General features: G+C 40.3%; 32 protein-coding genes and 1 long non-coding RNA gene across 54 annotated transcripts; 16 read left to right on the top strand and 17 right to left on the bottom strand.

Moving 5' to 3' along the window:
* Positions 1 to 6,372: 6,372 nt before the first annotated feature.
* On the bottom strand, positions 6,373 to 16,538 carry LOC114436797 (myosin heavy chain, fast skeletal muscle-like). The gene is made up of 41 exons (XM_028407252.1): positions 16,523 to 16,538; positions 16,296 to 16,345; positions 15,791 to 16,006; positions 15,409 to 15,552; positions 15,164 to 15,320; positions 15,043 to 15,070; positions 14,845 to 14,953; positions 14,671 to 14,763; positions 14,506 to 14,569; positions 14,325 to 14,423; positions 14,125 to 14,228; positions 13,898 to 14,036; positions 13,625 to 13,743; positions 13,359 to 13,508; positions 13,099 to 13,269; positions 12,707 to 13,013; positions 12,540 to 12,616; positions 12,372 to 12,459; positions 12,171 to 12,288; positions 11,961 to 12,084; positions 11,723 to 11,859; positions 11,387 to 11,642; positions 11,058 to 11,300; positions 10,798 to 10,974; positions 10,573 to 10,718; positions 10,391 to 10,481; positions 9,901 to 10,290; positions 9,698 to 9,824; positions 9,306 to 9,424; positions 9,014 to 9,210; positions 8,744 to 8,927; positions 8,505 to 8,670; positions 8,307 to 8,431; positions 7,921 to 8,229; positions 7,640 to 7,843; positions 7,434 to 7,559; positions 7,178 to 7,348; positions 6,978 to 7,082; positions 6,796 to 6,891; positions 6,570 to 6,701; positions 6,373 to 6,484 (listed from the first exon to the last, which is right to left on the bottom strand). The coding sequence occupies exons 3-41, from the start codon at positions 15,992 to 15,994 to the stop codon at positions 6,464 to 6,466; spliced, it is 5,817 nt and encodes a 1,938-aa protein (XP_028263053.1). The 5' UTR covers positions 15,995 to 16,006; positions 16,296 to 16,345; positions 16,523 to 16,538; the 3' UTR covers positions 6,373 to 6,463.
* A 4,092-nt stretch (positions 16,539 to 20,630) lies between these two features.
* LOC114436798 (myosin heavy chain, fast skeletal muscle-like) lies at positions 20,631 to 36,827 on the bottom strand. Its single transcript, XM_028407254.1, has 43 exons — positions 36,810 to 36,827; positions 35,766 to 35,860; positions 32,646 to 32,824; positions 32,507 to 32,545; positions 32,096 to 32,308; positions 31,873 to 32,016; positions 31,479 to 31,635; positions 31,296 to 31,323; positions 31,090 to 31,201; positions 30,921 to 31,013; positions 30,669 to 30,732; positions 30,479 to 30,577; positions 30,282 to 30,385; positions 29,995 to 30,133; positions 29,613 to 29,731; positions 29,367 to 29,516; positions 29,114 to 29,284; positions 28,724 to 29,030; positions 28,538 to 28,611; positions 28,272 to 28,359; positions 27,926 to 28,043; positions 27,722 to 27,845; positions 27,500 to 27,636; positions 26,521 to 26,776; positions 26,187 to 26,429; positions 25,930 to 26,106; positions 25,689 to 25,834; positions 25,520 to 25,610; positions 24,877 to 25,266; positions 24,649 to 24,775; positions 24,447 to 24,565; positions 24,165 to 24,361; positions 23,895 to 24,078; positions 23,656 to 23,821; positions 23,419 to 23,543; positions 22,993 to 23,301; positions 22,710 to 22,913; positions 22,502 to 22,627; positions 22,032 to 22,202; positions 21,821 to 21,925; positions 21,114 to 21,209; positions 20,851 to 20,982; positions 20,631 to 20,745 (listed from the first exon to the last, which is right to left on the bottom strand). Exons 5-43 carry the CDS (start codon positions 32,297 to 32,299, stop codon positions 20,728 to 20,730), a joined length of 5,814 nt encoding a protein of 1,937 aa, XP_028263055.1. The 5' UTR covers positions 32,300 to 32,308; positions 32,507 to 32,545; positions 32,646 to 32,824; positions 35,766 to 35,860; positions 36,810 to 36,827; the 3' UTR covers positions 20,631 to 20,727.
* A 2,300-nt stretch (positions 36,828 to 39,127) lies between these two features.
* On the top strand, positions 39,128 to 49,661 carry LOC114435508 (myosin heavy chain, fast skeletal muscle-like). Its single transcript, XM_028405207.1, has 41 exons — positions 39,128 to 39,229; positions 39,414 to 39,462; positions 39,640 to 39,855; positions 40,485 to 40,628; positions 40,717 to 40,873; positions 40,967 to 40,994; positions 41,084 to 41,192; positions 41,274 to 41,366; positions 41,468 to 41,531; positions 41,614 to 41,712; positions 41,810 to 41,913; positions 42,002 to 42,140; positions 42,244 to 42,362; positions 42,497 to 42,646; positions 42,738 to 42,908; positions 43,000 to 43,306; positions 43,397 to 43,467; positions 43,548 to 43,635; positions 43,719 to 43,836; positions 43,923 to 44,046; positions 44,148 to 44,284; positions 44,366 to 44,621; positions 44,707 to 44,949; positions 45,026 to 45,202; positions 45,282 to 45,427; positions 45,566 to 45,656; positions 45,777 to 46,166; positions 46,290 to 46,416; positions 46,505 to 46,623; positions 46,714 to 46,910; positions 46,997 to 47,180; positions 47,261 to 47,426; positions 47,559 to 47,683; positions 47,774 to 48,082; positions 48,171 to 48,374; positions 48,451 to 48,576; positions 48,661 to 48,831; positions 48,913 to 49,017; positions 49,124 to 49,219; positions 49,306 to 49,437; positions 49,522 to 49,661. Exons 3-41 carry the CDS (start codon positions 39,652 to 39,654, stop codon positions 49,540 to 49,542), a joined length of 5,811 nt encoding a protein of 1,936 aa, XP_028261008.1. The 5' UTR covers positions 39,128 to 39,229; positions 39,414 to 39,462; positions 39,640 to 39,651; the 3' UTR covers positions 49,543 to 49,661.
* A 979-nt stretch (positions 49,662 to 50,640) lies between these two features.
* Positions 50,641 to 55,141, top strand: p4htmb (prolyl 4-hydroxylase, transmembrane b). 2 transcript variants are annotated; one of them, XM_028406455.1, is made up of 10 exons: positions 50,641 to 50,704; positions 51,452 to 51,587; positions 51,675 to 51,756; positions 52,040 to 52,230; positions 52,334 to 52,430; positions 52,804 to 52,966; positions 53,065 to 53,250; positions 53,474 to 53,564; positions 53,746 to 53,869; positions 54,369 to 55,141. In XM_028406455.1, exons 1-10 carry the CDS (start codon positions 50,700 to 50,702, stop codon positions 54,587 to 54,589), a joined length of 1,296 nt encoding a protein of 431 aa, XP_028262256.1. In that variant the 5' UTR covers positions 50,641 to 50,699; the 3' UTR covers positions 54,590 to 55,141. The 2 variants fall into 2 exon arrangements, with proteins under 2 accessions (XP_028262256.1, XP_028262255.1); XM_028406454.1 differs by having other exon boundaries at positions 50,643 to 51,587.
* slc26a6l1 (solute carrier family 26 member 6, like 1) lies at positions 55,071 to 61,037 on the bottom strand. The gene is made up of 19 exons (XM_028406453.1): positions 60,815 to 61,037; positions 60,588 to 60,727; positions 60,298 to 60,408; positions 59,872 to 60,047; positions 59,628 to 59,792; positions 59,248 to 59,400; positions 58,897 to 58,979; positions 58,646 to 58,793; positions 58,445 to 58,558; positions 57,937 to 58,014; positions 57,760 to 57,855; positions 57,436 to 57,542; positions 57,239 to 57,308; positions 57,075 to 57,167; positions 56,873 to 56,983; positions 56,338 to 56,760; positions 55,717 to 55,771; positions 55,480 to 55,625; positions 55,071 to 55,345 (listed from the first exon to the last, which is right to left on the bottom strand). Exons 1-19 carry the CDS (start codon positions 60,952 to 60,954, stop codon positions 55,319 to 55,321), a joined length of 2,436 nt encoding a protein of 811 aa, XP_028262254.1. The 5' UTR covers positions 60,955 to 61,037; the 3' UTR covers positions 55,071 to 55,318.
* A 766-nt stretch (positions 61,038 to 61,803) lies between these two features.
* On the top strand, positions 61,804 to 64,964 carry kbtbd12 (kelch repeat and BTB (POZ) domain containing 12). The gene is made up of 6 exons (XM_028406137.1): positions 61,804 to 61,950; positions 62,212 to 63,368; positions 63,441 to 63,711; positions 63,813 to 63,963; positions 64,061 to 64,258; positions 64,349 to 64,964. Exons 2-6 carry the CDS (start codon positions 62,296 to 62,298, stop codon positions 64,516 to 64,518), a joined length of 1,863 nt encoding a protein of 620 aa, XP_028261938.1. The 5' UTR covers positions 61,804 to 61,950; positions 62,212 to 62,295; the 3' UTR covers positions 64,519 to 64,964.
* Positions 64,965 to 65,366: 402 nt separating this feature from the next.
* On the bottom strand, positions 65,367 to 67,759 carry ccdc36 (coiled-coil domain containing 36). The gene is made up of 7 exons (XM_028405180.1): positions 67,699 to 67,759; positions 67,419 to 67,557; positions 66,922 to 67,058; positions 66,798 to 66,846; positions 66,631 to 66,715; positions 66,325 to 66,440; positions 65,367 to 66,095 (listed from the first exon to the last, which is right to left on the bottom strand). The coding sequence occupies exons 1-7, from the start codon at positions 67,749 to 67,751 to the stop codon at positions 65,367 to 65,369; spliced, it is 1,308 nt and encodes a 435-aa protein (XP_028260981.1). The 5' UTR covers positions 67,752 to 67,759.
* Positions 67,760 to 68,555: 796 nt separating this feature from the next.
* Positions 68,556 to 73,018, top strand: c5h1orf159 (chromosome 5 C1orf159 homolog). 2 transcript variants are annotated; one of them, XM_028407351.1, is made up of 9 exons: positions 68,556 to 68,756; positions 69,281 to 69,354; positions 69,440 to 69,524; positions 69,999 to 70,094; positions 70,177 to 70,233; positions 70,417 to 70,551; positions 71,208 to 71,233; positions 71,359 to 71,383; positions 71,650 to 73,018. In XM_028407351.1, exons 2-9 carry the CDS (start codon positions 69,283 to 69,285, stop codon positions 71,748 to 71,750), a joined length of 597 nt encoding a protein of 198 aa, XP_028263152.1. In that variant the 5' UTR covers positions 68,556 to 68,756; positions 69,281 to 69,282; the 3' UTR covers positions 71,751 to 73,018. The 2 variants fall into 2 exon arrangements, with proteins under 2 accessions (XP_028263152.1, XP_028263153.1); XM_028407352.1 differs by having other exon boundaries at positions 68,556 to 68,759; positions 69,275 to 69,354.
* A 563-nt stretch (positions 73,019 to 73,581) lies between these two features.
* perm1b (PPARGC1 and ESRR induced regulator, muscle 1b) lies at positions 73,582 to 79,019 on the top strand. Its single transcript, XM_028407373.1, has 4 exons — positions 73,582 to 73,736; positions 74,699 to 77,271; positions 77,349 to 77,462; positions 77,823 to 79,019. The coding sequence occupies exons 2-4, from the start codon at positions 74,724 to 74,726 to the stop codon at positions 77,909 to 77,911; spliced, it is 2,751 nt and encodes a 916-aa protein (XP_028263174.1). The 5' UTR covers positions 73,582 to 73,736; positions 74,699 to 74,723; the 3' UTR covers positions 77,912 to 79,019.
* Positions 79,020 to 79,308: 289 nt separating this feature from the next.
* rereb (arginine-glutamic acid dipeptide (RE) repeats b) lies at positions 79,309 to 88,142 on the bottom strand. 2 transcript variants are annotated; one of them, XM_028406641.1, is made up of 17 exons: positions 87,935 to 88,142; positions 87,004 to 87,052; positions 86,353 to 86,477; positions 85,690 to 85,789; positions 85,489 to 85,587; positions 85,247 to 85,327; positions 84,989 to 85,142; positions 84,806 to 84,892; positions 84,524 to 84,714; positions 84,204 to 84,362; positions 83,884 to 83,988; positions 82,680 to 83,785; positions 81,999 to 82,203; positions 81,210 to 81,912; positions 80,987 to 81,127; positions 80,719 to 80,893; positions 79,309 to 80,264 (listed from the first exon to the last, which is right to left on the bottom strand). In XM_028406641.1, the coding sequence occupies exons 1-17, from the start codon at positions 87,958 to 87,960 to the stop codon at positions 80,231 to 80,233; spliced, it is 3,540 nt and encodes a 1,179-aa protein (XP_028262442.1). In that variant the 5' UTR covers positions 87,961 to 88,142; the 3' UTR covers positions 79,309 to 80,230. The 2 variants fall into 2 exon arrangements, with proteins under 2 accessions (XP_028262442.1, XP_028262441.1); XM_028406640.1 differs by having other exon boundaries at positions 84,204 to 84,365; positions 87,935 to 88,140.
* A 1,027-nt stretch (positions 88,143 to 89,169) lies between these two features.
* On the bottom strand, positions 89,170 to 93,955 carry eno1b (enolase 1b, (alpha)). Of its 3 annotated transcripts, none has more exons than XM_028406768.1 (12): positions 93,847 to 93,955; positions 92,667 to 92,761; positions 92,455 to 92,550; positions 91,929 to 91,987; positions 91,760 to 91,829; positions 91,543 to 91,676; positions 91,235 to 91,457; positions 90,907 to 91,104; positions 90,185 to 90,386; positions 89,875 to 89,983; positions 89,667 to 89,725; positions 89,170 to 89,536 (listed from the first exon to the last, which is right to left on the bottom strand). In XM_028406768.1, the coding sequence occupies exons 2-12, from the start codon at positions 92,749 to 92,751 to the stop codon at positions 89,470 to 89,472; spliced, it is 1,302 nt and encodes a 433-aa protein (XP_028262569.1). In that variant the 5' UTR covers positions 92,752 to 92,761; positions 93,847 to 93,955; the 3' UTR covers positions 89,170 to 89,469. The 3 variants fall into 3 exon arrangements, with proteins under 3 accessions (XP_028262569.1, XP_028262572.1, XP_028262571.1); XM_028406771.1 differs by lacking the exon at positions 93,847 to 93,955 and adding an exon at positions 92,299 to 92,324 and having other exon boundaries at positions 92,667 to 92,700; XM_028406770.1 differs by lacking the exon at positions 93,847 to 93,955 and having other exon boundaries at positions 91,929 to 92,324; positions 92,667 to 92,708.
* Positions 93,956 to 94,435: 480 nt separating this feature from the next.
* ppil1 (peptidylprolyl isomerase (cyclophilin)-like 1) lies at positions 94,436 to 95,765 on the top strand. The gene is made up of 4 exons (XM_028405402.1): positions 94,436 to 94,602; positions 94,760 to 94,914; positions 95,336 to 95,404; positions 95,491 to 95,765. The coding sequence occupies exons 1-4, from the start codon at positions 94,547 to 94,549 to the stop codon at positions 95,709 to 95,711; spliced, it is 501 nt and encodes a 166-aa protein (XP_028261203.1). The 5' UTR covers positions 94,436 to 94,546; the 3' UTR covers positions 95,712 to 95,765.
* A 304-nt stretch (positions 95,766 to 96,069) lies between these two features.
* Positions 96,070 to 105,616, bottom strand: LOC114435601 (sodium- and chloride-dependent GABA transporter 2-like). Its single transcript, XM_028405401.1, has 14 exons — positions 105,398 to 105,616; positions 102,455 to 102,589; positions 102,223 to 102,363; positions 101,659 to 101,746; positions 100,548 to 100,680; positions 99,717 to 99,851; positions 99,534 to 99,637; positions 99,221 to 99,345; positions 98,744 to 98,856; positions 98,526 to 98,663; positions 98,341 to 98,443; positions 97,648 to 97,748; positions 97,398 to 97,568; positions 96,070 to 97,191 (listed from the first exon to the last, which is right to left on the bottom strand). The coding sequence occupies exons 1-14, from the start codon at positions 105,570 to 105,572 to the stop codon at positions 97,069 to 97,071; spliced, it is 1,785 nt and encodes a 594-aa protein (XP_028261202.1). The 5' UTR covers positions 105,573 to 105,616; the 3' UTR covers positions 96,070 to 97,068.
* A 3,737-nt stretch (positions 105,617 to 109,353) lies between these two features.
* Positions 109,354 to 134,315, bottom strand: LOC114435485 (sodium- and chloride-dependent GABA transporter 2-like). The gene is made up of 21 exons (XM_028405179.1): positions 134,245 to 134,315; positions 133,020 to 133,145; positions 132,842 to 132,930; positions 132,370 to 132,556; positions 132,028 to 132,189; positions 131,482 to 131,603; positions 130,633 to 131,399; positions 120,802 to 120,923; positions 120,120 to 120,254; positions 116,025 to 116,165; positions 115,483 to 115,570; positions 114,984 to 115,116; positions 114,371 to 114,505; positions 114,102 to 114,205; positions 113,765 to 113,889; positions 113,352 to 113,464; positions 113,125 to 113,262; positions 112,861 to 112,963; positions 111,437 to 111,537; positions 110,770 to 110,940; positions 109,354 to 109,503 (listed from the first exon to the last, which is right to left on the bottom strand). The coding sequence occupies exons 3-21, from the start codon at positions 132,905 to 132,907 to the stop codon at positions 109,354 to 109,356; spliced, it is 3,063 nt and encodes a 1,020-aa protein (XP_028260980.1). The 5' UTR covers positions 132,908 to 132,930; positions 133,020 to 133,145; positions 134,245 to 134,315.
* Positions 134,316 to 135,991: 1,676 nt separating this feature from the next.
* tspo (translocator protein) lies at positions 135,992 to 138,243 on the top strand. Its single transcript, XM_028405197.1, has 4 exons — positions 135,992 to 136,282; positions 137,355 to 137,530; positions 137,608 to 137,746; positions 137,845 to 138,243. The coding sequence occupies exons 2-4, from the start codon at positions 137,358 to 137,360 to the stop codon at positions 138,016 to 138,018; spliced, it is 486 nt and encodes a 161-aa protein (XP_028260998.1). The 5' UTR covers positions 135,992 to 136,282; positions 137,355 to 137,357; the 3' UTR covers positions 138,019 to 138,243.
* Positions 138,236 to 139,633, bottom strand: uqcc2 (ubiquinol-cytochrome c reductase complex assembly factor 2). Its single transcript, XM_028405198.1, has 4 exons — positions 139,427 to 139,633; positions 138,943 to 139,017; positions 138,536 to 138,602; positions 138,236 to 138,414 (listed from the first exon to the last, which is right to left on the bottom strand). The coding sequence occupies exons 1-4, from the start codon at positions 139,562 to 139,564 to the stop codon at positions 138,308 to 138,310; spliced, it is 387 nt and encodes a 128-aa protein (XP_028260999.1). The 5' UTR covers positions 139,565 to 139,633; the 3' UTR covers positions 138,236 to 138,307.
* Positions 139,634 to 139,652: 19 nt separating this feature from the next.
* On the top strand, positions 139,653 to 140,761 carry tomm6 (translocase of outer mitochondrial membrane 6 homolog (yeast)). Its single transcript, XM_028405199.1, has 3 exons — positions 139,653 to 139,809; positions 140,361 to 140,479; positions 140,620 to 140,761. The coding sequence occupies exons 1-2, from the start codon at positions 139,712 to 139,714 to the stop codon at positions 140,455 to 140,457; spliced, it is 195 nt and encodes a 64-aa protein (XP_028261000.1). The 5' UTR covers positions 139,653 to 139,711; the 3' UTR covers positions 140,458 to 140,479; positions 140,620 to 140,761.
* A 15-nt stretch (positions 140,762 to 140,776) lies between these two features.
* Positions 140,777 to 141,668, top strand: c5h1orf74 (chromosome 5 C1orf74 homolog). The gene has a single exon (XM_028405196.1). It carries the CDS (start codon positions 140,800 to 140,802, stop codon positions 141,580 to 141,582), a length of 783 nt encoding a protein of 260 aa, XP_028260997.1. The 5' UTR covers positions 140,777 to 140,799; the 3' UTR covers positions 141,583 to 141,668.
* A 102-nt stretch (positions 141,669 to 141,770) lies between these two features.
* sirt4 (sirtuin 4) lies at positions 141,771 to 144,064 on the bottom strand. 2 transcript variants are annotated; one of them, XM_028405193.1, is made up of 5 exons: positions 143,923 to 144,045; positions 143,746 to 143,784; positions 143,138 to 143,622; positions 142,618 to 142,912; positions 141,771 to 142,534 (listed from the first exon to the last, which is right to left on the bottom strand). In XM_028405193.1, exons 3-5 carry the CDS (start codon positions 143,620 to 143,622, stop codon positions 142,382 to 142,384), a joined length of 933 nt encoding a protein of 310 aa, XP_028260994.1. In that variant the 5' UTR covers positions 143,746 to 143,784; positions 143,923 to 144,045; the 3' UTR covers positions 141,771 to 142,381. The 2 variants fall into 2 exon arrangements, with proteins under 2 accessions (XP_028260994.1, XP_028260993.1); XM_028405192.1 differs by lacking the exon at positions 143,746 to 143,784 and having other exon boundaries at positions 141,776 to 142,534; positions 143,923 to 144,064.
* Positions 144,065 to 144,416: 352 nt separating this feature from the next.
* On the bottom strand, positions 144,417 to 149,203 carry sxph (saxiphilin). Of its 2 annotated transcripts, none has more exons than XM_028405190.1 (17): positions 149,070 to 149,203; positions 148,667 to 148,830; positions 148,092 to 148,191; positions 147,822 to 147,998; positions 147,567 to 147,729; positions 147,414 to 147,478; positions 147,187 to 147,344; positions 146,918 to 147,104; positions 146,678 to 146,826; positions 146,516 to 146,606; positions 146,372 to 146,419; positions 146,117 to 146,299; positions 145,889 to 146,036; positions 145,597 to 145,679; positions 145,318 to 145,502; positions 145,016 to 145,202; positions 144,417 to 144,929 (listed from the first exon to the last, which is right to left on the bottom strand). In XM_028405190.1, exons 1-17 carry the CDS (start codon positions 149,122 to 149,124, stop codon positions 144,886 to 144,888), a joined length of 2,187 nt encoding a protein of 728 aa, XP_028260991.1. In that variant the 5' UTR covers positions 149,125 to 149,203; the 3' UTR covers positions 144,417 to 144,885. The 2 variants fall into 2 exon arrangements, with proteins under 2 accessions (XP_028260991.1, XP_028260992.1); XM_028405191.1 differs by having other exon boundaries at positions 145,645 to 145,679.
* A 324-nt stretch (positions 149,204 to 149,527) lies between these two features.
* sfi1 (SFI1 centrin binding protein) lies at positions 149,528 to 157,119 on the bottom strand. Of its 2 annotated transcripts, XM_028405189.1 has the most exons (31): positions 156,795 to 157,119; positions 156,623 to 156,688; positions 156,474 to 156,545; positions 156,235 to 156,345; positions 156,042 to 156,136; positions 155,829 to 155,946; positions 155,652 to 155,754; positions 155,408 to 155,564; positions 155,158 to 155,319; positions 155,004 to 155,074; positions 154,823 to 154,915; positions 154,656 to 154,753; positions 154,455 to 154,521; positions 154,126 to 154,256; positions 153,979 to 154,060; positions 153,716 to 153,894; positions 153,558 to 153,633; positions 153,185 to 153,280; positions 153,005 to 153,081; positions 152,813 to 152,915; positions 152,632 to 152,728; positions 152,260 to 152,420; positions 152,110 to 152,184; positions 151,710 to 151,784; positions 151,440 to 151,616; positions 151,165 to 151,370; positions 151,004 to 151,087; positions 150,689 to 150,917; positions 150,438 to 150,613; positions 150,247 to 150,346; positions 149,528 to 149,713 (listed from the first exon to the last, which is right to left on the bottom strand). In XM_028405189.1, the coding sequence occupies exons 4-31, from the start codon at positions 156,258 to 156,260 to the stop codon at positions 149,540 to 149,542; spliced, it is 3,288 nt and encodes a 1,095-aa protein (XP_028260990.1). In that variant the 5' UTR covers positions 156,261 to 156,345; positions 156,474 to 156,545; positions 156,623 to 156,688; positions 156,795 to 157,119; the 3' UTR covers positions 149,528 to 149,539. The 2 variants fall into 2 exon arrangements, with proteins under 2 accessions (XP_028260990.1, XP_028260989.1); XM_028405188.1 differs by having other exon boundaries at positions 156,623 to 157,119.
* A 351-nt stretch (positions 157,120 to 157,470) lies between these two features.
* On the top strand, positions 157,471 to 167,605 carry eif4enif1 (eukaryotic translation initiation factor 4E nuclear import factor 1). Of its 4 annotated transcripts, none has more exons than XM_028406700.1 (19): positions 157,471 to 157,806; positions 158,428 to 158,560; positions 158,643 to 158,716; positions 159,371 to 159,498; positions 159,804 to 160,078; positions 161,122 to 161,320; positions 161,436 to 161,596; positions 162,245 to 162,383; positions 162,835 to 162,942; positions 163,431 to 163,702; positions 164,323 to 164,400; positions 164,630 to 164,810; positions 164,937 to 165,022; positions 165,311 to 165,447; positions 165,598 to 165,679; positions 165,775 to 165,898; positions 165,980 to 166,294; positions 166,396 to 166,566; positions 166,672 to 167,605. In XM_028406700.1, exons 2-19 carry the CDS (start codon positions 158,462 to 158,464, stop codon positions 166,857 to 166,859), a joined length of 2,817 nt encoding a protein of 938 aa, XP_028262501.1. In that variant the 5' UTR covers positions 157,471 to 157,806; positions 158,428 to 158,461; the 3' UTR covers positions 166,860 to 167,605. The 4 variants fall into 4 exon arrangements, with proteins under 4 accessions (XP_028262501.1, XP_028262498.1, XP_028262499.1 ...); XM_028406697.1 differs by having other exon boundaries at positions 162,766 to 162,942; positions 164,326 to 164,400; XM_028406698.1 differs by having other exon boundaries at positions 162,766 to 162,942; positions 166,435 to 166,566.
* A 1,180-nt stretch (positions 167,606 to 168,785) lies between these two features.
* patz1 (POZ/BTB and AT hook containing zinc finger 1) lies at positions 168,786 to 178,285 on the top strand. Of its 2 annotated transcripts, XM_028406222.1 has the most exons (6): positions 168,786 to 170,206; positions 170,738 to 170,801; positions 170,875 to 171,046; positions 171,579 to 171,737; positions 174,161 to 174,373; positions 174,796 to 178,285. In XM_028406222.1, the coding sequence occupies exons 1-6, from the start codon at positions 168,957 to 168,959 to the stop codon at positions 175,272 to 175,274; spliced, it is 2,337 nt and encodes a 778-aa protein (XP_028262023.1). In that variant the 5' UTR covers positions 168,786 to 168,956; the 3' UTR covers positions 175,275 to 178,285. The 2 variants fall into 2 exon arrangements, with proteins under 2 accessions (XP_028262023.1, XP_028262022.1); XM_028406221.1 differs by lacking the exons at positions 171,579 to 171,737; positions 174,161 to 174,373 and having other exon boundaries at positions 174,796 to 178,284.
* Positions 178,286 to 181,660: 3,375 nt separating this feature from the next.
* On the bottom strand, positions 181,661 to 186,377 carry slc2a11a (solute carrier family 2 member 11a). Its single transcript, XM_028406494.1, has 12 exons — positions 186,272 to 186,377; positions 186,004 to 186,102; positions 185,336 to 185,496; positions 184,909 to 185,033; positions 184,695 to 184,824; positions 184,439 to 184,587; positions 183,977 to 184,164; positions 183,304 to 183,414; positions 182,753 to 182,854; positions 182,469 to 182,544; positions 182,158 to 182,285; positions 181,661 to 182,042 (listed from the first exon to the last, which is right to left on the bottom strand). The coding sequence occupies exons 1-12, from the start codon at positions 186,293 to 186,295 to the stop codon at positions 181,824 to 181,826; spliced, it is 1,512 nt and encodes a 503-aa protein (XP_028262295.1). The 5' UTR covers positions 186,296 to 186,377; the 3' UTR covers positions 181,661 to 181,823.
* A 1,480-nt stretch (positions 186,378 to 187,857) lies between these two features.
* Positions 187,858 to 194,039, top strand: tgfa (transforming growth factor, alpha). 3 transcript variants are annotated; one of them, XM_028406396.1, is made up of 9 exons: positions 187,858 to 187,932; positions 188,019 to 188,197; positions 189,112 to 189,141; positions 189,255 to 189,434; positions 189,507 to 189,692; positions 191,435 to 191,549; positions 191,695 to 191,844; positions 191,957 to 192,048; positions 192,622 to 194,039. In XM_028406396.1, the coding sequence occupies exons 2-9, from the start codon at positions 188,158 to 188,160 to the stop codon at positions 192,627 to 192,629; spliced, it is 801 nt and encodes a 266-aa protein (XP_028262197.1). In that variant the 5' UTR covers positions 187,858 to 187,932; positions 188,019 to 188,157; the 3' UTR covers positions 192,630 to 194,039. The 3 variants fall into 3 exon arrangements, with proteins under 3 accessions (XP_028262197.1, XP_028262196.1, XP_028262198.1); XM_028406395.1 differs by having other exon boundaries at positions 187,869 to 188,197; XM_028406397.1 differs by lacking the exon at positions 189,112 to 189,141 and having other exon boundaries at positions 187,869 to 188,197.
* A 378-nt stretch (positions 194,040 to 194,417) lies between these two features.
* hdhd3 (haloacid dehalogenase-like hydrolase domain containing 3) lies at positions 194,418 to 197,491 on the bottom strand. 3 transcript variants are annotated; one of them, XM_028406205.1, is made up of 4 exons: positions 197,389 to 197,491; positions 196,811 to 196,869; positions 196,535 to 196,669; positions 194,418 to 196,452 (listed from the first exon to the last, which is right to left on the bottom strand). In XM_028406205.1, exons 2-4 carry the CDS (start codon positions 196,862 to 196,864, stop codon positions 196,057 to 196,059), a joined length of 585 nt encoding a protein of 194 aa, XP_028262006.1. In that variant the 5' UTR covers positions 196,865 to 196,869; positions 197,389 to 197,491; the 3' UTR covers positions 194,418 to 196,056. The 3 variants fall into 3 exon arrangements, with proteins under 3 accessions (XP_028262006.1, XP_028262004.1, XP_028262005.1); XM_028406203.1 differs by having other exon boundaries at positions 196,535 to 196,869; XM_028406204.1 differs by having other exon boundaries at positions 196,535 to 196,869; positions 197,281 to 197,395.
* Positions 197,492 to 197,721: 230 nt separating this feature from the next.
* On the top strand, positions 197,722 to 199,848 carry trub2 (TruB pseudouridine (psi) synthase family member 2). Its single transcript, XM_028406300.1, has 8 exons — positions 197,722 to 197,999; positions 198,158 to 198,292; positions 198,439 to 198,513; positions 198,594 to 198,655; positions 198,749 to 198,830; positions 198,937 to 199,009; positions 199,118 to 199,254; positions 199,342 to 199,848. Exons 1-8 carry the CDS (start codon positions 197,882 to 197,884, stop codon positions 199,638 to 199,640), a joined length of 981 nt encoding a protein of 326 aa, XP_028262101.1. The 5' UTR covers positions 197,722 to 197,881; the 3' UTR covers positions 199,641 to 199,848.
* A 781-nt stretch (positions 199,849 to 200,629) lies between these two features.
* On the bottom strand, positions 200,630 to 209,508 carry rab44 (RAB44, member RAS oncogene family). 2 transcript variants are annotated; one of them, XM_028405579.1, is made up of 11 exons: positions 209,430 to 209,508; positions 205,905 to 209,208; positions 204,216 to 205,862; positions 203,709 to 203,782; positions 202,886 to 202,959; positions 202,650 to 202,784; positions 202,459 to 202,540; positions 201,527 to 201,641; positions 201,277 to 201,375; positions 201,117 to 201,193; positions 200,630 to 201,035 (listed from the first exon to the last, which is right to left on the bottom strand). In XM_028405579.1, the coding sequence occupies exons 2-11, from the start codon at positions 209,187 to 209,189 to the stop codon at positions 200,948 to 200,950; spliced, it is 5,676 nt and encodes a 1,891-aa protein (XP_028261380.1). In that variant the 5' UTR covers positions 209,190 to 209,208; positions 209,430 to 209,508; the 3' UTR covers positions 200,630 to 200,947. The 2 variants fall into 2 exon arrangements, with proteins under 2 accessions (XP_028261380.1, XP_028261379.1); XM_028405578.1 differs by having other exon boundaries at positions 204,216 to 209,208.
* Positions 209,509 to 209,663: 155 nt separating this feature from the next.
* Positions 209,664 to 220,017, bottom strand: srsf3a (serine and arginine rich splicing factor 3a). 3 transcript variants are annotated; one of them, XM_028405584.1, is made up of 8 exons: positions 216,670 to 220,017; positions 214,363 to 216,582; positions 213,289 to 213,336; positions 212,842 to 213,052; positions 212,617 to 212,751; positions 210,572 to 210,610; positions 210,372 to 210,458; positions 209,664 to 210,126 (listed from the first exon to the last, which is right to left on the bottom strand). In XM_028405584.1, the coding sequence occupies exons 3-8, from the start codon at positions 213,293 to 213,295 to the stop codon at positions 210,099 to 210,101; spliced, it is 507 nt and encodes a 168-aa protein (XP_028261385.1). In that variant the 5' UTR covers positions 213,296 to 213,336; positions 214,363 to 216,582; positions 216,670 to 220,017; the 3' UTR covers positions 209,664 to 210,098. The 3 variants fall into 3 exon arrangements, 2 of the variants coding, with proteins under 2 accessions (XP_028261385.1, XP_028261384.1); XM_028405583.1 differs by having other exon boundaries at positions 214,363 to 220,017; XR_003670604.1 differs by lacking the exons at positions 212,617 to 212,751; positions 212,842 to 213,052; positions 213,289 to 213,336; positions 214,363 to 216,582; positions 216,670 to 220,017 and adding an exon at positions 211,190 to 212,610 and having other exon boundaries at positions 210,117 to 210,126.
* LOC114435688 (uncharacterized) lies at positions 219,923 to 231,673 on the top strand. Its single transcript, XR_003670605.1, has 2 exons — positions 219,923 to 219,955; positions 231,180 to 231,673. It is a non-coding gene; the product is annotated as an uncharacterized LOC114435688 (long non-coding RNA).
* On the top strand, positions 220,211 to 231,673 carry fkbp5 (FKBP prolyl isomerase 5). 2 transcript variants are annotated; one of them, XM_028405582.1, is made up of 12 exons: positions 220,211 to 220,535; positions 224,973 to 225,105; positions 225,624 to 225,768; positions 226,056 to 226,198; positions 226,976 to 227,090; positions 227,179 to 227,335; positions 228,153 to 228,243; positions 228,361 to 228,444; positions 228,550 to 228,735; positions 228,830 to 229,069; positions 229,607 to 229,726; positions 229,826 to 231,673. In XM_028405582.1, exons 2-11 carry the CDS (start codon positions 225,001 to 225,003, stop codon positions 229,706 to 229,708), a joined length of 1,368 nt encoding a protein of 455 aa, XP_028261383.1. In that variant the 5' UTR covers positions 220,211 to 220,535; positions 224,973 to 225,000; the 3' UTR covers positions 229,709 to 229,726; positions 229,826 to 231,673. The 2 variants fall into 2 exon arrangements, with proteins under 2 accessions (XP_028261383.1, XP_028261381.1); XM_028405580.1 differs by having other exon boundaries at positions 220,212 to 220,535; positions 229,607 to 231,673.
* Positions 231,674 to 232,735: 1,062 nt separating this feature from the next.
* LOC114435481 (sodium- and chloride-dependent GABA transporter 2-like) lies at positions 232,736 to 248,874 on the bottom strand. Of its 2 annotated transcripts, XM_028405174.1 has the most exons (15): positions 248,626 to 248,870; positions 241,085 to 241,269; positions 240,628 to 240,762; positions 238,303 to 238,443; positions 237,987 to 238,074; positions 237,774 to 237,906; positions 237,239 to 237,373; positions 236,962 to 237,065; positions 236,471 to 236,595; positions 236,281 to 236,393; positions 236,066 to 236,203; positions 235,882 to 235,984; positions 235,695 to 235,795; positions 235,199 to 235,369; positions 233,351 to 235,095 (listed from the first exon to the last, which is right to left on the bottom strand). In XM_028405174.1, the coding sequence occupies exons 2-15, from the start codon at positions 241,266 to 241,268 to the stop codon at positions 234,982 to 234,984; spliced, it is 1,785 nt and encodes a 594-aa protein (XP_028260975.1). In that variant the 5' UTR covers position 241,269; positions 248,626 to 248,870; the 3' UTR covers positions 233,351 to 234,981. The 2 variants fall into 2 exon arrangements, with proteins under 2 accessions (XP_028260974.1, XP_028260975.1); XM_028405173.1 differs by having other exon boundaries at positions 232,736 to 235,095; positions 235,882 to 236,203; positions 248,626 to 248,874.
* A 2,788-nt stretch (positions 248,875 to 251,662) lies between these two features.
* On the top strand, positions 251,663 to 258,340 carry LOC114435826 (sodium- and chloride-dependent GABA transporter 2-like). The gene is made up of 14 exons (XM_028405740.1): positions 251,663 to 252,134; positions 253,475 to 253,667; positions 254,246 to 254,380; positions 254,663 to 254,888; positions 254,970 to 255,102; positions 255,178 to 255,312; positions 255,579 to 255,682; positions 255,751 to 255,875; positions 255,954 to 256,066; positions 256,147 to 256,284; positions 256,455 to 256,557; positions 257,002 to 257,102; positions 257,304 to 257,474; positions 257,569 to 258,340. The coding sequence occupies exons 2-14, from the start codon at positions 253,481 to 253,483 to the stop codon at positions 257,731 to 257,733; spliced, it is 1,836 nt and encodes a 611-aa protein (XP_028261541.1). The 5' UTR covers positions 251,663 to 252,134; positions 253,475 to 253,480; the 3' UTR covers positions 257,734 to 258,340.
* Positions 258,341 to 262,456: the final 4,116 nt, after the last annotated feature.

The raw sequence follows: 262,456 nt of genomic DNA, 5'->3' as shown, positions 1-262,456 counted from the left end.
ACACAGACTGTAAATGTAACTTTAACAGAGTTCAGCTGTAGTTTGCTTAGATGCTGCCTGTTTTCATTTGCATGTCCATCTCTTTTTTTTGTTTTGTATGACAGAAGATCCGGGCCTTAAACTCCCATTCACTTCAGTGTCTTTCAGTCGACCTCTGACCTTTGCCAAGACAGTTTAATTACCTTAAATCATACATGACAGGAGCCTGAATGATTGTCTATTAATCCAACTAATGATTCGAAAATTATAGTTTCCCCCCCCCCCCCCCCCCCCCCCAATTTTTTTTTTCTCAGAGCACTTTGACAAATGAGACAAGAGATGAGAAAAGCCAGAATGATGACAAACACTTTTCATGACACATATCAGTGCAGAAACATCAGCGTATGTTCATTGTGATACAGGTAGTTTGTTAAAATGCTTCCACAGATGCTCGGTTCTGATCTTAAAGTGCTTCCACTGGAGTAAGACGTCACAGGATGTAAAATCAAACCAATGACCAAAACCTGGAGTTCAGAGTAAGACTGCACAGTCAACAACGCTGTGATCACCGGGTACTTTATTATAAGAGTATGATTTAAAATGAAGACGTCTGTGCATCGATAATGGTCAGAAGAATGATCAAATGAAGCTCTTTGTCCCTTCTTTTGTATCTTGTATTGCCTCTAATGCACTTATGTATGCTTCTTGTATGGGGAATGTAGCCTCTGAACAGCTTTCAGTGTTATTGTTGTGTTATCAGGATTCTGTGCATCTTGACCCCTAATGTCTCCTTTGAATGTGACGACTCACTGTGGCACAACTGTTTTGTTATGCATACACAATGTTGTGATGATACCAAGCAAGAAAGGCTGCATAAAAATATTATCAGTTTATATAAAACATTTTGATTTAATTCAGTGAAAAACTGGCTATCTCCAAAATGATAGGGAGGACACAAAAATAATGGCATTTATTAGTTTTAATTTGATGTATTTGTTTAATTTTTAAATTGTCAAACAAGACAAAGCTGTCAGCTTTAAATGAATATATCTGAAAGTATTCTATTTAAAGTGTTTAAACTAAACAGAACAAATAACAATGATGCATGTTATTGATATGACATTGATATTCATAATTATAATAGAATCTGATGTTTTGTGGAGAAGCCTTTTTCCTTGTAGCGGGTTAATCTGAAGAATGTTTGTCAGTCTGCGCAGTGAGGCTCAGACATTAACTTCTGTTTGAGTTCATCTTCATCAAGGTTGTGTAGCCCTGATAAAATGCAGAGGTTCCCACAGTGACTCATTCACTGATGTCGTTTTCTGTCATCATTTCATCTGCTTGAGTTCATGAGAATATTTTTAAACATTTTTGACGAAATATTTGTATAATGTTGTTTCCTTCGGTCTGCCTGGTGTTCCGCCCTGCAGTGCCTTGTTGCACTCGTCATTTTGGACTGCAGGAACATCTGGACATTCATCCTGCAGGTGGAAGACACACTTGAACTGTAAAAAGGTAGCAAAGGGTTCAGCTGTAAAAGGACTTCTAAATGTAAAGGGATGAATGCTCTGCATGGACTTCAGAAACTTTTCTTTTTTAAAATCGAGGCACCTCTATTTGAAAGAGCACATCAGGAGTGAGCCGAGCATCTGGGCTCGGCTCCTCCTGCCTGGACAGATGTTAGTTGAAGCTGGATTGAACCTGCTGCTGCCCTTCTGCTCAGTGTGGTTCATCTCTACACTGTGGTTCAGTCCTAAGTCAAAGCACAGACACCATTCATTTTCATAGATTTCTACTTCACCCCGTCTGTGCTGCGTTTGCCGCCTGTACGTTTCTGTTGAAACTGACTGAAACGAGTGAATGTTTATGTACAGAACTATTGTGCTTCTCTGCTGAGCCCGAGCATGGCAGGGCCCCAGAGGAGCAGGTGAAAGCTCAACACTGATAGAAGACCTCAAAAAAAAACAGGAAGCAGCTGTTCCTCTTGCAGTGTTTACTCATTTTGCATTATTAAATCAGCTCTGTTGTACATTGAGGATAAAACCATTTTGTGGAACTCTTTATAGGACACAGTACAATATACCACTACTGTTGAGGTCAGTGTTGTAGTTTTAAATCACTGGTATTTATTTGCATGATATATTTTGAAGCATTTGCAGATTTTTGTGTACATAGTCTGATGGATATTTTACATTCCTGTCCGCATCCGAGCTCTCCGGCTGTGTGATTGTGCCGCTGAGCTCTTTGCTGTAAACGAATGATGCTGAACGTTTGACTTCAGTGAAGCCTACGGTTACTGTCAGTGTTTGCAATGTGAGTCTTTTGCAGCGAGAAGAAGCACAGAGAAGCAACACGAGCAACATACTGCCTGACTGAACTTCTTACATCACTTATTTATGGACATGTCTCCAACTAACACACAGATTTATGCATTTAAAGGCTGTGTGACAAACCAATGAGGCAGAGGCATGTGTTAGGGCAGCCCTTTACTGGAATATATTTAAGTGTTGCTTATTTGATTTATTTATGTGTTATTTTATATATATATATATATATATATATATATATATATATATATATATATATTTGATTATTTGTGATTCATATTTGTATTGAACAGAAAGGACCTGAATGTGTTTGAAGCTTGTGTGGGAACAAGAAGCCGTTTACAAGAAAAAAAAATTAGATAAACAAACGAACTGTATATATCCTGTACGTCTGTGTCCTTTGAGTTACAACCAATAAGAATGTTCATGTTTCTGCTGTAACTTTGCTTTTCATTTGGCTGACGTTGTCGTTTACTCGGGACAGTTTCCTCTCTTTGTGCCAGTCTCAAACACCACCTCATTTTTGTACAGACGATGTGAAGCAATCAGCAGCAGATGAAGGCTAACTTTGTAAAGATTTTGTCAGTCGCATTACAAAAATGGATATTTAAATGTTTATATCTTTGGTGATTAAATGCTATTGATATTTTTCACTTCAGCTCTGAATGGTTACTCTTCTTCATCCCCCCCCCCCCCCCGGTCATGTTGACAGATGATTTTATTCTGTATGTCTGCACACTGCCTTAACAGAGTTTATCTTCTCATTTCCAAGAGTTTAAATCGAGGCAACTGGACTCAAGGATTGTTTTTTGAAGACGTTTCGCCACTCCCCCAAGTGGCTTCTTCAGTTCTGCTACTATTCTGGTTGGGAAAAACAAACTCTAACGATGGGCTCACATGGCCCATCGTTAGAGTTTGTTAGAGTTAAACTCTAACGATGGGCCATCAACTAGTCCTGCACATAGCCCAGACAAAGTTTCTGGTCGTTAACTGACCATTAACCAACTATAGGGATCTTAGTCGTGTGAGTTCCTGCAAGATCCACCCACAGAGGTCCTGAACACATAAACTCAGATTCCCAACCAGGACAGCAGCAGAACTGAAGAAGCCACTTGGGGGTGTGGCGAAACGTCTTCAAAAACAATCCTTGAGTCCAGATGCCTCGATTTAAACTCTTGGAAATGACTATGACCTGAACTATGAATGAGAGCATCCACAGATATAGTTTATCTTCTCACACGAAACATGTAACTAAATCCAAATGCAACATAAATAAGTTTAATACTAAGAAGCAACTTATATTAGTAAGCTGTACGACTGTTAGTTTAAACTGATTTTTTAAAAAGAAGAGTGTCTGTGTAAAAATACTTTCTAGACAGCTAGCCTTGCCTAAAATCACTTAAGCAGTAGGTGGGATAAAGGGTCAGTGTAGCAATTCAAAGGCAAAAGTTAAAAAAAAAATTACTTCCTCATTAAAGCCTCAAAAAAGCCAAAATTATAAGCTTCATCTGTGTATTGGTTTACTGACATGATTCAGTTGAATAACATGAACAGATTCCAGTGTGGTCTGCAGAGGAAAACATTTAATACATACAGTGCCAGAAACAGGAGCTGATTTGCAAAATTCAGATTCTATTTTATTAAATCGTTTGGTTTATGAAATGCCAAGAAATAGATCAGTCTAACAAAAGAGATAAGACAATCTGAGGTTTGTTTTGTTTGGACTAATCTTCAAAGAACATTATCCATAGATGTGACGTTTTCCTGAACAACCTTTCATTCGGTTTACTTCAGACTTGCTGCTTGTGTATATGAGCGGTCTGTTCTGATGTCTTTGTATCTTTGCCCTTTGTGCTTTAGGCACTTTGAATGGGACAAGACTCAGCTCTCTGACTATATTATTCATTGATTGTATGGTTGAGTTGTTGTGCAGAAAGCTGTCACAGACATCCACGTGGCAGATTAACAGATTAAAACAACATTGTACAATGTTCCCCTGTCTTCTGGCTTTGGTGAGCTATATTCTTGCACTACTGGTTTACAATCCAGTGGACTGAAGTGGAGCTACTGCATTAGAGGTCTTATCACTTCACAGTGATCAGTTCTTTTCTTATCTAATCCAGAGAGGCAGTGTTTCTTTGTCAGCTGTTGAGGATTAAAACGTGAATTTTCAGCAGGCTGGGAGAGGATCAAAAAGGAAATCCCAGAGTCAGAGCAGCCTGCAAACTCCTCACATGCATTTGCTCCCAGTGTCAGTCATCGAGGGAAAGACGATAGGTCGCTGACACTAAAAGCTTTGGACAGAGTTGTGGGATGTTTTGGCTTCTATGAATTCAATAAAGCAGCAGTCCTGGCAGCTGCTCTCAGTGGTCCTCTTTGGAGAAGTGATACCTTCCATCCAGCAGGCACCGTGCCTCGTCATGTGGCTTAAACACAGCGTCTGATTTAGCTATGATATCAGGCCTTCAGTGTTTGGCAAAGCAGGTTGAATGCTATTGTCATTTTAATGGTTCATATTAGATGTATCCAGCAGAGCTCAGGTTATCCTTCATAAACTGAGCGTGTAGTCAGTCCCAGAACAGATGAAGCGCACAGAGGAGACCAGGGTCGCTGCTGCAGAGCTTCAACTGGGTAAAACTGCTTCTACTTACAATTAACCAGAGAGGAGAAGGAGATGTGTCTGTCAGGTGTGTCTTTACATGTAGGCATGTGTGTTAATGACAAGTTTGGAGTTTGCATTTCTTTTTTGGATGCAGATTTTCTTAGTAAAATAATATTCCGCTGTATTTCAGTGTGTTTTATGTATTATTTGGGTCATGATCTGTTCAGAAGTTAAACAGTTAAAGACTATAAACAACTCAGTGGTTGTTGTGGTGTGCTTTTGTGAATGCTCGCAATCATAAAAATAACACTAACATAAGTGTTAGCACAAGTTTGTCTTATACTTTAGAATTAAATCTTAAAAAAAACAAACATACAGTAGACAAAAGACTGATAAAACTGTCTCCTGTGGTGTGTGTGTGTGTGTGTGTGTGTGTGTGTGTAAAGTAGCCTAACAATAGCAGAGGAGTATAAAGTGTCTGACATGGTGCCATATATTCAGAAGCTAACAGGTGCGCAGCAGAGGGAGGAGACAGCCGTTTTCACATTGTTAATAACAAAGGCTCCCTGAAGAGGAAGCACATGCTGAATGCTTGCTTTGCTCCTCTTTCACCATTTCTGTAATTTATCATCTCTCCGTCGCTGTGTGACAGACTGTTCCGCGATGTAAAAATAATGTATTTGTACATACATAAAAGCTCAACTTGTTGCCTAGCAACCTCATCAGAACTAGGAGATACCAGGACTTATAGTCACATCGCTCCTTGAACTGTTTTCATGTTGTGTATTCAGGTCACACAGTTGTTTCTGTCTCATCACAAAAATATAACATGTTGGTGGTAAAAAAAATTCCAGCCATAGTACAAAAATGTCCCAACTTTTTGGTACCCATGGTAACTAGAATGAGAGCCTGACTTAATAATAATAATAATAAAAAGGTAAACAGAAGCTGGTTAGCATTACCTTATAAAAAATGAAATGAAGACAAATTGTGTCTGGTACTGTTTGTCAGAGTAGAGTTTCTGCATAGAACAGTTAAAGAGTGTTCATGTGTGATGTGATGTTAGAGGGCTGTCACACATACTGAGACTGAGACATCTGCATGATTTGCGCACTCCATTCAATGCAGAGAGTTTGTCATAGTTTATTTAAAAGCCTTTATTAAAGGTAGGGTAGGAGATTTCATTCTGATGCACTTTTTGTTAAATTAGTGTGACTTCTCAGAAAGGGGCATGTGTTTACTTTCAAAATCTGGCTGACTCTCACTGAGTTTTCAAAATCTCCTACCCTACCTTTAACTGGTGCCATGCTGGAGAGAGAATGCATCCCTTGTATGGATTGCTAATTTTGTTTTTGCAGTTTTTCAACAGGACACCAAGACCCATCTCATCTAATTTTTCATTTACAGCAGGACGCTTTCACTCATTGATGAGTTAAAGGCAGACAAGAAAGGCACAACAATGTATTCAATGTAAAACTACAGCATTTAATGAGAGCATTTCAGTGAAAAATCATATTTTATGATTTTCATCTGGGCTTCTCAGAGAGAATTCAGCCTACTCTTCAGAGTCCTTGGCCTAAAATGGGAATAAAAAACACATCATTAATTTCCTACACCAGCTCATTGGGTCAGTTAGGTTAATGAAACTATCTGTTACTCACTTTTCCAATTTCCCGACTCTTTGCCCTCATCTTGTTGACCTGAGACTCGGCGATGTCAGCACGCTCCTGAGCCTCCTCTAGCTCATGCTGGACCTTCCTGAGCCTTGACAGGTGAGTGTTGGCTTGCTCCTCCTTTAATGAAATTCATGTTAATGCTGAGTTAACATATTCTGAAATACACAGGATTAGTGCTGCTAATGTGACCGTATATAAGAATGTGACTCACAGCTTCCTCAGACTGTCTCTTGTAGGCCTTCACTTTCAGCTGCAGTTTGTCCACCAGATCCTGAAGTCTGCTGATGTTCTTTTTGTCCTCCTCTGTCTGCAGTTCACATCAGAGCAAGACTGAAAATTAGATTTATCATTTTTGTTGGACACATACATCAATCCAACAGAAACTGTGTGTACCTGATAGGTGAGCTCCTTCACTCTTCTCTCATATTTGCGAACACCTTTGACAGCATCTGCACCTCGTCTCTGCTCAGCTTCAACTTCAGCCTCCAGCTCACGCACCTAAAATGTGACAAACATGTGGGATTACTGGGAGTTCTAAAAACAGATAGCAAAATAAAAGCTGCAATCAGGTTGGCAAACTGGTTCATCTTTACCCTCGACTCCAGTTTCTGGAGCTGCTTCTTGCCACCCTTCATGGCCAGATTTTCAGCCTCATCAAGGCGATGTTGCAGGTCCTTCACTGTCACCTCCAGGTTCTTCTTCATCCTTTCCAGGTGAGCGCTGGTGTCCTGCTCCTTCTTCAGCTCCTCTGCCATCATGGCAGCCTACCATGAAATATGTATTGTTAAAGTAGTAAAGTAGCTTAATTAAGAATTGTTTACTGCATAGAAATACATCAGGATGACTCACATCAGTAATGGCCTTCTTTGCCTTGTCTTCAGCATTTCTTGCTTCCTGGGCAGCATCTTCTACCTCACCTTGGATCTGAACAAGGTCAGCCTCCATCTTCTTCTTTGTATTGATAAGGCTTGTATTCTACAGAAAAAATAAAGTATTGGATTGGAATACACAATAATAATCTAGTTTATATATGTCTTTGTTTAAACTTTGTTTACCTGAGAGTGCAACAGTCCCACACGCTCGCTGGCATCCACCAGCTCTTGTTCAGCTATTTTGCGGCCTCTCTCTGTTTGCTCCAGTGCCACCCTCAGCTCCTCAATCTCAGCCACCATCAGGGTGTTTCTGCGCTCCACCATGGCGGCCTGCTCCTTCATGTCTTCCTGACCTCTGAGAGCTTCATCAAGATGAAGCTGGGCATCCTGGAAGTGCAATATTGGTAGATTTCAGCAAACACTTCTCTAATCTCAGTAAGCCAAAAAGCTCCCACTGGATGTACCTTAAGCTGTCCCTGCACGTTCCTCAGCTGTTTCTGAGCTTCAGCTGCCTGGCGGTTGGCATGGCTGAGCTGGATCTCCATCTCATTAAGGTCTCCCTCCATCTTCTTCTTGATTCTCAGGGCATCATTTCTGCTCCTGACCTCAGAATCAAGAGTGCTTTGCATTGAATCAATCACTCTCTGGCTGTTCCTCTTGATCTGCTCCATCTCCTCGTCCTTCTCTGCAAGTTTCCTGTCAAATTCACCTTTGACTTGGGTGAGCTCCAGCTGGACACGGAGAATCTTGGATTCCTCATGCTCCAGAGTGGCCTGTGAAGAAGTATGACCTTTATCAAATACAGCACAGTCACTGAATATGAGAGTAAGTGGGTAGAGTTCAATTTTACCTCTGCCTCCTCCAAGGCAGTCTGGATTTCTGACTTCTCACTTTCCACTGTCTTCTTTCCCTTCTCAAGCTCATGAATTGTCTTACCAGTCTCACCAATTTGTTCAGTCAGGTCTGAGATCTCCTCTGTTGGAGCAGAACATACATTTAAGTACAAATTAAAAATAATTTTGGGACAAGCAGCATTTTACTCTCTTACGTTGCAGGTTCTTGTTCTCCCTCTTCAGAGTCTCCAGGTGGTCTAGAGCTTCTTCATAGGAGTTTTTCATCTTGAACAGTTCAGTGCTCAGAGAACGAGCTTCCTTCTGAGCTCCCTCTAGCTCTGCCTGGCTCTCCTCATATTTCTGCTTCCACTCTGCAAGAACCTGAATGAATAAGAAACAAATCAGTGTTGCCTGTCACCACCTTTAACCCACTGAAATTAAAATAACATCTAACCTTGTCAAAGTTTCTTTGCTTCTTGTCGAGGTTAGCAGCCAGAGCATTAGCTCTTTCCACATCAATCATCAGGTCCTCCACCTCACCCTGCAGTCTCTGTTTGGTCTTTTCTAGAGAGGCGCATTTTGCATTCACAGCCTCGATGGATTCCTCTGCATCCTGAAGTCGCTGAGCAAGCTTCTTCCTGTTAGGAGTATTGGATTGTCAGACTCACAGTACTCTATAACCTCAAGTCACCACAAATTAACAAAGCCCAAACTAAAGGCTTACTTAGCTTCCTCAAGCTCCTCAGTGCGCTGAATGGCATCAGTCTCATATTTGGTTCTCCACTGAGCTACCTCACTGTTAGCCTTGGACAGTGCACGCTGCAGCTCAGCTTTGGCCTCCTGCTCCTCCTCATACTGCTCTCTGAGCAGGTCGCAGTCATGACGAGCTGACTGAACAGCATGTGCCAGGGCGTTCTTGGCCTATAATCCAAATGGAAACCAGATTTATATTACATACCAGTCTTAGTAGCCCTTTTCCCAGTGAGGTTGTCCTGCTGTTTCTCACTGATTGTTACCTTAACTTCCTCCTCGATGTGCCTCTTCAGCTCTTCAATCTGCTGAGTGTAAGCCTGTTTACCTCTGGTCAGTTGAGACACAAGAGCTTCTTTCTCTTCTAGCTGGCGTACATATTCACCTAATCAAAGATATTAGGTATTTTACATTTTAATGGGTAACTTAAAGAAGCGAAGTTAACATATATGATGTTCACTGTTGAAACTAAAGAATTTAGGTACAATTTGTGTACCACTAGAAAAGAAAGAAAACCGATGTCGCTATGCACTTCAACAAGAGAGGGAGAGTTATAAATGCCTCACACATTAGTACTATGTGAGGCAATTTGGCAAATTGTTGAAAGAGGGTTACTTTTGCAGAATACTATAACTAACATCTAAAGTGAGGTTCGTACCATTTTCAGTCTGGAGTCGTGCTTTTTGTGCACTTATATCGTTCAGTTGCCGGACATTCTCATCATTCTTGGATTTGAGTTCACTCAGTTGATCTTCCAGTGTTCTGCACATCTTTTCAAGGTTTGCCTGAAAAAAGCAAACATTTAGCATGAAGAAAAAGGTTACAATTTATTATCTGTTTATAAAACTGTAACAGTCTCACCTTTGCTTTGGCAACAGCCTCCATATTGCTTGCGAGGTCATCAATCTCCATCTTGTATTCACTCTTCTCTTTCTCCAGCTTCTGTTTGACTCTCTGCAGGTTATCAATCTGTTCTCCCAGCTCTGCCACGCTGTCAGCCTGCTTCTTGCGGAGAGCTGCAGCAGTGGCCTCATGCTGCAGGGTGGCCTCTTCGAGATCACGGCGAAGCTTCTGGAACTCAGCCTCACGCTTCTTGTTCATCTCGATCTGGGCTGCAGTCGCACCACCAGCTTCTTCAAGCCTCTCACTGATCTCTTCAAGTTCCCTGGAGAGATCAGACCTCTGCTTCTCCACCTTGGCCCGAGCAGCTCGCTCAGCCTCGATCTCCTCCTCCAGCTCCTCAATACGTGCCTGAACACACAAAGTTTAAGTGAAAATTGTTGATGTTTCTTTTTTTTTTTTATATATGCCTTTTTATATGTCATTTCACACCCAATACTTAAACTGATACCTGAAGTTCTTTAATCTTTTTCTGCAACTGGATCCCAAGAGACTGCTCATCTTCAATCTTACTCAGAAGCTGGCTAATTTCAAAGTCCTTCCTAAAAAGGAGGAATGGATTTTGGTATGTTTAAGTGGTGTTTCATTATAACCTTTTATAAAATTGTGGGTAGATGAACTCTATTTTTTTACTTCTTATTCTTCTCCTCAGACTGCTGCTTGTCATTTTCAAGATCCATGATGGTTTCCTGGGCCAGTTTCAAGTCTCCTTCAAGCTTTCTTTTAGCTCGCTCAAGGTCCATGCGCAGCTTCTTTTCTTGCTCCAAAGAACCTTCAAGCTGTCAAAGACACACATGTATCACATAGTTAGATCTTCACGATTTTAATATTCAGTGGTCTGAAATGTAGGTTACTCACATCGTCAACTTGCTGCTCCAGTTTGGTCTTGGCCTTGGTCAGTGTGTTGACTTTGTCTTCTTCTGCCTGCAGATCATCCAAGGTCTGCTGATGGGCCTCTTGGAGGGCTTTCTTCTCTTTGGTCAGTTTAGCAATTGTTTCATCTTGAGAGGCCATTTCCTCTGTAAGGTTTTTGACCTGTAAAGGTTGATATACATTTTACATTTCAAAGTTTTTCATACGTTTAATATTTACTATCCCATTACAGATAATCCTATAACCTTGTTCTCAGTGGCATGTTTCTCCTTTTCTACTTTGGCCAAGGTGAGCTCCAGGTCATCAATGTCTTTCTTTAACTCAGAACACTCATCTTCCAGCTTCCTCTTCTTGGCAGTCAGCTCAGCATTCATCTCTTCCTCATCCTCTAGTCTCTCAGCTGTCTCTTTCAGCTTTGCTTCGAGCTGGATCTTTGCTTTAATCAGCCCCTCACACCTTTCCTCTGCATCAGCAAGGTTTTCACCTTCCTAAAATCAAATGCAAAAAAATGTTTGTTAGTTGAATTATTATTACATGGCAAGAAAAGTAGTAGACGTGTAAAGAGTAGACTCACAGACTGCACTTGCAACAATAAGTCATTCTTCTCCTGTAGCAGGGAAACCATTTTTTCTTCCAGTTCTTTCTTCTTAGCCAGAGCCTTTGTTAGGCTGTCTTTAGTCTTTTCAAAGTCTTCTTTCATCTGAGCCATCTCTTTCTCAGTCTCTGCACTCTTCAGCAGAGGCTTAATCTTGAAGTACAGCTTCATCCATGGCCATGTTTTGACATTCATGAATGAGCGGATGTTGTACTGGATGGCAAAAATGGCCTCTCTGGTTACCAAAGACAAAAATGCAAACTGTGTATCACATATCTAAAGGTGTTTTGGATTTAGACACTATCAGAAACAGACCTCCTTTCCATCATCTTGACAAACTCTGTCCTCATGAGGAAAGCTCTGCAAAGAGCCTGAGTCATTGTGACCAGCTCAGCCAGCTTCTCATCTCTCATCTCCTCTAGAGTTCCCAGCAGACCAGCTTTGAAGAACACCTGAGAGTCAATAAAAAGAAACAATTTTGCAGTTATAAATCTAGATAGTTTGTCCTTTACTTTATCATAAGCCTTTTCCAGGGCTGTTTTTCCTCTTCTACCTTGGTGTGGCCGAACTTGTACTGAGTGTGGTCCACATTGATGGATCCCAAAAGCTTCTCTGAGGCCTTCTTGTTATCGATGAACTGACCCTCTGGGATGACACTAGCATTCAATACTTTGTATCTGTAAAGTAAAGATTTCATTCAGTTAGAGTAGCTTGAAGGGAAAAGAAAACATTTCAAAGACTGTAGAGACGATGTTTGTGCTACCTCTGCTTGAAGTCACCATAGAGGATTCTGCTGGGAAAACCTTTCCTGCAGATCCTGATACCTTCTAGCACACCGTTACACCTCAGCTGGTGGATGACCAGGTGGTTCGCCATAAGGCCTTAGAGTAATGGTAGATTAATTGTTTTGTTGCATTGTAACAGTGTTTTCAAATTCATAACTTTATAATGTGATGAAGCCTACCAGGAGTCTTTGACTCATTGGGAATCAAGCAGCGCACAAAGTGAGGATGAGTGCTCCTCAAGTTGGTCATCAGCTTGCCCAAATTCTCCTAAAGCAACCCAAAGGCATTTAGTTAGCAGACAGCATAAAACAAATTGCAACTACATGCTTGATTCAGTCACAGTTTACCCTGAACAATGCAGACACGGTCTGGAAGGAGCCACCCTTCTTTTTACCGCCTTTCTTGCCACCTCCACCACTTTCAGCTGTCAATGGATCAATAATCAAACTTTTACACATTTAATTCATTTGTACTTTAAACATCTAATGCTGTGGAAATAGATAACAGCAGGTACCATCTGCTGAGGCATGAGATGCATAGAGGAGAGCCAGCAGTTTGACTGAAGACTTCTGGTAGAGCTGAACCACAGAGTCGTTCAGTGGGTCTTTGTTCTTGTCCAGCCAGCCAAATATGTTGTAGTCAACAGTGCCAGCATAGTGCACGAGGGAGAAATGAGCTTCAGCTTTGCCTTTAGCAGGTTTTGGCTTCTCAAAAGATTTGCTTTTTCCCAGATGCTGGTCATACATTTTGTTCTTGAATGTCATGTCTGTTGCCTTGGGAAACATGCACTCCTCTTCAAGGATGGAGAAGATGCCCATTGGCTGTAATGATAAAATTGAGTGTTTAAAACAAGTTTTGAATTCCAATTTGATTTACAAGTCGGAGAATATACAACAAGTTGCTCACCTTCTCAATAAGCTCAATGCAGGCAGCCAAGTCCATGCCAAAGTCAATGAACTCCCATTCAATTCCCTCTTTCTTGTACTCCTCTTGCTCCAGGACAAACATGTGATGGTTGAAAAACTGTTGCAGTTTTTCATTGGTGAAGTTGATGCACAGCTGTTCCAGGCTGTTGAACTAAATACATGAAGATACCAAAGATCAGCAAGAGCATTAAGGACACTGAAAAGATTTTAGTTATATAAGTTTTAGCCATTTATACTTACATCAAAAATTTCAAACCCAGCAATGTCCAGCACACCGATAAAAAAGCTTCTGGGCTGTTTGGTATCAAGCATCTCGTTGATTCTAACGACCATCCACAAGAACATTTTCTCATAGACAGACTTGCACAGAGCCATCACAGAGTTGTTGACCTGATTTCAAATACAGACAGGTACAAGGATAGATCATAATTAAAGATGTCATCACGCTGTAATGAATAAAGTGTTCAGGAATTAAAGAGCACCACAGAACTTTGAGAATGTGTTACCTGTGGGACAGTTTGGCCCTTTGTCACAAACTCATTTCCGACTTTCACTCTGGGGTAGCACAGAGCCTTCAACAAGTCGGCCGAGTTCAGTCCCATGAGGTATGAGATTTTATCCGCAACTAAAAACAAGAGAATATACAGTTTTTACTTTGACAACCAGCCGATGCTGGTAGGCAAAGCATACCCTCTGTGCATTAATTGTGGAAGCAAAAACAAACATATCAACAATTATCTAAACTATTACATGTAAGCTATATAAAGAAAGAATGTTACCCTCAGTGCCATCAGGCTCAGCCTGCTCCTCTCTCTGCTTCTGCTTGAACTTCATGCTCCCATGATGCATCACAGATCCAGTCAGCTTGTACATGCTGGCCTTCTCTTCTGCATTGAAGCCCAGGATGTCAATGGCAGTCTGTGTACATTAATAGAAAAGAATAATTTTGATAAACCTCTGTAAGACAAACATGTTTTTATAAGAGTGTAGTTAATCATGTTCTTACATCAGTGGCAATGAATTCTTCAATGTCATCGATACTCTTGACAGTAATTTCACCCTGACTGATCATGGGATAGTCGTAAGGGTTGGTGGTAATGAGGAGAGCCTCTGAAGAAGGGAAAAAACATAGTCTAGAATCTAGAATCTACATCTACATCACATATGTGTATGTATGTGATGAGGCATTCTTTAAAACAGGCTGACCTATCAGTTCGGGTTTGTGTCCTGTCGTAAGTTGATAGAAGATGTGGTAGCTCCTCTCAGCAGACAGCTGGAACGTCACTCGAGACTTCTCCAGCAGATCTGTTTTAAGTTGAACATAGTTAAAATCTTTCTTTGAGAACAGTTTAAGAATATGTTGTGAATTATTTTTTAAAAGTCCTACATGTTTCAATATCAGCTGAAGCCAGTTTTCCAGTTGACCCAAAGTGAATTCTGATAAATTTACCCTATGTGGAGGCAGATTAGATTGAACTGTTACAGTCAACGATGTCACCACAACATTGTCGATAAATTCAAATGAAAGGAATGAATAACCAAAATTACTTACAAAACGTGAAGAATTGTCGTTCCTCACTGTCTTGGCATTACCATAAGCTTCCAAGAGTGGGTTAGCTGCAATGATTTGATCTTCCAGTGACCCCTTAGAAACATCATTTATTTTGTAAGTCTAAGAATGTTGTGTTTGGTTCTAGATTTCATGTCAATTTTACCTGCTTCTTACCTGCATTTTTCCAGTTTGTTCAACCTTTTTTCCTCCAGCCACTGCGATTGTCGCAAAGTACTGGATGACACGTTTGGTGTTCACAGTCTTTCCTGCACCAGATTCTCCACTGGGTGGAGGAGTGTTAAAAAATATATTTTCAAACTCACTGGGTCACAGTAAATAATTAATTAATTGTGTAAGTGTTTTGAGACTTACGTAATCAGGATAGACTGGTTTTCTCTATCTGCAAGACACAAAAATGACATACAGTAGTTAGAAGTTGATCTATGATGTGTAGCTGCTGTGTTTGTGAATATACAAGAAAAAGGACTGTAACCTTGGAGCATGAACTGATAGGCGTTATCAGAGATGGAAAAGATGTGGGGCGGAGCTTCAATTCTCTTCTTGCCCCTATAACCTGCAACAACAACGGAATCATACACTGGGAGCCACTTGTAGGGGTTCACAGTGACGCAGAACAGCCCTGAGTAGGTCTGTGGAGACAGAGGGGATTATCTGTAATGCACATCTTTCTGCAGTCATCATAAGTTCACATTGACAGGACGATCAGGTCAAACTCACGTAGATCATCCATGCTGCATAGCGCTCTTTGAGGTTATACAGCACAGTAGGCTCACTGAGGTGGGTCATCATGGCCATGTCCTCAATCTTATCAAACTTTGGAGGGTTCATAGGGAAGACTTCATCTTCTTTCACGGTTATAGTCTGACACACGAAGAGAAAAGAAGAAGAAGAAAGAAGAGAAATGAAGAAACGAGGTGGCCACAACTACAATTATAGAAAACAGAAGTCGTTTTACTGTTATGTCACATTTTTTATAACTTTGTAAAACTGAGAGGATGTTTTACTAAGACAGTCAAACAATTCTGCATTATATGTTGAATTAGAGCACACACACATCCGTGCATCTTTACTCCATTATTAAATGCTGGTTCACACTCACCTTTCCACACAGAGTCTCCACAGTGGCTTTGCCACCCTCTCTCTTGGTGAGTTTTCCCTTGAGGTACATCTCACTGGGCTCTGTTACAAAGTAGGATGTTTTAGCATCAAAGGGACTGTTCTGGGCTTCAATCCGCTCTTTTTCTGGCTTGCGGAGGTATACGGCCGCCGGGCCAAAACACTCCATTTCTGCGTCCCCACTCATGATGACCCTTTACTGCAAGTAAGAAAAAAAAATGACAACATGCACTGTGTCAGTCACATTTTCTTCTCAGACTGATTCTTAACTCATAATGGTCCAACATACATGCTATTATGTTAATGCTGTAATCAATGATTTGCTCACATGACATCATTAGCAGCCAAATCTCTGTTTAAATACGTACATTTCTCTTCTGTTTTTAACATTGCTCACCTTAATAAGACATGCAAAAAATGTTAATTAAAAAAACACTCCACACAGAGAATTACTGAACTTTAGGACATTGATAGAAACTGTGAATTACCTTCTTCACTCTCTCCAGAAGAACAGCTGCTGTTGGATGTTTTCAGGGTGCTGAAGAAAAAAAAAGTTCCAACTGTAATTAAACTATTTTATATTTAATAAACTGTCCAGAGAATTCCTGGAAATAAATACAACAGTTGTGTCTCTAGCAATAAGTGGCCATGCCCTGCATTGTTCATTAAGCTGTTGGCTTTCCCTCCTGCTAATAAAAGACTGTAACTCACTCACCTTGACTGGTCGCCTGACAGTCCTTGGGGGCATCCAACCTCCCTTCTTATATAGAGAGATCAGTGTTCACTCAGCAGAAGGGGCCTCCTTTATTTGGTCATGTAGTGTTTGAGTATTTATTGCCTCCAGTCTGATGTGCAGCATCTTTCATCACTGATCACAGATTAAACTTTGACTTCTTTCACAATTACCTGATTATACATATATACATATGTTTTGAAAAATAATGATAAATCAAATGTGAGGTATTGCTAAGGCTGATTATGGTTTCTTAGTTTATATATATTATATATAAAATTATAAATAACTCATTATTGGTGTCATTAGTAGATTAGCCAGGTTTACATTCATAAAGTTTGTAGTTTTCCCCAAGTCATTCACTAAAATTCTATTCAGTGTCATTTAGTTCTTTAAATGCTCAAATGGTGAGAGAGAGAGGCAGAGATCACATGTGTCCTCAACTACTGGAGAGACTACTAAGAGTAACAATGCCACATGATGGACTCTTGTTAAACTGGAGGAAGGTTTTAAAAGCGTAAATATAGACCCTTATACACTTACAATGCAGCATATTTTAACCTTGTGTAAATATTGTTCTGGCAGGCATATTGGTTAATAAAGTTCAGACATTCTTTATGATAATCTCTTTAATGCACCTTGGCACTGCAGAGGATCTGAGTTTAGCCGTGGAGAAGCTCTCATGTGTCACTGGTATTCTGTTGCAGAAGCCTTGCAAGTCTTTCCTGTGACAAAGGAACAGAATTGGGCCTGACCGTTGCTAATCTAAGAACTTGTGGAAATAATTATACCTCATGATAGAAGAAACACGCGCTGAGCTCCGCATTTTGTCAAATCCCAAACTTAATTAGATTTGTTCAGTTAACAAGAGCAGACAATAGAACAAAGAACAATATCCATATTTATAGCAGCTTTCATTTCCTTTGTTCCAGAAGTATGTCTCCGGTAAGACAAATGTCAAATAAATGTCAATCACAAAACACGTTTACAAATAAAACTGTAGCAAAAACTATAAATGGAAATACTACAACAATTCTCAATATTTTACCATATAGTCACATGAAAGGTGAAAACTGTGATTAAATGTTTTAAAAATGTAATAGTTTAATAAAATATAATGCCTATAGAAGAGTCTAATTATCATCGGCAATGAGCAGCTGGTAAGTATGATCATGAGCAGCTGGTAAGTATGATCATGTTGGGACATCAATGATCAATGTTGGGACAACGTTCATACCATCAGTATATAATAAATTTTAGATAAACAGTGTAAAGAAAACTGAATACAGAATTTGGATGATGATTTATGTGTTTCATTTATTAAATAATAATGCATTTGTAAAACAACTATAGCGCCTCCTGTGGGCAACACGTGGATTTCACCAAAACACCACTACATTATACACATCTACACATCCATCCATCCATCCATCCATCCATGCATCCATCCATCCAGTATGATTTTAACTAAGAAAAGCAGCCCTGTTTTTAGACATGGACATATTATCCCAAAGAATTTAAGTAATTACTGACTCCAGGCACCACTGGGATCCTTACAACAAAACAAGGAAGTGACAGGTGATGAAGATGAATTGTTGGGAATTGTTGGGGTCTCCTCCTATCTCCTTCTATTTTTGTGCATGTTACTTTCCAGCATGTTACAAATGTCATTTACACATATAACTAGATAATGACAGGAGTCATTAATGATAATTATTCCATGCACAAAACAGTTTTTGCCACATTCATACTTTCTCAGTTATAGACTACCTTTAGGGAGATGCCTGATGGTGAAACAGGTTCATGTTTCTAGTGAAACAGTGAGTGACAGAATTCGAACACAATCTGGGACTTTTTGAAATCACACTCAGGCAAAGAGGCTTACACCTCTCCTATAAAACTACTGAACATCAGATATTCAGTTAGGTAAAGGCTCAGATGTTCATGCTGTGGATGATGGAAGTGTGCTAATCCTGAAGCTCAGACTGATGACAGATGTGTCTACCCCTAAAGGGGTCATCACCTGGAGGTCAAAGGGCTTCGGCTTTCTAGGGACAGACCTCCAAGCTCATATTAATGTACTACCAGGCTCCATCAGAGATTAATTTAGAATGTATAAAAGGAACGAGTCTAACAGCTTAACAGATTTGACAAAATTAATTAATTTTACTACTACATGACTACTGCACACACACAAACACACACATACACATACCAAGCTGCAGTCAGTAAACGAGCTGCAGAACAAACTTGGTACAACAACGGTTTCCTTTTTTAACAGGAACTGGCTGTTTTGTTTTAAATCACTTTCACTGATTGCATCTCTGCATTTATATTACTGTAACCAATCAGTGTGCAGCTTCACACACTGATGCTCTGTGCTCTAAAAGTCAAAGGTTTGCAGACAAAGACAGCTTTATGTTTAGGTCAACCCACTTGTTGTTGACGAGTTAACTGACAGGAGGGATGACCTCTGTATGTCACATACGTGACATTTCCCATGATGCAGCAGGTGGTGTTTGGAGTCTTGAAGTCACACTGGGCTTCATAAAGTTCTGTTGTTTTTTTGTCTGTAGGACAACAAACTTTCTATTGTCCAATATGGAATGAACAGGTGATTCGATTTGTGTCTCAAGGTTTTCCAGAGACAGACACTTGTGTTGTCTCGGGGGCATGGATGTATTTTTAAACCCTTTCTTTAAATGGTCGTGCTGTGTGGCGTGTCCTGACAGATGAACTGAAGACAAGGCCAGGCTCGCAGCTTGACCTTCCCCTAAGTCAAGTGTTTGTTCCCCATATGTGACAAGGAGGGGATCATGTTATATGATGTGTAGTAGTTTGCATTCTTTCCTTGTTGAAAGAGGACACTGAACTAGCCAAGAAGGGGAGAGGGCATTAGGATCTAAATACTGAGGACTTCACACCCTACAAAATAGGCGTATATATTCAATAAAAATGTGATACTTGATCTCTTATGCTCCTGGGTGTGCTTATTTGGAAGAAACACAAATAGAGCTGTCTCCTCAGCAATGCTCTGAGAGCTCAGCCATTTGTTACTGCCTTGAAGTCATACTGTGGAATGACCTTTGATATAAAATGATCACACCCTTGCTACTGTCCTGTATGACAAAACGGAGCTGATTCACAATGGATGACTGTATCAACTTAAAAGTTTTTATAATGTATAACTCTCTACTAAGTTTATTTTGTGTCAGTTATCATGCTTGAGCTGACTGCTAATTACAATAACATAAGTAAAAGTAATTTTTTACGTAACGTAAAATTACCAAATTTACCAATTTCTGTTCTTCGCAAATATTTGGTTTAAATACATGATTCCTGTAAATACTGTTAAAAAGCTTGCTCAGTGGTACTGATATTAAATCCTGGTGTATGATCATAAACTGTATAATACTTCATCTGATGAATAAAGTATTTCTATTCTAAACTTCCCCATGTTCTTTTCATGTTGCCTAATCAGAAGTGGATTGGGTCAATTTTTCCTACACTCTAAGATGTTGCTAATGAGGGGCACAGATTCTTTAGTCAAATGTTTTCTAAATATACAGTGAGATTAGCAGCAGCTAAGATAAACAGCCAATAATACGACAAAGAAGACTGTTTACCAGCAGTGAACTGAGCCAACACATCACTGTGTCTGCTTAAACATGTGCAGGAGTTTTACTGCGTGCTGTGTATCTCATATATGTCTATTTCCATCACATCGCACAAAGCCTGACATGGTGCAACGTGTTTTAAAGCACATAGAAAAACTGTAAGGTCATGCAACTGTCAGTAACATTATCACCACAAGACACAGATTTGCAGTTATCGTAACCTGTGCGACTTTTACGTGACAACAGGCCACAGTTGACAACCAGGTTATTTTGAATGATGAAGCTGTGTGCCCACATTTAGACTCAGTCTGAGTTCGCTGCTAGTAGACTCTGCATGTTCTTCTAACTGTAAATTATGTAACTCCTGCATTTAATAACACCATTATTCAGATTTGTTACACTGTGTATTTTAAATAATCCTGCAGCTTTTGAGGCAATGTATGATGTAATTATGAGAAAAAAAATCAAAAGAAGACGTTTGCTTCTACATTTATTTCCTTTCACACACATCTGACAAAAATATCATATTGTATGATTTCTTGTTCTGTGTCTCATCCAGACTGATGTTCATTATTCAGCATCCTTTCCCTTTAAAGAGAAAGTGAAAGACAAATGGTTAAAGACATATTCAAAATGATCTGTCACACAGTATCAAATCATTGCTAAAGACAATAAAATGTAAATCGATCATACCCTGACAATTTCACGGCTTTTGACTCTCAGCTTGTTGACCTGGGACTCTGCAATGTCAGCACGCTCCTGAGCCTCCTCAAGCTCATGCTGAACCTTCCTGTACCTGGACAGGTGGGTGTTGGCCTGCTCCTCCTGAAAAGTTAAGGCAGTGATGTCTTAAACCACGTTTCCAGCTGAACCACTCAACTGTCAACTCTGTGGTGTTAACACGAGAAATAACAGTTGTCTATTTGTGTTGCATGTGTCAAGTATTTCACACTTACAGCTTCTTCAGATTGCCTCTTGTAGGATTTCACTTTAAGCTGCAGCTTGTCCACCAGATCCTGGAGTCGGGCAATGTTTTTCTTGTCCTCTTCAGTCTAATGGCGCCACACAGTAAAATCTGTTTGAGACTAATGCTAAAGGGAGGTCCTTCTTCCACTTCCTGTTTCATCCTCAAAACTGTGCACACAGCACCCTCGTGCATTCATCTTCATATGAAGCCACTTTAGAAAACCATGAAAACATCCATCCATCCATCATCTGAACCCACTTTATCCAGCAGTGCAGGGTCACGGGGGCGGGAACATGCAAACTCCACACAGAAAGACGATATCTTGTGGTGTGATTCTTTTTGTACAGCACAAACACTGCTCTTTTTCATGCTGTTTAAGAGTACATGCAAGAGTTCCTTCTCCATACAGTTTTTCAAAGTGAAAACATGTTATCTATACATGTCACACATGTAGCATAGCAATATAAGCAAACAGCTGCATGCATTTATAGCTGCAACCACAGTGTCTATTTTTAGCTTAAGTCTTCTCTATATCTCTTCAGTAGCTGCACACATTTGATGGAGATTAATGCCATCTAGGGGTTTAGAACATATTCTACATCCAGCACAAATCAGATTAACAACCAGTTGCTACCCGGTTTGATTTCATTGTCCAGAAATAAACTACAAAAAGATTTATGTTTTGTCCGACTGTACCTGGTAAGTCAGCTCCTTCACTCTGCGTTCATATTTGCGAACACCTTTCACAGCCTCAGCTCCTCGTCTCTGTTCTGCCTCGACCTCGCCCTCCAGCTCTCGAACCTTAGCGACCACACAGAGCAGTCAATCTATAAAGTTTGTAGACTACTCACCAAAAGGTGAACAGAGTATAACTCATAGTCCTTTTTAAAAAATAAAACCAACATACCCTCGACTCCAGTTTCTGGAGCTGCTTCTTGCCACCCTTCATGGCCAGATTTTCAGCTTCATCAAGGCGATGTTGCAGGTCCTTCACTGTCACCTCCAGGTTCTTCTTCATCCTCTCCAAGTGAGCGCTGGTGTCCTGCTCCTTCTTTAGCTCCTCTGCCATCATGGCAGCCTACATATGCAGTAAAATAAGGCCAAACCATTAACAATGTTTAGATTACTAAAACACTGTGTATTACAATAATATTCATGTCATGTCAGACTTGTACACATTTAATATAGCTATTGGATTACATCAGTTTATGGTTTATGGCTATTGCAGTTGATTCCTATATTCCACTGTGTTTATAACAAATTTGCCATTATTTATCAGTCTCTTCCATGGTGGAACTGGCTGCTCCAAAGTAATCATCGGAGTGAAAAAATACACATATTGAATTTATGCACACAAGATACGTAATCAGATCTTACATCAGTGATGGCCTTCTTGGCCTTTTCTTCAGCATTTCTTGCCTCCTGAATGGCATCTTCCACTTCACCTTGGACTTGAACAAGGTCAGCTTCAAACTTCTTCTTGGTGTTGATAAGGCTGGTATTCTATTTTGAAGATAAGAAACAATTAAACCTCAATTGTTGAACTAAACAACAGTTACCTTAATTTGTCAGCCTGTAAGAGTACCTGAGAGTGCAGCAGTCCCACACGCTCGCTGGCATCCACCAGCTCTTGTTCAGCTATTTTGCGGCCTCTCTCTGTTTGCTCCAGTGCAACCCTCAGCTCCTCAATCTCAGCCACCATCAGGGTGTTTCTGCGCTCCACCATGGCGACCTGCTCCCTCATGTCTGCCTGGCTTCTGAGAGCTTCATCAAGGTGCAGTTGGGCATCCTAAATTCAAGAAAATATATATTAAATTCAGCATTTTCAGCCTCTCCTGTTTTTAAAATGATATATTTTAGTTTCAGACCTTAAGCTGTCCCTGCACGTTCCTCAGCTGTTTCTGAGCTTCAGCTGCCTGGCGGTTGGCATGGCTGAGCTGGATCTCCATCTCATTAAGGTCTCCCTCCATCTTCTTCTTAATTCTCAGGGCATCATTCCTGCTCCTGACCTCAGCATCCAGAGTGGTCTGCATGGTCTCAATTATTCTCTGGCTGTTCCTCTTGATCTGCTCTATCTCCTCGTCCTTCTCTGCAAGTTTCCTGTCAATTTCACCCTTGACTTGGGTGAGCTCCAGCTGGACACGGAGAATCTTGGATTCCTCATGCTCCAGGGTGGCCTGCAAAATAAAAGATAAAAAAAAAAACACAAAAAGCCTAAGTCCTTGTTCAGGAGTCTTAATTGTTGGTACAGTTCCTTGTTTGTCCTTTTGTTTGTATACGTCACTTTTTAATACCTCAGCCTCTTCAAGGGCTGTTTGGATTTCTGCTCTCTCAATTTCAGCTGTCTTCTTCCCTTTTTCCAGTTCATGAATTGTCTTTCCAGTTTCACCAATATGTTCAGTCAAATCAGTGATTTCCTCTGCTCAGACAAAGCAAAGAGACATTCTGTTATCACGTTTGGTATCACTTATTTAGCTTTTTGCTAAATAATAGGTGCTTCTTTATCGGACTGTTAAAGAATACAAGATTACGTTGCAGGTTCTTGTTCTCCCTCTTCAGAGTCTCCATTTGGTCTAGAGCTTCTTCATAGGAGTTCTTCATTTTGAACATCTCAGTGCTGAGAGAACGAGCTTCCTTCTGAGCTCCCTCTAGCTCTGCCTGGCTCTCCTCATATTTCTGCTTCCACTCTGCAAGAACCTGAATGAATAAGAAACAAATCAGTGTTGCCTGTCACCACCTTTAACCCACTGAAATTAAAATAACATCTAACCTTGTCAAAGTTTCTTTGCTTCTTGTCGAGGTTAGCAGCCAGAGCATTAGCTCTTTCCACATCAATCATCAGGTCCTCCACCTCACCCTGCAGTCTCTGTTTGGTCTTTTCCAGAGAGGCGCATTTTGCATTCACAGCCTCGATGGATTCCTCTGCATCCTGAAGTCGCTGAGCAAGCTTCTTCCTGTTAGGAGTATTGGATTGTCAGACTCACAGTACTCTATAACCTCAAGTCACCACAAATTAACAAAGCCCAAACTAAAGGCTTACTTAGCTTCCTCAAGCTCTTCAGTGCGCTGAATGGCATCAGTCTCATATTTGGTTCTCCACTGAGCTACCTCACTGTTAGCCTTGGACAGTGCACGCTGCAGCTCAGCTTTGGCCTCCTGCTCCTCCTCATACTGCTCTCTGAGCAGGTCGCAGTCATGACGAGCTGACTGGACAGAATGAGCCAGGGCGTTCTTGGCCTTAAAAAGTCAAAAAACATAATGTAGAAACCCTTATCACGGTAAAAAAATATGAACACAAATGAACAAGAAATCGATTTAATACCTTAACTTCTTCTTCAAGATGTTTTTTGAGCTCCTCAATCTGATGAATATAGGCTTGCTTTCCTCGTGTAAGCTGTGAAACAAGAGATTCCTTTTCCTCCAACAGACGACTAAATTCACCTTAAATGGAGAAAAGCATCATTTGAATGTGACTTTATTTACATTTTCTGTATTTTCTTCTTGATCCCTGTTGTCTCACTTACCATTCTCTGTAGTCAGTCTTGATCTTTGAGCGTTAAGTTCATTTAGCTGGCGTACATGCTCTTCATTCTTCGACTTAAATTCACTGAGTTGATCCTCGAGTGAGCGACACATTTTCTCACTGTTGGTCTACAGTACAGATAAAAAACTGTGTTATGTACAATTAAGGCATACTGTGTATGGATGTTATAAAACATTCATTTTCAATAATATTTTTACTAAAGCTGTACTTTGGATTTGGCGATAGACTCCATATTGCTTGTGAGGTCATCAATCTCCATCTTGTATTCACTCTTCTCTTTCTCCAGCTTCTGTTTGACTCTCTGCAGGTTATCAATCTGTTCTCCCAGCTCTGCCACGCTGTCAGCCTGCTTCTTGCGGAGAGCTGCAGCAGTGGCCTCGTGCTGCAGGGTGGCCTCTTCGAGATCACGTCTCAGTTTGTGGAACTCGGCCTCACGCTTCTTGTTCATCTCGATCTGAACAGCTGTCGCACCACCAGCTTCTTCAAGCCTCTCACTGATCTCATCAAGTTCCCTGGAGAGATCAGACCTCTGCTTCTCCACCTTGGCCCGAGCAGCTCGCTCAGCCTCGATCTCCTCCTCCAGCTCCTCGATACGAGCCTAAGATAAAAACATGAAGGTACACATGATGTGACATTTTATGTCCCTGACAACATCATCTATGGTACTACAAAAACTACTTTTTCCTTAATGTGAGAATGAGAATAAACCTAAACTGCAACTGAACCTACCTATATGGAGACATTTTTGTAGAGTTGAATAAAAGAATACACTTTTCATTATTTTTACAAGAATATATTTCTTTGAATCTTAAGCACTGAGGAAGCCACAAAAACACATTTTTACATGTTACCTGCAGTTCCTTGATTTTCTTGTGAAGCTGAGCTCCAATTGTTTGTTCATCTTCAATCTTGCTAAGAAGTTGGCTTATCTCAAAGTCCCTCCTTTAACAGCAAAAATAAAACATGTTGCACTGTTTTCTTTTGAAAATTCTATTTTCACAAGATAGACTTTTTACTTACTTCTTTATTTTTTCCTCAGACTGCTGCTTGTCATTCTCAAGATCCATGACGGTTTCATGAGCGAGTTTCAGGTCCCCTTCAAGCTTTCTTTTCCCTCGCTCCAGATCCATACGGAGCTTCCTCTCTTGCTCCAATGAACCTTCAATCTAGTGCATTCACATGAAGGATAATAAGCGCCAGTGGAAATATATAAAAACACTGCTTTATTTGCTGGCATCTTGTGATTAAAGCAAAAGCTCACATCATCCACTTGCTGCTCCAGCTTGGCCTTGGCCTTAGTCAGAGTGTTGACTTTGTCTTCTTCTGCCTGCAGATCATCAAGGAGTTGCTGATGGGCCTCTTGGAGGGCTTTCTTCTCTTTGGTCAGTTTAGCAATGGTCTCATCTTGGGAAGCCATTTCCTCAACCAGGTTTTTAACCTAGATTGTTTGCAAAAGAACCAATATTTGGTCATTGTATATGTGTTTATATTTTTTTAAATTGCAAGAGAGACACTAACCTTGTTCTCAGTGGCATGTTTCTCCTTTTCTACTTTGGCCAAGGTGAGCTCCAGGTCATCAATGTCTTTCTTTAATTCAGAGCATTCATCTTCCAGCTTCCTCTTCTTGGCAGTCAGCTCAGCATTGATCTCTTCCTCATCCTCTAGTCTCTCGCTTGTCTCTTTGACTTTAGCCTCAAGCTGGATCTTTGCTTTAATCAGCCCCTCACACCTTTCCTCTGCATCAGAAAGGTTTTCACCTTCCTAGACATGGAATGACAAAAGTTTAATTTATACTGTCACTTGTAACAACAATAGCTGCTGCAAAACAATTCCTCTGTTCTGTTGCACGCACAGACTGAATTTGTAGCTGCAGGTCATTCTTCTCTTGTAGCAGAGTAACCATCTTCTCTTCCAGTTCCTTCTTCTTAGCCAGGGCCTTTGCCAGTTCTTCTTTGGTCTTTTCAAAGTCTTCTTTCATCTGGGCCATCTCTTTCTCAGTCTCTGCACTCTTCAGCAGAGGCTTAATTCTAAAGTACAGCTTCATCCATGGCCATGTTTTGACATTCATGAATGAGCGGATGTTGTACTGGATGGAGTAAATGGCTTCCCTGAGGTAACAAAGCAGAGCATTTAGTTTGTCTCTTGCTCAAATTTCACTGCACACATCTGTTGTCTGCTGTGTTGAACACAGTAGTGAAGAAATGTTGTCATCTTGAAGAAATCTAGTAAAAAAAGTTTAGTGGTTAGGTCTTAATCTGCTGCCTTTAAGAATATATCTAGTTGCGACTTTAAACATGACCTTCGCACTTTGTGGAAAATTGCCTGGCTTCTAAGAGCAGAATAATTTAACAAAATTTTTTCTTTGAAGTTCCAGATAATATACAAAACCACATGCACATACACTGGTCTAAACTGGTCTCCTCTAATGCAAGGGCAGTTTTATACTGTTCAGCAACAGGTCACTGGCTTTAGGACAACCAATGTAATCTGCTACACATGCTCCTCTCTTGTCCGAAGCACAATTAAGGAATTTAGAACAGGAGGCACTAGCAGTCCAAGCAGTGGCTTGTAACAGTCTTGGTGGCTAGATGCCATGGATGCTCAAACAAATGCAGGAAATATAGTACAATGTATTAGATCCATTTACAATTTCTGCTAACCAGAAACCTGTGTCTTTCTGGATGTCATTAGAATGTCAGACATTCACCTTTTCCAGCACTGTTGCAGCACTGAACTGTATTAAATATAAGCTCAAACTGATGTTAAAAAACAACACTCTCAGTCCAGCCTCTACATGTCACTCTCTGTTTGTGCTTGTCCAGTCAGCCTACCTTCTCGCCATCATCTTGGCAAATTCACGTCTCATCAGGTAACCCCTGCACAGAGCCTGGGTCATTGTGACCAGCTCCACCAGTTTCTCATCTCTCATCTCCTCAAGCGTACCCAGTAGGCCAGCCTTGAAGAAGACCTTTTGAATGATGAAACATCAATTTTTATTCAGGTCATACAGTGATTTCTCTATTTAATGAACACAATTAGTTCTGCTTATTTACCTTGGTATGGCCAAATCTGTACTGTGATTTGTCCACACTTATGGATTCCAAAAGTTTCTCTGAGGCCTTCTTGTTGTCAATGAACTGTCCCTCAGGGATGACACTAGCATTCAGTACTTTGTACCTTTAAAGAAATGAATCAGGTCAGCAACAAAACACTATACACATCTGTAAAACTAAGAGGCACAGAAACAGTTACTGTACCTCTGCTTGAAGTCACCATAGAGGATTCTGCTGGGGAAACCTTTCCTGCAGATCCTGATACCTTCTAGCACACCGTTACATCTCAGCTGGTGGATGACCAGGTGGTTCTCCATGAGGCCTTAAATGAAAACAAAGACACCAAACATAACTGAAATTAGTCAGTGGTAATGTAAAGAGTTCAGTGTTATTCACAGACACATAGCTGCTGAAAAACAACGGCTATCTGAAACATTGTTAACTAACGACACATTACAATTAAAGTATACAAGTGAAAGAGATGACAATGTGATAATCAAGTAAAAAATATAAGACTTTTTTTGATACATACATGGTTTTTGTGGCCTACCTGGTGTTTTTGATTCATTAGGAATCAAGCAGCGCACAAAATGTGGGTGAGTGCTTCTTAAGTTGGTCATTAGCTTTCCCAGGTTTTCCTGTTGATTGACAGAAATTGGTCATTTTCATTTACATCAAATGGCGACACAGATGAGTATACTGCCCACCATTTTTCAGAATATTTAGTACAGTACAATACAATACAGTAGACATTTTAAAGTATACAAATATCACCTAATGTGCAGCAGTGTGCATTCAAATAAAGACATGCTTTACCCTGAAAAGAGCTGATACTGTCTGGAAGGAACCACCCTTCTTTTTGCCACCACCCTTCTTTCCACCTTTAGCATCTGTGAAAAAGCAGCTGCAGTTAAATCTAATTACCTCTGATTATTTCTGGCTAAATGTGCACGATATAGAACATGTTGTAGAGTATTTTAAATATATATGTTAAAAAATTACCATCTGATGAGGCATGAGATGCATAGAGGAGAGCCAGCAGTTTGACTGAAGACTTCTGGTAGAGCTGAACCACAGAGTCGTTCAGTGGGTCTTTGTTCTTGTCCAGCCAGCCAAGCACATTGTAGTCAACAGTGCCAGCATAGTGCACGAGGGAGAAGTGGGCTTCAGCTTTGCCTTTAGCAGGTTTGGGTTTCTGGAATGGGGAACTTTTTCCCAGATGCTGGTCATACATTTTGTTCTTGAAGGTCATGTCTGTTGCTTTGGGAAACATGCACTCCTCTTCAAGGATGGAGAAGATGCCCATTGGCTGTAATAATTAAATGAGTATTTAAAACGAGATTTTGTAAGTTCAAGCTGCATTTTTAATAGACAGTGCAGCATGTTGCTCACCTTCTCAATAAGCTCAATGCAGGCAGCCAAGTCCATACCAAAGTCAATGAACTCCCATTCAATTCCCTCTTTCTTGTACTCCTCTTGTTCCAAGACAAACATGTGATGGTTGAAAAACTGTTGCAGTTTTTCATTGGTGAAGTTAATGCACAGCTGTTCCAGGCTGTTGAACTTGGGATGAAAAGAAACACAGCAACAAGTTTTAATTGTGGATGTGTAGAGCATAAATAGGAATAGTCTGATTTTTACTTACATCAAAGATTTCAAATCCAGCAATGTCTAAGACACCGATGAAAAAGTTTCTGGGCTGCTTTGTGTCCAGCATCTCGTTGATTCTTACAACCATCCACAAGAACATTTTCTCATAGACAGATTTGCACAGAGCCATCACTGCATTATGCACCTAAAGACAGAGAAAATTCAACTTCATTTTATACGGGAAAAGTGGAATTTAAATTTAATAAATCTAAAGTCTAAAGCAGTCCTTGGGGCAAATTACCTGTGGCACTGTTTGACCTTTAACCACCATCTCATTGCCGACCTTGACTCGTGGGTAACACAAAGCCTTGAGCATATCAGCAGAGTTTAGGCCCAGGAGGTAGGCGATTTTATCAGCCACTGATGAAAGAATAAACAACAGAGAAAGGGTGGTTAGTGATTAGGAGTCCATTTGTCATGTGCACCTTGTAAGGGTCCTAGTGTCAGCGGGCTAAGTACTCAGTTCACACACACCAGATTCTGTAAAAACTACATTCATCCTCAATTGTGGAAGCATTACTAAAGATATGCACAAACAACTTAAATGTTAAATGTAAGCTGTGTAAAGAAACACCAAAGTACCTTACAACCAAAATCTTAATAGAATTATTCTTAAATGTTACCCTCAGTGCCATCAGGCTCAGCCTGCTCTTCCCTCTGTTTCTGCTTGAACTTCATGTTCCCATGATGCACCACAGCTCCTGTCAGCTTGTAAATTCCTATCTTTTCTTCTGCAGTGAAACCCAGGATGTCAATAGCAGTCTGAAAAAGGGAATAATTTATAGCAGCATGGTTTATATCTTATATTGTTTGATTCAACGTAAGTACCTAAAAATCAAATTAATATGTGCAATTCCTAAAGTTGCAATGTAGCTCTTAATCTTTCAAACTGCAGTTTTGCTCTACTTACATCAGTGGCGATGAATTCTTCAACGTCATCGATACTCTTGACAGTGATTTCACCCTGACTGATCATGGGATAGTCGTAAGGGTTGGTGGTAATGAGGAGAGCCTCTGAAAAAGAGTTACTGTTTTTTCAATATTCAGACTCAAGTGAGACATGCATTTACTCTGTAAAATGATGGACTGTGTGGCTACATTGCCCACCTATAAGCTCAGGCTTGTGGCCTGTTGTGAGCTGATAAAAGATGTGGTAACTTCTTTCAGCAGACAGCTGGAACGTCACTCGAGACTTCTCTAGCAGATCTATTAAACAAGGAAAAAAAATGTGGTTTAGAGTCTGTGCTGTACTGTTGAGCCTCTAAAAACAAGCCTTGGCTGTGGGCTACAAACTTACATGTTTCAATATCAGCAGAAGCCAACTTTCCAGTTGTTCCAAAATGGATTCTGATGAATTTACCCTGCAGAGGTATGCAACTATCAGTAAGGAAATGTTACTCAACCTGCAATATTAAATACTTAGTAGTATTCTGGTTTTTAGTATAGCAGAAACAACAGATGATAACCAAAAGTACAGAGGATGAGCAGACTACTTAACTCAAAATGAGCATTATTTTATTATAGAAACATTTTGAAAGGCAAAACTTACAAAGCGAGATGAGTTGTCATTCCTCACAGTCTTGGCATTACCATAAGCCTCCAACAGTGGATTGGCTGCAATGATTTGATCTTCCAGTGACCCCTAAAAAAATATTGTATAACACAAGTTTGTATTCTTTAACTTAAGCTTTAAAACTATCATATATTATATTATTCACCTGCATTTTTCCAGGAACTGGCTCAGACTTCTTCCCTCCAGCCACTGCGATTGTCGCAAAGTACTGGATGACACGTTTAGTGTTGACAGTCTTTCCTGCACCAGATTCTCCACTAAGTTGTAAATAGTGGACACATACACTAGCGTAAGTAAGATATACTACATTACAGAGTTACAGTACACCCATCCAAAATAATGTCGGCTTACGTAATCAGGATTGACTGATTTTCACGATCTGTGGAAAAATGAAAGAAGAATAAAAGGAGTTTCCTACAGCAACAATATGTCCATACATTGCAGGCTCAAGAATGATAAACATTTTTAGAGACTTCAAACCAAAAGGTTGAATCACTGGTTAGGACATTCTGTAGTTTATGAAGTAATTGTAACCTTGGAGCATGAACTGATAGGCATTATCAGAGATGGAAAAGATGTGGGGCGGAGCTTCAATCCTCTTTTTGCCCCTGTATCCAGAGACAACAACTGCATCATACACTGGGAGCCACTTGTAGGGGTTCACAGTGACGCAGAACAGCCCTGAGTAGGTCTGTGGAGACAGAGGGGATCATCTGTAATGCACATGAAGTATCATTTCGTTTCGTCTACTAATACAGATCAACCACTCCACACTGTTTAAGACCTTTTGGCTGCCATCTTAAGTTCTTTTTTGTTGCAGCTAAGTTCCTTTTCATCATCAGAAGGGGATTTTGTTCTAGCCAAACAACCAACAGGACCCTATCAAGTACCAGCTAACACATTTCGCTGAAAATCAGGTCAAACTCACGTAGATCATCCATGCTGCATAGCGCTCTTTGAGGTTATATAGCACAGAAGGCTCACTGAGGTGGGTCATCATGGCCATGTCCTCAATCTTATCAAACTTCGGCGGGTTCATGGGGAAGACTTCATCTTCCTTGACAGTCAGAGTCTGAACCAAAAGAATGAAGAATTGGTATAAGGATATGAAGTTTTTGATGCCACCATACTGTATACAGAAGTAAACATACCTTTCCACTCAGAGTTTCAACTATGGCTTTGCCACCCTCTTTCTTCACTAGTTTGCCCTTTAAATACATTTCAGCAGGCTCAGTTACAAAGTAGGCTGTTTTGGCATCAAAGGGAGTATTTTGAGCTTCTATTCTCTCCCTTTCAGGTTTCCGGAGGTATATGGCCGCTGGGCCAAAACACTCCATTTCCGCGTCCCCACTCATGATGTTTTACTGCAAGTGAGGAAACAGTCATTTAATTTTAACACCAAGTAGATGGATAGTCAAACAAATGATTTGTCATTAAGGAGAGTATGATCATAAACTGTCCAATCAGTGACAGAGTACTGCAGTCAAATACTTGCTATGCTAATAAGAATAGTTAAACAATAGTTAAATAGTCTTAAAACTGATTGCAGAGATATCATTTACCTTTTTTTACCAACAAGTATTGCAATTGCTGAGTGGATACTGTAAAAAGAAAATTACAATTACTTCTAAAATCTACTGTTCTTGACCATGAAATAAATTAAAACCACAGATCATTGCTATAGTGTATTGGAGGACTTACCCTTGTTGGCAGCCTGTCAGTTCAAAACTTCTGTGAAGCCTGGGAGTGCTGCTTTTATACTGAAATCTTGGGCCACTATGTAGGAGCAGCCCTCCTGTTTAGGTCACTGAGCTTGCCTTAAAAAAATGGTATCAGATGGCTCCCCCCAATTCATCATCATCATCAACCGTCACCTTATCCTGCATAATATCAAAACAATCATTAAATAAAAACCTAGGCCAAATTATAATATAATTTATATTAAAATAAAATCAAAATAAAATATCCAACAAGCCTAAAAGTCAGGTTAGAATGCATGTTAATACCTGAATATTTTAATCTGGAACATACAAAAAAACATTCATATTTACTGCAACTTTTAGATAACTTTTAGATTAATTGAAAGTAATGCTTTAATATTAATGTAGATGGCTGGCTACAGGATGTCCTTCATCTACACTGGGATTGATCCTACCATCAAATAATTTTTGTTGGCAGTGACAGTATTTTAAACATCTCTTGAGGCCTAAGTGTTTAGCTGAGGCTAAATTAAGATCCCATTATGGTCCATTATCCTGAAGTGCTTTCTCTCCAAAGAAAGAGGATACCTTGGTCACTGAGTAAGTATTCTCTTGTGGTATGATTAAGTTGCAATAAAAAGTGACATTCAATATGTCTGGCTTTCCTTTAAAGTCTTATTAGGACTTACAGCAAATATAGCCTCCAGCTCACAAATGCTCAAGCTCTTACTATTGAAATTGTTGACGAATACGTTGAACACTTCTGCTAATTACATGTCAGATCCTTTTCAGCATCTTGTTACTAAGCACATAGAAAATGCTCGCCCTGTGAAGCCTGTATTTCAATCTTATCAGTATTGTGGCTAAGTCATAAACTCGTCAAGTTCAGTTGAGTTAGGTTCTGTAAGATGGTGAGTAAAGATCTATGCAAGTATGTGTTGTTTCTGCTTCTCTGCACTTCAGTGTAGTGTTTGATAGGAGCATGGTGCTAGCACTGCTTAATGCTTGGCACCGGGCCTCTGATGCTACAAATGCTTATGCTGTAAGCATTTAAAAAAATGTGACACCCAAAATGAGGTATGTGTTCTGAGTACTTACAGTTGTATATGGTTCTGATACACAATTTATTAGTTTGGTGTAGCATATGATAACGAACGCAGATGAGCTAAAGAGTTTTTTCAGTCAAAAAGTTCAGTTTCGGAAAACTGAAACTCTTCAGAAGGAACCTTTTTCTGCTTTTTCTGCTGTGACCACAACCAAGACAACATATGTGGATATTTTGTATGGCTGAATTAAAGCAGAGATGAAATCATCAAATCAAAAGAAACTGTGCACCTGTTACCTGACCCTTATTTAGTAAGAGTAGGACAGGTAGTAGTGTAATCTGGTAAACAATGATAAGCTCTGTATGCAAAAGAGCAAATAACCGAGGACGCCCACATGCATACATGATACTGAAAAGGTATCTGGCCAGTTCAAATGTTGCATGACCAAGCTTATAACTCTATAAAACACATAAGACTCTAGTGATAAACATTTGCAAGATCCAACATAATCCATAATTCTAATTGCGATTATCTTTGTGATGGATTGCAAACAAGCACAACTTCTCCTTGTGACAGACCACCTGTCGTCCTTTGGTAAACACATGGAAGGTCTCTGCGAGGCTAAGATTTTTGTTGAATTCCCAAGAAGCAAATATTCCCCTGTGTATGATAAATAAGACATCTCTGTGCAGGTGTTACGTAGCACACTGAGAATTTTGTCTGTGTGTGTGTCCATTTACTCTTGTGTGAGAGAGAAAGTCAAATTAGTACAGGAAGAAATGGAGTGAGGAAAACAGATTACCACTGTAACTCAGTAAAGTCATTTAGAATTGCCCGCTCGATACTGACAGCAGAAAGTTTGGGTAAGTTAAATACTTTGTCCATTGTTTTGTGTGTAACTGTTTGATGTAATTAATTAATGGATGATGCAAAGGGGCTTGTATGTTGATTGGATAATGAGTGATTCTCTTTTTAGTCATGAAACTGCACCAATCCTGATCTGTTAAGTCACATTACTCTTAGTGAAGTTAGTGTTGTTATTTTTTGTAACTGCTCATGCTAAAGAACTATTGAAAACTTACTGATTGTACTACATTCACTACTTAACAAGGATATTATCAAAAAATCTGCATAGTAAGACAAAAGTTACTTAATAAATACAGTCCTCTGAATTATCTTTGCCACACATATACATGTGCATATACAAGGAATGTATTTATTATTAATGCATGCATTAATAAACTCTTTTAGTTTAGGAGTGTAGTGCTGTGTTATGGGATTGTGGCCTCCAACCTGTATCACATCAACTCAAACACAGCATTTGGATTTTAATGTCAATCGGCTGCCTGTTTCTGGATGCTCTGATGTTCTGACATTTCATGGTTTTGATGTCTTGCTGTAAAATGAATATACAGTACAAAGGTCTGTATTTACATTTTAGAACCTGGGGTTGTTTTGTTTATTTTTTCAACATGAAAATCAGAAATAGCGAATAATTCATAAAAACTTCCAGCTTTGTAGTTTTTTGCTGGTCAGACACATCTATGTGGGAAGCTGACGGTAACAATGCTTAATTCGGTAAGTACTGCTTTTCCTGATTACTCAGTATTGTCCCCGTTCATAAAGTATAAAGTATATTATGTATCACTATGTATGTTTTTATACATTTCAATGCAATGTAAGATTTGGTTTTATTTCCTAATTAAAATGATGTATGTCTGTAGTGGTCAAACCGAATAAGTTAGTTGTCTGTTGTTACTTAGAGAACATATCATGCACAGGTTTACTTCATATAGATTGTGTGGATCAGTGTGTACAATAGAGGGTCTTTGCTCCACTTTTTCTCACCTTTCCTTGTTTTCTTTACTCTACAGGTGGGTGTGTCTCTGCATTTGTATATAGACATTTCACACAGTTCCCTCATTGTTTCTATTTTTCTGAATTACCCTTCTCATATTGGTGTATACTAAGGCAAAACGTTTTTGACAGAAATACTAAATAAAGTTTATTTGGATGTTTTGTTTGAGAGCAGTTTGCATTATTTGCCTGCACTTCATCACTAAATCATACAATACCTGCAGACTCAAACTTTTCTTTGAAGGTTTTGTTATTTGGCAGTGATGAAGCAGCATCTCAGTGAGTTCCCTTTTCTTTTTCCTTCTTCTGCTTCCTGTGTAGATATGAGTAACAAAGAATTAATCAATTACTTTTGTTAATTTGCTTCCTTTATAAAAGTAAAAAGTAATAATGTACACAGGATATTGCTGTTCTTAGTGTTTGAACAATGTATTCTGTGTATTTAAAAACATATCTTGATATGTATTATGGGACAATAAATTCTACATAAGACCTTTGATGTTTGAAGGTTAAAGCAACCATTAGCTGGAGAGTTAAAAAGGAAACCTAACTCAATTTGATATTTATGAGTCCAGAAGGGTTTAGTTGATGTACAATGTGGCTGAGCTTCATAGGAAACACTTAATTATAGTGTTTATGGAGCTTGACATGTACTGCTGAGTGTGCCTGCTGATTTTAACCAATTATCTTTGTTTTTCTGTCCTTCAAGGAGATGTAATACTATCCTGAGTACCACCTTAAGAAAAACATCACTGCTGCATCTGTTAATTAATTAATAAATACTTAAAAGTCTATCCCGAATTGCATGGGGGACAAACAGTAGGTGACACATACCAGTCCTGTAACAGAACTCTGCAACCGACTGTACTTGTTTCACTCTAAACTATGCTCTAAAAAAGAAAGACTGGCACTATACAGTATTCATTTTAAGAAACTTAATCTCAGGTCACTGTGAGCTACAGTGCTTTTCAACATGTAAAAAACACATTATAAAACAGAGTTAATGGAAAATCAATTCCAACCAGGAAGTTCAAACAGTAAAGCATTTAGTTACTCATCTTCTATGAACAATTCAAATTAGCAATTTGCATTGTTTAAAACTAATTAAAAATTTTAAACATTTATTAAAAAAAATCAACATACCTACAGTCAAAAGCGCAGACGTGGTTACAATGAAGAGAAAGAGGGAGAGAAGGGGATGTGGATACTAAAATCCTGCATGATTTACAGTATAAACTATAGATATGTAAATTGAGCCATACCATTAAGACAATTATGATGGACTGTCCAGATGGTTCTCCTGCTTTCTGTCCACTTCATTGTCGATTCAAACATTCCCCCGAGGGCCTGATGAAAACAAGTTGGAAGTGACAAATATAAAACATTAACATTTTATAAAATGAATTGAACCTTTTTTGTTTTCAGAATACTTGCTATACTATCTAGTGCCTGCACTCTGTGTGAGTTGGTGACATGGTGTAATGTAAAGAGAACAGATTGTCGTGATGACAGAGAAGCTGGTAACATAAGCAGGATGTTTGCACCTTTGCAACTTGAGGCTCCCTCTGGTGTTTATAAGATACCAGTGACCTCTACCACCAACATCAATACACTCACATCCATGTGACAGTTATTAGCACCACCAGGAACTGACAGCACCCGATGTTTCCACACTTACTATGACAATGAAGAAAGGTTTTAATTCAAGACCTGAAGTCATAAATTATAACCAAATTCACTTTACAATCTGAGTTTACTTTTTATATATTATTAACCTTCAGACACATACCAGTGCAAATTCAGTCGTTTCTAAAATATCATGTATAGGCTATTGAAAATTCAGTCTCACCCCACTTCTCATTTTCTCATATCCTAACCTCACAGTTCTACTGCAAAAGGACAAGAATCTACTGCCATATTCACAGCAACAAACATAACACAAGCCTTGCCAAAACAAAATGTTTTTTACATTTGGAAACAGTGGCAGCCATCACAGCAAGCATACAATATACAAAATGCAACAATATCATAGTAGTGTTAACATAGATTACTGAATAGATTTGAAAAAAGAAAAAAAGAAAAACACATTCTTGAGACTGTTGAGGAGCTTGACCTTCAGGCTGCACAAATAACACTGATGGAAACTTCTTATACCCTTTACTTTGACATTCTAATACACAAAGTAAGATTAAAAAAATAACCATAACAAGAAACACACAAACCCCAACTTTGCTGTAGGTTTAGTGAGTTAGAGCAGCAACACAGATACAAAGCCACCTTTCTAAAGAATTTTACTTCAAAAACTACTAGACTATTAGTTACAGTAACAAACACATGAACCCATGAAGTTAAAATTATGCCAAAACATACTTACAATGTTAAGCATGGATGCTACTGTTACTGTAAATGTATATCCATTCTGTTTGTGACCAGCCAATAGACTGGAATGTTACTTAACACTCACCTTGGTTTATTATTCTGAGTCCAGTTGTTGCCCTTTGACAAATGAAGAAACTGACAGACGCGGATCAAAGGCCATAAAAACACAATAAGCCTCTTGAGCATTTGGCATTTGGCTTGAGCATCAACACAAGCCTGGTGCTATATTTGAGTTTTGCCCTAATAAGACAGAAGATTTCCAAGCAGGTCTCATGTAACACAAGTTGATTGAAGACAGAGGCTCATTATATCTTGTGGGTAACCACTTTAGAATTTCTTCTTCTTATTTACTGTTGTAAGTTGATCTTCTTTCCAATGGAAACACTGTCTAATGGATGCCTACCCACACTTTCGAATTGTGCCATGTACCGGGGCAAAATGCTGCCCTCTATGAATACATCCTCCTGAATACATGCGCTAAACAACATTCAAAGAAACATTGTAAACACTGATATGTACAAAAAGAATCATCATAATATAAAAAAGAAAGAAAGAAGCACTGGAAGCCATCAGTCTGCATGCTCTTCATTTAGGGATTGTCTCAGTCTCCCTTGTGTATCCCCTAAGAACAAGAATAAGAGCAGCTGTTGGCACTGTTGTGAGAAGCAATCCCTTGGCAATCCTTCCCTTTCTTTAAAGCTCATTGGCACTCTTTTTATTTTTTAATAATTTCTGACTTGTAAGGACTTTGAAACAGTATATCACTGACTTTTTAAAGCTTCTCCAAAGCATTGCAAGGGGCTACTGTTGTGCCAGAGCACATTAAAGAAAGCATTAGTCACACCTTTGGACTGTCTGTGACTAGTGACTTAACCGGGTGACATTGTCAAGCCTTTACCTTATTTGAATATCCACTATTATACTGGAGAAAAACCTTTACAGAATTATTTTAAAAACTGGTATAAGAATCTAAAAATGATGGTTCCATCTCCACATTTTCAGGCATAAAATATCAATGCAACACTGAAGGAAACAACAACATATAGCTTGCTTGTTATCTGAAAACAGGCTTCATAATTCTGATAAACCAAATCCTAAATAACCAACAAACTCTAAGCCTGTCAATGGTCTGGCATGAACAATATTTATAAAACTCTAATGAGCCAGACAGAGGTAGGAACCACTGCTGCACAAGCATTTACACCAGGCGAGATGACCAAATACAGAGACACATGTGCAACAGGCTCCCATCACTGCATAAAAGGAGCTGCAAACCAGCACCAACCACAGGCACCCAACAAAGGTAAGCTTCTGAAGGCTTCATTTTTTACAGTACTGTTAGGCATCATAGAAATCAAAACAACAGCAAAGATAAACATTGTTTTAAAGTTATCAATCTTATTTTAAACTAAAGAGTTATGCAGTTAACCTTCAGAAAAAGTGTTTTGTTTTGTTTTTTAACTTTTTATATTTGCTTCTTTTTGTAGAAGTCTGCAAAGAAGTCTGCAAGAAACCCTGCTGCTTGCCTGGTCCAAGGTACATTTACCAAGTAAAAAAAAAATCCACCTTAGTACCACTGCATACTGTGTGTATTATTTTTGTACTTGCTAGCTCAACCATCCTTAATGACAAAATGTTCATTTGAATTCAGTGCTCATTGTTGAAGTCACTTTTTTACTTTTAAAAACAACTGTCTTGTTTTCTCTCCCACAGTAAAGGGTCATCATGAGTGGGGACGCGGAAATGGAGTGTTTTGGCCCGGCAGCCATATACCTCCGCAAGCCAGAAAGAGAGCGGATTGAAGCACAAAACACTCCCTTTGATGCTAAAACAGCCTACTTTGTAACCGAGCCCAGTGAGATGTACCTCAAGGGAAAACTTACCAAGAGAGAGGGTGGCAAAGCCACTGTGGACACTCTGTGTGGAAAGGTGAGTAGGCAGCACTGGTATTAAAAGTCTAACATTGCTTAAGAATAGTCTGAGCTTGTATCTGAACAGGTGTGACATATTATAAAAACTCTCTGACTAAAACTCTTGAAGTCTAAAAAGTGTAAGTGGTAGGATTAGTAGAGAGAAACATATTATGAGAACAAAGTGAAAGTCAAAAGGTTTTAGAAGGCAAGAGGGGTTTTATCAGATTATAGACAGAGTGTAGGTTTTTGAGTACCTTATGGCACTCAAAAACAAAATCAGCCCTACCCCAAATGATCACTAAGAGAATTAGTGCATGAAGCTTTAGTCACTGAGAATTAAAAATTCAATTTTATCACAGAAATCAAAGAAGGAAGACAGACAAAGTGAGATCAGAAAAAGTCTAATTTACTCATGAATCCTAGTTTAAACAAACATAAGAAGACTACCAGCAGGTAGAATGACTCTACTATGACCAGTAGAAGCAGCTCTCTATTCTTCAGTCATGCGACACCCTCTAGTGACAAAGTATAAAAGTTCACATGCGTAGGACAACTAGCACAAATACACACTTGAAGACCAAGGAGGGCTAAAAGTTATGGACTTTCACATGTATTTATTTCAAAGTGTCCTCTATTTTTTGACAGACTCTAACTGTCAAGGACGATGAAGTCTTCCCTATGAACCCTCCAAAGTTTGATAAGATTGAGGACATGGCCATGATGACCCACCTCAGTGAGCCTACTGTGCTGTATAACCTCAAAGAGCGCTATGCAGCATGGATGATCTACGTGAGTTTGACCTGATCGTCCTGTCAATGTGAACTTATGATGACTGCAGAAAGATGTGCATTACAGATAATCCCCTCTGTCTCCACAGACCTACTCAGGGCTGTTCTGCGTCACTGTGAACCCCTACAAGTGGCTCCCAGTGTATGATTCCGTTGTTGTTGCAGGTTATAGGGGCAAGAAGAGAATTGAAGCTCCGCCCCACATCTTTTCCATCTCTGATAACGCCTATCAGTTCATGCTCCAAGGTTACAGTCCTTTTTCTTGTATATTCACAAACACAGCAGCTACACATCATAGATCAACTTCTAACTACTGTATGTCATTTTTGTGTCTTGCAGATAGAGAAAACCAGTCTATCCTGATTACGTAAGTCTCAAAACACTTACACAATTAATTAATTATTTACTGTGACCCAGTGAGTTTGAAAATATATTTTTTAACACTCCTCCACCCAGTGGAGAATCTGGTGCAGGAAAGACTGTGAACACCAAACGTGTCATCCAGTACTTTGCGACAATCGCAGTGGCTGGAGGAAAAAAGGTTGAACAAACTGGAAAAATGCAGGTAAGAAGCAGGTAAAATTGACATGAAATCTAGAACCAAACACAACATTCTTAGACTTACAAAATAAATGATGTTTCTAAGGGGTCACTGGAAGATCAAATCATTGCAGCTAACCCACTCTTGGAAGCTTATGGTAATGCCAAGACAGTGAGGAACGACAATTCTTCACGTTTTGTAAGTAATTTTGGTTATTCATTCCTTTCATTTGAATTTATCGACAATGTTGTGGTGACATCGTTGACTGTAACAGTTCAATCTAATCTGCCTCCACATAGGGTAAATTTATCAGAATTCACTTTGGGTCAACTGGAAAACTGGCTTCAGCTGATATTGAAACATGTAGGACTTTTAAAAAATAATTCACAACATATTCTTAAACTGTTCTCAAAGAAAGATTTTAACTATGTTCAACTTAAAACAGATCTGCTGGAGAAGTCTCGAGTGACGTTCCAGCTGTCTGCTGAGAGGAGCTACCACATCTTCTATCAACTTACGACAGGACACAAACCCGAACTGATAGGTCAGCCTGTTTTAAAGAATGCCTCATCACATACATACACATATGTGATGTAGATGTAGATTCTAGATGTTTACTATGTTTTTTTTCCCTTCTTCAGAGGCTCTCCTTATTACCACCAACCCTTTCGACTATCCCATGATCAGTCAGGGTGAAATTACTGTCAAGAGTATCGATGACATTGAAGAATTCATCGCCACTGATGTAAGAACATGATTAACTACACTCTTATAAAAACATGTTTGTCTTACAGAGGTTTATCAAAATGATTCTTTTCTATTAATGTACACAGACTGCCATTGACATCCTGGGGTTCAATGCAGAAGAGAAGGCAAGCATGTACAAGCTGACTGGAGCTGTGATGCATCACGGGAACATGAAGTTCAAGCAGAAGCAGAGAGAGGAGCAGGCTGAACCTGATGGCACTGAGGGTATGCAACCAGAGCTACAACTATAGTCCAGTTTTTATATATAAACATGACCTTTTTTATATTCCCTCTAAGGGTTAACAGAAGACTATTTGTGTTCATTTAGTGGCAGATAAAATCGCCTACCTCATGGGTCTGAACTCCGCTGATCTGCTGAAAGCATTGTGCTATCCTAGAGTGAAGGTTGGGAACGAATATGTGACCAAAGGTCAAACTGTTCCTCAGGTACAGATGTCAATCAGAACACACACAGAAACATTTCGCCATGGCTCATTAGTTTGTAACATCTCTGCACAAACAAATTTCACTTCTTTGCTTATATTACATTATAACCTTTGTTATATAATTTATAAAATCAGGTCAACAACTCTGTGATGGCTCTGTGCAAGTCTGTCTATGAGAAAATGTTCTTGTGGATGGTCGTTAGAATCAACGAGATGCTTGATACCAAACAGCCCAGAAGCTTTTTTATCGGTGTGCTGGACATTGCTGGGTTTGAAATTTTTGATGTAAGTATAAATGGCTAATAAACTTATATAAATAAAATCTTTTCAATGCCCTTAATGCTCTCGCTGATCTTTGGTATCTTCATCTATTTAGTTCAACAGCCTGGAACAGCTGTGCATCAACTTCACCAATGAAAAACTGCAACAGTTTTTCAACCATCACATGTTTGTCCTGGAGCAAGAGGAGTACAAGAAAGAGGGAATTGAATGGGAGTTCATTGACTTTGGCATGGACTTGGCTGCCTGCATTGAGCTTATTGAGAAGGTGAGCAACTTGTTGTATATTCTCCGACTTGTAAATTGACTTGTAATTGGAATTCAAAACTTGTTTTAAACACTCATTTTTATCATTACAGCCAATGGGCATCTTCTCCATTCTTGAAGAGGAGTGCATGTTTCCCAAGGCAACAGACATGACCTTCAAGAACAAAATGTATGACCAGCATCTGGGAAAAAGTGCCCCATTCCAGAAACCCAAACCTGCTAAAGGCAAAGCTGAAGCTCATTTCTCCCTCATGCACTATGCTGGCACTGTTGACTACAATGTCCTTGGCTGGCTGGACAAGAACAAAGACCCACTGAACGACTCTGTGGTTCAGCTCTACCAGAAGTCTTCTTCCAAACTGCTGGCTCTCCTCTATGCATCTCATGCCTCAGCAGATGGTACCTGCTGTTATCTATTTCCACAGCATTAGATGTTTAAAGTACAAATGAATTGAATGTGTAAATGTTTGATTATTGATCCATTGACAGCTGAAAGTGGTGGCAAGAAAGGCGGTAAAAAGAAGGGTGGCTCCTTCCAGACCGTATCTGCATTGTTCAGGGTAAACTGTGACTGAATCAAGCATGTAGTTGCAATTTGTTTTATGCTGTCTGCTAACTAAATGTCTTTGGGTTGCTTTAGGAGAATTTGGGCAAGCTGATGACCAACTTGAGGAGCACTCATCCTCACTTTGTGCGCTGCTTGATTCCCAATGAGACAAAGACTCCTGGTAGGCTTCATCACATTATAAAGTTATGAATTTGAAAACACTGTTACAATGCAACAAAACAATTAATCTACCATTACTCTAAGGCCTTATGGCGAACCACCTGGTCATCCACCAGCTGAGGTGTAACGGTGTGCTAGAAGGTATCAGGATCTGCAGGAAAGGTTTTCCCAGCAGAATCCTCTATGGTGACTTCAAGCAGAGGTAGCACAAACATCGTCTCTACAGTCTTTGAAATGTTTTCTTTTCCCTTCAAGCTACTCTAACTGAATGAAATCTTTACTTTACAGATACAAAGTATTGAATGCTAGTGTCATCCCAGAGGGTCAGTTCATCGATAACAAGAAGGCCTCAGAGAAGCTTTTGGGATCCATCAATGTGGACCACACTCAGTACAAGTTCGGCCACACCAAGGTAGAAGAGGAAAAACAGCCCTGGAAAAGGCTTATGATAAAGTAAAGGACAAACTATCTAGATTTATAACTGCAAAATTGTTTCTTTTTATTGACTCTCAGGTGTTCTTCAAAGCTGGTCTGCTGGGAACTCTAGAGGAGATGAGAGATGAGAAGCTGGCTGAGCTGGTCACAATGACTCAGGCTCTTTGCAGAGGTTTCCTCATGAGGACAGAGTTTGTCAAGATGATGGAAAGGAGGTCTGTTTCTGATAGTGTCTAAATCCAAAACACCCTTAGATATGTGATACACAGTTTGCATTTTTTGTCTTTGGTAACCAGAGAGGCCATTTTTGCCATCCAGTACAACATCCGCTCATTCATGAATGTCAAAACATGGCCATGGATGAAGCTGTACTTCAAGATTAAGCCTCTGCTGAAGAGTGCAGAGACTGAGAAAGAGATGGCTCAGATGAAAGAAGACTTTGAAAAGACTAAAGACAGCCTAACAAAGGCTCTGGCTAAGAAGAAAGAACTGGAAGAAAAAATGGTTTCCCTGCTACAGGAGAAGAATGACTTATTGTTGCAAGTGCAGTCTGTGAGTCTACTCTTTACACGTCTACTACTTTTCTTGCCATGTAATAATAATTCAACTAACAAACGTTTTTTGCATTTGATTTTAGGAAGGTGAAAACCTTGCTGATGCAGAGGAAAGGTGTGAGGGGCTGATTAAAGCAAAGATCCAGCTCGAGGCAAAGCTGAAAGAGACAGCTGAGAGACTAGAGGATGAGGAAGAGATGAATGCTGAGCTGACTGCCAAGAAGAGGAAGCTGGAAGATGAATGCTCTGAGTTAAAGAAAGACATTGATGACCTGGAGCTCACCTTGGCCAAAGTAGAAAAGGAGAAACATGCCACTGAGAACAAGGTTATTGTAAAAAACACATGGCTTTTAAGTTTACTTTGCAAAATACCAAAACATGTTTATAATATCCCCAATCTAGGTTAAAAACCTTACAGAGGAAATGGCTTCCCTAGATGAGGCAATTGCTAAACTGACCAAAGAGAAGAAAGCCCTCCAAGAGGCCCATCAGCAGACCTTGGATGATCTGCAGGCAGAAGAAGACAAAGTCAACACACTGACCAAGGCCAAGACCAAGCTGGAGCAGCAAGTTGACGATGTGAGTAACCAACATTTCAGACCACTGAATATTAAAATCCTGAAGTCCTAACTATGTGATACATGTGTGTCTTTGACAGCTTGAAGGTTCTTTGGAGCAAGAAAAGAAGCTGCGCATGGACCTTGAGCGAGCTAAAAGAAAGCTTGAAGGAGACCTGAAACTGGCCCAGGAAACCATCATGGATCTTGAAAATGACAAGCAGCAGTCTGAGGAGAAGATAAAGAAGTAAGAATAGAAACTGTACATTTAATTCACAAATATTTTAACTTGGTAGTGCTTATTTCAATATTTCCAACCTGAATTGATCTAGATGTAATGATTGCTTTTGAGAAGTCAGAACTCTATGATTTTGTTCCCAAACAGGAAGGACTTTGAAACAAGCCAGCTTCTTAGCAAAATTGAGGATGAGCAAACACTTGGTGCTCAGCTTCAGAAAAAGATCAAAGAACTTCAGGTTGGTAAAATGTCTTGGTAATTAGTAAATCCAGCCCACTCACTTATTGGATTAGGCAGATGTGTTTAACTTGTATATCTATATTAAAATGTGTTTGTTTTTTAATCATTTAAACCTCAGGCCCGTATTGAGGAGCTGGAGGAGGAGATCGAGGCTGAGCGAGCTGCTCGGGCCAAGGTGGAGAAGCAGAGGTCTGATCTCTCCAGGGAACTTGAAGAGATCAGTGAGAGGCTTGAAGAAGCTGGTGGTGCGACAGCTGTTCAGATCGAGATGAACAAGAAGCGTGAGGCTGAATTCCAAAAGCTTCGCCGTGATCTCGAAGAGGCCACCCTGCAGCATGAGGCCACTGCTGCAGCTCTCCGCAAGAAGCAGGCTGACAGCGTGGCAGAGCTGGGAGAACAGATTGATAACCTGCAGAGAGTCAAACAGAAGCTGGAGAAAGAGAAGAGTGAATACAAGATGGAGATTGATGACCTCGCAAGCAATATGGAGGCTGTTGCCAAAGCCAAAGTAATAATAAAGTAAAACCATTTCATAGTCAACTGAGTGAACAAATGCTGCTTAGCTTGTCCTTTTATTTTGCTCTAAGTTTGAGTTACAAGAAGTCATATAACACAGCTTTGTGTATTTTAGGCAAATCTTGAGAAAATGTGCCGCACACTTGAGGATCAACTGAGTGAGATGAAGACCAAAAATGATGAACATGTGCGACAACTTAATGACATTGGGATACAAAGGGCAAGACTGCAAACCGAGAATGGTGGGAAAATTTTATATTATGTATTTTACTGATCTTAACCTCATGTACAATGTCAAAATTTAATTTAACATTTTCTGTTGCTCCTCAGGTGAAATCAGTCGCCAGCTGGAAGAGAAAGAAGCTTTGGTCTCTCAGCTTACAAGGAGCAAGCAGGCATATACTCAGCAGACTGAGGAGCTCAAGAGGCATATTGAAGAGGAAGTTAAAGTATGTGTTTATTAAAAAAACACATCACAAAACTACAGTGAGCTTGACATCAGACACATTGGTTCATAAAAATACCTCCTCTTTTTTAAGGCCAAGAACGCCCTGGCACATGCTGTCCAGTCAGCTCGTCATGACTGCGACCTGCTCAGAGAGCAGTATGAGGAGGAGCAGGAGGCCAAAGCTGAGCTGCAGCGTGCACTGTCCAAGGCTAACAGTGAGGTAGCTCAGTGGAGAACCAAATATGAGACTGATGCCATTCAGCGCACTGAAGAGCTTGAGGAAGCTAAGTAAGCCTTTAGTTTGGGCTTTGTTAATTTGTGGTGACTTGAGGTTATAGAGTACTGTGAGTCTGACAATCCAATACTCCTAACAGGAAGAAGCTTGCTCAGCGACTTCAGGATGCAGAGGAATCCATCGAGGCTGTGAATGCAAAATGCGCCTCTCTGGAAAAGACCAAACAGAGACTGCAGGGTGAGGTGGAGGACCTGATGATTGATGTGGAAAGAGCTAATGCTCTGGCTGCTAACCTCGACAAGAAGCAAAGAAACTTTGACAAGGTATATTTATTATTTTTACATTCAGATAAAGGCTAAAGAACAATGGATTTATACAATACATATGCTTGTTCTGTTCTAAGGTTCTTGCAGAGTGGAAGCAGAAGTATGAAGAAAGCCAGGCAGAACTTGAGGGAGCTCAAAAAGAAGCTCGTTCTCTCAGCACTGAGATGTTCAAGTTGAAAAACTCATATGAAGAGTCTCTGGACCATCTGGAAACCTTAAAAAGGGAGAACAAGAACCTGCAACGTATGCAGTTTTTTTATGTTCAGTCAGTGATAAGAGTTATTGGTTTCTATCTAACAAATGCACTGTAATATGTTTTTGAGTGTCCTTGTAATATATTACATCTAAAAGTAAACTGCTTACTCTTTGTTATAGAGGAGATCTCAGATCTAACTGAGCAAATTGGTGAGACTGGAAAAACCATCCATGAACTGGAAAAAGGGAAAAAGACTGTTGAGTCTGAGAAGTCTGAACTCCAGACTTCACTTGAGGAGGCTGAGGTATTGTCCTTCAATGTTGCTTTAATCAAGCATAAACAAACATGCTGGTTCTGCTGCTTCATAGTAAAAAAATATTTTTTTTTTGTTAAGGCCACGCTGGAGCATGAGGAATCCAAGATTCTCCGCATTCAGCTTGAACTCAGCCAAGTCAAGGGTGAAATTGACAGGAAACTTGCAGAGAAGGATGAGGAGATAGAGCAGATCAAGAGGAACAGCCAGAGGGTGATAGAGTCTATGCAGACCACTCTGGATGCTGAGGTCAGGAGCAGAAATGATGCCCTGAGAATCAAGAAGAAGATGGAGGGAGACCTTAATGAGATGGAGGTTCAGCTCAGCCATGCCAACCGCCAGGCAGCTGAAGCTCAGAAACAGCTGAGGAACGTGCAGGGACAGCTTAAGGTATGGTGGTTTAACAAATAGAAAAATCAAGAAAAGGTTCTTTTTTTCTGCCTGCACTGCCTGCTAATATGTTTTATCATTCATTCAGGATGCACAACTGCACCTTGATGAGGCTATCAGGGGTCAGGAAGACATGAAGGAGCAGGTCGCCATGGTGGAGCGCAGAAACAACCTGATGGTGGCTGAGATTGAGGAGCTGAGAGCTGCACTGGAGCAAACAGAGAGAGGCCGCAAAATAGCTGAACAAGAGCTGGTGGATGCCAGCGAGCGTGTGGGACTGTTGCACTCTCAGGTAAACAAAGTTTAAACAAAGATAAATAATATATAAACTTGTTATTGTGTAATCCAATCCAATACATTTTCTTTAGAATACAAGCCTTATCAATACAAAGAAGAAGTTGGAGGCTGACCTGATTCAGATCCAAGGTGAGGTGGAAGATGCTGTCCAAGAAGCAAGAAATGCTGAAGAAAAGGCAAAGAAGGCCATTACTGATGTGAGTCATCCTGATGTATTTCTATGCAGTAAACAATTCTTCCAAAGCTACTTTACCACTTTAACAATACATATTTCATGGTAGGCTGCCATGATGGCAGAGGAGCTAAAGAAGGAGCAGGACACCAGTGCTCACCTGGAAAGGATGAAGAAGAACCTGGAGGTGACAGTGAAGGACCTGCAACATCGCCTTGATGAGGCTGAAAATCTGGCCATGAAGGGTGGCAAGAAGCAGCTCCAGAAACTGGAGTCGAGAGTAAGTGTCATGAGAACAATCCTATTAATATTTGCCAAAATGACATTCTTTTAAAATTGACTCTATTCGTCTTTTGTCAAGGTTCGTGAACTGGAGGCTGAAGTTGAAGTCGAGCAAAGGCGTGGTGCTGATGCCATAAAGGGAGTGAGAAAATATGAGAGAAGAGTGAAAGAACTCACCTACCAGGTCTATTCATTTTCATACTGTAACAACATATCACCCTTATAAAACACAATGCTTGAGAATGCATTAAAGTGGCACTACAACTGCTACCATTTTTTATCTACAACAGACTGAAGAGGACAAAAAGAACATCACCAGACTTCAGGATCTGGTGGACAAACTACAGCTGAAAGTGAAATCCTACAAGCGACAGGCTGAGGAGGCTGTGAGTACGCCTTATTCATATGAGAGAATTTGACAATGCCATTCACTGCACACTAGTAATTGACTTCATTTTGACTTACTATACAGGAGGAGCAGGCTAACAGTCACCTGGCCAGGTACAGGAAGGTGCAGCATGAAATGGAGGAGGCTCAGGAGCGTGCTGATATCGCTGAGTCCCAGGTCAACAAGCTGAGGGCAAAGAGTCGTGAAATTGTCAAGGTAAAAAAATCAAGTTTATGATAGAAATGTAATTTTATTCAAATCTAGCTAAATAATTCACATGCTATTGTTGTTTCATTTCAGGGCAAGGATGCAGAGGAGTGATGAACAAGGCTATACATTAACAAGAAGTCATACAATATGAGTATCTTGTTACTTGATTTATTTAGCCATATTAAGCATGACAAGAACCTAAGCTCAATAAAAGAGAGATAGCTGCATCATTTTGTGTCTGTTTTCTCTTAGCATTGTGTTCAAAAGAGACTTGTCAAAATAAAACAGGCCACACAGCAAGCGTTCTGCATGCACAACTTAGTTCAAATTCACTGATGTACTCAATATTTACCAACATGGTTATAAACTACATATAGATACTTTCCATTCTGTTTAACTATAAATATGCTGACTTAAAAACATTGTTCTAAAACCAAACAAGCCAGCTTGTAGGCCATTAAAATCATTCCACAAGATGTTTTTCATTTTCTTGGAATATATTCAGTTTTTAATTTTGTAACATTAATTTTTGTATAATAATCTCTTTGATGATTTCTGACAATAACATAATTCAAAAACACTGCAAAATGTTGCCATTAATCTCTATTTTACCTTTTAGTGAACGACACTACAGTATGTTAGCATGAGACGGTAGAGCTAGCTTAGGCTAGCGACGCTACAGTATGTTAGCACGAAGCATATCAGTAGCACCTGTAACTTCGTTTGAAATAACATTCATTGGTGTGGTGTGTGGTTACTGCACGCATAGTAACGCTACAAACATACAAAAGTGTGCCGTTCGACAACTCAGCCCACTTTTTGGAGACATTAAGGTGTGGTTCAAAAACATATCTCCTCACCTAGAAGAAACGTTTTCCGTAGGTTGGAAATTAAAGAGTTTTTGCTTGCGGTAGCCGGAAGTAGGCGTCATCCAAAAAATAAAAGCATCTCTTACGTAGAGAACTATCATCAGGATGTCTCACAATAAATAACCTATTTATTAATTTTACAAAGTAGTATCGGCAACTGAATTATAAAACTGAATTATAAAAATTCTATTTTTTTTAAATAATACCTGACAGTGTAAAGTATTTATTATTTTGTTTATTTATTTATTTATTTGCCCTTCATTATTTGTACAGTCCTGCCGGGAACAGCCTACTAGTAAAGCCTGGAGTGTGTTATTGGTGTAGGTCGCCAGGGGACAGCATTTCACGCCGGACAGACTGTTGCTGTCCTCCGTTGCTCGGGCAAATGGCGTGTAAATAATGGAGTAAGCCGATTCTTTTTGTGTGTTAAAAATATAGCTAATTTTGAAGGATGGTCTCTCTTCTAGGTGGATGTTGGATTACATTAATGGAGCAGGCTTTGTGGAGCAGGGTGAGCTCCGCCGTGGTTTTTGGTGCGCAGTGCGTTTCTTCGCTGCCACACTGACAGGGTGCTGCTGCAGTGTAAACAAGATCTGTCCGAGACTGCATCGCTGCTGTCCGAGGGCGAACACATAAGCACACAACCCCACTCACAGCTGACTTCTGGGCTTTTTTTTAAGAGGACTGTCATTTCATGTTTCTTTCCAGGCCATCAGTGCTCTTTTACAGTGCGCAACGACTTCGGCTCAATCTCTGCAGCGAACAAATCGAAAAGCAAACAAAGCGAAAACTGATTAAGGATTTCCTTGTATTTAATTAACCCGGACATCTGTCACTCAGCACATCTGAGACAACCAGCAAAGATTCATCTTAAAATCTGAAAATCAATAACTCTGCATCTGAAGGGCCGTCAACTCCGTGACCCTCAGCGGAATGACAGACAATCAGGAAACCCCAGATGCTGCTGCCACCGAGGAGGAGGACGCGACTCCGCAGTCCAGGAGCGCGACCTTGCCGCTCCGGCCGCCGTGCGAGCGTCTTTCTTGCCACAAGAGCAGCGTGTGCTCCCGGTCCTACTTCGTGGTAGTAATGGTATTTTTTCACGTGTACATCATTAATGTTATTGCGCTGCTGTTTTACGTGCACTACAGCAGCGGGCAGGAAGACGCCAGCCGGAGTCGTGATGATGCTCCCAGCAGTGGCCACCAGCGCGCAGAGTCGAGACGTCAGCCATCAACACCGGAGTTTCTGCGTGAGGTCTCCCTGACGAGAATCGAGGGGATAAGAGTGAGTGATGTGAAAATGCACCGTTCACACTTTCTCATTTACTCATTCAGTCTAAACGCACAAAATCAGCCATAATTTATCTCTCAGGTGGGACATGTCCAGAAGGTGTCACTGGTCCCAGGAAAAGTGCATGAGATGCGGACTCTGAGTCTAAAACCTCTGCTGTTTGGTAGGAGGAAGCCTCTAATGGTCTCATGTAAATCTTACCAGTTAAAATTAGCTGAGTTAGATTGAGAATTTCTCCTGTGGGGGACTAATAAAGGATTATTTTATCGTATCTCTAAATAGTTATGACTAAGTGAGGCAGATATACGTCTGTTCCTGAATGGGGGTGAGCCAGCAGCTGATAAAACTAGCTGATCATCTATGTTACTGGGAATTAATGTGTCAGAGAATTAATATAGAAGCATGTTGCTGAGAAGATGAGAGTTGTTTTTTGTGTATTTCTGCAGAGATCCCTGGGTTCTTGTCAGAAGATGAATGTAGAGTGGTGATGCAGCTAGCACAACTGAAAGGTCTGATGGAGAGCCAGTTAATGGTACAAGATGGGCAAGAGGAGCTGGCCAAGGAGCTCAACCTCAGCCCAGAGGAGATCTTCAACCTTCTTGATATTAACCAGGATGGACAATTGCAGCTCCATGAGGTGTATGTCAGTATGTGGAATGAGAGCTTGCACTGTAGTGTGGGTGATAAAAAAAAAAAAAAAAAAGATTGTTGGTAAACTCATACTACTGTCACTCTGACAGATTCTGACTCATTCTCGAGTGAGAGACGGCATCTGGCTCACACCAGAGAATCTGAGGGAGATCTATGCCGGCCTCCAAGCTGACAAGGATGGAGATGGTAAAAAAATCAACATTATATTAGGTTTAAGAAGGACTTTTAAATGCTAAGTGTCAGAGTGACCTTTGTCGACTGAAATCTGATCAGTTCATATTGCAATCCAAGCCCCAAGTATTTATGATGCATTAGGACATTTTAATACTCTTCATCAGAACCAATGCAATAGTGTTGTCACTAGACATACAGTAAATACAGGATTATGTAAAATATAACTGTGATGCATTTTCAGTGGAATACGGCTATATAAAATAATGGTTTTATCCCTTTGTTATAGCAGTTCACAGTTCCACTTGATTCATGCTTTGTAGGTAACGCTGAGTATCCACAACTTCAATGAGGCATCAGCTTTTGTGCATTCTTACATTTTGTTTAGGTTTGCTGAGTCTGGAAGAATTCAGGCTTCTGAGCAATGATGCCTTCCAGCGGTTCCTCCTGCAGCGCGGGGTGAAGAGGAGTCAGCTGGTGAGGAACAGCAGACACACCTGGCTCTACCAGGGCAAAGGAGCACACCAGGTCCTGCAAGATATCAAGGCCAGGTGAGAAACACAAGGGGTTAAATGAGATGCATTTTATGCTCTTATTTCTGTGGCCTTCTTTCTTTTAAAACGTGTCTTCTGACCTTTTCCTCTCACAGGGTGACTCGCCTCACTCGGCTTCCACCTTCATTAGTGGACCTCAGTGAGCCGCTCCAGGTGGTACGCTATGAGGAGGGGGGGCACTACCATGCCCACCATGACAGCGGTCCCGTCTACCCTGAAACAGCGTGCACACACACACGCCTTGCAGCCAACACATCCACTCCGTTCGAGACATCTTGCAGGTGTGATCACTGAGGTGTTGACTGAGGTTGGCTGGGATTCATCTGTCTGATGTTATTACTAAACTGTATGTTGGTGCTCCATTGTGACAGATGGCATGTTTGTTTGTGTAACTCAACATTGCCAAGTTGGAAAAAGAAATCATGTGCCACCCACTTGTATGCTATGTGTTTGTGTGTTTGCACCGGACGTGTGTGCCAACTTAAATCTGTATTGCACACTCAGGTACATCACAGTTCTCTTCTACCTGAACTCTGTTGATGGGGGCGGGGAGACCGCATTCCCTGTGGCAGACAACAGGACCTATGATGAAGTGGTGCGTAAATGTGTCTGAGTCTGGAAGTGTGTATGAATGGTCCTGCAAAAACAAGTATTGTGTACATACTGTGCATGTCCTTCATATCTGTGTTAACTCACTTTTGTTTGTCAGTGAGTGTGTAGGCCCAACTTATAACATTAACATAAACCGTGTCACTGAGTTTGATTGTGTGTTTTAGTCTCTCATACAGGATGAAGTGGATCTTTTGGACACCAGAAGGAACTGTGGCAAGAGTAACCTGAGAGTAAAGCCTACCAAAGGGAATGCTGTTTTCTGGTACAACTATCTCTCTGATGGAAGAGGTAGGAAAAACACCTGTGACTTTTCAAATTGATGAAAGTGTGTAGTGGTCTCAGGTGAAAGGAGTCTCAGAGTTTCAGAAAATCATAGTCATAGAGAGTAATAATCCCTTTTTTGTAAAATGTAGCATCTGGGGCCTCTAGAGAGTGGTTCATAGTCACAATAATGTGCTTTTCTTGGTGTAGAGTAAACAGTCTGTGGACTTGTGGGCTGGAGTGTTTCCCCAGTGAAAGAGCGCTCCTCTTGTCAGTTTCTCACAACAAATCTCTTTGACTGTCTCTCATGGCTGTCTCACAATATCAGTGCACTGGACCCCAATAGTAGTGTGACCTACCAGCAGCACTCCCACAAAAAACAAAATTCAGGAGCTCACTCCTTCACTATGCATCTTTTTCAAGTGTCCTCACAGAGCTCCTTATTAGGTGATAAGCTCTTGAATTATTTTAAAATTAAACACAATATAGTAACACCAGAGCTAACATGTTTTGTGTTTCTCATCAGGCTGGGTGGGGGAGCAGGATGAATATGCTCTGCATGGGGGTTGTGTGGTCACCCATGGCACTAAGTGGGTTGCCAATAAATGGATCAACATCGATCCGGATTACCAGCGGCAGGCTCGCTACCAGCAGTTGGTGTCGCAGCAGCCAGAGGATGAGGATGATGATGACGATCTAACACTGAATACAGATGTAGAGAGTCCCAGCATCCATCAAGACTTGTAGCTCGTGCACCAAATTTATATAAAAAAAAGAGTTCTTCCTAGCCTTCCTCAGTCCTGTGCACAACATTTCTGAGAATGTCTTCAGTGGCCAGTTTGGAGAGGCAGAACTAATTCAGGGAATGAGGTCACAGGGGGTTTATGCAACAGTAAGGAGATGTTTTTGTTAAATATTGCTTGGATATATCTTTCCTGTTATTTTACCTACTTCGAATCTACAATTGTAGGACAGCTGCACTAGAAACTCAGTGAAGGAGTTATTATTTGAGAAAATGTTCCTTTGCATGCATAACATGTTTTGCTGTTGCTGTGAGCAACAATTGCACTTGAAACTGAAATGTAAACATTTCAATGTTACCTTGTTATTGCTGCCATTACCAAAATAAGGCTCACACGCTGTCAGTGTGATGCATGTTGCCTTGTCTTTGTTCCTTCAAGTCATTCTTTTTGCACAACACATTAAAATGCACAAGATTTTTGCTCGAATTTTCATTTATTTATCATGTTTTTTAATGCACTGTCTCTCCAAAGCTAAATAAAGTTAAATTAAACTCAAGTGTCTCAGCTTTTGTTGTTTTCTTTTTATATAATACAAAATGTACAAACTCAACATAAACTAAAAGACACAAATAAAAGCATTATGAGTAAAAACAGTGATCACTAAATTAACAAACAGTATTTCTCAGTTTTCCCTCCCGTCTTCTGTGTTGGACCACCTGGTTGGTCGAAGACGTTAAAGTTTTGTGTTGCTGTGTATGTCCTGCAATCAGAACACAGCCATTTACTTCAGTCAGACTTTGAGTTATTTAAATCCTGATTTTCAATTATTAGCTAATTGCAGTATGTCACAGTGATAATGCTAGCTTTATCTTCTAGGGAGAAATCTGAACGTACCAGTGATGTCTCATATCTGGGGAATGATGTTGCTCCACGGTTGTTTAGACAGTAGAGTACAGCATCATGAACAGACGCAAAAAGGCGTCGCTTTGTTATTGTATCAGAGAAGAATTTACCGAGCTCTAACTGTTCCACCACACATGCTGAAAGTACAAGATGTTATGTGCAGATTACCACCATACAAAGTCAAATAATGCAGTACAGGCTCATGGATGTAAGAAGGTGATCACTCACCTTGACAACCAGCCATGTAGATATCCACGTCAATCTCACTGAAGTCCTGGAAAATCTGTGGGTGCAATACATAGTAATTATTTGCTGGCTATTGAACCAAAATGTGTGATACGCTTACATTTCAGAGACAACAGCACTCAATATGAAAATAAATAAATTGTCTGAATTTGAACAAAAAATATGCTTCTTGTTATTACTTTCAGTACAGTAGGACATGGTTACAGACTTGTATTGCTTTTTATTTTGTCTTAGGTGCCTCTGCCAACCAGTCAAGTTCCCATTTACATTCATGTCTGCCCGGCCTCTTACCATGCAAGCCGTTTGGATTCTCACAACATTAATAAAATCACAGATGGCACTTCAGATTCACTCATCTAAATATCTAGGAGAAACATGCCTCTGGCCAACACCAAGGCATGAAAATGTAACTCTCTTGTAAAACTCCCAATGAGATCTGTACATGTGGCTCCTGCTTCTTGAATTACACTTACATCATTTATTAAACGTGTTTTTTGACGCCTGAATTAACAGAAAGAATAATAGTCCTCCTCTAAGCTTTCCAGTGATGGGGAAAGCCAGGAACACTTTCAGCCATGTCATGTTTATACCTCTACTACTTACATTTTTCATGGTCTTGATCGCTACTGTGTCGATGAAGTTAGCAGTGGAGAGGTCAAGAATGATGGAGTGAATATCCCAGGTCCACTTGCCCAAAGAACCAAGAGACACCCTCTCCAGGTCATGGCTCAGAGTGTCCTCGCTGCTGGACCCAAGAGTGGTGGTGTCCCCATCCTGCAGCTCAGATACCCACCCTAAACTGGTACAATCTGCATCCCCACCTTTCAGGTACTCCCATCTGGAGTTGCTGCCAGGTGTTTGGGGAGTGGTTGGGATGACAAACACGGTCTCATTCTCCCTCTCAGTCCAGCCCTCTTCCTCATTTTCTGTCCCCTCTGTACACCTGTCTCTCCAGCAACCAACCTCTTCCTCCACAGAGAACACTGGTAATCCAGACTGTTGTTTGGCTGTCTTCTGTGTCTGTCTCTGTATTAGCGGTGAGTAAAAAATTATTCGTCTTACATTTAAGGAAAGTAACCAAAAACACAAACTGAAAAAAAGGCCACATTACTCCCATTAAGTCTAACCATCTCATTACCTTCCTCTTGGCTTGCCTCTTTGCTCGTTTCTCAGCCCTTTTTTGTCTTCGCTCCTGTTTGGCCTCCTGCCTCCTCTTATAGATAATCATTTTACTGATGTCCAGCCCACTCTTTAAACAGGTAAAGAACAGCATTTAATTTGGTCACTCACCATTTGCAGCCTTAGCTTTTATTATATTATTATTCAGAAATAGGCCAAACCTTTGCTTTCAGAGCCTCAAGGTAGAGTTCAGCATTTGCAAAATACACTGTAGCAGAGGAACGAAATATAGTAATGCCTGGAATCTCTCTTGCCTGTCAAATAGAGGAACATCATTTATTTATTTGAATTTTTAGATCATAACTTCACATTTTGCCTGTCTTACCTCTCTGTGTGTCTCGATATCCACATACAGGTCTGTGCCTGGAACATTTCCCAGAACAGAGTATGTTGGCCTGAAGAATGAAACAAACAATCACGTTGTGTACATGTATATTATGTGTGCATTGATAATATATTGATAATAATATGTTTGATCCTGCAGCCTTGCAGAGGCATATGCTGTGAGGATGGGAATCTTACTGCTGAGTCCTGAAGATGACTGTAAACAGGGCAAAAGTGATAGATGCTGCTAGTCCCAGATCAAGATTGAGTAGTAATGTTGACACCCAAGTGACCACCCACACCACCTGGATGACAGAGGAATAACAGTCAGACTTGTCATTTAACGGACCAGTGTGTAGGAGTTGAAGGGATATATTAACAGAAATACAACCGTACAAATTAATAAGAGAGATTCTTTATTTAAGCCAAAGCAGCACCAGCACTGACTCTTCACTCCTTCCTTCCTACTGGTCCATTAAAATGATGTAGCATAGTCAATAAATAATGCATTTATCCTCTCACCAGATCAATCTTGCTGCTCCTCCACAGTGTAACGATGTCAGAGTATTGCTTAAACATGCCCTTCAAATTTACAAAGACAATCGATGCAAGGACAGCCTGAAACAACACAATAAACAAAGCTAGTCAGTGCATGATACTACATAAGAACTTGTTTCACAGGTTGTAGGGTAATTCAACCTTTGGCAGCTCCTGAAACAATGGTCCAAGTTTTAATATGGTCACCAACACAATAAGAGATGAGACCACTCCAGCAATCTGCAAGGAAAACAAAAAGATCAGAGTTTTTTATTCAAATACTTATGCATGCTAACAGGACATTACAGTAGAGACTGTTAAAATGTACAGTTGGACAGTAGCTTAAAAACATTTGGTGGTATCCTAACTACTTAATTGCAAATGAGATCTGGATCTCAATGGGTTTTTACCTGGTTAATTATTATATCTACTAATTGTACTATTGGAAACAAGCATGTCTGAAGCTACAGGACGATTTCATTTTATGCTTTTACTAATCCACTTTACACGAGGCAAATTTGCACACCCTTACTCAAGGATTAAAATACTTTAAATACAGTTGGGTACATGGACATTGTATGTACCAGTATGTACATTGACATAAAATCTTTTTGTTCTTTTTGTCTGCCTGCAGTACATTTATTAGATGTCATTTCTGCTGCTGACTCACTTGTGTTTTGCCTCCAGTGGTCTCTTGGATGAGACTTCGAGACATGGAGGCTGAGACAGAGAAGCACTGAAAAAAGCCTCCAACCGTATTACTGAGACCCAACGCCACAAGCTCCTGCAGCAGGTGACAAACACACAAGAAATATGAAGCATGGAAATATTGAAGGCAGAATTATGAACAGTGATATGTGTTCTTGTTCACCTGATTACTGTCCACCTTGTATCCATGTTTCAGTGCAAATGTCTTCCCAAGTGAAACAGATACAGCATATCCAACAACTGCCAAAGCAAAAGCATCACCGATAACTTCTCCAAAGATCCTCACATCTGGGAGCCTGGGGGGACTTAAACTGGCACACAGGTATGAGATAAGACAGAAAACAGTCAGTACTGCTCAAGCTTGAATGAAATATGAGTTCAGTTATGACAAAGGAGATTAGTACAAATTCTCACCCACTAGGAATTTCTCCAACGACTGAAATAGAGTAGTTGCTGTTTAATTGGGCATAGGATGATATGAATGTTCCTGCCACAATCTAAAGAGATCACAAACACAAATGTCACATGCTTTAGCCTTCAAACATCAATCATTAAAATTTAGGCAATCACAAACTAGACATAGACCTAATTATTAGCCATAAATGTGCATTTTGCTGTGAACTGCACAAATGCAGAGGCCCTGATACTGCTGCTGATTCAAACACTTTTTTCCACTGTACCTGTGCTTTTTCAAAACAGCTGAAGCATCAGTGTCAGAACAGAGGTGATAACATAATGAGTGTCTGCGTCCTTGGGTCAACTTACTGTCAGGAGCTCCACTGGGATGGGTACTGGTAGTTTGGGACTGAGGTACGAGTTCAGCTCCTTGGCTGCGAATAGAAGCACCATGGTCACAGCACTGACCAGCAGTGTGGGGAGACGAGTTTGTGGCAACAACGAGCAAACATCCTTCAGAGTCTGAAATAATGAAAACAAAGGGTGATAGCTTAAGACTGCATGTATAAAAACACACACGGAACTGTATTTCCTAGAAAGCAATGTTTTATCATATCTTGTACCTCACAATATTTTTCCACACTTGCAGATGTAAACAAAAGACAATACTGGACCCTGGTGCCCTTAAAGCACATGCAACTCTTGTGTTATTATCTATATTGTTACAATCAATATTTAATAGTACTTACATACACCAGTGACAATGGGCCGCTAAATCGTGCGGGCGACACTCCCAAGATGTTCTTTAGTTGTGCCACCACAGCGTGTAATGCAGCAGCTGTCATGTACGCCCTCACCAGAGGCTCACACAAATATGTCCCCACAAATCCAAACTTTACCACACCCAGTAGCACCTGTGAACACAATCATCGTGCATGTTGTAGTAGGTGTAGCAATATTAGACAATATTGAATGATGGTTAGTTTTGCAAACCTGAATGAGTCCTCCCAGGACAGTTGTAGCAGCTGCCACCTGCACCCTGTATGAGTCCCGGGCAAGTATGTCAACGTTCGCTGTGACATTGGTCCCATTCGTTTTGAGGAAAAGTTCATCTGGAGCAAGTCTTTCTGTCAAACTGGCCACCATGATGCTAAGCACAGTAAATGTACCTACACAGTAAAACATACAATAAACAATATACAAAACATAAATGACCCATCCATACTGTAAAGGCAACTAAACAACTATTTAAAAAATTAATAGTGATGTGTACAGTTTCATATAGTAGCTTTAGTAGCTTAACATCCTTACTATTTCTGGCAACTGTATCAGTGCATAAAAAGAAAGTGTGCCTGCAGGAGATAAGGAAAATTACAAAATTTGCAAATGAAAAAACAATATTTCTTCCTCTCTACTTACCAACCGAAATATGTCGGGATGTTCCAAAGAAGAAGTAGATTAATGCCGGATAGAGGGATGAGTAGAGCCCAAATACAGGAGGCAAAGAAGCCAGTAATGCATATGCCATACCTGTGGAGGACAGGAGAGTCCAAATATATTTACAGAGCTGTGATATTTTATGTGAAATATTGTCATCTTTTGTTCTTTACAGTTTTGTATGAAACAAGACAATAAATAAATACTAAAAACAACATTGTACCAAGATTTTCCAAAACAATATTGTCAGCCATGGTGGATTTTTGTCATACCTTGTGGCAGGTGCATTATACCCACACTAATCCCAGCGATGAGATCTGACATGCCATATTCCCAGACTGAGTATTTTGGTAGCCAGTATAACACAGGCAGGTTGCTCACCACAGTTTGCTTCAGTTTAGGCACTGTACACCTGGGAGAGTATTTATGGTCACAAGAAGCAAATGTAGACATTTTTATACTGCTAGTCTTTTGTAAGTACAGAAAAAGTTTGCCTTACCTTAATGAATCTTTAAGAGACTCTGTCAGGGAAGGGTGGACATCAAAGTGTGTTTTTCTTTGTGTTACCTCTTCCAGTCGCTCCTCATCCAGCACTTCCCTCTCCACCCTATATTTCCCATATCTGTGTGTAGAATCCATTCAGCTAAATCTGGCAAACTCTTTCAAGCAATAATAATTGCTAATAAAATCACGGAACAAGAAAACCAGATGCAACAGAGCTACTGTCGGACTACAACTGCAGTTACAATCTGTATCAGTATTTGTACACCTTAATGCCTAATGGTTAACTAAAGTCAGGATGACATGGGTAGAGGTTTGTTATAAATAATGGTTTACCAGAAGAAGAAAAGGATGTAATTATGGCTTGAAAGAGGGAAAAGATTAACTCTGTTGAATTTCAGCAAATTTGTGTTTCCATTTCCCTTTTTTTCCATTAAACAACAAAAATGAGGTCAATGAACCATAAAAGATCATTTTACACTCCTACTATACTGATCAAGTCTGTATTGCCTGTCCTGCTTCTTCTGAACAAATCATTTAGAGTATTTCAAATTTAAAACTACCAACAATTTAGCTTTCAGGACTTATTGAGGTTGTGGTTTTTAGTCTTAAAAACATAAACTATGGTCTAACTAGATGGGGAAATTTGAACACATGAGCACAGTGCATATAGACTAGGTTTTCAAGGCAGTGGCGTCATGAAATCTGAATCCGAGCTGGGGCCCGTCATTCCAGAGCTGCATGCACGTGACAACGGCAAACAACACAGGAAGATGAACACATAATAATCCCATATATAAAGTACTACATACAGTAATGCCAATAAAACAAATCAGAACACAAATCATAACATGTATCACTGTGAGTGCTTCAAAACAATCTCCCTACTACCCACTCTGTCAAACCTTTCTGACCCACTTGTGTCTGTCGCAACAGTCTATTTTTGGGTTTACACAGTGGAGGGGGTACATACCTTTGCCTCCCGTTTGCTCAGACTTTTCTAACCCCAGTGACTGGCACATTTGACAAAAATAAACAACACATGTAGCCTGATGAAGAACATGGATAGTCAGAGGTCTTTTTAGACCAAGAAAAACAGTAGACCTTTTTCAATCGGAGGAGTTCATAACTTTGGTAAGGCTTTTCATGATGTTTATGATGTGTTCTGCCAGAGTGCTTAAATGTAAGAATGCATGTTACTTTAAAGCATATACACTATGCTATACACAATATTTGTTAGATAGAAAGGCTTGTTGGTAAAAATTGTAAAAAAATAGTTTATTTTGTTATATATTATTATATTTCTTTGCCCAGATGAAATTCGGACGCTGTTGTGAAACTCACAGTTGATATGGCCATATGTATATAGTTAAATCAGTGATCTCTTTTTTTCAGAGACTGGTTGTTCAGGCTGTAAAAACATCCTGTGTAGTTCTGTGAATCATATCTACACTTTTAAACTACACATTTTGAAGCCAAATGGATCTCACTGCCAAACACGGGCTGGTGCTGCTTAACCAGCTGCAGAAGATGAGGGAAGTTGAGCATCTGACAGATGTGGTGCTGGTTGCAGAGGGAATCAGTTTTCCTTGTCACAGAGTTGTTCTCTCCGCCTTCAGTCCATACTTCCGTGTTATGTTCACATGTGGCCTCCGGGAGTGCAACAACAGAGAAATATTCCTGCGTGACACCCCGGCAGAAAGCCTGGCCCTCCTTCTGAACTACATGTACTGCTCAGATCTTCCTCTCACTAATGCCAATGTACAGGGCATCTCAATTGCAGCTTTTCTTCTGCAGATGGATGATGTCTTCGGTCGCTGTCAGCAGCATATGACTGAGAATATGGATGCCTCTAATTGCCTTGGTGTGTTTTATTTTGCCCGTGACCTGGGTGCAGAGGACCTGGCTGATCACGCTCAGCGTTATCTCAGGCAGCACTTTGTCCAGGTCTGCCAGAATGAGGAGGTCCTTGAGTTAGAAGCCCACCAGCTGGGAAAACTCCTGTCTTCAGATGACATTAATGTTTCACGAGAAGAAACTATCTTGGATGTGGTTCTTCGCTGGGTCAAACACAACACTCTGGTGAGTGGTGATATGCGTATTCTGCATCTTCCAGAGCTCCTGAGGAAGGTCCGCCTGCCACTGATAAACCCTGACTATTTAAGGGAGACAATGAAGAGAAACACAGCTGTGCTTGCGGATGCTGAATGTCTAGAGATGCTGAATGATGCCTTGGCAGCCACAGCAATGCATCCCTCAGCTGCACCACGCAAGCTAAAGCTGCGGTATGGCATGGAGACCACAGATCTGCTGCTCTGTGTTGGTAATGACAGTAGCGGGATTAGGTCAAGGTATGGCAACTTCGCGGAGCGCAGTTTCTGCTTCGCTCCATCCACAGGCCGGTCCTACTACATCACTTCACCTCGCTATGGTGATGCTCTTGGATATGTGTGTAGTGGTGTTGTCACAGAAAGAAATGACATTATTGTAGCAGGAGAGGCAAGCGCACGCAGAATGGCACGACAGAAAGACATCAAAGTTGAGATCTACAGGTAAGAAGGGGACACATTTGACCACTGTAGCTTGATCAGACACTACTGATTAATATCTGATTGGGCTTTCAGGTACAAAGTGGAGGCCCAAGGAAGCTGGGAGCGCCTGACATCAGCAGAGTACCGAGACTCTTATGCTCTTTGTTCACTTGGTGACACTCTCTACCTACTGGGTGGGCAGATGAAGCTGAAGAACCAGTTTCTCATTACAAATTGTGTGGAGCGATGGTCCCTCCAAGGTGGACCCTGGCGGAGCGCCGCACCCCTGCCTATGCCCTTGGCCTATCACAGCGTGGTCAGAATGAAAGATCGTCTTTATGTGTTAGGTGGTCGAACCCCACAGGTGATGCAAAAACCTGCATTTAGACTTTAAACTTCTTCAGGGTCTAACTGTGTCTGTGAGTCTTCTCTAACTGCACCTGCTCTTCTTTGTCAACCTTCCAGTCATACCGGATGGATGATGAGCCAGACCGTCTTAGTAACCGCCTTCTGGAGTATGATCCAAACACAAATAAATGGACAGAGCTAGGTCCAATGAAGCACTCAAAGTATCGCTGCAGTGCTGTGGTGCTCAATGGGGAAATTTTTGTGATGGGTACAGTTATTGATAAACAGAGATAAAAGCAGTATTGAACTGTGTTGACATGTCCGAATTTGTTTGATAATGAGGTAGTTTGTTGAACATTTTGTAGGAGGTATTGGATGTGAGGGTGTGGACCGAGGGCAATCGCGTCACTGCCTCAATGCTGTGGAGATCTATAACCCAGATGGAGATTACTGGAGGGATGGACCACCTCTCCCATGTGCTCAGCTTTCCCTGCGCACAAATGCCTCCAATGCTGGAGTGGTGGGAGGAAAGATTTATGTTTGTGGCTATTACAAAGGAGCAGGTACTGAAAAAATATTTATGTCCAGTGTTTGAATGATGTTTAAGTTTTCAAGTGACTGTGTTCGCCTTCTGTTTCCTAAACTATCTCTAGATCGTCATGATGATATAACAAAGGACATTTTGGAGCTGGACCCATGGGAGAACCGGTGGACAGTGGTGGCTCGGTGCACTCTTATGCACGACAACTATGATGTATGCTTAGTGGCAAATCTCAACCCAAGGGGGCTCATCTCCCCTCCTGCAGACTTAGCAAAACAGTGACCTCACTGACAGTCAGATCAAAGTCTGTGAGGAAGAAATAGTGACAGGAATTAATTATTAATTATGAATGCACTTATTGCTGGGCCAAAGGCAGTCAAGGTCTTTGAGCTCTGCATGAAGAGTATGTGGTTTTATGGCTTACTTGCACACTGGCTGGCAGAAACGAAATTTGTAAATAATCTTTTGTTCCGTTTTTGTTTGTTGGTCGACTCTTTTTTGTTGTGTAACATCTACAGAGAGGATTACCTGAACATATGATTTTCGGCAACATAAGTAAAGAATTTCCGGACAGATATAAATTATGGTTAAAATCTTGAAAGACATCATACCTATGTAAAATTGTAATATTTTGTATGTAATAGTTTATGTTTTTATTTGTTTATGCTTGCTGTAGCAGAATGTGTTAATGTTTTTGCAAATAAACACACTTTATCCATGCTGTGGAACATGACAATTACAGTGGACACTTTGACATTAGCTCTCTCCACAACTGGAGCCCATTCACTCATATGTGCTTGTATAAATACACCAGCTCTGTGGTAGTTATCTTCAATTCAATTGACTTCTTCTAATATTTTTCTGGCTCTATTGTCAATGTCAAATTATTATTACTTACTAACATATTACACAACATACATAAAATATATTTTAGGGACTTTATTAGTTTATTTACAATGCCAAGCAAGCAATATAAAAAAGAATACATTCGTTTCTAACAAAAACAGACAGAACTTTAGCCAGGATAAACTTAAATATAGTGTGCAACTTTTTTTGTTCTGGCTTTTTTTACTTTTTACAGAAGGAAAACTAATCCTACACTCTTCAAAGACTCATCCTCTTAACCTCTACTAGTCAGAATCATAGTTGATTTCACACAACTCTAACATTCCTATAGGTTTTATCGGGTCTATCTTAGACTCAGATGATGACAGTTTCTCTAAGATGGGTTCAATTCCATGGAGACAAATAGAGCTGCTGCTATCCTGAGACCAGCCATTTGCAGGGGTGATGTAACATCCTGCAGTTTCACTTAATTTGGTCTCCCAGTTCAGTGGCATCACGCTGCCTGGATTGCGAGTGTCACGGCTGGTTGCTCTGAGATCACGATGCTCGCGGAGAGATGTTGAAACTTTTGGCTGTTTATTACAGTTCATCAGAGGTCGTCTGTTTTCATCTGTGCACTTACTCCTCTGTGAGGGTGCCGGCGACCTCTTTTTGCGCCTCCTAATGCATTTTACAGTGAATCCCCTATTCATGGTGTTGTTGCTGCTCTTCTTAGGGGGAACTTCAACCTGACTTTGTTCAAGGTTGTCTGACACACATGTAAGCTGAGTGCCTTCAAGCTTGTTATCCTGTAGGATGGACATTGACTGCTGAAGCCCTGGTGATGTCTGGATGGCACTATCCATGACTCTGTCAGTGCTGCCTTTGGCTGATTGCTCTGAGATTAAAGTATTGAGCAGCTTCAGGGCTTCTTCAAGCATGTCTCGTTCTCGTATATGCTCCTCTCTTATACACTCCAGACTGTCCTTTAAGCCTTGCAGGTGTAAGTCAAGCTTTGCAGCGGTGTCTTCATTCTGCAGGATAAAAATCACTATTAGAAATCAAAAACACTTTATTAATCACCAGAAATATAAAATAAGGCAAGGTAAAAATTGTATAACCTAACATAATATAAAGTAAAATACCATAAAGTTGATGAAAAGTCATATTTAATATAAGTAGAATACAACAACAAAGTAAGGTTAGGGTTGTCATTCTTTACAATCACTTCTCACAGTTTCCTAAAATATGTTAAATATGTACCTTTTGCACTTTTTCCTCCAGCTCTGTTAGCACCTCTTTCTGGGAGTTCACTTTGTTTGCCAAACTCTCAAACTGCTGGGAAATATCGCTCTGAAGACTGTTAAGGTTCTTTTGCACTTTGATAATAAAAATTAAAAAAATAAGTTTTAGCATGAGCATAAAAAAATCACAGTCTAGAGTTTGAAAATATATGAAAACGTTTAGCTGTGAAACACAAGGCAAACAGCACCATCAACTGGCGATAAGAAGTATTTCCTCACTGCTCTTTAATGCAGAAAGCAAATTTCAATGTAATATAAAACTTACATGTTGATGCAAAACTGTCAAATTTTTCAAGCACTGTTTCACACACAGCTGTATTTTTTTCAGTGCCAAGAACAAGTTGTTGGATCTGGAAGAAATAGCATTGATTAAAAAACAAACACAAAACCAATCTAAATCAAGCAACACAATTTATGTCTATGTACACTTACACTGTTCAGAGTTTCTCTGATTTGCTGGCATTCTTTGGCTAAAATGTCACTATTAAAAAAGAAAGACAGATGATTAAGGATGACTCATTATTCAGAGAATGACTCACATGATAAGAGTACCTACCCCTCATTTTTGTCTTTGACCTTTGTCCTGTCTTCCGCAAATCTATCCAGGAGCCCAGAATTTCTGTTTTTGTCCTTTAAGTCTCCAAACAGGAGAGGCTTAGTGTGATAACTGATTAAAAACTTTGGGTCACTCCCCTAAAAAATGACAAAAACACATGAACATACAGTATTACATACAGTAAAGGAGATGTTTTCAAAAATTTGTAAACAAGTGTGTACTCTTAGGATCCTACCAATAAGTTTTCCTAAAGCTTTGTATACAAACAACAGTACTACAGCAGTGCTATGAAGAAAAGTCCTGTTTTGCAACATTAGCTCAGTGGGTGATACAACTACAGACATGTAGTGGAACTGTAAATTGTTGTTACATCTTTTCTATTCAGGTCTGAACACAGTTAATACTCAGAGTATATATTTTATATAATCTGGTCACTAGAGGATATTACTACTGTCTTATAAGAATCATTCACATTCTAGAAATGAATATATACTCACCTCCTGTGAGCTTTGTTGGGAGTTCCGGGATGAAATACTCACATCTTGAGATGTGCCCTGAGAATTTTCAGGCCAAAACTGAGACCCAAACAAGAACTGAGAGTCTGTTAAACTGGAATAGCCACTGGTAGCTGCATTTCTGTATTGTTCCCACACGTTTTGGTGAGTATATAAAACACAAACACAGTTCACATTCAAATGTGGCAAATATAAGTTTAAAGATACCAGCTATAAATATCCACATTAGATGAGGGGCATTGTGCATAGTGAAGCTAACCACCTGCTTCCTGTTGGGATGCTCAGCATTTCCTTTATATTCCTCATATGATTCATTGTTTTTGGTAAACCTGTTCGCAAAGGGCACAAGTTTTATTCACAAACTATGTCAGCATAACAGCAACAATACAGTGACTGAGGGACGTGTTGACTTATTACGCTAAGTTAGCATTTAGGATGCATTAGCAAGCGGGTATCTGATAGAAAATCATGCTATGTATAGCTAACGGTATTGCTAACTAACGTTAGTCGTGTTAGCCTTTGTAGCGGTCAGTGATTATCAAAGGTTTGATAATGCAACGCAAACACGTCGTTTTAAAAAATAACTCACGGCTCACACAGAGGTCTTGAAGCGGTGAACATTAGAAAATGACGGGTATTTAAATCTCCCGCCTTCTGTGCTGTCAGAACCGGCTGAGGTGCATTCAGGCTCCGTCGAAATAGTCCAAACAGTGACTCGGCCCGGTTTCAATACGGATTCAATGCATTGTTGTATTTATACTAAAATCACAAATGAAACAAACAAACACTACATTGGTCATTGTCTCTTCACTTTACACTAATTCTGCTGTATTAAATACATTTTTGTTAGCTATGCCTTTCTAAACAAAAAAAGCAGAGAGGATTCCCTGCCTGAAATGGGTACCTTGAACAGCAGTGGTCAGTGTTTCTTTTTAGTTTGCCCGTTTGTGTGTATTATTTTAATTCAAGTCAATTATAATTTCATAACGGTTTTAAATTATTTCTATTCAATTTCACTATGTACCCACGAACATTTGTGATTGTGAAAATTTCTCCTTTTAATTGTGCAATTCTCGGCGTCCTCCTCCTGAATTTTATTTTGAAAAGCTTCCCAGGAAGTGTACGTACTACATGAAAGCAAGTAGCTCTGAGCGGCAGTCAGTAAGATTATCTGTCTGTCTGCCTGCATAGGTGTGTTTATGACAAATCTGCAAACAGATTTTAAGTGACTGTGTAGTGAGACTTCCGGGGCCGATGAGACCTGCCTGTTATTAAACCACAACTAGGTTTTTGGTCAGGCCAAAGCCTAGTGTCTGGCTGGTAAGTTCAACTTTTGTGTTTCAGCATTTTTGCAGCTACCAACAAATCCGATAACATGAAGCAGATTTAGACAGATTAGCAGTTTTACCTTTGTAACGCTGACACCGGAATTGTAGGAGTGAATGCTAACACAATCACAAGGTAACTTCATCCCAGCAGTGACAGGTGCTGCTAGCTAGCTCAACACCTTTTTGTGTTCTGACGTTAGCCTGACGCCTTAAATGATATCATGCATTAGTAAGGCCACTGGAAATTAAACCTTTTAGAAGTTGTAACCTACAGAGTGTTTAGGTGACATTTATTTAGTTTAAAGCATCGGTGGTTATTAACAAACAAACGTCGTCTTGCACAGTGTTATCCTGTCTTGTTATTTTTTCACTGTGACATAGCAAAACTAAGATAGTTAGCATTGTGTTTTTAAATAAGATGTTTTAAAAGACTGCAGGTAGCAGAAACTTTGTAATTGTTGGGTAACTCGTTTCCACTGTTTTACCTGTTCTGTTTTGTTCTTTGTTCCTTTTCAGGCATGGCTTTGTCATTCCTTTTAGTCCTGGCTGCCACTGTGATTCTTATTAGACCAGAGACACCTGTAACTAAGGTAGAAGATGCACGCTATTAACCATGTGTGTGTCCTTCTCTCAGGTTACACTGACTTGTTAATCTGTGTGTCTTTCTGTTTGCAGGCCCTACATCAGAACTCACTCGAGTGCTGCAGCGACAAACAGAAAACAAACAGTTCATGCTCAAATGACACACACTGTGAACCAGGTACTGACCCACAACCATCGCACAGCTGTGACAAAAAGCAGATGATGAAGTTTATATTATTGGCATGTTACTGTTCAGATGGGTCATTCAAATGTGTCTCACCCTGCCTTAGAGTTGTTACCTCATACATGCTGCAAGTGCTTTTAATAATAAGTCCCATCAGTCTTACACAGAAGAACAGATTAGCAGAGTAACAGAGATGATGTCTGTAGTTTTGTCAGGAACTGAAACAGAAAGTTTGAGTTTGCTCTTGTAGCAAATTACGAAAATGTCTATAAATATAATAATGTTTGGATTTAACAGAACGATTTATTTAGTTGTTTAGTAAAGGAAAAAACATGAAATGATTCAAATATGATTTTCTCTGCCATGTTTTGGTTGTTGTTGTTGACTGGAATTAACATTTTGCCAACATGGTGATCACAAAGAGGAAAACAGTGCACGTGAAATACAATCTTATTCTTAATTCCTCAGGATGCTTCTTGCGTGTCCTTGAGAACAGCAACACTGTCTGCATCTTCTGTGATTCAGCAGCTGTTGATATGGAGAACATCACAGTCTGCACCTACAGTAAGGATTGTAATCTATTCCCTTGGGTGCTTTAATAGACAAAATGGTTTTTCTAATTTTGCCCTTTTTCTATACTTTTGAGACTACACAGTGGAGCGCAAAAATCATACAACTGTCACTACTGTCATTCCTAAAATTGGTGAGTGATTTGCAATCATAATTTTTCATTTTTCATATTTATACTTTACAGTGAGTTCAGAATACTTTATTTTGTAGCAGTGGTGCTTGACGCTTTGGTGGAGTCTACAGTAATGAACTCAGTGCACTGCTCACCACATCTTTGATTGTATGATTTCCTGTTTATGGCTGTGTCTTTGTGTAGGTGGCCCTGGTGTGGCAGCATCACTCCTTCTGGGAACACTGTTGATCAGCCTTTTCCTGATCCTCTCTGTTGCTTCCTTTTTCTACCTCAAACGATCCAACCGGCTCCCGAGCATCTTCTACCGCCGCAACAAGGGTGAGTGCTGTGTTGTTATTACCGCTGTTCTTCATGATAGAAGGTGTGATTGATGAGTTTGTGGCCTCAGGTAGAAGCTGTCAGTTTTGGAAAACTTTTTTTGCACATAGTTACCTATACACTTAGTCCAGCATTTGTTGAGGATATGGAGGGTTCACGGCAGGCAATACTTTCCTGTATTGCAGCCATCACCACTGTGGACTTGAAGCATTGTCCTGGTGAACGAGCACTTCTCTGTAACAATAAACTGTTGGATTATTCACCGACATGTCAATATAATGTCATAGGCTTGGCCTCTCTGGACGAAGGAGCACTCTCTACTAGTGCTGGCACCACATCCTTGTAAAAAGCCCTTAAAAGTGAGGCAACAGTCAACTGCATGATGGGATAAAGATGCCTGTCTTCTCACACTGCATCTGACTTGCAATTTAACCCATAATAGATGAAACTAAAGTCAGACATCCTGCATTATGACTTTAAAACAGAACTACATGTGTATGTTACGGCACATGTCACTTTCTTGAACATTAGGCCAAAAATCACATCAATCAACAGATTCAGTAAGTAAGTAAGATGTTGAAAACACTGTGTAGTTGTTGAACTAGTGAAATATATTTTTTCCGTAAGACTCATTTTGTTTTGTGGCCTTTTTACAGCCTTCATATTCCAGCCAAGTGAGACAGTAAGTCACTTTTATTGTTTGCTATCAGTCACCATTGAGCAGTCTTGTGAGGACAGTGCAGGGCTTTATGTGTAAATATTTGTGTCTCAGAGGGAAACTTAACTTTGTTTTCCTCCCTTCTCTAGGCTGTCATGATTCCCTCCTCGTCAGGTGAGAATGCCTAACTACCTGTTTTGAAACTGTCACTCTGAACTTGCTGAACAGGTTATGGAATGATTTGTAGCTGTTGTGTATCAGTGCTTGACGTAGTTAGTGAGGAATGATCCAGCTTAAATTTTAGCACTGTTGCAACAGTATGAAGAAAAATGTAGCACTGAAAAACAGCTCAAATCTACTTTAATGATTCCAGTTAATGTCTCTTTTTGTTGACCTCACAGACTGTTGTATAACTTTGCTTCTTTGTCTGTCTGTTCAAGTGAGGAAGCCAAGATATGTCAGAAGGGAGCGGCCCTCTGCAACATCCACACTGAATAGTGCCACTATAACTACAACCACCACACAAGACTATAATGTGTAGGAGGAGGAGGTGGGGGTTTGGATGAAGGTAGGACAGAAAGCTCAGGAACGTTGTTAGATTTTCTTACCAAGTGATGAAAGACCAGCTGATGCTAAGGTTAGCCAAGTAAGCTGTAGCTGCTTCTGCTGCACTCATGTCACTGGGGCTGTGACTTTTTCTTTACATCCACTCCTTAATCTTCCTGACCCTCTGGAAGGAGATGCCCAAGCGCTGGTTTATGAAAAGTATTTACTGTGTGATGGTCAATGGCCAGAGACTTTGATCTTGTTTTTAATTGTGGCATTAACATTTTTGCAGGTACAGAAAATCAGAATACAGAAAATTTGTAGAAACACTGTTGAGCATGAGGCTGAAAATATGTAATTAAAATGGCCCTTATAGTACTAACTAACACCTTTCCTAAACAGCTGCAACTCTGAACATGGACTTTTTTCTCATTTACATTCACAAATTTCGACTAAATTAAAATAACACAGAAGACAAGTCTCTTCATTGACCATTCAAATAACGTAACCATTATATGCTAAACTAACAGTTTGACAGAGGTAGATGGGAAAATTGATGCGCTTCTCATGAGCTTTACAGCCAAAAGTGATCTGGCCTAGTTGCAATGCTATGCTAAGCTAACAGGCTTCAACATACATAAAAGTTTTAATCCTATAATTCTCTTCCATAATGTTTTTAAAGACAAAGTGTCAGCCCCAGCAGGGTGTCTTTACATGTGTGCTTTTCCTTTGCATTTTGTTAATGTGCACTGACTATTACTGCTTATAATCAGGCCTGCAGATTACACGATGCATCTAATTAGCATCCACATAGCAGGACCAGGATGTTTTTAGGGAGAATTGCTGAAGGTGTCGTCTTGATGATCATCTGTTTTATTGTATTTTTATTGTTGCTGTTGTATTTATTACTTTTTGTGATCAGCCAACGTGAATGTATTTCACATGTAAAACAAACCTTTCATTATGAACTCCAGCAGCTTGTTCTTTCAAATTACAGTCCTTGCGCACTTTATTTATATCTGACATCTGCAGGCGGACTTTAATATTTAAAAGAAAAAACATCTTACCATCAGATGTCATTGAGATTGTTTTGTTGGGTAGACAGCAACATTGCAGTTGTGTTACTTGACTACTATTATGTTTTGCCAAATGTTTGAAGAAATGGCCTTTACTCAAAGCCATTACTGTGATAACTGTGCCATTATGAGCTTTAATTGCAGCCAGGAAGTGTTTAATTTGTATCTGTGATGAATAATTGGGTATTTTATTTATATCCAGTGGCCTTTACTGTATCTACCATCATAATCCCATGATTATCACGTCGTATTTTATTTTATTTCCATCTTCAGTGTATTTTAAGCACTCTGAAGTAAACCAGATAAAAATGCAGCTCTCATTCCTTGAATAATCTGTTTTGCTTTATATGTCTACTGTTGTACAGGCAACCATGAGCTGAATACATGTACATATTGTTTTATACAAATGATGTATTGTTTTTATTATATTCTAGTTTCAGTGCCATGATGAAAGTTCAGAATGTATTGTTTGCAGAAATAAAGCACCTTTCCATAATCATGGGTGTAGGGCTATTTTTCTTAAACTATTATCAAACATATCTTAAACTCTTAAACTTAAATAACCAAGTTATAAGAGTTTAAATAACCAAATAACCCATAACCCAATAATCCACATTAAAACAGTCTAAAATAGTTTATTTACTGAATCGGGGTAATTTTTAAACATTATTGAGTGTGAGGGTTTGTACTCTGGGGGCAGTGAAATGTCATACCTCTGGTAGTGGAGGGAAGGACGTTTGCACCAGCAGTTACATGTGACAGGACATACTACTCTATTTATAACAGCTGAGTGAAAAGGCCCAGTCTGACATATGCAAGGACAGATGGACATCATAGCTGAGACGTACCCACTGGACAAACGACTGACACCTTCAAAAACTGGATGAGTTGTCCTTCTGCAACAGGTAGGCCAGCGTTTACTTCACTGGAACACATTAAGAAGGCCACACTGAGGCTCCATGTTGTCCTTGTGGATACCAACAAGACCTTTATTGACATTGACAAACAGCAGTTCAGAGAACATTTGTCGTTCTTGTAACTGGATTTGAACCTGGATGTCATTTTTTATCCATGTATTAGCTGCAAACTCACTATATTTACACGAGTTGAAATCAAGCCAGTGAGTGTTTGTTAAGCTGATATGTCGCACACTGATTGCAGACAGCTGATTTTTTTTCATATCGGATCATATGACCTGAGAAGGGCCCTGGAGTATTTTGGGTTCTGTTGTAGAGCATGTGACTGAGGTGGTCTGGTTCGTGTGAGGTCTCCTTTATTTCTCAAACTTTTAATGGACAAATGTCTGCAGTCTGTACAGCATCACATGATTACAAGCTGTAAGCTGTAGAGCACAATATTTTCACATCGATGAGCATGTGTTACAGGCAGGACCTTGACAACTAACCAGCTGTGTAACCAGGGAGCTGCTCAAATGTATAACTTAATCCTTAATGTGTTTTGTAGCAGGCCAACATGCTTATTTTTTACTGTAAAGCTGGACACTATAAATATCCGAGTTTTGTGGGATTGACTTACACTTTAAGAAAAGCCTCAAGTGGCCACCTGAGGAACTGCTGTTTTTAACTAGAAAAGGGCATTTCCTGAAGAAAATGCAAGTTAGATTGCTGGAGCTGAAGCATTGCTTTGAATGCTGGTGTGAAGGATTGCTCTGAATTGCTGGATTATCAGAGCAATTCAGAGCTTTGTATGCCTCTGTGTGGAAGAAGAAGAACAAGATTTGATTGCCTAGCAGCAATCAAACTAATTACCTCTACATGGACTTCAGCTCTTAGCTGTAGAGGCTGGAAAAAAAGAGACTTCAGGTACCAGTCTAAAGCTGAATTAATCTATTTCATCCTTTCTCCAGGTTGGGGAGCATGTGAGGTATCAGCATGGATGACTTAGATCACAGCATTCACATTGCAGAATATGACTGGACCAGCTTCTTCGAGGAGAGCGAGGAGTGCTGGCTGCTGCAGCCCTCGCTCGCCTGCCACGATGACTGCAGCCTCAGCGACTCAGAGGCTTCAGAAGGTTCAGCATTCAGCAGGGGCCCCCAGGAGACACAACAGAGCTCTGATGTCAAGGGGAGAGATGAAACTGAAAGCAGGGCTGAAGATTTGAGAGATCTATCAGTTCAGCTTAACCAAAGTGGTGCTGAAGAAGACAGATTGGCACTGACTGATTATCCAAGAGGAAAAATCATTGGCACAGCAGGGGAGACAAGTGACACTCAAAATTCAGGAGAATCAGAAGAGCTTAATGATAGTGACAGCAAATCCACAGTGGGTCTGTGTTCTGGTAGCCAAACAGAACTTGTGAATGAGCCACACACAGAGGCAGCTGTGGATGTGAGCAGTGTTTGTTTAAGAGCAGAGAAGGAACGCTGGTTTGTGACAGTGAACGACAGTCCTGCAAGGCAGCGTCTGCGTGCTGCCTCTGTGAAAAAAAAACACAGGCAAAAAAAAACCTGTGAGGGAATTCGCATGTGCAGCCAGAGACAAGAGAAGTCAGCTGACAAGGACATAAAATTAGACATAAATAAAGGTCAATGTGAGGAAGGGAGGGACACACAATCAATGCAAAGCTGTGATCCGAGCGATGAAGACAGATGGGCCATTTCAGACTCATCACAGGTGTCTGGTGAGGAGGATGAGCTAATTACAGAAACCTCAGCACCCACATCACACGATACATCCACGCCTCCACACGCAGAGTGTGTGGAATCAGACGAGCTTGAAGACAGTGCTGAGTTCCTCTCCATTCACAGCAATGACTCTGAAAGCTACATGTCAGCTGCTGAATCAGTGGAGGAGCCTCAGCATCTTCTTCAAGACCATCTTGAACAATTGCACTGCTCATTATCTCTGATGTCTGACAGCCATGTGCTCAGTCTGACTACACAAAGCACACAGATTCATTCATATGATAGCACAGTCTCCAGAAATGAAGCTACTACCAGCTGTGATCATGAGCCTTCACTGGCATTTCCATCTGCCAGCCATACAGCTACTGAAATGCCAGATGATGACGCCACACGCAATGACACACACAGCGTAGCACTCTGTGAGCCTCCAGCCACACCTGTACTCCAAACACACAAACTCAATCTTGTAGCGTCTGATCAAGACGATCAGCTCAGCCCTCTCCCTGTTCCTGATTTAACTATAACGCCTTGCTTGGTGGCCGACAGCCCTGAGATATACGCCCGAGCTGCAGGCCACACTCGACCGGTGTACGCCATTTCTGCTTTTTGGGATGAAATGGAAAAACTGACCATAAATGACATTTTGCATCTGAGGATGGGAAGAAGCACACCACCCAGAGAGACACATGAAACAGTGACGCCTACTGCAGATGCAAATCCCAGTTTTCTGGTCAGAACTTCATCTGACAGCGCACTGATGGACACATCTGACAACACTGATTCAGACTATTTCACACAGACTGACGAATCAAAGCCAGATCGCTCGAGCTGTGAGTTCTCCACCTCAGATTTTGAAGAGGAGTACTGGCAGTTCCTGGGCATAAGCAGGAACACCAGTCCTGACCCGCATGACAGAAACCAACACTGGACGACTGACTCTCTTTTTCTATCACATGAGGAAGTATCCACCTGCTCTGAGGGGAGGGAGACCCCTGTGCCCATAGAGGAGGACCTTTCAGGACGGTGTTTGGACACTGAGGAGTCCCAAACTTCAAGCAGACGGATAACAAAAAGTAAAAGTATGCACAATGTACAGGCCCTGAGCAAAGAGCGTTTGTCTTTACAAGGTAATGATGAGCTGTTTCTCAGCAGGTGTCCACCTCTGGAGGAAAACACTGTTTTGAAGGTGAGCGGCAGCCTGGGAACATTAATTCCTGCATCATTTCTATCCAGCACAGACTCACTGGATTATCAAAAATCCCTTCCTGAGGTGGTTGAGTCTCTTTTTACAGAGGACAAAACAAAGACATCTTGTGTCACTTTCTACGACCCAGAAGACATCTCAGTGGCTCCTGTCTTTGACTATGAGACATCAGTCTCTTCTCTTCAATGCATTGAGGAGAAACCCATCCCCATTTTCTCCAGCTCTCATCCCACCGTCAGAGAACTCACATTCAAAAAGCCGGATTTTGTTTTCTTGACTGCAAACTGTGAAGAAATGGACGACTTCTCTCCATTTAGAGTTGCGTCTCGTTCGTTCATCCAGGCAGACCAGGGTGGAGCAAACAGTTGGAAAGGTTTGCTGTCCATAAGGAAGATACGCTTCCACGGCAAAGGTAGCATGTGGTACAGAAGGTCCGGGGACTGGATGTTTCCGGAGGAGTCTGGGAGGCTTTCCATGAGCAGAGAAGATCCAGTTGTAACAGTGTTCAGTGAGGGAAGAGTCAGCTCATCTTCTCCTCAGCTTTTTCATGAGTTTGAAAAGCAGCAGAAGATTTTGGAAGCTTTTACAAGTAAGTGTGAGCTCACACAAAACCTGGAGACAAAATCAAACAGGCAGCTCACTTGTGCATGTTTATGTCTCTTACAGAAGAGGGCCTCTTCTCCACACTGAAGCAGTCAGATATGTGTTTAGTCTGCATTGCCTTTGCCTCCTGGGTACTAAGATCATCTGATCCTGAGGCTGCTGATGCCTGGAAAGCAGGTATGAAATGTCCTGTAGCCAACAAAGTTACACAAACATGCTGCTTATGTTAACAACATAAGGTGAGCAGTGTGATCTGATAGGAACACTTTTTTTGGCTATTTAGAAACAAAGTGTGCTTTTGTTGGTCAGTAGAGTTTAAAAGATAAGACAATAACACACTATTTAGGTTGAGTGAACTGAACTGCTAAATTTGTATTAATTGGTGCAGTTACTCTCACAGCCAGTAGAGGGAGATAAATATTCTGTCCTGTAGCTTTAGGTACAGTAAGTACAGTGTTAGACATGACTTAAAATAAATAATATAGTCTGTTTATGTGACTTCTAATTCAAACGAATCTTTGTTAAAATCCTCTTCAGCTCTCCTGGCTAATGTGAGTGCACTGTCAGCTATCCAGTACCTGCGGCAATATATGAAGAGGAGGAACCCCCCCGGACATGAGCGCTGACACGTACATACAAACCATCATTTCCAAACATTTCCATTTGGGTCCAAAGTTATAAATACATCCATTGCACATAAACACACATCTGCTAACATGTTAGTGGGCCAGCTCACATTACACTGGATTAATCTCATTCCTCTGTGAGTTCTGTTGTTCTTTACAGATTCATAAATTAGCCAAGGTGTGGGACTGGGTCATATGATTCTTCAATATAGTCAAGTCTGTATGAAAACCGTCTTTAAAATAATAATGTGTGTCATAAGAAAAACACCATTATCATACTGTATATTAGTATTAAGGGTACGTGATGTCTTTATCAGGAAGTGAGTGGAGAAATAAGAAAAAGAAGGACTAAAACGGTGTAAAAATAATAATACAGAATATAGAATCCTACAAGCGATGAGGCAATTTTGAGCTTGAGTCTGGTTGCGATTATATTGATATGTGGACCATTATTTGTGCACTCCTTGCAAACATGTTTGCGGGTAGGTCGTCTGTGATAAGGATGAAAATGGAATGAAGGCCTGAAAGAAAGTTGGAGAGGGACTAAGTAGGTGATTCCTGCTGCTGTGTGTTTGAAAGTAAAGCTTTGTCTAGAACAGTGTCTCTAAACGTTTTGTCCTCAGTCAAAAGGAGAACAAACTTATCTGAATATATTATACTATAATACATTTTTTTTTTCATGTTACCATAGCACCTTAGATGTAGTCTCAGTATCTTTAGTGAGGGTCTCGACAGTCAGATTGGAAACCACAAAAGTTAATTTGTTCTGACCATGTGACAGCTGTGCAGGATCAGCTGTCACATTCTGTCAGAACAAAACTCAAGCTGAAGGATTTTTCTCATTTAAATGTCGAAAAATGCCTCTTAAAATAACTTTCAAATGATCTGCTGTCTTCACTGACATTATGTAAAAATCAATTGCTCCATATTTCTTGTCAAACAAGTTGATTTACTGCAATAAAAACATGAACATGTGACTTCTCTTTGCCCAAGTTTATGAGATGAAAACATAGTTCTTGAGTAAACTTGAGTGAACAGTAGCCTTTATACTTACACAAGTTTTATCTTAAATGATCTTATCGTAAAAAAGTGTGCATTTGATGAACTTATTTGTGCACAAGAGCTTCTTCAGGCCCATTTTTGGGGTGAAAAAACTACATACCACAGTGTAGGTAACCCCTTTCTGAGTGGCTAGGGACACTCAAGGATGGAGCCTGATTGATCAGTTGAACACTGCACATGCTTTTCTGGTGTAGATAAATGTAGATAATGAGTAGATAATGTAGATAAAATAGAGGTTCAGCAAAAGAAATCCAAATAAAAGTAAATGATAAAAATGTCACTGTGTTTATGTTTTTTTTTTTCCTTTAAGAAACGGAGGAACTATAAGAAGAAAGTGTCATTGCAGAAATATTTATTGAAATAAATATGCCATGGATACACTTTCATATTATGTTACATAAATACTGAATTTAGGCAGTTCTGTTTAAAACTCCAAGATTTAGTTTCTATCCAATTATTCTTCTCTAAGATGTTCTGTCTGCAGAAACATATCATGGTTCAATCCATAATTATCGCACCTCTTAATACTATATCATGTTTTTAGCTTATGATTTACTGCTGTCGTGCTAAATCAAGGGTCAAGTGTTCACACCTACTGATATCAATAGTACTTGTTCGTATAGAATAGTGAACATGTAACATTTACAATCTCAAAAATTAGTGAATAAAAGCTTCGGTTATACTGTGAAAAGATATCTTGATATATAAAACTTTAAGGATTTAAACAAATATTTAGCAGATTTAAGAGTAAGTCCAACCTCTACTAATCTTTCTAAACACCACAATGCAACTTTCTACTCTAGTTTGGTGAAAACTGAAGTCATGCTAGGTTCATTATAGTCATCCACACACTGATTTCATTCTGTACAAGGAAATCTTTTAGAAATACTCATAAGGAATTAAAAGTTAACACCAAAGTCAGTCTGTTTTCATATCCTTTATAAGAGATGTATTTTTTAGCAAATTTATATGACTGCATATGAAAACCTGTCACTTTGAATCTCACATCAATGGGTGAGACCGCTCATTATTTTCACAATAAAACTAGTAAAAATTCTTATGTGATATGAAAATCTCAGACGGACTTTGACAGTCCCATTAAGTGCTGAACGAGGAATGCACATAAAGATCCACAAATATTTTTCTAAAATATATTAAAACAAACAAAAAAGGACACACAAAATATTCTCTTACAGTTTTAAAAGTACACAGTATTGAGTATAAGTGTAGGGATTTAGGACATGCACCACCTGGCACTCAAGATGGCTTGTCACCTTCTTTCTTCAGACGGCTTCAATAAAAAAACAGAAACAAAGAGGAGTAAAGACTTTGTTCAGCTGCCTGTGTAACATGTTACACTGGTTACAAAGACTACAGATCAGGCCAGTGTGGCACACTGCCACAGGCAAAATGTACAAACTTTTCATAACCTCTCAAGGACTAATTATCACACACATTTGTATTGTTCACATGCATAATTTGTGGAGATGTGACAAATAGACCAGGTAAAACATCTGATGAGGATAATGTAACCTTTCTCAAAATACCTGAGACAAACATATCATGTCTCATGGGGGGAATGGCATAAATGAGGATTTCCTTTGTTGACTTTCCAGAATTTTGGTTCAAACTAAGCCTTTAGTTGTTTTTGTGCAGTTAATACACAGTAAAATTAGGTGAAACAGTTACAAGGACAATTTAAATTTTAATATCTTCAAAAACATGGAAAACATTCCAGAACTCACCTGTAATAATCTTCCTGACTTGGGAGGGGGCCTCCATGCAGGTGATGCCCATGCAGCCACTGCTGCTCCATGGCCATCCTCTGCAGCTCTGCAGACTGAGCATGCATGGCCTGAAGCTGATGAGCGGCAGACATCTGGGGAATGGGGCCCTGCAGCTCTCTTGGGTATGCAGCTCCTGTAGTACAAGACAGAGATTAAGTTGAAACATTTGAATTAAAAAAAAGTAGTAAGTAGTATTAAGTTTTACATAGCAGGAAAGATTACAAACCAAACAGTGGGTGGCGCAGCATCTCATGGTCATGAGGAAGTTCACTGAGTAAAGGGGTGGGGATTGGACCACCAGGGAAAGGAAATCGGGCCAAGCGGGGTCCTGGTGCCAGGGGGTCCACTAGAGGATGAGGGCTTGAACCTTTATTAAATACAGAAAATACGGTAAATACAGGTCATCTCAAACCTCCAGGTGAATTACTGCTGACAAATGATCTTCTTACCTTGACTGAGGGGGTCCTGCTGGTGCAGGTGAAGGTGGGAGTGAATGTGAGAGTGCTGGTGATGATGCGGTGTCACATTGAGCATCTGCAGCCTGGCAGCAGGATCAGTGGCCACAGAAGCCATCCTCTCAGCATGAAGCCGTTCTGCAGTGAGTCGCTCAGCATAGGTCAGCTCTGGGCGCAGCTGAGGTCCTGCCAACGCAATTCTCTCCCGCTCCAAGTGGTTCAGCCCAGGATGGAAGGGTGCAAAGGGATGGGGAGGCCCAGGTATGTGTGGAAGACCCAGCGCCCCATGTCTGGCAAAGTGCTCCATTGGGTTTGCTGAGGGATGCAAGGTTTCAAGGTCTGGGGGTTTGACCTCAAAACCAGGTTTCATCCTCTCACGGAGCTCCCGCTCTCGAAGGTTCCTCAGCTCACGCTCTCGGAGGCTGGGCTCAGCGGCGTACAAGCCGGGCATGTGGTAGGCAAGCAGGGGGTCACCAGGGCTCAGGGACACATAGAAAGGATGGTTGCGGTTGGTGGGGGACATGACGTGGGGTCGGGCATATTCACTCAGTGTGCGCAGGGCAGGCGTATCTGGGCCAATGTAGGGTGGTACGGCTGCTACAGTGGTAGGCGGCTGCTCAAAGGAGGGGCGTCCGTGGCCTTGAGCTGTCATCTGCACCTCACTCATGCGACTGTCATGGGAGGAGCTGGAGGCTCTCTGTAAACAAAGGGTGAGAGATAATTTGTTCAGGTTCAGTGTAATGGCAGATGTTTAGAGCATAATAAAAGGAATTTGGCACTCACAGCACTTCTGTCTGCCTCTCTTTCTCGGTCTCTCTCTCTGTCTTTCTCCCTTTCACGTTCCTGCCGAGCACTGAGCTCTGCCTCTCTCCGCGACTTCTCTACAGCCTCCTCCCTCTTCTTGGCCAGCTTGGAAGAGGACAGGGGGGTAAAGAAGAGGTCTGTCCGAGCACATGAATTGTAGCCACGATCCAAGTGTTTGATGAACCTGAAAGAAACCACAGATGTGCATTTATGAGATTTGAGACAATAAAATTACAACACAGACAAAATTGGGTTGTCAGCTACAATGCATCCATAATATTAGCACAGCAAATTATTAACTTTTTGTTTATTCATCAATACTTCCAATCCCTAATGCTAACATCACCTAAGTAAGGTAGAAGATAAGTGCTGCACACATTTTTTTTCTCTGGGGAAAAAAATAATTTAAAGAATATTAGACACCTCCTGAATGCTTATGTTGACTTGTGTCAGCTGGGTGTCAATAGGCAACTGTTGCTTAAAATCTGGCACATAAACCTGTTATCTGATTGTACGTCATTATTGTGTTTACGTCTGCGCTCACTGGACCTCTTATTGCAGGTGTAAACCTAAACCTTTCCTTGTGCCCATGTGCACATGTGAGAAATGAACTGCATAAAAGAGAAATAATCTTAAATCTTTTTATGATTTTAAACATACCGTGCAGACTGGCTGGCATGGCTTGCCATGTTGACAATGGTGGGCTCTGGTGAGGGGCTATGAGGTGGAGATGGTGGGCTTTCGACCTCTTCAATCTCATCTTGCGGCTCTTCTTTAATTTGAACTTGTGATCCTCCAGCAGTGCTGCCAGGGGAGGGTCTCAGTGGAAGAGATGGAAAGGAAGGCTGAAGGCTTGGGACAGGGCCAATAGTGGATGATGTTACAGAAGTGAGAGGGTGTGAGACTGAAGCTGGTTGAGAGGAAGTCATGGTTTTTCCAGGATGGGTCTGCACCTGAGAGATCACTGGGAGCTGGGTTGGAAGTGGTTGCATTGGCAAAGGATGAGGCATGAGCTGAAGAGGAGGAGGAGGAGCACCTGGAGGATGCTGGTTGGGCAGAGAATTGAGAGGCTTTAGAGCAGGAGGAGGGGGGAGATTAGAGGGCATCTGGGGAAAGGGTGTAGCAGACTGGTGCTGCAGCTGTTTTTGTGAAGGTGGAATAGGGGTAGTGGGAGGAGGCTTGATTTGGGGACCAGAAAGAGGAGGCTGGGCGAGCTGCGCCTCCCTAAAGAAAGGTGGGTGTCGCTGGGGGTTCTGAGGTGACAGGCCATGAGCCTGCACAGAGTTGAGAGCAGGTGGGACCTGTGTTGCTGGAGAAAGAGAAGACTCCTGACCCAGTGCAGAGTGAGAGTTGGGCTGTGCTCGGCTTATTGTGGCAGCCAACTGACCAGAAGCTGGCTGAGGGGTATCTGGAGAAGGTGGAGGGGGGCTCTGAGCTGGATCAGTAGAGGGCATCCTGTGTGATGGCTGAGGAGCGATGGTTGGGCCCTGAGACGGGAGGGCCTGAGTGACTGGTGTGTCAGCCAACACAGCAGCAGGGGCTGCAGGGTCTGATGGGATACCGTTCGGCTGGGCAGATGAGTCGGAGTCGCTCTCGTTGCCCTGTTGAGGGCTGGGAATGCTGGGAGAGGAGCTGCGGTTGTCTTGATCGATGTCTTTGGTGTCACTGCTGCCATCATCCTGAGCACTGCGGCTTTCTGAAGAGCTTTCCTCCTCTACCTCGGCCTCTACCTCGGCCTCTCCCTCTGACCGTGAGCCCTGTGTATCCTGAATAAACAAACAATATGTATGCCTCCTGATAAGTCCTGATTGTGTGAAAAATAGTATTTTACATAAACAGTATATTTGTGCAACTGCTGTCTAACCTGTGTCTTTGGCCTCTTAGGTGTAACTTTTTCATCAGGCTCTTGAGCAGGACTCTCCCGTACACGTTTTGATGTCTTTGGTGACAATACCTCCTCTTTTATTTTCTGCTGAGACAGAAGCATATTATTTAGCATGCATAGATGGCTGCATCACCTATAATTACAGATGGGTTTGTTCTTCATAACACTGTGCACCCGCTAAATGTGTTTCAAGATCAAGCTGCCACACAGTCTTTTCTCTCTCTGGCTTCTTCTTCCCTAGAAGACTTAGAAGACTATTTCCAAACTGACCCCCGGTAATGTGAAAAACTGGTGTTAACCTTGTTTGTCTTCCTTGTGGTGTCACTCTTATTATCAGTTGAAGATGACCTCAAAGAGTTGGAGATTCTTCCGCTCAGAGAGGGTTGGTTACTGGATTGCTGATCCTCACTGTTGGGGGAGCCTGTGAGTCTTCTGTGGCCACTTCTTAAAGATGACAACTGCTTTAAAAACATACACAAGTGTATTCTGTTAAAACCCTGAAGAAGAATGTGATATCCAAAACTGTTCTGCATATGTGACACTAGCATTTTTTCTTGCGGATAATTAAGTGGAAATAAATATTGGATCAGTGTAATTGATCTGCTAGCTTAAGGCTTACAGGTGCTCTGCTGCGGCGTGTCCTCATGCCATGCTTGCTGCTCCCCTCTTCTTCTTTAACAGGTTTAAACATGAATGAAGCATTTGCAGATTTGGGAGCTGGTGGCAGACATCCATGCTTATTTTCATATGTACGACAACTTGTGCACAGCAAAGGGTTGCCTCTCCCTCCCTGGTACCAGTCCTTAGAGCCTTCAACAAAAAAATGGTTTCAGGTAAAAGTTGCACAATGTTTAAAGCAATTTTTTAATGTCAGATTTTACAAATTAGGCCTGGAACTCACTTGTTGTACCACAGTGGCTGCAACTTTTGATTTCCTGTTCGCTGTCTTCACTATCAAGATCGTCCTCACTGGCAGAACTTGCATCCACTGCAAAAGAAAATTAGACCAAGACGAAGTCTGATTCCTGTGACTGCCACAACTCTTTATCACACATGTATATGAGAAACATTAGGAAGTCCTCACCTGAATAATTCCGAGATGGTGTGTTCACAGGTGCTGCAGCAGATCGAGTCTTTGCTGTGCGAGAGGAGGGCTGCCGCCGTTGTTGTCGATAAGCTCTTGTGCCGGCAGCCTCAGGAGTTTTCTTCCAGTGGTAATAGAAACTGATCAGTTCTCCCTGAGGATAACACCAAAGACTTTTAGACTGACAGTTCTGATAAGTGTTAGGCCATCAAAGACTCTTGTTCTGTATGAAAAAAGACAACAAGAACATATAATTACAGTCTTTTTGCTGGGCAGAAAGTCTTTGCGAATGCAGAAGAAATTCTTTCCATATTGTCTCAGGCCTTTGATGAAGCGTTTCTGTGGGATAAATATTCAATGATAGTCAACAAAAGTCTCCCAAACAGTTAATGGTATTACATACAGTAGCATGACAAGTTATGATTCATTTTCTATTAGTTTTCCACCTGCCCTAACACTTAAATTGATCAACACTGCTGTGTAACTGCACAACATCTCACCACGTCATCTTCCGACCAGCATTTTTCAATAAGTTTTGGAAGAGGCTTCTTGACCAGACGCTGGAGAGCTTTTGCTGCATCATAGTGGCTTGCATGGAGCTAAAAATGTACAAAAAAACAAACAAACAAAAAAACATTGGTTATACAGTTCGACTTATAACTTGGGCAAATAATATAAATTAGTAAAGTTGTGGTTCACACCATGTTGAGAGCATTGAGCGTGGTGTCATCACGGGAGGCTGCTAAGCATCCATCCTCTGTGGATCCACCATCACACATCCCGGCAAATGCCGCCATGCTCCTGAAAAAGTACAACATAAGTTATCAGGTGACAACCAATACTGAAAACATTTTACACTTTCCTAGTCTCATGCACGGACTCATTAAGTCCATCAAGCAGCAGACAATTAGCCCTGGTAACTGGGTTCCTTCTCATCCTTTACACTTTTTTATAACCACATACTCACTTACATGACATAAAGAAAAAAAAGGAATATATATATATGCAAACATGACACATGCCCCTCTAATATAATGGTAGAAACACTGAAACACTAGTCATTTCAATGCAGTCTGATAAAAGTAAACCAAACAGAAATACACCTGAAATATGAATTATGTTTGTACAGTATTGCCGGCTACAATGAAGCCTGACAGCAGTGGCATTCACACACCCTGATCAGGACTGGTTTTGTTTTGCATGTGCTTCCCCATTTGTGACAGTTTTACCACACATTCCATAACCTTTCTGTAGTTGTTCAGAACATACAGGGCTGCAGAAGTGGTAATAATTTGACATTTTAAAAAACATTTGTGTGTGATTTTTCTGTGTACATACTGACAAAGTCATATAAAGATACTGACCGGGCAGCTCTCAGGTACATGAGAAGGTCACAGTCATTAACCCCAGGCGTCCACATGAGCTCCTCCCTGTCCGTCTGAGTCTGTAAACTCGGCGCAGGTCTTGGCTGCAACTCTGGAAGCTTGGCCTGCAGTAAAACCAAGAGAGTCTTAAACACAGCTGCTGTGTGCTTTGTAATCACAGCATTTTTAAAGACACTTTCACAAGGTATTCAAAACATTACTCCACAGGGTAGGAGCCAACTGAAAAATACACAATTGCATAGACCAACAAATAAAAATATATATTATGTCTATTACAAAAGCACACTTGTGCGTTACCCACTCAGATCTGAATCCATACTTTTCTTCTTTACCTAGCCTGTCCTTCTGTTATAATGCTTCAGTAAAACAACTTATGATCAAAAGATCATCTTATCCCTGCACTGCTTTTGAGAAATCAAGCCGTCATTAACTTTGTTACAGCCAGGGTCAAAAATGATGGTGAAGAATGTCAGTAAAAATGATCCTTGCATTATGTTGCAAAAAGAAAAAAACAAAAACTAATTATTCTTTTTATTTTATATGATAAATGTCAATAAACGTCATAATAAACAAAGAGGATTTAAACTGTTATTTATATTATTATACTACTTCATTTCAATCAAACTGTACCTGATGACTCGGCCCCACTCTTATCTCGCCCTGCGTGCTGTTCAAGCTCCTGAAATCCAACAGAAGAGGTTAATTAATGCAATACAACACTTCTGATTATAAATTAGTCTAAAATGTGAGGAGAGCATATTCCGCTGTGCACCTACAGCCTGCCATACATTTCATTAACGTGTGGTTAACGAGGTACAGTATATACATACAGACGTGTGATCAATAGTGCCTGTCGGGGCAGCTTCCCTCCCACAGACAGCACACTGATTTCAGAATAACATCCCGCCCCTCCGCCGCTGAGAGCCAATCTCAGCTGTGACCTGCAGCGTTCTCTTATATTGCATGAATGAAATCCGACGCTACAGCTACCGCAAAACGCTGTCAATCAATCATACATGAGCTGCTAATTTTTTACGGTCACCATTACGAGAACAGACTGTGCTACTCCGGAGATCCTAACAGGTTGACAGTAATGTTAGCTGGACGCCTGCTCCGCGCACTTAACCTCTGCTAAAGTCTGCGATCAATAATAAATATGAACGTTAGCATGCACAACAGTGTTGACATACATTAGCAGCGACCCGTTAAATACCAGTCAAACCCCCATCCAGCTCATTAGTTGCTTGCCAACGACACACATGGTGTAATGTAGTTTATTGACATAATTTAAATAATAGCTGCCGCGACGGCTGTGAGCAACATTACAGCGACGAGAAAAGCGTTTTGTCAGCAGAAGCAGCTAGCTGCTAACGAGACAGTATCAACGTTACGCTGTTATTGGGCTAGCTTGTTAGCCAGACACGAACTTCGTGACCACTGACACTCCGACAATTTCACACAAGCGGCTCTCAAAGTAGCGCTACCAAGCATTAATATACACATTCAGCACAGCGAAATTACAAATGCAACACAAATATAGGCAGTAAGTTAATTAAGTTACCTCCGCGGACTGAACAGGTCGTCCATGTCGAAGGATGTTTAGATGTGGCTTGTTGACACTACGCAGCGCAGTGGGCGATACACACACATACACACACACACAAACTATGCGAATCCCCTATTACATGGCTATTCAAAATGGAGGCGGTGTAGTGGAGGGACTCGCTCTATGTTTTTTTTCCAGTGCAATGACCTCAGCAGCCACAGCTAAGCCTTCAAAGTTGTCTGGCTGTACATAACTGAGCATGTGCCGCGGACCAGCAGCAGCAGACACGGAGGCTTCATCATCAGCTGCCGCTGCTGCTGCTGCACAGGCGGCCATGAATATAACAACATATCATACTGTGTGTACTGCTGCGGTTATTAAACATCATTATGTAAGACATCATCACACTGACCCACACACACACACATAGAAATAACCCTGCTGCTGTTACTGTGGTGTGTGCAAAAAAAATTATATTAGGATTAGCATACCATTTATTACACCCCAATTCTTTAATAAACATCATCAATATTACAAACATAGAATAATAATAATGGATAATTTTGATTTGTAAAATCAAGGTATATATATATATATATATATATATATATATATATATATATATATATTACGTTGACTGAGTATTTACGCAGTCTGTAAATGCACTAATTCTCTCAATTCTAATCAGGTGGGAAAATCACCAGCCACCTAAAATTACATTTTGTTGTAATAATGAATCTTTATAGAAATACAGGTGAAAATAACAGGAACATGAGTCAATTGTAAAACCTGCTGTGCTTTTAAATTGGTAATACCAATGAAGGCCTCTTTAAGTGATTTCAGGTGAAGGGATGAAGTTCATCTTTGGATTATGTTTGGATAAGATCGTCCCCTAACTGGTCTAATATGCCAAGCAGAGTGGTAACCTAGTCTAAACGTGCCTTACCTTTTAGAAGCTGTACATCTGAAAACTCTTGGAGGACAGAATCCAGGTTTAAACTGAGACTTCTTGACCTAACTTGGAATTGCACCATTAGAGCATCTGGAAAAGTAAGGCTATGGCAATGTCTGGTGCAGGCATACCTGACATTTTTAAGGTGTGTGGGGCTTTTTGCAGGATTTTTCAAAATAGTAGCATTGTATTAAAATTGACCATTCTGGCCTGTATACAATCCATAGCTCAGGCGACACATGCATGCATGTACTAAAGTAGCACTACACCCCTGAAACACAAACAATAATGACCTCCGTTTTTGTCACTAACAAAATGTTTTATTATCCGTCTTTAAGAAGTTCTGAGTACAGTTTTAAGTGCTGTAAATAAATATTAGTCTATTATTTTAATCCACATTAAAAAAAATACTGGACTTGATTTTTAAAGTGTCACAATTACAGTAATTATGCTCTCTATGAATGAATTACTGCAGATAGTATGTGAGCAAGTCTACATTCATCATTATTGCCTGGACATGTTTTCCATTATTAACCCACTGTGTCATTGTCTTGCAGTTGTTGTGTGTGAATCCACATTTATGTAAAGTAAAATTCGTTTACTCCAGTGGCTTCCTGAACTTTTTCCCGGCAAACAGTGCCTTGTCTCCCAACTCCTCTTCAATTCTACAGTGAGAAAAACAGCAAAGTTACCTTTGAATCTGACATTTGAGTCTTTATGTTCCAGGAAAATATGTTTGAACACTTCACATATGAACCTAAAAGCACTTCCTGTTTGTTCATGACTGAAACCCACCTGAGAATCTGGTTGTATTTGGCCAAACGCTCAGAGCGGCAGGGAGCCCCAGTCTTGATCTGCAAGTGCATAAAAACCTTTGTGTGTTTTGGGCAATTTCATTCAAAGTAGTTTGAGTAAAAGTGGAAATAATTTCACAAGTAAAATTACCGGTAAATGCAAAGATAAATCCACAGCCACGTAACTTTATGTTCAAAAGTGATTTTACCTGTCCAGTGCATAATCCGACCACCAGATCTGCAATGAAGGTGTCTTCAGTTTCACCGGAGCGGTGGCTCACCATCACACCCCAACCACTCTCCTGGGCCATCTTACAGCTGTGGGGAGCAACAACATTTTACTGAAAGGTCATTCATGATTTAAGGAATCAGATTATCCAGTTTTCCACCAACTGAAAAAAACGTCCATAATTGCCATCTCTAAACAAACCAAGCTGGTTCATTGTGGTTTTAATACAATAATATTTAACAGACCTGCTCTCACATGATTATTATTTTAAGAGTAAATAATTGGCTTACGCTCTCATGGACTCAGTAACTGTTCCAATCTGGTTGACTTTAAGCAGCAGACAGTTGCAGGCATTCTCCTCCACAGCCTTGCTGATACGAGTCGGGTTTGTCACCGTCAGATCGTCACCAACGACCTGGATCTCTGTGCTGCCAGTAAATTTGGCCCAGGCTTCCCAGTCATCCTGGTCAAATGGATCTTCAATGGAAACCACTGTAAATAGATTGGAAAACAGATGATGAACACACTACATGAATTGTAAAGAAGCTTTGTTTCCATCAAAAATATTCATATATTTCATGCTATATATTCTTTCAAACTGAAACAAACATAATTATACTGAACTCCTATAAGTTAGGAGCTGAAAGTATTACTCTGTTTTGTGTCCTGCTCTCTTTGTGCTGAATAATGTGTAACTAGAATGTCCCAATTAGCATATGAATTATTGAGTTTGTCTGGTTGTCTCCTGGTACTCAGGCTTCCTCTCACATGCCAAAGGTGTACATGTTAGGTCAATTGGGATTTCTAAATTGTAGATGTGCATGTGACTAGTTGTTTCTCCATGTTAGCCCTTGGATAGACCTTGGATAGGCTGGAAACCTGCCCAGGGTGCCCACCAAACAATCAATTCCTTGATGTTTAAAAGAGTGGGACAGACAACCCAGAAAAGAACATGCCCAGACCCAACTCTCATCTGAGTGGAAACATAAAACAGAAAGTGTCAGGAGGTTACCTGGATAATCCTTCACAAAGCTCTTGTAGAGATCTGCCAGCTCGTCAGGAGTGATGTAACGGCTTGGGTCATCTGGTGACTTGAAGTCCAGGTCGTATTTTCCGTCCCTGTAGAACTCAGATGCAGCCACATCCATTCCAATCACAACCTCATCTGTATATCCTGCTTTGGCAATGGCCTCCTTCAGTAGCTCCAGAGCTGCAGGATTAACATAAAATTATTATTTTGCACTGAACACTGTTCATATTTACTTCTTTAGTTTCATATGTTTGCAGAAAAACAGCCTCACTGAGCAGCAGTCAAACATGATTTTTTGAAGACTGTTTACCTTCCTGATTTTCCAGGATGTTTGGAGCAAAGCCACCTTCGTCTCCTACATTAGTGGCATCCTGCCCATATTTCTTTTTGATGACATTCTTGAGATTGTGGTAGACCTCAGCTCCAATGCGCATGGCCTCCTTGAAGGTGCTAGCACCAATGGGCAGGATCATGAACTCCTGCATGGCAAGCTTGTTGCCTGCATGAGAGCCACCGTTGATCACATTGAAGGCCTGTGGGAGGAGGGGAGGGGAGAAATGAAATCTGTGGCTGTGTACAAGCTGGTACTGACGGACGAAACCACTGAAACAGACTCACTGGTACAGGCAAGATGACCTCTGGGTTTCCTGCAAGGTCAGCAATGTGACGGTACAAGGGAACTCCTTTTTCTGCTGCACCAGCTTTGCAAACAGCCAGAGACACACCCAGGATGGCATTGGCTCCAAATTTGGCTGTAGGCAGTGACAAAAAAATCATATTAATATTTCTGTATTTATCCAAGCAACTTGTAAGCAGTATTATTACTGTTGCTTACATTTGTTCTCTGTGCCATCCATGTCAATCATCATCTGGTCAATACTCTCCTGATGAACCACAGATATACCCTGAGGAAATGGGACCATTAGCAGAGCAGCATTAAAGACAAATCCATCAGAATAAATGGTTTAAACACAGACACAGCCACACAGGTTTGATGGTCTTACTTGGTCAACAAGTGCAGGTCCAATAGTTGAATTGATGTGTTCTACAGCCTGTGAGACCCCTGTGACAAATTAGTTGATTAGTGATTATTCTCTTAAAGCATTGTGGGTAAATCTTGCAAAGCCAGCATTACAGCCTCAGAATTAGCAAGACATGCAACGTTGGATTCTTGAATTCATATGTGGCACAGAGATGCATAACACCAACATCACTTAACAGGCTTCACATCAATATTGCAGTTACAGCATGCTTTATTGTCATTTCACCATGCACATGATGTAACAGACTGCCAAAATAATTCAATAATCAGTCTGATTGTACAATTTATTGTTCTGTTAAGGTTATCAACAAGGACAGGCATCTGGAACTCACTAACGCTTTCCCATCTGGCAAAAGGACTGAAGAGAGAATGGAGAATAAAGACGACACAAAAAATATTTTTTAAAAGTTTGTTAATACTTTTATCAGCATAACAGATATTTAACTCTTACTTTTCTGTCAAAATGAACACAGAAGTTTGACACAAACCTTTGCCAAGGTAGCGAGACTTGTCATTGTCCCTGAGCTCTAAGGCTTCATAGATTCCAGTAGATGCCCCACTTGGAACAGCAGCTCTGAACAAGCCTAAAGACCAGCAACAAGGTAAATTATTAAAAAACAAAATCATCAATGACATTTTGTAAATTTGTTTTAAAACAAAAATCTATACCATTTTGACTGCCACACATATTTATACCTACCATTATCGGTGTAAAGGTCAACCTCTACAGTGGGGTTTCCACGAGAATCAAAGATCTCTCTGGCATGAATCTTGACAATGGACATGTTGCCGAACCTTGAAGAAAGACAGAGATGACCTTGTTACTCTCTGGCAATCCTTTGGACAACCATTCACTGTGGTCAACTCTGGTTTAAAAAAAAACAAAAAAACAATCCAAGCACAAACCCCAAGCAATTTTAAAGTGTAATTTTGAAATACATCTCGCGTACCTCTTTTATTTCCTTTCCTGGCTGGAGCTTGCTCACAAATATATCCTGACCCAACTACAAGCTTAGGAGTACTAACTGGCGTGCTACTATCCTAATTGGATTAGGATTCCTCATCTGATTAATCACAAGACGGGTAGGATGCTGAAACTACTGCATCTCTCAGAGCAAATTTACACTTTCAGTAACAGCTTGGGTTGCTATACAGTGAAAAGTGACAAAACTTAAGCTTAAGTATAATATGATGCTACATTAATTGCAAAAGAATCTATGCCACAATCTCCCCAATAATCTGTTCACTTTTGCTCATTATATAAACAAGCAAGCCGACCAACTCTTCTTGCAGTCGCATGAGAATGGAGAGACAAGGAAATACATGTTTACAAGTGTTCTTACTAGCTGACACTGACCCTCTCTAAATGTTCCTATAGTCTACGAATGAGAGAGATGAAACTATGAAGATCAACAATCTTGAGATTTTAACACATCCTACAAAAACTTTACAAGCTTCACAAGCTATCCCTAATAAAAGTGTATGTTGTGAGTATGAGTTTCTTTTAATTTACTCACATTAAATTATTCCTGCAAATAACCACCTGCAGTCACTGTGTAGACAAAACCGTTATGTCTAGTGTTTATAGAATAGAAATGTAAAACTAAATAAAGTTAAACATTTCAAGGATTTGTGGCATTACATTATTAACTATATTTCCGAAATAATAGACTATCTCAATAGAATTACTTAAAATCGAAGAAACCTAAACGCTGTGAAAACGGCGTTGCTTTGACATATGGTTAAGTTAGCATCAACAGCTTCTGGGTGCTAACATTACTTTAACTAAAGGTTAAAAAGAGAGCAGGGTTAGCGTAACAATGTAGTAAACCGTGACAAAATAATAAAGTGGTTAAAACGAAATAAATACGTGACGCTACCTTGATGTCAACAACAGAAAAGTTGAGCTGAACCACAGAGGGGAAACTGAGCGGGTGAGGAGGGAGAGAGAGGGATGAGCTGCCCGGAGGTGCCGCTGTGTGCCAGAGAAAGCACAGAATAAGAAGAAAGACAAACTGGTGCTGCTGCCCCCTACAGTGTTTAATATGAACTACACCAGATGAGTCCTTTATTTCTGCTAACTTCTCAATAGATGTAAACACTTCCCAAAATTACTAGTCTTATTCCCTGTACACACAAGTTTAACAAATAGGAAATGTTTTTTGGAATTGCCACAAAACTTTTCAGCTAAAAAGCGTCATAGTTCTCCTTTCTTTGATGGCATTGTTGTTGGCTGATTTATGTACGAATGTTGTTTGGATGTTGAGTAACTGTCAAAATGTGGAACACATTAATCTCTCACTCGGTATGTGTCTCTGGCGGCTTATTGCTCTTAAACTCTCCACAATATGTAACTAATTTGACTCGTTGAATAACACTTTACACAATCCTCACCTCGCCTGTTTCTCCAGCAGGGGGCAACATTCCTCCAATATGGACAGCGGAAATAAATGGAAACCACAGAAGAAGAAACTCTTCCTGAGAGGATTTGAATGAAGGCGCTAGGCCAATAAATCTCGTACTTTTGTAATACTTTAAACAGTTTTTTAACTTGTGCTGAGGTTTCTGTTTGGAGTGGTAATGTCCGGAATCCCTCCAGATACATGGCAGCCGCCCACAGTGGCTTTGGAGACCACGTAAGTTCTTATTAAAACCCTGGATGCTAATATAGCTAGCTCTCACAACGTGAATTCTGTAGTTGACTTAGCTGTTTGAGCTTTGTGCTTTATGTCTACGTATTTTTAATTCTGGCAATAAGAGGATACATTTAAATGGTGCTTCTGTGTATTGCAGGATGGGGACTGTTGTTGTGGAGTTGTACTGGAATCACGCACCAAAAACCTGCAAGAATTTTGCAGAGCTTTCCAGGAGAGGATACTACAACAACACCAAGTTTCATCGAATAATCAAAGACTTCATGGTGCAGTGTGGAGATCCTACAGGAACAGGTGGGTCAAACGTATCTGGAGGATGAAGAGGCTTTTTGTCACATTTGTCACCATTTTTTATACATTTTACGTTCTTAATCATTGCCCAGGATTAAACATGCTACTGATTAGAGGTAAAATAGAGTTTAATTGGTACATGAACAAGTACATAATAAACAGATGCTTATAAAAAATAACACATTAACCTGACATCATCTACAGTAACAGCCTTGTGTTTAGCATTCGGAATATTTTACTTCCTTTAAAATAAAGCTCACTGGGGACATTTTGTAAACCATTGTAATTTGCATAACTTTGGAATGAGTATCAGAAATCTAATCATGAACATAGTCTTCAGATACTTAAAACCAACAATGATTCTCAAAACCATACACACACTCACGTGCAACTGGAATCTTTACTCTTGTTTTTTTTTTAACAGGTCGAGGCGGTGCCTCAATATTTGGTAAACAGTTTGAAGATGAACTAAACCCAGAACTGAAATTCACAGGTAAAGAATAATCCTTCAGATGGCTTGTGTTTCTGAGTATTTCAAAATATTAATGTTGTTATTTCCGTCATTGGTTTGTCTGTTAGGTGCTGGTATTCTGGCGATGGCCAATGCAGGACCGGACACCAATGGAAGTCAGTTCTTCCTCACGCTGGCACCCACTCAGTGGTTAGATGGAAAGCACAGTATTTTTGGAAGAGTGTACCAGGGGATGGGAGTGCTGAACCGAATTGGAATGGTGGAGACAAACGGGCAAGATCGTCCAGTTGATGATATCAAAATTCTCAGAGCTTCTTTACCGAATTAAAGAATTGCTTATTTTTTTTAAATAAATGTTTGTAAAATATGTGATTGCCATGAATGTGTAGCTTTTCAAAAATTCAACCCACTAGTACTGGAACACTCACACATGAAGGTGTCAGCTGAATGTTATTCAGAAGTTATTACAGTGACAAAACATAACTTTTGGAAGAAAGAAAAGCAAAACCCTAAGAATGTTTTGAGCAGGGCAAATCATGATACCTGCCTGTATAAAAGTCAATCAAATCTATTAGACTGGAACACACAGATACTGATGCCAGATTATCATTTATTGTTCATTTTGAATTAACTCTTCCTTCACCTTACACAGATGCATACAGTGCATATGCTATATTACCCCAGTATATTTGAATTTTATTATACAAAATTAAAAGACAGCTGTTAAAAACTGCTTATTGAAATGTAGAAATGTAAGAAAATATTACGTTAAAAAGGGCTCTTTAAGGTAGTACAATCTAAATCCAAGTAACAAGTATTTTAACACTTTTTGATAGCCATGCAGAGGTATATTCATCTGGCGTTTACATAACTTAGAAAAATATACTCTGAATGTATAAAATATCAGCCCGGTAAAACCACAGTCTCACTGTAGTTCTGTTTTTTCATTGGTTAAATTTACATCAGAGCAATAGGAAAAAGAGGAGAGGGGAGAAAAGTGCAAAAGGCAAAAGTAGCTTAGTCCACATCTAACAAATCTGTATTTCAAACACCAAAAAAAAATAAAAAGTAATCATGAGACAGAATTTTTCACCTTTGGATAGATGTTAACAGTTTCCTCCTGTTTACAGTCCTTACGCTAAGCTACAGATGGTGACAAAATCCTAAACCCTTCGTATGAAAAGGATCATTCTGAATCCAACTGTTAGCTTCAGTTACATCACAGAGATTACAGTCATAACAAGCTTCTCATCTATTGTTGTAAAAAGGTTATAAAAGCATGGTGAAATAGATCAGTTTGGTGTTTTTCAGTTTTCACTGACTGATGGTTGGCACATTTAAAATTAATCTCTACAATAATGTCAATGACATGTGATGTAAACAATGCTGTCAACAATCTACAGCTGTAATAATGCAAACATATACATAGTTGCATTGACCAGGGTAAAAAAAGACTGTTTACAATACTGTTTTAAAGACAAGACATGTAAATCACAAAAAATATCAGGGTGCAGCTCAGTGTAATAATGTAATAATTGTAATGATATTTAAATGAATAAAAAACAAAAATCCCATTTTAGACATGTAACATTGTACTCAGGTAAATACCAACCACCATATATGGAGTATATTTTGCAAACCACCTCCTCTACTTATTGTTAAATAAAAAAAACATATGAATTTCTTTAAATATGGCAGCCGCCTTTTCCATCCTCACAGATGTGTAGCGTCTCAGGAGCAGTGAGACTGACCATTTCCTTTGCCATCACTGGAAGGTCATCTGCAGGCTGTGAGATTGTCTTGATACGCTATGGAATGGCATTAATAAAATGATCTTCTGTGAAATGTTTCATTAAACTTTTATTATTATTATTATTATTATTATTATTGCTATTCTATTCTTTCTATTGCCTTTCTCTTATGTTGCCTTTCTGAGTGTGCTACTAGACAAAATTCCGCTAGACAAGATTCTTGATTCTTAACCTGTAAAGCATTCATAACAAACTCCACTAACCTGCCAGAGAGTCCCCTTCCCTTTGGCCAGCTTGATGATCATGGTGGCAGGAATCATGGACAGAGATGACATGGACAGAAACCAGCCGATCCCGTAGGCCCACCAAGGATACACGTAAGAGTTGTTGAACCTCATGGGGCTGTACCTCAGGAGCAAAAATACCAGTGTTCCCTTTGAAGAGAAACTAATTATTTAGCACATTTAAAAATAAAAAAACATGTTAAAGAAATGAAATGCTTCAGGCACTTACACTGCAAATAAGTGGGGTGGCATACAGCCAGCAGTACTTGAACAATGACAGAGGTCTGTAGCCAATCATGTCCTCGATGTTGTCACAGAACCGTTCAGCCCCTGAGACAGAGAGGCTCTACTTTACTGGTAATGTGGAGATGAATCGGATTATGCGCAAGGTGATTAATAAGTAAAAAAATCTGATTTAAAAAGCACATTCCAGCCTGTGTGCCCAGCTTTTGGTATACATGTTGGAATTAGACAGCAGTAAATAGCAGTTATTATGTCATCATCACTGTCAAATGATGGCATCTGATCTCTTTCTTTATCTTAGTTAATAGGGAGTAGTGTGAGGGTGCCAAATCAGGTTGAATAGGGTGGGGGTTGGAAAGGTTCAAATCTGCATTCTTGGGTGGCAGCCATCAACACTGAGGAATCTCATACAGTGCTGACTTGCAATATTTTAATTACACCAAATACCATAAATCTTCTGCTTAAACAATCCAACAACTGAGCCGCATGTGCATGTGTTTGCTCCTGGCACAGATCATGTTTTCGGAGTCGCAGAGTTACAGTTGCTCCTATTTAAAAGTCAAATGTGTTATTTTATTATTCAAAATATTGCAGTGTAATCATTGTATAGTGTTAGACTGATCAATAGGTCAAATTGTCAGGTGATGTCAATGATAAACCAAAGATAGATATTACATACCATAAATCCATCCAATAATCACAGACTGGAAGACTGCCATCAGAAGAAGAGTGGGACCGCTGCAAACGTAGTGATCAAAAATCTGCAGAATGTATGCCCCAGCCTGCAGTGAAAACAGTCTGCCTTCAGTTAAGGTTTCGCCATTTGGTGAATTTGGTGTTTATTGTTCAGACTGTGCTGCTCACCCCTGACACCAGAAACAGACCAAGAATGTAGCAAACAGTGCAGAGGAGCAGCAGAAGCAACTCTCTGCGGTATCCTTTTCGGATCTGGGAAGGGTAGACATCTGTTATAGAGGTCATGATGCTTTCAAGCCCAACAAACTGGAGAATGACACAAAGGCAGGTTAGTCAGATGATTAAAAAACTGCATTATTTTTTCAGGGGACATAAGTAAGGCTTACCTGGCTGTCGATTCCTAAAAGGATGATCATGGTGAAGAAGCACAGGGACCAGAGCTGAGGCCATGGCAGCAAGGTCACAGCTTGAGGGTAGACAATGAAGACGAGGCCAGGGCCTGCAGAGTTGGACCAACAACAGGTGGATCATTTTTGGTGGCTACCACAACTTCTTTTGTGAGGCTGGCTCGAAAAGTGCATCAGTCACCAAAGACATCAATGTTAAAATGCACAGCCTGGTACAATAAAGAGTTTGGTTCTCTACAGATTATATCTCTGTTCATGACATAACTGTTTTTATAGTTAACCAGTTTTAATTACAGCAAGGCTTAATGTTATGCATGATTTAGGGTGTCCCATTTTTAGGGACATGGTAGTACTCTCTCAGTTCACAGACTTCCTTCTTACACAGCACACTTGATTAATCATGATTAAAACATTCTCTACAGAAACATCTGGCAGGAAGCAGCTTCAGAGTCGTACCTGACTCAGCGACAGTGGCAATGTCGACACCCTGCTTTTGTGACATGTATCCCAGAACTGAGAAAATGGCAAATCCAGATATGAAGCTGGCCCCGCTATTCAACAAGCAAAGATAGAAAGAGTCTCTGCAAACCAGAGGAAAATCACAGTCATTACACAGCACTGTGAGAACCTCGTTACAGTCATCAAGTTCATTTTCATGCTGCTACATGACCATGACTCTGATTGTGAACCTGTGATAAGCAGTACATCACAGACTGTGCCGGTGTTTGAAGTTTGCCTATTTCCAGTGATGTCCACATTTAGAACTCACTTGTAACAGTTGTTGTTGTACTTGTTGTAGCTTCCAAGTGTGTTCAGGCATCCCAAACACACGGCATAAGAGTAGAATATCTGTGTTCCAGCATCCATCCAGACCTTTAAAAGCAACGACTGAATGTTTGTCTAAAAAAACACACACTGCAACATACTGCAATGAAGCTAAACAGAATGATACCTGGGGGTCTGCGAGACGTGTGGGGTTGGGGTAGAGGAAGTACTTGATGCCATGGAGGGCTCCGGGAAGAGTCATCCCTCTGATACACAACACTGCTAACATGAAGATTGGGAAAGTGGCTGTGAAGTAAGTAGCCTATAAAAAAGCAGAAGATCATTTGTTACGTATCAATGATGCTGTAACGCTGTTATGTCAGTTGGATGTTTTATCACTGACATTATACAACTCAACTACGTCATCACTTTTATAATACTAAAAAATAAAAGGCACATCATTTTGGGCGTGTCCTGACCTAACTGTACATGTGCGTTTAACACTCTAATGGAGAGACATAAAGCGGCAGAACGTGAGCGCACACATCTCACACACAGGGCGGTCTGCCAGCAAACATTTCCACTTCACTCCTTTTAAATGACCACCGACCTCAGGCTAGACCTGTTCATTCATCATACAGAGCCACAAACCCCTGACAGTGTTGGCCTGAAGCCACTTTTCACACCTTCAAGTTATACTGTCTTTTGACACTCTACCTACATGTGACTGCAAGTCAGAGGCAACGTGAGAGCCAGCCGTTGCCCTATCATCCTTTTCCCTGCCAGACCTTAGGTGGTTAACTCTCAGAGGACAAGCAGTGGCAGGTAGGTAATTTCAGACCAGGTGTGAAACATTTTATAACTTTTTTTATAATGGCCTGACTTATTTTAATCATTTGTAGTCATTTTAAATGACAACAGATCATTAGCCTTTAATTCAATAAACTTGAGAAGGACAATCAACAAATGGCATGTTATATTAGAAATGAATAAATGAATTGATGTGTTGGTGTTTTACCTTTCCTGTGGATCTCACTCCCTTCCAGACACAGAAGTAACAGATAACCCAGGCCAGAAGAAGACACAAGCACAGGTCCCACTGTATGTTTCCCAAGACCTCTATGCCGGTGGATATATTTAACACCCGTCGCCTGTAAGGACGATGTCATGTCAGAGTCTGTGATCCACTCAGACAGTATAATGCAACACATGTTCGGATTAAATAATAAACAAGTGAACAGACTTTGTCCAGAAAATATTCTGCCCTCTGGTACTGTAAACCTCACTGGAATAAAGCCATTACATATCAGTTATATATTTGATTGACAGGTGGAGATATCCATGATGAAAAGTCAGCTGAAGCTCAGTAAATTTGTCAGATTAAACCCACGCTTATGTAGTACGCAGGTGTTTTCCATTATTCTGGCTGATTAGATCCCATCTCAAAGAGGAGCTATGTGTAAACAGTCACACCCAAAGTGATGCTGCAGCAAAAGGGGCGATGAAGACAGGACTCTGTAGACTTCAGTGGGACTAAAGCATGTGGAGCTCACATGACTTTATCTGTGAAGATCCCAAAACTTACCCGAGTTAGTCTGTCTTTGCTCTACTCTGGCTATAGACCCTGGGACTACTGGGAGACCGAGGTGGTGAAATGGTGTGATGTCGATTAGCTGGACAGGCGTGACTTGGGGTTAAACTCCCTGTGGAGGGATGTTAACACTGCAGCGTTATGATGACGCGATGCACTCCACAAGCACATGGCACAGCACAACAAGTCAGATCTCAGCAGTGCAGGGACACACTTTGGGGACGATAAGATTTACATTCCAGGCTAAGAAGAAAGATTGTTGAGTCACGGAAACCATCTATGTCAAGTTGGAAAAACCTTCACTCAGCAGAGGCCTGAGCCATCAACCTCCTGCCAGCAACACAGTGTTAAAATCCCTCCCCAAAGAGTTTCCTCCAAAGTCACGCTCATCCCATAAAGACAGTGGCTCATGTTGTATTATTGGTAACTATGTTTGAAAATTCACCCTTTAACATAACAGTGGTCTCTGACTATTGTGCTAAAACATGTATTAGTAAATTTATAAATTCAGTCTCATTTGGATTAAAAAAAAACTTACTGCCAAAACTCTGTGACAGACGATGATGCGTTCACAGTTGAGGTCCAGTTAGCAGTGATGTTATAGTTGTTTATTACGACACAGGCATCTGGAATATATTAAAATATTGTTAAAATGACACATCCTGTAAAAAATTGCTGAATACTACTTTCATAAATATGAAGTAAAACCTGAGGTTTCTCAGATCAGTGCTGGAGGAGGACGCATATTGATACAACTTGATCATGGAGAACACAGCTGTGCACAGTGAACACTTGCACTTTCACCCTAAATCTTGAAGGCCTCTCACTATAAGGCACATTTATGTTGTTTGTCGACCCAGACAGGTTGCTGTGTCTCCCAAACATAGACTGCTTTGTCTGGAAAGACGACTATCTGAGGTTTTATCCTAATGCAGCTGCCTCATATCACACTGGTGGCGTACAGTAAGTAAGATGACATTAACCAACATTCCACATGCTTCACACTTTGAAAATATTTCCTTATGATGTGAACGTATTTTTTGTTTAAATATCAAATATACTGTGACATTCAGCTGAATCTATGCAGAACAAGTCACTTTACCTGTGTTCCATGTGTTATTACAGGTCGCCCATGGCAACACTTCAGAAAAAGACGAGAAAAAGTAGACAAAAGCCCAGGCCAGAATCACAATGTAGCTAATACTCCCGTAGAAAATGATCATTTGGCTTGCGTATCCCATGCCTGGAAACAACATGGACAGTTTCTCAGTATTTCTTAATAACTTGCAAGTAACTTGTTAAACTCTATTGTGCTCCTGGCAGCTTTAATTTACCTTCAAACAAGGGGCAGACCTTCCTCCAGCACATGATTCCCCCCTGACTGGTGTACTGGCCCAGAGCAGTCTCCAGTACAAACAGAGGAATCCCACAGGTGACAAGGAACAGGATGTAAGGGATGAAGAATGCACCTGCAAGTGTGAAGAAAGCACTGTAAACCACAGCATGACAGCAGGGGCATTCAATAAAGCTGCACAATTCCTTCCGAACCTTTGTTTTAACATGGTTAAACGGTGTGTATGCATGGAGTGAACCTTTATGTTCACTAACAAAAGCCTCATCATTAATGTGCAATAACACCGGCTTCATCACGCTGTAGACTTCCACTGTTCTGCTGCTGTAACACTGAAGATCTGAGGTTTCCTTTTCCCCATGAACGCATCATTAGTTGGATGCAGTTTATTTAGTTTACAAGACTTAGTTTAGTGTGCTGTTTGTGAAGACTGTCACCATTAAACTATTACTACTCTTGGGACAAGTTGGACATGTAGGTATCAGAAGAAAGCTTTATGTGTAGCACATTACGATGTTTTTGATACTAGCCCTTACTGTCATTGGTGTTAGTCTCCACTGCTAATAGCCTTTATCAGTCGACACGATTCATTTAATGGGATTAATGTCATTGCTTTTAACTGCTTGCAAAGTAAATGTTCACTAGCTAGCTAGCTAGCTCAACGTTGTTCAATGACAACTTTATACTCTAATAATTGAATTAGGAAAATAACAGCCGCTTCTTGTTCATATTCTGTATGACGATATCATTGACAGTAAAAAATAATATATATATATATTGTTTTTTTATGGTTCAATTCCAGAGGTTGCCGCTTTGGATATCGCTGTTAGCAAACGTTAGCTTGCCATCAGGAGCAGCAGGTGTCTTCATACTAGTAAGTTTACCATTACTTTCTGTAAGCACTTGCTATATATGGTTGAGGTATTCTTAAATTTAAGGAGTATAAAGCACAATTTAGTAAATATTTTATTAATCTCCTTGAAAAATACATAAAATACAAAAATAAAGACAGGAAAAATAATATCTTTTAAAAAAAGACAGATATTGTATGTTTGAAAAAAATCAGTCTAAGTTCTGTTTTAATAGCTATTATGTTAAGTACATTTATTTATTGTGTTGCGCCGTGTCCTTGTGTAATATCAATTTGAACCACAAGGTGGACCAGTCAGCCAGTGTTGATAGTCTGTCCTCAGCCCAACAAGTGAGGAAGAAGTAGCATAGTTACCAGTAGTTATCAGTGTTCTTGTGAATTTCTTCTGTGGGGGACTAATAATATCTTATCTTATCTTATCTTCTTGTCAATTACTGTCCTGTAAAGCTGCAATATTGGTTGTAAATAGAGATCAATGCTGTGACAGTTTCCCTAAAGTGAGGCCAAAACATCTCAGTTGCCCTCCTGTTGGCTGGCTGCAGCGTAACTCATAAACCCCACCTCCCCCATATTAGTGGAGGGGACACAAACCCACCTAAAAACTCCAAGTGCTCCTCATATAAATGTCTTCTGTTGACTTTATATACAGTCTATGAGAAGCTAATGACAAACTGTTTGCTGCTGGAACCAGGCTCTTAGTCCTCTGCGGTGTCTGATGCTGGAGGTCAGGGGACCCACCGGCCTCTGTGTGTCATGTAACTATGTGCAAAGAGGTGCTAGGCCATTAATAAATCCCATGTTGCTACATGGACGTGGCTAGACTGATATCTCAGTGGCTCAGTTTGTCTTTGCTTGTCTTCACTCTCAGTCTGAAATGTTGATCTTGGACACTGAGTAGCCATTTTTTTCAGCTTGTTGTGGTTTAGTATTTACAACCAAGAAACTTTTTGTGTCTTGGATCATACTGCAACTGGAGTAAAACCATGTAAAAACAGAAATCCCAGAGATAGCTGACAACAGATAAACAAGCATGAGTATACGCATGTTAAAAGTCCTAATGGGCATAAATACAAAATGTTAAACATGTTCTGTTGTTTTGTAATTTAACTATATATTGTGTATTATAGAATGTATTTATTGTCTTTGCATTGAAATTTCAAGAATTTATATTTATTTAAAAATTCTATTTTATTATCTGAAGCAAAATAAATCGAAACCTCCAAACCTGAACCCCCAACATCAATCGGTCTTCACAAAGAAGACAGTCAAAAGTAACATAAATCAGGATAAACACATTTCAGGGTGGGAACCTTTACTACAGAAACATCCAAAAGTACTAGAAATAATTTTTGCTTCTGCTTGTATTTAAATTTCACAAAAATTCTCCCTACACTACAACTAGTAGTAGGGTGTCACTATCGCTAAACTGTACCTTGCGAAGCTGTTACAATTACTGTCTTGTGATTTGAGGGTCACTTATTATTCTACTAAGTCTAACTTTATTTACTGATCTGATAACCAGAGCAAGTTCTTACACACAAAGGTAACACTGACACCGAATAACATTACTTTTATCACTTTTGTCATTTTTAATTTTACAAAAATACTCTCAATTTTATTTGTATTCATTCAAGGACAATAACGTTCCGTTTCAGAAATCGGAGTATGAGTATACGACTTTGCTGACTTCCTGTCAAATCGTTCAAATCATCAGACGTGAAGCAGAGGGATTCACAGACATACGCCTGAGAGTTTGTAGTGGCCAGTCTTGCTGGGGACTGCAAACACGTGAATGAAATCTGAGATGCTGTAACCTTTTAATATAATTTTTACCAGTTATTTTGTTGCTCATGTTTTTAAAGGTGAAGAGGCACCTCAGTCAATTGTGAATTCCTCTTTAGATCTTCAGTCTTTTTGCCTCAGCAAAAATAAAATAAAACCTGTACAACTTACCGTCATTTTTGACAACAACAACTACAGAGTTTTATAGTGTTCCTTGGAGGATCAGACATAGCACTTTACTAACCCAGGAGAAGAAAAAACAAATACACTCACCCCCACCATTCTTGTAGCAAAGATATGGAAATCTCCACACATTGCCAAGTCCGATAATAGTTCCAGCCACAGAGAAGATGAACTCCTTTTTACTAGCCCATTTGCCCCGTTCCTCAACAGTTTGTGAAGAAGTCTTTGTGCGTAGGTGGCATAGCCTCCTCAGAGAGTCTGCCATGCTGCTGAGCGACAAACAGTCTAACGGCCAGACTGACACAGATCCCTGAGTTTCTGGATTGACTGGCTGGGGACTGTCTCATGCAGATTTGTATGGCGTTACTAATTGACAGGCTGCATGGTATTTTAGCCACAAGGGGGACCTCTAGATGTATGCCAAAAAAAGTAATTTACCAGCATAGAGATGACACGCAGAAGAGAGAAGTATTCAGTGTGACTAATTTCTTTTTTGACATAGTATAGAAGGCTTTGAAATAAACGGCTCTCTGCCTCACACAAGTTACGAATGACCACATGATTCATGTGTTTTTACTATTTTCTAGTCAATTATATAAATTAGCTGTCAGTTATAACTCTGTAGTGATGTGTGTAATTATACATATATGTGTGTATTGCTAAAGGGCCCCAGTGAGCTTTTGTCAAGAGACTAAGACTTATTATACGTATTTTCTGTCTGCTTTCCACGTGCTTCTCCTCTCTAAACTCAATCTGAAAGTTCAAGAACCAAATTGCCTTCAAGTACTTTTTATAGTAAAGACGTATTTATATATGGTGTATTTTTAGTGGGAATTATATACGCATTGCGGCAATATTTTTACGCTTTTTGAACCGCACAGGAGAGCCTGACAGGAGGAAAACAGTTTTGTGTGTTAATAGAGGCGCATTCATTAAAAACTTAAGTGTTCACACTGACAGATACATAAATCTTCAAATGTAATATAAGTGTTCACCAGAATGAGCCAATTTTAATAGCACTTGTCAGTTTGACAGCAGCTGTGTTCCAGGGGAATGGCAGGTTGCCAATGTATTTGTGCATTAAAAAAAATAATTGTTGAATAGCATTTGTGACTGGACACGTAAAATCACATCAGTGTGCTCTTTACAGAAATTAAAATCATTCAAATCTATGAGGTATTATAATGCTATTTCTTATTGATCTACCGCTTATATATTAATGCTCTCCTGCACTTCTCTCCTAACTTATCCCAGTCCAAGTATATCAAGTGTCTAATTTCTAAATCACTGTTATGCCTTTCCATCATTTCTTTTCCTCAAGGACTATTTTTGTGCAGCTCAGTATTTCAGAGTCGCAGCAGGGGGCACTTCAAGGCTCTTTGATCCTTCTTTGACTGCAGGCTGATAGCATTAGCTGCTGTAGCTTGTTGCCTTACAAGGATCACACAAGAGCATTTTCCAAACAACAACTATTAAAGATATTGGTAATGAAACCTGTAACATTTCATTTAATTTTTAATGCAATTTACTCATTTTCCAGAACAAAAGCACTTACATGGGAAATTAAATATTAATACGTCCTCAAGTTTTAATGTGCTTAGCTCTTTTTTAACTGAAACACAATTTTGTATGATTTTTAGAATATGGATATAATGTGATAAAATCTTTGTCAGTGCTTTTAGAAACTCCTCAGTATTCGCTCATGTTACACTCTATTTTCTTACTACAAAGTGTACAGTTATTAAAAGATCGAGGTGTGGTCAAACAACTGTAAGCTCAATTCCTTACATTGACATAATGCACATATCTGAGATATGCCTTCTTCATGCTTACAAAAATTGTGCATGTATTTCTTCTTTATATTTACTCATGGTATAGGGCTACGCTAATATATACATACATGCAGACATACATATTTTATATGGGTTTGGTCTGGCCTACTTACTGTTTAACTGTTTACCAGATTTTGAAGTTACTTAGTAGTCATTTCCAACTAGTGAAAGGGATTTAGCTTGCAGCCTGTGTAGGAAATAAATAAGACTTTCTTGTAGAACCACACTGCCTAAAATTAGTCTCTTTAGTCTCCTTTTATCTTGGCAGTAACAATTATTTATTAAAGGGTGGAAACATTGGTACCATGTCAAAACAACATTACAGATGTTAAGCATCATTGGAAGCAGTGGCCTTCACACTGGCCTATCTAAACCTTTGAAAGCTATTAGATTTGATAGATTATACAGTATTATAATTAATAATCATTACACATTAAAAGAATGTATCAGCTGCCCCTTTATATTGTTTGATTCTTAGTCGGTAAGACAGTGTAAAGATCTGTGCTGACAGTGTATTATAGTGGACAGTGACAGCCAAGATTGGCATTTTCTGATCCTGACTGTGACGAACTGAAAGTTAGTGTGATTAGCTTGTCATGAAAATAGTTTTGACAAACTAAACAAATAAATTCTGTCAGTTTAATACTGTGTTTATATTCCAGGTCCAGGCACATGGCTTCAGGTTATTGTATAGCTTAGAGATCTGATCGATACTAGAAGTCATCCAACTGTATTGCTCATTATAATTTATTAATATGCTCAGCTTCTAAAAACTGCAGTTTAAAAAAAACAGCAGTTAAAGGACCTTCGTGCGGGATTTATGTGGATCATGTCAAACAATCCTAATCTTCTTTTGTGCATAATCACTTTTAAATTAAAACGAGTTCCTTGCAGCTACTAGGACAGTCCAACATGTTGTTCTTCCATATTGCTGTGGAAGCCTAGAATGGCCAGAACAAAGAATGGCTCTAAAGAGAATCGTGTAGATTTTTATGCTGAAGTGGCAACTGTGGTTCAGCGCTGATGCACTGGGTAGAAGGCACATAAGTGTCATACTTTTTGTGTTGCAAATGTGATAGCAAATGAGTTTAAATCTTTGTTGTATCTCTGGCATATTTTTTTGATTTAAGGAGAGCAGCTAGTAGAAGGTGTTATCATCTATTCTGATGAGTGACAAAACAGTAACTATGATTGTATTGGCAACCTCTTGTGCTTGTGTGCATTAAACCATTTTTGCTGAAATGAAAATTTGCTTTAAAGGTAGGGTAGGAGATTTCATTCTGATGCACTTTTTGTGTAACTTCTTTTTACAATCCGATAGCAACCAATTAATAGAATATTAATCATCTGTGGAAGCTATAAAACACTAAAAACATCAGCCAATCCTCCGGGACGACCCTGCGTGGAGTATTGGCTGGTTGTCACTCATTCAGGTAATGCACGTCCATGTGATTGGGAGGCATGGCTTCGGGTGAGCTCTGAGAGAAAGGGGTGTGTGTTTACTTTTCAAATCTGGCTGACTCTCACTGAGTTTTCAAAATCTCCTACCCTACCTTTAATGTTTTTTTTGATAGACTTCATTTTATAGTTATATATAGTTATAGTTTTATAGTTTCCCAAACCTAACCAAGGTGTAGTTATGGGACTAAAATTTGACCTAGCATTTTTTGTTGCTGAAAGCTAACCAAAGAATTACTGAGAATTACATTAGCATATAGACAGAGCGCCCTAATTGAGAGATGAACTTTTGTTTTGGTTTTCCACAATCTTAGACAGAACCTTAACCCTGCCTCTTAGCAAGTGCAAAATGCTTGTTTTCAGATGTGCAGCAAATATACAACTATACAATGGGATGATGTTTACAGAGTGAGGCTGAAGTTGCCCGTTTTTTACTGGCGACAAGTCAAAGCCTATTAATAAACTGTCATTTGTTGTTAGGTAGAACATGGCCATAATTACTAACACAAGCAGTTTCTTTTTCTCAAAAATATCTGCAGTGTCAGGATTGTATATTATATATTCATGCACCTACACTACTGTTCCCTGTAACACTAGGGTTTCTAAATATTTAAAGTAACAAAATCATTCAGGAAATAGATACTGGCATCAGGTTCTTTTACACTTTACACACAAGAGTTGGCTGCAGTTTACTACCTCACCACTAATAGCCGCTAAATCCTACACACTGCTCGTTTAAAACATTATCAAAAGTCTTCACGCTTGCATCTCCAGCTCAGTTCCACCATTTCCCTTATATTCATTTGCAGCAGGCATTAGTGTGTTGTCTGGGTTCAAAGGGCACTGCTCTGGTTGCTTTGCAGTGCTGTGCATCTTGTTTTCAGGTCGGCAGAGCTGCCTGAGGTTCTGAAAAAACAGAGTCCATTTTACATTAGAAGAAACTGTGGCTTTCCAGAATCAGCCAGCAGCAACAGTTTTGCAACATGTAATAGTTAGAAGCAGTGAGGGAAGAATATTTCAAGCTCCTGCTTGATCCCATGAGTTTTGCTCTAGCGCCACACTGAACTTAAAAAGGTTTTTACTAATGAAACGGTCATCCCCCAGGATGACTTGTAATAACTTCATTGATCCCCTGACTTTTCATTACTCTTGTATGCTTATTAAAAGACACTGTCTGAACTACATTAACTTTCTTCTGTCTTTTGACCTGTCTTTGCCTTGCCTGTCAGCCAGGCAACTTTAATGGTAGATTTTGCCCTCTCTGGCTTTCATGGGCAGCACCAGTATAATTAAGCTTAGCGTAATCTACCAGAAATTTTTTTCTGTTTGGTTGGCCAACGCAGTGTTTTTTAGGATCATGTTTTTGATCCACAAGCCACACTGACCTCAATGAGAAGACCAATGAGAATGCTGAACTGTATGAGTTAATGTTTAAAGTGTTTGTAACTAAAATGAAGCTGATTCAAATATTTTAAGATTAATAGTAAAGTTTGGATTTGAGGACTTTTTAAGTATTATCTAACAATTTGTAAATTATAGATTTGACTGAAAAATGCAGAAATCAAGAGGAAGAGATGATTTTAAATATAGTTGTGGGAAAAAGCCTGTAGCACTTAAGCAGAGTCTGCAGAGAAAAGCTTGGCATGTAACCTCTAACTTCTCACGTTTTGTAAAGGGTCATTAGTGTCAAGTTGAGTATCTTTGTCAGGCATGGTGCTGTCTCTCAGCAGGCTTTTGAGTCTGATGGTTGTTGAATTTGTTGCGGTATATATGTTCTCACAGGCAGATTTGTGAGCACCGAGTAGTCACCTAACATCATTTTTCAGAATGTGACTACTAGTATTTGTAGTGCTCGATCAAAGTAACACTGTTAAATCACATGATAACAAATTGTATTCAAATAAGTGTGTCAATTTGACTGTGGATAGTGCTGTTAAATTCTAACCTGGGCACTAAAGGACAGTCAAATTGACACACTTATTTGAATACAATTTGTTATTACAGACTTTCAGGCAGCCAACTGGGTCAAAATGCAGATGCTAACACACACAGTATTATTCCCACTGCACTCATTTTTTTGCCTTCTTAAATGTACGTATGACACACTGAGTACCATTGTTGGTTTATTCTAAATTGATTTGAAGCCATGATAACATAGGACTGAGTACCTACCTGCCATAGAGTCCCTTTCATCTGAGTAACTTTAAAGATGATCCACAGAGGAACCAGCAAAACACAGAACAGTCCAAGGCACCAGCCCAAAGCGTATGCCCAGGTTGGATAGATGTATGTTTTGTTGAACTTAAGAGGCTTGTATTTCACCACTGAAAAGATGAAGGTGCCCTGAAAGCAACAATGAAACCAAATCATGTAATTCATATGTGGTTTGACTGGTGTCTACATTTTGATAAATGTGATTGTGCTGTTAGATGAGGAGGGATCAAGGATGATGCATTTGTCAGTGTTGAGGTGACATTAGGGTGAGTTAAAATTGAACATTGACTGCAAGTAGTTTGCTATTGCTAACTACCTTATATATCACTTGTGACTACCTGACCTGACTTGTTGTCCTTGTTCTACCTTTTCTACTATTTGTGGTGTGTTTGCAGTTAGGGTTTGGTTTCATTTATAGATAGAGCATTGTTTGGGTTAAAAAGACAGACCCTTTGTATACCATGGTAATGAGCCTTGTCTGTGAAATATTGCTTGCACTTATTCTCACAAAGATTGCCATAAACACCAGGCTATGAAACTGTCTTTTATTAATCAACTGTCTGTTGTTGTTTTGGTTTGAAGGCATAAATCTGAAACATTTTGTTCAAAAATCTACATTGCTTACCAGACAGACTGCAGGGGTTATATAAAGCCAGCAAATCTTCATTACAGGCCATGGACGATAGCCAATCATGTCTTCAATGTTATCATAGAGACGATCTGCACCTTATGAGATTGTAGGAAAACAAGTCATCTGTTTTAAATAATTTCAAGTCATGCATAGATAACAAAAACAGCAGTAAAAGTCGTTGGGGATTAAGGGTTATGATTAAAATGTCAGCAGTAAATGCAGAATAATCCTAAAAACTGGTTCTCCTTGCCAAAAAGGAATCACAACTCCCTGCTTTAATACTATCTTAAAGTTACTGTGTGCTTGTTCTTGATTCCTGTAAATGTGTGAACGCACTCGACCTTTCTGACACTGGGGTTTTTAATATCAGATATCAAAATGAATATCAGATATCGTATACAAACTATCCATTGATACTAATAGTTCACATATCAAATCATTTTCTCCCCCTATCTACCTTGTTAGGTAGTATTTAAGGGGCAGTTGACAAGCAGGGCAGTGTGATGGATGTGTTTTCTTAAAGTGAATGTCTAGAGCACTCTTAGATCTTTTGTACTCATTCACATTCAGTGCCAGACGGAGTGCCAAAGAGACCAAACCCCCCTCAAAAGGATCTGATGTCCATCAAGCTTAAATGAGGTCAAACATGTGATGGTGGGAACAAATTTCAGTGTTAAATAATGCATAAGAATTAAGGGGAGGCTGAGATTATTTTCTTCTGTTTGCGTTTGTGTTTTTGCATTCACATACCTTGGGTATAATCAAGCGTATATACTTTGTTTAAATATACATATTTTTAGCGTAAATGTTTTTTGTGTAAATGTATTTGAATCAGGCAATTAATAAAACTCAAAGAGCTGTGTTGCTTTAGACACTGTAAACAAATTGTTTTAAAAGTAAATCTGCTGGTACAAAGGAGCCAGTCTTATTTAGTATGTACTTGTGTCAGGACTGTTAATAATGATAATAATGATAGTAATAATCTAACAAGCAAGAATGATTTTGATGACCACAGGAGGGCAGTAGCTATGTAAATGCCAGTCATTTTCTTTATTTAAAAAAAAAATCATTCACCACTGTAAATATATTTTTGAGGTTGAGCTCAATTTTAAATTCATCAAAACAAAAATACCATAAAATGATGTGTCCACAATTACTCACAGACAGATAAACTCTACTCTGCGTGTGGTTACAATCACATTTTTTAAAGTTTTAATTCAGATCTGTACACCGCAAAGCATGTTGACCTTATGGCTATCCACTAAATGAACCTTGTACTTTGGTACAGTCATAGTTACATACAAAATTTAAATGGTCTTAGGTGTATTTGTCCCTAATGTAGCATAACCAGATCTGGATTGTTTTATTAGCCAAAGTATTACATACAGGTAATTTGACCCTTTTTCCTAATGACTTACCATATATCCATCCTATGGCTATTGACTGACACACTGAAAGAAGGAGAAGATTGTTGCCACTGCAAACATAATGATCAAAGAGTTGAAGGAAGTACAAGCCTCCCTGGGGATAAAGAGAGGGGTGGTTGTTACAGCATATTAAACATGAAAAAACATGCAAACAACAATGCTTTTAAGGTATGCTTCAGTACAGATTATATGTAACTGTTATTGATAATTAACAGACTGCACAAATAACAAACAGAAGCCAATTGGAGCTCTCACCTCGGTGACAAGTAGGAGACCGAGAAAGAAACAAACAGAACAGAGACAAAGTAGCAGCAATTCTCGACGATACGCCCTTCGAAACACGGAGGGGAACATATCTGTGACTGATGTCATCAAACACTCCAGACTCACAAACTGCCAGACATACGCACACAAATCAGATACTTTCAGTAAAAAGCAATAAAGGTTTCCAAGTAAATCTTTGTAAATGTGAATGCAATTACCTGTGTATCAGCCCCCAACAAGATGACCATAATGAAGAAGCATATGGCCCATAACTGAGGTAGAGGCATCATGGCTACTGCACGTGGATAGGCAATAAAGGCCAAGCCAGGTCCTGCATAGGAACATATTTAGTAGTTTAACACCAGTGTTTATGTTTTACTATAGTGTAACTCAGACTCAGATGTCTAAGGGTAAAATACACAGAAGCCCCTTCCTCCAGCAACCACAAACCACACATTTTCTATGCAGTACTAATTGTAAAGATTGTATCAACAAAATGGTAAAAAACAGTAGGAAATTCTCAACTAAGCTAACTCTATCCGTACAACCATCCCCCATCTGCTTCACAGTTTTCTTAGATAATGTGCATAACATTACATGTCACTGACATTTAGTGAAGTAATGTTCTTACCAGAAGCAGCCACTTCAGATATGGGCAGTCCTTGCTCATAGGACATAAAGCCCAAAACAGAAAAGATTGCAAAGCCAGCTACAAAACTGGACCCACCATTCACCAAACACAGAACAAATGTGTCCCTGAGAAGACAAACAAAAAACATCAAGTATATAAGTAACAAAGTGAAAAAAAAATTCTATAGAATAAACACAATGTTCCTCCTACTGGCAGCAGTAAAAGTACCACATTGACACAAACATAACACTCTTAAAATAATTTTCAGCTACAACTGAACATAATAGCATTAGCATTTCAATCTTTTTAAAACCAAATCCAAGCAGAGAGCACTTACTTGTAACAATCATTGTTGTATTGATTGTAACTGCCCAGAGCTGTCAAACTCCCCTGACAAATCCCAAATGAGAAAAGAACTTGTGCGCCTGCATCCATCCAAACCTGAGCACATTCCAACACTCTGGCATGAATAATGTCAAACATCAAAAGCTAAATGTTGTATTAATTAAAGAAAGAAGTGTTTGGGCTTCCTCAGGAGGTGAACAAGCCCATAGCTTTTGTGGGCATTGATGCTATGCCTATAACTGTTTTGGAATCATTACTTACTTGAGGGTCCACCAACCTGGAGGGGTCGGGATAAAGGTAGAAAGTTATGCCATCCATAGCTCCTGGTAAAGTGAGTCCACGAGCCAACAGAACCACCAACATCACATAGGGAAAAGTGGCTGTAAAGTAAACTACCTGTCAACAGAAAGCAAAGATAAATAGCAATTTCCCCCTGGGATCAATAAAGAATTTCTGATTCTGATTCTGATAAAGAACAACTAAATTATATATCACATGGAATTTTTACATTGTTTGAAGAAAACATTTTTATTGTTCACCATATTTCAAACAATGATTTTATTTTGGTCACCGCACAGCATTGCCTTGACATGTTTATGACTGTTCATTGTGTTTCCTAACATGTTATGTGTCATGTTTTGTCATCTGTGGCATTATATAATAACCTTTCATGTGGCTTTTAAACTAATCTAATCAGCATGCAGTTTGGTGTTACTACCAAAAACACTTTGTACATGAGGGGAGAAATACAGTATACTTCCCTACCAGAGGATACAAGTAATGTGATTACCATGACATAGTAAGGGAACTCTTAATTCACATAATTATTTTCAATCCCCTGTATAAGACCCGAAAACAAGACTAGTAATTCTACCTTTCCAGTGGATCTCACTCCTTTCCAAACACAGAAGTAGCACAGAATCCATGCCAGTAAGAGACACAAAGCCAAATCCCACCTCAGGCTACCAATCTCCTCAATCCCTTGAGATATACCCAGTACTCGTCTCCTAAAGAAAAAAACAACAAAAAAGTCTTACTAAAGCAAGAACACAGAGAATTTTGTTCCAGTAATTACAGAAAAATAAAAAAGGCTATTATGATACAGAAAAACAATGTTACTATGCTATCATATGGTTTTGTCATGCCTTGTGAACACTCAGGTGAATACAATTAGTAGAGGTTTTTCTATAGTACCTTCATACAAATAGCTTTTATGTCTGCTTTTATATCTGGTTGATCAATGATCTGGTTGATCAGCTTTTCAATTGAAAATGAATACAGTTCTTTTCCACCTGAGAAACTTCCCCTGCAGCTGATTGGTGATCAGTGTGGGAATCTATTTATAGAAGAAGACAAGTGTATATTACACTTACTCCCAGAATTCTGTTGCAGGTGTTGTTGCATTTGCACCTGCTGTCCAGTTGAATGATGCGTTTGTTTTATCAAACTCAACACAAGTCTCTGAAAAAGAAACAGCAGATAACAGTAATACATTTCTGTATGCTATTGAAATTCAAACCCTCCACTTAATACTAAATGAAGCCTAACTGCTGTTAGTCATTTAACAATCACAATCATTCAGCAGAGTGACAAAACAGCCAACTCAGTCCCTATAGACCTATGTGTAAAATGCCACAGCAGAAATAAACATGTCGGTTTTTTGTCTCTGTAGATAGTTTTTTAGTTCACAACTGCACAGTGGCTGCTTTTTTTTAAATACAATTTACTCATTTTTATTAAATCATGGCTTAATGTGTGTAACTGTGTTCATGACCCATCTGAGCGACAGGAGAATGCTTTCTCAGAGCACTGCTGGTGATGACCAGAACTACCACACCAAGTTTCAAAATTGGTCTACTGGAAACCTGTCTGTTCTGAGGTTTGTCCATCTGTATTTACAGTCTATGATATGTACCTGTGTTCCAGGAGTTCCTGCAGCTGGCCCATGGAACCTCAGCTCTGAAGGATGAGAAGAGGTAGAAGAAGGCCCATGCCTGAATGACGATGTATGACACAGCAGCATATGCAATCACTACCTGGGTCGCATAACCAATCCCTGAGGAGACAGACAAGGTATGGTCAATATAGATTAGTGTTAATCATAGGTGAAATGCAGTTTCTAACTAAGGGTAACTGTACCCAGGAGAGGCCACTTTATGTATCGATGGACTCCCTAAAATACACAAAGATGGAGTTCATCTTAGGCTCATTGTAAGCCGTACTAATTCTGTCACATATATCCCAGGGACTGCTCTGTCCCACTGGTTCAAATTTGTCGATGATGATGAAGATCAAAACAAGTGAAGCAGTGGACAAAAACATCCAGTTCCCCCGGGAGGATGTCAGAGACAACAGTTTAGGCTTTTCAGGACTGTCTTGTGAACACTGAACCAGACAGTAGTGTCAGTATTGAGGTGTACAGGAAACAAACCCATACAGACCAGTATCTACTCTTTGACTCACATCACCGACTGCAGCATCAGCTGGGTGTCATCTGGTCCCTACAATACCCACAAAGACAGGAGGAAGAACTAAAGAGCAAAAACAAGTAAAAACAGCTCTCACAACATGTATGCTACCAAAACTGGGCCCTGGTGAAAGTGGGCAAAAAGAAACAACAGCAGACAGCCCAACCAGAACACGACCAATCACACAGAAAAAAACAGAATCAGAATCAGAAGAATTTTTAACAGACATCAGATTCCAGTACACAAACTGGTTCATCCAGAGGACAAAACTCCCAGAGAAAGACAGAACAATTTAGTCTATGCAGTGTAGTGAGGCATGCTTTGAGCTTTATATTGGTGAAACACAAACGAATGGCACAGCACAGGAGAGCAACCTCCTCAGGTTCCTCAGATTGAGCAGTTCATCTATACTTTAAAGACAAGGTCACTCCTTTGGGGATAAAAATGTACACATCATAGACAGAGAGGACAGATGGTTTGAAAGAGGAGTAAAAGAAGCCATCTATGTAAAATTGTAAAAGCCGTCTCTGAACAGAGGAGGAGGGATGAGACATCAGCTCTCACCTACCAGTGTTAATTTTGTTGACGAATCATTTTCGTCATAGACGATAACTAAATAAAAACTAACGCACGGTGCCAAAAATGAACACGAAATGTATTGACACTTTCGTCAATGAATAAAAACGAGACGAAATTATTGATTGAGACGAGATCCAATCAGAGCAAATTTTGTTTGTGGAAGGGAGGGACGAATCAGGAGACGGCGGCAGAGAGCCAATCAGAAGTGATCTCTCTGTGTAAGGACGTTACCCCGCGATGCTGGAAGAAGGCGTACTCATGCATGGCAACACAAAACAGGAGAAGAACACACACACGGACACGTTTGATGTCAAGACAAACAGGACGGTTCAAACCGTGTGGAGCGACTATCAGCGGTAAAAACACAACAAACGTGAAGCGACGTTTGCAGACGAGTCATCTTAACTTCCGCTCAAAGATACACGTGACAAAATCTATAAATTAAGACACCGCTGATGGTTTTACAGCATGCGACCTGTTTCTAAGTTGTCACTGAAGTATTTTGCTGTAGTTATGGAGTATTCATGAAGAAGGTCATGACTGAACAGTGTATTCAGGGAGAGCAGCTCACTGTTCACTGGTTCTTAGGTCATAGCAATTAAATAAAGAGGTGTTTGTTTCAAATTACACAAGTTAAAGCTGTGCCTGTTTTTATTGCACTTCAAACCTTAATTATTTCATTCATATTTCATCAAAAATATATGTCATAGAATTTTAGTCGACTAAATCCACGGCAGATTTAGTCGACTAAAATTCTTTGATATTTAGTCGACTAAAACTAGACTAAAACTTAAAAAATGTTGATGACTAATATGTGACTAAAATAAAATGACATTTTAGTCACAAGACTAAAATAAAAACTAAATTAGAAATTGCTGCCAAAATTAACACTGTCACCTACAACTCTGTCCTGTCATCTCTTCCTAGCAGGTATCACTCGGTGGAGTGGCAAAACGTCCTCAGAAAAAAAATACCTTTTGTCTAGTTTAAACTCTTGGACTTAAACATAACATTAAAATAGCAGATGAAATGCTGCAATACCCAACCGAAATAAATAAATCAGGTTGTCACTTGAGAACATTTTAACGGCCACTTCTTAGAAGCTCATATAGTAAACCAAAGAGACATCTGTACTATTAATGTGATATACAACAGCCCACCTGTGGTGGCTCGGTGTGAACTTAAATGTGACCACAAAATAACCCAGGAAAGGATCACTTGAGAGCAATTGGCAAAGACAAGTTCTATTCATTAAATCAGCACAAAGAACTCAATCTTCAACAGTTGAGAATGTTGTCACAGGGTTTTGTGACTGAGAACAGAGGGTGCACAGTTAGACCCAGAAAGACCAGAAGCAGATTGTGAACATAATTATGAGTAAACCCGAGAAATACAGGTGAAAAACACCAGCAACCAAACACAGCTTATTTCACAGACCATTCAATGAATGCAGAGAGCAAATGATCTGCTCTTCAAGAACAGACTGCAGTTTCACATAAACAATATGTGTCCGTAGAATCAGTCAGGCTCAAAATAAACCCTTTTTCTACTACACATACACCTGGGTTTGCCACTTCTATGTCCTTCAAGGTTTACTCCAGAGTGGCATGTTACCTCACAGTATGGGACACCATAAGCCAAAAGTCAGAACACTTTACCGTTTGTCTGCTCCTGCTCCTGCTACTGAACAAATATGGACCAGACTTCTCGAACCCTGGGAGACAGATGGTTTTAACATAGCAATAAAGGTATCCACAGGATACAGACCATTCAGTGACCCCATGGTCATCTCATCTTTACACAGACCACAGGAAAAAAAGGAGACATATGGTCATGATTACACTTGATCATAGACATACCACTATACATTCCTTCCTTTGTTCAGAAGTTTGTACAAGTGTAAAATGCAAATTTTTGTAGGTGATTTCTGGAGACGTTCCCTGTAGAGAACTGGTGTTCATGAACTATGTAGTCTGTGCTCCCGCTGTGTGTACTTTTAGTTGTATTCTTTTGAAGACGAATTAAACAAATGCACAGATCTCTTCAACAAGCCTCTTCAAATTCAGCTTCTAAATTATACTGTATTTATCAGGGAGTGTCCATATGATATACATTTTATTGTCTAAGGGTGCACACACCCACTAGAGACCACTAGCTACAAAGTCAACAACTATGTACTATTGCTTATGTACCCACTTTATTCTCAATATAATTGGACCACATATGAAAAACAGGTTTGATATGGTTGGAAGCAGAGCTATGCTGGGTAGAACAGCTGTGACAGGAGGATCAATAGTTTTTAAACAACATATCAGTGTGTAGATTTTCTCCCACCCTGCCAGATAGCAAGGCTGTCTGGATCAAGTTAAGTAACTGATATTTATTTTCAGAGAATTTATTTTGGAGACCAAATATGTGTTCGTACAACCACCATTCTTTAGTAAGCAAAGAAAAAAAACTGGTGTGCTATGAAACCCGCACTCTGTCCACTCATCCATTCTGGGAGCTTCATTTGAAGAGATGATTACAAGAAGGGCAGTGTCTGGCCATCAGGGTAACATCAGCATTTTTGTATGTTAGAACTAACCTCTAAGTATTCCAATACATCACATGATGTAGTAGAGGAGATTTTTTTATTGAGAGCACAATATAGTGGAAAACAATGTGTGTGTGCTGTCTCATAGTCTGTAGTCTTCTCAGTGTCTTCTTTGCATTACACATTCTGTCATATCGAGTAGTTAAGTGCACAGTGTCAGGTTTCCCAGGTGTGAGAATAGGCAGCTACAGTTTGTGAGCAGCTTTTTAAATAACAGGTGCCTCTTTGTTCTTTAGTAAACTAAGACTGAGGTATATTGTTCTTATGTGCATTTCAGTTTGTGGCACAATTCCTTTACAAGTTCCTATTTTTACAACTGTGCAGATTGTGGTAGTAAAGGGTGGTCTTTACACTTCTAACCACTGACCTTCAAACAAGGGGCAGAAGTACCTCCAGCAGGTGATACATCCCTGAGATGTAAACTGTCCCATAGCCGTCTCCAGGAGGAACATTGGGATGCCACAGGAGAGCAAAAACAGGACATATGGAATCAGAAATGCCCCTAAGAGAAACATCACAAACATGACATGACATGTACAGTTTTTTTCTACCTCCACTCATCTGTGCAATAACTGTTAATATGTAAACTGTTTCTTTATTTTTTTTTTATTGGTAGTTTATTCATCATGTATATATCTTTCCTAACTTATCCTTTGCTGTGTATCTGCTGTTGCAAAAACGCAATTTCCCCATTGTGGTACTAATAAAGGTATTCTTAATCTTAATGACATTATATAAATTGGCAGTCTGTTAATTAACAAAAAGCTGAACCAAGATGTCAACATAAAACAACGTTTTAGCACCACCACTAGTAGCAGACTCCAATAACTTAAAAAGTCACAAAAGATATCTACTTGTGGCATGATTTATTTTTTCGCAGTGTTTTATTCATTTGCTGTAGTTTTCTTATGCAGTGCATTGAGCTCTCTGTCATCCTAGGGAAAGGTTGTAAAAAGTTGTTAAAACTGCAAACTTAAGATTTATCATCTTACATACATTTTAGGTGCAGTTAATTGAGTACTATGTGACTTCATGGAAATCCTGCTTACCTCCTCCATTTTTGTAGCACAAATAGGGGAACCTCCAGAGGTTTCCCAGCCCAACCAGGGTTCCTGCTACAGCCAGGAGGAACTCCAACTTGTTTGCCCACTGGCCACGGTCCAACAGCTGAGTCTTCTTCACCAGACTGTTTTCTTGTCTGTCTGCCTCTTCGGCACAGTTTCCTTTAAGGAAATCCCTTGACATTTTTAGAAATGCCAGCTGATTACTTACAGATAAAATGAAACCTGACTTGAAATGTTGTTCCACCTCTACCACATTTATAGGACAAACACTGTCAAACTTTGGGCTCTGCACACAGACAAAACTTCTCAGCTGATCATTTGGCACTGCTCATAAGGTTTATTTACTTATTCAATGAACTTGAATAAGCTTTCAGGATTATCATGAATGGAAAGCTTTCACTAGCAAGTGTATAACAGAAGGCTGCAACCTATTTTAGAGGTGCATTTTGCACTTCTGTGCAAAAAACAACAACATTGTAAACACTTACCCATCCATCACAATGCCCCCTCCCCTGAGCTGCTTCCAGCAACAGCAAACTGATCAGTATTCCTCTCAGCTGGGAGCACGGCAGGATCTCTAAACAACATGTCATGAGCAGAGCACCAGTGAGAAACAAAGTAGCTATGGTTTCCTGTACCTCCTCTATGATCTCATTATTGTCTGCTTGCGCTGGTCATTGTGCAGTCTGACTTGGAAAAAAAGTGCAGGGCTCTGACAAAGGTTCAAGTCAATAATATTTCCTTGCTGTATATTTCCACTGAGACAGGTTGTTGAGTCGTCAAGATTAGCACAGTTGCTAACAACTAAACCAAAGCAGCTGAGCCATCAGGCTTGGGTTAGATGCCAACAGGGAATTTGTAGCTTTGTGTCATAAATCATGTGAACATTACCAATAATTAGGTCCATAATACTACAGTCATTTGCTATTAATGAACTATTGTATGTTATTAGCTCTTATCTTACCAGCAGAAGTGCATCTTTATTGTCATATTTATATTTATTTGTGTTATTATTTTTTTACCACTTATGACAGATGGCCTTTCTGTTATGAACTGCACTGTTTCCTCTTTTGTATTTTATGACTATTTAGTCACCAACTTTACTGTACTTCTTATGCAACTATGACATTAAAATATGGTAGTTCAGGGATCAGTGAAGTTAATCTTATCTTCCATTTCTTATTATACTACAGACAGAAGGTGTGGACAGACATAATTCTTCAAATGATCTTTTTGTGTAATAAATAAATACATAAAAAAATCAGTATTGTAGAAAAACAATAGAAAACACATAAATCATAAATAAACATAATCCGTCTCACAATCAAATGAGGTGTTTTGCTTTGCATGACTTGCAATGCGTGAAAATACATTATAAAATTAGCATCACTCACCCAGTCTGTTGATAAATCTGTGAGGACAGCTTAGATTGATGGTAACCTGGATAATGCAAATTCTTCACTTTCTGTGGTGAAATGAATGGCTCAGATGACCTGAGCCGAGCATTAGCACAAAGCAGGTTATTCAGTGGACTCTGTTTTAATTTAAGGGATTTGACAAAAGTGTGGCATTAACCATTTAAGAATGATAGCCAATTTTCAATACACACACATATTTTTTGGTGGAAATATAACGGAGCAAAATGGCAGACGAGCAGGTGCATGGCCAGATGTGGCCTCTTCCCTTGTTACTCCATGTAAATAAGCAAATAAAATTCCAGAAGCTGGTTCAGAGTTAGATTTGCATTAGGCAGGTGTTCACTGGGACTTTTAAAATGAGGTTTAAAAAGAGGGTTTGTGTGTGTGCGTGTATGTGAAATTTAGGCAATAATTCCTGAATGGTTAATGCCACATTTTTATCAAAACCCTTGGATTAAAACATAAAGTCTTCACTCACATCCTCAGTTTTTCATTTCAAATTCAAAGTGGTGGTATACAGAGGTACAGATCTCACACTGCAACAAGTGCTGAGTGTGAACTGTGGCTGGTCTCAGATCAGGGCTGAGCTGTCAATCAATTGTCTGTGTAGCTTCTAACAATCTAAGTAACAACCTGCTGTAACCAAGCTAACTGCCAACAGCACAACAGAAATGTGTGAGAGAGAACAGACACCTGTGTCTCATTGTCTTCCCTGATCCTCTGTATATCTTGTGTGTCTTCCCTTCACGCAGTGTCAGTGTGTTCTGTGTCTTCGTGGGTTCACGTCGCCTCACGTCTTGCCAGCCTTTACGTCTTTTGTCCTTTTGTCTGGTAAATCCTTCTTTGTTTTTCTACTACCTTGAAATCCATGCTATGAAGAACTTCTGTTTTTACCTTGAACTCTTAGTTAACCCAAGCCATGAAGAACTTCTGTGTTTGCCTTGAATTCTTAGTAAAGCCAGCCCATGAAGAACTTGTACTTCTGAATTAACTCCAAGTTCAGGAATTATCTTTGTTTTTGACTCTGCCTGGAGAAAATAAAGACTTGTTGACTGTGAACCGCTCCTGTCCTGCACTTGTGTCCTAACCTTGTCACTGAACCCTGACACATAAGGCCCGTCTGTGTACACTTTTTAGCACAGCTTTGGTGCAATTTCAACATAAGTATAACATGTTTTTTTTATTAAACGAACATAAACCAGAAAAGCATGATCTTCACATGCATGCATGCATAGCAGGCTGACATGCTAACATTAGGTGGTGAATGTGGTTTTGTCTGCCAAACATCAGCATGTTAAAAGCGGACATTTATCTCAAAGTATCTAGAGCACATCAAATGGACAGAAGTGGAAGTATGTAGGGATTTTATGTTGGGGTGGGTGACAGTGTGCAGGCATTGTGCATCAACCTGTGTAAAATGAATGAAAATGAATTATTCAGCGTTTACTGAGCCAAAGTAGAGTAGAAACAATAAAAGCTCTGCTTTATTTGTGAGGGTTCTCTTTTGTTACAATAATCCAATCACCTTAAAACAAGACAGACATACAAACACAAGACAAGACAGCTACTATTTAAGGCATATATTTACAGTTGGTTGTAAATCTCTAGAGCTAACAAGGACCATGCTCTCTGTACATCAGATTATTAAAACTGTTTAGACACAGGCAGACACTGAAAACATGCTCAAAGGAGATTCATATTCAGCTGCAAAAAAAAAAGTTTTTGAATCAAATCACTATTTACTTTCTGGTAAACCTTGGGCAGGTTGTCGAGCTACAGACAGGTGTACGTGTTGGAATGGTGCTCACACATCACTCTGTTTCCTCAGGGCACAGACATCCCTCAGACATGGCACCATTTCTCATCTGCTGGGCCGGAGGGTGAAAGATCATCAACACAACTCTTTGAGTACTGAATAACACACATTTAAAACAGGTCAGTTTCACGTCTGTCTCCTGTGTTTCCTCAGAAAACAATAAATGGACCAGAGCAAACAAAACCTTGAAACCTCCACGAGCAATCATGTTTGATCGTCAACAGCCCCAAATGCATTAATGTAAGCTGTGTTTACCTGATTAATTATTACTTTAAAAAAAAAGATTTATTTTTTTGTCTACATCTGTACTGTTCTGATTATTGAGCAGCCCATTTTGGTATATTTTATAAAAATATTCTAGGAATACCTTAAAAAATATCTTGTAAATGCTGTAATGGTAAAAATTGTACATGCTATATAAGAGGCACAAGATCCTGGAGAGAGAAAAAAGCTTTGTTTGGTCAATGCATTTATTGAGACATGAAACCTCAAGAATAAAATAACCGACACTGTGTAGTGCGCAATAAGATATTTTCATAGCTTCATTTTAATTTTGATATTAGCATTACATTAACTTTTACATTTTTTTTGACAAATCCACACTATAATGGATAAAATTATTCACCAGATGTCAAGCTCACTTTGTTTTTGAGGGTTTGAAGAGGACGCAAATCTGTGTGGAATGATTTTAAGAATGAAAATGTCTGACAGTCCCAACAAAATGAATTAAATCATTTTTTTTCCCTTTTTTATAATAATAATGGCAGCATGATAAGACCATCACTGCATACTTATTTAGAAGCCATGGGTGGACACAGAAACATACAACAAATATCTAAAGAAACTGTTTCAAACTGAGACAAAAAAAATTCCCCCATAATTCTCCTGGGAAAAATACTGAGCATGGTTAAACCTTCAGCTGTGCATTCATATCACAAGTAGAGTCTGTGAGTCACTCAAGTCTCACGCAATGGTGAGTCAGAGAGTACCTGCAGCTCCCAGTAGGTCCCAGATTATGTCATGCTCAAGCATATTTGGCACTCATTCCATTCATAATTTCATATATAATAGTCACAAAGTTAGGCCAACCTGCGTGTAAATACACACCTCAGTCACAAAAAAAGATGTACAGCTCAAACCCGTACACGTATATCACCCTCTGGTGGCGATTACATCCAGACAAAAAAAAAACAACCTGGATAAAAAAGAAGAAAAACAGTAATAATATGAGATATTACAGTTTTCCGATGCTCTCACTGTTTTGACAGATCTGTCTCATGATGGACAGGAAGTTGAGGTTTTACAATAAGTTCATTTAAGATTATGATGATCTGGAGACATTCAAGTGGAAATGATACAAAACCACTGATGATGATGAAAATCACTGATGAGGACTTCTGCTGCTGGCCTTTTCTTCCTGTTCTCACTATATTTTTATAATGTGTGTGTGTGTGTTTTTTGGTTTTTCAAAAATAAGAAAAGTACACAAATATAAAAAAAGCAAATCTCTGCAAAGAAGTTTATTTCCACATTCTTCAGCACTATGAGAAGAAATGGCAGCTGATGAGAAATCAGATGGAGTTCAGCATTACCTGACAAACACTAATCTTTACTCATATTTAATAACAATGTATGCTACACAAACATACTGATCATCGCACCTTTTCAGTCACAGAGTGTGTTATGTTAAGATGATGTTCTGTCTCAGAAAAAAAAATCTGGTTGGATTTCTTAAACTTAAAGGAATAGTTGTATATTTTGGAAATATGCCTATTCTCCATTGTTAACGGTAGATCATTAACTCTCTGGTTCACTCAGTACAGCTATAAAGCTGTTAGCTTACACAAACACTAGAAATAAGTGAAACAGATAGCCTGGACCTGTAAATTTACTTTTTAATTAACACAATAAATGCTCATTGACGTTTACAGGGGGTCTGTGTTTTGGACTATTGTGGCAACAGGTAGGAGCTCTGTCAGGTTTCTGCTGGTTGCTTGGCAACAGTTGTCACTCTAACTTCCAATAAAAATCACACAACTTTTTACATGTACTTTCTGTTATCTTGTGGAAAACAACCAGGCTAGCTGCTTCACCCTGAAGTCAGTCTCTATGCTAAGCTAAGTTAACTTGCTGGGATGTAGTGTAGTCAAACTTTTGACAGACATCATCTTACATACACTGTGATGTAAAACATCATGTTGAAACTGCAACACAACCTCAAGTGTGAAACCACTTTTAACAGGCTGCTCTCATAACCAGCAGTGAAAATGTTTCTCAAGCTTGAAAATGAAAGGCACAATGATAAATTTCATGTAAATGAACAAGATATTATGCTCATGTCCGTACAGTAAACACAAAGCAAGCCCTTTTGTTAAACAACTCCTTCAGTAAATTCAGTTTGGAGAACTTAATGACAGTAGTCGTTATCTGGACTTGTGGCTACTCGCCCTGCAGATTACACCAGCTGAACCAATCATACCCATAAGTGGTGCTTAACAACCTCTTTGACACCTGTGTGTGGATCACGCCTCGAGCATAAACACTGAAGGTTATGAAAATGAAATGCTTCAGATAGCATCAACACCAAGCCTATCACAATGATTAATGAGGTGAGAACTGCACTCGTTTTGAACCAGAGTGCACTGAGATCACATTTTTGCTCTGGAGCTGAATGTTGTGGTAAACAATTACTTAATGTATTTCCTTATTTTGATTAATGATCAGCAAACACAGAGCAGCTGGTAATGACGCTGTAATAACTTAATGAGGTTACTGTATTACAACAAATATAGTTAACACATTTCAACATGGATTCTTTTTAAAATGACCATAAAACCACATGTAACACTATTCTGAGAGATTAGATGAACCACTTGCTGATTCCTGAATGGAACATCGCCACTTCTTTGAAAAATGTCATACAATAAAATTTAATTTAAATATTGGCAATGGTCACCTACTGTATGGCACTGTTAACATGAGTCAACTGATTATCAAGAGAACAGGCATTGACTTTTTTTTTTTGTTTTTTGTTTTTTTGTGTGTACTTTCATAGTTAAATTTGCTCCATGAAGGATGAAAAGTAAAAATCATACTTGAAATCATAAAAAAAAGACTGTCGATTCACAGAAGAACAGGTGATTAAATACATTAAGCCCACAGCTCTATAGACTACTAGTTAAATTTCACACTTCACATATTGGTCTGATTTAGATTGACAAAAACAATAGTTCACCTATTATTGCAAAAATGTAAACATCCCTCCAACATATCATGATGATGACTTTTGCAAGGTCAGTCAGAGCTGTCAGCTACAAGTCAGGCAGCGAGGACAAAAAACACAAGCAATCAACCTTTGATTTTTGGGTTATTTGAAGCCTCCGTGGTGAATTGCTGAACTAATTCGCATAATTGGTACTATATTAATACTTAATTAATTTATTTGAGAATTTTGTCATTTTGAACTAACTGGAGGTTTAAGTAGTACAGAAACCTCATGCTGAGGAAAAATAATGTTCATTTTATAGTTTTTTTTAATCATTTATGACAACTGAAATACACAATTTTGGACTCAGAAACAATGCTATCTTGGGTTTTATAAACTCATTCCGTAATTTATATTATGATTTATGATTTTTAATTACGTTGCACAGAATTAAAACAATCTTGTCAAAAGTTGAGATTTTATATTTATGTCTCACATAAATCAAAAGATCAACTTCAGCTAAATACCACAATGCATCTGCGTGTAAAACCCTATACAAGGGCTTCCATAATCAGCTAAAAAAAAAAAAAGAAAAAAGATGAGGCATCAGTGGGCCTGTGCTTCCATTTCTCCTCTAACCAGACAGACGAAAAAGAATCTCCTTATAATGAAGTTTTGGCCAAATGAAACATCCTCTATAATGTGAAATTTTTTAACTGCTCAGAAATAATCTCAGAAGAAGAACACAATAATGCTACTTCTATTAACAATATGATAAAAGATCTGACATCACATCATTTTTCATTTTTGACAAGTACCTGTAGCTAATGGGCTACTGTTAGTATGTACACGTAGCAGCATAAAACCACCCTAACAGTGATTATCAGACTACAACATTACTATTCTTATATCTCCCTCCGAAATGGCTGTCGATGTGGATGAGGTGGAATGTGCAGTTTTTATTATTTTTTGTCTGTATTTTCCTTAAAAAGCTGGATTTTCCGACTGTCATCATCTTATGCCTTTCTGTCCATGAGTCTTTTACGGATCCTAATGGCACGTTTGATTTTACTCATCATACAGTTTGCAATTAAAGTTTTGGCACTTAATATAAATACAGTCTTTTTTTTTCTTAAATATAATTAAGCACAGTTATAACAGTAATACACCAGAGTCCAGTGATAATTTGAGGTGAAACTTTGGTCTCCATATTACCAACTGGACTAAAAAAATTATTACAATTTTTAAAAAAAGAATGAATAAATTAAAAAAATGAAATAAATAAATAAATATCTGACTAAGAAGGTTGATAAATAGCCTCACAAAAAATCTCCCACTGAATGACTTGATTACCCTTTAAAAACAGACCATTCACACCTGATGTATAATATTATAGATTCAGCACAAATTATAGATTCAGCACATTTTATGTGAGGTTATAGCTTAATGCCACTATTTGAGGTTATCGGTGTCTCCCCGGTCAGAAACATTAAAATAAACCCTATCTACATTGCTGACTAAGAATGTCCATGAAATATTTGGCCCCCTTGTGTTTTCTTTTGGTAAAAGGACAACCTGTGGCTCCAGTTGGTGCAGGAGTATAGTGACAGAACATTTCAGTGGCCCAGGGTCAAAAGTGCAATGTGACAAGCATGAATGCACCCTGCAGGTGAGGGAGGACATGCAGGGGGCGTGACTGAGAATGATATGCTACTTTTTTGATTGCTGCATGTTGGTAGGAGGGAGCCAGAGCTCATGTAATCCATGTGTGCTACTTTTACCAGTTTAGCATAATTCTCCCAATATCTTTTTTTTTTCAGCCAGATAAAATTTAAATAATATGATAAAATACAATTCCATAGGATTGTGTGCAAAATGCTCTTTAGGCATACAGTAACAAATAATGGTCTCTTCTACTAGCCACGACATTAGACTTAAGTGCTTGTGATGAGGTATGAACATCGGCCAGTATCTGGGAGGAACCATTAACCTTCCTTCCACAGCTACTCCTCTGAAATGAGGGTCACATCTCTGACACTCAATATATATTGAAAAAAAAAACCCTCATGGATATGATGTAAGAAAATGATAGGAGCATAAGATTTTTGAGTGTACATGGTTTGCAGAGTTAAAATTTGCTAATACAGCAGGGCAATGACTACTTCCACTGAAAACAGAGCCCTCTTCTCAGTCATGGCTAAGCATAAAGTCACATATATACATAAAAATACATACATATATATATATATATATATATATATATATATATATATATATATATATATATATATATATATATATATATATACACACATATATATATATACACACACATATATATATATACATATATATATATATACACACATATATATATATATATATATATATATATATACACACATATATATATATATATATACACACATATATATATATATATATATACACACATATATATATATATATATATATATATATATATATATACACATATATATATATATATATATATATACACATATATATGAGACGTTATGCTTATATATAAATATCCATATATCCAGCACACAGGATTTGCAGTAAAAACTGCAGATTTCTCATGTTAGCTTTACACCAAATATCTGATAAATAACACAGAATAAAATGGCAAATTCTCCTCAGAGATTTCTCGTTTCCTTTTCGATGCACAGATAGGTTTCAGTAAGTTTCTAATTAGGTACCTGTACTGTATTAGTCAGCCCGACAGTTGAATGGATGGATGACAGTGAAGGGTCCAGTGTGCTAAGATGAGGATAAGCCTTCATCTGTCTTCATTGTTCCTCTTCAGTTCAAATACCGCTTAGAGAGGCAGGTCTGTGCTGTTGTGGCGAGTCTTTCTGGAAGTCCCATCATCCCTGGGCAGAGCTTTCTGCAGGTTGGACATGGCAGCGGTCTTCTTCAGGTCAATGACTGCGTAGCATTCACTGCGCCGGGGTGCCTGCGGACCACATTTTTTGGGTGGTAGGCGCTGGTGCTGTGGCTGGGTCTGGGCACCCCCGCTGAGGGACTGGCAGGGAGCTTCTCCCTCCAGGTCCACCTGGATGTAATTCAGCTGCCGTGATGGAGGCATGTGACCGTGCTCACAGCCTCCAACCCCTGACCGCGATCGTCTGCGGATATCAAAGCTAAATATTCTCCCCCCTCTGTCCGGCTGACACGGCCGGGGATGCGGCGGGCAGGCGTGTCGAAGCCGTGAAGGCTGGACCTGCTCTGTGTTGACATAGTTCTGCAGGGCATCTCTGTGGATGCCCCGGCTGTCCTGGTGATACCCATTGGGTGTCCCAGGGCCTTCTGAGAATTCATACTCATCAAAGTCCTCCTCTTCTTCCTCATATTCCTCCTCATCCTGATCATCCTCCTCCTCTTCTTGCTCATCATCACGCTGCAGGGCGCTATACTCCCACACCGGGGGCAGAGAGGGCAGGTTCTCATAATTAAGCAGAGCTGTCCGACGGTGACCTCCACCCATGCCCCTCTCACAGCCGTAGCCCTGTGGGGGCAGAGATGATGGGCCGTGGGTATGTGAGTGCAGGATGGAATGGGAATGACTGTCTCCAGTGCTGCTGCTGCTGCTTGAACCCACAGACTGCGACACACTGCTGGGACTCAGACGCTGCTTGCGGGCATTCCGCAGGCCATTGATGTTCTCGTATGTGAGCTCACTGCTCTGGCAGCCATCTGGGTGCTCGTGGCCTGAGTGCCGGTGGTGATGGAAATGGTGATAGGAATGAGAGTTGCACAGGTGCATCGACGGCTCGTCTCCTTCCGTCTCTGAGCCTGCTGCACCCTCTACTGGCTGAAGGTTGTGAGGATTGTGCCCGTGCCTCTCCCTCTCTCTCTCCATCAGATGGCGCTGTGCCGGAGTGGGACCCAGCCTGAATTTGACCTCCTGCGAGGACGGCTGTAGAAACACCTGAGGATCTTTATGCTCCTCAAGGGGACAACACCGCAGGTTGGGCTGTGGATTTCCTTGGCCCCCGACGGGCATGGCTCCCCGTGTTGTTTCAGGGAAAGTGCTGGGCCGAACCTCAGGCAGAGAGTGTACACAGTGACGCATAGAGAGATCTCCCTCCATACTCACAGTATTTACATAGGTGTGGGTCTGTTACAGAAAAAAATAAACAGGTTCAAGTTGTGACCTTGCATAGATGAGGCAAACTATAAAATGCATGGACAGGTCTTACCTGGTCTTCCAAACCCATAAGGCTGTGTCCATGATCATCACCAAGAGAGGGCTGGGAGGAGTCACCTCTGATTGGATAACCAGGGTAACCATTGGGAAAAGCTTGGACAGGAAATGCTGGAGCTGAAAACATTTATGACGATGTGAAGACAAGGAGAGAAAGCGAAGGTTAATGTGTGCCGGCACCAGAACGGAAAAGTATGTTCTGAACAGTCTGTATGGAAGTTAATATTTTTTTACTGCATTAGCACGCTTGTTAAAAAAATAATAAACCCGTCTTCACTGTTAATTATGAAATTTATCTTTTTATGTTTTATGTCTATAAAAATGCAGAAATTGCCAGCAATGTAGTAACTTGTACCCTTTCTGTATTTACACTGATCCAGGTGCTGTCTGGACACCTTTGAATCTCTGACTCACTCCAACCAGCATCTATTAATAAAACGTCTGCTAAGATATTGCAGCACTGCTGCATGCAAGTTGTACAATTAATCTCATATCAAGTGTATAATTATAAAAACAACTCTTGTCTCCTTTTGTGACTCACTGTTGGGAGTCTGTGGTGTGCGAGACATCTCCATTTCTGGTGTGTGGCCACTGCGACTCATCATCATTGACTCCTCCACCACGTTGATGCTGTTACATTGCATCAGCTCCTGGAGGAGATTGAAGATCTCTTCTGCACGGGAACACTTGAATGCAAAGATTCCTAATCAAACAAGCAAAATGATAGCATGGTCACTTGCACAATAAAAACAAACTGATAAGACACTATAGGCATGAGCTGTCAACAAAGCCTGGTTATTTAAACACCACATATACATAACTGCATACATAAACACCAATGCCTACACAAGTTGAACCAAGGGCCAGACCGGTTTTCGCCTACCCTGCCCAGTCTGACATCGCCGGCCGCTCTCAAAAGAAAACAGGTTGGAGTCATAGCCGTAGCGCCGCAAGCAGAGATATGGCCACCGGATGGCGTCTCTCTTGCGTGTGTGAAGAATGAGCTCCGTCTGGGTGAGCTCCATGATCCCAGAGCCCAGCTCGTTGCCCTCATCATCCACATTGGTGACCTAGTACAAAGGGGAAAATGGCAATCAAAAGCACAAACAAATAAGCTGTGTTCTAATAAGGAGTCTACTGTATTTTAAAACGTTTTTAAAAAATGAAGTGAACTGCCAGATGGAATCTTAGGATGCAACTAAATCTGAGATAAATGGACACACCTGAAGAAACTGTATAATTGGGACAGCCTTGTTGCACAGCAGTAAATTAGGATACAACTAAAGCAGCAGTGCCATTATTACAAGCATGCACTGAAAACGTGTCTCATTTAAAAATGCTTGTACATCACAGACCTTAAATTTGGTGAGATGGTTGTCTCGGATGGGGTCTCTGTACAGACAGCTCCAACAGCTCCCCATAGCTTCAGCAGGCTAGCTGAAACCTGTAACAGAGGAGGCCATGAACACCTATCACAACTCCTAACAACTGGACATCAGAAAGCATGAAAGCATTCACAGAAAAACATCTTACTCAGTCCAGTCCATCAGTGTAAAGGGATTCACGGCTCAATCCCAGGATCTTCTACTGGGCAACGACATCACAAGCCAGTTAGTTTGCTGGACGGACATCTTCAAGAGAAGATTAACGTTCTTCCCCCTGAAAACACAACAGACAATCAGGTTTAGTTTTAAAAATAAACGAATGGTAGCTAAAGGATGTGAAATGCTGAACCTGTTGCATATCAACTTTCCTCTTTCTCCGCTCATTTCCTGTCTGATGGATGGTATCAAAATAAAGGCAAAAATGTCTAAATATTTTTACAAAAATAGAAAAAAAATCAATCACATTGGACATTATAGGCATCTGTCTATATTCACTTAAACACAAGAAAATAACTTAAAAAATACTATTTATCATTTGACTTATGTAAAGACAAAGTTGTAATGACACTGAAGACTGTTTGAGTCTGTGAACTGCAACTATCTATATTAGCTGCTTAATACTGCATCAATACAACCTTAATGCAATGAGATTTTAAATTACCATGCAATTTATTTTCTTTATTTGAAACAACACAAAATACTTAAAGAATGTTACACTGATTTCATAAAGTACAGTATTCATTATGTAAAGTTATAAATGATGAACGCAACGTAGATACAACATTCCAGCTGTGCATCACTACACATAAAAAAACAGGATTATTTAATCTAAACAGACAAAGCTGTCCTTCAGATCTGACACCAAAATCCACCTCCTACGTTCACACATCTGCATCAGCGTGCGCCTCACTCAGACTACAAACACACATCTCACATCAACACCGCCGCATTATGTGTGCTCCAACCTGGGCCTGCACATCTGACTGGAGACACCAAGCTGCACTCCAAACACCACAGCTCCCTTCAATCCACCCGAGCAGGCTAAAGAGCGCTGCATCACACAGCCGCCGGCTCAATAGGCTTTCTCTCCCTCTGAGCTATTTACAGCTAAAAATCACTGTCTTTTTTTTTTTTTGCTCAATTAGCCGAGCCGACGCAGAGCCCCCCCACCCCCCCACTCCCAAAACAAGCCGACAGCGAAGCTTCATCTGCCCCATCAGCGTGCACAGAGCCCCGGCCATGCAACCACCAAAGCAGCACACTGACACCAAACACACAAGCACACGCTTCAATGACCATTTGTTCTTGTTGGTGCGAGGACACAATAGCGCGAACACATACGTGGAAAACGACAGCGATGGTTTGCTACTCACATGTCTGGCACGGATTTTTTTTATTTGAGCCCTAATGCGAAATAAGCATTGAGACTGCGGTTAGTTATCGGCGGCGGTGGCTGCTGGTAGCGGGATGTGGCACTTGCACGGCAGAGACGCGAATAAAAGATGCAGTGAGAGCAGTAAAAAAAATGTTATTTTTCCTCCTATTACGCCCCCCTACTGCAGCACGGGCCTCTGCCTGTATGACATTTCCCAAGCAGCTGGGGTGAGAGTTCACAGCCAGACAACGAGGCTGAAATGAGCGACAAGAAGGTAAGAAACGCTGGAGGACCACAGAGGAAAGGTGTGTCTGCCTGGCGGACTGAGAGGAGGGGCAAAAAAACCCACTGGAATGACAGAGAGAGCGTCTCTACTCTGATTTGACTTTGTGTGAATATACTTTTAGTGCTTATTATCGCAGCTGTCAATAATAGCATCCTCCTGCAGATGTGATCAACTTTCTTCAATAGTTTGATTTAATTTTTGTAGAAAATAAAACTTGTTTCTTACTTGCTGTAATGATGTGGCAGCTGTAATATACATTAATACAACACTCAGCTTATGCCATGCTTAATAACAACAATAACCTGTATGCTGCCATGTTTGTTCGTCTCCTCGTCCTCGCTCTGTTGTCCTACCCAATCTCCGACCATCAGGACTTTGTCTTTGCCACTGTCAGGCTCTGGGTTTCTGTAAAGCACCTCGAGACATTTTTTATTGTAAAAAATACTGTGACAAAGAAGAAAAAACTCTGCTGTAGCTCTGCCTGTTTTAGGTGACACCACACTGAGCCTAACAGCTGCTCTTCAGGACATGTAGGGTATTGGAGGAGTCACACAGGGTTCAACATATTAGGTGCATCCATGCTTTCTTCTGTTTATTGCTAACCCTGCTTTGATGAACATGATGCACAAGAAAACCTATGTTTGGAAAAACATGTGTTATGTTCGAGTTGCTGATCTATAAGCAGCTTGTATGAAATTCTTGTAGACATTTATGGAAGCAGAAGAGGAGTTAAAACTGTTTTTAACATTTGTTAAAACACTCAAATCTCTGAATGGTCTATATAGTCTGAAATCCATTTATTGAATAGATCCCTATTTTGACAGAACCTTAAACAGTCTGACCTCACTGGGCACACTCTGCAGATCAGTCTGTTATAATTGGATGTGGAAAGAGGGTGGATTCAAACTGCAATGAACTAAATACAAAGACGACAAAGCACTTCTACTTTGTAGAAATGTAAGACATTCTGGTGATTGTGAGGATGAATCAACCCAATGAGGGCCTGAGTACACAACTTTCACAACAGTGTTCTTTCTCTCTCTCTCTCTCTCTCTGTGTCCATGTTCTACATATGCATCATATATGTCTGAGTTTATAGACTGCTGTTTAATGTTTTCATATGCTCTCTGGTTGAATGGGCTTTTTCTTTAATTTGTCCACAAACTGCCCCTTTAAACATAAAGCTTGTAAAAAAAAAAGGTCCAATAAGTCCAGATGTTTTTGACTTAGCTTAACTTTGGCAGGTTTTTTTCATACAGCAGCATATTTGACCTCTGTAAAATCTCTTACATGAGGCGAGGGGGGAGGGAACTATCTTGACTATTTTGTAATCGCTGCTGTCATCACCTACAGTGTGTGTGTGTGTGTGTGTGTTGGCCACCATGAGGAAATACTAAATAAGGTGCAGAGCAGGAAGGGAATACACGGCATCTGTGTGGTGTGACCTCTGGACCGCCTTAGCCTTACAAAACATATTTATTAGGAGTTTCAGTCAACTCTTAGCGTCCAATCGTTGCTAAGCACGCTGTGACGTCATGCTGTTTGGTTTAGTGGCAGTGCAGTCTGGGAGTGTCTGAGCAGAAACACACTGACCGCTCAGATAAGGCGGACCAGCCCGCTCCACAAACTGTATCACAATAGAGCAGCATGCCTGAAGACGTGACTGCATGTGTGTAACTTGGGTCCACAACGCGGGATATTATACATATACTGTACGTACTGAGCGGAGCAACCGACAGCTGACTGACTGGTAAGTCTTTGTTTTGCTCCGGACAGTCAACAACTCTTATCGTCAATAAGAGTGATCAGTGGTAATTTACGGTATCTATAAGAAAATGTTACGTTATCGAAATGTGAATCCAGATCATTTCAGTGCTGTTTGATTGATTCCTGTAAGTCCTTGTTGTTGTTTGCGCTACAAACACGTTAGCTTAAAGTTAGCGTGCTGTTCATCTGTGTCAAAAGTGGTTCCAGTGTTTTCATTGGTACAAACATAAACACTGCGACATCACTAAAGCTATGAAGCTAAAACTGTTTCAAAGGCCCACAATTTCATGTACTGTGGCTCATTGTGCAGACATTTACAACTAACTACTGAAAACAGCCAGAACCAGCTTCAAAATTTAACTGGTTGAACTTCGGAGTGCAGCTTGTTTGGTCTGGTTCAGCTGAGAGGTGAGCAGAGGTGGTGGTGTTGGTGTAACTGACCAACAGTAAACCAGCATGATCAGTTGTATATAACCCACCAGCTAATAGATCTTTTTTTTCATTAAGAGAAAACTGGAAAAAGGATCTTCTGTCCTAAAAGTATTCTGCAGTACTTTGGAGGCTGCTACCTGTATTGAAAGTCTACAGATTAAAGTTGCTATCATTTAAGGCGTTACCAAATAAGCAAAGCTCTTGAATGAAATGACCTTCAGTGACAGTTACCAAACAAGTTGTACTAACGACATGCAGCACATACTTCCTGTTACCTAATTGGGCTGACGCAACTAGAAAGTGTTTTGTCTCTACTGAGACATTTCCTGAACAAGGCTTCAGATTTTTGGATATTAAAGGGTGGAAAACCTAGATTAGAAATAAAAATAGATACATTCTCTGTGACATCATCCAGCGGTTAGCTCAGCATGCTGCTGTCTTAGCACCACCTGTCTGCCTGACTCCTGTAGGTGTTGGCAGACAGCCATGTAAACAGGAAGCTTGTGATATTTGACAGCCCTCACCCGTCACTCAAAACATCAACTCCTTAAATTATATATATTTTTCTAGTATGTTGCCTTGACTTTTGTCAACAGCTGCAATGTGTCCTGCTTTTATCTCAGAACATGTGGATGCCAATGGTTGGGATGACTGCCCTCCCACACCTGGGAGGGCTCTATGGTGGTTACATCACACGCAAAGAGGTGAAGACCTGGTACCCTACCCTGCAGAAACCATCATGGCGCCCACCGAATGCAGCCTTCCCTGTAGTGTGGACGTGTCTGTACACAAGCATGGGGTAAGGGGCATCCTACGGTCTGTGAAGCAACCTCTTTAACTAATGCAACTGATGCAATTTTCCTTTTTTCCTTGCAGGTATGGCTCTTACCTGGTGTGGAAAGAGCTTGGAGGTTTCACTGAGGATGCACTGGTTCCACTGGGATTGTATGGGCTGCAGCTGGCTCTTAACTGGGCCTGGACTCCTATTTTCTTTGGTGCACACAAGCTGAAGTGGGTAAGTAGATATCGAACTAGGATAGCAAACTGGGGAATATAGCAAATATCAAAGTGTAATTTTTTATAAGTTTGTTCACTTCTCTCTTCCTAACTTAGGCTCTCTTTGAGATTGTGCTTCTCACTGGGACTGTTGGGGCCACCATGGTGTCGTGGTATTCCATCAGCCGCACTGCGACTCTGCTCATGGCACCCTATCTGTCCTGGCTGTGCCTCGCCACCTCCCTCAACTACTGCATTTGGAGGGACAACCCAGAGAAAAAAGAAGAGTAAAGGACCAGAAGAACCGCCTTTAAATCTGAGTCATTACACAGAATTACTAAAAAATTCCTGCACCTGTTTAACGTTTGTCTAAGTAACATTCATCACATCTAAATTCCGTTTTCTAAATTTGTATCATTAAATTGTGAACATATTTGTGTGGCTTTCAAGTGTTGTGTAAATCTGTTTTGTAACACTATAATAAATTAATAAAACTATCTACAGCCCATAAAGATACCAACAATAAGCTTTATTTCTATACACAATGAGAACAGAAAAGACAGGACAGAGAGCTGAAATGTTATTTTTCAGAAGGTTTCTCTGGAACATCATCCGGTGATTTGGAGAATCTAGCCATTAACGTCTTCCAAAGACCCTTTTTTTCTTCATCCATCTGTTGCAAACTCCCTGTAAAATGAAAAGCAGGGGGTCTTTATTTTATAGTATTAACTGTAACAAAGTAGTAGTTTGTAGTTTGGTGAACAGTCAAGAAGAATGTAAGTAGTAAGTGTATATTACAAGACCATACCTGTCAAAAGCACTTTACACTCTTCAACTGTGACTCCAGTAAAGCTTGTGTCTCTCACACGAGGAAACTGAACAGACATAGAAATAGGTTTGCGCTGAATACACAAGTCTCATACAACACATATGACTGTAAATCAAGCTGGAATAGACGCCATTTTTTCCTGCATTTCCCTTGTTTACTGAAAGTTACAGTACTTAGACTAAGTCTTAGAGTAATTATGTTTTACAGTTTGCATCCTAGTTTTCAAATAAATGTGCTTTCAATAAACACTGGTAACCAAGGCACATAGTTACAAATCATACTTTCTGCATGGATTTTACTTTCATTTAAAGCATACCCAGCTCCATATATAACTAATTACATTGCACAGATGTAGAAGAAGTAGATCTGTGAATACATATATTTACCCGTTGTCTGTAGATGTTGCCATTAATGCGAGCCAAACTTTCATACATCTGATCACATTTCTCTGGGTCTGATATCTGGTGGAAAAATTAAAAAACATGGACATTCCACATGTGTTTTCTCAAAAAAATATACTTGCATTATTATACTTGTTAAACAGATCATCAATAAAATCGTATTGTTCATGGAATGTGTCCATTTTAATAAATTAAATTAAAAAATTGATGGAACTCTGAAATCCTGGATGAAAATATTTATCTCTAACTGAATGGTTCATGTCATTTGAAAAAGTGGAATCATCAAACAAACGCAGCTATTTTTCAAGCAGCATTAGCCTTTACAGCTTCCACAGTAATCAAAACAAACCGTCAGGGCACACAAGGTCGACGGCTTTTAGTGCTTCTCAACTCGTCGTTATCCTCCTAGCTTAGCTCACTGCTGTGTAGCAGAGGGAACGTCGTGTTTTGCGTGGACAATCAGTTTTACCTGTGTGTTTTCACCCTCGCGAAAGGCAGAGGCGACTCTTTGCCGCAGGAACGTCCCCAAATCACGACCCTTTTTAGTCTCGTCCCGGGGCCATTCCTCACACAGTTTCAGGAACCGACGGTACCTGGTCGCAGACATCTTTGGACATGTAATAATTATCGAGACGAGCGAGCTGTGTGAAGTTTGACCTTTTTCGCGCACCGTAGTTGTGCTACATCAAAACTCTTCCCCCGGTTCTGTCCATCTGTTCCCCTCGTTGTCGTCGACACGCCACACGTTAGCAAGATGAGCGGATCAACTGGAAAAAAGGGCCCATCTTCCGGGGTGGTGGAGTGGGTCAGCCGGGCTTGTCGGTTCGCCACAGACAGAAATGACTTCCGAAGGTGAGATATTGTCAAAAATGTTATCTGTAGTGTGCTTGTGTAGACATTGGTCTGTGTAGCTAGCGTTAGCACACACCGCGCCAATAGAGAGATTTGCCCTTGCCTTGTCCAGGCTCACAGATTTCTATTCTTCAATAACACAATACGTTTAATACAGTGCTGAAGGTTTAAGGTAAGTAATTCAGTTCTTTCTGTGTACAACTTGCTGCATGTTGTTAGTGTTAGTCTTATGAACGTGAGTCATTGTCTTACATCTAGTAAAAAAATGTAAGAATAAGTTTGAGAGCCTGTCTGTCAGATCATGAAGAAACTACACGTAGTGACAGTGTTTGTAAAAACTGGATAACTGAACTGAGGCATCTGTTGAAAACGGATAATAAAAAAAAACTTTATACATGCACATACTACGGGAAAATCAGGAGTTTTATGTGACTCAGCTAGTCCCTGATGTTGGCCACAGACACTGTTATTTATATTTTGAACACTTGAAGATGAAGACATTTTTTGCTAAAATCTCATTTGGATGAAATTCTGTATTTTTTTTTTTTTAGGAATCTCTTGGTCAACTTAGGTTTGTTTGCAGCTGGAGTTTGGGTGGCAAGAAATCTCTCAGACTTTGACTTGATGTCTCCTCAGCCAGTTACATAATGTGGACAAAACCAGAATGATGGTGAGGTCATCTTCATAACTTTAATAACTTAAAACAAACCTTAATTATCACAAGAATTTTACCAAAATTAGTTTAAAGTTCTGTCACTTGCTTTAGATTAGTGTGTATTTGTAACTGATTTGATGTTGCTGCTCCTTTAGGCATCTTGGACCTACAGAGAAGAACTGAGGGACTCAAGATAAATACTGGGGCTGAAAACAATTATATTTACTTAGTGTCTGATTATGTTATCTTTGACTCACAGATTTTCTTAGCTACAAACTTACCTACTTCCATTGTAGTGTAGTTCCATTTGTTGTAGTTCCTGTGTTCATGCAGCCATGTCCACTCCGCAGCTTTTTGTTGCTGCAGCTCATAAATGTCTGCGTGCTGGTAGAAAAGCTCTCTCAGTTCCTCAGAGTCTGAACCTGGCTGCTCAGGTCTTGGCTGTTGATTTGGGGCTGAAACCCGCTCTCCTGTACGACAGTAATGGCGCCTCTGCAGAGCAGCTGCATCAGTATGTGAACTCTTTGCAGTCTCTCCAGCTTGTGTCCAACTCACTTCTCACACTGGATTTAAATGGAAACAGTTTAATTGTTAATCCAGGGACAGTCCAATCAAATCTAGAGCAAGTGCTTTGTGACAGTAGCCTGGCTGTGATCGATGTCTCCCATTCCCTGGAGAAGCCTGCCATCAGGAACTCACCAAGAGAGGAGTTGGAGAGTATGACGCAGGCTTTACTGTCTCTGCTGGGAGAGTTTCAGCAACTCCAGGGAGCTGAAAATCCTCTGTATGTTGGAGAGAAGTGTGAAGAATGGAACCTGTGTACAGCATTCGGTCTCTTATTGGGATACCCTATCACCTACTGGTTTGATCAGAACAAGAGCTTTGAAAACTGTCTGTCCATGACTCCCCTGATGGTGATTACAGTTTCAGTGACATGGCAGGCGGGTCACAGATGTTGTCTGTATTCCTTCAGCATCCCAGAGGCACTGCATGAAGAGATGCGGCCCAATCTAGAGAACTGGAAGCTTTTTCTACAGGAGAGATATGAGCAGCAACACATTCTCAAAGATCTCACCATCAGTCAGTCCATAGTCACTCTGCCCTCAGTCTGTTTGTGATGAAAGTAAACATTTGCATTTGGAATAAAAATGTGGTGTGAATATGTGGTTTTATTTAATGCTCCATTAAACTGTGTTAAAACATGTTTGCGTCTCAGTGATAAACTCATAAAAAAAATCTAAGATGTCTGATAATCTGTGTCACATGGTTTTATTTAAAATAATGCTGATTCTAATCCACGTCAAATTGAACTCAGGTCAGAATGTTTCATAAAAATAGTGTTTGTAAGAGCAGCTTTTTAAATTCATGAATCATTCAAACAATCTCATCAAATGTAAACGTGAGACTACTATTAGAGGACAATCACGTCTTCTAGAACAGATCTGACCGCAGTATATGTTGTAGTGTTTTCTTAAGGAAGAGGGTTAGGGTTACTGGAAAAAAGGTAACAAAAGGCCATAAACAGAAGTAGTGAGAAAACTAAATGGAGAAGACTAAGACTGGGCTCAAACAACCCTACAGTATTTTGTAACACATTAAATCCAATTTCATATAATTTTCTGCAACAGAAACCTTAGTGTCACAGTTTCTCATATAAACTAGACAGTTTTAGCCACATCTCATTACAATTTATCTTGTAACTCAACAAAGTACAGGACAAACCGCTCAATTGTCATTGCAGTGTCCCAGTTTTCAAGGATGTCCAGAAACGGAATCACACATATGCTAAAACCCACAAAACAATAAATACAGTTCAGCTCCAGCCTTTACGTTCACCCTGTCTTTTTATCCTCAAGGTGGCAAATTTAGTTGGATCTGAGGTAGTTTCAGCAGCATAGTGACTGGATAAAGTTGGTGTCAGAGAGGTTGGATGACTGACAGCACTTCACCACACCGGCCACTGACTTTCAGTCCAGTCAGATGGTCTGCTCTGGTGGGCCCTATGTTCAGGATGGCAATGGGTATTTTCTTATCACTTGCTGCCAGTAAAAACCTGTATCCTGAGTACACCTTGAAAAAAATGATAGAAGAAAACAATTACATGCAGAAGTCCATAAAAACTGTAAAAAAGTGCTTCTCAAAGATGCACGCACCTGTAACGATGACCCCACAACTAGCACTGTGTCCGACTCTGCCAGTCTGTCGTGCACAAACTGTACAGTGGATTTGTTCACCGTGTCTCCAAAGAACGTGACCTCTGGCTTCAAGATGCCTCCGCAGTGCTCACAGGAGGGAACTCTGAAATGAAGGACCTGCTTGTCCTCTAGGAAGACATCACCATCTGGGGCCACCACACCTGCCTGAGCTCTCCAGTCTGGGTTTAATGCTATAAATTTCGTCTGCAGCTCCTCCCTTGCTGTGATGACACCGCAGCCGAGGCACATCACCCTGAACACATGGACATTTAATCGTTTAGAGGTTAGTTAACACCACATTTACTGAATCAATATGGCTGCTGCAGGAACGTTTGAGGTTTCTATGAACAAACTAACACAATGCACACATTCTTTTCTTTTTTTATTAGCGTTAAAGCAGTGTTTATAGTTGAATATTTCTTTAGAAACATCTCAGCTGTCCTGCTGTGTATTTGGCCACCAGGTGTTGTTTCCTCACCTATGTGCACAGCCGTGGAGCTCGGTCAGTCTCCTCTGTCCTGCCTTTGAGTGAAGAGCATCCACATTCTGGGTCACCAGCCAGTGCAGCTTCCCGCTCTCCTCCCACCGCTGCAGGGCCCTGTGTGCGCAGTTTGGCTGATGGGAGGAAAACTGCGGCCACCCGACAAAGTTTCTGGCCCAGTATCGCTGACGGGACTTTGCACTGCGGACAAACTCCGCATGTTGCATAGGTCGCCTGTCAGTGCGAGCGTACAGCCCGACACCTTCGGAGCGATAGTCGGGGATGCCTGACTCGGTGGAGAGTCCCGCTCCGGTGATAACGAACAGGCGGCAGGCTCGGCTTACAAAGTCCTGCAGCAGTTCCACAGAGTGGGCATCAGTGGAACTGCAGGCGGGGACAAAGTTCAGGGCACCTGCGGGGACTGAGGAGGCTGTCCTCACAGGGGGTGTGTGCGGTGTTAGGACCCGCCACGGCAGTCTCATCTACAGCAGGACAAAAACAAACACACCTTTATTTTTACCTGTTCTTTCCACGGAGGGGCGGTGTCAACTCGCTACGTGAAAGCTAGCCGTCAGGTAGCTATCAAGGTATGCTAACACACTGACCTGACAACCTTTTAATTACAGTTTACAACGCCTTAGTGTCTGCAAAAGTTGAACACATAAACAGATAAAATATAACAACACAGGAAAAACATCCCATCTGCCCTTTATTATTCCATGTTCAAACCGGTCACCGTTAGCTAGTTAGCTAACTCTGTTCAAGTACGTTGGCAGCTTTACCTTCATTATGACGTTCAGCGGTGGATACGGTGTAACTGTTCCTACTTTCTACAGCTAGCAACAGAAAGAAGGGTCAGCACCCTTGAAGTTGTTGAATAAACATGACAACCTGCTGCAAACTGATATAAGATAGGAACCTTTTTCACACAGCAACAGGAAGTACCTGATTTAACGTAACACGAAACATCGCTGTAGCCTGGGAGTTGTAGTCAAATTATCTTGTAGAGGAGTTATATTGCAGTACAAAGGGCACCAGCAGTGAATGACTGCCGTGTTGATTGTTAATTTCAAGTTGGGCACTAGTTATTCTATCTACTAAAAATGTATGACGTTGTATGAAAAACAAACTAATGGGTGATGTCACGCTGGCTGTGTCCATCTTTCATACGCGGTCCATGGTTGAGGTTTAAAATCAATTTTAATCTCTATGCCGACTTTATATAGTATTAATTATTTATACACTGATCCACAGTACCCTTGTTATTTGTGTTGGTTTAAACTTTAATAAACAAGTGATAGAGGAAACAATATGATTAAACAGTATACAGTGCACAAATAACATATAAAACAGTAGCTGTGAGATATGTGTGATCAGCTTTCCTGTGTATATTTCAAAGCTTCCGCATTTTAACAGAGGTCTGTTGTATATTTCTTAAAAAGCCTGAGATTATTTATTATACAAAATCTTTAACACTAAATTAAAATGTATAAATTGACTGTTTATATCAGCTTCTACACACATTTTACACCATTCGTGAGAATGTATTAAATTAATGTAATATAACTGGCCATTAGAACATGAGGCATAGCTCAGAAAAATGTAGACATGGTTTTACACACTGATTTAACATTCATATATCTGTAGTGTAGTAATCTGTGTGTGAGGTTACCACAGTGCTGGGCGTTATGGAATAAATATGTGGACAAAGAGATGCACTGAGTGTTGTTTGTCTTCTGTGTCCATCAGAATATGCTGCACACATCCTGATTACAAAACTCCAAGATATCTGTTGTAAACAAAATAGGCATAAATGTCAACATAAATACTGTTGGAAAACATGAATCAAGCTAGTGTGTGTGGTTGCAGTTGTACCAGAGTGGGTGCAGTTGAAGACATCCTCTAAGTGTGTGTAAAACTCCTCCCCCAGGATAGAGCGGCAGTCCAAATGGCTCGTATGGACAAAACACTGTGTTGCGTCTTTAAACAGAAGATCACTTTCTCCATAACTCAGAGACTCAAAGAGCCTGAACTCTGTGTTCGGGTTTGCTGCCAAAGTTTCCTATATGGTAAAAAAAAGAAGTTATTTTACACTTTTGCCTCTTTCCGGTCAGCCTCAGAGAGGCAGCATTATCTCTTGTGTGCACTCTACTCTCACCCATTTGAAAAAGACTGACCTGTGACTTCATGAGGAAGTCGTACACTCGAGCAGTGAGCACCGGCCGCGTCATGATGGTGTTTGGTGGGATGCTACCCAGATTACAACTCTCCCACTCTGTCAATGGGGCACGCCGACCGTCACCACACAGCAACTCAAAGTCTGACAATGTCCATCCATCCGCCCATCCAGTGGAGCTCAAACCTGAGGCACAGTGTAAACAAAGTACATTTTAACCTGATACACACGGTGTGTGTGTTTGTGTGCGTGTGTGTGTCTGTCTGTTGCGAATTCTCACTGAGGATGTTGGTGTGAATGTTGTATTGCTCAAGGAAGGCCACATCACCATAGCTTTTACCGCTGGGATCTCCTACCAGGCACCTGAATATGAATGAAGAAAGACGAATGAAAGCATCAGTTATATCTTGTAACGTCATGTTTTACAGCCCATTTCGGTTAACTCACATCTTCTGATCTTTTGATCATTTTTAGTAATAAAGAAACTCAGTAGACACAAAGAGAAACACGGTGGAGCTGGTGGACACCAAACACACCCTGAATGTTGGACTTAGGTAAGCTGCTTCACATACCTTAATGCTCCCATGTTGCCATAGTAACGCTCATTGTGGTTGTCAGCACAACGTTTGGTGGCGGCCTCCCCCGTGCCTCCCATACACACTTTGCATAGATTCCCTTGAGAGCCGGGAAGACACCCTTTCCAAAACACGTCACTGTACACTGAGGACAGAGAGATGCAGAGCTCAGGAGGTCACAACCACAGAGCAAATATTCCTGTAAGAAGTTGTCCGGCAGAGTACCTTGGTTTGGATCACAGGGGGAGCTGCTGTTATGCTCCAGACTTAATGTGTGTCTGTATGGCAGCAGCCAGCCTGAGGGGCTGTACATGTGGCTGTGACAGGAGCGGCGGCCTCCGAGGTTCCCGATGAAAATATTCCTGCTGGAGCGCTTTGCAACTGCTACACCCACCACTGAGGGCAACACTGAGGAGAGATTCCATGTCCATCAGGGACCAAGATCACATTTTTTTTGTTTTTCAATTATCTTTGTCTTACCATCGGCCTCTAAGTGAGTGGCTCCTTCAGCAGGCACACATTCTTTTCCTGAGAGAATCCCACATACCAGATAGACATTGATTAACATCTAACCTGAAAATAGCAGATATCCCAGTTTGTGCACTTATTGTACAATATTCTTACCATAATATTCTGTCACCACCGGAACAAGACCACATTTTCCTGCGATGAATGAGTGAGTTGCATCCAGTGAGACAGCGTCCACCTCGTCCCTCTGTGTTAAATCAACAGGTCACTGAAACTTGTGTGGTGAAGCTCTTGATATTTCCAGTGTGGTTGACGTACCTTAATTTTCTCAATACAGTCCCGCATTGAAGTCGCTCTCACACACACCAGCGGGTCCGACTTTATACTGAGAGCCCACTGCTCACATTTCTTCTGCTCTGCGTGGCTGATGCAGCACCATCGCACAACACTGTCCTCCAGGGAGCTTCCTGCACACACACACAGTCAGTGATCCCACAAATCCCATAGCCTGTCTGTTTTGGAAATAAAAATGAACCACACATCTGTAGCTGTAAGCACCTTCATGCCCAAGACCTTTGAGGAGAGCAACATAATCCAGGCCCAGCACCTGGCTGACGTCCATGTCATCTGGCAGAACGGCCAGTTTATCTGTCTCATCTTTAAAGAGGAGGTCGTTTTCTTCAAAAGTCGATGAATTGAAGAGTTGGAAGCGCTGCCTCTCTCGTCCTTGTTGACCAAAAAGCATCTGAGGAATCAATAGATGGTGATTAAATAGTCTTAAAGTGGGTTAGGTCTGTTGGCAAAAGTGAGGAAATCAAAATATCTACCTGGATGATCATGACAAATTTGCGAACAACTTTGCGAAAATTGTGTCTGGTGACCATGCCCCCTCCTGGACCACGACCCAGACTGCAGTTTCTGTAGTGGCTGAGAGGAGCCTGTGTGCCATCAGTGCACAGCAACCTGAACTCATCCCGCTCACTCCCTGGCAGAACAGACAGGAAATTAAAATATGTTCTTAGGATCATGGTTGAACTGATTTAACACTGTTTACCTTCAATGCTTTCAAGTGCTAAATGGTCCACAAATGCAACATCACCTGCCCCCCTCCTGAGACATCTGAGACAAACAAATAACAGGGATTCACTGATGATTTTCACATATTTGAAATAAATCAAATGTGATTTTCCTAAGCTGAGTGTCTGACCTGAGGGCTCCCTGGTTGTTGTAGAAGGGCTCGCTGTGGGAAGTTTCGCAGTGGTAATTCTTCTGGCGGATGTAAGACTTCTGGCCTCGGCACAGAGTGCACAGAGGAGGTGCCATGGCAGAGGCTCCTGGAATACAGCTGGCACTGAAAAAGGTACTGACGTCTGCCAGAGAGGAGAAAAACAAGTCGTGGACTGAAAAACCAGATCACAGATGGAACAAAAAAAATAGAGAGACGAATCACAGTCCCATTCACCCTGACTGAGTGGATGCTCTTTTGACCAGCTCAAGTAGTTGCGTGACAGCAGGAAGCCAAGTGGGAGACTCCACCCTGCCGTCCATCGGGCCCCACTGTGACAACTCCTGGAGCCCCGCAGGGACCGGATGTCCAGGCTGCTGTTTTTCACCACAGCCACAGACAGAATGCAGCCTCCTGCAGATAAACAGACACACACACACACACACATTATATCATATCATGTCGGACATTACTGCTGCATAGATGTGGGAAATGTGAAGTAGATACCATCACTGTATATCTCCTTGGCGACGGCAACGAGGTCGAACTGCTTCACAGCTGAATAAAGTTCTCCTGCATCTAAATTCACTATATCAGCACGATTAGCCTGAAACACAGAAACCAGAGTGAGCTGAGAGAAAGCAATGGAAGCTCTTCACTTCAGTTTAACATGTATTATGTGTTTATGGAGGTATCAAGAAGAAAAACCCCACAATTCACTTACATGCAACTGTGTTTTAATTCAAACCTGTTCAGAAACAAGTCTACATTTTATGGTACAGGCAGACGTCTCTAATTGCCTTTCCTTGTACAGTTGTTCAACCTCTCATTATTAAGAATGTACCATCCTTTATTGTTGCTTTTTGCATCACTAGTCACTGTCCTCATTCATCCTGCTTCAGTGATTATCACTATCATCAGTGAGACTCTGCAGAGGTTACATAACTGTACTTAATGAAAGAATATAAACTAAACTGACGCAGAACAGAGATATATATTTGATTTGAATTACAACTGTTTTTCCACACTTTCTATTTTTAGGACATGCACCTATGCAGACTGTTTTTTGCCTCCCAGCTCACCTTGATCCTGTTGATGCAGTCCAACGTGCTGGACGCTCGTACGCATGATAATCTGGCAAAAGCTGCCACAGTAGCTGGCGGCAGCACAGCCACGAGAGCTTTAGCTAGTTCAGCACACTTCCTCTGTTCAGGATCTGACACCGTGCACCATCGCATCTTCTTAGCTGTCATGCAAAGACCAGTTCAAACCATGCACACAAGGCAAGCAGATTTAGTTAATGGTTATAACTTCACACATATTTGTGCATTAAGAAGAGTTTCTTTGTTCACTCATTGATCAAACAACATTTCAAACCAACTTTGTGTTGTTTATATTGTTAAAAATCCGTTTTAATAACATAAGAACAGAAACATCAGTCATATACCAACAAAAAATGATAATAAATAACCTAACAAGACTCACCCCCGATACATTGGACAAAGATGAAAAAGAGTGAAACAGGATAAAGTCCTCGCATTCTGACCTGCTGTGGATCAAAGAATCAGACAATCTCTTCCCTCTGTTAGTCCGAAATCTCTTATTTGCCTGCATAGATTTTCCAAAGCATTAGAGGCGCTGGTGTTAAGAGGGGAAATAGAAACCCTATTGCGCAACGGCAGCTCCACTGAAAACAGTCAAGTCACTTTTTTGCACACATATGGAAAAAATTTTAGCACCATCTGTCACAGGGACGACCCCTATCCAACTGATTTAAAGTGTAGATAAGGTTGCCATAACATTTTCTTTCAGTTGTGCCGAGTCAGTCTTTGGGCATTTCACATGATATTTAGCAAAAATAATCTGAATATTGCATATAGGTAGGTATAAAGGTTCAGTAAAAATCCATGTCCAAACCATCTGGTTATTCAGTTTTAAGTCAGTGTCGTCTCCGGTCATGTTGTAAACACTGGCTTATTGGTTCCCATCTCTTCTGCTTGTCCACAGACAAAATAAACCCCTGAAATGTGGAGGACAGACTGTAAATGCTGGATTCTCTCTGTGTGCCGCAGCATGGACGGTTTCTGTTCTTCCAGCTCAGTGGACAGTCTGTGGATGCGCTCCTCCAGCTGTCAACATCAAAAACATCACCTGTGACTGTGAGTCAACAACATTAATATTAACATGTAGTGTCTGTGAGGTCATTCCACAGCAGAAAGCGCCATTGGCCAATTAGCAAAAAATGATGATAATAAATATATTCTGATAAGGTTATCAATTAAAAATGAGCTCTGTATCTACAATATATAGTGAGTGTGCCCTTTTCCGGCCCATTGACATATTTAAGCAGAAGAAGCAGCCACTAAACACACATGAAATCACTATTTCCATAAAAATAGTGATATAAAATCCCCCAAAAATTGTAAATCTAATTTCTAGAAATGTAGCTTATACATCTCTTAGGACTGTGGTTCACTTGGTCACATGGCATGAATGTTACTGCTCAAACTCGTGGTGGCAGCACAGTTACACTGTGGTATGAAACTGTTTGGATATCTTTTGCTTATTAATGTCTTAAGAAGCTTAACAAGCTGACAAGAGTTCAGGTTAAACATGCAGCACGTTTAACATAAACAATGACTGAATGATCTCATATCATTACCTCCTTTAACTCTAGACAAACAGCATTTTTTTCCATGTCTTCATCCTTTCCACTGGTCTCCAGCCAACTCTCTAAAACTTCTTTCAGCTTTCGCCATGCCCTAAATGGACAAGCGGACACATCACACATCAGTAAGGACGACAGAAGAGATGATGGAAAAGACAAAAAGGATCATCTGTTTTCACTGATACCGGAGCTGCTTTCTGGTTTGCTGGAAGTTCTTCATGTCCAACTGAATGCTCAGAAGTTCTGATGTCAGAGCTGACACCGGATCAGCTGCTACATGACAAATGTCAGCCTCTCCACTGGATGTCACAATACCTGGCAAAGTTGACAATTGGTGTCCTGACCTGCTTGTTTCCTCCATCTTGGAAAAGAAAAGAAACATCTGATATCACCTGACTCATGATACGCAACATCATTGACGAACAATTATTATTACTGGATTCTGAGTCCCAGTGGTCATGAAGGCAGAAGGAGGTAAAAGGAGGTCCTGAGGTGAGTCCACTGTGGACACATGACGAAGTGCAGAGGGTGACACAGCAGAAGCGATATGTGAAGAGGGTTTAAAAGGATGGAGATATGACACTGCTGTAGGATTGTTTCTCTGTGATGGACCACAGGAGTCAAAGCCTTTGGGAGCTGCTTCAGTACCAGACTGGTTTTGTTCTCTGTATAGAAAAGAAACACATGTTTGTAAGTGTCCATGACTGACGTTAACCATGACGTGGGGCAAATTTATTAAGAATTTATTTACCCTTCCTGTGACATCATTTTGAGTGGAGACTCTAAGAGATCTTTGGAGCGACGTGGCTGACGCCGAGGCACTCTGGTCAGAAGCCTGCAGAAAATAAGAAACTCAGTGGGTTATGTGCTAAGCACAGTTTCACAGCCTGACAGACTGATGCACACACTCACAGCTTGCTAAGCACTTCGTCCTCAGCTTCTTGTCCCGCTGAGTCAGACGATGGAAATCTGCTCAGTGTGGGTGCAGTCGAACAGAAGGTCACATTCTTCTTCATCGGCGGTGCTCTGACCTCCTGCTCTCTTTGTGGTTTACACAGTGCCCGCTGCTTCCACCGCATGGCACAACGTTTCACGACTCTGCTGAGACGCTGTGATCTCTGCAGGCAGACATGATGGAATGATACTTAAATCCAATGTCTAAAAAACATCATATAAAACACACTCACTTGTTCCTGGCTGTGCAGCGTTAGACTGGTTGTAAGATCATTCATATGAGCAGCGTATGTGAGAATGCACGTCACGCCCTCCCTCAGCAGCTGGTCTCTGTAGACCTGTGCAGCTCTGGCCATCTGCTCTCGCTTCCTGCACTGCTCTGTCACCCATAGCTTCCATCCATACAGCACCTGCAGCATGTTCACAAAGCAACAGCAACACACTTCAAAATCTGTTAGTGTAATTCTATGTTAAAGACAGAAGAATGTGGAGGCAGGTGTTACCTTGGCCTGAAGAGTGAGGGACCAGTGCCAGAGTGCTCGCTCCGTCTGCTTCGCCTCTCTCCGTCTGTGCTGCAGCTGTTAGCAGGAAGACACCCAAAAGTCACAGCCAGTTTAAACACAAACCACATGATGCACAAAACAATGAGTGCTGCAACAGTGTGGTTCACACAGAGGTCTAATCACATCATTAGTCAGTCTGTGCTAACATGGAAAGATACTGAGAAGGACACATTTGCACATTTGAAGGATGCTTCAAATCACCCTAAAGATGATTCATGTTGCACATATGCATCAGTTTGACACGCATGTACAAACTGTACTACAATGACACAAACAGAGCAGAACACACTTCTTTATCTCTTCAGACAGCAGTTTTCATAGAATCTCTGAAAAAACAAACCTTTACTCTCCACAGTTCAAAGTAGGTCTGGTACATCTTTAATCTCAGCAACAAGATCCCTTGGCGTTTCATCACCTGAGATAAAATAATAATAATTCATGTCACAACAGTGTGGCTTTATATGATAGTAAAGAACAATGAAGTTACCACCTTATTCCTTTGGTGCAGGTAGCGATGCTTGTTCCATGCTTTCAGCGTGTTAGAGAGGAGTTTGGAGTTATGGTGTCGTCTGGCTTTTTCCATGCATTTTCTCTCCCTCCTTGCCTCCCTGGTTTGTTTCCTCCATTTTCTGAACACCTGCAACAGCCGCACTGAACACACAAAAAAACCTATCATGTAAGTGTAGAACAATGCAGGGAAACTTGAGTAAGAACTCTGACATCACATTGGATAATAAGCTGAAGAATCTGTGACAAATACTGTGAAAAGTTCAGGTTTATCTTTTATGTGCTGTTTTATGTATTTACTATGAAAAGCTGGCTGTAGACTGTATTGAAACAGAGCTGAAACACACCATCTTACCTTCATGTATAGACCTCCTAGCCCTGCTGAGTGTTTCCCCCTGCTGGTGGCGCTTTGACACTGCACATGCTGTTACTTTACTCCAAGCCAGAAACACCTGAGACAGTTACAAATGTAAAAGCATTGTAAAAAAAAACTGTGATGATTTTAATGGTGAAGGCACAAAATGGATTTTCACAACCTTCAGTTTAAGGACACGCTGAAAGTGCTCCTGTGCTCGCCCCTCTGAGACCCGGACCTTTGCCAGCAGTACTGCGTTCTCCCTCCACTTAGTGACAACATCCCTGTAGAGACATGACTGATATTCACAATGCTGACATACACATGCAGAAAAGGTCTACATGAGGTTCCTGTATGTATTTCTGTTTAATACCTGAGAAAACTTTGCGTTTGCTCCCTGTAGAGTTCCTCTGCATGGACATAGATCTGAGACATCTGAAGATGGTGTTTCTGAGAATACAGCAGGCATTAGGTATAATGACTTATTCTTTTTATTACTCCTACAACATGAAATCATGTGATTTTGTTGCTTCTAATGGATGTTTAAAAGTACCTTCCAGCCCACAAAAGCTTGTTTGAGAAGTGTAGCTTCATGGTAACTCTGCATCTGGTCCAGCTTACTCTTCTTCTCTCTCTGACACTGAACAAACTGTGAACAATGTCCCAGTGATGAACGTTCCAAGGAGACACACACACACATTATGATTATAATAATGAACATGTTGAGAAAAGGAGAGTCATCCATCAGCATATGTGCTGACACTTAGCAGCTCTGCTGTCATATTGGCAGAGTTGCTGAGTAAACATTTACAAGTTTCCAGCCCTATACTGTTATTTTTAATCTGCAGCCAAAAGCTCTGTTGCTGTACATGGTGTTAAGTCAATAAACAGATGGTGTGCAGACTGGACAGTATGAAAATCAGTACCTTTTTCCATTTTTCTATAGCTGATCTCAGGCAGCGCAGGTCACCCTGACGACAGGCCTGCAGCTCTCTGTTTCTCCTAAGATAAAACAAAAAACGAATCTAATAGACAGCAACACTGTAAGTTCAGACACTTCAGTCTAAGCAGAACTTTGTGTCACCTGTCTCGTATCTCAGTGCTGTTGTCCTTCCACTCAATCATGGTCTTGTGAAGAAGTTTCTGAAGGTACAGACGGTGTGACACCTCTTGTTTTTCTGTGTCTTTGAGCTGCAGCTCTGTGCGTAGTCTCCATTGTGCCCACGCTCTCTGCATGTGGCCACGCTCCTCGTGAAGAATCGCCTGCAAACATAGTGTCATTTTGGTATGTGTTGGCTGCACAGGTTCAATAATCAGCAATGTAATTTGCGCCTGAAGGTTGCATACCATTCGCTCAGAGAGCATCTCCTCCCTGTGTTTCTCAGACCGGCCCCACCATGTGTAAAACACCCAGCTGTACTGACGCTGCCTGACAAAACAAATCATGTAAAGACAAACTCATTGTGTCACATGTTTCAATTTCTGTTAACTCACCGATTGTAGACTTCAGCTCGGTGTCTTCTCTGTTCACGTAGTCTTCTTTGCAGTGTGAACTCAACCCACAACTTGAAACACAGAGGTAGCAGTCGCTCTGCAAAACAAATATCTGCACGATGCTCCAACTCCTGTAGAAGAATATGGTGTTTTCAACTTGAAATCGATGATCAAATCGTCTATATTTCTATAACAAAAATTCTGATTACTGGCAGCATCTTGGGTTCTCTTTACATTGTTTAAATTGATCAGTCCTTGTGGCTTTCTAGATTTTGCTAATGATCATTCTTAAAGAAACAGCTGTATCGTCTTCTCTGGGCTCAAAGTACCTGCATGTGTCTCTGAAGAGCAAGTTTTTCTCTCCAGTGGTGAAAACAGCTGCTCAACAAAGAAACGCTGCAATGATTAAAAAAAAAACAATTTTGTCACAGCTTTAATAGAAATTATACAAGCAGGAAACTATGCCACATATCTGTAGCACAGAGGCTTGGATGTAGAATAGTAGATTGAGGAAATGCAAACAAAGGCACCTGTAGTTATTCACTGCCATTTCTGCAAGAGGCTGAAAACTCTGGTCTTCAGCTTGCTCAAGACTTTCCTGCCACAGCTTCCAGTACTTACTTTTCATCTAAAAAACAAAGATTAACTCATTTAAGTGCTTTCAAAATGTTTTTATATAAACCTGCTTATCGTTTACCATTTGCTGACGATGCTGGACAGCCATGTTGTTGTTCAGCCGGTGTGCTTTGTTCCACATAACATTCAGAGACAGTCCCTGCAATCCGGCACGCTGTATCAAGAAAACACACAGATCGATATATGAAATGATCAAACTCCCGCTCGTTCACATGAATGATTATGGTTTAGTTATTAATTACCAGTAAAGAATGATGGTGATGTTGACTTGCTCTCTGGTTTTGGTCAGCCTCTTCCCTGCACAACACCACATCTACTGAAGAGCTCAGGAACTACAGATGTGTACATGTAATACAAACTGAAGTTGTGTTTATTTTGTTGCATGGATTAGGATACAAGCTTTCCAGTGCTCCAGTGCTCTGCGTTGGATGCACTGTGCGGCCAAACAGTCTGCAGCTTGTAGACGGGTCTCTTTGGCGTGTTTGCCATCCAGTGCATTGCTCCATTTGCTCCAACATTTCCTTAGCAGGAGGAGACGACAGGCACGTTGAGCCACAGCTAAAAGAAATACACAAATCACTAAATAATCAAGTGTTAACATGTAAAAAAGCCAGAGCAGGAAAGAGGTCAGACACTTTATAGTGACCTTGTGTTCTTGTCTTGTTTTGGCGACTGCATACATAACTTATCCACTGGTGTAAGGTTCTTCTTTTCAGTGTTAGAGTGAAGTGAAGAGCAGCTTTGCATGCTTTCTCTTTCTGGCAACAAGCAGCCATGTGCATTTCCTTCCACTGATGCCAAGACTTTGACAAAATACAAGTTCAAATATTATCATCACATTAAACATAAAGAAGAGCAGCATTAATAGGTGTGTTGAGTCCTGTATTTACCCTCCTCTGTAAGGTCAGTGCCTTATGTTTCAGTGCTCGCTCCTCCAAAATGTAAAAGTCTCGCCGCTGCTGTAGTCTAGTCTGCCACATACTCCATGCTGAACTGCAACACACAACAGTGTTAATGCGAGGAATGTTCTAAGCATTACGAGAGAAGATTTGATTTGTAAATCTCACTGCATGGTTGAGAGCCTGTTCTGTTCAAGAGCTGATTCAAGCATTTGGTTCTTTATCCGCCTCATTTCTGTGAAACACTCCCATCGGTCCCAAACCTCATGCATCAGTTTGTTGTCAGCTGATTGATTGAGAAAAAAAAAAACGTTTAATAACACACCAGCTGCCCTGATGAAGTTTGAAAGCTAGCAAAACTCTAAACATACACAATCATACCAAATGATTGAGCAATCTGCACTTTAGTCTTCTTTTCCCTCTGCAAAAGGATGAACCTTCGCCAGCTGTGGAGTGTCCAGTTATACAAGTAATACCTAAAACACAAACATCATCACTGGCATGTAGACATGCTTCTGTGAGCGGCTTCAGGAGCTCCCAAATACTAAAGACTCGCTTAATATCCTTAAATGACCTGTGGTGGCACTCAGCCCGCATCATCAGACTCCACTCCCTCCTGGATGTCCACCACTCATCTTTCCAACCTCCAAAGACACGTCTGAGCACCCTGCTCTTATAGTGGGACCTGCAACGCATAATGTCAACTCAGGCTCAGGGAGGACACTAACAGAGTATGATTCAATCTTAATAAAATAACTGATGTTTACGCCATCATCTCCCTTTTTAAAACTAAATGTAATATAATGTGTGTACTTGGCCTGATGAGGAAGAATTCGACCAAAGGTATTCTGTACCCATATCTTCAGAAATTTTCTTGCCAAATGCCTGCAGATAATTAAAACATGAGTGGTACGTTATTGTAGTAACAAGAGGAAACAGAGTGTGATGAAACGTCCCAGAACCTTATTCTCAGCTCCTTCTGTCTTCCACCTTTGTTCCAGCTGTATCCAACTCTGTAGGGGATCTTTCTGGTTTGAATTTTACGCACTTGTTTAGTTTCATTACCAAAGCGTACACAGCTTGGCCGGAGCCTTACTGAACCTGGCTTTTTGTCGTTATTTTCCATTATCTTACCTTTAAACTTTTGGTATGTAAGAAAACAAATAACATTCATGTGAACAAACTGTTTAACTTAAGGAACTGCCGCGCGTTTGTTTTCCCTTGTCACGTCAACGCGGATGTGACGCCAGGGCGTGTTTAACGGTGTTGTCAACGGCAACAGCCTGATTCTTTATGAATTACTCAATGTAGTAAATTCAGGTTGTGGCGGTTCTAACGTTAAAAGTTTTCATATTGAATAATACTGTTTTCTGGTGCTGAGAGTGGCCATAAGAGTTAACTCTAAAGGACAGTTTAATTTGTCTCCGCCAAAGAGAATTGACCTCAGGTCCTCTCAGAGTAGCGGCGACATTCAATGTGTCAACCCTGGAACGCCCGTGAAGGCGGGGTAGTTTTATTCACAAAGAATCGCCGGGAGATCGACGTAGAGAGACGCAAATCAAGCGAACCCCGAGTCAGTGAATAGCTGCCCAAAAATGTGCCTCTAAAGTATACAAAGTTTACGATAAGGTTTTCTTGATAAAACAAATAAGATGCTTGCCATAGTTTTATAGCTTTACATTATTGTTTAACGGGAAACATGTGATTTTGTAAATGTGATTTATATATTAGAGTAAAATCACTAACGCAGACCACACTATTTAAATTTCTACAAAGGCGCGATGGACACAGTGTAATCTTTCCCAGGACCTTCTTAAAGCGGTGATCATAGGAAAATTGCTGCTACGACTTAGAAAACAGAGAAAGAGCAGACAATTATTTGAGAGCACACAGTTTCAGTGTGATTTAATTTGTTATTTGAACCTGTGTTCTTGTTTTAAGTTACCCGACTACAGTGTGTGTTTACTGAAATCACTACAACAACTCAACCGGCTTGCGATTTAGTACTCGCTGGGTGGGCATTATCCCCATTTCCCACCTAGTTAGTTAGCTAGCTAGCTTAAAGTGCTAGGTTAGCTAGCTAGCTAACTAACGTGAACTGTCGCTTCCCGGCTGTTCGCAACCAGTATTCTACACATCAAACAGAGTAAGTTGTTTGTGTTCTTAACCTCTAGCTGGTTACCTGTGTATATATTTTTGGCACCACAAATTTCGTCCAGAGTAAACTTTGTGTGGGATGCTACAGTCGTCTAGCTAGCCCTCTACCATCTTCTGAGCTAATTGTTAGCATTTTTTTCCTATTGTAACTCATTAAAAAGAATATATTTAAGAATATGTTGTTCAAGGAGTTCAAAAAAGCAAACGTTTTGAATTGCTGGCGTTGAGTTTTTACTGCAACGTCGTTCGCAGTCCTTAAGCTAAAGGCAATTTAGCAATTAACGCGAACGCTTTGTAATTGACATGTGAGTTCTCGCATCATCTGTCGCTGGCTGTTGTCAATTACCCTTCTAATTAGTTGGCCTCATTTGGTAAAACTGCCTCATGTAACTTGTCTCGACGTTGGATAGTTTTTTAATTGGATTAAGTTTCTGGTTTATTTTGTTGTTTGGCAATACCGATTTTTTTTTAACGTTAGCTAAAGGATCTCCCAACTTCTTTAAAATCTAAGTAATGCTGTCATAGACATTAATAAATAACTGGTCCCTATCCGGTAATCCAGTAGGAATTGTCTAAATTAAACAATGACTTTGTTCTTGTTTCCCAACAGGTATAGTTATTGTTTGATCTCTGTAAAATTAGTCATGGAGAAAGATGCTTGTTTAGAGCAGAAGAATTGTGATGCTGCTGTGGATCAGGCTAAGCAACAGCCAGCTTCCACGCTTCCTTACAGATACACCAAGGTGATGACAAATTCAGCTGAAAAAATGGCAGGCCATAGTGGGTTCATTGTCACTGACTTTAATATTATCAATTTGTATACAGGAGGAACTTATGGTAATAAAAGAACTGCCAATCTCCAATGAAAGACCTGAATGTCTCTCTGAGAAATATGACAGGTAAGTAGATTTCTGTGAGTGAAACGGTCTACTATAATATTTGTATGTTATGTGGCAGCAATAAATACTACATATTTAGTAAGAGAAAACAAACAATGCAGGCATCCTTTTTGACAAAGCACAGTGTAGACATCAACAACATTGCCTACAGTTTTGTCTGGTTGTATGTGCTGCATTTAGTCAACTGTGTAGAGTTCTTTAGATCGCTTTTAAGTCAGTAAGTGGCTGCCGCTTATTTCGGAGTTGAATCTGTTGTGAATTCCAACAAAGGTTTCTGACATTAAATATTACACTTTCTTTCTTGAAAAATAAAGGTACAGGCATCCTGTGTGGGCTTGAGTTTAGATTTGGAATGTAAATGAATAACAAAGTTTTTTGTTTCACTTTACAAAAGTTGAAATATGTGGCTGAGGCAGTTTTTGTTCTTCAGTCTGATCTTTACTGATTACTGGTTACTGATTACTGGATTAAATGGGGATGCTGCTTGTGTTTCTTGTTCAAAGGCATAAAAAGAATTGCATGAAAGTTGAGATATTTTGCCAATACATCTTCAATGTCTTTTAAATATGCAGCATAAGTTTATACTCAGTTTAGCTTTATCTGTTAACTAACAAAATATGACTCGATTGTGTGTTCAAACTGTTTTGATTGCAGTGATGGTGTCTGGGACCCTGAGAAATGGCACGCCTCATTGTATCCCACATCAGAGCGAAGCTCTCCAGTGGATGGTTTTAAGAAAGACTATGTGGATGATAGAATTCCTTTGAAACGAAGAATCCCAGGTAAATACTGTGGTTCCTAATATTTTCCTTGCATGGAGGAGGGGGGGGGTCTTGTCTGTCCTGCAATAGTCTTATTAAACCAAGATCTCCATCACAGCCTCTCCTTTCTCATGTACTCTCTTTAGTGACTGTTCAAAAGTAGCCAATAGCAAAAAACATAACCGGCTGACTGGATTTTTTGAAATTGAAAATCACAAGATCTGCTCATGTTACACTGGATTGTTTTCTTGGTATGATGTGACTATAGCTGTAGACTGTGTACTATAACCCTGTAAAATTAAGTCCATTCACTGAATTGCATTCAGATCCCCGTGAGCGGTTAAAAGAGGACGATCTGGATGTCATTCTGAGCCCACAGCGACGTAGCTTTGGGGGTGGATGTCAAGGCAATGCTGCACCGGCACCCCACACCCGTCGCCCCATTAGCCCCCTGGAAAATAAGGAAAATGAGAGTCTACGACTAGGAGGGGCACGCAGAATTGGCAGTGGACGCATAATTGCTTCCCGTGTCTTTGAGAGAGAAGCCCGTGCAGAGAAAGAGAGAGAACGTGAGAGAGACATGAAGGACAAAAGATTCAGGGTGAGTGTTTGTCTATCCATGATGAAGTTCTCTTAGTGTTGGGGTGTGGCTTGAGATTACTGTTTCTTTACAGAAGTTGTATGAATAAGACATTTGAGAAAGGTATATAAATGCAGCTCTGTGTAGTAGGGGTGGAACGGTTCACTACATCCACGGTTCAGTTTGTATCATGGTTCTGAGGTCATGGTTTTCGGTTCGGTTCGGTTTACATTGTTGAGGGTTTTTCGACTTTTAACACTGGAAATACCAGATGAGCATAAAATACATAGCCTATTTATCCAACATTCAACATATTTAAGAATCAGTTCAGTGTTTCCCATATCATTATATCGGGTCAAGTCAATTTTATTTCTTTTTTAATTTCTATATAGCACCAGATCATAACAGAAGCCAGTTAAGATAACCTCAGGTCTACACCTTGTTCCTTTTATTAAACAAACTAAACAGCTCATGTTATTTATCTTATTTGCATGGCAGCATGTCATTTCTCTCTGCGCTGCTGTCTGCGCACACAGGCACGATGTGTGTACACAACACAGACACATGCAGACACACACCGTCGGACAGAGAACGTGTGTTGCTTTGTCCACCGTTGCTCATTACGTGCTAGTAGGATAGCCTGAACTCTATGACTAGGCTAGGTTAAGCTAACGTTACTGATGTCCGTGTTTTTATTTTAGCCATTGAAATATGCTATTTACATCCCGCTCTGTGGCAGCTTTGCGCACGGTCGGACGCAGAGTGGTGCGGGTCTCTCTGCTCTGCCTGCAGCTGAAACTGCTGCGTGAAGTTACAGTGGAGTGACCGGCTTTGAATGCGTTGATGCGGGGGAGGAGCTCGCGGACGCTGCTTGTCGAGGACAGTGGCCTGACTACAGAATGATTTATGTCGGTCTCAAAAAGTCACCAGAGAGACAGTCACTAGTAGCTTTTGATAGGGGGTAGAGTCTTATTTCGTGAAAGTGGTCCATCTATGAAAGGGTATTTAAACGGTAATTGTCCCCCTGATGCCAGCCTATAAAGAATTTGTGTTGTCATTCACAGAGAGACTTTGGTGACAAACGTGTGTTTAGCGAAAGAAGGAGGAATGACTCCTATGCAGAGGAGGAGCCAGAATGGTTCTCTGGGGGTCCCACCAGCCAGTCTGAGACAATTGAACTAATTGGATTTGATGACAAAATCCTGGAAGATGATAAGCGCAGATACAAGCGGTCAAGGAAGAGGACAGAGTCTGCAAAAGAAGGCATGATGGCTTTGATTGATTCAAATTTCTAAGCAATGTGTGCAATGCATTTACTCAATTTGACTCTTGTCTGGCTAAGATTTTTTTAAATTATCAAATGTTTTCCATTCTTCAGTGGAATGTAATGGTGGACAGGGTGATGAGCGAGAGGTGGGTTTGCAGTCTACAGCCGATCAGGAAGTTCCCCACCCTGATGTTCTGCCTGAGCAGTCAACTGGAGACTTTGACTTTAATGAATTCTTCAATCTAGAGAAGACCATGCCGGGACTGGCCTCTGTAAGTACTCGGCTGCACAGGGGTTTGGATGGGCTAATGGTGTAAAAATCACAGAGGGGTGTCATTAATAACTTCTAAAACCATAGAAATGTTTTCGTTTCTTTTAGGGATATAGGTTTTCAGATGTCCCTCACCGCACAAGCTACTACTGCATTTTTAATTCTTTCATTCGATAGACATGTACAAGTGTGTTTTCAAGTATTAAGTTAGCAGATACTTTGTCAGCACAAGATTACTTCTGCTGCTCAGGCTTGAGCTCACTGAACATTTCATATTTTCACTGAATGGTGCACTTGATTTATTCTTTTCTATGGGCTCTGTGGACACGGGTTAATGAGGGGTTAAAAAGATATCAACAATAAAAACAAATTTATGCCCATCATAACAACATTAGACCAAATGGAACCAATTGGAGAGCTAAGCACACCTGGCTCCAAACCTAATATTATTGTGTACAAGCTGGTTTGTGGTGAAAATACAAGGTCAAACGGCAGTGCATTCAATCGCACTGTCTTCAGTCTTCATGCACACTTTGTGCTAAATCGATGGACATGGTCTCAACGTAAGTGCACATTTGTTTTGTACCCTTTGGTCCACAGATTATCGTTTCCACAGTCGGTCTCACATGACCCTTTTGCTTTCTTGCAGATGATAGAGGACGTTCTAGGAGAGGGCCCTGTATCAGCCAGCCGCTTCAGTCAGTGGTTCTCTAGTAACCTGAGCCCATCAGGTAGCCGGTCCAGCAGCCTAAGGTCCACGCCTCATGAAGAGCTGGAAAAATTAGCAGGTAAGTGATTTCCTCTGGGAAGCTCCCTGTAACTACAGGTAAAATGTAAAACATAGCAGGCATGACCCACTTTGAATCTGTGATTTGATATGTAGTTTTTTTACGATTAGAAGCATAGTAACCTATTTACAGTTGTGGAACAGCACCTGCATTTCTCTCATCTTCTATATACTTAAAAAGGCCATTCTTACATGTACACAAATGTTGCAATATATCATTAAAAATAATTCCCTGTTCTCTAACCTAATGTTTTACTGCACCCCTTAATTGGATATCAAAGAGTTTCTGTATACTGTGTTCATCAACCAAAAAAAGGAAAAACTACAAAAAAAAAAAAAAAAACCACGGGTTGAATGTCCTGAATCTGGGACTTTTTCTGAAGGGCTTGAGCCACACTGCACTTCCCCCAGCCAAGGCCCTGCCTCATACTTCACACCTATTCAATCATCAGAGTGCAAGGAGAAGGTGGACATCCTGGAGCTGCTGCACAAAGCCAAAATAGACCTGAAGCCACTTCTTTCCACCCTGTCAGTCAACAAGGCTCGGCTACAGGAAAGCAGTGAGTACCATATCACACAAACATTTCCACAGTTAGTAGTTATTCTGTTAATGTAACCTCAAAAAAATGCATGCTGTAATGTTATCCCTGCTGTCACTTAATTTCTGACTCTAGACTTGACAATTGATCAGTGTCTTCTATAAATATGCAAAGTGTAGCTGAAAAGTGGTACAGTTAATATTGTTCCCACTGCCAGAAGATTACATCTGAATGGCTGTTTAGTGATGAAGCTGCGTGAACAAAGATTTCGTGGATTAAAAAGTTGCTGAGTTTGAGACAGGTGCACCAGAAAAAGGGATAAAATTAGCAACCCATTCAAGTGTCATGTCACTGTTTAATGAAGCTGGAGCAGCTAACCACATAGTGACTGGTCATTTGAGAGAAGAATGTGTAAGAGGGGCATTAGAAATTTGCTTTCAGCATATAATGTTCAGATGAGATTTTGATTTTGAGCTACGTGAAGTTAACTCATGTTTATCTGTCTACAGCTAACTCTGGAGTAGTACTGTCACTGGAGGAGGTGGAAGGTGAGATGAAGGGGATGAAGCTCGGATCAGAACCACAGTTGCAAAAGGTGCCTCCTCCACAAAGAGGAAATGGCACACCCTTCATGGCTGAGCATTTGGAGGAGGCTTTAACTGGTGGCTGTAGTGCTCGTCCACGCTCACGTGACACAGACATGTCGGCCTTTAATAAACTGGTCAGCAGCATGAAGGCAAGTGGAACTCTGCCAACTCACCCCAAAACCAACACAAACAATGTAAGTATTTCTATCTGCACTGCTTCAGAGTTGCTGCAGCTAAACACTGGAGTGACACTGTGCATGTTGCAATGGAATGGGTAAATGTGTGATGCTGCATGCATGCTTGCAACCAATACTAACCAAAATTTCTTTCCTAAAATTCAATTGACTAAAAACGATGGGCATAAATTTGATGATCGGTTCGGTACACTTTTGAATACGTTATGTCTGAAACTGTCCTTTCTGCAGATCTATTGTTTCAGACACTGAGACTAGAAACCATATCACCTGGCATTTGACAAATATTCAATAAGGGAAAATTACACAAGATAAATCCAGATGTCTTCTTTGCATGAAGGACACTTTCACTTGGATTCACATGTACAAATCCATGTCGGGGGACATGTTGTGGTGTAGTTTGAGGAGGTTTTTAAACCAACCAATTTGTCACCTGGCTAAATCATTATTTTTTTTTTTTTACATCTGACTGCTACTGCTGTGCAGCCAGTTTAACTAATGCGTTTCAAAATGGCTACCACTCACTCTACATTGCAAAGTGCTTTCCCTGGGATGGGCAACATGAATTTGTTTTTTTTATGAGGAAAATATTTTTACTTTTTCCTTCTTCCTGTATAAAGCAGCAGCCTTCAGAGCCGGCTGTAGTGACGCTGTCTGATGCTCATTTATCTGCTCAGCAGCAGAAAAACTTATTCCAGGTGAGTGTGTTGTCCATTCTGAAAGGAATTGGATCTTTGCTTGTCCACTGTCAGGTCTCTGCAAATTCCTTTAAGGCTAATAGTTTCTGAGTAGGGTCCCGTTATTGGTCGACTAGACAATTTTTAACAAAATCAGTTACACTGTCTAGTTTCTTCCAATTTAGACCATAAATCAACTGTGGAGTGTCATGACATTAGAGTAATTGTTGACTTGGGAAATGTGTTGTAGGAGCTTTTGGGAGGTCGTAGTAGCTCCCCAACACAGCTTAGCAGTCTGTTGGGCAGCTCTGAAGCTCCAGCGACGTCTGGCCCTCTACATGGTCTCCTTCACAAGGGCCCTTCACCCCCTCTCTTTCCACAAAGGGCACCCTCACCCGACTACTTCAATAGTCGGATGCAACATTCTGCTGGTATGTTCACAAAACAAAATCTCTTAAGGTATTTTGCTCCTCACAAAAATACCTACCCTCTTGCAATTCACAAGACAAAACTAATTGTCTTGTGGCTTGTGAAATGGTTCTGTCCTCTGCCTCCAGGATTTCCTGTCGGTCCTCAGCCCATGCTGCCAGAACAGTTTGATGTACACAGGTCTATCAGCCCTGGATCTGCAGCACAGCAGCAGGTTGGCACAAATGTTTTAACTTTTTTTGGATTACAAACCATATTAAACAATCTTTAATCCATAACCAAATGATGCTCATGTGAAGGGTTTACTGTTTTATATGAATATTAAAAAATTAATATTAAAGAGATCTACTTGGAAAAAACTTTGACGGCCCAAATATCAAGCACCCTTTATAGAAATGCATGTGTAGCTTTTTTCTTATTACACTATTTAAAAAAAAAAAAAAAACTACAGTCTACTCTGTAGACTGGGTTGGGAGTCAATTGTGTGTATTGTCTTGTCCAGATGAGGGCGCTCTCTATGCCAGTGAATCCAGCTGACTTGGAGGCTCTGGCATTTCAGCAGGACCTTGCTCTGCATGCCCACCACTCATTCCAGTCCAGCTACAATAAGCAACCACAAGACAAGTCTTTTCGGAATAGGTTTGTATTTTATTTGATGTAATAATTTTAGTTTTGTCGGTTATCCTCAATTCCTACAGCATGAAGGCTTTTAGCACCTGGAATAATTGTAAATATAGCTTGATGTGTTGCTCGTTGCATTATTTATGTGTTACCATGTGTGTAACCCAGACCGCAGCGTGTTAATCGCTCCCCTGGACCAGGCCCTCAGCCGGGTGGAAGACACTCTCCAGGCAATCCTGTCACCAGCATGGTGAGCTGAGAATTTTATTCTGCAAAGTTGTCCTGTTAAGGTGGGTTACAACTCGTGTTGACTTTCTTGTTTCTTCCTTTTTTCCATTATGGCAGTTGTCACCATCATTTACACCCACATCTGTCATCCGTAAAATGTATGCAACAAAGGAAAAAAGTCGAGATGAACCATCAGGTCGTGCAGAGAACAAGGAAGACTCGGCAGCACACTCTCAAGATGGTACAGAGTATTAATTTACACTCTTCTGAGTTTAACTTGAGGCACCACAGATCTGTAACTTGTTGTGTTGTATGATTATAGGCAGCAGTTCCCCAAATCTATATCTGGAAGGGATGGATGGGAACGGTGCTCAGTCAGGCGGAGTGAAGGCTGTCTCACAGAACTTGGCAAGCAAAGACCAGGAGCGTGTCAGGCCTGGCTCTGCTGGACACCATACACCTGCCATGGTACCTCAAGGTCCACCCTCATCTTTCCCTCGCCCTATCTACCCGGTACCGCTGCTATCTCATGTACCGATGGTGCGTCCTCCTCCCCAGCTCCACCCTAATGTGGTTCAACGAATGCTGGCACAAGGTATCCAGCCCCAGCAGCTCGGACCCGCTCTTGTGCAAGCAGGTTAGTGTCATCTGGTTTGGATCTTTTCATAAAGCTCTTTGTAGGTGACTTGCAGTTGACGATGACTATTTCTGATGAAAGTCTTTAATTGTACTCACAAGGTATATTTCCACCACATGTTGACCTTGCACAACTTCAAGGCTTGCCTCCTGCCCTTCTTGGACAACCGCTGTACCCTCTAAGTGCAACAGGGCACCCACTTCTACCTCCCAGAGCCAGTACTCAGATGCAGTTAGCAGTAATGCAGCAACAACTTCAACAGCAGAGACCAAGTGAGTGGAACCAATGTTAACCGTTACAACCCATGAGACAGTGGAAGTATTGCCTCCACACAGAACTTTTTGAAGTGAACTTCAAACTCCTGTCTTGTCTTACAGTACATCCTACCATCCCAGGTGCACAGTCACAGAGCCAAGGCCCACACCGGACGAATGGCTCCCAGCGACATGGGGGCAGCCCCCCTCTAGGTCTTGCCAAGTGGTTTGGATCAGATGTGTTAGAGCAGCCTCTCCCCTCCATGCCGGCCAAGGTCATAAGTGTAGATGAGTTGGAGTTGCGGCCATAATAAAACCACTGTGCTGGAACGTGAGGTTATTTTTTTCTTTTACCCATCTCCACCTCCTCTTTACTGTGAAAATGTAAACTTTATTTTGAAAGACAGCGCACCGAACGGGACATTCTAACCATGCCATGCTTTGTCTTCAACCTTGAAGTCACTGCTTTTGAACAGGCAAGTGATGGAGATTTGCTTTGCCAGCTGAGTGATATTTTTTTTTTGTATTAGACTCTGCACAGTAAATAATTTATAGGCCCAATTGTACAGATGATGGGAAAGAGTCTGGTTCTCCTTGTATATAGCTACTTTGTTTTTCATGGTAATAGGATGGTGAAGCAATCCTGCAGTGAAACTGAAAACTGCGAGAAACAAAGTCACCAAGAGCTGGTAGCATTCCTTTGTCGTGTCCACCTTAATTTCCCCCTCTAGAGCTACACTGAGAAAGGGCCACTGCCGATGAGAATGTTGGGTTGAGGAGTAAGTTTTAGTGCACGGCTAGTGGCCCTTTCCTGTAGGCGTGGAGCATTTAAAGACACCTAGGGGATGCAGCAAGCTGGTTGTGCCTTTGTGTTTTCTTTTTTTTCCCCCTCTCTCTCTTCAAACTGTATCCTTTCCAATCCAGCCTGTCACTACAGGGGCAGCACTGCTCACAATGTCAATTTTGAAGATGGTTGGGATCCAGTTTGTTTGTGTGCTATTAAGTTATATGAAGCACAATAGAAATAAATAAAATCTTGAGTAAACTGTTTTTTTAATGATTTGTTTTTTACCATTTATGTGTAAGTGCCCAGTGTTATTGCATCGTCACAATTTTCACACCGACACAAGGTGTTCTTCAGATATGCTGTGAAAACCCACTTCATGGTGGTTTTGCACTGCATGCTTTAGGGCCATAGAACGGGAGATTATACAGTCTAGTACAGCACCACTGTGAGCACTAAGAATATATTGCATAGGTTTGGGAGTGTAGAGAATAGCTATGCAGTAAAGTTAAAGCAATTGGTTTACTTTTAGTGACAATTGTCTTGCAGGTTAATAAAAATCCAAAGTATAACTAGATTTAGACACTTTAATGGCTTTATATATAGCTTTATATATTTAAAAGATTTGTTTTTCCAGGGAGAGTCGTTTCCCAGCGTGAAGCCACACCATTTGGCAGGGCTAAGACTGGAAAAGGCATCCATAGAGGGAAATCCAAGATGTGCTGGAGTTTATGGAGAGGTGCTGTCCACTATTTTGGATGTTTTAGTTTGTTTACGTTACAGTTATGTAACTTAATAATTTAAGTTTTCCCCCTTTGTTAAGAATTAATTTGGTTATATTTATAGTTGGTATATAATTTTTTGTACTCTTCATATGAATAAAACATTACTAAGTATACTTCCATTTATAATTAGTTGAAAATTTCATTTTAAACCATGTTTTCAGGTTTAATCCGATGAGAAAATCAATATATTGACATGCAATCAACCGCTTATTTATTTCCACGATCAGTGTTGACAGCTTTCATGATTGTTCGCGTTCGATTTCGCTGAAAAATAATCCCCCGTGTTCATTACAGAGCAATCTGCCTTTACCTGAGGTGACTTTGTGCGGTCTGTTGTTTCCATGTGTCTGAATGGACGCCTCGCAGACAGCGCTCGCTCAGAGGAAGAGCCTTTTTCTCAGGGTTTGTGGTGGTTGTTGGGGGAGGGGTTTTTACAGACACACCAGGCAGGAAGAGACCTGCGTGTTCACGTTCACGCATAAAAACATGAAAAGACCCCCGCTGTGCCTGGCGGCTCCACTCCTCTCACTGACCGCTGTTACATGTTGAAAACACACCTGAAATTTACACAGTGTGTCAAAGCCGTGAGACGTTGATTTAAGAAAACACCACCGACCCCCACCCCTCAAGAAAGCAGGGTCAAAGTTCACAGGAAGCTGGGGGGCTGCCATTTTTCCCTGCTGCTACTGCTGCTAACGTTTAGATGCTAGAACGACGGGAGGGGCGGCTGGTTTCGGATTTTGTAGCTAGCTGGTCTCAGTTGGTCGACATCGTTACACATAATCTCTCATTTCTCAGACCGTTGTCGCTAACAACCATTGTTATTGGATGAATTCGGCATGGAGAAAGTAGCGGAGCCGTCTTGGACTTCTTCGTACACCTACCAGGTGAGCAAGCACAGTGCGGAGATGCTACACAACCTCAACATTCAGAGGAAAGATGGAGGCAGGTTCTGCGATGTGGTCTTACGCGTCGGCGAGGAAAGCTTCCCTGCCCACAAAGCGGTGTTAGCGGCGTGCAGTGAGTATTTTGAGTCGGTCTTCGGCCGTCAAACGGAGGGTGACGGCGACGCCAAGGAGCTGGAGATGCACACGATCAGCCCCAAAGTTTTTAAAGACATCCTGGACTTCGCCTACACCTCCAGGATTGTGGTGCGACTGGAGTGCTTCCCTGAGTTGATGACAGCTGCCAAGTTTCTTCTGATGCGGTCAGTCATTGAGATCTGTCAGGAGGTGATCAAGCAATCCAACGTCCAGATCCTCGTCCCGACCTCCCGGGGAGGAGACGCCAGCCTGTTCCAGGCCACGGGGGCCACGGATCTCGGTTTCCAAGCGGTTCAGCCTGGTCTGGTAAACGGGACGGGAATGCTGGTAAACGGTCAAAGTTTTGCTATCAATACACAAATGCATATGAACGAGAGTGGAGACACCTCTGCCGCGATGCTGGGGGACGGAGGGGAGTCTTCGGTGCCGGTGCTGGAGCCTGTCGAAGGACCCCCCGTCTCCCCATCAGCGGAAATAACGGGAAACACGTTTCATCACGACGCTGGCTCCCCGGGGTCGAAGAGGAACAGAGGGAGACCAAAGAAAGCTGGCGGAATAGTGGAGAGTGTGCAATTTAATCACAACACCATGAAAGACAACGGACTGTTTCCTTGCGGGACTTGCGGGAAAGCTTTTACCGAAGCCTCCCGCTTGAAGAACCACGAAGCGCAGCACGGAGCCTCCACCGGAGGAGGCGTAAACAACAGCGGTGACAGCCTGTCAACAACGGGCGGCATTTCTCTGCTGTCTCAGTCTGGTTTGATGGAAAACGGTGTGCAGTTGCACGGAGGACTGACGGCGGATAACGGCCGCAAACGGGAGAGGACCAGGCGGCACGTCGGTTGTGACATTTGCGGGAAAGTTTTCCGCGACGTGTACCACCTGAACCGACACAAGCTCTCCCACTCCGGGGAGAAGCCGTACGCATGCCATGTGTGCGGGCTCCGGTTCAAACGCAAGGACAGGATGTCATATCATGTGCGGTCCCACGACGGCTCAGTCGGCAAACCATACGTGTGCCAAAGCTGCGGTAAAGGCTTTTCACGGTGAGTAATGGCCGCAGTCAGTGCGTGATGTGCGTTAGATGTTTCAGGTTGTCAGAGCAGCTGATGTGAAGTCAGAATGTCTGCAGGTGCACAGACACATGATGAGGCCAGCTACATTTACTGCACGGTTAATAATTATCTAGTCCATCAATAAACAAGGAAACGACACACAGACTAGTCAATAAAGGGGGAACAATTGGATTTTCACCAGTTTTCAAGATTGTCCACGTTCTGTGACAGCTGACTCTATCTTTACATTGTCCAGCAACTAGCAGAGGAACTGTCAGACACATTTATCAGCAGTGGTATTAGCTTTTACTTAAACCTGATGAAGCAGCTCAGTGTTCTCCATGGGCAGATTCTAACTCACTGTCTCCACCTGCTGCCCTGGAGGTTAAAAAATTATAAACACAAACAGTTTCTTTTTTTCTAGAAATTATTATGGTGACACAACGTGGACGTTTTTGGGAATGGTAGATTTGGGATTATCACAAATATGTAAACCCTAAACTTTATTTTGACCCTTTTCAGACCAGATCACCTGAATGGACATATCAAACAAGTACACACAACAGAGAGACCCCACAAGTGCCAGGTAACATTTCTGGATGCTTTCACACAGACACAGAGGTGAGAAAGGTGTTGAACATTTGACTTCTGTATTCCAGATTTGTAATGCCTCTTTTGCTACAAGAGATCGCCTCCGCTCACACCTTGCATGCCATGAGGACAAAATCCCCTGCAAAGTTTGTGGCAAATTCCTGCGAGCAGCCTACATGACAGACCACCTCAAAAAACACAGTGAAGGAACTCATAACTACTGCGGCATTTGCAACAAAGGTAATTCTTTAAAAAAACTCCCCTTTTTATACAGCCTGTTTGTTGTGGAACAGTGCTGCGCCTCTGAGCCAGCAGCAAAAGTTGGACCAGCACAGAATCAGTTGCAGTGGGAAAGGGGTGAGCCGACATGGTGATGACGCTGGTGTTGTGTAATGTTTGGGAACTGTATGAAGAGTTTATGAACAAAATGTGGGACTTTGGAGTGGATTAAAAGCTCAGTCTCTGTTTGAAGGGAGCCTATATCCTCAGTATGTTCTGGAAATGTTTTTTTTGTTTTGTTTAATCAGGGATGCACAATCAGTCTGTGAGTCAGTCTATGCTCACTGTAGCCTCAGATGAAGAGTGCAAATCAAAAACGTTTTTGATTCAGCAATCATTCATAATGTCTTTTCTCAGTTCATCCTAAACTGTGTTGAGTCATTTAGTCAAACCAGTGGATCAGCATCAAACAGCCTGCCTCAGGACTCCCCTCTTATAGCCAAGGCTTGCAGTGTGTCAAGCAACTGCCTTCTCTTTGTTCTTCTGGTCCCAGGTTTCTCCACTGCGTCCTACCTTAAGGTGCATATAAAGACACACCATGGCTCTCCACTACCCCCCTCTGCTACAATGCACCCCTTCCCTGAGCCAAGGGGGGAACTGCAGATGCACAACGGCACCCCTTACCACATGGGACGCCAGTGCTCAGTGGAAGGCAAGCAGCCGCCCGCCCCATCCCAAGCGTTCATGTTTCTGGCTTTCATTTGCTCTGCTGCTTTTTGGAGAAACATGCTGCTGCATCTCTGTGTTCAAACACAAGCATACATCACTTTTGGCTTCCAAGCTTTTTTGCTTAAGCTGCAGCATTAGTAGATTTCTGTGAAGACATTTTCTGTAATTAATTCCTAACTGTGATCCCATCTTTATTCGGAGTGACAGATTAAGTAGCCTGTTATTAGGCAGGTTCACTGAGAAACACACATTGAAAGAAGATTGTTCTAACAAAGTGAAAATTATAATGGGCAGAGACCGTAAATGCATCTGCTATATATTACTTAGAGTAAATATGTAGCTGTGTTATTAGGCTGGAAATTGGGTATCTAATGTGGCCAACCTTTGAGTCTCTCTGGTCACACGCTGTGATTGAGACTTACATCGTTACTGCCATGTAAGGCTTTGGAGCACCAAATCACTTTTTTGTTTGTTGTGTGTGTCTGTCCAGCATGGCCATGGCCGTATGGTTAACAGTGTCTGTTTCTGCTTGGCTGGTTCATCAGCAGATATTCAGCTATGCACAGTGTTGCATGATCGTCCTGATGTGTGCTTCATTTGCCCTGGATTCAGTGAAACCTTTGTAGTTGTACCATGTCTGTGGGAGAAACTGTAGCATAGAGACAGTGCACAGTGAACTGTTAGCCACAGTTAGAAAAGATAATATAGAAGATGATTTTTTTGTTTTGGATGAGTTAAGAGTATCAAATAATGCAATAGTAGTAGGGAAATTAATTGTGGCAAGATATTTTGGAGTTACAGTCATTTCTTTTAAAATGGAAATCACATTTTCTGATTAAAATAGGAATTTTACTTAAGAGTAGTTAGGGGACAGTGTGTTTCCTTCCAGATGAAACTGGAGTGATTCGTCTGCCAGCAACAAGAATAATGTGTCAGAGAGAAAATGCAGTTCCTGCAGACCACTTACTAACCCTGATGTTTTAGCTGTTATTGCTAGTTTGTCTTTTTAGGTGTTTTGCGCTATAGCTGTAGAGTTATGTGACAATACGTTTTCTCTCCTCAAATATCAGTACTATATTTTGAATTTCTGCATGGTTGTCATCAGCAGGTGGGCATAACCAATTACTGATGAGTTGGTTTTAAATCAAAAATATTTTGGTTTAATTCAAATTCTATTGAAATGACAGAAATGTGTACTGTCACTATATTTACTGCATTTTGCACTATAGTCTTCTATAGACATCTGGTGTCATGCCATTTGTGAAACAAGCAGGCTGTGTACAGGATCATTTGCCAGTGTGGCTTCTGTCACAGGTATTTCCTAACATGTAACAGCACGATGCACAGGTGCAACTAATATCATTAACAAGTGCCTCTGTTCATTTAGACATTTTAACATGTGCTCTGGTTTAGGTTGATTAAAATGAACCCTGTACTGTCAACTGAAATATGAATATAGCACAGACATGTAAACGAACCAAAAACTAATAGCAGTGACACAAATGCACCCTAAAATTATGTTTCGACAAAAATAGAAGAGTGCTCTGCAAAACTTGAGCTAAGAACAAACATGAAACAAAAACAAACCTCAATAATATTTAACCTGACAAGCAAAAAAGCATTGTTTTAAAATGTTTACTTTGGTCGCACAAGAGACATATGTGCCTTTGTGTGGTATGTTTTGGTAAGAGAACCAGTACTAGATAATTATCTGGGTTGGTCCGGTCCAAAAGGCACCCTGAGTGAGATTGCACAGTCCTGCCTTGCTATGCTGCTGTCATTTTTTTGTATGACTCCACACTGGCTATAGCCGTGGCCAGAGGCATTATGTTCTCAGGTTGTCCAGCCCATTTTTGTCAGTGCACTGATTTTGTGACTGACCTCACAAAACCTTCTTAACCTCCTCTCCCTGGATGACCATGATATGCCAAAAAATACTGTCTTTTTCAGACAGATGTAGATATTTATGGTAATATGATTGGTTGCTGGAGCAGGAATTTTAGTTAATGTTATTAATTACACCTGTGTATTACAAATAAAAATGCCTACTATGAGAAAGGTCAGTGCTCAAATTGCAAGCAATCATATATAATTTAGTCTGAGGAAAGTCACCTATTAGCCAGTTGTTGATCACTTCTTTAGTGTTTTTCATACATTATAATTATTTAATTTACGGTAGTTCAGGGTTTGTTCATTTAAAAAAGGGAATAAAGACTAATTCATCCATCACTGACAGCTTTAGTGATGGGACTCACTCAGCATGGACTCATCCTGTCTACTGCACTGTGTTTTCACTCAGCCTTTCAGATACTAGCCATGAAATGAAGGTAATTTTGTCCTTGGTTTCCGCTGGCCTGTTGTGTCTGTCCCTCCCCCTTCCTTTCTCTCTGGCTGGGTGTTGTGTAGACCTGTGCGCCAGTCGCCAGCTGCTTCTCACCTCGTCTGAGGCAGAGGGTCGCTTTCATGGGCTCTCTGGACACCCAGTTCTTCCCCAGCCTGGGCATACATCCCTCTGCTTGCAGCCTGAGCTGCTCATGGGGAAGCCAGGTGGGGCTCCATATTTCTGGGAGTGTCGCTCTGGCAGTGTGCCTGGCTTCCCCGTCCATGGGCCTGTCGCAGGTCAGTACAGTCCAGCAGGAGGGTGGGTGGGGGGGCATGGTGCTAGCATGGATGGTGCTAGCATGGATGAGCACAGCAGAATTCTCAGTGGACACTGGGCAAATGGACTGAGCTAGATGACTGTATGGTTATATGCTGTAGCATTTAAGCATACAGTTAAATGCACAGTTTTTGAAGAAACTGTATTTAATTATTGATGTCTTAAATTAGTTGTCATAATGTTTACATGTACTTGGTGCCTTCTCTTTTAACACCTGAAGTTTGTGTTTGATGTTTTTGCAGGTGCCAAACAGCTCATGGATTTGAGTTGTATTTGACAAAGGCTGTTTGATTATTCACTTATCCTAATTCATGCCTCTCTTTGCTTCTCTTTCTCTTCCACCCTCACTTCCCTCTTCCTATCAATGCTATGTTTACTGTAGATGGGCAGGAAAACGCTGGAAAATGTCCTCACATGGAGTCTGAAGAATCAGATCCTTCATTTGGGGACCTGTCCAATGGTGATGAGATTAAATCTCCACACAAACCTGACGGACCAGAGCTTGAGATGCCCTCTTTAGCCTGTAACGGAGCCTCTGCGGGGTCCTTGGCGTCTCCAGAGGCATCTAAATCCAAGACGGACCCTGAGAAGAAGTTTGTCTGCGGGATCTGTGGTCAGGCCTTTCGCACCAAGTCCTACCTCAACAAGCACCAGCACAGAGTTCACAAAGCCCAGAAAGCCCAGGGGGTCTCAGGGTCTGGTTTATGTGAGATGACCCCCTCCCTGACCTCACCCTTCTCCCCTCAACAAAACATGTCCCTGCTTGAGTCCTTTGGCTTTCAGATAGTGCAGTCTGCATTTGCCTCTTCACTGGTGGACGCTGAGGTGGGTCAAAGCGGAATCGACTTCGGAGGGAAGTAACTTTTTTTTTCTAGAGGTTTCATGAGCTTTGGCAAAGCCTCATGTTCTTAGGATAAAGCCGGGTTGCCCACAGATGATGCTTCGATTTTGGGAATAACTTTGCCTCAAGACTACTTTTTCTGTTTGTCACGTTGCTTAATGTGTATCCAATATTTTTGTGAGACTGCCATATAATTCCTACTTTTTCTACTTTTTCAAAGTATGAAAAGTGTGTAAATTTGCTTTATAAAGAAATGACGTGAAGGTTTTATTTCCTTTAACTGATGTGGTTCTGTTGAAGTTACGTTTCTTTGACTTGTGTGTTTGTGAGCTTTCTCAGCTGCACACTCGAGATGAATTATTTACTGCATTCTTTAAATGGGAAACTGTTGTCTTTTTGCCCACTTTAACTGCTCTGGTGTACTCAGTAAATCAACCCTCTGCCATTACAGTGATTTTTTTTTTTAAATGCTTTGGAGTCCTTGACCCTCTGAAGGCTGTAAACAGATGTCTTTACCTCACAGCAACAAGAGGGCTCAATTCTGTATTTATTACCTTCTTCTTTACCTACCTTGATTTTTTTCAAGGAGGATTTATTTTTAAGGACACAGATTTGATTTAATAACAAGTTCTCATGTTAAATATCAGAAGAAGAAACCCGTCTAACAAGCTCATGGCACATTTCACAACACGTTTATGATAAGCAGTTTCCTTTGGCTTTATTTAGAAAGTGAAATTCATGTTAATAAAGGACCTTAATGCATTACTGTAAGAATCAACTTGCAGAAATTGCAGAAGTAAGGAGAGAAAAGCCATTTGTGATTGTGACCTATACTGTGTACAGGCATACTGTTCTTAAAAAAAAAAAAAAAAAAACATCGGCGTTGTAATGTGCTACGAGCTTGCTAAGAAGGAGTGATGTTTCCCCAAGGACGATGTTTCCAGGTCTTGTTTGTTAGTCATAAATCAGTTGTGTACATGAAACAGGGACCAAGGTCAGGTATATTTTCAGTATATATTTTGAGAAATGTAGATTATATTTTATTAACTTATTCACGCCCTCGCTTTTGTGTAAAGTTTTTTCTTTAAATTGTAAAACGGAAATCTTGTGATTTGCTCACTTTGATTATTTTTAACTTTAAATTATGTTACATGGAGATGTGTGTGTTTCTTCTGTGAGTGTTGTGCAACAGACAGAGGGTTAGAGGAAAGATTCAGATTCACACACTGGTCCACCAGTCGCTGGTCTTTGTACAGGTCAAGACTTTGAGCTCCTCATCCTGCACTTCTGTTCTGCTCTTTCCCTCTCGTCAGAGCTGCATGTACGTGTTGTTCGCATGTTTTGTGTTTTTACTGTTGGTTACACTGTTAAGGTGGAAGCTGCCGTCTTTCAGTGCACAGTGCCGTGTGTGTAATCCAAGGCAATCCTGTGATAAAAAGTAAATTATTGAGCAGGCCCCTTTAAATGAACACACAATAGGAGTGTCATATCCAGCTTTCTTTTGTCTGAAATCTCTCTCCATTATTCTGTGACTATGAATTGATTCGTGTTGATGGATTAGAGAACATTTTTGTGTGAAATCAATTAAGTGTAAGTAGAGTTTAATTACATTCAGGCTGCATCTATCCATTATTTTTTACATGATTGATAGGATTTTGGCCCAAAGGTTACAAGTTTAACATCTCTCATGATGCTCAATGTTTAAAGTTAGTAACTTATTTAGTATTTCAGTTTCCACTTCAAGAAATTCGAGTCAGCAAAGGACACACAATGTAGAATGTTTGAAGGTGGTAGTTCACTTCCTCACCATGCCCTAATGTTGCCAAGTATCCACATGGTTCATGGGTAAATAATCCTTTAGGATGGGGATGAGTGCACAGAGGCTGGTTCTGTCCCGTTTTCTCAGTGTATGTTTTACTTGCAGTTTTCAATAGCCAAATACTGTAATACCATTAAAAAAAAATAGTTGCAGGTCCAGTTTCAGATAAATCAGGCTTTGTTCACTCCTTATGCTGAAACAGAAAAGTACAATCAAAGAACAACTGCAGAGTACCCAGTATAGTTTAATGATTTGGTGTCATAACCTGTTATACATCAACATATTTCGGTTTTGTTTGTGTTTGTGTTGTAAAATCATGATGCAAATCAGGCTCAGTCCAACAGCAAACTGTCTGCCTGGCTGTGTGTGTGTTTTTCTGTGTTTCCTGCTTTCTGTTTAATTATTATTTGTGAGTAACTTTAGTCTGTTGAATTCAGTACATTCCTATATTATTTATGGTTATATTGTGATTGTAACAAGTGTATATACCTTCCATATACACACTTTATAAATATATATAAATATATATGAACCAACCAATATGATCAGTGTTTGTCAGTGGTGGTCCTGTACATATAAAGAGTTTTTTTTCTCGTCTGTTCTGTGGAGGGATGTTAAGTTATGGCCATTTGAAGTGTAAACGGCATGTTCTGGCATGCGAGCTGGGCTGGGGACTGAATGTCGATCACTGGTTGGTGACAGTACTGCTTTCACTGCTCACTGAACTATCACTCTGCTCTGGTAGCGCTCACACTGCCAGCTGCACAGCTCACGTCTTTGACCAAGTTTATTATTTTTGTTTTACCCTTTTTTGATCCACTCTGCACTAGTATTTACTCCTTAAAAGGTAAAAAGGGTTGTGTTGTTATAATTATTGTTTTAAGTGGAAGAAGCTGTAAGGAAATACTGATCCTTCGTTCTTGTTATTTTTCACTGGGATGTAACGATGTGTTTCATTCATGTTTGGTACTAAAATGTAAAGGATACATGGATTATTTGGGTCTAAGTGTATTTGCTTTCTCTTTTTGGTCTGTTGCAAAGTGCCTTCCAAATACTGATTGTGCACAGCAGTGGATTAAAAAAAGGTCTTTTTTCTAAAAGTAAGAATTGTACAGAGTGACTTGCATTGACACTTTTGTATAAAAACACAAAAATGTACAATATAACTTGGTATTTTATCATCGTACTCAACAAGATTTGCTCTTAAAACATGCAAGCTACATGTTTTGTTAAAACGTCTTTGGACATATTTCAATATAAGCTTACTTTTCTATAGATATTTGTTTTTGTACTCTGTTATTGAGCCTCATCTCTCTTGGTACAGAGATGAGTGTCAAATAAATTGCAACAGAAAATCTGATTTTTTTTTCTCTTTTATTCATCACTGGTACAACCCCAGCTGCAACAAAGACTCCAGGTGCTCCAGCAGCCAAACTGCTGACAGTGAACTGGTTTTAGCATCATAACCAACTCCTCCCTAATGAATAACAGCTTACAGTGAACACTCTATATTTTACTCTAATATATATAAAAGAGGATGTTATGATGAAATAACACCAAGAAAGTAAAACTAAAAAGTAAATATATGTGTAGAATGATGAAAAGGTTGTGCCCTTAAATAATTTAGTTTCAAGACCAGCTTCAGTCTCTACAGTGTCAGCTGCACTGCTCCTGTAATTCAGTTTGTTGAAGTCTTCTATCATTGTCTTTCCTTTGGTCTCTGGGACAAAATACAACATAAATACTGCACTGAAAATCAAGTGACAATAATCAGGAAGCAGAACTGGCCGACTGCATCCTGTGTATGTACACAGAAAACAGGCCGTGTTAGACAAACAGCAGGATGACGTAAATACAAGCATGCAGATAAAAGTGCCAGGAACATGCCGAGCCAATTGATGGTTCCACTGGTCACAAAGGCAGAAGGACGCCGGGCTTGTAGAAAAGTCAGCAGGAAGAGCCATAGACACTCCGGCTAGGGGATATATGTATATATAGAGGACATATGTGGACAAGTTACTCACAAGGTCCAAGCCCATAGAAGCAAATCACACAAAAGATCAGGGACATGTTCACAGACAGGATCCATGAATTTAGATCCTGCATTAAAAAAAGAGAAACATTAGAACTGGTTCAGGCTGCTGACAGGAGGTGTGCAGTGTGATGACATTTACCTTGATAGACAACATGACAGTAAGCACACACATGGTGACACCCATCAGCTTCTTTCTACCAGCACGCTCTATCAGGAAGGACTGACACACAACAGTGATGCAAGGGTTAAAAATAATAAAGACTTTACATCACATTATTGCTTAGCTCCTCATTTTCAGCCAAATGATTTTGACACAATCTAACTCTGGAAACATCCCTGTTTGTATTTACAGCATGAGTGTTGTCAGCTGATGAGGTTTTGCAGGTCCTTACTTAATTTGCAGGGTTTTGTTTGAAAAAAATCTGATTTGATGAGAGTATTCTCATTTGTGTGCAAATAGACCATTCATATGCAATTTAACGATTTATCTAATAAAAGCAAAACTAATCATGTTTTTCTCTGCTTTTATTTCAAACTGTTGAATGGCCGTAGGTCTGTTGCATACTGAATCGTACAGTAGTCCAATTTGTGGTACTTTTTTGAACTTACACACAGAGTTATGGTGATGAGCTCAGTGGCTCCAATACCGACTGCCAAGTCGTGCATCTGGTCCTCTGGCACTCCCAATTCTTGGAAGATGTCAAAAACGTTGAAGTAGAGCTGAGCGAGAGGACGGCAGATGAGTGGCCATCAAACAGGACGACAAGAAACTCGAACATGTCACATGTTTCAGTTGATTATCGTTGAAGCCAGCGTGCAGCATTGATGCCGCAGAGCTGAACACCCGCACAGGAGATGGCTGGAGTCAGCAGCTGCCATCTGACACAGCAAGAGCTCAGTACATCCTTCACAGTTTTGGCCTTTTCTCCCTGTGTGCTCGCTCTCTCTCTCTCTCTTTGCATGTCTTTCAGCTCCAATTTCAAGTCCTCCTTCTGCCACAACCACTGTAAGGCTGTTACACACATCACAGAACACATAAGGATGACAAGCACACAAAGATTCCCTATCCAATGTACATTTAGAGGGGATGTTCATGCAGATTTGACTGTAGCACCATTTCTAAGCTGCATACAAGCTATTGCATTATATAGAAATACAAATTAAAAAATATGCTTAAAGATTCATCCTAACATGACTGACTTGTCATGACCTGTCAACAGAACTTTCATTTTGCTCTGTCTTTGGATTTCTTTAACTTTAACACATCAAACCTAGCCCAGTCTCTCCTTTATCAAGCTAAAGGTATCAAGGTGCCTTAGGTAGGATCTAACAGCTAAGAGATTTGGCCACATTTCCTCTGTGCCCATTATCTCCCTGTACAGAGCAGAAAATATGAAAACAGAATTAATTCAAATATTTCTCCATCCAGATGGATCATTTTGTGCTATTTAGTTTCATTAATTTTGAGAACAAGTTGTTGCTCTTTAATCTGGAACATGTTTACAGCAGAAAACTGATTGGATGACAGCCAGAGCGTCCTTTGTACCCTTGTTTAATATGTGAGTGAGTAAGATGTCATTTTTCTGTCCTGTTTGTCTTAACTAATGTTTAGTTTGGCAATATGATTGAAAATCTGCCACTAGTTCTCACTCGATGCCAATGGTGAGATGAAGACTGAGCTGGTGAGGGTCAGGAAACCTCTCAGACTCTTTGGAGAGTTTGGAGGTACATGAGGCCGAGACCTGTGGAGAAAGAGAGAGATGATGATAAAAAACTGAGCCACACACACACACAGAGTACACATATTATCATGATATACCAACATTATATCCATAGAGAAATCTCCCCAGTAAGATTTTACTTGAGCATGGCAGCCGTCATCCCAACAACGCTGTTAAGAAGGAGAGCTTTTTTCCTGCAAAGGCAAAGTGTTCAAACATACATGTCGACAACATCAACAACCCGTAGCATTTTTTACTTTGGTAGTTGTTGTGGCACCACTATGATCAACAGGTCGATGGTTTGTGTGTGTGTGTGTCTGTGTGAAAAGCTCTACCAACCTGGTTAGAGATTATTTAACCCTTTGTCTGGGAGAATGAGGCGTAAAAACAAAAGCTCTTTGTTTAATTAAGATTAAGAAACCTTTATTAGTCCCACAATGGGGAAATTGCATAATGTTTTTACAGCTCATTCTCATGAAAATATAAATTATAGGTGTATTGTACAGTTACATATGGAAAATGATATCATACACACAGCATGTATTTCTCACACAGTGTGTTGTTTTGTTTAGTTGTGATAAAGTAGAATAGAAGTACTTTAAACATCCAAAACTGGAACATTTCACTGTAATTAAGACAGCGGACAAAAGAGATGGTGTAAAGACCAAAAGTAAATTTTACTTACAAAACCTGAATCCAGTTTACAAAAACAGACTGAGACATAAATCCAAAGGAAGTAGGAGTCAGAGAAAGAACGAAAACAGAGAACTGAGGTATCACAGAGCTGACAGCAGGGGGTAAGAGAAGTAAACGAGGCAGGCAGGAAAACAGGCAGACACACAGAAATGACTGCATCTGTCTCTATATATGAATCTGTGAACATAAACATTCTCTTCATAGAACACTGCCTCCCTATGTGTCTTTGATATGAGAGTTCTTGTCAGACTGCAGTGCAGCAGGTCAGAGCAATGCACGCTGTAATATAAAAGTCTCTCTACAAGGCCGTGGACAGGCACACTTCTCCCAGCTGATACTGAGCGTGAGTCTGTGATTCAACGTGCTTGTCCTGGTTTTTGAAGTTAAGCTGGTAGAATTCACGTGTGATGACTGACAGAGACTTCCCCTTGGTCTCAGGAAGGAACATCCCAATGTACAGCGCAGACAACAGGCAGACCACTCCGAAAGGAACAAAGCAGTACTCCCTCAGCTCGCTCTGCAGGGGAAAGACAACAAAACCCCAATGTGACTTGTGGGTGTGTGTGTGTGTCAGTGTGTACATTTGTTATGTGCACAGACAGATGCTGACTGGTGGACACAGACAGACTGACCACTAGAAATGGGAAGATCATTCCAATGATAAACAGGTTGATCCACATCATGGAGCCAGCGATCATGTAGGCTGCCGGCCGAGCGGTCTGATTGAAGATCTCTGTGGGAATGATGCCGGTCACTCCAGCTGGGGAAATAACATTTGGATCAGTACAAATATTTTTTTTTTTACATATTGTGCTGTAGCGTTAGCAGAGACAGTTTTATTTAGACTGCCAATGCTCAAATAATTCAGGGATTCTACATATTTGATTCTGTTTCTTATCCACACACAGACTGAAATAAGATTATAAAGAATGTCAGGACTGACCTGGTCCCATGCCAAAGCTGAGAATGTATGTGAAGATGCATCCCATGCTCAGGTACGACATCCAAGATATATAGCGCTGTTTACATTTGGGAAGGAAGGAAACAGCAGTCCAGTCAGATATTAACTCTCAATGTTGACTTATACCGCCACCTAGTGGTCTGACTGTCACACTGACGCATCTTCTTGAGTTGTTATTGGATATTCCACACTCGTTATTTTCTGTCTTTTCAGTACAATAACAAACATAAATCACAGAGAAACAGGGACTTTGTAAAGTAAATCACCTCAAATGACAGAGCAATGGTGAAGACAACAGCCCAGACAGTCATGAGGATGAAGCCTCCCATCAGCATGAACCTTCTGCCTTTACGCTCTATCAGCAGGTTCTAAAAATATGAAGCAAAAGCATCATCAGTTTCAAAATTAGAAACTGCCAGACAAATCATTCAGGGAGGCCTGAGACTTTACATTCACCCATGTGTTTAACACCTACTGTAAGTACTTTTTTTTTTTTTTTTTTTTATTTTAGATACTGTATTAATCCCAGAGGGAAATTCGTTATGGCTGCTGCACAAGCAGTGTCATACAATGACTAGCAAGGCGCGCCACAGGCTAGGGTGAAGTGTCTTGCCCAAGAACACACAACAGTGACTAGGGAGGAGTTGGGATTGAACCACCAACCTTCCGGTTATTGGACAACCCTGCTATCCCACTGTGCCACTGTTGCCCCCAACACCAGTCCTGATCCAGCATTAAAGCTGGTCGAACAATGCGAACAACAGTCTCACTCTGCCTCTAGCTGGTTACATAACACGCTTTAATGATGAATACTTACACACATTATGCAGGCTGTGAACTCACAGGTCCCTGTGCCGATTGTGACATATTGGATCATATCATCAGATATTCCAGCCTCTTTGAACACATACGATGCATAGAAGTAAATCTGAAGGAAGAACAGAAGACATGAGAGCTCTGAAGCTTTGGGTCTTTTCTTTGTTATAGTGTGGGTGTTTTACGTTGTAAGGGTAAGATGTGACTTTGTGGGTTTTATTTATTAAAGCTCACCTTTTATTTAACTTATCTGTCTTATGAGTTTGCCTGTGTTCAGGTTTAGTAAACTGAACTACTACCTGACAGCATCAATGACAGCAGTTTGTGTGGATGCTCTCATTCATCCAGGTCATAGACATGTCCAATAGTTGTCTCGATTTAAACTCTTGGACATGTTTATACCGGTGCACATCGAAAAACAATAAGCCTTCTTACATATTCATGCTCATATAGGAAGCTTCATCTCCAGTATACATTATTGATGTGACCACAGGAACTTAAAGAAAGGCTGATGGATCATCTCAAGTGTTAGCAGAGGGAAAACTGGCCAGGAGAACACCTGATACTGTGTCTGTACCCCAGGATCATTTACACTGATCATCATGGGTTATATAACAATATGCAGCACACGGTGCAGTAAAACACGTTTCAGAGAGTGTGCGGCTTCTTCTTACCGAGTCATTACCGCAGAGCTGCATGGCACTGCTAATGATGATGACAGAGATCAGCTGCCAGCGCACGGACTGGTCGGTGAACAGCTCCCAGGGCCGACTTGGTCTCATGCCTTTGGTTTCAGCCTGTTCTTGCAGGATCTCATCGAGCTCGGTGCTCTGGACCTCACATCCTCGCAGACGCCTCAGTGCTGGATCAGGAGAGAAACATGCAGACCACTTTAAATGTCCGCTCTTTGCTTTTCAACTGTATGTTTTCTATTTGCCAGACAAGAAAGGTTTATTGTGACTCATGAAACCCTCCCTCTGTGCTCCACAGGCAGAGCTGATGCTAAATGATGGATAACTCCAGACACACCAACACTGCAGATTGTCTTGTCAGACATAAACATGTGGAATAAAAATATCTATACACCAAGATACTCAAACGAAGAACAGTTAAATTCTAATGACAGACACACCTACCATTAATACAGGCCACCTTGTCCCCTCTGTCAATGAGCAGGTATCTGGGGCTCTCTGGGAACCATGGCAGGGTCATCAGCTGAATGAGGCCAGGAATGGCATTACTGGCAAGAAGGTACTGCCAACACGGCTCACTGCCCAAAATCTCTCTTTAAATAAATAATCCAGAGAGTTACTGTGGATATCCTCTAGATCTACAAAACACACTTTTCAGTAAAGGATTAGCCTATTTTGACAAATCTCAGGGTGACCGTACCTGAGGCCGACCACCTGTCCTAACACCACACCGAAGGCTGTAAAGACAGCTGACGACAGGGAGATGGCCCCTCTTAAGTGCTTTGGAGCACTTTCTCCAAAATACATGGGCTGCACGTTCATGCTGATACCTGCAGGAGCAAGTTTTTGGTTTTATTTTTTCTTTTGCTTCTGCTTGGATAGTAATTTTCCTGAAATCAAATTTACTGACACACCTGCATTTATTCCAACCAGGACACGAGAGATAATGATCATCTCGAAGGATCTGGCAGTTCTGCTTGTCAGTGCCAAGAGTGCAGCACTCATGAGAAAAATGTTGTTCAGGAGGAGACATTTCTTCCTTTGGGGGGACAAAGAAGGACAAAATTCAGTCTGCATATAGTGCTGTTATATGAAAATTATTCACATTTAGATCCAGTGTGCTGGGCTGAAAAGACACAGACATCACTGTTTATGTTGTTAGTTAGTTAGTTAGTGTTGATTGATGCGTGTGATGCATGAAAGAGGAAAGTAAATGAACAATCGTCTCATACAGTCATCCCTACAGGTTGATCATTCACTCTCTGCAGGTTGCAGTGAAAATCTGTATTTGTAACCAGCTGCACATGCGCTCTGCGTTCACATACCACCGTGCCATCCTACCTCCCAAAGCGTATTGTCATTGGTCCTGCGATGAGAGCTCCAGCCAAACCTCCCAACGAGAAGATGGAGACAATGATTGTCCAGACCAGCGTCACTTGGTAGTCCTCCAGCTGGATGTTCCAGCGCTCCCAGAATGTCTCATTGATAAAGGTTTGAATATACTGAGAGAAAAAAAGGAAAATACAGTAAACCATTAAAGTCTGAAGTTAAAATGGACACTTATTACCCCTGATCAGGAATCAGTGTGTGTGACTGGGAGCTAAATCGTCAGGGTCTATATCACTTTAGCATGTATTATTTAGATCAATTGGTGAGTTGCATCATTGATTAATTGTTGTTCTCTTCTAAGCAGCTGCTTAGCTTCATAAATCAGTGAAGAATTCAGTGTTGTGGCAGAGTTCACTGCTACAGCATATCAAACTGGATATGTTACAATAACAATTACTAATCACTGACACAAGTAACCTAATTCTCATTTGTGCCAAATTACACTGTGACCCATTTGTGAAATAAACACAGGCACAGAGGGTCCACACCACTCACACAAGCAACACAAACACCATCAGTATCAACTTACAACAAAACATACATCCAGGCTGGTGTTATATGTCAACTTACCAGCTTTTTAATACACATATACACACATTTGACTACGCGCACAAACTTACAGTGGTAGGAGCGTTCATTATGGCCAGGTTGTATCCATACTGCAGAGTTCCTCCGATGGCTGCTGAAGCAACCATTAGCACCAAAGTCAGAGAAGTGCTCTGTTGAACAGACAGAAAAAAACACACTGAGATACCTGCGCTATAAAAAATGTGTTTAAGAATAAAACACTTGTAAATACTGTCTGATAGTAGACACACCATAATAATTGCTGTGCTGATACTAAAGCATGTCATTCATGTGATAATAAGTTATTACAAAAAGTTTTACCTTCTGTTCACCTGCACGTGTCATTGTGAAGTTGGTAGCACCTACAAAACAAACAAACAAACAAACAATAAATGTGATAGGTGATCTGATGGAGTCTGCTGGAAAACTAGAGGTCAGCCCACCTGAAGGAGCAGTCCTATGAGCTCCAGTAGGCTACAAGTCTGAGCATGCGCATGCCGCGTGCACGATAAGGCACCTTGTGATTGGCTGCAGTTGTGCAACCACCCGGCTGACTCACAGATGGCAAAATACCGAGTTTATAATCTCACCAGGACTCCTCCAATCCCAACAACAATGATTGACCCCAGCGGGAGCCATCAGTGTGGAGGTGAGAGTGTGATAAGACTTGTTATCACACTGGCAGGACACACGCGCACAGTGAGGTTAGACAAGTTGCCCATCAACCACAGGCGGAGGCGTGGGTGCTGCACGTGGAGTCACAAAGGCGAGCAAAGGGTCACTTTCAGGGTCTTTAATGTGAATGAATGACCTGAACCACGCTGTGTAGTTTATACATTATAATAAAATACATTTACAATGATGTGATGTTTCAGTTTTATCTAAAAGCAAAAAATGAGTCTATACACTATTTTTTTCTTTTGTGTAACAGCCCAAGTTCAGCCATTTTTTAAAGTAAAAATGGTGTCCCTAATAATACATACCTGCCACTCAAGATTTGATTAACTTAATTTTAAGAGATTAATAAAGACAAAAACAAAAAAATATATATTCATGTTGTTTTTTCAAAAAGTATCTTTGTGTATGCCTCATTTTTCAGCGAAGTAAGTTAAAAACTACTGACTTTCAAAATAAGAGCAGATATGCGCCTTACGTTTTAAACGGGACAGCTCTGTTTTACAGGTATAATGGAAACGTGTACGGTAACTTATATTTTGTCCGGCAGATGGCGCTGCTTTGAAATGTTGCTGCAGCTTTTTGTGAAAATTTTCCCATCAAGCCAAGAATCCTCAAATCAGGCATTCAGGCATTAAAGATGGAAAAAGTAAACATTTCATCAGTTTGGGATGTTTTATTTTGACAAGACACACAATACAATGAATTACCAATCCAGTCTGTCTGCAGACTTTCTGGTTCTTCTGGCTCTTATGGTTAAAGTTCAGAGAGGTTTCACTAAAAATATGAGAAATCTCCATTTGGAGTTTTAACACATTTCATGGGACTGTGGCCAGTGGCTCAAAGATACTGCACCAAACTGTTAAAGGAACAACAGATGAAGGGACAGACGGAGCAAAGCTGCAGAAAAGCCAGCAGACATTTTAGAATAGTTTGAATTGAATTAAAAACAAAACAAAACAAAACAAAACCCTATGAATGCTGAAACAAAACTGAAGCAACATAAATTTAATGTGATTTAATTGAAGTTATTTTTTAATTTAAATGAATGTATATATTTTTAAATAAATTCAGTGTGTAAACAGAAGATGCAGCACATAAACATAATTTTTTTACAAAGTGTCATATTGGGGTCATAATGAGAGATCCCCTTCCTCCTCCCCCTCCTCCTCCTCTTCCTCCCCCTCTGTCTCTAATTGGTCAGCTCTGACAGGATTACACGAGTTTCCTCAATTGAACACAGACAGGTTAAACGCTCCGACATCCACCGACGAAAACAGAAGAAAGAACGAGAATAAGAAAGAAAAGTAAGCTGCAGTTATAAAACTTCTTTTCCAGGACTCAGGCCGGGCTGTCAGCGGTGTGACTGCAGGATTACATGTTTTCTGTGCAGATGGTCGCTGCTGCCGCCGCTGCTGCTGCTCTGCCTGCAGCCTGCAACACTAATGACTGAATGTGGTTTCCTAACACGCCCGCATTACACAGAGGCTGTCCGTCAAACTTGGCTGTAGTTTAGAGCGCAGGTCGTCATCATGACACGGATTTTCTGGGATACAATTCTTCTCATAAGCGGTGAGTAGCGATTAAAAACAAAGAAACCTGTTTGGTCTTAAACCCAGATTATTAATCTGACTAAAGTAATAATTGTAATCACCAAGGATAAATGTGAGATTCAGTGGATGTCTTTATGATGATTCACATGTTTCTTGTATTGACCTTAGTGCTTCTGTTCTCAGTCATTCTGTGATTTTAGTGAATTTGTCAAACTTAAAGTGACAATTCACACTAAAATCAGATGTTTATAATGGTGGCCTGCAGTGCTGTTTGTCCATCTGGATTTCTACGTTATCTCATCATATAATGAAACTACTAAACAGCAATGGGTCTTCTGTGGAATCATGATCTGTCTCACACACGTTTTTATGAGTTTCAGTTGCGTCAGAGTGTAGTTCTATAGAAAATACAGCTCACAGCAAGGTGTGGGGATTTTATTTGTGCCATGACATTGCTGGTTATTTTGTTTTGCAGAAATCTTTGCAATCTAGATGAATAAATAGCTCTGCAGGCCGCAGGAAAATCACACATGAATATGTGATTTTTGAGGTGAAGTGTCCCTTTAAGTGGGTCTTGTTGGGTTATTCTGTGTGTTCTGTGGAAAAGGTGGGTAGAATGAATTGTGACCTCTGGCCCTCCCTCTTTAATAAGCTGTGGTTGCATGTCTTCACATAGTGCCTGCTGTATTTATAGCTCTCAGCCTTTTAGTGTATGCTTGTCCCTGTTACTATTGTTGGGTACCAGCTACTCAATGAAGCATCGATATCACATTGAAGACCAGGTCACATGATCATGGCTGTGTATGAACAGAGTGCTAGAACTAACCCTCAGGTTATCATAACATTAGTAATAATAGTGGGAGGTATGACACATTTTTTTTGGAGGGGAAAAGGTCACATTACAGTAATGTTTATTTTTTTATATTTCTATAGGTACTTTTAGTATGTCTGTGATACTCAATGGTGAGTTCCAGTGAACTTTATTATTTCTGAAGGGATTTGTGATCTTTGCTCATTTTTCCTCCATGTTAGGACTTCATGATACATTAGCAGCTGTTTATTCTCACTCTGTGCAGGATCTCTCTTTACATTTGGAGCAGGGCAGAGCAGTTCAGCTGTTATTGAAGCCAACATTTCCATTGATAGAAACCCCACTGCTGCTCCCAACACCTCCAGTAGCAGCTCCGTGACCTCCGGCAGCACGAGCACAACGCCAGCTACTGTCACAGCTACAGCTAACATCACAACAGTGAAGAGTAAGTCAGGATGAGAATCACTCTTTCTCATGTGTGTCACATCTTTTTTAAGAATGTTCTGTGTGTTAACAGGTTCACTCTTTACATTTGGAGCGAGGCAGACAAACACAACAATGACTGATGGCACTGTTTCCATCAGTACCACCTCCACTGCTGCTCCTAACAGCTCGACAAACAGCACCCCAACAAACAGCAGTAGCAGCAACATGACCAACAGCTCCACTGCACCCATTGCAAACACCATCCGTCCAGTTAAAAGTAGGTTTTATTTTGTGTAAACATGTTTCATGTGGAGATTTAAGAGAACATTCAAGGTCACTGTCGAGCCATCTGAAGAGAATAATTCCCTATTCTTCATATGAAAGCTTCTGATCCACTCTCGCTCCACAGCAGGAGTCCTCAACACTGTAACACTCCCCATTGAGCTGCACTGCATCAGCATTATGCAGACAGTGTGGCGTGCACTGATAATTGATCCTCTTAGCATGAATAAGGGCAGCAATTGTAGTATATGAACGATTGCTTGCAGCGTACGTGAGCTGTATATTCAGACGTTTTGACAAAAGCTGCACCTACAGTGTGGCATTATTATCTGAAAAGCATCTTACTTCCCCTAAAGGCTGGTTTCTGTCCCAGTGTTCCTCTCATTTGACTGCCAAAATCACATGAAAATTGAGAGAGGGGTTTGGTAGGCAGATGCCTCAGGGACAACAGAGGGCTTTCACAGAGTCTGAAAGACGGAGACAATGCATGTAGGCTGCAATCCAAAAGCCCATTTACCGTTGGAATGGAGCGTGTGTGTGTGTGACAAGGCTGTAATGCAGCTATCTGTCTGGATGTTCATCCTCCTTCTCACCCTGAATGTCACACTGTGGCATCTGTTTTCAGCTGCTTGTGCAACATTGACGTTTGTTTGAGTAATGCAGGAATTTGTCTGACTGTACAGCTTACATCCTGCTTCGTCTGGGTGTCCGTTTAGTCATATATTTTTGTCTTGTTTGGCTCGTCGCAGTGAAAACAACACTGAAGGTTTTCATTTCTAGTTCCTGCAGGGATGATACGATTCTTCCCTCTCCTGAGTCCTTTTCTTTGACTTTTCTTGACTCTAATTATCCCTCCTTGGTACAGTGAGAGATGTATGTTAAGCCACCACAAATCCACATGCACCTGTGAACAAAAGACCTGAGTGGCCTGCTGGTGGCGTGGGCGTCAGCTTTAGGATTTAGTGCAAGTTGTGTTTCAGGTCTCTGTGTGCTTATGTTAAATTTAGAGTTATCATATTCACCTGTGTCATGCCCTGTGCTGACCTTAAACCAGTTTTGAGATGTGTTCATTCATTTCACATGGTCAGATTCGGTGTTTTTGTGTGACACTTCATATGTCGAGGACACACTGAAGGACGTAATGAGAGACCTGCCTCTTCCAGTAGACCTCATGAATATGATTATCATTTGTCATCTCTAAGATATATCTAAGTATGACTTTCTTGTTTTGCAAGGCAGCTCGATTCTCACATGATTTGTGAAATCACTTAGTTACACACGACTTGTCAGGCTTGAATTGTGTGCTTGTGGCTGAATCCAGATTCCACTGAACCAATCAGCATCCTACCTAAAGGTACTGGCACTTACGACCATTTTAGGGTTTTTAACTGTAGGGATATACACATATTTGAGCTGACTGATTGAAGTTCCTTCTTAGTAGAGGATGATTGACATGTCATCCAATCACCTGCCAGTTTTTTCCCTGAGTGAAATTTCAGTTAGATTTGTCTCATCTCAGGACACACGTGTCACCAACATCAGCGCCACCTTATCACTTCAGATTCTGTAATGATTGACTTGAAGCTACATGAAGCTTCGTCTGTTTTTACAGAAAACATGTAAATAAGTTTTTAACATTTGCAATAGAAGGTCAAGTAACACACCTACATATCATTTAAAGATTTTCTGTCATTGCTTTTTGTTTGACTTCATCCCCCTAACATTGCCATCTAACAGAGTTTGTGGCCGCAGCAGTTCGGTCTCATTTTGATGACTGTCCGGACTCCCACCGCCATTTCTGCTTTCATGGCACCTGTCGCTTCATAATACTGGAGGAGACCCCTGCATGTGTGTAAGTCAGACAGATTTGTGAAAAATACCGTGTCTGTTACCGAGTCTCCCACTCTGATCTGTGCCATTAATATGATCTTCGATATTACATTTAAAAGTTGTTGAAGTGCATTTTGGCCTGTTTTCTGATTTCCTGCCTGTTTCAGGTGTCATCCGGGCTTTGTCGGGATGCGGTGTGAGCATGCGGACCTGCTGGCTGTAGTAGCGACCAATCACAGACAACAGACTGTTGCCAAAATGCTAGTGTTGTGTGTGATCGGCTGCGTCCTCATCATGGTGTTGTGCACATTTTTACAGTAAGTTACTGGACCTGACATGTCTCATATTGTAGGACGTGAACTGTGCAGTGTTGAGGAGCAGCATGTTTTCAGTCATTAAGTAGTCTGCATGGCTTCTTTCTCCTTTCAGTTGCTGGTGGAGGCAGGACTGTCGCAGGCGGAGACACGCTCATCACTGTATCGCAGAAAAGCACAGAACGTCCTGCTATCCATCTGAGAGCGGTACGTGTCGTTTTTTCCTTTTTGTGCATTTTTAAGGTCACATACATCACCTGCAGGGGATGCAATTAGATGAATGTAAGAGCAGTGAAGAAGTAAAGAGGTGGACGAGTGTGGAACGTCAAACACATGCTGCACAGAGCCGTGTTCAGGCAAAGAGTACACAGCTTGTGCAGATGGAGACGAGCCTGATCGCTCTGTCTTTGTTTAGATTTTGAAGTTATTTGAACATTAGTTGTAAGACAGAAAAACTTGTTGACAAGAGTCTTCTGACTCTTTACCATGAAAGTTTAAGGACACTGAAAAAAGTTGCCGCCATGTTTATAGGAGACGTTTGATGTTATGAAATGGTCTGTTTTAACCCAAACCATGAACATATACTGAATATGATAAGTGACTAATAAACCATGTGTCCATAACATTAATCCTTGTTGTTGTTGTCACCAAATCTGAAACAGGTTTCTCACAAGCAAACAGTCCTGGCACATATCTGGAGATTATAGCACAACAATAGTACTATTATTAAATCTTCTTGATCCAAGTCCTGAGATCTTTTTGTGAAATTGTGTCTTCCAGTGGTGTGAGAAGACATCTTGCTTGGGACACGAGCTGTTTGCATCACGCTGTGTTTCGCTTTACTCGTCCGTCTGGTCATCAAACCCTCAGGATTTCCTACAAAGTGGCACAACCATGCAGAGGATACCCGGTATTGTCTTTTGTTGTGACTGAGGTAAAATGTGGGAGGTTAAATGTTCTGTGATATACTTGTTTATAAATTTTCACTTACTGACTGGAACTTTTGGACTGCAACAGTCCGAGGAAATGTTTTACTTCGCGCTTCGATTCTGTGGACATACACTCAGAACTGGAGAAGGCAGGTGCTGCACAGGAACAGCTCACTGATGATCATTATCATTTATGGCCGACATAGAGGACATGAAAAAGTACTGACAAGGCCGTGACTCATCCTGTGTGGACGCTGAATAGGAATGATGTTTATTTGGAGATGCAGGACAACAATAACCCATTTACTTAAGTCAGGAGAGCCCAATTCCTATTCTTGTCTTTTATTGTGTTTTGCACAGTTTTCATTGGACTCTACAAGCACAGAGGACCATTTTAATCATATATGGTGGAGGGAAACTTGCTTTAAAAACATTTTAGTGTCTGTTTTTAAAGAAGGAACTCACTTCAGCCGACAGGAGTAGGAATTGTTGAATGGACATTATATCCTGGATTTCAATCACACACAAAGATTTCAACTTAAAATTGTTGCTAATATTGTTTTGATCTGGATTCTGATGACCCCAGTATTGCTACTGAAGTTGTTTTTTTTTTTTATTCCTGAGCTGTACTTGAACACATTCCTGCATCAGAGGTTTTCTTTTATTTCTAAGCTATAACGTGTACCAACATATGTGCATTCTGGGTGGCCATTTTATTCTTATGCTACTTTTTTATAAGTAAAACCATACTCACAGCACAATGTTGTCACTTTAAAAACGCGTCTACTGTACATACAAGAGATGCCAAATACACTTGCTTAAATGAGCACTAATGGGGAGGCGGCACACTGTTCTCACAGTCACCTCAGCATGCATGCACTTAAATCACAGCAGCCACACAACGTGGAAGAGTGGTTGTGTTATAGCATCTCCATCTAAAGAGAGAAAAGCCTCTGAATTGATGAAGAAATTCAAAATACAAAACGTGTACATGTGCTCCGTGTGAATTTAAATGAAAGACTATGTAATGAATGTGATGGTATTTATATGCCAAAAGACTCCGAGGGGGATGATGTCTTTGTTTACAGTATCTCATAATATCTGCAGACACTGTGTGTTTATGACAGCACTGATGTGTAAATATCCAAAGGTAGTGAAATATTCAGTGTCAATAGAAAACCACTGTTGTCCCGTTACTTTTGTCACCATTGGAAAACCCTCAATAATCTCTTATTTGTTTTCCAATTAATAATAAAATATGCAAGTGTGTGTCTGTGTGTGTAATACTCTGCATCTCCCATTGGATTCATCGCGTGACCTTCTTTTCCCATCTGAAGCTCTTCCTTCCTTTTCTTTCTTTCTTCACAAATACCCTAATTTTCTGATGCTCTGCTCCTTTTTTCCTCTCTTCCGCTGAATATTTCAAAACAGAGAAATGATGTGAAATCATCCAACCTCAGGCACAATGGAACAAAGAGCCCAACTCCTGAGTGCTTTTATAGCTGAAGGAAATGTTTTCTTCTATATTGCCTTTCGGTTTCTTTATTTTTCTTTATTATTTCACAGAATCCATACACTTTCATGTTAAAACATTAGTTGTCGCTACAAGGCTGTGTAATGTTTTTACATCACGGGGTTGACATCCTCCTCTCCTCTCTTCTTTTCGCTTCCCGTGCATGAGAAGCTCTGTTTTGCTTTACAATCCCATTATGTCTGCAATCGGATTTCTGCGGAGCCCTTTAGAGCCGTCTGGCTGAGCTACTAAACCAGCTTTGAATTAAGCAGCTCTTGTGGATGCCTCCCTAAAGATGCACAATACAAATGGACGGAAGGGGAATCAAATGTGAAAGCTAGGTTAAGATAAGAGAAAGCTAACTTGTTTTCAGTCACGTTCAACACACAGAGGTAAAGTAGGGGGCAGCTTTGTGAGCATCAGAACATTCGGTGGAACCCTTTAAAATCTAATTTGGATGTGTGTCAATCCCAATTCCCCATAAGAAGCCGGAGCTCTGCTCCGCAATGCCACTCTGGTCCTTCTCATCTTCTTCTTGTTCTTCTGGGTCTTTTGATCCTCAGGCCAACATCTACAGTATCTGCCTCTGACCAGATGGTTTCAAATAAGAGTATTTACAAAGGTATTAGGGTTATGCAACCCTGCTTTGTTCTCCTTACTGCGGAGCACTGAAGCAAATCATTAGCAAAGATCAGCTTCTGTTAAGGGGTCCTATCACCTTATGAGAAATGTGGTTTTACAGGTAAAAATGACAAAATCTGGTTCTTTTTGTTTTCATCTGACTTAAGTTGTTTTCATGTGTGCCATGTTCTTTTGAATAGGTGTGATGTCTAAATCTTAGTTAAAAACGTTTTTCTATGTTTGGAAAATCATACTAGAAAAGACAACTGTACTTACAAAAAACATATTCTTCCGTTGCAATTGTATGTTTAATTTATTAATGTTTATTTTTACTGTTAAACATTTAGTCCACCAAAACATATAATTACATAGTGTCTGTGGATTCTCTCATTCTTCCAGGCCATGTTCTGTCCAAGAGTATAATTAATCAGTGATTGTCTGTCTTTTGAACACTTCTAATAGTATAGAATATTGAAATTGATCTGATATTACATGCTTCACACTGCAGGGCTATTTTCTAATGCACCTTTAGAACAACAGAAAAAGGGCTAAATGTGCACAACAGAGGTTTAAATGTCCTTTCAAGTTTTAAAGAGCTGGATTTTCAACTTTCCAATCCATCCTCCTCTTTCTCGTTCTCTTAAAAAATGTGCTAAGAGAAAATTACTCCCAAAATCTACCTTAATACTGTAGTTCATATTTTATCTTATCACACACTGAGAAACTATGATCAACTGTGCTCTGTGGTGGACAAACTGAATATTATTTATTGCTTTTACATTTTTATATCACTATAAATATACAGTAATATATCTAATGGTGAAAATGTAATAGTTGTAGTAGTTGTAGAGTATTTTTATTTCTTCTTCCTTTTTCTCTCAATCATTGTATCATCATTCACTGTAGAATTAATAAATATTTATTGCACCCAAAGCTACAGTAGAATGACTGTAACCATGGTGGTTAATCTAACATTTTTTAAGATTTTCTGGATTTATCTGTACACATTATTGTCATTTAATGTGTTATGCAAGTGATATAGTTGTTGGGTCCCCTGAGGTCAACAACTGGCTCCATCCCAGAAAGTGAGTACCTTAACTGAACCATTGTTAGGCTGACTAGATTTGAACTTGAGCCCATGATTGTTTGGCATTAATCCATTTGCAGCTGAAGCCGTGACGGAAGCTCTTCCAATGAGCTGAGCCGATGCTTTTCAGGAACGTCTGGTTGGTTATTCTTGTTGTGTCTGTCTAACAGGAACCCGTGGATGCCCACAGATTGAGAGGCGAGGTAGTCGTTCACATAGTGGTCCCCAATATGAGCTACACTGTCAGCTGATGTGCCACACTTCTGCAGCGCCTGATCAAAGATGGCCGGACTAGGCTTTGCTACACCAGCTCCCTCTGATGTAATTAAAAAGTTAAAGTGCGACAGCAGCCCACAAGCACGTAAAATTGCTTCTAGACGATTGTCAAAGTTGGATACCACACCAAGCTTTAGCCCAGAAGAAGAGCAGCTCTCCAGGGCCTTTAATGAGTCTGGAAATACCTAAAACAGAAAAAACACAACCAATTTAATCTGAGACTTTCAACGCTCTTTTACAGGTTGTGTGTGAATAGCTAACACTTACCTCCCAGTTTTCTGCATTGCAGAAGTTATGATAAAGATTGTTTGCCACTGTATCCAGCAGGGCTGGTTCCTGTACTCCACACTTGGAGAGAGTGTCTCGCACCACCCCCACCCACCAAGACTGTCCATTCAGACCCTGAGTGATGCCATAGTTTGGATATTTGGATGAATAATGTCGATAAACCTGCAGGAAAGCAGCATCAACCTCCACAGGACTTAGGTTCAGGCCTAATTGCTTAGCCTCTTTACAGTACTGTTCTCCCACAGATGCACGTACTTTCAATAGGGTGTCTTTCACATCCCACAGCACCCAGCGCAGAGGAGCTCGCATCACACCTGTAGCAGGAAGACCACAGGACATAAGATTAATAGCTGGGCAAACGCTAAGAATAAATTCATAGGAGCAGTCAAAGCAGGAACAGGACATGGGCCTTTCTCTTTCTTAAGCTGAACTTATTTGACGTGTCATACATTTATCAGCACCCACTTTTGCCTCTCTAAATAAAGCTGTGCTGACCACCATCTACATTCGGTAACACACTGACTACGTGCACCTCATGCAGCACCACTTCAAACAAACTGAACAATTTGGGACACTGTAGAATAAACCGGTGCTTCTTCTGTAAGAGTATGAGTAAACCAAAAATCCCCGCTTATGTCGATTAATAACACTCGTGTTGAAAAGATCCATAATTACAATATTGACTGTGAGGTGTCACCGACGCAACACATTAAACATCCTTGTACCTATTAGCTAGCGAGCTAACGCTACATCCCGTCCACGCTGCGTGTTAGGCTTTTGCTAATGACACGAGATAAAATAAAATAATATGATGATAAAGGTTAAATCGTTACCGTAGGCAACAAGCCAAATCCTAACACTTGCTAATATGTGTAAACAAGTCAAAGTTGGCTTCCTGGTTTCTTCTTCTTCTCCCTCATTTCCGGGGTTACAGCCACGGTTGCTGCCCTCTGCTGGACGACTCTCTTCTATTACTTATCTTTTGTGCTGTAAAATAAAAATAGTATTCAACTTCACCAACGTTATCACGCGTAAATTTGCAAATTGTGATGTTATTTACGTGATCACTATCTGCATGTTTTCTCTATATAAATTCCGTTTCTTTGATACAGCCAGTCCGATAGGGGGCAGTATGATTTTTAAAAAACTGCTCTTTAAACCTACAGCGTCATTTACGTATGCATGCTCGACAGTACACATGTAGTAAAGTCAAGTTAGTGGAAAGACCTGAGCGTGTTTTAGAAAACAAACAATCTGTTGCTTCGGTAAAGACATGTAATCTCTTTATTTAGGTAAGGAACCCAGGAGTGTGATGTTGCTAACAAGATGGCAACTCCCGCTATCCGAATGTTTCGGAGGTTAGAGGGCCTGTTTTGTGTCTACAAACCGCCCGGTGTTCACTGGAAACTTGTTCGGGACACGGTCCAGACAAATCTTCTTAAAGGTGAGGATCACTTTTCAAGAGATCAAATGCTACTGATCAAAGGCTATAACGGCTGTAACTCATGCACGGATTGACACACATTTCTTCTGGTTAACCCTTTATCCTTAGAATAAAACCTAGATCCAGCATCCTAATGACCTCTGAATGTGTCCCTCCAGGTTTAAACGATACACCCTCTCAGCCGCTTCCTCACGAGGTCCGCTTCTTGGTGCAGTCGAGCAGTGATGGTGAAGCAGCCAAGGCTGTCACCGTGTCCGCAGCCTCAGTGCCAGTACTGTCCAAACATCCTTTAGGTAAGCCTGTCTGTGATACTGTTGTGGCTCTGCTCTGACATCACTACATTTTGTGGCTTTAAAGAAAAGTGATGTTTAAGTACATATCCTATTTGAAAGGCTTTCTCAAATATATTACAACATACATTATGTTTTCTATCTTTTAGTGACCGGACCTGAATTCCAGGATATTCGAGTTGGAGTGGGACATCGCCTGGATGTGTTCTCCTCTGGCGTTTTAGGTAGAATTTTTTTGAGAAAATCAGTTTGTTACCACCAGTGTTGCATCTAATCACTGAATATTCACCTGTCTACACTTCAGTTCTTGCTGTTGGGAATGGAAACAAGAAGCTGAATGATCTTCACAGCACACAAGTCACAAGGGTAACTTTTCATTTCTGAATTTTTAAAACAACATAATGCTCTTTAAGATACAACATTTTAATAGGTAGTTTAATGTTGTTTTATGTGTTCCAGGAGTATATGTTGGAGGGAGAATTTGGGACTGCAACACGTGATTTCTCTCACACAGGTCCAGTTGTGGAACGGTCCACCTACGGTAGATGTTTCTGCAGTTTCTCCTTCATTTTTTTTAATTATAATGTCTTTTTAGTCAATTGTTAGTCAAAATGTATTTGCTCCTAAAACACTGTCATGTTCACTAGATCACATCACCCAGGATAAGCTGGAGAGAGTGCTGGCGATGCTGGAGGGAGTCAATCAAAAGGCCATGTTAACGTGCGCCAGCTACACTTTATATTCCTTACATCTCTTGGAATAATATTAGTCTTGTACACTGTACAAAATGATATAGATGTCAGCAAATGTGACTTTTTTTCTGCACAGGTATTCCAAAGTAGACTTGCGCTCTCAGGAAGCCTATGAGATGGCTGTGCATGGTTTGCTGGCTCCAGAAGGAAAGTCACCGCCTATTATCACTGGCTTGCGTTGCATTCGCTTCCAGCCGCCCAACTTCACTTTGGGTAAATCATCTTCAGCTGAACACATAAATTAAAAATCATTAAAAAAAGCAAAAATCTTGTCTCACACCTGTTTCCTACTCTTCACAGAGGTGCAGTGCCTGAATGAAACACAGAAGTATTTGTGCAAACTGGTGCATGAGATAGGACTTGAACTGCGCAGCACAGCAGTGTGTAACGCAGTCAGACGCACCAGAGATGGTTTTTTCACACTGCAGGACGCACTGACCCGTCACCATTGGACCGCTGCTGACATCATGCAGGCCGTCCAACAGTACCACTCTGCTAAGAGGGAAAGAAAACACTCCCAGTCATTGATCAGTGCACCGTTACAAACATCTGAAGGAAACATGGCAGCTGCTCAAGAAAAGGAGCGTAGTAAAAAGTAGTGAATAACTTCTGTCTTTACTCACTAATCATAAAAACAGACTGTTTGCAGATCAATTTGTAAATTGATGATCAGTTTAATAGGTCTGTTTAATACACAAATGTCCTTAATGGTTTTGTTATGTTAACCTAATATGTCCTGAATATTAAAATGTTTTAATCCTAAAATTAATAAAAATATAAATGACCAACAAGAATACACACGGTAAACCTGGACCCGATTTATTTTACAAGTACTCTCAAGTTGCAAAAGGTTGCTGCAGAGTTTTAAACCAGTCGGCAACAGTGTTTACAATCTGAGATGAAGGGTTAAAAATATGTGGATAAGGTACCAAGGATAAAAAAAACAGGTAGGAATGTTTTGTGTTAAACAGTTTACTTCAGCCACTGCAGTCAGGTTTAGTTTTTAAAATTATATGATGGGCCAACACAAAGTGAATGTGAGATGGTGGTTTAGACAAACTGTGGTCATCTTGTTGTGATGAATGTCTCAAACTAAAGAGCAGGATGCAGTCAGGCAGCAATGATTGATTTGTGTTCTTAATCTGTTTAAAATTGCTTGTTGAAAGACAAACTAATGTCTGATGTTGAGCTGGTGTGTAATTACCAAAAAGTCTCAACATCATAGGAGGTTGTATTAAACTTGCATAATCATATAATTCAGCATTTCCAAATGTTTTTAGTGTAATCAGAATGATATAACAGAGGGCAGTGGGTCAGTGTGTGCCTGTCACTAATATCAGACTTGCTGTGACGGTCTTGTGTCCTCCGATGATGCTGGAATATGCCGACACTGCGTTTCTGTTTCCCCACACCCTCCTCTGGGAAGTTGCGAGGTTATGGCAGTGATGCCGTTGTTGCCATATTCCTCCTCATACCACTGAATGACTTGTTGTTCCACTGAGAACACAGTTCTCTTTGTCAGTCTGGAAACAGCTCGTCCATGAGGACACAAATTAAGTGTGCGAAAAGACAAAATGTTGTTCTGGAGGTTTATTAAGCTCAAGTCATGACATTACAACAATTACATTAGGGTATTAGAGACGATGCTGGCATAAAAATGCACAAGGAGAAAAGTTACAAAAACATTGTAAAATTATTTTTTTTTAAATGAAAAAGTTATTCAACTCACACTGCAGCAGGCACTGTGTGTATATAAAGTTAGATCAATCACTTCTGTGTAAATCTAATAGTAGAAAGTTTAGTGGGTTTCTAAAAATACACATACACATAAAATACACATCATTGCAATGGACTGAACTACAGTTACAATCTTGTCTTGTTTGCAGTGTCACTACCTCCCCACTGTTCAGCAACATCCTGAACTTTTCTTCTGTTTGGTCTCTTTGTGCAACACTGTGACTTCCTTTCTTGTGTCAAACCTTTGACTCAACATCCTGTCAACAGTATGAACACACAAACAAACAATCAGCTGGTGTCACAGCAGGCAACAATATGAGAAGACAGGTTAAGTTTACCTGGCCACAGTCTCCAGTGAGTGAATCACGTTTTCACCCGTGGCAGCGCTGCACTCCATGAATTCATAGTTGTATTCCTGTTTTAACATTATCACGATTCAGTTAAACAGAAGGTGATCATGAGAGGATGTAATGCACTAAATTATATACCTTAGCATACCTTAGCAAGAATTTCTCCTTGTTGGGTTTTAACCTGTCTTTGTGCCTGATCGCTCTTGTTCCCAAGGAGTAAAATGGTCACGTTTTCTGCAGCAGACTCCTGAAAAACATGTTATGTTTTATAGTTTTTTCAGTTCTATTCAAGCATATTTCAAACATAATGTCACAATTTGTCCATGCTTCAATCCAAAAATGTACAACAACAAAATAAAAACAAAACAAGAGAATGTATCCACCGAAGTGCATCGTACCTGAATACAGTTGGCCCAGTAGCTGACTGCAGAGAAGCTCTGAGAGGAAGTGACGTCATACATCAACAGAAAGGCCTGGGCTTTATGGAAAACCTGCTTTGTGATGCTGCGAAACCTTTTAAAGAAAGGGAAGATGAAGAGAGGTGAACTTTTTATGACTACTTTGTGTAATTAGTTTGCAGAGTTCATGTGGGGTGTCTTTCTTTAAAATATCCACAATACAGAGGAGTCTATCTTAACTGTGATGTCACATGCACATGTCTGATCATCCACAACATATACCTGTCTGCTTCACGGCTGCCAGGACCTAAGCTATCATTTCTCAGAACATCACACTGCCTCTTCCAGCATGTTTTCTTTCTATAAATATCCTGCTGCTTCAAGTTCACATTTTAAGGGAGTCATTGAGAGAAAATGATGATCATATTCATAAAATGAATGCTAGAATAAACTGCACACCCCCCCAGCGACCCTGTCACAGCAGCTGCGTAGGGGTGTCAAACCAGTTCTGAAACAGGTTGCGTCCTGGCCTGAAGGTGATGTCTTGGCACCGTTTGAAGCACTTTGTCTGGCACAAGCTCATGCAGGCCTGCTGTAAGGGGTGTAACTTATGTAAAAGTGATGAAGTCAGAAGTGTTGGCTAGATGATGCTGTGTACACACTGGTGCTGCTTTCACTGTCAGTGACAAGGAAGCCCTCAGGGCAGTGAGGCAACCTGTCCTCAGCTACTTGAGAAACTGTTTTTTATATACCGTAAAAAAACACACCACACACACTTCCTAGAATAGAAGGGCCCATGGTGTGTGTGTGGCTCAACATTCAGGCCATCCTAAACCACAGAATAACACCATGTACTTTATTTTGTCTGAGGCACATGACCAGCTTGTTTTCTCCTATAATTTATTTTGAAGTGCGACACCCAACAAACTTACCTTTCTTGACCTGCTGTGTCCCATACATGTAGCACTACAGGTTTTCCATCCACTACCACTGTCCATGTGCAGGAGTCCAGCCCTGCAAACAATTTATGTAATGTTTACGTACATAACATGTTCATGTAATAACATCCAGTATATTTCTATTTTGTATGGGAGTACTTGTGAAGTAAATATCTGGATCTTACCAATGGAAGCAGGTATCTCTAAAGAAAACTTCCCACTCTGAGCTCTCTTCATGAAGGAGGTCTTTCCCACGCTGCTGTCTCCAACCATCACCACATTAAAACCCTCTGATCCAACGCCTGACCCTCTGCTGTGACCTGAAATGTAAACACGTTCAAATATTATGTTTGTTTCTGTCTACAAACAGCTGTGCTCTGCACTGACATGTGATCTGAGTGGAAGCATTAGTGAATTTTACCCAGTGTCACTTGGCTTTGACTCTCTTGACTGAGATGGATTTCACCCTTAGAAGGCCGGACTGTAGTCTGGTCGCTGCGGAACACACACGCACACTTCAGACTGGATACATATATAACATGTGACTCATGGTGTTCATTTAGATTTGATTTTGAGATGATTTAAAGTGATTTGTTGTTTTTATAAATAATATTTAAGGAACACATACTTTTGTCAATCACATAAATGTTATATTGGATTATTTTCCTAAATAAATACATGACAAACTAAAATATTTCTATTTAATTTGTTTGACTTTCAGGTCTTGTGTCAAAATCGGCTGATGTTTTAGGTCATTTTTATGCAGATATACAGAAAATTACAGGATTCGCAAACTTTCAAGCAGCACTGTATACAGAAAACTGCTGTGAGGCACTTTTATAAAAGTTTGTCTTACAGAAAGCTTTTAGCTGTGATTCCTCATGTTCTATGAGATATTTATTGCATAATGTCATTATTTTTGTATTAATTTAAATTATTACCTAAAATCTCTGACATTTGCTTGAAAAATCCAAATGACTTAGTCCATGTGACACTAGAAACAGATTATCTCAAGGAAGTTCTGATTTATTAATCATGCTGGTAACACCAGGAAGGGCTCCTGAGTTTAGTTCAACCACATTATTCTATACCTTAGACAATGTTGTGATTTTCAATAACACAACAGAATTATCACAAAAGGTAAAGACTACAAATTGTCTGTGAAATCACGCACTGGCATACGTAAACTCATCTTCTCTCACAAACTCTCAGCAGGGGCGTCAACACTTCTGTGTTGGACTTACCTCACAGGCACTTGTTTCCCGGCGGCCTCTGACATGCTGATGGTAGATGATAGTTTCTTGTCAATTTCTTTACCCTAAAGACACAAAATGTTCTTTGAAGTGAGAATAACACATTAAACAAATAAAGTGACAGCAGGAGATTCACTTATTTATTTCACTAGTAAAACATCCTGGTTGTTTACTAATTAATGAAACTGATGCTTATTTATTGTACAGGTCATATTTTTGGTGATCTTATTTCAGGCCTGTATCTGTCAAGTTTCTGAAGAAACAAGATGTGTGTCTATGTTCTCCTTTTCAACATGTGAAACATTTGGTGTGGACCACATGTTCCTCATTTTGCTCCATTGTGTTACTCGGTTCTTAGAAATAGATGCTTTATATAAATGTGAAGTACAGCGCAACTCAGACAGGCAAACTAAAGAAACAAAATCAGAAATATGATCATGTTCAACAATGTTTAGAAAAGTCAATGTAATGAACAATGCATAGAAACGTGATACTTACTTCTGACGTTTTGTCGAGACCCAGTAATTCTTCAGCTGCTGTGGCTGCATCTTCTTCTGTGATACTCCTGGCATCCCTCCCATTCTGTGCACCTGTTATTCTGCCCTCTTGGTGGTCTTGGTAGCTTTGAGGTCTGTGTGACTTTCGATGAGATCCCATCTTTCTTCTCCTTCCTCCATAAGCTGATTCTGACATTGAATCCTGTTTGGGAGACGTTGATGGAAGGTTGCTTGGAGTCGGCTGATGCTCCTCGCCTGCTGACCCATCTTGAGAAGCAGGATTTTCTTCAACTGTTTGCTGATGTTTGAACTTAGATGCACTGACATTGTATTTCTCTGTTTCAATTGGTGTCTCAGAGTCGCCATCGTTGGGTTCTTTGTGAAGCTTGGCCTCTTGTCCTCCACTTCCAGGGGCGGTCTCTGCCTTTACATCTACAACAGAAGCCTCAGTCTCTGTTGACTCATTATTCACATCCTGGCTTTGAAGTACATCCTTTTCTTTGGTCCAGGATCCAAGATCTTTGCGCGTGGATCCCATCTTTCTCCTCCTGTTAGTCATACTTAAATTTGGACTTGTGCTCTTCATTTGGAGATTCTCACCGTGGGCCCCTTCACTGACAGTATGCGGCTTTTGCTCATTAGTATCCTGCTTCTGTGGTACCTTTACACCCTCTGGCCTTTTCTCATCACTCTGCATGCTCTCACAAAAAGACACCAAGCTCTCAGTGTTTGGAGCGACCTCTGTATTCAGGGCTACATTTCTTTTACCATCATTTTTTACATCAGAAACAAAATCGACCACATTGACAACTTCCACATTGTGAGACTGTGAACTCTGGGATACCTCTGCAGTAAACAGAATCTCATCCATCCTGTCAGGAGTCCTCACATCAGCCACTGTGTCAAACTCACTTTCTTTTGTTTCATCTTCATTGTCCATGTCTTGTTTTCTGTTGAGCTTAGTCCTGCGGGTAGAACCCATCTTTCTTTTCCTCTGTATGGGTTCTACATGTAAATGTTCACTCTTTGCTGGTTCTTCATTAGAAGCATCCACAGCGACCTCCTGGGCTGCATGGAAACGTGTTTCTCCCACTGTCTGTTGTTCATGTACTTCTTGTAAGACAAAAGATGACTCTCCGGTGTTTTGGACTTGAGAAGGTGTGGATGTGCTGATGTTCTGTACATCCAAGTCACCTTTCCATACCGATGATTGTGGCATCTGCATCTGGTCTGTTTTGTGCTTATTCCCTGGGTTATGGCGGTCTTCTTTCTTGCTGACGTCCTTGGAACTGGATTTGAAAAAACTGTCTTGGCCTGCAGTTAAAGTGATGTCTGTTACAATGTCTTCTGTGTTTGCTTCTTCAATCAGAGTTGGGTGAATGTTGCTGATGTTCTCCTCAGATTTAAGGTCCTTAATTTGTTCCTGGGGTGTTGTCTCATTCGCTAATTGCAGTTTTGTTGTTTTGAAAGCTTCATTGCCCCTGGTATCGTCTTCAGTTTCTGCTTCCGGCTTGTCGTGTGCTGCATCAACATGCTGCCTTGGTTGATTTCTTCGACTGGACCCCAGTTTCCTCCTGTTGCCTGCTCGGCCCAGGCCTGTGTGCATTTCCTCTTTAAAGCTATTAGAACTGTCCTGAGGCTGGGTTTCCAATGGAGCATTTGTTTCTGATGGAAGTAGACTAAATTTAACTGAGGAGTAATCAATTTTATGCATTTCTTGCATTTTTACTGCATTAACCGCCTCTTTATTTATACGAGCATCTGTTTGCTGATCTCCTCTGACTTCGGATGAGTGATAATGCTCATTTAGTTCCTCCTCTCTGGCCAACTCCTCTTTTAGTGATGAAAATGTTTCTTGCTCAACACTGTGTTCAACTTGAGTAAATTCTCTGGGGCAACTGTTCTCTGTATTTGAAGTCAACTCTTTGTCTACATCCCCTTCTTTGTTTACTGTTTGTGGAGAGGTAAGCCCTTCATCTGACAACTCTGGCTCTTTCAGCTGTTGAGGTATAGCATGATTTAAATGTGAATCTAAACTAGAAAACTCTGAGACACCAGCAAGTGTTCCTGAATGTGCATTTGGTTGGATGTCTTCAAATTGAGTAATGTCAGATTTGTCTGTGCCTTCCAGCAATGTTTCGGTTGATATTTCCTCACTTAACCCCAGTTCCACTGTGTTGTTGCCAAAGTTGAAGTTTGTGTCCTTTTGCTGAGGCTCAGAGTCTAAAGGAGCATGTATAAGTGTGCTAATGTGTGCGTTTTTGTCTTCAGGCTGAGGAGTCTTAAATGCATCCTCTTGATCCAGTTTGGGTTCCATTGAGTTTTCCTGGCCCCCAGTCTCCAGTGGTAATTGTATTTCTGAGGTTTCACTGAGTTTATTGCCACTTGCATTTCCATCAGCTTCCTCTAGTGGTTTTTGTGACTCAGACACAGACTGTTTGTTTTTAGATCTTTGGCTTGACCCCAATTTTCTTCTGTTGCCTCTGTGGTGGAAACCAGCATTGGTTTCATCATCTGCGCTCACAGAACTGTCCTGAAGCTGGGAGTCACCATGTGTTTCTGATTTAAAGGTATGTATACGAGATTTGCTCTCCTCTATTGGAGAAGAGATTTCTCCCTTCTCCTGATGAAGTGTTTGTTTAATGCTGGATTTTATGTTGTCTACACCTTGTGCAATGTCTCTGCCTATGTCACTTGTCTGTGTTGTGCCGACATTCTGTGTAGGCTCAAAACTGCTTTCATTTGCAAGATACCCAGCACGTTGCTCATCAGGATTTGAAACGTTTGCAGCAATGAGTTCAATCTCTTGTCTTAAGTTTACAGAAATGATTTCAGGATTCTCCGTGGCATTATCCATCACACTCTCAGATGAGAAATCAACTTGCAGTGTTTCTTGTGTTTGTGGTGGCTTAATCTCCTCTCCCTGTATTTTCTTTACAACATCCTCTGAATAATCAGCCCCTGTTTCTTCTTCAGTGTCCACTCCTTCCAGTGTGGTGTCCGCTGATTTATCAGACACCTCCACATCAAACTCTGCCTGTCTTTCTTCACTTGTAGGTACTGAACTCTGCAGTTCAGTCTCAGTAGAGTTTGCTGCAGAGAGGTTCTGATCTTCAAAAGAAGAACCAGGTGGAGACACAGAAAGCATGGAGCTGTCATGTGACACAGACAGGACAACATCATGCTCAGTTCCCTGACTGAACTCTTCCTTTTCCATTGTCTCTGTTGGTGATGAGACCGTTATTGTTTCCTCTTGATCTCCCCCAGTCTTCTCTAAAACATCTTCTTTAGCTTCCCTAACATGTCGTCTTCCTTTATTCCTGCGGCTAGACCCAAGTTTTCTCTTGCTTCCACTGAGGTCGAAGCTGGTGGGGCTTTGCTCATCTGGATCCACGGAACTGTCTTGATGCTGTGAGTCAAAAGGAGCACTTATTTCTGAGGGAGTTTGTAGAGAAATGTTGAGGACCTCTTCTTTGTCCTGGTCAATGATTGGTCCAGCACTGTGTTTAACATCATCCTCTATCTGGCCTTCACCCTCATAGATTGTACTGTGTGCACTGTCTGCTCGTTCTGTGGTGTTCATCCAATCTTGTTGTGAATCATACACATGATATTCCTCATTTTTCTGGTCAAACGTCTCCAAGCTGTTTTCATTTACAGGACGCTTAGTGTTCTCCCCGTCAGGATTTGCAACTTCTTGTTTGGTTGCTGCACTTTCAACCATCACTTCAGATTGGTCTGTACTCCTGATCTCAATGAGGTCCGCCAAATTTTCATCTATTTCAGAATTCTCAGTGACATCAATTATCATGCTTTCAGAGGATAAATCAACTTGAAGTATTTCTTGTGTTTCTTGCAGTTTCAAGACAGCATCATCATCATCAGATTCATGCACTGCTTCCATCCCGGGTACAACTGACTCATTTTGCACACCCACATTCAGTTCCCTTTGGTAAGTGTCTGTGATACCTTCTCTCTGTGTCCGGGCTTCAGAGCAGCTATCTGTATTATTAAATATCAAACTTTCAGGGGAGTAGACATTTGGATACATGTCCTGCATTTGTGTCTCAGCATCCTCTGAATGCTGATCATCCCTGACCACTGACAAGTTGAGAAAGTGTTCCTCATTTATAGACAGCTTCTGTTTAGGTAATGAAAATATCTCTTGCTCAACACTGCATTTAATGTCAGATTCTGCATGTGACTCACTCAACAAGGTGTTGCCTTGTAAAAGTTCAACTTGTCTGAACAGGTCATAATCTCTTTTGTTAGTTTCTATTCCTGTCACAGAATGCACATGGGAAAGTTTGTCATCAGCAAGCTTGCCAGTTGGCTGGGTGTTGATTTGCTGTTTATCCACTGAAGGATTTGAAAATACACTTAAAATGGAGATTGGAACATGCGCCTTTTCTTCGACTTTCTCAGCTTGAAGACTGTCAACACCCTCCAGCTTGGTCTTGTTTTCACAGATCTTCATGACATAGGGGGTTAGGGGATTTAACACTTCAGCAACATCCTCTGGATGTGTTGGTGCAGTGGGGTTCTTAACCTCATCATGAACAGCTGCTAAATGTGAAGAGCTGTCAGACACTGCAGACATATCACATTTAGACTCTCGACTTAACTCTTCCTGCCTCTCAAGTTGCAGCGGCAGTGATGTTTGTACTGTTTCAAGCATTTTATTACCCTTGATGTCTTCCTCTCTGGGTTCTGACTCATCATGCCGTCCTTTATTTCTTCGACTAGTGCCCAATTTTCGCCTGTTCATTGTAGCCTCTGGTGAAGGTGGAGGTTGGGTTGCAGATTTTGAACTGCCAGGTTCAGACAATTGATTAAATGCATCTGCATTTTCTTCTGGTACATGGTGTTGTGCTACAGAAGTAGCATCTGTAAAGTGGAACTTTGAGGTTTCATTTTGGTTTGGTGCTGTTCGTCGTGAACCAAGTCGTTTCTTCCTGCTACTTTGAGCAGACATATCTCTTAATCTTGTATGCCTAAAGCATGAAACATTCAGTTGTGCAATATTAGCAAATCTACTTCATATCAGATAACATCAGCTGATCATAGACATAGCACAGCACACACGCACAATAAAGATCTAAAGCAGTGGTAGCAGAAACCTGTTCAATTTTACCTTTAATTCATAAAGTTTATTAGCAGTGCAAATGTTTCTGAATTACTTCTACAAAATAGTTACGACGCCACTTGTACTTACCACCCAAATCTGTTGTCTCACGACATGTGCTACTGTGTAATGTCAACTCATCAGCCTCAGCTCAACACATTTCACAGATGGGGGTGTGTTCCTCATCAGCATGTCTAAGAGCTTCCTGTGTGGGCTACGCTTGCAGTACTTCCTGAATTGAGTAAATGTTATCCTTTTTTTGTACAAGGTAAGGCTTTCTATAATATGAACCACATTTTAAAAGGGGTAAAGACAAAACACATGTCACCTTGGAAAAACATTTATTCAAACAAGTTGTTAAACAGGATCAGCACGAATTCTCAGTCAAGCAATAAATGCCTTATTTTGCCAATGACATACTGCAAGTAAAATACAGAATTACTGATGATGTTTAAGTAATAACCTACAAAAAAACTTTAATTAAACAGTTTAAAAAACAAGATGTGAATGTAAAAACCAAGTACTGCACTCAGTTTTAAAACATGTCCAAAAAAACCTTAGATAAAATTGAAACATCTTGTCATGACAACTAATAAAAAGACAAAAAAAGAAACAGTTCCATTTCACAGACTATTACACATGTCGAGGTTGGCCAGTCTTGTACTAGAAAACAAAATCTTAAAAGGTGACATTACTATAAAAATGTGTATTTTCATAACCATAGCAGGGTTCTGCAGATGAAAACCTTCTTTTTCTTCTTCATTTTCTCTCAGTAGACCGGGAGCGACTGTAAAACAACAAACTAGTCAATAAATGATGTTTGCTATCTGAATCGCATGGTTGCACCTTGACTCTCTTGCACACGTGTGATAGTCCTTACAACAAAATTTGATAATGCCATTTACTGAGCGACCTAGAGATGTAGGGATTGTATTTTTGGCATACCGTTTCCAACATACTAAGCATTGAGTATGTTTGTCATCATGCAGCATAATTCTCAAATACACTATGACAATGATATTTCCAGTTTACCTTCTTGACCGTGAGAAGGATCGAGAGCGCCTGCGGTTCCTGTCTCTGGAGAGAGAGCGATATCTGCGTCTATCTCTTGACAGAGACCTGTTACAAGAAATAGACATTTTTGTCATGTATCACAGACAAATGATGAGTTTCAAATTACAATCTATATGGCAATATGGCCTCAGTAACTTAAACAAAGACAACTAACTTACCTGCTGCGACTGCGGCTGAGGCTCCTCCTCTTCGGTGATCTAAGATTAAGTTGGGTTAAAAAAAAAACATAAGTTAAAACTGAAAGACTTCTATCAGTAATGAAACCTTGATGCTGGGTTACACGAGAAAACTGTTACATGTACTTCCCTGTCTGTTAACTGCACAGATGAACTGCATCAAAGTCATAAAATAAAGCTTTGTTCAATGAGATGCCAATGAGATGTCAGAGTGAAAAACAAAATCAGGGCCCGACATTAAGACATTTGGGGAAAAATACATTCTTAGCCAATCTGTGTGTGCTGCAGTAGTATCCTGGTTGTGGGACATTTCTTGAGGCACTAACAACATGAACCGAATGAAAACAGACCGACATAACACAAGTTGTCTGAATCGGTTGAAGCATCAAAACTGTGAATAAAAGCAGCCACGTGTCTCACTCAAGATGACTTAATGTCGAGCCATGAAAATGCACTCAGCAGCACCAGTTACACTGAACATCTAATAAACATAGACAATTTTTGCACTTGAACATTGCAAACTTGTGAAGTTACATAACTTCTGAGGGAAAGCTAGATTAAGCATAACAGACTACAAAGAGCAGGATAAAAGCAACTTACTATTTTGGGGGATTTGGACAAGATAGTAATGACGCAAGGACGCCAGACTGATGGTGAGGGAGGTCGAATTGCAGAGAGGATTTGCCACATGATGCAAATGTTGGAGATATGAAGTTGCTTGGTGGCTGGTTGGAAGGGGATGGGGTGGGGGTGTGTAGATTTCCCTGCCTTTTTGGGGGGAGTGAGGAATGGGGAGGGATGTAAGCCAAGGGCTGTTCCCGTTGATACAGTAGATGTAGTGTGGAGAATAGAAAGAGTAAATACGCTGATTGGTTGATAATGCGAAGTGGGCCGCTGTTGATTGGATAAAGGTTGGAGGAAGAAGAGGAGGATGCTGGGAACGGCATGCTCAGGAACCAAAAGGTTGGTGGAACCTGATGACCGGCGGTGCGCCTGGGTCATGTGACAACACCAGCCAAGCTGATTGGGGCTCGCTGGTCAGCAGTCACATGATGCTGAAAGAGGACTAGTTGATTGACTCAGATGGTGAGAAGCATGGTGGTGACTCTGCAACGGGGTTCAGTTTTATTAATAGGTGACAACTGAACTCAGGAAAAAAACAAAACTTATACCTGCAGAAAGTAATTATAAAAGCATCTAAAATGTTTGATGATGATGATGATGAGGTGCTAAGTGTACCTCTTGTGTCCCTGTAAGGGACTAACATTGTGGTTTCACCTGAATCGCCTTCATTTGTACCCTGAGATAAGCTGCTGTTGTCCTTGGAAGTCAAACTAAGCTCAGCTGGCACCGAGTATCACTCTAGTCATTGTGTGAGTAAGAGCTGTGTTCGATATGTTCTTTTTCAAAGACTGAGACTGAAATCAGAGATAGTCTAGAGGGTCCTATCATCGCAAAGACTTTCTCAGGTATCAGTCAAATACTTCTGAGACATTTTAATGACAAATTTTTGAAAGCAATATATATACACATATGCATGGCTGGTTTAATTAAAAACAGATATCACTGCCGCCAGTCACAAACAGTCACACACGTATGTAATACCTTATGGAGAGAAACATAACAGCCTTGTCTTCAATAGGCAAGCATTCTTGTTTCTCTAACATTCACCCATAATAAGTTTTAGAGTCATTTAGAAAACAAGATCTTTGTGATTACAGACAGTGTGATTTGTGATATGTGATTTTAGTAGGAGTGACATTAGTTTATCGAAAAGTCAGGCCCGTAAATTTCCCTCATTGTGTTGCAATTATCTTATTTTACTAATGCAATATAAAACTGAATCTTTACTTGGCTAAGAACTTGACTCATCTTAAATAGGTTTGAGATCTGGAGTGACGACAGGGTGATGCATGTCAAATACCATAATGCTTGTTGTGTGTGGATACAAAGGTCTGCTTTGTCATTAACACTGCACATGAGACTGAACTAACAGCTAGTTAAATGATCAAGTGGAGAACACATACCTGCGCCTGACTGGAGGACTACGTCGCCTATGCTCATCCCGAGGGCGTCGACTCCAGGACGGAGGAGGGCCACGGCTCCTGGAGCGCTTCTCCCCAGTGGATAATTCCACACGCACTCGACAGCCGCACATGGTTCTAAACAGAAGTAATCAAAGGAGAGTAGGAGTGAAACAAAATGGACACTACAAAAAGAACAAATGGGGATGTGTGTTATAGACCCGTTACCTGCCATCCAGTTCTCTCACAGCATCAGATGCATCTCTGGGGTCTTCAAACTCTACAAAAGCAAAACCAGGGGGATTCCTGGCAACCCAAACACTTCTTAAAGGACCATAGTACCCAAAAGCTCTTTCTAACTCTGTCTTGTTTCCATTATTTCCTAGATTTCCAACGTAAACCTTGCAGTCGAGGGGACAGTCCCGATGAAAAGCAGGGTCTGAATACAGAGAGACAGACAAGGTAGAACACAGAGAATTTAGAAAAAAAAAATTCTGCTCTATGCAAACCGATAATTGAAATATAAAATGATGACCCTACATGATGTGGCTAACTCCACATTTGGCTAACACATAAAAACACATTTACACCTGCTATTTACTGCCTGCCTGTTATACAGAGTAATTTACCACTTAGCAAAATAATTTAACTTGAGTAACTTGTTAAGTAGCATACCTCCCATTGCAGCTATCTTCTTGTTAAGAGTTCTGCAATCAGATGAATCTGAAAGAAAGGACATTAAGAAACTTTTACAGTTTGAATAACAGTTAATTAAAGCGTCTTCATAATTAACGCTATCTGATTCACAGTGCAAATTCCACACACTCTAGTATCAGTGATTTAAAAAAAAGTCACATGGATCTTTTTGTGATCTGATAGAAGAGTATTGCAATGGTCCTGATAAATGGGGCTATTTCGTTAGTGCGAGGTAAAAATAATGCGGAATCTTGTTACACAAAATACAAATATAAAAAATATATAACATAATATGACAGATCATGCAATAAGCCTTATGATCATGTTTCTGGTAAACCTGTTTAGCAAGGTGTTGATTCAACTGAGTGATAGTTGTTTCAGTTCATACCAATGACAATAGGTGAAATAACAAACACGCCTCTTTTTGTAGTGATGGAGCAGTACTACATCCTGCTTGATAAGGATCCTTTCCTGAGTTCTTGAGCAGAAACATGTTAGAAATAAGAAAAATGCTTAAAAAAATCTACAGGAAGTGGAAAAAAGATTTATACATTAAAGAACCCATTTGAAGGTTTTTAAAACACTAACCAGAAGTATAACTTTTTTGGAGGAAAAAGGAAATAAAAAGTAATTTTAAGAGTTAATTGAGAGTCTGGCATGTCTGTAAGGACTGACACATTATAACCTTAATAAAAGTAGGTTAATGCAGCAACGCAGCATTAGTTTAGGTTAGATTAGAAACATAACAAATGACAAGTAGTTTTGCTAAATTAGCTTCTAAGCTAACAGCTGGCCGGCAACATCACATTGTACTATCACCCTCTTGGTTTGTCTGGGATGTACACTCCGAAGATTATTACATTAGGTACTAAACTCTGACCTGCTCAGAACACACTCATGCAGCCATGTTTCCCAACCCTTCAATGAAGCATGTGAACTCTGTTAGCAGAATAATATGTTAGCAAAATTAGTATTTATCACGTAAAGTAATTAAAAAAGAAAGGATGCTAATGTGGAGGGGAACCATGTGTTTTCCCGAGAAACGTAGCTCACCTTGTTATGTTGTAACCGTTCGATGAAAAAATGTAGAGAAAAATACAGCAAATTTCGCGGCGCCCGCTCGAACCGTAGGCCTACCTACTTATCTGTTTAGCGTCACTCGTTTAGCGGAAGAGCGGCGTAATAAGTCAGCTTTCTTCTTCTCTGGATTTATATGGCTGCAAAAATGGCGTCAAATGTAAGTACCGCCACCTACTGTTGGGCAGCCCAATGCAACACACATACATGAAATAATTAGAATAAGACAAGAGAACATTTAGCAGATTATGCTAAATAATATTCCTGTTGCCAACCAAGATTTTAAAGGCACATGTTTGACCTAAATCAAACCTTTGCTCTGTTGGTACTGACATTTAACTGTATTTTTAAGATTTGTATGTTGCTTTGTCAAATTGACAAAAAAAAATGAAAAAGATTCATAGATTATTGCAAATATTTTTTTTTAATTTTCAGCATTTAAAGTGAGTGCCAGTGCTAACATTCCTGTGCAAAATTACAGTTAATTGACATCCATCTCCCAGCTGTTCTTTCAGAGACAGTAGGTGGAGCTAACATTCAAATGTCAGTTGAGTCAACTTTAACGACACAGACACACCAGAAAATAAGCATTTGAAACAGTAGAAAGCAACACTGAGGTCAGTGGTTCAGCTCTGTGTAAAGACAGTCACAGTTACAGTAACATGTCCAAACTGGGGCCACGCTGCTGCCAGTCAGAGCTGGAGTCAATAAATACTTCTGACTACTGCAGAGTCATTTAATTTAAGACAAATTTAAGACAAAAGCCAGATGTTAGTAGGCCTGGCCTGCTTGTTCCACCACTGATAAAAAAATGACAAGCAGTTTAAATACATGAGGCAGTGAGGAATCATAGAAAAGATACAGATTTACAATAAAATGTTTCGTGTTTGACAGGAAGCATAAACGTTATTTAGTCAGTTTGCCCTTAGAAAGATAAAACATGCAGGGAAATGCAGCAGCCTGCCAGGCTGTTCATGTGGTGATTACACAGGAACAAAGGTAAATCAACAGACAGGGCTATTGCTCAACAGGAGAAAACACTAGAAATGACCCCCTGACAGTTTGCAGGTGGGCGGGCAGTCAGGGAACGCACGCTTCCCGTGCAAAGACACTGTGGCAGAAGATGGTAAAAAGGGTATAACTCCACTGTTTGTACATCTCTGACCATGAACTTTTTACACCACACAATGAAGCACAGTGACTTTTGGTTGCTTGTTTATTCCATGGTACAGGTAGTCAGTTAGATATTTAGCAATTATTTACTCTCACTTTTGAAACATTACCAATTAAACTGGTTTGTTAGACTTCTCTGTAACTGATGTCAAATAATGTACAGCAATTTAAAGTAATAACCCTCATTAGCACAAACATTTTGTTCTTTTAATCTAAAGTGCTTCAAAAAACCACAATACAGAGCATAAATAAATACAGCCACAAACTGTGCTGACATGTCAAATGAAGGTGACAAAATGCGGAAAAGCACCACCAATCATTGTTTCTACACCAAGTAAGGAAATATGTCATGAGCATGAAGCAGGAACACACATTCAGAGGACAGTTTATTGCATACACATAACTAATTTAATGCATCCTTTTATTAAATCCTCCCTTCATGAGTGAGAAGAAGGTTTGGTTGTTGTTCTTGAGTCGGTGTTGTAATTAATTTGTTACCTTAACTCATCAAATCAACCTAAAGCCCAGCTTTTCCATCCACAGTTTCCACACAGATGCTGTTTGACAGATCACTCACTGCAGGTCATTCAATGCTTTAACTCGTGTGACTGAAGAAGACGCAATAACAGAAGTATGTCTGTCCACATAGACATGTTTGGGATTTTTAGTAGTTGTATTAGTCATCCGGTATGGTATTTAAAGGGTTCTGTGAATCCAGCTGTTTACTGTATCATTTGTATTTATTTACATCTTAACAGTATAGCTCCACCTTTCTTAATGGTTCAGTTATTTATCTTGCCCAGCTCAATCACTGACTAATTATAATGGAGTAAAATTAGCATCAAACCCTGCCAACAGTAAAATGCATCCATTTTAGGTTATAATTGAAATGACCAACAGATCACTGCCTCCCCGGCTCCTGGAGGACACACAGCAGAAAAGAACTCTTGCTTCAGGGGGGCAAACGTTCAGGGATAAAAGGGATCACTCGGGAGATTACTCCCATGTACGTAACACACATGCCTAGAACACAAACAAAGAGCATTATGTTGCTCAGCTTTATTTTAGTCACAGCGCACATGTCTGTGTGAGAGCAAGTGCTCCTCCAACCTTATCCTCGCCGTTTGCCTTTGTGTACGACCAAATGAAGAGTTAAGCTTGGGTTTGTTTCCTTTGTACATATCCTCCTGCTGCCGTAAGGATTCTCCTTGTAGCTGTTTAAATGAAACCTCTTTTTTTCATGCATCCACTCAGCGCAGTGTTTTTCAATCAGATTAGTACAGCACATTCTGTTCTGTTTCACTTCCTGATGACTGTGCAGCCTGTTTCCCTGAATGAACTCACCCGCGTGCTTCTGGTTACACTAAGACACTCATTCACACAGACGGTTTCTTGCAACTGCCTGTCAGGTTTTAGTACCTCGTACAATATTTAGTAAAGCAATTATCAAAAATAACCTAATGTCTACTGAGCTACTCTATCACAGCATACATGTCTTTTTTCTGTTTGGTTAAATCTGAGCTAGCAAGTAAGAAATAAGAAACATAAGAGTTAAATCTGCATGTCTGACAATTGTGTGTTTTTGTAATATTTATATATATATATATATATATAAAAGATTGTACCTGTAACTGTGTGCTTTTTTTGTTATCCCATACCAGGGTGGTGCTTTCACCAGAAGAGAAACAAGATGTTCACACAGTGTTTTCAGGAAGGACAACAACATCTCGAGCCATGTGTCACTGTAGAAAACTATTTATGCATTTCAGTTCAGCTCAGGTCAGGTCACCTAAGTTCATTGTGACCTCCACTGTTACACACTAGAAGGCAGGAGGAAGTGCCAACTAAGCTACCAGAACACACGGTTCAGGAGTTTAAGCACAACAAACACATCGCCACACAAATCATTGATATATTTGAATTATCATTGTGTTTATTAATGATTGTTTCAGGTGGGCGGTGAAGCGTGATAAGGTTGCGGTTGTATTTTCAGATCACAAGATCACAGTCACTGTGTTTTTTTTTAATTTATTTTTTTTAATGCGAAATAAAATGTTCTAAAACAAGCATGTGGGAAACCTACTTTCTTCTGATAATGAGATGCTCTGACGATTACTCAGTGCTGTTGACAACATCCCTGTGGGTTTGCAGAATCAGGTTCACTTGTGTTATGTCACCTTTATAATTAACAGGATCATCATGTTCCCTTCAATAGCCTGCCTGCTGTCTGCCAGCAGTGTGGTCAGGCAGTTGTCCACGCCACCTCTGATTGTGGACTTCACCCACCAGAAGCCTGCCATAAAGTCTTTAACCGTTTGAGCCCAGGAATATCTCCTCTCGCTGCCTCACATTAACTTATCTCTATCTAATGTCAGCTCATTGTCAAAGATGCTCTCAACACAAATCATCCTAGCTTTTACACATTTTAATGCAAAGACTACACCAAACACAAAAAAACAGCCATAAAACAAGACTATAACTCAAGCATCGTATGTGTGGATGTAATATACTGGCATCAGAAGACCAAAGCACAAGAATGAAGCCATAAAAACCATTTTATGATTGTTATGGGAATTTCTGCTGCTCCTGCTGCTCCCTGATGTACATGTCTGGCCTCAGTGAAAGTGTCAGAAAGAAGCTGAACCATTTTAAACACATTAGCTCCACATGAAAACCAATACAGTAAAATTCACAATACAGCACATAAATAAGCAGAAGAAGAGGTATTTTGGTTAGATTCTGGATTAGCTGATGCCAGCGTGGTTATAATATCAGAATCAAAAATACTTTATTAATCCTGGGGGAAATGGCTTTATATCTGAAAGTGTCCAGAACATGACAACAAGTTTGATTGAGCTAAATAAATCAACCTATAAATATGTGGTTAAAAAAACACAAATATTTCAACACAGTCTGTCCTTATACATGAAATAGTTACATAATGTTATCTATTGTTTTGTGCACACAAACACACCCTTACTTTTTTAAGTGAATAATAACATATACAAATTCACAACACAAAGTTGCAAAACTCTGCATTAGGAGTTGGCTCCAGTCTGCAGTGTGCTTTCATTCAGGAGTCCCTGCTTTGTGTCATCTCTGTGCCCTTGTTGCTTTATTTTGGTGAAGCGCTTCATGACATCTGTGTTTAAACACAACTGGTTTTAAGGGTAAGGTTGTAGGTTGTTGTGCTCATTGTCATGAAAATAACTTGTGTCAGTCTGCATGAAGTAACACATCATTTCACTGCACAATGACATGTTGCAAACACAAAACACATTTTCAATAGAGATGCATATGAAACGTAGCCTCCTGACACAAAAAACAACAATCCTTGTGTGAGCACATTTACTTTTCTATTTCCTATTATGGTCTGAGCTGAGTGATTATTTCAAATAAAACTCTTCCATGAACTCCTCTCTATCCTAATATCCTATAATATTGAATGAACCCCCCCCCCACTTTACTCCTTAAAGTCATCCTGTAACAACCCTTCTCAGATTACTGTAGTGTAAAATAATATCAGAAGTAACTTTACTCAAGAGCTTATAAATCCAATTACATTCTACTTAAACGAGCTTTGATTAAACTTTAAAGACTGTGTCAGGAACTGTGCTTCCCAGTGACTACTATTACTTCTATTAGTCACAAACTAAATGATTTAAAATTTGGTGGTTTCTCAGTACAGTTCTCTTCTTTGGAGGCTTTGGAGAACATGATGGTCCAGATGTATTACTTTGAATCATGATGTAACACTGTGACAGGGACAGTCCTTGCTGTCATATAGCCATAGGCATGTACTGGGGGAAATAACATCTGCATACATCTGTGCTGTATTTCTATTTCTGACATGTTTAGATTTGACTTGCAAAACAAGAGCTCATAAACCATGATGCATTACAATAAGAAACACAAATACAGCAGCTAAGCTGTGTGATTTACCCTCTGACACTCAGGGACTGTATGTTTTCCACTGTAAGTACATTGACTTTAATCATACAATCACGTTACAAGAAATAACACCATAACTGTTTGTTATCCGTCCTGAGTACAGTGTGTTCACTGTTTAACTGTCTTATATGATAAGGAATAATCTCCAGCCAGTAAAAAAAAATATCACAATAATGAATAAATTATACAACAAGAACTAACTGCTGTTAAAGAATATTAAACTCCGCGCATTTGTCGAAATCCCTACCGTAAAATAAGCACCTTGAAGGCTACTTTAAGCATTAAAAGCTGTCCGGTAAACAAAGGTATAAAGCGGGTTTTTACCGTCCCTTACAGAAACACTTATCCGTCTCACCGCGCGTCTTATCGGGCAGCGAGGTGTGCTTATGTTTCGGTGCTTACACCGCTCCGTGTGTGTGTGTGTGTGTGTGTGTGTGTGTGTGTAGTCTATTACACAGCAGTGTTGATGATATGTGTTGTCAGCTGAGCAGAGAGAGAGGACAGCCTGCTGCGGTACAGGCTGTTCCCGGAATGGCTCGGCACGGAACGGGTTACAGGTCAGGGTGTCTATTGGAACACAGTGTTCTCATCAGCAGCGGCAGCGGTACAGCTACAGTACAGCCGGAACATTGTGTTACTTTGTGGCTGCTTTCCAAGACCTGCCCTTAATTTTACACTAAACGCCCTCCCACAACTCTGCTCCACTCTCTCTCTCTCTGTCTTTTCTCTCAGTGTGTCTCTGCCTCTCTTTCTCCCCGGTGTCATTTTGATGTCTGAGCTCCATGTGGCTACTACACCGGCACGTTTACCGTCACTACTAGAGACAGCAAGAGGGGGGCATAAAGAGAGGGGGGCAGTTTAGAAACAGAGCTACCTAATAAACCACATGGGCAGAACATTTAGTACCCTGGATATGAGATGAGGAGCAGGGCGGGCTTGAATTAGGAGGAAGATTAAATCTACCGAGGAGAAATATCACCGGCCGACTCTGAGGAGAAATACACCTAAACGGATCTCTCTGAAATGTAAGTCCTTTCAGTTTAATCTCCTTATTCTGCTGCTAAATGACTTCACGGTTTAAATAAATGTGTCTGTTCACGCCGGGCTGAGCTGAACAGACACTTGTTATCCATCATAAGTTTTTATATTATTATGAGAATCACAGTAAATTATCTGATAATAATGAAAAAAAATATTTTCCACTGGTGTTGGGCACTTGAGTGTGTGTGTGTGTGTATAAAGGTGATGTTTGTCTGTTGGTTGTGGGTTCCAGTGGAGGTGCATGAGGACTTTACATCCACAATCCCTGCAGGCTTAGGTGTATCATCACAAATTACAGGCTGTGTAACTGTTTCTGAGAATTAGGACATTAGCTCAGTCTGTGTCGATTCATTTTTTGGACCAAGCTGCACTTCACTGGATTCAATGGCAACTTTAAACACAATGTGAGGCAGAGGCAGAGTTGGTGCAGGTTCAGACACAAAAAACCCTAGACTCAGGTGTAAATGAAAGGGTCATACAAAGAGCTTCTCACATAAGTTTCATGTCACAGTTCTTAACATGGTTAAAGTAGAACTTTCCCTCCATCATGTTATCATGCTGTCAGGTTAGGCTTAATGTCACACAAAGGGTTGTCTCAGGATGCCATGCTTTGACGTGTCCATGTATGAATCAGCAGCAGAGTACAGATATGAGACGGAATGTACAGATACACTGTGTACGTCTCAGAATATGGTCTTTGCTTCATTGTGTTCTCTTCCTGCATTCCTCTGCAGGGAATCAGACTTTAGGTACATGCAGCATACATGTCATCTTATCTGTCTGTGGTGTAACTCTGCAACATGTTTTTCTTTTTTTTTAGACAAAAAAATTGACACAGGAAAAAAAAGGAAATAAAAACACCTTACAGCTGATAGTATGAACAGATTGATAATGAACAATGAAAAAAATAAAATGAAAATGCAAAATGCAGTGCAAAATGAAAATGACGTGTTGATAGAAACATAAAGATGCTCAAATTAGCTCGTTTTAAAACTGGTCTTAGTTTGGTAACTCACATTTAAGCTGGGCTGTACGTGAGGGGGTCTCAGATTGGTGAACACCGTCAGGCTTTACCAGCGGGGAACTGTGAATAGAAGGAACATTGTGTTCAGACACACACACACACACACACACACACACACACACGTATGAGTTACATCTAAAATGAAATCCATGAAATTTCAAAGACAGTGTTGCTGCTGATGGATGGACATTTTGTGCTGCTCTTGCATTGAGGAGATCAGCATTCGAACACTTGATCTTTGAGAGTAACAGAAAACTATAAAAGCAGGCTGATCTGTTAGGAGGATGGCGGCTTTAGGTACAAGGATGGTGCCATGATGATCTCATGTAGAATTTTTGAAGCCACATTCTGCGTTTGATATATTTAATAATTGCAGCCTCTTTAAAGAAGTCGTTGTGACACAGTCATCACATCATCTGGGAGGAAAAAAAAACAGAAAGCTTATGCAAGGAATAAGAGCTGCTCTTCTCTTTGTTAAAACAGCCCGACCTGAGCGAAGTTTATGGCCTCAAATTATCTCCATGGAAATGTTAAGTGGCCACCTGAGTCCGTTCCTCACAGTGCTCCCCAGTGGCACAACGGCAAGATTTTCCTTTGGTTGAAAAATTACACATAATTTACATTATAAAGTGAGGAACTCAAGTGAGATGTGATGACATTTCTGCCTGCGACATCAGTGAGATAATCACCTATCATGTATGCGGCTCCTCTTGTGAACATGGGCTACACAAACAAACACAAAAAAGGCCTTTATATAAACCTTCAGCTTCCTAGCATATATGTTAGGCAATTAAAGTCAAATCATTTTTATTAGTAAAGAGGAAGTATGTACTGCTAAATGAATGTTATATTGAAAGATAAAAGATGCAAGAGGAATCAAAGATGCTTCTTATTAAACTCTATCAAAGTTTAAAATTTGGATTTTGGAGGGGGCATCCAGTGTTCTTTGAACCCTCATGGGCTCATCGTAAAAGATGCATTTTCAGATGCAGTTGTCACTTCAGAGCTCTGGAAAGTGCTAACCTTAGTAACATTCTGACAGCGTCCAGGACAGCTCTGATCCAGTGCTGCTGCTATGTGAGCAAGTGTTAACGTTTCAGCTGTTGCATGCGATAATAATCACCAAACACTGTTTGCCAACATGCTTAACATAGCTAAGTAGCTTTTTCATTGTCCGCACACAATGTCAAGAATATTTTGCCTGGGTATGTGTGTGTGTGTGTGTGTGTGTGTGTGTGTGTGTGTGATGAGAGAAGCAACATTTAGCAGCAGTAACACCAACATGTCATTACAGTTTTTATTGCTCTGGCAAAGCTACTGCTGAAATTCTTTTTGCCACATGGAGGCGTGAGACACTGGCAGCAACTTCTGTCTGTCTGTCTGTCTGTCTGTTAGAATGGACATTGAACATTTTTCTTGACATCAATGTCAAATATCCTGTCTACACACTGGCACCTATAATAAACAGTAAAACAGATCTGTGGCCTCCAGGACCAGGACCAAACCTCTTGCTGTGTCTGTACTGAAACTTGTCTTCGTCCATCCATTTTCATATATTTCACTGTAGCAACCATGGCTACAGTGGCTACATTTCACTGTAGCAACCATTGTGTGATCTGTTATTGCAGTGGGTAACTGTGTGTAACAGACGCTACAGACAATTGATAAAGACATGGAGATGATTGGGGAGGACAGTATTTAGAGTCATGTCAAATGATCGAATGCTTCAGTAAGTGGATTTCTTATAAGCGGGTTAATGTGCAGAGGTGGATATGAAATCTAGCCCTGAACTCTGCCTTACTGATGTTCATACATGTTTGGTACAGACTAAAAAAACGTGTCTGGAACCTGGTATGTGAGGTGTGCGGTAGACCTATACACTTCAACAGATACCCAAAGTAACACCATCAGTTTCAACTGTGCTAATTCCGTCATCGTCACTCAAGGCGGTTGTTACAACACAGACTGAGTGACCACAGTGTTGAAAGTGCTTCACATGGAAATGACACGGAGGTCTCCTCAGTGTCCCTTCGTCCCACGTGCTCTCCTGATGTGAACTTTGTATAACCTTACATGGCAGGAGGACACTAAACACTGACGCCAAAAGGATATTCACAGCCAGCTAACGTTCATACATGATAAAAACAGAAGCATCCTTGAAGTAAGCCTCCAATAAAGATTAACTTTAAAGTCAAGTATCACATACACACCTCAAAGAAAACAAAAACATGTTTTGATCTGTGTCTGGTTTAAGGCTTCGTGTCAAACCTGTGTGTTCATGCAAGTAAAGAAAGAGGAAAGCTGGCATCATATGTCTGCTCTCATGCATATGCTACCTGTAAAAGTGTGTTTATCATCATCTTATTATTGCTTTGTGTTAAAGAAAAAAGTGAGGAATGAGAATTCTTTGTCTGATTTATTGTTTCAGTCAGAGCGTTAGACAGCCCAGTGATATACAATATTTGGGATAACAACTGGCGCTATTCAGTGCAGAAAGTTCTAAGAAAAGATTATGAGTTATCTGTATGTGAGGGCCATGCAGGCTGAGACCTTCAGTGTTTATTTTATTTGGCTAAAACAGTCACATAAATTAAAGAGAAGCTGCAATGATGTGTGCTCAACTGTGCAGCGGTCTAAAAGGCCCGGAGGGGGCAACGTTTGGTCTGTATGACACTATCACCAGACTGAACCAGGCAGCGCGATGTGATGTATCACCTCAGATTCTTGATCAACTGTAAGATTTTCACCTGTCTCGTCATAAATACAGAGAGAGATAACATGAGTGTGTTTGAGAAGGCAGTTTATCAGTGCAGTGTGGTGGAGCCCACGCTTCCTCTGTGTGTGTGTGTGTTTGTGTGTTAGAGGCTTTCAGAGAAAGACGGCTTGACTTATGTTGAGATGTTCATTAGACGTCTGAATGAGGATTGACTGCAGATGTGATTTTGGTGTCTAAAATATCCAGATGTCATTTATAGATTGTCAAAGAGCATAAAGGGCCATAAAGTAATAGTCTTGGACTTGATGTACCTCAGTGAGTACAGCGTGTTACAAAATATAACGGATGAAAAGCGCCACAACTCTGCTGCCTTTAACATGGATTCACAGTTATGCAATTACAGGTTTGCTCTTCATACAGCTGGGATCAATACCAATGTGGCTTTTATAGCAAAAGTGTACAGATATATATTAGTACAGAACCATGTATCCTTAAAACGCTTCAAGTAATATAACATGGAGGGAAAAGTCACAAAGAACCAATGATATCATGATTTTCCAGTTGATTTGTATCATGTGTAATTTTTCTACTTTTATATCCCCAAAGTGAAAACATGAGTTTTACAATGATATTTATTCAAACAATGGTCCGATTGCTGACATGTGTCTCTGTCTTTTACAGTGTTACTGTGTGATGCTCACGCGCAGAAATGACCACTGATCAGGATTTGCCAATGGATGGCCAGACTGCCATCGCTGTGTTTGCCGCAAAGGGCATTGATTTAACACCAAATAAGGACCAAGGAGTTATCAAGGTATTTATTAGATCATTGCTTCTCTTGGCATTCAGGCTATTTTCGTCTCAATATTAGCAGGGACACAACTCCACAATGTCCATCTTACACTAGTCATAGCTAGCCCTGAAGATGCAGTCCACATCAGCCTGCTGTGCTTCTCTGCAGCACAATAACTCATTACAGATGGCTGATCTTCATCCTATAATGTGAAATGTTCACCCGTTTGTAGCCAATCCTCCTGCAAGCAACCTTCAAAACCCTCATTTTTAAAGAGAATACAGTTTATTAATTAGAAAACTTACCAACATGTTGGATGGGACGTCGCTGCATTCCCAAAGTATTAATGTGGCAAAGGGTTTGCATGTTCAAAACATGCTTAGAAGGTGACTGTCACTAATTTGCACCAATTAGATCTTCTCTTCCTGTCAGTATTCACTGTAATCAAGCTTACGTCTTATGGCTCATTCCTCATTTTTGGTTCTTACAGCTGCTGTCTCTTTTATTGTGTCTGTTCTTACTCCTCTCTCCGTCTGCAGGTTATAATGCGTCAGGGGGTAGATGGAGATTGCCCAATGATCGGAGACAAAGTAACAGTCCACTACACTGGGAAACTGCTCACTGGGAAGAAATTTGACTGCAGTCGAGATCGCAAAGAAGCTTTTTGCTTCAATGTGGGCAAAGGTAAGTGATAATTATATACAAGCATTGACTTCTGCTTAAAATGAGATTCTGGCCAGATAACAGTGCTCTTATATCTGCTCATGGAGTGACGCCGACTGACTAATGTGCTAATTACTGAGATGGTAGTGGGTGATTGTGTTATCTATTTAGCTAAAGCTAGCTGTTTCCCTGTTTTTAATCTCCATGCTAAGCTAAGCTAACATCCACTTGATGCAGCAAGAAATTACTTATTTTTAATTATTCCTTTGAATTGTTTGAGTAATATTTCTGTTTTCTCACCCTCACAGGACAGGTCCTTAAGGCGTGGGACATCGGTGTGCTGTCCATGCAGAGGGGTGAAGTGTGCACCATACTGTGTAAACCCGAGTACGCGTATGGATCCGCTGGAAATCCCGACAAAATTCCTCCCAACTCTGTAGTAGTCTTTGAGGTAGGTGTGCCATGTCCTCACTGCCATGTGTGCCGTGCATTGACTCCGCATCGCCCAAAGGGACTCTGATACTTTAGGAGCACATCTCACGTCTCTGGTCATAAAATTAACTGGTTTGTCTATTTTAATCCCCCTCTGGCAGTAGTGCAACTGCACCTCATCAGTTTGGAGGTTAGCAATTTAGATATTCTCCTCCCTCTATAATTAAAGAAAATTATCTTTTAACACTGTAACATATCAAAGCCATCTGCTCATCTCCTTATAAAAATGAATATATTGCCCCTCATTTGACACTTTTTTTGTCAGTGCTTATGTGAATTGCAGAACATTTACTCTACCTAAATAATGTATTACAGGATGTTTCTCTGTGTATTTGTTCTTAACTCCAGAGCTAGTTCTTTTTTTTGGTTGTAGCCTGAAATGCTTCCCCTAAATGCACAATTTCCTCTTTATGTGGATCATCAGAAACATTTCCACAATCACAATTATGGCGCCAGAAAGGAAATCAGAATAATAAAATAGATATTTAGTCATCTTGTAACCTAGAAGCTGCTTATCTGTGGCTCATGTTACCGCATCCTTATATCTGCAGTCGTTATTCTTCTTCCTTGTCCTTTACTTTCTGATAACTCCTACTTGTTTTTTTTGCAACATATTCTCCTCCCACACCTGCGCTAACACAATACATGAAGTTCTGCAGAGCTGTAATTTTGCATTCTGCCTTAAATCACATTTTGTAAGGGACAATAATGAAATAATTTGTGTGAAACAAAACAGATGGAGCTGGTCAGGTTTGAAGGAGAGATACTTACAGAGGATGGCGGCATCATAAGAAGGATAAAGGTCAAAGGGGACGGTTACAATAATCCCAACGATGGAGCGGCTGTTGACGGTAAGAAATCAATTTGTTTCAAAGATAAGAACAATAAAAACATGTAAGGTAAAACACTAGAGTGTAAGTTGTGACATGTGCCCTGCAGTGCACCTGGAGGGAAGCTGTGGCGGCAGGTTGTTTGACTGCAGGGACATCAGCTTCATTGTCGGTCAGGCTGAAGATAAAGGCATTCCTCTGGGAGTGGACCGAGCCATGGACAAGATGCAGAGAGGAGAGTGCTGTGTGCTTTACTTAAAACCAAAGTAAGAGCCCAGCTAACCGTGACGTGACCTGTGTCTGTCAGTGTACCTGCAGTGAGCTTAATGAGGGGCTTCTCTTTATATCTCTGCTTCTTTTAAGTACTCAGGAGAGTTTACATGATGGTCTCTGCTTTAATTATCATCATTAACATATTTTCCATATATGTATCTGCAGTCTAAAATGATGAAGTCCAAACAATTACACAGTAATCCTCGGACGATCTGAGTACTAATGGAATGTTATAGTGATTTACTGATCAATTAAATCACAGTAATTAAATCAAAGGCTTAAAAATATTATGACAAATCCTGTGTAAAAAGTATGATTTAGGTTTATAGTAATCAGCCAGACTAAAAATTAACCATGTATTATCACTGTGGATAGTATTTTTTCATACAAAGATTAGATTTATATATTTTCTTTTAAAACGTGTTTTTATACATTTTTTAAATACAAATTCTTTTGTTAAACATCAAATACACAACAAAGATGGTGACATTATGAATAACACACACACACACAGTGTATTCAGCCCACAAATATTTAACATATAAATAAATCTGATGGGAACGCAGAGGAATCATAAAAAGAATTATCACACAATGTACTGCCCAAACCACATAATATCATTCCCTTAACCCTGCCCACGCCAGCCCTCCCCATCTGTCATCCCCTCAGTACAAACAAAGTTAGGACTCATGCCAGCAAGACATCAACTAACGCAGGAACAAACCTGAGTAAACTCATTATGTGAGGAAAAGTTTTTCCATCACACAAAATTAAAATTCACAGTCTGTCTTTGTCTTCTTTTGTTTTCAGGTATGGATTTGGAAGTGAAGGTAAACCAGAGTTCAATGTTGGACCAGACAAAGACATTGTATATGAAGTTACTCTAAAAGACTTTCACAGGGTCAGTAATATTTTTCTTTTTCTTTCTTTTTTCCATAAATATAATACCCATCATAACCTTAGATTAGACTGGAATTTCAGCCGGCTGTTGTGTTCACTCACTATCTGCTTCCACAAGGCTAAAGAATCCTGGGAAATGGACTTGAAAGAAAAGCTGGAGTTGGTTGTTGAGGTGAAGAATAAAGGGAATCAGTATTTTAAGGTACAGTCTACACAGGATACAGGATTTTTATCTTAACAAAGGATTTTCTTTTTGTTCATATTCATCTTGAATCATTCTTATGTTGGTTTGTTTTCTTTGAATCAGGCGGGGCGCTACTACCAAGCAGTCATCCAGTACCAGCGCATCATTTCCTGGTTAGAGATGGAGTGTGGTACCGGTCTAGATCAGCAGAAGAGGATACAGAACTACGTTCTGACGGCCCACCTTAATCTGGCGTTGTGTTTCCTGCGCTTAAAAGACTTCTCACAAGCAGTGGATAACTGCAACAAGGTGAGCTGCATGACGCTAATCACAGGGTCCACACAGTGCTGTATTCTCCTCTGTAGTAATAATAACATATTTACACTGTGTGTGTTTGCACAAGGCCATTGAGCTGGATGGGAGCAATGAGAAGGCTCTGTATCGCCGTGGGGAAGCCCGGCTCCTCCGCAACGAGTTCAGTCTGGCCATGGCAGACTTTCAGCAAGTGCTGCGAGTCAACTCTGCAAACCGAGCAGCACGTGCTCAGATTTCCATCTGCAAGAGCAAGATTAAGGAACATCATGAACAGGACAAAAAGACCTATGCCAACATGTTCCAGAAATTTGCAGATCGGGACACCAAGGTCTGTAAACAAAACTATTTTTGGCCAGATGTAGAGCAACAGTCAGCCCGCTCTGTTTGTGTCTGTGCTTCTGTTCTTTGTGCGACTGAATTGAAACATCGTCTCACACACACACACACACACACACACACACACACACACACTCACACACACACACATTATCTGGGGAGCAGTACAATTAAAACAAAGATTTTTTTATTTTATTTTAAAATAAATATTAATATAAATATAATAATTATACATCTATAAAAATATTTAATAAAATTATTAAATTATTATTACCTCTATATTTAAGCTTTTCTGCCAAAGGTTTCTGGTACATTTAGATAATAATTTGTCGGTTTATGTTGTTCTTCCTCAGTCTTACACTGACCTCTAGTGTCCAGAGTTTATTTAAAAAATATTTATTCTCCAAATGTAAGAAGTCAAAGAAGTTTACAAAACATTCAGAGACAGTGTTTCAATGGTTGTCAGTGCTCACATAACCTGTTCTTTATTTATTTGTACTTCATCTGAAACACTGTGTATCCTGAACAGACTGGGAAGACGAGGAAGAGGCGGGATGACAGTTTGAGGAGCAGCATCAACGGTGAAGTGGGCATTAAACGGCGGCGGAGGAGTCAGGACTGTCCGTCGTAACGGTGACATTTCTGAGAGGTAGTACAGACAGCCTCCATTTTGCTTTCCAAGTCCAGGGAGCAGAGGCAGCAATGAAGTTGAATAAAGGCCTCTAATCCAAACCTCTTTATCCCCAAGACCCAGTGTGACCATTCCTGCATATGAAGCAGAGTGCAAACAGGGGCGTTTGCAAGCCAAACAACATTTCCCTGTCACATGGACTGTCTGAACCGCCAGGACGAAGCTCCCAGTGGAGTTAGAACTACAGAATCAGCAAGTTAAGATTGGCAAACACTTCTGGTCCCCTGCCAGCCTTTTATTTTGAAGGTTCTAAAAACACAGAGAATTTTTTTGTCTTTGTCAGGCTGCTGTGTAGAGCTGACATGTGCCTCCACAGTGTGTTTCCAGACTGCACTCGATTTTCAGACCCTTGACTTGTATTTGGTGTTAAGCCTTTTTTTTTTGGAGGGGTGCAGCCGCATGCATGCATCATGAGGTGTTTGGGATTCAGACTTGAAACCTTGCTATTTTTTTTAAATGTGCAATATATATACTTTGGATAAAAAAGGTGTAACAAAGTCGAGTTTGTTTGGTGGCTTTGAAAACATAAACACAATCAAGCCTACATTTCAGTTTTGACCACAAATTAGTGTCAGATCACAGCGAGAAATCAGGGTTTCTTGAAGTTTGAGTAAGGAACCACAAACATTTAAGAATCTGAAAAAAGCACAAAGATTTGTGGCAGATTAACATTTTATTGAGTCATTGCTGTGCTATGCAGTGCTGTTATTTTCCAAGATACAATTCAAATTCAGAATTTAGTTTTTGCTTTGTTTTCAGACAACAGTGCACTAAAATAATTTATTTTGAAATGCATCCATGCTGAAACGTTGTCCAATTTTTAACACGCGTTTATTTTTTTTATTTTTTTGCCTGGGTCTCGTGGTTGATCGACAGAAAAGTAATAACAGGTGAATGCTGTGGACTGCTTTACTTACTTAATTAAAACTAAATATAAAACACACACACACACACACATGTACAAATTGAATGTTTTTGAACTTCAGTGGAGTTTATGGGTTTAGAAACCTTTTCCTTCTACACTCATCATGTGTGGCATGGCACAATCTTCATTCAGCAGCATCGTCTCTGTACAACTGCAGTTAACCAATCAGAACCAGTGTTCAGTTTAAAGTTCTGGGAAAGTGATAAGACAACTTTACATCTGCACATCTATCATTTTTTTTCTGCCTCTTGATGAATGGCGGTTCTTTTACTTACACACCAATCTGTTTGTAAGTGTGTGAATGTTAGTGTAGTGGACAATGATGCACTCTGTCAAAGCGACACTGCTGTCTCTTCATTAGAATGTCCAGATGAAATCTGGACAATAATTGCAGGATGTTTTATAAACATTGGTCTGTTCAGAATGAAAACCTTAGCTGTCTTAAATATTTTGTGTAAAAAAAAAAAAAAGGAAAGAAATCCACAGTGTGTGTGTGTGTGTGTGTGTTTAGTATATACTGTGTATTGTTGCTAAATGTTTTCAAGTACTGCTGGCTCTAAACATTCAAATGTTTTTGTACAGTGAAAAAAATGAACATGAAGTACTTATTTCCTACCCATTATAAATTGTATTAGAAGAATATTTTAACCCCATCTAAGAGATTAAACGGGCCTTTTTAGTGCTACAGTCAGTCGTCATTTTGATAACTTGTAAATGATTCCTGGGATCATTTTGACAAACAAGCAGGGTTTATCAGAAATCCATGTGTTATGTCATAAGAAGAGTTTACATATATTCAGATTGTTGTTGCCCTGTAAAAACAAAAAACCATGTGGTGTTTTAAACTGGCATTTAAGCAAAAGAAATATTTTCAGACAAAAAAAGCCTACATATGGTACCTTTGTTCATGTCTTCTTTATATATTTTTTTATTTTTTTGCACTTTAAAAGCATTAAATAAATCCAAATGTTGCATTTAAAGATATGACGTCATTCTTGAAAAGAGTGTTTTTGTAACAACCATGAAATGTGTGACTATCCTGAGTATGACAGAGGCTACTAAACTTCAAGGACTTATTGACTTATTAAGATTTCTGTTATAGCGTGTCTTGAGTAGATACAAAGATGATGAATGTCAATCAAAACATATGATTTATATCGACAGTGTTTGAGATTATTCTGTTCACTTTAGTTCAGTAACTGCCCTGCATGTCCACTAGAGGGCAGACACACAAAGACATTTATTATTGACCTCAGAAAGTCAGAATATTTGGTGTGTTTTGGCCATTTTTGGTCTGTACCAGCTCATGAGGGAATTATCTTGCTCATGCAGTAACGCTCTGTAAGTTCCTCTATGAACTTGATTGTTGTGTTAATATCTATATATTTCTTTTTACAGTTAAGTTCCTTTTCTTTAACTCTTGCATATGAGACAAACCTGCATTTCCTTAACTGTATTTATCAGCTGGTCATTTATAATATGTAAATTGTTTTTACCGTAGTTTAGATTTTCCTTTGAATAGACTTTAGACATCAGAATATACTTAATAATAATGCATTGGTCTTATATTGCGCTTTTCTGCTCTGTTGGGCAGGCACTCAAAGCGCTTACATTGAGATGCATTATTCTTTCACACCACATTCACAAGGTGGCAGTGGTGAGCTACCAGTGGTAACCACAGCTCCCCAGGGGGAGACTGACGGAGACGTGGCTGCCAAGGTGCGCCTACGGCCTCTCTGACCACCGCCAATTCATTCATACGCATTCATACACCAGTGAGTGCACTGGAGGCAATGCGGGTAAAGTGCCTTGCCCAAGGACACACAACAATGACTACGGAGGAGCTGGGGTCGAATCATCCACATGACTCAGTGACAACAGAAGACACTCCACCTGCTGGTGAAGATCAGATGAAGACCTTGAGGTGACTTTGGGTTTCCAGCAGGAAGTGAAAGCCTCTTTGTGTTACATTCAAGGACACACAAGGTCTTCCATTTCGACTCGACAGAGGACACACCCAGAAACACAAGTACACAAGAAAATCAACTATGAAATTATTATTTTATTATTAACAACAAAGGTCTAATATTGGCATCAAATAAACAGGTCATTAATTTTTTTTTTTTAGCATTACATGATTCATTCTTATCCTTGTCAGTTTGTCCAAATGATCATCAGCATCTTATCTGTCACATAAATGCCTGGTTGCTCCTACGTGGATCCTATTTAAACGATGGTGCATCATTTAACAACATTTTAATCATAAAATTAATCAATACAAGTATTCACACACACATTTTAACAAAACATTAGCAAAGTGTTTGTTTATGATTTATCTAGGCTACTGTTACAGTGTGTCCGTATAAAATTTGACCATGTCAGTTGAAATAGGAATTCTCAAATACATCTATTGGAAACAGTCCCACAATAAAAATCCACTGTTTGACAATTAAATGTGAAAATCTTATTACAGCATCAGTATTTTCCGCAAATTTCAATAACGTATGATATAAAAGTGATACAAAATGATACAAAAACCTGGAACTTGATAAATGAGCATTAAAACATTTATTTAAAAATAGATCTCTATAAATGTCAAAAATATACTTTGTCATTCTGTGTGTTCTGTTAAGTTTGTTTCATAAAAATCTTTTTTTTCTAAATTTTAAATTCAACACCAGGTACAAAGTGATAAATGCTGGATAGTTTTCTGCCTAAATATACAGTCCATACATAATACCAGCATATTTACAGTATGTGTGTCAGAGCACTTTAGTGTTGGAGCAGCCTGCTGGTTCAGTGGGCTATAAGGTGTGTGTATATATAGAAGCTATTAGCTATAATTCATACTGTCATTCGCACTGACCTGAAAGTGTGGTGTTAAAATACACAGTTTATCTGCCAACTCTACTGCTTTACTGCAGACAGCCTTCACAAAATGAGATTAGTTCTGACTGTGGGATTAGTCAGCTAAGTGGTCAACCACCCACCAATCAGATCAGTGCAGAAATTGTCATTTGTAAGAGCCCAACAGTAACAAATGAGTCAAGTCTGGAACAAGGCAAATTCATTGTTGTAAAATGCACAATATGCCTTTTTTGAGAACACTGCCACTTGAAAAATAACATTAGGCGTCTTTGTGATGATTAAAAAAAATACTATCAGCTGTTTTCTATTCAGAAAATAATTATCTCCAATGATTACATGTGAAACATTATTATCAGACACTCCTTTTTGTACATACATCATATATCCTCAATAGTTCAGCAGAAAATACTAAAGGCACATTATCAGAACTTCTTGTTTTCCATCTTTCTTGGTGGTGCAGGACACTGACTTTAAAAACAAAATCAATAACAAAACACCACTTACACTATAGATTCTTTTTCATATTATCAAACATTGAATGCTCATTTAGGACCTCTTTGTACTGATAATTTGCTGTCAGGGGATTGGTGCACACTGTCAGAGCTTCATGATTGTGACCTGAGGCCATGTTTGGATTTCGTCATTTACTCCTGCTATGGATACAGTTGAACTGGGTTCTAGACCCATGTATATATATATACACACACACACACACACACACACACACACACACACTCTGGCAGGTTGACAGTCAAATGTCAAATGCACAACAACACCCCTTTGGAAGCCCTTAGAAAATGACTGTAGCACGAAACACACTAAAAAAATCCACTCAACTGACAGAAGGAGTAATATAAATATTAATATCCTACGTGTTAAAGTCTCTGTTTTGTATTACAGTATATTATTATTTTTTTTAAATATTTTGAAGACATCAGAAGACATTACCTTGGGCTCTGGGGACTGAACTGTGAATTCTGTGAATTATTTCTTTTAAATCAAAGATAAACAAATTAAAAGTGACCAACTGAACCCCATGAAGAATTTAAAACGTTTGTTTATCATTAAGAGTGTGACACTCATATTTCAAAGGAGTGATGATGAAGTGAAGTGAAACATGATGAAGTGCTAAACCTGACAAAGGTAAATCTTAGGATTATAAAAATCATATTTCTACAAAACCAAACACTTTAAAAGATAAAGATTTATTGATTTAGGATTTTTTTTTTAAATACAAATTAGTTCAAATCTTTGGTTGAACTAACTGAATGGAAGACATATCCAACCATTTAGGGGACTCGTAAATAATCGATACTCTGTTTGAAGGGGTCAGACACTGAAGAAATAATTTGGAAGCACATGGCGGCAAATCCCAGTGAGTGTTGCCTCTGTGTTTAGTACATCTGTGGTTAGACTTTTCTCACTTGGACACCATATTGTCCACAGCTGATGGTGAGTCGAGCAGTTCAAGAGATTTGAGCTCCGATTTGGCCAAAGGAAGGTCTTCAGCTGGAGTGCATAAAATGGAGAACCTCTAACAGGGACAAGAACACAGAGTTTAATTAAATCTGAATAAAAAAAAGCGCAAGCTCAAAGCTTGTACAGTTTGTACAGTCGTTTGTACAGAAACACCTTACCTGTCGCAGTGTGCCAGGAGTGATGCTCAGATTGTACAGCATCCAGAGGGGAACAATGAGTGTTGAGGAGAGAGTGAACCACCAGCCGAGAGCATACCCCCACCACGGGTACTCAATTGTGTTGTTAAATTTGAGAGGAGTGTGTTTGACTAAGGAGAAGATGAATGTTCCCTAAAAAAGTAATTACAAAAAATGTCAGAATGATTTGAACTCATCATGATAAACAGAAACCAGGAATAGTTTGGTGACTGTGGAGCGACTGAATCTGTGCTCTACATTGGAATTAATAGGTCTCTTAAAGGGGTGGGGCAGTGGTGTAGCCCATGGGACACAAAGATACAGGAAGTGACTGCAAAGTGCCCCTTAAATGATGAATGATATGAAGAGTCCAAACCCATAGCATGAAGCATAATTATACACAATTCATATTACACATCGGTATAACAGTAACGTTAAGCGAAGGGGCAGAACTTAGCTACATTCTATTGCAACTCACCATGCAAATCACTGGAGTGATGTATTTCAAGCAGTACTTGATCAGGGGTAGAGGCCTATATCCTATCATGTCTTCTATGTTATTATAAAACTGTTCTGCACCTGTGAGTGGACAGAAATACAAAAGTGAGTGAATAATAAACAGAAGGTGAAGAAGCCGTGGGTTTGTATGTTGTTTGTTAACTCACCATACACCCATCCAATACACACAGACTGCAGAATAGCAAAAAGAAGTAACGTCATCCCACTGCAGGCATAGTAGTCAAACACCTGGAAGATGTATAGTCCACCCTGTGAGGGAGACACCAGCCTATAGTCAGCTGTTCTAATCCAGCAACGTGTTGTTATTATAAAGAAAACATATTCACTTACTTCTGTAACCATCACCAGGCCGATGATGAAACTGACAACACTGATGGCGAGCAGGAGAAGTTTACGTCGATGAGCCACATAGAAGAAGGCAGGATTCAGGTCAGAAATTGCAGTGACCAGAGCTTCCAGACCCACAAACTGAAACACAAGCTCATCAGTCTTATTCTGCCTGATTTTAATAAAGTTTTTGTAGTTTTGTTGGCTCTACAGCCTACCTCACTGTCCAATCCCAGGAGGATGATCATAGTAAAAAAGAATATAGACCAGATCTGAGGAAAAGGCATCATGGCGACCGCTCGAGGATACGCAATGAACGCCAAGCCAGGACCTGCAAGCAATGAAAAAAACAGTCAAACATGTGGCCATGTTTCTACGTTTCACTCATGTTCACCAGACAAAACTTACCAGACTCTGCCACTTTTGAAATGTCAGTATTCTGCTCGTATGCCATGAAGCCAAGTGCAGAGAAGATTGCAAAACCAGCAACAAAACTGGTTCCACTGTTCAGAAGGCACAAATACACACAATCCCTGGAAACAAACCAAGAAAACATCAGTTATAACACCTCAATTCATATTACAGCCGAGAAAGAAGCGTATTTTTCACATTATTAGAAATGATCAAGAAACTGAAACTCATGAGAGTCTCATAGACCATGAGTTTTGTGCAGAAATTGTTTCACACAGTTTGTGTATGTTTTCCTGGCTGTGGGTTCAGATGTTCTGGATAATGTTTAAAAAATACTTAGCTCTGGAAAACATTGTGAAATTACCTAAAGTGAAACCTGTGTTTTATTAGGTAGTAGTGGAGATATATTAACATGTGACTTCTCAATATGTCACTTCTCACTAGTTCATTCTTGACTCCAAGTAAACAGAGGGAGTAACCAAACTTACTTATAGCAGTTATTGTTGTACTTATTATAGCTGCCAAGTGCCATTAAGCAGCCAATGCAAATAGCATAAGAGTAGAATATCTGTGTGCCCGCGTCCATCCAGACCTGCAAGATACAAAAGGGTTATTTGTTTTCCATCTACAATAAATTACATATAAAAGGTCTGTATTATGTGTTACAGAGAGAACATCTGCTAATGTTTTACAGTACACAGTAATCATCTGCCAAACAGTGACAGAGCTGAAAACGTCTCAGTAATCAGTGAGATTTGTTTGTACCTGGGGGTCGCTGAGGCGGGATGGATCTGGGTAGAGATAAAACTTGATCCCATCTGAGGCTCCAGGCAACGTGAGTCCACGAACAAGCAGAACTGCCAACATTACATAAGGAAATGTTGCAGTAAAGTAAACTACCTGTGGAAGAGCCATAGAGACGGTTCATTTGTAAGAATGGAATGTAAAAGGTAAAGTCTGCAGGAAATCCATAGGGTACATAGAGGTTCTTCTATATTGTCTGTACATATATCTGTATGACAACTGCCTCCAAGGCTGAGAGGCGAAGCTCACATGCGAAGCTCTTGTGTAACCTCAGTTGTGGCTATAGCTAGGGGCCTACAACAGTGTTGTTCCAATGCATATTTTCTTTTCAAGTACAAATACATAACCAACCCTGAACTCTGCACAAGCACACACTGCTCCCTTAGTTAAACTACTTTAGTGATAAGGGCCTGAAGTCACAGTCATATGACACTCTGTGTATCTTAAACATTGCTTGACACTTTGTATACAACAACATAAGAAGTCCTTGTCCTACCTTTCCAGTCGACTTGACTCCCCTCCAGACACAAAAGTAACAGATGATCCAGGCCAGCAGAAGACACAGAGCCAACTCCCACCTGACATTGCCCAGCTCATTGATACTCTCTGTGATATTCAGAACCCGCCTCCTGCAAATCACACTCAGAATTATCAGAACTTTTCCTCACACGCTATTTGAGTTGTTTTTAATGTTTTTTTTTTAACTCACTCCCAAAACTCTCTCACTGGTGACGTCGCATTTTCAGGTACAGACATGTTGAAATAATCAGACCTTCGATCAAACTCCACACATTTATCTGAGGATTACAAAATATATTATATAATTTACGTTTTTTATTTAGGGATTCAAATTATTTTTTAATTAATTATTACATTACACGAACATTTGCTACACATTAAATTTTAAATATAAGTTATTTTGTAAAACTTTCTTTTTTTAATGGCTGCACTGGAGTTTTGTAATAATATGAATCCCTTTTCTGTTTTCACCTTTCATTGTATCTGATTACATTAGTGAACACTACCTGTGTTCCAGCTGTTCCTGCAGCTTGCCCAGGGAAGTTCAGAGCTGAAGGATGAGAACAGATACAGGAAGGCCCAGGCCAATATGATAATGTAGTAGATACTGGAGTATAAGACAACCACCTGACTGCCATAACCCATCCCTGTAAAAAATACAAAATAAATAGTCTTTAATTAATTAAAACAAATTCAACATTTATGATTAAATAATCCATATTTCAAAAACATCTAACAAAGTAAATACTACTTTAAAAAACATAATTTAAAAAAATCTTTAGTGATGATCTTGCATAATGGAATAATTAAATATTATGCTAGTGTATTGGATTTAGCCTTTAATAAATGTTCACATTATTCAAATGTAATAAATAATCTCAGCCTACGGACTCCAAGTTGACGCAGGATTAATGCAGTGTAATGACAAATGTTTCTCTTTGCTGACGAGAGGCCAACATGACTCCTAAACATTAGTGTGTGTAACTCATTATTTTCAAAACGAAGAAGGAAAAAAAAGAAGAGAAGAAGAAATAAGCCACTAGAGTTTCTTATAAAAGAGTAAAAAAAACTCAGACATGTGCTTCAAAGGCATATGTCTGAGACACGTGTTCAGCTGCACTGTAATTCTTAAGTTCCCTTTAAAATATCCTCTTAACCCTGTATAGCACACCTGAGCAAAGTACGGCCCCCGGGCCAAGCCAGATGTTTCTGCGGTGCTGCAGCTGAAATATTTCATTGTCATCTGTTCTTAAAAAGCACACTTCTTGCCCAACTTTCAGAACTTTAGTTTTAGTTTCTAATAGTTTTTTTTTGTAAAAATATCTTCACATTATCTGTGCTGCTGTGCAGGAGTGTGTTTTAACATACAACCAACATACACTCAGAGTAGACATGGATACACACAGCAAGGACAGAGGAGCGAGCAGTAAATGACAGCAAAAGACTCTTACAAAGATGAAAATGTAACAAGAGCATATTTATAAAGATAGATACTGTTCCAGTGGTCTCCAATTTATATTGCTGTATTATTTATGAAAAGAAAATGTGGCCCTTTGCTTTTCTTATGGAAGTCAATGTGGCACTTGCAAAAAAATAATTGCCCACCCCTGCTGTAGAGGGTCACAGGGGGCCATCAGACTATCCCAGCTGTATTTATCCATGAAGCCTGAAAAAACAGAGCTGTTAGTCAGACTACAGGCATGTCTTAAGGACATAAAGGACCGGATGACCTCCAATGTTTTACTGTTAAACTCAGACAAAACTGAGGTAATTGTTTTTGGCTTCAAACATTTTAGAACTAGATTATCTGATAACATTCTATCTGGGCGGCATTACTTTGGAACCTGAGTTATTTTTGACATGTAGTTTATCCCTCATTATAAACAGGTTTCTAAGACTGCCACATTTCACCTCCATAATATTGCTAAGATCAGGAGCATCTTCTCTCAGAGTGATGCTGAGAAACTTGTTCATGCTTTTGTTACTTCTAGACTGGACTACTGCAGCTCACTATTGTCAGGATGTCCACATTACTCTATTAATAGCCTGCAGCTGATCCAGATCACTAGTCTAAACTAGTGTGTAGGGAAGTTAGGTATAGTTACAATTACTTGTTGACATGGCCTCAGCCACAGGTAGCATAGGGCAAATAAATTCTTAACTTTTAGGGACACAAACATGATCCACTGAGCAGTTCCCTGTCCTCTTTAACCCCTTCTACCTCTCCCCTTTTCTCATCCGCCTGTTGTTATTTGTGTGCTCTGTTTTTAGTTCATTTTTATTTCCCTACAAAACTAAAAAAAAGCATACAAAATCAAAGCCCCACACACATCTGTAAGAATGCAACATTTGATCCATCCGGTCAGGAGAGTGGTTTTGTATCAATCTGCAAGTCTACCTCTGCAGTGTATTTGAGCATGTTAATATGGGAGTCTTTGGGGATTTACAGGTTTTGGCAGAAGTGCTGCTTTTGGCACTGTTGTGAGATCACTGACAGGCTGCACTCAATTTAAACATTTTTGTCTGTAATGGAAAACTGTAGGTACCAACTCTAATTTTCTTTATGAAATAAAGGTCCTGTAGATCTTTGATCATTTACTGCTAGGGTTGTTTGACTGCCTGTTTTATGTGAGACTTATGTGAGACATGTAGTAAAGTGATGCAATGAAAAAAAAACATCAGATAATCAAATTCAGATCAGTATCTGGTTTATGTTCTGTGCTTTAAATCTGAGCCGCTGTACTGGTTTAATTAGTACATGCATGTTTTAATGTCACGTTCATTTAAATCTTCATTAAATGGTTCTTTCATGTTCAAATGCAGATATTTACCTTCAAAGAGGGGGCAGATTTTCTTCCAGCAGGTTATACTTCCCTGTTTGGTGTACTGCCCCAGAGATGTCTCAAGCAGAAACAAGGGAATGCCACAGGTGAAGAGGAAGAGTATGTATGGGATGAAGAATACCCCTGAAGAACACCAAAAGTTTCACTGCATAAGTGGTTTGTAAGTTGAATCCCACAAGAACCTGTCTGAACATTTATTTGTCATCATTTTTGTATAAAACTGTATTTGTTTTTGTCCTGTTTGCTTCTTTGAATCCTGGTACAATGAGTTCCCTTGGCTGCTGCACAACAACATGACAGGATGAGTGTGACATTACACATTTTATTTATAAACTTTACAACTTTATTTTGCCTAAGAAAGTATTGCTTATGTAATGTACACTGTCAAAACTGTAAAAATGATCATTACCGAAAACCGTGTGTTGTTCTTCACAGTAAGACTCACCTCCTCCATTTTTGTAGCACAGGTAAGGAAACCGCCACACATTTCCAAGACCTATGATTTGTCCTGCAACAGCCAAGAGGAACTCTATTTTGCTGGACCACTGTCCCCTGGTGTGGGAGCTGGGTGCAGGATGTCCCGTGTTTAGCCTGAACTTGTCCTCCGGACCACAGGGCTTATCCATCATTCTGTTAAAAGAGGAGAATTACGTTCATCAGAGAGGGTAGACTTAATATTTTTTATTAGAAGTCAGACAAATGTGGTACTCAGTGATATCAAGTGGCTTTTAAATAAATGACATTCTCCATTTATCAGTGCCAGGTCATAATAACTAACCACAGCTGTAATATTGCCATTATTTAATCACTGTATCCATTAGCCGCACACTGCCAGCAGTCTTACTGCAGTTGGTCAACAGAGGGTCTGTACAGCTTGGCATGAGGATAAATCTTTTCATGAATGTTGCTTTTGTGTGGCTGCTTTGGATTTGATGTGGGAGTGAAGCAAACAGACTGGAAAATATGTGCACTGCTGAATTACAGCTACAGTCACATTATAGGATGTCAAAAACAACCTGGAGGTTCCGATTATTTAGTGTGGAAATCAACATTAGATATGAGTAATCAGCACCTGACTGTTTATGATTTACTGGAAAACACAATTTGATACATCTTCAGTTCCTGTTTTCATCTTAAACCCAGTACTGTAATTCTAGCATTTCAGTGTGTTTCTGTTTTGGAAAGCACAACACTACACTGTACACTGTATATACCACCACAGACCACATCATTTAGATTTGGCATCATCTGTGGAATCTGTAGTGGATTTTCATAGATTGGACTAGAACAGGACAAACAAAACAATTTAGACCACAGAAAAGGTTGGCAGGGATCAGCCAAACATAAGGAAAGGAATACAAGCTTTGTCCAAAAATTTAAATTGAAGCAACTGGTGTAGAAGGTGTAGATGAACCGCTCAATTCTGTCCTGAGAAGATCCAGTGCATTTATGTGCTGGATGAAGAGCTCCACTTCACTTGTTCTGATCTTAACCCATGAGTCATTCACATATCTGAACCAGTGGGATTGAGCTGTTCCTGGGAAGGAAGCTAGGGTTTTTGCTTCCCCTACCCACAAAGACAGGAGAAAAGTAAGGAGCAAAAACAAGTAAACACAGCCCTCAGAACATGTGGCTACTCAAACAGGGCCCCGGTGAAAGTGGGCAAAAAAAGAATAGCAGACAGCCCAACCAAAACAGGACCAATCACACAGAAAAAAAACATTGTCATCCCATATGTGTCAGGAATTTCTGAGAAACTCAAAAGAATTTTGAACACACATTAGTTTTCAGTACACTTTAAACCCAGCTCTACTCCGAGACTGGTTCATCCCAAGGACAAAACTCTCAGGAAAAGAGTAATGTAGTCTATGCAGTTCAGTGTAGTGCGGAATGCTCTGATCTATATATTGGTGAAACTAAACAACCACTACACAAAGGGATGGCACAGCACAGGAGAGTCAGGCTGTCTGTTATAAACTGAGCAGTTCGTCTTGTTTATTTGTTCTCACTTCTCTCCAAACTACTCATATTTCAGTACGCATCTGTCACAAGGCACGTCTTTACGTCTCTTTGGCATGCACTGCAAATCTGTGTAAACATTACATAAAATTAAACAAGACCTGCTTGAGATCAGCACTAAATGACTCCAACCTTTAATAGAATAGTCTATGTGACATTTTCGTATGTCTACTGCTGCTCTTTAACCAGACTTACCAGACTGATTACTTTTCCCACTAGCTATACTGTCACTTTAAACAGAAATAAATATAATGTAGTCTAATCTCAGCGCAGGTACTTAACAGGTGAGAAAACAACAGTGAAAATGAGAAAACCCTGATGAGGAAGTAACCAGTGTTGTTTGTGTCTGTAGGACAGACAGACAGACAGCCAGATGAGGGAAGTGCAAACGCCAAATAGATGGCATGGCCAGTACTGTAACAGGACAATCCAACGGCATGGCAGATAGGCACAGCTGAGAGGTATACAAAGCAATCCAAAAGTTATGCAAGAGGCCAGCGGCATGAGCCAGGAAATAGTAGGGAACTCAAAAGATGCAGGGTAGAACCGGAGCACCTACTCCACCAACAACAGGCAGGACTGGTGGATGGTTCTGTGACAGCCAACTTTGGATGTGGCTAATAGTTGTGTAGGCTGACTCAGGAGAGACATCAACAGACCCAGGGGCAGGAAAGATGTGAGCTGATTCATGGACAGACTTGGTATTGTAAGGGGAGAAGAGTTGGCTGACTCTGGAGAGAAGCGTTAGGAGGAGCAGCCAAGATGTTGGCAGTGTTGCAGGAGAGTCGAACCTCAATGTGCTGGACAGCTGAAAGGGCCAAGGCACTCAGCAGCTGAGATAAGAAGGCACAAGTAACCGCGGGCCACACAGTTGTTGGGAGAACTGGTTCCTTATGGATGCCAGTCCCTCCAAAAGATGACTCCTAACCACTTGATTTGATTATATATATATTTATATATTTTGAATCATCAAGAGTCTGTTTCTTGCGTACCAGTCAAGTCTGTTTGCCCAGTTCGACAGAGTTACAAGCATGACTAGAAACAGGTGCTGATGTAGCTGTATAAAAGTACTCAGCGAGTGAGGAAATCTTCACAGTGGAAAAACACATGTTTTCTTTCCTCTCAAAATATACACAGTAAAGATGTGTAGCAGAATGTAGGGCATGTGAGTCCATGTGAGGTGACATTGGTCTAAAATGTGTTCCAGATGCAACCAATGCAGCCAGCAATGCTAAAATGAGTCATGCCTTAATAAAGGTTTCAGGTTTGAAAGAGTTGATTGTTTTTCCACCTGTAAGACATGGTGTTGGTGTAATATTTTTTGATTCGGGTTTGTTTTGCTGCACCTGGAGCAGGATGACTTGCCAACATTGATGGAACAATGAATTCTGAATTATACCAGAAGTTCTGAATAAATACGTCAGGATATCTGTTCAGCTGAGAAAGTGGTCATGCAGCATGAAAACAAACACACTGATCATTCACAAAAGAATGTCAAATTTCTGACCCTAATCTATTTGAAATGTTGAGCAATGACCTGAAGTGAGCAGCTCAACGCCCAGGAAACCCACCAGCAGCTCAGAATGGACCATGACCTACTGACCAGAAGTCCTCCAAGCTGTCGTGGACGAGTGATCAGCAGTTACAGGGCAGGTTTGGTTGCTATTATTGCTGGTCAAGGGAGTCCACCAGATAAGGAACATACTTTGGTCAGTGTTGGTGCCTCTACTGGTGTTGTGTCCTGTGTACTCGAGAAATTCCTCCTCTTGGTGTTATACCACTGCTGTCAAAATCCAAACAGCTACTGTATAGCTGTAGTGTTTATATCATATAAATGGTGCCATTGTGGCTCTGGAAGACAACACTCAACACTGTGAGAATGTTCACTCACAATGGGTGTCATTCATTAATATCTGTAAAGAAACGACGACAGATTCACACAGTATAAACCTCTTCTCACTTGGTTAAAATGACCAAGTGTGAGGTCAGTGGCACAATTTTAATTAACTAAGTTGATCAGAACACAGCAGCAGAATGAATAAAGAAGATATGTGATAGGCTGCATATTATCCAAGCTGAATGAGTGTGTCTTACATTGTAAAACAACAACAGACTGCATAGAAGTATCTATAAAGTTAAATACTGACGTTTCCCCTTTTTTGTGTTTTCTGCAACACAACAAGGACCATATTAGAAGTGAATCAAGCACCTGGGATTGTTCTAGGACAGGGGTGGGCAATTATTTTTTTGCAAGGCCCACATTGACTTCCATAAGAAAAGCAAAGGGCCACATTTTCTTTTCATAAATAATACAGCAATATAAATTGGAGACCACTGGAACAGTATCTACCTTTATAAATATGCTCTTGTTGCATTTTCATCTTTGTAAGAGTCTTTTGCTGTCATTTACTGCTCGCTCCTCTGTCCTTGGAGTGTATCCATGTCTACTCTGAGTGTATGTTGGTTGTATGTTAAAACGCACTCCCGCACAGCAGCACAGATAATGTGAAGATATTTTTACAGAAGAAAACCATTAGAAAATAAGTGTGCTTTTTAAGAAGCATGCAGCATTGAAGAGACAAGGAGGGTTGGGAAGACGTTACCGGTAATGCCATGCTCGACAGCTGACTTTTGCTGCCTTTGTTTAATATGTACCGTGCACTCAAATATTTGTTTTATTTTGCTAATATTTGCCGCATTGAAGATGAGCGGGCCGGGTCTGGCCCGGGGCCGTACTTTGCCAGGTGTGTTCTAGGAAGTTGACAGTTGAGCAAATTTAAATAATAAATACATCCTTTCCTTTTATCTTCAGGCAAATTGTCCAACTCAAAGGGCAGACTGTTTCTGTACAGTAGCATGTGCACCGTTTTGTAGTTTTATTCAAATGTCTAACAGGTGTTATTCCAGCCTGGGACAACTAGGCTCCTTTAATTATAAGGTAATTTTTCAATTTAATTGAGTTTGCATTCAATAAATCCACAAACACAACTGCAAACATTGCATTGTGGGTCCTGCAGGATAAAACACCTATAGTAATGTTGGTGTTTGACAGGCTTTCAGTACTTGGCAAGTGATGAACCACCTGTCTATCATGGACTAACAATTCCCCCCGTATAATCTATCTATCTATCTATCTATCTATCTATCTATCTATCTATCTATCTATCTATCTATCTATCTATCTATCTATCTATCTATCTAATCAAATATTGCATTACATAGTTATATATATATATTATAGTTATGAACTAATGTAACTAGAAAAAGCATTTCCTGAAGAAAATGAAAGTTTGATTGCAGCAGCTGAAGCATTGCATGGATTGCTTTGTGAGAATATGAAATCTGCATGTAATTCATAAAAACACACAATTAATGTGAACAGAAGCTGAATGGTGGAAGAAGAGCTGAATTACTCTGAACACAAGCTGAAATTATTAAACATAAGCTGAATCAGTCATAAAAGAAGCTGAATTAATCTGAACATAAACTGAATCACTCATAAAATCAGCTGAATCAGTCATAAAAGATTCCGCGCAATACACACTAATGTTAAACTCAGAGGAGATCTCAAAAACCACTTGGTATAAAACTCTTAACCATTTAATAAACTATAAACAGCTGAACTCTCAAAAGTAATAGCTGAAAAGACCAGAAGAAGCTGAACATTTTGATATATGAGCGGTTTCTGTAGCTGAAAGTATGCAGGCGCTGACAACTTTTAAATGTTGAAGGTTCTGAAGGATAGTTTGCATGCTTGATTCTACCACCTCATGAAAACAAGGCAGGGCCGGTTATCAGATAGACAAAATTTGTTAGCTTGGATTTTGTTTTGAGAATGTTTGGAAGTCTGGTAAATGTATTATGTCAGCATTATTAAGAGGTATTAAGGGTATTAAGAGGACAAGCTAAAAATGTCAAGGTTGAGTGTGTTATGGTGAAAATGATCTGTGAGGAGAAGGAAAGGTCATCTAATAGGGTATATGCCAGACGTATATGATGACGTATTTCCGCTAGATTCCTAACTAGCAAATTCACTTCCGGGAGCAACACGGAACAGGCTTACTAGTGGCTCAGTTGAAGAAATTCAAACTTCAGAAAGTCATAAGTAGTTCAACAGCGGAGCATTGTTGTGTTCCACTGTGTCAGGCATCCAGCAGATATAACTCTGTGATCAGTTTTCACTCTGTGGCACTTAGGCAGCAGTTTGGCATCCACCGTTTTGCTCACTCAGACCAAGACATCCGTTTTTCCAGAGGGAGAAATCGCTATTCGATGCTTTAATGTCAACATGTCATACATGTCATATCATCCAAGCACACACTTGTTCGCCGGTTTGTAATGTTAAAACATTAAGGACTACTGCTGCTTTCTTTATGAGGTCAGGCTGACAACATTTTCCCCAGCAGTTGACTAGTAATCACAACAATATCAGCAAACACAGTGATGCACTGTAAGCTATAAAAAATATCATAATATTGTGGTGACAAGATTGCAGTGAATAATCTCCAAACACTCAAAAAAAAACTACAAGAAATCCTTGTTTTTGTCTCCCTATGTAAAGGTTACTAACACATTAATTGTAACTAGAACTAGAAAAGTGCATTTCCTGAAGAAAATGCAAGTTTGATTGCTGCAGCTGAAGCATTGCTTTGAATGCTGATGTGAAGGATTGCTCCGAATTGCTGGAGAATCAGAGCAACTCAGAGCTTTGTATGCCTCTGTGTGTCAGCCTGTCACCATGGTAACAGCAGAGGAGACCTCAAAAATCACTCCAACTTTGAGAGCCTGGCGTGCGGAAACGATTCAGAATTAGACAATTCTGAATACATGTTTGATAGAGCAGCATCTAATGAGCGTTTTAAGACTAAAATGGAGTCTGTAGCTTGAAATTTGTAGGAGGAGATACATTTGGCAGACGACCCTCGTTGAAGGGCTCTCTCATAAACTCCCATGTTAAAAATGACACAGAAATTGCTTAATATTTGAAAAATTATCATTTGTTGAAAAAAACCTGAAGTTCACCCGGAATGTCCTCTGTGAGATGAACATTTTGATAGCTGAATGGCTGAAATCGGTCAATGTATGCTGAAGATATGCTGCGCCAAAAAACGTACGGAAGAAGAAGAAGAAGAAAGTTTGATAGTTTGATTGCCTAGCAACGGCAATCGAACTAATAATCAGTTCACCTGAAGTAAGGGGTGCAGTTCACCATGATGACATTGTCATCATCCTCCACCTTGATGGTTGCATCACAGAGCAGCTCCTGGTCAAGGAGCTTTTTGATTCATCTTTTTTACTTCTTTGACTTCTGTGTGTTTTTTTGCCTGTCTCCTCTCAGTAACAGAAGTGCAAAGACACACACAAATAATCACCATGTATTATTACAGACATAAGCAGCATTTACTTATAATGACCATTATATTGGTGGTGTTACTCCTGGATAAAATAAGAGGCCACATTTTGCTCTATGAGAAATGTTAATCTACAGCTTTGATGAGGACGCGCGAAGAGCAGGAAGCAGAAAAAAAAAGAATTCAGTTCATGTCACAGTACCAGTTATCTGTGAGTTCACTGTCTGCTCTGTCCAGCTTCACACTTTATAACTTGTTAAAAAGCGCTCACTACAAAGTGCTATTTATTTATGCACAGTCTCTTCAAAAGTCGTGCGCATGTGTGTAAACATGTTCCCTTTTGCGGCTGCGATCACAGTTGCAGTCTGAGATGTCACACTAAACAAAGGAAATAGCTGCTCTCACAGCAGCGCAGCCAGCAACCTTTGGCCTACATAACCAGCGCCAAGCGTAAAGTGTCGCTCTGAAAGCCCATCTGTCTCCACACTGCCAGGAGAGCGTTTGTTTCACGTTCAAGCAGTGAAACCGCGGAAGAGTTCAGTCACACCTAAACATAACAACAAGGCTGTGAAGAGTGAAACGTGCTCTGTCATGAGGAGAACGGGAAGTGTACTACCTGGCTCTGCGTGTGCTATGCTCCCATTCCAGGTGAATTCATCTGGTGCCCTTTGGGGAAAGTACAAGCACAGATGCTCCAGTCCCACCAGGACAAGTCCCTGCCCTGAGCATGAATGAGCCCATGAGAGGAAGATTTAAAGAGAGAGAGCTGAGCCTGACCGCTTTGACAATGAGGGTCGAGCGACAGAACAAGGGGGGGCGGAGGAGAGAGAGAGAGAGAGAGAGAGGCAGAGAGAGGAGGGGCGGAGGTGTTTGTTGATGGTCAAGTTAAAGGCGGAGTTCGGCCGGGCCACATGGTCTCACACTGAGAAGGCGAAGCGGAGGGAGGGGGGGCATATTACACACGCAAGCTGCACAAGTGCCTAAGGAGGTTGTCCAGTGTGAGCGCCACTCTGCATGAGTTTCTCAGCGCCATCCTATGGTGGAAAAAAGGAACAACAAGTTAAGTTGATAAACTTTTATACTTTACTGTGAATGTGTCACAGAGGCAGTCTGTAACACCTGTCCCTTGCCTTCCTGCAGGTCCACAAGCAGACCAGGTCTGCATTTTCTGTTAGAAAGAAAGAATTTGAAGGTCTTTGTCCAGCATGATTTATAAAAACCCAATCTGAGGAAACATTGTAAATAGATTTTCAACTATGTAGGTGTCAGACTAAAAATGTGCTATGGAGTTGATGGATTAAAACATGGTTTTCAGCTGAGGGACGAGTGTGTTTGTGACCTTGTAGTCCAAACTCCAGTGAATCTAGCCCACCCACTGTGGAGATAAAACACAAAGCAGGCCCCATGTCCTCAAAATCCAAAGGGTGGCTAGTCAAGAGGACTGTGATAGGTTTCAGTATTGGAAATCATTGGGATCTTCAACAGGGAGACAGTGAAGAAGCAGAGTTTTTTTTATTACAACAATAGAAGTAAACACATGTGGGTGTTTGCCAGCTGAACAGAGTCACAAGTGCAGGATTGTCGCAGCTGGTGACCTGCAGTGATCCACACTCTGCCTCCCTCTGTGTCCACCCTGAACAAGTCACATTCAACACAGCAGTTTTGTGGTTATGATTAAAGTGTTAAAATGAAAATCTGTTGTTCTTCATCAACAAATAAAACAAAATATCAAAGTTAGAGGATGCATTCTAAAGAAGGGGGCCGACAGCTGCTGGCAGATGTGTAACTTGTGACGTCATATCAGGCCACAGTGGAGAAGTTCATTGCAACGCCCTAAACATCTCCATGACGACCACAGCAATGCGTGAAAAGATCCAGAACAGAGCTGAAGAAAAGTGTGCGTTTCTCAAACTGCTATTGTCATTATTGTATATTAATGATCCTCAGTTGTACAATCTAAGTGATGCTGTGCATGTTCTTTATAAAAACAAACTTATATCACAAGTGCAGTCTCACTCAGTGAAAAGATGAACGTATTTATTATGCCCACTCACTGTTTGTCATCTTCTGAAGCTGCTGGATGTCCATGTGGGTGTCCCTCCAGCTTTGTTTTGGCGTCTCCCATTGTCAAACACTTGTCGACACCTTGGAACTGCTGATGTCTGTCTCTGTGTCTCAGACAGAAATGCTTGCAATGAGCACGCTGGACAAATCATTATAGGCTCCGTTAATGAATTATCTTTTATGCAGCTTCTATCACAGCAAGGCTGCACAGGGCTGAGGGGTTCAAGAAACACAGCTGTCTCTTAAGTCTTACTTTTGTTGTTACACATACCTTAAATTTCCATTGGTGCTTTGCACTCATATGTATCAATACAAGTGCAGACATTTTTCTTTACACCTAATCATACTATCCTTTATTTTTCTGCATTAATTAATTAAGAACATTTTACAACCAAAATGACATCACCTAGAAATTGTACTCTGACAGAAAGCTAAATATGCTGCTACTTCCTCTGATTTTAAATCAGTGCAGTTGAAACTTTGTTAAAGGACCTATAAGGCCATATAAGCAACAGACTGTCTGTTAAAGTGAACTGTAGTCCAGGTGCCATGCATGGAAAAAACTCAGGCAGTCAAATATGTGTGGAACAAAAATACAATAAACATCAAAAGATACAGCCCCATTTATTTTACATGCTGAAAGCTAAATGTGAAGATACTTGAGCAGTTCAGTACAAAAAATGTGCATGCATGACCTCTAGTGTTCATGTGAGGAATGACAGTCAAGAGACTGCCTCAGTTTTATATATATATATATATATATATATATATATATATATATATATATATATATAGAGAGAGAGAGAGAGAGAGAGGGGCAGTCTCTTGTGTATGGATGTATGCTATTCATATTTATTGAATATTTGTCAACAAGATGGCTGATTAATTTAGTAAAACCAGCTGGCTGCTTCGGTGCAGAGCTTGGAGGCTGGTAAGACAGATACAGTGTTCTGATCCAGCCGCAGTTGATCAGTCTATATAGGCTACTACAGAGAATTAACGTGTGTATTTGGGCATATGTTGAAAACTAGTTCTAACAAGGGTGATTTCAAAATAAAACCTCTCCAATATATAGAGTGAGTTTCAGCTCTTCGACACATGTTTTGTGTACCTAATCCAGTGTTTCCCACGTTTTCCTTCCACCTTTTGCAAATTGTATTTTATTTTCAATTAAAGAACAGGTCTATCTATATCCATATCTTGTTATTCATTACACTGCCCGTCACTATATGTTGCTGGCATAGATGAACTAAGACAAATTACAGTATATATTAATGTTTTGACCAATTAAGTGAAATTGGATGATTTCCCATGGCACACCTGGTGACCTCTAACTGCACACTGGCTGGGAAGCACTGAACTGATGTGTGTGTAAATCCATTTTCCTGGTGACCACATTTATTTGGTGTCACTGTTAAGGAGTAAAATCATGCAGACAATGCAAGTCAGTCACATGTAATAATTTCTATAATATATCTCAATTTAAAAATACTTCTCTTACCTCACAGTCAGACAAACAAAGTGTAAATTCTCACCAGCTTTAATTTTCTGCAGAACAATGAGACTGAGAACAGTAAGAAATCCTATCCTCCTTTGTTCTTCTTGTTATGCAATGTGATAAAAAGAGGAGCGTGAAGGTCTGCAGACAGACTTCAGGCTCAGCACTTTGTGAGTAAAACAGTATCTGATTGATGCTGCGTACTGTTTATGTAGCAAGCTAAAACAGTCCAAAACAAAAATAGATCTTGATAGATATTGTTTGAAATAGTCCGCCCTCCTTCATGTGTGTTTTAAAGAACAAAATGGAAACAAATGTGCTGTGTGTAAGCCTGTAGCCCCAAGATAAAAGAGATCCCCACCATCAGTGGTTATCTGTTTTATCTTGACAAACAGACAAAAACAGTTTGTGTATCTGTGTGTTTGTGTATGTGTGTGTGTCAGTAGTTTCTATTGGTTCCACAGAAGACTGGTTGTGTTGGTCTCAGTGGCCACTCCTTACAGAAACTCACTTCAGACAGCTTACCCTCAGAGAGAGGGTTTGTTGTAGTGGAGCAGTTCAAGGTAAAGTGTGTCTTTGTTTCTTTTGAGTTTATTCAATGAAAATAACCAATGATTGCAGCAAAATCTGGAGTTATTGTAAAATTTAAGGTGAATATTGTACATCTTTAACCTAATGCCATTATATGTTGCAGTTTGTTTACCTACTTATTTTTTTACGTTTAGATGCCTAAATTTATCAGTAGCCTACAGTATACCTTAATGCTCACTTTAAGATCATGCTGGCTCTTGCTTGTTTTGTAATTTCATTCAGTTTAGACCACCTCCACCTTTAAGACCAGACTTAAAACCTTTCTGTTTAGCAAGCTGTATAAACTACAGTGTGTAGAGAAGTCAGGTATAGATACAATCACTAGTTGATATGGCCTCACCCACAGGTAGCATAGGGCTGATAAATTCTTAACTTTTAGCATAGCTATGCTGCTGCAGGCCTACACTGTCAGCAGTTCCTGGTCCTCTTTAACCCCCCTTAACCCTCTCACCTCATTGATTCATGTCAATAACTGTTTGCTGTCTTCCTCGTAGTTCTCTCTCTCTCTCTCTCTCTGCAGGTTTCTCTGTATCCAGACCTGCATGCTAAAATGCAGTCTGACATCATTCCAATGCTGCCTCTCTGCACCAGTTTCTGTTGTTCACCTTTGTTCTAGTTACTATTATTTACAAACTGACGATATATATACATCCACTATAATATAAACACAACATCAACAACCTGTCATGTTTTTTCTCTGTAATGTATGATGTTTGTGCATGTTTGTTCCTCTCTCTCTCTCTTTCATCCTCTCTGTCCTGTCTCCCTCTTCTTCTCCTCCTCTACCTGGCCGACTGTCAGCAGGAAGGTTCTCCTTATGAGCCGGGTCCTGCTCAAGGTTTCTTCCCCTTAAAAGGGAGTTTTTCCTGCCACTGTTGCTTTTAAGGGGGTTTAAGCTCCGGGTTTCTGTAAAGCGCCTTGAGACAATTCTGATAGTAAAAAGTGCTGTATAAATAATTGAATTGAATTGATTTTTTTAATGTCAAATATGTGCCATGACTCAGTGAAGGTTGGAAACCCTGATTTAGAGCATGGCTGGTTCAAAGTACACCTGGCTTCATAGCTGCAGTCTTGTGTCACATTCAGATTTTTAAGGGTGGAATGTGAGTTTTGTAGTTTCTCTTTGGATCAGTTCTGCTAACTGGTGTGTCAGGAAACTCTACAGTGAAACCTGAGAGTATTCAATAGAAACCTGAGAATTGTATTCACAATCTGGGGCGAGCCTGCTAGATGGAGTCCAGCCCTGCATGTGCTTGTGACAACATATTTGAATTGTATTTCCCACTCACGCTAATTTAATCCATTGCTAAAGGGTGAAATGGACCAAAAACAAAACTGCTCAGAGAAAATGACCCCGGGGGACAGACCTGGACACATTCAGCCCAAACCTCAGGAGAGGGAGAGGTGGGCCAATAAGATGGAGTACATCTTGGCCGTGGCAGGACACATTATTGGTCTGGGAAATGTGTGGAGGTTTCCATACCTTTGTTACAAAAATGGAGGAGGTAAATCTTGTTGTGCACAGTAATACATTATGTATAAATTACTGTATTGTTGCCTGTCTTTATCAGGGATTAAGATTACATTTATTTAACCCTCAGGCGTCACTTTAAAAACTGACATCAAGTGATCAAATTCAAATCAAATTTAAAGGGTTAATTCCTTGATAGAGTTAATGTTTGGTAGTTTTGAGTTGTTTAAGAGATTTATGAAAAAAAAGCAATAAAAATATCAATCTGTTAAGTTTTTCTAGCAGTTTTTTGGAAGTGGACATTTTTGTCCTTAATGACACGAATAGGTAAATTTGTGTTCTATTGATGTATTAGAAAATTAAAATTCTCTAAAATCAAAAGAAACATAGCGTATTTGCTGCAAAAAATTGTGCCATATGCACCAACACAGAAAAATGGTGGCCAGGTAAAATGGGAAAAAATTGCCCAAAAGGACAAAAATGTCCATAATGATGCCTGAAGGTTAATAGTTGCCTTGTTGAGAGCTGTGTATCCTTAAAAGATAAAATATAATTCACAAAACTTTATGTGTACATGACTATTTACTAATGCATTTTTGTCATTGTTTTAAGGGGTTTTCTTCATTCCTTACGTTTTGTTTCTGTTCACCTGTGGCATCCCGCTCTTCTTCCTGGAGACGTCTTTGGGCCAGTACACCAGTCAGGGAGGAATAACATGCTGGCAAAAAATCTGCCCTCTTTTTGAAGGTATGTTTATAGCCCCCTGTGCACATTTCAATATTAATAAGTCTCTTACAATTAAAATCAAGGATAAGACAAAGACAGCACAATTTACATGTGTTACATTAAACATTTTGATCTAGTGACTTTCAGATTTAAATTAAAAACTCTGTACACAGCTGTTTGAATATTGACTTAGTATCACTTTTAGATTCAGTTTTAGTGGTGGTTCATCTTTTATATTATCTTAGTAAAGGTAACATTGTCTTCCAGTATGACACCTCTCTTTCTCTCTCTCTCTCTCTGCAGGCTTAGGTTATGGAAGCCAGGTGATTGTTTTGTACACTGGTGTGTATTACATCATCATACTGGCTTGGACGTTTCTCTACCTCTTTTCATGCTTCAGTGCTGAGCTTCCATGGGCGAACTGTCACAACAGCTGGAACACTGGTGGCTGTTTTGTTCATGGTCAAAATGAAACATCCTCTCTGCTGCTCTATGGAAACGGCACATCTTCAGTTGTAGAGTTTTGGGAGTATGTGTCATAAAGTTTAAACACACGGACTTCACTTTAAATGTTGTATTTTACTTCATGCAAGCTACTGTATATTTACAGGAGGAGAATCTTGGGCCTGTCTGATGGAATCGATAAAATTGGTAATATCCGTTGGGACCTTGCTCTTTGTCTACTTCTGGCCTGGGTGTTGTGTTACTTTTGTATCTGGAATGGAGTGAAGACAACAGGAAAGGTACAGCCCAAATAATAAAATGATCTAAGAAGTTGTCATAGTTATAGATTGGTTACAGGTTGTTTGTGTGTTTAGGTGGTGTACTTCACAGCCACATTTCCATATTTGATGTTGGCGGTGCTGCTTGTTCGTGGTCTTACATTACCAGGAGCCAAAGAAGGGATTATGTTCTACCTCTACCCAGACCCATCCCGACTCACTGATCCAGAGGTACAGATATATTTGTTAGTCTGTAAATGACAGTCTCATGGTGAACTACAGTTTTATAAGGATGTGTCACATGTAAACAGCTGGCCAACAGAGAGAAGGTCTGGAGCACTACAATAGCATTTATATCCTTCTACGTCCATCACAGATTTGTCAGATTTGTGATTTGTAAGGTTTACAAATCTTTGCTTGCACAGCAATTCTATGCTAATGTATAGTCAGGGTGATGAGCATGTTTACAAACCTAAACATAAACTCCTATCTGTCAGGTGTGGATGGATGCTGGCAGCCAAATTTTCTACTCTTATGGAGTTTGCACAGGTGTTTTGACGTCACTGGGAAGTTACAACAAGTTCAACAACAACTGCTACAGGTGTGTATCTTAACGTCAGTGTGTACTGATGAATTAAGTCTTGTCATGTTTGGATGTTTCACCCACAGAGACTGCGTGTATCTGTGCCTGCTGAACAGTCTGACCAGCTTCGTCGCTGGATTCGCCATCTTCTCTGTGCTTGGTTTCATGGCAGAGGAGCAAGGTGTGGACATATCGCTGGTGGCTGAATCAGGTAGACGGATGCATTTTTCTAAAGAAATGTGTGTTGTGAGCTTGAGAACTTGACCACATTTCCCATGCACCTTTGCAGGACCAGGACTGGCATTTATTGCATATCCTCGTGCGGTGGCTTTAATGCCTCTTCCTCAGCTCTGGGCAATCTTCTTCTTCATTATGATCATCTTCTTGGGATTGGACAGTGAGGTGGGACTACTTATTTATAGATGCTGACTCTTATATTTGGTTATATTATATAAAATTTGATATACAAAATATCATTGCAGTTTGTGTATCAAGAGGCGATGGTAACAACCATTTCCGACATGTATCCGTCCTTCTTTCAAAACAACTGTCGCCGTAAACTCCTCCTTCTTGGCATAAATTGTGGAAGTTTTTTTCTCGGTCTTCTGATGGTAACAGAGGTAAGGTCTTCAGACCTCAATATGCAGTATATATACATCAATATCATAAATGTAGCTAAATGTCCTTCAAAGCTATACAGACCAAGGAATATTTAGCTTTTCTAATAAATAATAAAATAATGCACCGTTCTAGTGTCTCTAACATTTGGGATGGGTTCTGTTTCTTGCAGGGAGGCCTTTATATTTTTCAGTTGTTTGACTACTATGCTTGCAGTGGGATGACGCTCCTGCTCTTCGCTGTACTTCAGTCTGCCTGCATTGGATGGGTCTATGGTGAGGAGCAGCATTAACTTAGATGGAGATGGTTTTGGTTTCCAATCTGTTCTGAAAACATTTCTCTGATTTCTTTTATTACATTGAAACAACATTATAATCAATATTATAGTCACACATTACATTTTTAAGTAGCTTAAACTATGACTCTCCATTATGCTCTATACGGTAATCACATGTTATGAGGAAATGACACAGTGTGGTGGCTCACTCTGTGGACCATTGTGTACTTGTTGTTATATAGTGATGCATAATATAGAAATTTTACTTTAAACAAAGCATTACCACATTTTTAATTACGCAGAAATATGGCCGCCTCATGTAGCCATTAGAGAAACTGCACCTTCTGGCACTGTTTTGAAAACAAGAACCATTGTTTTACTACCCTATATGGGACAATAATGCTAATTTATGTTTGCTAAATAATGTTAATTTCCTCTTCAGGTGCTGATCGTCAGTATGATAATATACAGGCCATGATTGGATACCGACCGTGGCCTTTCATGAAATACTGTTGGCAGTATTTCACACCAGCTATCTGTACTGTAAGTTGTGTCTGCCTGCTAACTTGCTTCATGTATCATGTGTATCTGACAGCTGCCAAAGTCTTCTGTCCTGAAACTGGTGCTTGTCTCAACCAGATGGACACCAGTTCCAGTCACAGGGGCACTGCATAGCACCTTACGGCTGTTTACTGTCTCATAAGTTTTTAGCTGAGAAAATGTTCTCTCTGTGTATTTTTGTAGTGCACACTTCTCTTCTCTATTGTGAAATATACCCCACTCAAATTCAACAACACTTATGAATACCCCTGGTGGGGCTATGCCATTGGAGGTTTCTTCACACTTTCTTCAACACTGATGGTTCCTGTGTGGATGCTGTACGCTGTCTGCATCACTCCGGGAACACTGAAGCAGGTACAATCACAACACAGGTTTTTTTCCCCCTGTGATAATACAAAGACATAAATTAAACGTCTAACTTTCTTTTCCACCTGTCAAACTGTCACAGAGACTGAAACGCCTGTGCAGCCCAGCAAAGGACCTACCTACTGCAACTTTAATGAAAGCAACAAACCATGAAGCATTTCAGACTTTCACAGACATGTATACACTGCGGCAGACAGCAACTTCCCAAGACAGGGATGACAGAACTCAGAGATCATCTATTATTTAAACTGAAAAGAGACTAAAAAAACCGACATACAACAATACCAGTGTGAAATACAGATCACAGGCAGCTGGCAACCTAGAGTGACAAAATACAAGATGTTCTGCCACTAAAAGAGTCGGGAAGCTCAGTGTGTCCCTCGGAATGTTTTCACCCTGGATTTATTGTATTGTATTATAACAAAGTGGAAGTGATTGGAAACGACAGCAACTCAGCCATGAATTGGTAGGGTTTCCATGGCCGAGCAGCTGCATCCAAGCCATACATCACCAAGTGCAATGCAAAGTGTCAGATGCAGTTGTGTAAAGCGTGTCGTCCTCCCAACTTTGTGGGAACAGTTTGGGGAACGCCCCTTCCTGTTCCAACATGACTGTGCACGGGCCTGAAAGACATGGATGAGCGAGTTTGGTGTGGAAGAACTTGACTGGCCTGCACAGAGTCCTGACCTCAAACCGACAGAACACCTTTGGGATGAATTAGAGCGAAGACTCGTCCAACATCATTGTCTGACCTCACAAATGTTCTCCTGGAAGAATGCTCAGAAAATCCCATAAACCCACTCCTTGTGGAAAGCCTGCCCAGAAGAGTTAAAGCTGTTATAGCTGCAAAGGATGGGCCGACATCATATTAAATGAGATATATATATATATATATAAAGATATATAGTGTATATTGAGATAAAATGATTTGTAGTCTGCATTGGAAATCATAGTTTGATTTGGTTTATTGTAGATGTACAAAGGGTTGTGTTGTATTCACTCAGCTTGAAGTGTGGATGAGACAAAACATGAATGAATAGTCAGAGAGTGAGTGTTTAATTTAACAGCACTTTACAATGCACATATCACACACCTGCAGTCCACAGCTGCACACCTCTAATACCTGAAACTGAAGTAAAACTTAATCCTGTAATTCTACCCAGTGTAGGGTCACAGGTCTTATTGTTAAGTATTCACAACAATGCAAAGAGAATCAGTATACAAGTGTACCCTGTGATAACCAATACAAGAAACACACAGATGTAGTCTTACTTCATCCATTCCCATTTCTGGCCTCTAGGAGGCGCTTCAGAGCTGTGCTGGGTGTATATCAGGATCATTCTATGAAAAGAGAGACATTTAAAATAAAGGTACATGAAACAAGACTTCTTCTTGTGAGTCATCTAATTGTAATTCTAACATAAATGAATATTGAATATGAATTTTATTAACATCATTGCCAGTAAGGCTGTTTAGGCATCGGCACTCACTCCTGTCATTTTATGTGCTGAGACCACCAGAGGGCGCTTCTTTTGTAGGTTGATCTACACACACACACACACACACAGAGAGAGAGAGAGAGAGAGAGAGAGCTGTGTAATAAACAGGCTGAAGCTGATGTGCTAATAATGGAACAGGATGAGTGATGCTGCTCTTGGTTGGAGCTGCTTGGAAAAGTGACTCATTACGTTTCATATTAAGTCAAAAACTTAAATCTTGCCCCTCTAGAGGGCACTGCTATAGTTCAAATATACAACAAATTCTTATCTATGAAATGCGATAACAAGATGAGCACTTTATGAAGTCATGGTAGAATCCTGATAACACCGCACTTAAATGTCCCATCATTGACGGTAGATTAAGCTATGGCCAAAGCTGTGACCTTTGTGGTAGGTGTTTTTGATCAATTTTTTGGATTGATTACAGTTTGTTCAGTGTCAGCGGATGGTATCAGAGAAAAGAGCAGGAGAGACAGTATTAGAGTATAATCCGTGATGGACACATAAATCAGGGCCTTTCTGGAAGCAGAGATTAGATCGGGCATTGACCTCAGCAGGCATCACAGGGAGTCTGTGACACAGAGGAAGTGTTCCTGTTTATCTCACAATAAAGGCATACATTCACAATGACTATTCACAACAAGACTACACAGACATGTAAGAAATTACTGTAGTAAAAACATTGTTTCCTGGATGCCCGTTGGTCCCTTCTCTCCAGAAGAACATTCACTTTGTGTGGACTTCCTTTGAATGCAGTATGCTGATACAATTATTTATTTACCCTCTGATAAAAAAAATCTTATAGGCAATGCCACATCAGACACATGGTTTACTTCAGTCATTTATTGCCATTCAGATGCATGTAATATCTTCTGAGTGAAAACAATACAGCGGATGGAGTTAAGCATCTCTTTAATATTTTACAGCCAATGCTGCATTACTCTAAGATTTTATTTAGACACTGAATCTCAATGTATATTTAAAACAACATTAAAACCATAGAATCAGTGCAGTAGGTCACAGTTTTCAACATTTCCACTGGTTGACACCTGATGTAGGTCAAAATGTTCTAGATCAGTCATATAATGTGTTTTCTTGACCTGGAGACAGATTACTGACAGTCCCCGTTTGCTTCCTGTCACCGTTTCGATGCACTTAGCCTCCACAGGGTGTGTAAAGTCCTTAGAGGTGTCAAGCAGAAAGCTAATCTCCATTAACTGTTGTTCATGTGGGGACGAGGCAGGCTCCTTATTAATCTAAGCTTTTATGGACTTCTCACCTGCTTCAGGCTTTTATGTAAATCTCATTTAGTGATCAGCTCTTGTATCATTGTAAATCATTACTATCTATCTATCTATCTATCTATCTATCTATCTATCTATCTATCTATCTATCTATCTATCTATCTATCTATCTATCTATCTATCTATCTATCTATCTATCTATCTATCTATCTATCTATCTATCTATCTATTGGATTGATTGATTTAAATATGAGCAACACTGCTCACTTTTAGCATTTTAAGCATTTTTGTTGTGCCGTATTTGCAGAGGAATAACCTGACACTTGACCTTCATTTTTGTGATGCCTTTGAGCTGTAGAGGCCATACGGAGCTGCAGTAATCACTTTTGAAGACTATGTGAATTGAAGAAGACAGGTGTCACCTCCAATGTGCACCCTGACTCCCACACAGCCCTACTCAACACCTTGGAATTGCGTACAAGGTGTGAATCCAATTTGTGAGGATTGAAGATTAGAATGGGTCAAACCTCTCTGGTTTAACAGCTTGCTAGTGACAATTTTTGGATGCTAAGCGGATAAGCACAAGCGCCTTGGTCTGGAAATCCTGCTTGTGGGAATTGGCATACTTAGGAAAGCTGTGTGACAGATGGTCTCCTGTTTCCAGGGCATTCCACAAGTGATTGTATTATCATTACAACATTCTCCCAATCACTTTCTCACCCGGGGCTGAATGATTTGATCCTGTGCAGGGTCACAGGGTGCTTGAGCCAGCTGTGAACTGTGATGAACTTGAGCTGTGTTCATCAAGACAAACAGCGATCATCATCAAACCAACCAGCGATCTAGCAGTGAAAAATGCAAAATGAATTAAAAGAAGTCAAATGTTTGGGTCCTATTTATTTTTTGTATGTGTTGTCTTCACCAATAGGTGTCTCCTGTAAATGGATTAGTTTGATACTGTTACTGTAATTGACAGGCAAAATATGGATAAGGATATAATAAGGATTTTTAACTTGTTAAACAGGTTGGAAAGATTCACAGAGATTCAGAATAACCCAGTGTGACGGGAATGTAAGAGAATGAGAGAAATTCTAGTGAGGAATTTAAATGAGCTGCTCAGGACAGCATGAAGAAGGTGTTCTTCATGCACAACATTTTTGCCAAATAAACCACAGTGAATGAAAAGAGTTTATTAGTCATTAATTACCAGTGTGTTTCCCTTTTGCACATCTGAGATTATTGCCACTACATGTCTCTGGCTAAGCCTCTTGACTGACTGTTTACAATTGGTTTATCATCAATTAATTACTCTACAAGTCACCTATAATGAGGTGATTAGATTGCCTAACCAATCCTCATTATGTGAGCCACTACTGACATCCAGACAGTCTTGCCTTTTAGTCATGTTAAAACTGCTAGTAATATTTTTGCTTGTGTGTTTAAGTTTTCCGATTAACAACAAATGATGAGCACTAAAAATACTGGTTCTTTATAGACATACATATTTCTGTACAGGTAATAAACTGAGCGAGAGTGTTCTGACTGTCTTCATGTAATCCCTAAGAAATTCCGATTGTGCTGCAGCAGAATAAATTTAAATCGAAAATGTTTGCACAGTACAGTCTTATACGAATCTGGCTTATTAATACTGAATTGTGGGATCAGCGCTATCAAAGACAGCTTATCACCTGTGTGTCTATAGTTCCTGTTTCATATTGCACATTTATTCATGTACGTTTTTGTTTTTATATCTGCTTGCCCAAAATGTATCATACGTAGCTTCATTGAGCTGCTCTGTATAATCCTATTAAGATCAGCCTATTAGCTGCAACCTAACTAAATAGACAGTGACTTAATCAAATTAGAGGCCGTACACACAGTCTTCTTTTAAAAGTGTTTGGGGTTTTTTTGTTTAGTTAAATGTGCTGTGTTCACTTGGTATGGTAATTGGAATGCCACCGAGAAGAAACCTCACTCAGACAGTAAAGGGTGTAAGGATTGGGTCAGTTTATGACAAGGAATGGTCTGCTGGTTTTCTCTGGTGGTACCTACAAAAAAGATCAATCATTAATCTGTGTTTATACTTATTATCAGCTGAAAACTCAGATCACCTGAGCTCATCTTCTTATACTTCCCCTGGGGGTTATTTAACCATAAGTGTTTCACACGGAATAGGTCAGAGAGCACATTCTGATTCTGAACGGCTCTCCTGACATAAATATACACA

This window comes from Parambassis ranga, chromosome 5 (assembly GCF_900634625.1).
Source record: "Parambassis ranga chromosome 5, fParRan2.1, whole genome shotgun sequence".
Taxonomy (NCBI): Eukaryota; Metazoa; Chordata; class Actinopteri; family Ambassidae; genus Parambassis; species Parambassis ranga.
This window is presented reverse-complemented; position numbering and strand designations above follow the sequence as displayed.

What these genes read in the sequence shown, in the direction of transcription:
- LOC114436797 (XM_028407252.1), bottom strand. Translation starts at nt 15,994, where the DNA reads ATGAGTGGGGACGCAGAAATGGAGTGTTTTGGCCCGGCGGCCGTATAC. An exon ending in GTCAAGATGATGGAAAGGAG is followed by an intron (nt 11,643 to 11,722) that starts GTCTGTTTCTGA and finishes TTTGGTAACCAG; the next exon opens with AGAGGCCATTTTTGCCATCC. An exon ending in AAAAGATTAAAGAACTTCAG is followed by an intron (nt 10,291 to 10,390) that starts GTATCAGTTTAA and finishes TTGTGTGTTCAG; the next exon opens with GCACGTATTGAGGAGCTGGA.
- LOC114436798 (XM_028407254.1), bottom strand. Translation starts at nt 32,299, where the DNA reads ATGAGTGGGGACGCGGAAATGGAGTGTTTTGGCCCAGCGGCCATATAC. An exon ending in TAATGAATCAAAAACACCAG is followed by an intron (nt 28,044 to 28,271) that starts GTAGGCCACAAA and finishes TTTTCATTTAAG; the next exon opens with GCCTCATGGAGAACCACCTG. An exon ending in CAGCCCTTGAAGAGGCTGAG is followed by an intron (nt 23,302 to 23,418) that starts GTATTAAAAAGT and finishes TTTATTTTGCAG; the next exon opens with GCCACCCTGGAGCATGAGGA.
- LOC114435508 (XM_028405207.1), top strand. Translation starts at nt 39,652, where the DNA reads ATGAGTGGGGACGCGGAAATGGAGTGTTTTGGCCCGGCAGCCATATAC. An exon ending in AGGCTGTTGCCAAAGCCAAA is followed by an intron (nt 46,167 to 46,289) that starts GTAATAATAAAG and finishes TGTGTATTTTAG; the next exon opens with GCAAATCTTGAGAAAATGTG. An exon ending in AAGACTGCAAACCGAGAATG is followed by an intron (nt 46,417 to 46,504) that starts GTGGGAAAATTT and finishes GTTGCTCCTCAG; the next exon opens with GTGAAATCAGTCGCCAGCTG.
- p4htmb (XM_028406454.1), top strand. Translation starts at nt 51,234, where the DNA reads ATGACAGACAATCAGGAAACCCCAGATGCTGCTGCCACCGAGGAGGAG. An exon ending in CGAGAATCGAGGGGATAAGA is followed by an intron (nt 51,588 to 51,674) that starts GTGAGTGATGTG and finishes TTTATCTCTCAG; the next exon opens with GTGGGACATGTCCAGAAGGT. An exon ending in AGCTGACAAGGATGGAGATG is followed by an intron (nt 52,431 to 52,803) that starts GTAAAAAAATCA and finishes CATTTTGTTTAG; the next exon opens with GTTTGCTGAGTCTGGAAGAA.
- slc26a6l1 (XM_028406453.1), bottom strand. Translation starts at nt 60,954, where the DNA reads ATGGATTCTACACACAGATATGGGAAATATAGGGTGGAGAGGGAAGTG. An exon ending in TCTCTTAAAGATTCATTAAG is followed by an intron (nt 60,728 to 60,814) that starts GTAAGGCAAACT and finishes ATACTCTCCCAG; the next exon opens with GTGTACAGTGCCTAAACTGA. An exon ending in ACAAGGTGGACAGTAATCAG is followed by an intron (nt 58,559 to 58,645) that starts GTGAACAAGAAC and finishes CACCTGCTGCAG; the next exon opens with GAGCTTGTGGCGTTGGGTCT.
- kbtbd12 (XM_028406137.1), top strand. Translation starts at nt 62,296, where the DNA reads ATGGATCTCACTGCCAAACACGGGCTGGTGCTGCTTAACCAGCTGCAG. An exon ending in TAGGTGGTCGAACCCCACAG is followed by an intron (nt 63,712 to 63,812) that starts GTGATGCAAAAA and finishes TCAACCTTCCAG; the next exon opens with TCATACCGGATGGATGATGA. An exon ending in TGGCTATTACAAAGGAGCAG is followed by an intron (nt 64,259 to 64,348) that starts GTACTGAAAAAA and finishes AACTATCTCTAG; the next exon opens with ATCGTCATGATGATATAACA.
- ccdc36 (XM_028405180.1), bottom strand. Translation starts at nt 67,751, where the DNA reads ATGAATCATATGAGGAATATAAAGGAAATGCTGAGCATCCCAACAGGA. An exon ending in AGCATCCCAACAGGAAGCAG is followed by an intron (nt 67,558 to 67,698) that starts GTGGTTAGCTTC and finishes GGAACAATACAG; the next exon opens with AAATGCAGCTACCAGTGGCT. An exon ending in GTCAAAGACAAAAATGAGGG is followed by an intron (nt 66,847 to 66,921) that starts GTAGGTACTCTT and finishes CTTTTTTAATAG; the next exon opens with TGACATTTTAGCCAAAGAAT.
- c5h1orf159 (XM_028407351.1), top strand. Translation starts at nt 69,283, where the DNA reads ATGGCTTTGTCATTCCTTTTAGTCCTGGCTGCCACTGTGATTCTTATT. An exon ending in CATCACAGTCTGCACCTACA is followed by an intron (nt 70,095 to 70,176) that starts GTAAGGATTGTA and finishes TATACTTTTGAG; the next exon opens with ACTACACAGTGGAGCGCAAA. An exon ending in CTTCTACCGCCGCAACAAGG is followed by an intron (nt 70,552 to 71,207) that starts GTGAGTGCTGTG and finishes GCCTTTTTACAG; the next exon opens with CCTTCATATTCCAGCCAAGT.
- perm1b (XM_028407373.1), top strand. Translation starts at nt 74,724, where the DNA reads ATGGATGACTTAGATCACAGCATTCACATTGCAGAATATGACTGGACC. An exon ending in GATTTTGGAAGCTTTTACAA is followed by an intron (nt 77,272 to 77,348) that starts GTAAGTGTGAGC and finishes TGTCTCTTACAG; the next exon opens with AAGAGGGCCTCTTCTCCACA. An exon ending in TGCTGATGCCTGGAAAGCAG is followed by an intron (nt 77,463 to 77,822) that starts GTATGAAATGTC and finishes AATCCTCTTCAG; the next exon opens with CTCTCCTGGCTAATGTGAGT.
- rereb (XM_028406640.1), bottom strand. Translation starts at nt 87,960, where the DNA reads ATGGACGACCTGTTCAGTCCGCGGAG. An exon ending in CATGCCAGCCAGTCTGCACG is followed by an intron (nt 82,204 to 82,679) that starts GTATGTTTAAAA and finishes GGTTTCTTTCAG; the next exon opens with GTTCATCAAACACTTGGATC. An exon ending in GCAGGACCCCCTCAGTCAAG is followed by an intron (nt 81,128 to 81,209) that starts GTAAGAAGATCA and finishes TATTTAATAAAG; the next exon opens with GTTCAAGCCCTCATCCTCTA.
- eno1b (XM_028406768.1), bottom strand. Translation starts at nt 92,751, where the DNA reads ATGTCCATTGTCAAGATTCATGCCAGAGAGATCTTTGATTCTCGTGGA. An exon ending in GGATGGCACAGAGAACAAAT is followed by an intron (nt 91,677 to 91,759) that starts GTAAGCAACAGT and finishes CACTGCCTACAG; the next exon opens with CCAAATTTGGAGCCAATGCC. An exon ending in GTTACTGAGTCCATGAGAGC is followed by an intron (nt 89,984 to 90,184) that starts GTAAGCCAATTA and finishes TGCTCCCCACAG; the next exon opens with CTGTAAGATGGCCCAGGAGA.
- ppil1 (XM_028405402.1), top strand. Translation starts at nt 94,547, where the DNA reads ATGTCCGGAATCCCTCCAGATACATGGCAGCCGCCCACAGTGGCTTTG. An exon ending in ACAGTGGCTTTGGAGACCAC is followed by an intron (nt 94,603 to 94,759) that starts GTAAGTTCTTAT and finishes TGTGTATTGCAG; the next exon opens with GATGGGGACTGTTGTTGTGG. An exon ending in CCCAGAACTGAAATTCACAG is followed by an intron (nt 95,405 to 95,490) that starts GTAAAGAATAAT and finishes TTTGTCTGTTAG; the next exon opens with GTGCTGGTATTCTGGCGATG.
- LOC114435601 (XM_028405401.1), bottom strand. Translation starts at nt 105,572, where the DNA reads ATGGCAGACTCTCTGAGGAGGCTATGCCACCTACGCACAAAGACTTCT. An exon ending in TTGCTACAAGAATGGTGGGG is followed by an intron (nt 102,590 to 105,397) that starts GTGAGTGTATTT and finishes TCACACTTGCAG; the next exon opens with GTGCATTCTTCATCCCTTAC. An exon ending in GATTATTGGATGGATTTATG is followed by an intron (nt 97,749 to 98,340) that starts GTATGTAATATC and finishes TCTCTGTCTCAG; the next exon opens with GGGCTGAACGGTTCTGTGAC.
- LOC114435485 (XM_028405179.1), bottom strand. Translation starts at nt 132,907, where the DNA reads ATGGGGAGCTGTTGGAGCTGTCTGTACAGAGACCCCATCCGAGACAAC. An exon ending in ACCATCTCACCAAATTTAAG is followed by an intron (nt 132,557 to 132,841) that starts GTCTGTGATGTA and finishes CCTTTGTACTAG; the next exon opens with GTCACCAATGTGGATGATGA. An exon ending in TTATGGGTTTGGAAGACCAG is followed by an intron (nt 131,400 to 131,481) that starts GTAAGACCTGTC and finishes TTTCTGTAACAG; the next exon opens with ACCCACACCTATGTAAATAC.
- tspo (XM_028405197.1), top strand. Translation starts at nt 137,358, where the DNA reads ATGTGGATGCCAATGGTTGGGATGACTGCCCTCCCACACCTGGGAGGG. An exon ending in TGTCTGTACACAAGCATGGG is followed by an intron (nt 137,531 to 137,607) that starts GTAAGGGGCATC and finishes TTTTCCTTGCAG; the next exon opens with GTATGGCTCTTACCTGGTGT. An exon ending in GTGCACACAAGCTGAAGTGG is followed by an intron (nt 137,747 to 137,844) that starts GTAAGTAGATAT and finishes TTCCTAACTTAG; the next exon opens with GCTCTCTTTGAGATTGTGCT.
- uqcc2 (XM_028405198.1), bottom strand. Translation starts at nt 139,564, where the DNA reads ATGTCTGCGACCAGGTACCGTCGGTTCCTGAAACTGTGTGAGGAATGG. An exon ending in GCGAGGGTGAAAACACACAG is followed by an intron (nt 139,018 to 139,426) that starts GTAAAACTGATT and finishes TTTTTCCACCAG; the next exon opens with ATATCAGACCCAGAGAAATG. An exon ending in GCAACATCTACAGACAACGG is followed by an intron (nt 138,603 to 138,942) that starts GTAAATATATGT and finishes ATGTCTGTTCAG; the next exon opens with TTTCCTCGTGTGAGAGACAC.
- tomm6 (XM_028405199.1), top strand. Translation starts at nt 139,712, where the DNA reads ATGAGCGGATCAACTGGAAAAAAGGGCCCATCTTCCGGGGTGGTGGAG. An exon ending in GACAGAAATGACTTCCGAAG is followed by an intron (nt 139,810 to 140,360) that starts GTGAGATATTGT and finishes TTTTTTTTTTAG; the next exon opens with GAATCTCTTGGTCAACTTAG.
- c5h1orf74 (XM_028405196.1), top strand. Translation starts at nt 140,800, where the DNA reads ATGTCCACTCCGCAGCTTTTTGTTGCTGCAGCTCATAAATGTCTGCGT.
- sirt4 (XM_028405192.1), bottom strand. An exon ending in CTCCACGGCTGTGCACATAG is followed by an intron (nt 142,913 to 143,137) that starts GTGAGGAAACAA and finishes CCATGTGTTCAG; the next exon opens with GGTGATGTGCCTCGGCTGCG. An exon ending in TTGTGGGGTCATCGTTACAG is followed by an intron (nt 142,535 to 142,617) that starts GTGCGTGCATCT and finishes ATTTTTTTCAAG; the next exon opens with GTGTACTCAGGATACAGGTT.
- sxph (XM_028405190.1), bottom strand. Translation starts at nt 149,124, where the DNA reads ATGCGAGGACTTTATCCTGTTTCACTCTTTTTCATCTTTGTCCAATGT. An exon ending in AATTTGTCATGATCATCCAG is followed by an intron (nt 147,105 to 147,186) that starts GTAGATATTTTG and finishes TTGATTCCTCAG; the next exon opens with ATGCTTTTTGGTCAACAAGG. An exon ending in ACTTCCTCATGAAGTCACAG is followed by an intron (nt 145,203 to 145,317) that starts GTCAGTCTTTTT and finishes TTTACCATATAG; the next exon opens with GAAACTTTGGCAGCAAACCC.
- sfi1 (XM_028405188.1), bottom strand. Translation starts at nt 156,834, where the DNA reads ATGAATGTTATTTGTTTTCTTACATACCAAAAGTTTAAAGGTAAGATA. An exon ending in ATTCTTCCTCATCAGGCCAA is followed by an intron (nt 156,346 to 156,473) that starts GTACACACATTA and finishes TATGCGTTGCAG; the next exon opens with GTCCCACTATAAGAGCAGGG. An exon ending in CAAACCAGAAAGCAGCTCCG is followed by an intron (nt 150,347 to 150,437) that starts GTATCAGTGAAA and finishes TTGTCCATTTAG; the next exon opens with GGCATGGCGAAAGCTGAAAG.
- eif4enif1 (XM_028406696.1), top strand. Translation starts at nt 158,462, where the DNA reads ATGGAGAAAGATGCTTGTTTAGAGCAGAAGAATTGTGATGCTGCTGTG. An exon ending in CTCTCTGAGAAATATGACAG is followed by an intron (nt 158,717 to 159,370) that starts GTAAGTAGATTT and finishes TTTTGATTGCAG; the next exon opens with TGATGGTGTCTGGGACCCTG. An exon ending in AGCAGAAAAACTTATTCCAG is followed by an intron (nt 164,401 to 164,629) that starts GTGAGTGTGTTG and finishes AATGTGTTGTAG; the next exon opens with GAGCTTTTGGGAGGTCGTAG.
- patz1 (XM_028406222.1), top strand. Translation starts at nt 168,957, where the DNA reads ATGGAGAAAGTAGCGGAGCCGTCTTGGACTTCTTCGTACACCTACCAG. An exon ending in TGCGGTAAAGGCTTTTCACG is followed by an intron (nt 170,207 to 170,737) that starts GTGAGTAATGGC and finishes GACCCTTTTCAG; the next exon opens with ACCAGATCACCTGAATGGAC. An exon ending in AGAGACCCCACAAGTGCCAG is followed by an intron (nt 170,802 to 170,874) that starts GTAACATTTCTG and finishes TCTGTATTCCAG; the next exon opens with ATTTGTAATGCCTCTTTTGC.
- slc2a11a (XM_028406494.1), bottom strand. Translation starts at nt 186,295, where the DNA reads ATGACACGTGCAGGTGAACAGAAG. An exon ending in CCTGGTTGGAATAAATGCAG is followed by an intron (nt 184,825 to 184,908) that starts GTGTGTCAGTAA and finishes TTGCTCCTGCAG; the next exon opens with GTATCAGCATGAACGTGCAG. An exon ending in TCACAGCCTGCATAATGTGT is followed by an intron (nt 182,855 to 183,303) that starts GTAAGTATTCAT and finishes TCATATTTTTAG; the next exon opens with AACCTGCTGATAGAGCGTAA.
- tgfa (XM_028406396.1), top strand. Translation starts at nt 188,158, where the DNA reads ATGACACGGATTTTCTGGGATACAATTCTTCTCATAAGCG. An exon ending in TATGTCTGTGATACTCAATG is followed by an intron (nt 189,142 to 189,254) that starts GTGAGTTCCAGT and finishes CACTCTGTGCAG; the next exon opens with GATCTCTCTTTACATTTGGA. An exon ending in CACCATCCGTCCAGTTAAAA is followed by an intron (nt 189,693 to 191,434) that starts GTAGGTTTTATT and finishes GCCATCTAACAG; the next exon opens with AGTTTGTGGCCGCAGCAGTT.
- hdhd3 (XM_028406203.1), bottom strand. Translation starts at nt 196,864, where the DNA reads ATGCGAGCTCCTCTGCGCTGGGTGCTGTGGGATGTGAAAGACACCCTA. An exon ending in GCAATGCAGAAAACTGGGAG is followed by an intron (nt 196,453 to 196,534) that starts GTAAGTGTTAGC and finishes TTTCTGTTTTAG; the next exon opens with GTATTTCCAGACTCATTAAA.
- trub2 (XM_028406300.1), top strand. Translation starts at nt 197,882, where the DNA reads ATGGCAACTCCCGCTATCCGAATGTTTCGGAGGTTAGAGGGCCTGTTT. An exon ending in ACTGTCCAAACATCCTTTAG is followed by an intron (nt 198,293 to 198,438) that starts GTAAGCCTGTCT and finishes TCTATCTTTTAG; the next exon opens with TGACCGGACCTGAATTCCAG. An exon ending in ACAGCACACAAGTCACAAGG is followed by an intron (nt 198,656 to 198,748) that starts GTAACTTTTCAT and finishes TATGTGTTCCAG; the next exon opens with GAGTATATGTTGGAGGGAGA.
- rab44 (XM_028405578.1), bottom strand. Translation starts at nt 209,189, where the DNA reads ATGTCTGCTCAAAGTAGCAGGAAGAAACGACTTGGTTCACGACGAACA. An exon ending in GTCTCGACAAAACGTCAGAA is followed by an intron (nt 203,783 to 204,215) that starts GTAAGTATCACG and finishes TTGTGTCTTTAG; the next exon opens with GGTAAAGAAATTGACAAGAA. An exon ending in AAGGAGAAATTCTTGCTAAG is followed by an intron (nt 201,194 to 201,276) that starts GTATGCTAAGGT and finishes ATGTTAAAACAG; the next exon opens with GAATACAACTATGAATTCAT.
- srsf3a (XM_028405583.1), bottom strand. An exon ending in AGTCCTCCAGTCAGGCGCAG is followed by an intron (nt 210,611 to 212,616) that starts GTATGTGTTCTC and finishes ACTTAATCTTAG; the next exon opens with ATCACCGAAGAGGAGGAGCC. An exon ending in TCCTTCTCACGGTCAAGAAG is followed by an intron (nt 210,127 to 210,371) that starts GTAAACTGGAAA and finishes GTTGTTTTACAG; the next exon opens with TCGCTCCCGGTCTACTGAGA.
- fkbp5 (XM_028405582.1), top strand. Translation starts at nt 225,001, where the DNA reads ATGACCACTGATCAGGATTTGCCAATGGATGGCCAGACTGCCATCGCT. An exon ending in ACTCTGTAGTAGTCTTTGAG is followed by an intron (nt 226,199 to 226,975) that starts GTAGGTGTGCCA and finishes GAAACAAAACAG; the next exon opens with ATGGAGCTGGTCAGGTTTGA. An exon ending in CTCTAAAAGACTTTCACAGG is followed by an intron (nt 228,244 to 228,360) that starts GTCAGTAATATT and finishes TGCTTCCACAAG; the next exon opens with GCTAAAGAATCCTGGGAAAT.
- LOC114435481 (XM_028405173.1), bottom strand. Translation starts at nt 241,268, where the DNA reads ATGATGGATAAGCCCTGTGGTCCGGAGGACAAGTTCAGGCTAAACACG. An exon ending in GTGCTACAAAAATGGAGGAG is followed by an intron (nt 240,763 to 241,084) that starts GTGAGTCTTACT and finishes GGTGTTCTTCAG; the next exon opens with GGGTATTCTTCATCCCATAC. An exon ending in TCCTGGGATTGGACAGTGAG is followed by an intron (nt 236,204 to 236,280) that starts GTAGGCTGTAGA and finishes CTTGTGTTTCAG; the next exon opens with TTTGTGGGTCTGGAAGCTCT.
- LOC114435826 (XM_028405740.1), top strand. Translation starts at nt 253,481, where the DNA reads ATGGACCAAAAACAAAACTGCTCAGAGAAAATGACCCCGGGGGACAGA. An exon ending in AATCTGCCCTCTTTTTGAAG is followed by an intron (nt 254,381 to 254,662) that starts GTATGTTTATAG and finishes CTCTCTCTGCAG; the next exon opens with GCTTAGGTTATGGAAGCCAG. An exon ending in CTGCATTGGATGGGTCTATG is followed by an intron (nt 256,558 to 257,001) that starts GTGAGGAGCAGC and finishes TTTCCTCTTCAG; the next exon opens with GTGCTGATCGTCAGTATGAT.